The following is a 288358-nucleotide window of genomic DNA, read 5'->3' as shown; positions in this document are numbered from 1 at the left end:
TCCTAATCTACTGTATGCTCATCACACACAGATCTGTGCCCTCCGATGACTTCATCCATCTGCTCAGTCTGACATAGATGACCTATCCATCAGCTGCAGACTATACTTTCGTCCCAAATGGCACCCTATTCCCTTTATAGTGCACTAGTCAAAAGTAGTGCACTGTATAGGGAATTGGGTGCTATTTGGAACACGCACTTATGAGAGATGACCTATCCATCAGCTGAAGACTATGACAGACAGATGATCTGCTTTCGCCTCCCCCACCTTCACCACCATGACAGCCTCTGTCTCTCATACAGAGATGAGTTATGGAGAGACTGAGAAAAAGGATCCCAGAGTCTAATGAACTCAGAGAGCAATGAATGAGCTATCAGACTTTATTATAGAGTGAAATTCGACACACCCAATGTTTTCCTGATAATTAATACGATATAAGACGTTTTAGATTATAGTTATAATAATCTAAAAGGCTATTTGACCAAGGAGGAGAGTGATGAGCGCTGCATCAGATGACCTGGCCTCCACAATCACCCGACCTCAACTCAATTGTGATGGTTTGGGATGAATTGGACCGTGTGGTATAACACTGACAGAGGTAATATGCATTATAAACCTGTGGGAATGGACAAACACAATTTGAGAAAATTAATTACAATTTTTAAAGGAACTGTTTGACTTTGCTAGGTCTTTATATTTTGTCTAAATTTGCACTAAGAATGGCATAATCAAGTTACTGATTATGGTTTATGATGTCTGACTTTTTGGTTTGCTGTGGGCTTCCTGCTGGTGAGAATGTTTAACTTATTTTGTCCTGCCATGAAAGACAAGAAACATTGCAAGAACAAGAACCATTTTGCATTAATAGAATGTACTGTATGGGGTTTGGCCACGTGCCCATATTTTGAATAGGGATTCAAGGAAAATAATGAAAAAAAAAAAGAGTGAACCATCTCATTATAAATGAAGATAGCTGCATGCCTCATATGGAAATTGCTCTGTAGTCTTTCCAAGAGATGTAATTAGAAAATGTTATAGCTCCCATGATGACCCAGAGGAAAGTGTAGACCAAGTGTATCTGTACACCGTGATGGAATGAGGCAAAAAATATTCCCTATCCAGTCTATCTTAAAAGATAGATATTTGCTCATAATATATTTTCAGAATTGCGTTCAACACCCCCGTTGACACGATTAAGCTCCAAAAAAAAAGAAATTTACACGTTTGTTTTCACACTCGCTTTTTGACTTTGAGACTCAGTCTAGGGAGAATGAACATCGTATAATTGCACATTACTGCACTGTGCCGTTGTCTCTTTACTAACAACAAGCATCACACCCTCCCTCAATTTCCTGCCATAGTGCTAAGTGACCTTCATGAGTCACAGATGTAAAATAATTACTCAACCTATGCACAGACTAACGGCTTTCCTCCTGGGAAGGAGAGGCGGACCAAAACGCAGCGTGGTTATTTATAAACATCTTTAATAAAGATGATAACTTGAACAATGTATAATACAAAATAAGAAACGTGGACAAAACGAAACAGCCCTATCTGGTGCAACAAACAGAAAGACAGGAACAACCACCCACAAAACCCAACACAAAACAGGCTACCTAAATATGGTTCCCAATCAGAGACAATGACTAACACCTGCCTCTGATTGAGAACCATATCAGGCCAAACATAGAAATAGACAAACTAGACACACAACATAGAATGCCCACTCAGATCACACCCTGACCAAACAAAACATAGAAACATACAAAGCAAACTATGGTCAGGGTGTGACACAGACAGACACCTCCGGAATTATTGTCGACCTTGAAAAAGACTGTATACAATAAATAATACAAATACGGAGCTATATCGTATGCTCAAAACTTGTTGAAAAATACATTATTTGATAATAATACAATTGCTCAAAAAATCTAAATCTAGGAAAGATAGGTGTCAAAAATGATTGCACCCCTAAAGATTCTTGTAAATAAAATCAAACATGATCAAATCTGCATTAACATTCTACTTTTTTAAATGTATCTCAGTTTAAGGAACTGTATTGTGGCCTTCCATGGCTTTCTGTTTCACTAGGGTATACAAATGAGGTAACACACTGAGGTAACTGCAAAATCCATTTGTCATCCATCACCATGGGGAAAGGCAAAGCACTCACAAATGAAAAGAAACAAATGCTTGTTGACCTTCATAAAATCAGGCAATGGGTACAGAAAAATAGCACACAAAAAAAATACTTAACACTATTAGGGCAATCATTTAGTTTAAAACCAATAGAACAGTAGTAACTTGTCGGTAAAGGACACAAGTGTATCTTGTTCCCAGGCACAGTGAGGGTGAAGGCAAAGAAAAACCAAGGGGCCACAGTTGGAGAATTACAGAACTTGGTTGTATGTTGGTGTCACCATGTCTCCAAATCTACATTTAGAGCCACCTCCATGCCAATAGGTTCTGTGAAAGAGTTGCCAGAATATAGCCTTGATTGAGCGCAACCAACAAACGTAAACACCTGGCGTTTTCTAAACAGCATTGGCACTTTGGAACCTGGTGCTATGGTCAGATGAGATGAAAATGTGGTCTTTTGCAACGCAGACCAGCGGTGGGTTTTGCTTCGAAAGAAGGATGCATATGCAGAAAATAACCTCATACTGACTCTAAAATATGATAGTGGATCTTTTATGTTATGGGGTTGTTTTGCTTCCACTGGTCCTGGGGCCTTTGTTAAGGTCAACAGCATCATGAACTCTACCAATTATCTGGATCTTGGCCGCAGGTCGATGTTCCAGCAAGACACTGACCCCAAGCACACATCAAAATCCACAAAGACATTTTTAATTGACCACATAATCAACAATTTGCAATGGCCATCTCAGTCTCCAGACTTGAACCCCATTAGAAACCTGTGGTTTGAATTAAAGAGGGCAGTCCTTAAGTGCAGACCAAAGAATATCAAGGATCTGGAAAAATTCTGTATGGAGGAAGGGTCTAAGATCCCTCCCAATATGTTCTCCAATCTCATAAAACATCATAAAAAAGGTTCAGTGTTGTTATCCTTGTAATGGGGAAGGTGCACAAAGTATTGAAAACAGGGGTGCCAATATTTTTTTGCAAAAATCGTTTTTATTTAAAAAAAAATGTATCACTTGTTAACAAAATCTCTTTCTCTGAGAAAATGTATTACAATAAAATCATATGATTTTACCAATTTTTGCATATCTTTATCAAGGGTGCCAATGATTTGAGGTGACCTTATCCTACTGTAAGCTATTATAATTGTTCTCATTGCCATAGCAAAAGCAAGAAACATAATAACCAAGTGTGTAACACACAAGCTTGATTTGATTGATTAGACCTTTTGCCTCTCCTGCCTCTCCAAGACTCAAATGAACTAAACCATGCATATGTCATCTGCTCCTTCCAGTACAGGGAAATCAAGTAGGATCAGAAATGTATAGCGGAATAGAAAGGGATGGAGTAAAACACTGTGGGATTTGTATATGGGATTAAGTGGGAGAGATTTCTGTTCCCAATGCATTTCAACTACACTCTTTCTCTTCTCCTAACCCGGCTTCCTTCTCATCATTGACTTTCCGGTAGAGAGTCATGCCTTTATCTCAAGGCATTTGTGAAAAAACATTGAATTTAATTATAAAAAATGAGGGAGAGATTGCAGAGCAAGTCAAAACTGAGCTGAGGAGAGGAGAAGCGCTGTCATGTGTGGATTAATCAAGCTTTGAAGACTCAGCAGAATCTTGCGGAGGAGGGCAATGAGATGGAAAGCCAATAGAGAAAGAAAGTGTTGACATTTGCTCCCTATTACACTTTAATGCTTTTGCTTTGATGTGAGGAGCCGCTTCTGTCTGATTGGGAGATTCTTCAGATATGCTGGAAACGCAGTAAAGTTGAGCTATAGCTTTACTTTGGTTTACCTTCTGGGCTTAGAAAGTGGGTTCCAGATCACCTTGTGTGAAGAAAAGCATGTGTCTGAAAATCTCCATCTGGTGTAAAATTTGCAATAGTACTGAACGTATATATCAAACACATATAAATTAAATATGTCAGAGAGGAAGTGAAGATCATGGACGTCAGTTTAAGTATTATGAGGAGAGACAAAAATGTTTGTCATTATTCAAAAGAAAAGCATGTGTCTGAAAAGCTCCTTTAGATTAAACTGATCACATAAATGTTACAAAATGAATCATTTAGAGTGTTAAATCAAGTCGTATACTTCAGTTTATAAAACTTCTTTTTTTTTTTGGATCATGGATGCGGAGTGGTTGATATGTGGGAGTTGTGGGACAACAACTCCCGCAAAATACATGGTGTGTTAATCTCATAATTCCACTGTCCCGCAGCCCAGGCAGGAAATTCATGAACTTAATCTCCCTCGGGAAAAAAGTGTTCACACATTATTTTTCCATGCTACTCTTTGGTTTGCAACCATGGGGGATTGTATAAACCTATCTATCTGCCGGTAGACTAGCTAGACCAAGAATTAATGCGAAACTAATAATTCACCATGGAAACAACCGTAAACAATTAACTAGCTAAGTGGTTTATTTACATTCTTGTCTCTCATCGTTATTGAATCTAAGCTACATGCCAACGATTTGTTTAGCATAGCAACGTCGAATTAATACAATTATTAGAATTAAGGACTGTGTCAAAAGATGAGAAAATGACCAGCCCGCTTGGGTTGCAACTTCAGAATGCAAAAGCTATCCAATGCGGGCCTGGAGAGAAGAGAAATAATGGCTGTGAGTGGCAATCGGTGTGAGATCTCACTCAAGAGTTATTGGCAGCCCCTAACTTTAAGAACAGAAAGCACTGGAATGCCATTTAAACTGGCAACAATGTGAGTGGGTCGTCCTATTCTCCTCGAAAGAAGAAGCAAGTGCTGGCTGTCGCAAACCAGCACCAGGACGATGGACAGTTCCACTCGTGTGCCATCAAGGGAAACATCACTAATAACATCACCAACTAGTTTCGTTAACTCGGATTCGTCAACCATAATAGTTGTTGCCTATGTAAGGCTATTATTGAATGTTAATTATAGTAAATCATTATTTATTGACGTTATTGTCTCTCATCATCTTTGAGTCTCTGCTCGCTAGCCACATGCCAATTATTTGTTTAGCATAGCAACGTCGAAAGAATGGTTGGAATTAATAACTGGATGAAAACATCAGAAAATAACAAACAACCAGTCCTATTGGGTAATAACTTCAGAATGCAAAACGAATTTATTGTTTCCATATATTGTACATGGAAACCAAATGAGGGTGGTCTACAGTGATAGGTGGGTGGGCTGAGAGTAGCTGAGGGGTAGGATTAAGGAGCTCATGATCCGAAATTGTATTTTTGAAACACTACATATAATGTATACCAGAGTAAATGTATGTTGGTATATGTGTGTATGTACTGTATGTGTGTGTATATACTGTATATACATATAATATCTTTGTCATGTGAATGCTGTATATAAAAAGTACCATGTACAGTGCATTCGGGAAGTATTCAGACCCCTTGACTTTTTCAATTTTTGTTACGTTACAGCCTTATTCTAAAATGGATACAAATGTTTTTAATGACAAAGCAAAAGCAGATGTTTCAACAAAACTGAAATGTCACATTTACATAAGTATTCAGTTCAAGTACGGACTCTGGCTGGGCCACTCAAGGACTTGGGACTTGTCCTAAAGCAACTCCAGCGGTGTCTTGGCTGTGTGCTTAGGGTCGTTGTCCTGAGCGCTCTGGAGCAGGTTTTCATCAAGGATCTCTCTGTACTTCGTTCCGTTCATCTTTCCCTCGATCCTGACTAGCCTCCCAGTCCCTGCCACTGAAAAGAATACCACAACACGATGATGCCACCACCATGCTTCACTGTAGGGATGGTGCCAGGTTTCCTCCAGACGTGACGCTTGGCATTCAGGCCAAAGAGTCCAATCTTGGTTTCATCATACCAAAGAATCTTGTTTCTCATGGTCTGAGAGTCCTTTAGGTGTCTTTTGGCAAACTCCAAGAGGCCTGTCATGTGCCTTTTACTGAGGAGTGGCTTCCGTCTGGTCGTCTGGAAGGTTCAACCATCTCCACAGAGGAACTCTGGAGCTCTGTCAGAGGGACTATCAGGTACTTGGTCACCTCACTAACTAAGGCACTTCTCCCCCAATTGCGCAGTTTGGCCGGGCGGCCAGATCTAGGAAAAGTATTGTTGGTTCCAATCTTCTTCCGTTTAAGAATGATGGAGACCACTGTGTTCTCTTCAATGCTGCAGAAATGTTTTGGTACCCTTCCCTAGATCTTTGCCTCGACACAATCCTGTCTCGGAGCTCTACGGACAATTCCTTCAACCACATGGGTTGTTTTTTTCCTTTGACATGCACTGTCAGCTGCGGGACCTTATATAGACAGGTGTATGCCTTTCCAAACCATGTCCAATCAATTGAATTTACCACAGGTGGACTCCAATCCAGTTGTAGAAACATGTCAAGGATGATCAAAGGAAACAGGATGCACCTGAGCTCAATTTCGAGCCTCATATCAAAGGGTCTGAATACTTATGTAAATAAACTATTTCTGTTTTGAATCCATTTGCAAAAAAAAAAAAAAAAATGTGTATATATATATATACAGTGCCTTGCGAAAGTATTCGGCCCCCTTGAACTTTGCGACCTTTTGCCACATTTCAGGCTTCAAACATAAAGATATAAAACTGTATTTTTTTGTGAAGAATCAACAACAAGTGGGACACAATCATGAAGTGGAACGACATTTATTGGATATTTCAAACTTTTTTAACAAATCAAAAACTGAAAAATTGGGCGTGCAAAATTATTCAGCCCCCTGAAGGTAATACTTTGTAGCGCCACCTTTTGCTGAGATTACAGCTGTAAGTCGCTTGGGGTATGTCTCTATCAGTTTTGCACATCGAGAGACTGAATTTTTTTCCCATTCCTCCTTGCAAAACAGCTTGAGCTCAGTGAGGTTGGATGGAGAGCATTTGTGAACAGCAGTTTTCAGTAGTTCTTTCCACAGATTCTCGATTGGATTCAGGTCTGGACTTTGACTTGGCCATTCTAACACCTGGATATGTTTATTTTTGAACCATTCCATTGTAGATTTTGCTTTATGTTTTGGATCATTGTCTTGTTGGAAGACAAATCTCCGTCCCAGTCTCAGGTCTTTTGCAGACTCCATCAGGTTTTCTTCCAGAATGGTCCTGTATTTGGCTCCATCCATCTTCCCATCAATTTTAACCATCTTCCCTGTCCCTGCTGAAGAAAAGCAGGCCCAAACCATGATGCTGCCACCACCATGTTTGACAGTGGGGATGGTGTGTTCAGGGTGATGAGCTGTGTTGCTTTTACGCCAAACATAACGTTTTGCATTGTTGCCAAAAAGTTCAATTTTGGTTTCATCTGACCAGAACACCTTCTTCCACATGTTTGGTGTGTCTCCCAGGTGGCTTGTGGCAAACATTAAACAACACTTTTTATGGATATCTTTAAGAAATGGCTTTCTTCTTGCCACTCTTCCATTAAGGCCAGATTTGTGCCATATACGACTGATTGTTGTCCTATGGACAGAGTCTCCCACCTCAGCTGTAGATCTCTGCAGTTCATCCAGAGTGATCATGGGCCTCTTGGCTGCATCTCTGATCAGTCTTCTCCTTGTATGAGCTGAAAGTTTAGAGGGACGGCCAGGTCTTGGTAGATTTGCAGTGGTCTGATACTCCTTCCATTTCAATATTATCGCTTGCACAGTGCTCCTTGGGATGTTTAAAGCTTGGGAAATCTTTTTGTATCCAAATCCGGCTTTAAACTTCTTCACAACAGTATCTCGGACCTGCCTGGTGTGTTCCTTGTTCTTCATGATGCTCTCTGCGCTTTTAACGGACCTCTGAGACTATCACAGTGCAGGTGCATTTATACGGAGACTTGATTACACACAGGTGGATTGTATTTATCATCATTAGTCATTTAGGTCAACATTGGATCATTCAGAGATCCTCACTGAACTTCTGGAGAGAGTTTGCTGCACTGAAAGTAAAGGGGCTGAATAATTTTGCATGCCCAATTTTTCAGTTTTTGATTTGTTAAAAAAGTTTTAAATATCCAATGATTGTGTCCCACTTGTTGTTGATTCTTCACAAAAAAATACAGTTTTATATCTTTATGTTTGAAGCCTGAAATGTGGCAAAAGGTCGCAAAGTTCAAGGGGGCCGAATACTTTCGCAAGGCACTGTATATATTTATATACCATATTAATTATTATAATGCGCTCTCTCTCCCTCTACAGCCCTCTCACACACTGAAGTCATTGATTTGTGGCTTCTCTACACAAGAGGGGACAAGAGGGATCCGTAGATCAGCACAGCTGTGCTAAAAAAAAGTTGTTTTACACAACCTCGAGTGTACAATTGCTTTTCTACAACGGGTCACCAATTAAATACGTAACTTCATTTTGATAAGTGTATTCATGGGTTACTATTTCATCCCTCAATAAAAATATAGGCCTAGTCCCGACACATCTACGGTTGCTAGCCAAGCCGACTGGCCATTCGTTCTATAGGTTAGGTTGCTAGAGACGCGACCCAGTCGTGAACTCTTTTTGTTCTATATCTATGGACGTTACCCCAGTCGTTGGTTCTAAATGTAACACAGTCAGGTCAAACAGTCCACCTAGAATAACATCAAAGTAGTTGCATTTGTGTTTGTTTAAGCTGTTTTGGATACATCCATAACAATGAGCTAATGTGGAGCGATATCGCCTGGCATAGAAAATGTCCTCTCTCGTCAGGACACTGTTCAGAGGAGCTAGCCAACTACAAAGATAACTTAATCACTTCAAACTGAAGCTGATAAGACAGCAGACTAGCTGCATTTCATGTTGTTTGACCAGTTTCTCTATTAACATTTCTTTCTATATATCCATAAAAATGATGTTGATTCATGATTTCGACTGGCTGAGAAAAGATGTCTGTCTTGTCCTGACACGTTAATTGTTAATAGGACAGTGGAGATTGAATTCCAGAAATATTCAATATATGTTGCAAAGGCTCGAGAGACAGACAGAAACTTTTGTACAAACCCAAGTTTTTGCAAACAAAATGTTAGACTAGAAGCAAGGGGAAATAATGTCTGGATGCTTTTTACAGTGGAGATCAAGTTAATGAATTGGCTGGCTGGGCTGATGGGATAGTGGATGCTCAGGGATTTCTCATTTGGAACAGATAACAAGATGCCCATTTTTGGTTCAAAGGCTTGCCCGTGCTAAACAGGTTTTTGAATATGGCTTAGAATGCGTCTCAACCAATCACAATGCTTGTTCTGGCTAACCCGTTGTAGAAATATGAATAATGAATGGAGCGGACACGCAACAGTGTGAGGCTTTCCGTGTTTATTTATGTATTGGAGTGAAACATGTTGCTGGTCGACAGATTCCGCCTTGAATCCAATGAACAGAGTGTTAGACATTGGTTGCATCCCAAATGGCATCTGATACACTACATAGCACACTACTTTTGACCAGAACCTTGGGACACAACCATCGACTCCTAAAGGATAAACTCAGAGAGAGAGAGAGAGAGTAATGGGGATTGGTTCACTTCATCTTTCAGATTGATGTGGGTGAACTTCCACTTAAAAGTATAGACTCCTCTGGTAGTAGATCATGCCATTTTAACATGAATATTCTCCTCTCATCACAACTGACTGCTTGGCATGATTTGATTTGTGGAATGCTCCCCATGCTCTGAATGAGATTTGAATTCTAACCTTCTTTGTTTGTCAGGAGTTATGTTGAAGTTTTTATCAAATCGATATAGTTCTAACGGAGAGGTGGACACAGTGTCAGGACTGGAATTCACTCATTACTGAAACGTGGTTACAGGTCTGGTAGATCTACAGTAAAGGCTGCTATAAAGGAAGACAAGGGGCATTACAGAGGAAAGCTCATTCTCATAATGTACGCTATGGGATTTCATTAGTTTGCATGGTAAGCTTTTCAATTTCACTGTACCATTATACAGTACATGCAGTCCATGGGCCCCATTTCACCAATACTTTGTCACTGAAAACATCCTGGATTAAGTTTAACTCCCAGTGAACCCCACAGCAAAACACAGAATGTCACCCAGAGATAAAAACGTATTGTGTTGCTAAATCTGATTGGACATTGTGAAACACTAGCTCGCCCATTGCAACCAGATCCCAGAGAAATGGCCATGTTCAATTCATTTCCCATGTGGTGCAGGACACTTGAGAGCACAGGGACGTGGCTTTTGTTTTGCTAGACGTCTACCGAGCCTGTATACGAGCTAAGAGCTAGCTGATGAGAGCCTGTCACCAAGTGTAATATCTCTGCTGCAAAGCATCTTTGTTTCCATAACCCCCTGACAGTTAATACTGCGTGCCAGCGGATACCTGTTGAATATTTGAAGCCTTTTTTTGCAGGCCTCCTGTGGAGTGAGAAATATATAATTCATTTTAACACACTTGCTCTCAATTTAAAAAAAGATGGCAACAAATGATAAAGCCAGTAGAACATTTGTGACCAGAAGCCTATGTGTTATGTGTGTGTGTTATGTGTGTGTGTTATGTGTGTGTGTTATGTGTGTGTGCGGAGTTTTGAAGATGAGCTGGAAGTACTCAGACTTGTCATATTGTACTGCATGTCCACCTGTAGAAAGGATCCCCTGCAAACTAGTTTCATTACACATCTCCCCGAGGTACTGTTGCCAGGCCCAACAAGGCTGGTGACTGGTGAACCACTGATCCATTCACAACACTTTATGTGTTTGCAATTTTAGGGACATCAGAAACAGTGCTTTTAACATGCTGGGGCCATATTCACATCTCCAAAGGTGTATCCACCAATTAAAATGGTCAACTTAGTTGCACGTGATCAAACGTTACGTGTTAGCTGTTCCCATTACATAACCTGGCACATTTATCCCAATGCTAACCGGAGCAGGATGCCGTGATTATTTCCTGTAACAAATTCTGCAAAGCAATTTCTACTTCCAAATTCAAGGTTGACTTTTTTTCCACAGGGTCTGTCACAATTGTAGAACGCCAATATTGCACGATACATCATTTACTAGGCTACTATCTACTAACATCAAACAAAATTCACAAAGTTTTCGCATATGTGACAAAATCCCCAAATGTTTTTGCTCATCCGTTTCACACACATCCATGTGCTTCTACAGAAAAAAAAGATAAGCAGGTCTATACAACATTTAAAAGTCAAAGAGCCTTATGGTCTTGTCGAATAGCTGTCATATACCGTCATCATCATTGCTTCCTGGTGGCGCACACCACTAAAGGGTTGACTCTAAAATGAGAGTGCACATTAACCATGGGTTCTTTCAGAAACTGTCAGATACAGCAAATGTCACTGTAAAAGTTTAAAACATTCTGACAACGCCTCCAGAGACATTTGATCGAGTTCACAATTTTTGTTTCTTTTAGAAAAGGCCTGGGCCTAATTCCAATACTTAAAAACTATACAGCAAATAAGGGCGTTATTGTCACCATAAAAGGTGAATGATGGGCGTTTTTCAGGCAGAGTTTTAATGCTTGTTCTCAGGACGGGTCTGATTTATAACGGGAAACGTGCGTATATATGGCGTGCACCAAGTTCATAAATCTCTTTTCAGAAATGGCCCACACAGACATTTAGTGTGAAATGTATGCAAAGGTTATAAATGAGGCGCCTGGGATTTGAACTCACAACCTCTTGGTTCACGGCATTCTGATCTTCCTGCTATGACACCATGCCTGTATCAATGACAAATTTCACCTGTACTCCTACACTTTGCACTTCAAAGTAAATCTCAGCTCTCTTAAAAAATACACCCAAAACAAACAATTATATTTAGGGACAGATCACAATTTACTGGGGGGAGGTTTGGTCCAAAATAGGGGAGGGTTGTCAAACTTATTTGTTTGCTTTGGGGAGGGTTGTGTGGTCTTTTATTGGACACAGGGAAGGGCATTGCGTTTTTTTAATCCTCTTTAACATTCGCTCTTTTGCAGTTTTTACAATATAATTTCTTCCATCCTTGCCAAATTTACTCATCTGCTTGCATGTGCCTCCACTATATCAAGGTGTTTTGGTACTTCCCTTACGCGCTACGCTTTTCTGTGTGCTAACTTTGACTATACCACAGGTCAGTATAGTCTACCAGTCTAACAATCTATCCCGCCCTTTATCCATCATTCTTAGTGACAATCCTGCCAGATGGATTGTTTGTCCAGTTCTGCAATGATGTCGTGGTAACTTACAGGGAACTATACAAAGGTTCCCTTGGGATCATCACTTGATGTCCTACCATGCAAACAAAAATGAGTCGTAAGGACGTCCTCGGAACATCACAAAATGGTTGCCTAAAGTGCCAAGGAGTCAGGACGTTGTGTAATTGTCCCCTGGATATGTTGTCTAGTTCCCGGTTTGTTCCGAGAACATCCCCAAGGATGTTTTTAGGACTAGACATAAAAAACTCAACTAGACAAAAACTTCCAGGGGATGATGACACATCTTAAAAACTTCCTAAAAACTTCCTTGGGGACGTCTCTGGAACCAAATGAGAACTACACAAAAACCTCCAGGGGACCATGACACAACATCCCAAGAAAGTCCTAAAAACGTTCTCGGGGACGTCCCCGGAACAAACCGGCAACTAGATAAAACCTCCATGTTGTGACCAAGCTCTTAAAAGAAAAAGTGAAGAAAAAAATGGAATGGACTGTACCTACCTACATGTATATTTATCCTACTGTTTTCAACAAACAAATGTAAATTATTTGACAGCATAGCACCACTTGCGTCATGTCTCCAACATTGAAGGACTGGAGAAATTAATGTTCATCCCATCACGCACCACATTAGGTCATCAGATGTCTCTGCAAAAACAAGTGGATGCTAGCTAGGAAAAGACACCGCATTCATACGGATTTTCACAAAGTGGGCAGTTCGGATTTGTCACTTCAAGCCAAAAATATATCATACTTTGACTAAAACAATGACTTATTGACTTACATTGTTGTGCAACATCATAGGTAAGCTATGGCCATTGTCTTTCACCTTGGAAAAAGTGGATTTCTGGGCATTTAAAGTGACCTAATGTTGCCTAATGTCAGGACATCCCCTGTTTGCTAGGGGTTGACACCTCAGTCTACAGCAGAATTTAAAAAAAAAGATGAACTGTTTGATCTCTCATATCCATATTGTGGCAAAGAAAGAACAACTAACTACATGATGTAGCATGTGATGCAGACTTTTTCTACAGATAATTGTCCTGCTTAGCTTCTGTTCTTCTCCTATGAACGCCGAATGAGAGAATGAGTGATGACAGATTGAAAAACATTGAGTGGCCTGAAGGCGGCAGTCCCTCGCTAAATGACAATGTCAGTGTGCGAGATCAGGCTGATAATACAGACACCTGTCTAGTGAATGATTCTCTCAGCTGCTGAGGAATGTCAAAGTCACTGTCACTGGCCTCATTGTTGCCTGTGTTTTCTTCTCATGCAGCTAAATCACCTGCCTAAAGATGTACAATCCCTTCAGCTATTTGTAGTACATTTATCCATCATGTTGTTAATAGGGTACTGTATACCCAGTGGAATATGACAAGAAGTAGCCTAAACGTGTATTGACTTCCTTTCAAATCACTATTGTGTCCCCCTCCTGGCTCTGCACTTTAATCTCTGACGGATTTATTTTTAGCATTTTGAGGTGCTGGAGATTATCAGCGGCACATCAGTGATGACTATTGCAGAGGCGCAACTTCAACATTCCCTTATCGCCATTCTGCAGGGGGCATATAGTAATTGTGACGGTGCTATGCAGATCTAACCAGGATTACTCAAACTCAGAGAGAGTCCCAAATGGCTCCCTATTCCCTATATAACATTCTACTTTTGACTAGAGCCCTATAGGTCCTATGGGTCCTATGGATCCTATGGGTCCTGGTCAAAAATAGTGCACTATATAGGCAATAGGGAGGCATTCGGGACAGACTCTGAGTCTGAGTAATCCTGTTGAGCCTTCAGACTCAGAGCTATACACTTTTAACTGGCGGCCATCTCTTTATTTTTATAATATAACACTGTTCGGCTCTATCTAACCCGTGCTTACAATTTCATTTAAAAAAAAAATTCAGACATCCATATGATCTTATCTTCACCTTTAATGCCTGAAAGAATTCACTTACCTTTATAATTAATCAGCGGGGGTCTTACTTGTAATCTTCAGCAAAAAGTCACTTACATTTTGAAGCCAGCCTTCCACTGGGGTCTGTGTCGCTTTATTGTGGCATCACTCTTGAGAGTCTCAGAGAAGGTAAACACATGAATGTTTTACAGAAACATTTCATATGACAAATCTTTTTCCCTCTCATTAAGTTACTTTTCGTGCCAAAACCCAGGGCTGTCAAATAAAGCGTAGAGTTATTAAATTACACTAAGTATGCTTCCCACTGAGTTTTTAATCATAAAACTGTTGATCGGATTACAACAAAAAGCTATCTTTTTACAGGGGGGAAATGAAAATATGATTCAGTCCGAGAGGAGCGAGAATATATTAGATTCAGATAACTAATCAGAACGCTGTGTATTAAGATGAATAGAACAATTGTCTTCATGCCCACCATGACTCTCTGTAGATGTTTCTCTTAAAGTGAAGGGTAACTTGCGTGTACATGTATGTAGACAATGTGGGTCCAATTTTTAACAATACAGTAACGGATGATCCAGCTGTGACCGTTGTTGTTTATTTATTTCATTTTGTTGTTCTATGCTCAGATAATTATGCACCTAACCCACTGGGCGTATGCTGGTTGAATCAACGTGGATTTCACATCATTTCAAGGAAATGACGTTGAACCAATGTGGAATAGACGCTGAATTGACTAATGAATTCACATTTGCCCCTTGCATATGTCCGTTTGCTCAATCAAGCACACACGGTACCATGCAGTACCACCAGTTATATTAACACTGCACTAGTCACTTTGGTCAACCCTGAAATAGCAACGTCCCGAAGAACAGACGACAGCGAAGCATGAGAGTATGTTTTGCTCTGTTCATTTCCACAGACAGGATCAGGGATGTGACATTCTCCATATTCTCCCCCAGCCTAATTGAGTCCCACACCCCCTCCATGCGTGTTCTCCTTGTAAAGCAGGTCATTAAAGATGCATGAGATTTATCCGCCGCTGGTGTGCCAAACTTGGCTGCATGTGGTCTCTCCATCTTTCTTTCTCTTCATGCTTCTTACTCTCTCTTTCTCGCTTTCTCTCTCATCTTTCTCTCTCTCTTGCCTTCTTTCTCTATCCACGCCTCTGTCTCTCTTTCTCTCTGCCCCCTGGATGTTGTCATTCTGTGGGCCCGGGAGAATGAACCTGCTCTGCGCTCCTCTATTCTCCCCCGAGTTCTCCCTCACTCAAGCCGATCAAAGGTTTGAGCGACAACTATGTAAAACAGTTCCCAGGCATCCACCACACTGGGGAATTTCAACACCCTCTCTCTCTCTCTCTCTTTTCACATACAGTGCTATTATGCATTGATTGCCTTGTAAGACTGAGAATTGGAGTTGATGATCAATGATTAGCCGTGCCTGGCCTGTGTCTTGTAAATTCCTGTCGTCGCGTGAAATGATTCAGAATAAAGACACGTTTTGTAGAGCTCCTTTGTGCTGCCTCTGACTGGTCTTAACTTTTTCAATGGTTCTTCTTCTCGTCATCTGACAAACATGTCGGAAGGGGTAGTAGTTGATGGAGTTTGGTAGAAGGGTTTTGACGTGGGTGGTAATTGTGCTGAGCCTGCTGGCGGGGTCAGCTCCCAGCCGTAGGGCAGGTTGTGCTGCCCCTCCTACAGGCGGGGACCAAGGTTGAGCTGGACCACCACTGTGCAGGAAGCCTGAAGGGTGACTCAATGGGGGGGACGGGGGAGTGGGTCAAAGGATCAGCACAACCTGCAGTATGACTGTTTGTTAGCCAGAAGTACAAAGGAGTGAAGATGGATACCGTTTATTAAATACTATGAGGGTGGTTGATTAGGCAAGGGGATTCAGGCAAGCAGGGGGGGGGGGGGGATTTTGCTTCTTAAAACGACATGTACAGTTTTTCTTTTATGGTTAAGAAACAGGGCTGTTTGTAAGTGAGTAACACATCCAGCTGGGCACACCATTTGGGTAATATTTGATTGAGACATTGATCAATGAGATAGACCTTTATTCACACGCAGAAAGACAGCCAGAAGTTTGTTGAATTCCCTATGTTTTATCACTATGCTTTCAACCTTCTAAAAGCACAACCAAATTCCAATGGAAAAACAACGTCAGAATGTTTGTTTAGTTGACATCTGAATGTGTTATCACTGTGCTTCATCTAATAACACAACCGAATGACCTGGATGGCAGTTGAGATTACATGAAAATACAAAGTGCAAGTGATCAATATACAGATTACTAGAGCAATTGTGAAAATCTCCACAGACCTGCGACCTTTGCATGCTATATTGAACATGCACGCTTTCTATGATTACATAATCATACATTTATAGTTCTAGTAACCTCAAAACGTGGCCATGGATGTGTTACTCCTTTTAAGGTTGAATAAATACGGTTACATTAGCTTGTATTATAGCCTTAACTTTAGGCTATTTACTGTATTACAAAAGTCATGTTGAATTATGTTTCATTGACAACACAACCAAATACAAGCATTTAAAGGATACCTAATGCTTGGATAGTTTCATTTGAGCCACTGGCTTAATCCTTTTCTCTAACATTTATTTTTGGTTTAGTTGGAGAAGATTTCAACGTATCATTTGTTAAAGGCCCAGTGCAGGAAAAAAAAAGAGTTTTCCATGTTTTCTATGCACTTTATTAGGTACACACAGTTAATTTGGTACACCCATCTAGTAATGGGTCAGAGCCCCTTTTGCCTCTAGAACAGCCTGAATTATTCAAGGGGAATGGGTTCTCAATTGGTATCAAGGGACATTGCGTGTGTCAGGAAAACGTGTCTGGCCCCGATGATCATACCATACTCAGTCGCTTAGGTCACTCGTTTTGCCCATTCCAATGTTCAATTGAACAGTAAGTGAATACCTCAATGCCTGTCTGCCTGCTTTATATAGCAAGCCATGGCCACGTGACTCAGTGTCTGTAGGAGCGTTCAATTTTTGTGAACATGGTGGTGTACCTAATAAACTGACTGTATATTTTATACTTGGAATAATACTGTGAAATTGTGAAAATTATGCTAATTCCTTTATAGTGTAAGAGCTGTTTGAAAAGACTGACATTTCAGCCTGTTTTGGTGGGATGGAGTTTTGACCTGCCTGGTGACATCAACAAGTCATAAATTAGTTAATAGACCAATAAGAAAGAGAGTTCCAAACCTCTCTTCCAACAACAGCTAGTTTAAGTTTTCCTCTCCCCACTCAGACCACTCACAGCAAAATTCTAGCTTGAGGAAATATCATTTGCTAAAAAGCTACTTTTGTTTCTTTTTGACAATTTCGATTGAAAACAATCACAGTTTAGGTACTTATTTGTTACCTAGAAATGATTTTGATATTAAGATAAAAACAGATGCATTGGACCTTTAACTTTTCGACAAGTAATAGGGCATTTACAGTAATGTAAGAGTTATGTTTTTATTTAACTAGGTAAGTCAGTTAAGCACAAATTCTTATTTACAATGACAGCCTAGGAACAGTGGGTTAACTGCCTTGTTCAGGGGCAGAGCGACGGATTTTTACCTTGTCAGCTCGGGGATCCGATCAAGCAAACTTGTGGTTACTGGCCCAACTCTCTAACCAAGAGGCTACCTTCCGCCCCATGTTGAAGTGTGTTTGGTTGTCAACGCAACCAAAAATCAACATTTGAAGGAGATGTATCTTTTTTTTTTTACATTGACTTAGTCTAGCTTTAATTCAGTTTGTCTAAAGAAATATATATAATGGATATATTGGATTCACGTCTCCATCTCAACCAAAAATGGAAGTTAAAGAATAGTACTAAATCAAATCAAACTGTTTTTAAAGTGCATTACAAGATTGATTTGATTTGGCTTAGTCCTATTCTTTAACTTTTTGTAGACAAACTGGAATTAAAAAACAGATTAAGTCAGTGGCACAGATGGTAATATCTAAGCAGACAATACATCTCCTTCAAATGTTGCATTGACCACCAAACACAATTCAATATCCAGTTTGTCTACAAACCAACAAAGTTAAAGAATAGGACTAAATCCAATCATACTTTAAATGCACTTGAAATATATTTCGATTTGATTTAGTTCTATTCTTTAACTTTTTCGGTTGAAATGGAGACGTGAAACCGACATATAAATTGTTAACTTCAAGATTACATTTGAAATCAATTAAAGCTTGAAACCCTATGCCTATATGTATTGTCTATTTTTATTTGAACCCTGGGTTGAATTGAAACAATAGTTGTTGATGACTTCGCAAATGCTATGTAGGCCTAAATAGTATCATTGGTGATATACAGTGCCCACAGATTGTACTCATACCCCTTGACACATTTAGTTGTGTTACAGCCTAAATTTTAATTGGATTAAATAGAGAATATTTTGGGTCACTGGCCTGCACACAATACCCCATAATGTCAAAGTGGAATTATGTAACATATTTTTTTAGGAATGAATAAGTAATGAAAAGCTGATGTCTTGAGTCAATAGTTATTTAACCCCTTCTTATGGCAAGCTTAAACAAATTCAGGAGTAAAAATGTCCGTAGCAAGTCACATAATAAATTGCATGGACTCACTCTGTGTGCAAAAACAATGTTTACCATGACTACCTTGTCTCTGTACCCCACACATACAATTATCTTTCAGGTCCCTCAATCGAGCAGTGAATTTCAAACACAGATTCAACCACAAAGACCAGGGAGGTTTTCCAATACCTCACAAAGAAGGGCATCTTTTAAAAAGCAGACGTTGAACATCCCTTTGTTCATGGTGAAGTTATTAATTACACTTTGGATGGTTATCAATACACGCAGTCACTACAAAGATACAGGCGTCCTTCATAACTCAGTTGCCGAAGAGGAAGGAAATTGCTCAGGGATTTCACCATTAGGAGAATGGTGATTTTAAAACAGTTCCAGAGTTTAATGGCTGTGATAGGAGAAAACTGAGGATGAATCAACAACATTGTAGTTACTCCACAATACTAACCTAATTGGCAGGAGTAATTGATACCAGTCAAAAGCTGGGACACATCTACTCATTCAAGCGTTTTTCTTTATTTGCACTATTTTCTACATTGTAGAATAATAGTGAAGATATCAAAACTATGAAAGAATACATATGGAATCAGCATATGTGGGAACTCCTTCAATACTGTTGGAAATGTATTCCAGGTGAAGCTGGTTGAGAGAATGCCAAGAGTGTGCAAAGCTTTCATCAAGGCAAAGAGTGGCTACTTTGAATAATTTAAAATATCAAATATATTTGTTTAACACTTTTTTGGTTACTACATGATTCCAAATGTGTTATTTCATAGTTTTGATGTCTTCACTATTATTCTACAATGTAGAAAAAAAAAAAATAAAGAAAAACCCTTGCATGAGTAGGTGTGTCCAAACTTTTGACTGGTACTGTATATATTATATTGGATTTTTTTCTTCACAGTAGTAGTGCACTGGGCCTGCACAAACCACGTCTGCTATAGAGGGCTCTCAAGTCTGATACCCAGGCCCAGGTCCAGCTTTCATTTGAAATGCATGGAAGCTTATGAGCGTTATGGCAAAATGGGACGTTTACATTAACAAAAATCTTAAATTGTTAAATCATTTAATGGTGTATTTGACCTGGAAAGCAAGTTCAGGAAGACAGGGCTTGACAATGGGCGAGTTGTTAAAGTGATTCCCGGGTACTTTTGTATAATTCTTTGCCAATAGTTCTGAAAGGAGCTCTCACGAGACAAAACTAAAATGCTGAGGGGCTGAAGTTTATTGGCTAGAACTCAAATTGCTAGGGGCCTGGTGCATGTGGGGGAACATTTTGGGAAAATGGCGCAGCACAGCTTCCAGAAAAAAGTTACTATCAAACTAGGGATTTATTGGCTAATTAATGTAAGTGTCACGTTCTGACCTTTATTTCCTGTGTTTTATATTTAGTTAGTATGGTCAGGGCGTGAGTTGGGTGGGCAGTCTATGTTTGTTTTTCTATGTTTTGGGGTATTTCTATGTTTCGGCCTAGTATGGTTCTCAATCAGAGGCAGGTGTCATTAGTTGTCTCTGATTGAGAATCATACTTAGGTAGCCTGGGTTTCACTGTGTGTTTGTGGGTGATTGTTCCTGTCTTTGTGTTTGCACCAGATGGGACAGTTTTAGGTTTTCTCACTTTTGTTAGTTATCTCATGTGTAGTTTCTTTATAAATTAAAGAACATGAATAACCACCATGCTGCATTTTGGTCCGCTTCTCCTTCACCACAGGAAAACCCTTACAGTAAGACTGTAATTCTGCTCATAGATTATGCATGTATGAACTACTGTACACGTCGACACATCCAGCCCAAAGCGGGAGGTGTGAAAAAATACTTGGTGGTTTCCAATGTTCCGGAGCATGTCTTAAAACGTCAGTAAAACATTTTTAACACATGAATAAACAATTATGGATATACTTTTGAGATAGGCATTCAGTGCTTGCCAAATTGTGAGCCTACTAAGCTCAAATAAAAATATATATATATTTGTCACATACACAGATGTTGTTACGGGTGTAGTGAAATGCTTGTGTTTCTAGCTCCAACAGTGCAGTAATATGTAACAATTCACAACAAATATACAAAATACACAAAACCTAAAAGTAAAACAATGTAATTAAGAAATATATAAATATTAGGATGAGCAATGTCGGAGTGGCATAGACTAAAATACAGTAGAATGGAATTCAGTATATACATATGAGATGAGTAAAGCAAAAATATGCAAACATTATTAAAGTGACTAGTGTTCCATTATTAAAGTGGCCAGTGATTTCAAGTTTATGTACATGGGGCAGGAGCCTCTAAGTTGCAGGGTTACGTAACCGGGTGGAATAATGGTGAAATAATGGTTTATAATTGGTTGGTTGAATAATGGTTTATTCATCTTGATGGTTGTACAGTCGTCTCAAACAAAACTGTGAAGGACCTCGGCGTTACTCTGGACCCTGATCTCTCTTTTGAAGAACATATCAAGACTGTTTCAAGGACAGCTTTTTTCCATCTACGTAACATTGCAAAAATCAGAAACTTTCTGTCCAAAAATGATGGAGAAAAATTAATCCAAACTTTTGTTACTTTTAGGTTAGACTACTGCAATGCTCTACTTTCCGGCTACCCGGATAAAGCACTAAATAAACTTCAGTTAGTGCTAAATACGGCTGCGAGAATCCTGACTAGAACCAAAAAATGTGATCATATTACTCCAGTGCTAACCTCCCTACACTGGCTTCCTGTTAAGGCAAGGGCTGATCTCAAGGTTTTACTGCTAACCTACAAAGCTTTACATGGGCTTGCTCCTTCCTATCTTTCCGATTTGGTCCTGCCGTACATACCTACATGTACGCTACGGTCACAAGACGCAGGCCTCCTAATTGTCCCTAGAATTTCTAAGCAAACAGCTGGAGGCAGGGCTTTCTCCTATAGAGCTCCATTTTTATGGAATGGTCTGCCTACCCATGTGAAAGACGCAGACTCGGTCTCAACCTTTAAGTCTTTACTGAAGACTCATCTCTTCAGCGGGTCACATGATTGAGTGTAGTCTGGCCCAGGAGTGTGAAGGTGAACGGAAAGGATATGGAGCAACAAACCACCCTTGCTGTCTCTGCCTGGCCGGTTCCCCTCTCTCCACTGGGATTCTCTGCCTCTAACCCTATTACAGGGGCTGAGTCACTTGCTTTCTGGTGCTCTTCCATGCCGTCCCTAGGAGGGGTGTGTCACTTGAGGGGGTTGAGTCACTGACGTGATCTTCCTGTCTGGGTTGGCGCCCCCCCTTGGGTTGTGCCGTGGCGGAGATCTTTGTGGGCTATACTCGGCCTTGTCTCAGGATGGTAAGTTGGGGGTTGAAGATTTCCCTCTAGTGGTGTGGGGGCTGTGCTTTGGCAAAGTGGGTGGGGTTATATCCTGCCTGTGTGGTGGGGTGCGTCACTTGAGTGGGTTGATGACACCCCCTGTCCGGGGGTGTCATCGGATGGGGCCACAGTGTCTCCTGACCCCTCCTGTCTCAGCCTCCAGTATTTATGCTGCAGTAGTTTATGTGTCGGGGAGCTAGGGTCAGTCTGTTATATCTGGAGTACTTCTCCTGTCTTATCCAGTGTCCTGTGTGAATTTAAGTATGCTCTCTCTAATGTTCTCTCTCTTTCTTTCTTTCTCTCTCTCGGAGGACATGAGCCTCAGGACTACCTGGCATGATGACTCCTTGCTGTCCCCAGTATACCTGGCCGTGCTGGTGCTCCAGTTTCAACTGTTTTGCCTGCGGCTATGGAACCCTGACCTGTTCACCGGACGTGCTACCTGCCCCAGACCTGCTGTTTTCAACTCTCTAGAGACAGCAGGAGCGGTAGAGATACTCTTAATGATCCACTATGAAAAGCCAACTGACATTTACTCCTGAGGTGCTGACTTGTTGCACCCTCGACATCTACTGTGATTATTATTATTTGACCATGTTGGTCATTTATGAACATTTGAAAATCTTGGCCATGTTCTGCACAGCCAGAAGAGGACTGGTCACCCCTCATAGCCTGGTTCCTCTCTAGGTTTCTTCCTAGGTTTTGGCCTTTGTAGGGAGTATTTCCTAGCCACCATGCTTCTACACCTGCATTGCTTGCTGTTTGGGGTTTTAGGCTGGGTTTCTGTACAGCACTTTGAGATATCAGCTGATGTAAGAAGGGCTATATAAATTGATTTGATTTGATTTATAATTGCACCTAAAATGGTCATAAGGCAACCTATTATTTCGTCATGTAAATTTGCAAGGGTTTCACAGTTGAAGAACATTCTCACTTTTAGATGGGATGCATTGGTGCACTTATTTATTTAGCCCAAGAATTAAGGCATCACATCAAGATCTGCCCATCGGTGCAATGCACTCACCTGGCTTTTCCATTTCAAGAAGCTTCAACGGTTAACTTGACCCCGCCCTTATAAAATCAAAATCATATATTACAGGTGGCGAAGTATCACGTTATTCACTTAGCCTACCATAGAGATGAGAAGCATTTTCCCCACACTTTTTTATGGAAACCCAAAGGAGTCATACCTAACCGCCGAGTGGCTTTCCATAGCCCCCTACAGACACCGTGGCGCACCCTGTCCATTGTGCTGAAGTAGCACAGTGGAGATACAGTATTACGTGAGACACAACCAGCATGTTAACATTAGCTAGCTAGGTACTTGTGTCAACACACCAATGAGTAGTTAATTGTCAATGTAAACACTAGCTAGCTTATTAACGTTGGCAAGCACTATTATTAGTATAACGTTAGCTGGACAACAACTAGGTAGCTAGGCCTTAAACGATAGAAATCATGATAATTATGATAACAGAGATATTGGATGTCACGCGGTATAAAGGATTTGGAGACAGGCGCAGGAATACACAATAGGGTTTTTTAATACACCCAAAACAAACACGTATACAACAACACTGGGCTGTACCCAAACAAAAGAGCGAGGGTAAACCTCAGTGAATGACACAGGATGAGACCCGTAATACACAATATATATAAAGCACGCAGCATAACAGCTGCACCAACGCGTAGGTACTCACACGGAAACAATAACCGACAAAGACAGAGGGAAAAGAGGGCACATATATAACATACTAATCAGAGGAAATGGGAACCAGGTGTGTGTAATCTGACAAGAGAGTCCGGGGTTGATGATGATGAATCCCGTTGAGCAGCAGTACCGAGGGGATCCGTGACATTGGAGGAAGTTCCCTATAATATATCTCATTATAGCTAGCCAGTGGGTTCATTTTAGAGTGTCCTTTCCTAAATTGTCAAACATTCTTCTACTTTACAGGTTCCCACAAGGTTTCAGACTCCAGGATAGGAAAATGCTTACAAGAAAGAAACAGATGAAGACACAGATGTTGTCGATTTCCATTGTTACTAAGTAATGTTGTATAAAGGGGAGAACAAGACAATCCCATTTTCTCTGAATTAGCTAGCTAGCTACCTAGGCTACTCACCATAGGGCTACAGATTTGAGTAAATATTTATTTTATGTTATTGAGTGAGTCTATATTTTTGTTTATTCTAATTAATCAAATTATTAATCCAACAATAAAAATCCTTATTATTTTGTAAGGAATGTTTTTACATGTTGCAAGAATATTGACTAAATTAGAAGCTCAGCTTTTGTTTGGTTTTCACTTTGTAATGAGTAGTCAGTAAGCATATGGTAATTACTCATAGGTAACTACAGTGCCTTGCAAAAGTATTCAGACCCCCTGGATTTCTTCACATTTTCTTTTGTTACAAAGTGATGTTTTTTCTTCTACAAACTGCACAAACTACACAAAATACAAAATACTCATTTTCATCAATAATCATTGATACATAAAACAAAATATATAGAACAAAAATATGGTCTTTGCACAAGTATGTAGACCCTTTGTTTAGGCAAGCCTCATAAAGAAGTGCAGTGATTAGTAGATGGGTAACAATAACAAATCAGAAGCCTTATGTTTGGGGCAAATCCAACACATCACTGAGTAACTGCCTCCATATTTGACATCAGTAAAATGCTGGGGAGTTTTTCAGGATACCAATTAATTGGATGGAGCTAAGCACAGGCAAAGTCCTAGAGGAAAACCTACTTCCATTTGCTTTACACCAGAAACTGGGAGAGGAATTCACCTTTCAGCAGGACAATAATCACAAGGCCAAATCTACACTGGAGTTGGTTACCAAGAGGACAGTGAACATTCTTGTCTAGCCACGCTCCCCAACATCTTGACAGAACTTGACGAATTTTGAAAAGAATAATTGGCAAATATTGCACAAGGTTTGCAAAGCTCTTAGAGACTTACCCAAGAAGACTCACAGCTGCAGTCAATACCAAAGGTGTTTCTAACATCTATTGACTCAGGGAGCTGCAACGATGATATTTTTTGTTTTAAAAGTTGTATTAATCAACAACAACAACAAAAATTGAACACTTTGACATCAGAGTATTTTGTGTAGATTATTGACAAAACAATGACACTTCAATCAGTTTTAATCCCACTTTGTAACACAATAAAATGTGAAGATATATAAAGGGACGGAATACTTTGCAAGGCACTGTATCAACAGTTTGTAGGTCATGTACTTACTTGTAACAATAATTACAAGTACCCCTCAAGATACAGTTCATTTTACTAGCTGGTAACTACATTGTGCTTCGGCAGATATTACATGTACTCTGAGGTGTACTAGCGTGTTTATCTTCCCACTTGGATGGTGCTTCCTTCCTTAAAATGAGGGCCAGGATGTAAGGATGAGTAATGTATTATATAAGTACACATTTATTAAAAGTAAGTACCCCTCAAGATACATTTATTTTTAACTTGCAAATCCTGTGTAACACCTAGTACTTATGCAGATAGTACATGTACTCTGTGGTGTACTAGTTGGTTTATCCTCCCGCTTGGATGGCAAGGAGGTTCAGGTTGTCATAATGGGCAACATACACATTCAGTATAAGTACATTTTTTTATTATAATATTTAGTAAACTCAACCAAATTTACCCAGATTACTGCTACTGTAGCAACAATTAGAACCTATTGAGCCACCAATCGTTCTAACATAATCTGGACACCCAGATTATCTGTCCACGAGAGATTACAACCTTGTGATAGTTGTTACTGAATCCGATGCAGCTCTGAGAAGAAGCAAAAAACTGAATTGGTGATTTTAGTGGAATCTTGCCCATTTGTAACAAGCATGGTAACACACATTTGTTGTTACAGTGTAACTATAAAATATTTCAATTAACTACAATACATGTTACAGTGTAATTCCATATGTAATTACACTGTAATAAAGACCCCTTGAAATGAAGTGTTGCCAAGATCTCTCAATAATCATTCTCATGATAGCACATTGGTAGTAGTCAGTGACAAATTAAGCTTGGCTGGGCTTGGTGTAAACCCTGGATGGGAGTCCAAATGGATAGCTGTAGATATAACAACTCTCCAGTAGGAGGCACTGACATCCCTGCCTACTGTTTTTTTTATCTGACATTATTTCAATGGTACAAATTCAACATATTTTATACAAGGTTTGTCTATGTTGAAAATTATTTACCATGATATCATAATGCTTACGTTTCCAAATCAAATCCAAATTGACAAATTACGTTGAAACAACGTTGATTCTACCAGTTTGTGCCTAGTGGGTGTAAAAGTGAGATTTGGAGGTCATGATAATTGATTAGTAATGCCTGGCCTATAAATTCCCATCTGTCACTGTCACGCCCTGGCCTTAGTATTTTGTGTTTTCTTTATTATTGTGGTTAGGCCAGGGTGTGACATGGGTGATTATGTGTTTGTCTTGTCTAGGGGTTTTTGTAGATTGATGGGTTTGTGTTCAGTGTAGTATTCTAGGTAAGTCTATGGTTGCCTAGAGTGGTTCTCAATCAGAGGCAGGTGTTTATCGTTGTCTCTGATTGGGAACCATATTTAGGCAGCCATATTCTTTGGGTATTTCGTGGGTGATTGTTTCCTGTCTCTGTGTTTTGCACCAGTTAGGACTGTTTTGGTTTTTCCACAGTTTGTATATGTATATTGTTCACGTTATCATCTTTATTAAAGATGTTTAACCATAACCATGCTGCATGTTGGTCCGCCTCTCCTTCCCAGGAAGAAAACCGTAACAGTCACATGAAACGATTGAGATGGTGGTTGCTTCTAGAGAATAAAGACAATCCTCTTATATGAGGAAAAATATGTCTGTTATGTTAAAAGCATGATAGCAATCTGAACCCACTGGGTACAGATGTCAGTTCAATGTCTAATTTTGATTTACATTTGGCTGAGTTGTCAACTAATGGGAATTCAATGTTAAATCAACCAAAATGATCCTGTCACCCTGTCATTGGATTTAGGTAAAGAATTGGGTGAAAAATACAAAATTCCCTTACGTTGATGACTTTTCGCAAATCCAATCAGTTTTTCACATTGATTCAACATCATCACATTGCATTTTTGGTTGAAATGACGTTGAACCAACATTGATTCAACCAGTTTTTGCCCAGTGGGAATGCACACGTATGTTAATGACGAGTGTCATGGAGCAGTCTTCTCATGGCCTCTATAAGGCACAATATGACCGGGCTTTAGATGTGTTTTATCTGGTTGCATACAGTGCACATTCCATGACAATATTGTTGGCTCGGCTGAGTGGGTGTGTGTTGTTATTTTTTCCCATTGCGTGTGTTAGTGAAGCTAAAAGCCTGGTGTGATTGAGGGTAGTAGCATGAGAACAAGCATAAGCGGTTGAGTGCATAGTGCCCTTGCAGGATGACCTGAGCCTGTAGGCGTTTGTGAGTTTTTGCTTCCTGTGGCTGATGGCTACATGAGCGGCTCAGCATAATGGACTTAGACAGAAGCACTGCAGGGGGAGGGGCATGCAGGCAATCTTTTCTGAGTCAAATGTGAAATGAGGTCAGACTAGGGGACAAATTTGAGATTTGTTTTAATGTTACTGAGATACAGGGTGGATGTCTTGACTTGAAATGATCATCCCTCACTGCATGACATCTAAATGAACTGTACTTCTACTACTGAGAAATAATCAATAATATGTTAACATTACCCCATCTCCTGTTAGTTATATTCTGTTCTCTTCTAAGTTAGAACACGCGACAATGTCACAACTGTCAATACATATTACAGATTTAAAAAACACATTGTAGACCCCTCCGAGAGTTTAAGGCACTTCAATCCTGCTTCTACCTCCACAGAGAAGACAAGGATAATCAAGATGTCCCTTAAAATGGGTGTTTGTCACAACAGCCATTGTTTCAGCTGAGCACTCACTCACGCAGAGGAAAACACTTTTCACCCCTCTTAACAATTCCCCTGAATCTTAAAAATGTGGATCAAGCCTCCACTATACAGACAGCATAATTATATCCATTTCCTCTGAGTGAATATCTGTGTTCACATCTGAGATCTGACAGTCACTATGCCTCATCTCCATACAGATGGCTTTGCTGGAGACTGCTGGAGATACAGACTATGTCACAAATGGCACTCTATTCCCTATATAGTGCACTAGTTTTGACCAGGTAGTGCATTATGTAGGGAACAGGGTGCCATTTGGGATGCATTCACAAGCTCAGCTCTCCCACAGTGATTGGTATCCACCACTAGGCAGGCACAGCCTCTGGCAGCAAAACAGCAATTAAGGGAAAATAGCCATGTCAAATTCAATGACTATATTTCTGGTCGTCTTGATAATCATTTCATGTCTTGGAAAACCCCACAATCCCGCCTGCTCAGCAAAGAGGCAGTGTTGTTTCAGAGAAGTACTCAGAGAGGACAACAGGGAGATAAAGATAAATAAAGAAGAGTCCCAATACTGTCATTAAATCACCAACAATAAATAAGACTTCAATATCTGACCTCTATAGTATTACTATAGCTAGCCTCAGGCAGTGGGCCAACACTTTCAAACCACCGGTGAACATTGTCCACTTCCGAAATGGTATCCTATCCCCTAATATAGTGCACTACCTTCAACCAGCGAGACACCCTCCCTAGGCCATCTGTTGCTCAGCTCTTCTATAAAGGACCTTTCCTTTTTAAAGAGGGCACTTGCCCGCAGTTGTGTGTGTTCAGTAATCATTGTGAACAGCTGGCCTTTAGCTGGGGCCTTGAATACACCGTGCCCTAGGGTACAGGAAGCAGTACAATGACCTAAACATTGTCCCAGCCCAAGTCCATGCCATAGTCCTATAGCAGCATCAAATACGGTGAAAGTGTGTGTGCATGTATGATAGTGTGTGTGTAGGTGTGCGTGTGGCGTCAGCATGCGCGAGTGTGTGTGTGCGTTGTGTGTGACAGTGTAAGTGTTTGTGTGGGAGTGCGTGGATCGAGACCTGAGAGTGTGCATGGAGGCCGTGCAGATTTGATCAGTGCAGATGGGGGGGATAGCAGCCATTGGTTAGCTATTCAACAGTCTGCTTGGAGACAGAAGCTGTCTCTGAGCCTGTTGGTCCGAGACCTGATGCTCTAGTACCCTTTTCTCTCTGTCTACTCTGTGACCTTTTAGTATTTCATGTGTATTTCATTTTTTTTCTCTCCAAATGTCAACATATTGTCATTGTCCATTAAGCCAGTTGTGCTAAACATGATCTGAAGTGCAAGTCACCTCTTGGGATCAAATAATGGATGTGGTGACAATACATGTTCAATAAGTAATTGTGACCCCCCTTTTGATAGGTTGAATAAAACATAGAAGAAAGCATGGGTGTTCCTATATCCTCTCCTGTGTATTAAAAGGGTGAGTCACATGTTGCATACCTTGCTTCTTCTGTATGCTTGGTATGTCATTGTCAAGTTCTAATCACAATGACCATTGAAAACAGCACAACAACATCTTGACTGAAGTGTAGTGTCAGAAACAGACAATCAGAAATAGAGGAAATGTCATTCCCATTCCCTCACTCTTCTGGGAACTTTGTTTATTGTCTTGCCCAAAGTCTGAAGTATGTGCTCAGAACAAGTGATGGGATATTATTGTCTGGATGCAGGCTTTTGTGTTGTTTTTCAATGTTAACACTTCCATTCTTATTTCATAATAATATATGATCAAATGATGTTAATATGTATGCTACTTCTGTACTGCACATACCTGCTATTCCAATTCCTGTACATTGCAACTAAAGCTGCAGTGTGCAGTTTGACCACAAGATGGAGGAATGGTGCAAAGAAAAATAAGTTGCAAATGGAGAAAACAGTACGTGTGAGGGCATATAGCACAATCAATTGTTTTTTTGTTTTTATTTGACTTTTGACTTTTATTTATTACCAATGTTAGTGATGTACATCCCATGGATTTCAACTTCCATTAGACATTGCCCTTTCATCTGCTAGTATGTAAATGATTAATGGTTCATCAAAATCGGGCAAAAAATCACTAGAGATTTACATCGGAAGTCATCTGTAACATACAGTAACTGAACATACAAAAACAGTACATCCTTTTATAAATGCTCTGTAGATGAACGATGCTTTGACCTTTAGCCCTGCAACAATTACACAAAAACACCAAGGTTGTTTCCCAAATGGCACTATATTCCCACTACTTTTGACAAGAGTAGTGCGCTATATAGGGAATAGGGTGCCATTTGGGACGCAGTAGCTGCTCTTTTATGGGGAAATTATGGAGATAAGGACTGCATGCGGAAGAATGTGGACATTGTTATCATCTGGAGCTGCTGTCTTGCACTGGCTGATGGGATATATTAACTAATCAGGAACATATGGCAAAAACCTGCATGAATGAAAAGAACAGACTCAGACTCAGAGGTATATGAATATGTACTATATATATATATATATATATATATATATATGAATACATTAAAGAAAAAAGGTGGAGAAGATAGGTAGAGGTACTGTAGAATGGAGGTAGAGGATAAATATGTCATACAGAACACACACAAACACTGGGAGGGAAGGAGTGCCTGGGGTTCAGAGTTCATTGTAGCGTGTCCTGGTGACCTGAACTGGCGGGAGCACAATCTGTTCCGGCCGGGTGGACTCATTAAATCCAGCCAAGTACTCGTTTGTTTACTTGTTTGTTTATTTAAACTACAATTCCATGCAAAGGGTTTGTTTGTACCCTAGTCTATCACCAGTAGAGGATGTTTTTCATTTTAAAACGGTAGCAAAGCAAGATAGGCTAAAACACAGATAGTGCTACATTCTCCAAAAGAGCACTGACAGCATACTAGATTATAGATGGCATGAGCTGGAGTTCTGTATTGCTCTACAGTGTAGGGAAGGTAGCCTAGTCATTATTATTGACTGTATGTTTGTTTTACTGCATGTGTAACTCTGTGCTGTTGTATGTGTCGAACTGCTTTGCTTTATCTTGGCCAGGTCGCAATTGTAAATGAGAACTTGTTCTCAACTTGCCTACCTGGTTAAATAAAGGTGAAATAAATCAAATAAATAAAGAGCGTTGGTCCAGTAACTGAAAGGTCTTTGGCTCTAGTCCCCGAGCTCTGGGTGAAAATTCTGTCAATGTGCCCTTGAGCAAGACACTTAACTCTGGATAAGAGTTGACTCAAAATATATATATATATATATATATATATATATATATATATATATATATAGGGGAAATGCATAATTCGGTCAGTAGATGGAGCTCTTGACATATAAAGTTTTGGTTGGGATTTCCCAGTCCAGTGCACTGCTATAAAAACTTGAACAAATACAATCAGGTGAAGTGAGTAAACACACACTCAGCAGGGCACAAGCAGACTGGCTCCGTCCCAATGGGCCCTATATAGTGCACTACTTTTGAGCAAAGCCCTATGGGCCCTGGTCAAAAGTTGTGCACAACATAGGGTGCCATTTGGGATGCAAGAACTGTGACTGATGTTATCAAAGAGTCAATAGACATTTCTTTGTTTTCCAGTCCATTTTCCAGCCCGTGTTCGATAGTGAGCAGGCTCTAGGATGTACTGTAAGAGACGTTGGAAGAATGTGTGGGCCTGGAACAAAGCTCTGGTGCGTCAACAACAAGACAAAGCCGCTGTCACAAATACGCTGCAGACTGCAGCATCACACTGCCTTAGGCCTCTCTCCCTCTCTCTCTCTCTTTCTCTCTCTCTCTCTCTCTGTGTCACTGTCTTCTCTCTCTCTCTCTCTCTCTCTCTCTCTTTGTCACTCTCTTTCTTCAGCCATCTTTCTCTCTCTCTCTCTCTCTCTCTCTCTCTCTCTCTCTCTCTCTCTCTCTCTCTGTGTCACTGTCTTTCTCTCTCTCTCTCTCTGTCACTCTCTTTCTTCAGCCATCTTTTTCTCTCCTGCAAACACACACACACACACACACACACACACACACACACACACACACACACACACACACACACACACACACACACACACACACACACACACACACACACACACACAAATACACACAAACAAATGCAGGCAATTAGACTCTAGTCAAATGACACATGAACACTATTTGTGAGGAGGAGTCGGTGGGTGGGAGGAGAGATACTATTACTTGGAGACAGTGTGCCCCTGTCTGGTGAGAGAGCGAGACTTTGACAAATAAAACAAGATAAGCAGGTCTGATTTAGCCTGCTGGAGGGTTCTGGGTCATTCCACTAGTTGACAACAATACATGTAGAACACAGCAGCTCGATCTGTGTTGCTTTCTACCCAGACTGCTCTTCCATAGTGTGTGTATGCAGAGAGGTCTTTGGACTGCTCGCTCCCTCGACTGATTGGCAATAAGTGGTGAAGTTTATACCCAGCCAGACCAGTGTTGTGACGTAACCCCCTGCTTGCCTGACTCAGGAAACCACCTGACACCTCACTCTGAGCAATAAGCAGCTTAGCGTTTCCATCCATGCTCCTGCTACCTGTTATAGTTTGTGTTGTTGTTTTTATTTACCCCATTTAAGAGTCATTTGTAAGATGAGTCGTTCCAGCATTAACTTTCTTGATCCACAGTCACACCTTTATCCATTTTATCCTTGGTATTTGAAGAAAAAGCTGATAGGAATTTGCAAGGATTGATCTGAGACTGACTCAGTCACAAGGTGCTTTAGGCATTGTTACGAGAGACACTGAATTGGATTTGCTCACCAGAGTGTGACAGAACAGCCTCCCTACGCACATGTAGGACAAAAATACCATACGATATGGTTCTGCATAGAAAACGAGCCAGAGCTTGAAACGAAATACGAGGTTACGCTTTTCTTAATGCATTATGATGTCTTTATAATACTCAAATGTTCTCAATGTAAATGTTATATTAAAATGGAATATGCACTGAGTAAAAGCAACATTTGGAACACCTTCTTAATATTGAGTTGCACCACCCCCCTTTTAATTTCAGAACAGCCTCAATTCGTTGGAGCATGGACTCTACAAGTTGTCGAAAGCGTTCCACAGGGATGATGGCCCATGTTGACTCCAATGCTTCCCACATTTGTGTCAAATTGGCTGGATGTCAATTGGGTGGTGGACCATTCTTGATACAAACAGGAAACTGTTGAGTGTGAAAATCCCAGCAGCTTTGAAGTTCTTGACTCAAACCGGTGCGCGTGGCACCTACTACTACACCCCGTTCAAAGGCACTTAAATATTTTGTCTCGCCCATTCACCTTCTGAATAGCACACATACACAATCCACGTCTCAAGACTTGAAATCCTCCTTTATCCTGTCTCCTCTCCTTCTTCTACACTGACTGAAGTGGATTCAACAAGTGACATCAATAAGGGATCATAGCTTTCACCTGGTCAGTCTAAGTCATGGAAAGAGCAGGTGTCCTTAATGTTTTGTACACTCAGTGTATAATGCATCGTAAGACCTCCTAAGCATGTATGACCCACTTATAATATACTATAATCATCTCGTAATGATCCTGATTAAATACTTTCCATTTTAAGTCAGTTGATATTTTGGAGGTGCTTAGCTAGATGGTAATTGTGTCACTGTACCACGATTTTACCTGTTGCAGTGAGTCATCTGTGTTTTGGTCAGGCATTGGGTACGGGACGGTCATACATCCTGGCAGGCTGACAGATGAGCTGCTTATGGGCTTTAAGGGTTAGGCTTCCGCCCGTGATAAGGTGGCCTGCCTAGCTGGCATACTCTCTGACGCAGCGCCCTCTCCAACTCACTCTGACTTGACTTGCTGTGTTAATCTGAACAGGTTTCAAACCGGTTCTTTGGCTGCAGTACCCAAGCCCAGGCAGCTCTGGTTGGGGTACCGACTGCTGCTACTACTTGGGCCAGATACAGTGTGATACTGTGTGTGTTCTCTCTCTGCACAGCCAGATGTGTAGTTACTGTCTACTCAGCTCTGGGTGTCTGTGTCTTAGATGTTATTTGGACATCTGCTGGTCCTTTTCTAAGAAGCTCTCTGATGTTATTATCTGTCAGACCCAGAGGTTATTCTGGGGTTTGTTATTTTTGCCATCCCCTCAAACGTTTATCCAAATATCATAATTTCCAATGTTTCTGTTATTTTGAACTTGTTCAAATAACTCTTTCAAAACTTTGGGAGTTTTTTGCCTTGTTACACAACCAATGTTGATGTGATGATGAACTCTACTCTAGTATTGACAGCGTGTCATTGGGAGAAAAGTACTGAGATGGATCCATTGTTTCTTCAATAAATGTGCAGAAACCAACAGGTACTTTTTCTTCGCAACACAGCAAGAGCCGCTGAAACAGTATAGGAGTGGTGAAACAAAGATCAGTGAGACAGAAGAAATCAAATCGCCAATGACATCTTTGCTCTCATTTATGGATTTAAAGTTGCCCTGGTTTGCACACAGTATGTAGACATATGGAGCTTTTACACTGACTCTACCCTTTTGTCCCCGTTGGCTGGAATTCAGGTGTTAGTTTAGTGTTAGTGTTATATTGATGGGTGGGGGGCTGCAATTGAGTTGAGTTGCATTGACCCAGCGTACTGAGCACTAACCCCTTTCCTCACAGTACTGTACGTTACCCCATGGGTGTTCCCCAAACTGCACCCTAGACTCTGATCAAAAGTAGTGCGCTATAGGAAAAGGACTGAGAGGGAAAGAGAGAGACTGTTTCTTTCGCTGTTTCCTGCATTACTGGTTCACTTTATGTAGACTGAGGATATACAAAAGAGGAAGTGCATTCCACGAATAGAAAGATCCTATAGTACAAAGAGTTCAGTAAGTACTTGAGTTGTTTATTGTTCAGTCAAAGAGACATCGTGTGATGAGCAATATGGAGGCCCAGATAGTGGCTGTGGCTGTATTATAGACTGCAAATCAATCCTATAGACACAAGGAACTGTGTTTTCCACTAAAATACCTTTGCATGTATGCACTGAATAGTAATCTTAACACACAAACGATTGACCCTTCATGACCGCACAACAGATTAGGATGCAGTCATTTACGGGCCTTAAAGATCTGACTATACAAGAGACCAGAGAGAGGCTAACGTCGGCCTAGCTCCTGAGGTTAGCCAGGCCTGATACGGATCAAGCCGCGAAGCAATAGAGGCTTATCAGTTTCCCTTTCCCTTATCAAGTTCCTGTTTGAGCTGATGAATGTGAGGCGAGTCTGCACAGGGAAAGAGCCATTGGGCTAGATTATATCCGATTCATGCTAGCCGACACTCACATAGTGGTTGTTTTGGAAGTGTCGGAAGTGGAACTGCGTTAGAGCTGTCAAATCCACAAGCGGCTCCCGGCATTATACCTAAAGCGGACATTGCCATTGGCTGTATGGAGTCACATTAAGAGAAACCCCATTTATCCTTGTTTACAAGCGCGAACACTGGAATGTGTGGCTTTGTGACAATGATCACAATAGCATCTGCTCACCGATTTGACAGTGCCGTTACACCTCTGACACTGCCAAAACATCAGCTGTGCGGGTGTTGGCTATCGTCGGTTAACGCTTGATCTGATTTAATCTAGGCCAGGGATCGACAACTATCCGCCAGTTCCCCCTTTTGTAGGCATGCGATTCATATTTTTTGGTCGAACTCAGTCAGGGTCTCAACGTAGTGTTGAGAGTTAAAATAGTAGAATACACAAGGTCAGGGGCATCATGCACCCCAACAATCTGAGGGGGGCACAAAGTAGGTGTTGTTGTAGGGAGGTGGTCAGAGAATTTTGGCATAATCATTATAATTGTATGAAATACAGTTGAAGTCGGAAGTTTGCATACACCACAGCCAAATACATTTAAACTCAGTTTTCACCATTCCTGACATTTAATCCTACTAAAACTTCCCTGTCTTAGGTCAGTTAGGATCACCACATTATTTTAAGAATGTGAAATGTCACAACAGTAGAGAATGATTACTTCAGCTTTAATTTATTTCATCACATTCCCAGTGGGTCAGAAGTTTACATACAGTCGTGGCCAAAAGTTTTGAGAATGACACAAATATTAATTTTCACAAAGTCTGCTACCTCAGCTTGTATGATGGCAATTTACATAAACTCCAGAATGTTATGAAGAGTGATCAGATGAATTGCAATTAATTGCAAAGTCCCTTTTTGCCATGCAAATTAACTGAATCCCCAAAAAGCATTTCCACTGCATTTCATCCCTGCCACAAGAAGACCAGCTGACATCATGTCAGTGATTCTCTCATTTAACACAGGTGTGAGTGTTGATGAGGACAAGGCTGGAGATCACTCTGTGATGCTGATTGAGTTTGAATAACAGACTGGAAGCTTCAAAAGGAGGGTGGTGCTTGGAATCATTGTTCTTCCTCTGTCAACCACGGTTACCTGCAAGGAAACACATGCCGTCATCATTGCTTTGCACAAAAAGGGCTTCACAGGCAAGGATATTGCTACCAGTAAGATTGCACATAAATCAACCATTTATCGGATCATCAAGAACTTCAAGGAGAGCGGTTCAATTGTTGTGAAGAAGGCTTCAGGGCGCCTTAGAAAGTCCAGCAAGTACAAGGACCGTCTCCTAAAGTTGATTCAGCTGCGGGATCGGGGCACCACCAGTACAGAGCTTGCACATGAATGGCAGCAGGCAGGTGTGAGTGTATCTGCACGCACAGTGAGGCGAAGACATTTGGAGGATGGCCTGATGTCAAGAAGGGCAGCAAAGAAGCCACTTCTCTCCAGGAAAAACATCAGGAACAGACTGATATTCTGCAAAAGGCACAGGGATTGGACTGTTCAGGACTGGGGTAAAGACATTTTCTCTGATGAATCCCCTTTCCGATTGTTTGGGGCATCCGGAGAAAAGCTTGTCCGGAGAAGACAAGGTGAGCGCTTACCATCAGTCCTGTGTCATGCCAACAGTAAAGCATCCTGAGACCATTGATGTGTGGGGTTGCTTCTCAGCCAAGGAAGTGGGCTCACTCACAATTTTGCCTCACACAGCCATGAATAAAGAATGGTACCAACACATCCTCCGAGAGCAACTTCTCCCAATCATCCAGGAACAGTTTGGTGGAAAACAATGCCTGTACACTCAATTATTATTTGGTAGCATTGCCTTTAAATTGTTTAACTTGGGTAAAATGTTTCGGGTAGCCTTCCACAATCTTCCCACAATAAATTGGGTGAATTTTGGCCCATTCCTCCTGACAGAGCTGGTGTAACTGAGTCAGGTTTGTAGGCCTTGCTCGCACATGCTTTTTCAGTTCTGCCCACAATTTTTTTATAGGATTGAGGTCAAGTCTTTATTTTTCCACCGGCACAGGTTTCATAAATTCACAAATAGCGATTAAATATTCACTTACTTTTTGAAAATCTTCCTCTGATTTGTCATCCAAAGGGTCCCAGCTATAACATGTAGTGTCGTTTTGTTAGATAAAATCCCTCTTTATATCCCAAAAAAACTGTTAAGTTGGCGCCATCGATTTGAGTAATCCACTCGTTTAACATGCAGAGAAAGGAATACAAAAATCTACCGCTAAACTTTGTTAAAACAAGTCAAAATACGTTTCTATTGACTCCTCAGATACCCTAAAATTGTATGAAACTATAATATTTCATATGCAAAGAAGTATGTTCAATAGAAAAACGATACTAGCAGGTGCGTCTCCTCTTCGTCGCACGCGCTGACACAAATTTCCTAGACTGTGTCCCTGTAGTAAAACTCATTATTCTTACTCGTTTTGGAAGAAACAAGCCTGAAACCTTGAACATTGAGTGCTGACACCCAGTGGAAGCCATAGGAATTGCATACTGGGAGCTAGATTTAAATATTTCCTATACTTCCCATTGTAAGAGCATGGGCTCTCAAAACAAAATAAAATTCTGGTTGGTTTTTCTTTTGGATGTTCTCCAGCCATATCTATTGTTTTATAGTCCCCTACATTATTTTAACATTACTACAAACTTTAAAGTCTCTTCTTTCCAATGGTGCATATCCTGGCTTCAGGGCCTGAGCAACAGGCAGTTTACTTTGGGCATGTCAGTCAGGCAGAAATGGAGAAAAAAGGACCCTATCCCATTTTGCCACAACTTTGGAAGTATGGTTGGGGTCATTGTTCATTTGGAAGACCCATTTGCAACCTAGCTTTAACTTCCTGACTGATGTCTTGAGATGTTGCTTCAATATATCAACACATGATTTTCCTTCCTCATGATGTCATCTAGTTTATTAAGTGCAACAGTCCCTCCAAATGCACCCCCACAGCATGATGCTGCCACCCCCGTGCTTCACGGTTGGGATGGTGTTCTTCGGCTTGCAAGCCTCCCCCTTTTTCCTCCAAACATAACGATGGTCATTATGGCCAAACAGTTCTATTTTTGTTTCATCAGACAAGAGGATATTTCTCCAAAAAGTACAATCTTTGTCCCCATGTGCAGTTGCAAACTGTAGTCTGGCTTTTTTATGGAGGTTTTGGAGCAGTGGCTTCTTTCTTGCTGAGTGGCCTTTCAGGTTATGTCTATATAGGACTCGTTTTACTGTGGATATAGATACTTTTGTACCTGTTTCCTCCAGCATCTTCATAATGTTGTTTTACTGTGCTGTTGTTCTGGGATTGATTTGCACTTTTCGCACCAAAGTAAATTAATCTCTAGGAGACAGAACACGTATCCTTCCTGAGCGGTATGACGGCTGCGTGGTCCCATGGTGTTTATAATAGTGTACTATTGTTTGTACAGATGAACGTGGTACCTTAAGGTGTTTGGAAATTGCTCCCAAGGATGAACCAGACAGTCTACAAATGTTTTTCTGAGGTCTTGCCTGATTTATTTTGATTTTCCCATGATGTCAAGCAAAGAGCCACTGAGTTTGAAGGTAGGCCATGAAATACATCCACAGGTACACCTCCAATTGACTCAAATGATGTCAGAAGCTTCAAAAACAATGACATCATTTTCGGGAGTTTTCCAAGCTGTTTAAAGGCACAGTCAACTTAGTGTATGTAAACTTCTGACCCACTAGAATTGTGATACAGTGAATTGTAAGTGAAATAATCTTTCTGTAAACAATTGTGGGAAAAATTACTTGTGTCTTGTACAAAGTACATGTCCTAACCGACTTGCCAAAACCATAGTTTGTTAACGATAAATTTGTGGAGTTGTTGAAAACAGAGTTTTAATGACTCCAAGCTATGTGTATGTAAACTTCTGACTTCAACTGTAAATGTGTATTTTTCTGCATTGGTTATCTAAACTTGACCTGTTCGATTGCAATTTTATTAATGATCCACATATATTTTTAAGAACTGTTATGCCTTAGGGGTTTAGTACAACTGCCACACTGGTATATAGTATTATAACTATAAGAATTAAAGCAATTTTTGTCAATTGTGTACATAGCCACAGGAAGTCGGAGTGCTGAGGGTGCTGCAGCACCCCCTGAAAAATAGGAAATTTAAAAAATATATTATTATGTCTTTTTTTTTTTTATTCTCACAAAAGTAATGGACTGGGCCTTTACAAATCCTGTATTTGCGGACTGATATAGCCGTCTGTAGTGCAGGCAACCCAATCAAATTCATTTACATCACATTCACCGACAGTTGAAATAAAATCAAATGAGGTAGGTCTCATTCTAGTCTACTACAAATATGGTGGATAGTATATTCTTACTCTGTAAAGATAGTCGACTCAGGCCATTTATCAGTGAAGTTCCGATCTACTTAAGGGGAGTGCTCTCCCATAGACACTAACGCGATAGAGGCTGAGTCTGGTCAGACAGGAAGAGGCGAAGCAAGAGGGATAACTGGGCCCAAAATCTTCTCCAGCAGGCATGACGCCTCTGCACGAGGTACAATTTCTACATTTGGTTGTGCATCAGCAGTTTTACTCTTGTTATGTCAGTCACTGACAATCACCCAATTAGCCCATGCCAGCTAACATGTTTTAATTGTTAAGGTAGTCTAGCCAGCTGTCTAAACTTATAGTAACCATGGTCGATTTACCGATTGGGGCCCCCCATTGATTTTGTTGGTCACTCTCACTCAGATATCATTCTCAAAACTGCAAACATTTCTCTCCGCCCGTGACAAAATGTGTAGAAATAAAGAAAACTTGTTTTAAAACCCCACAACGCCTGGGTCAAGCACCCATTGGCCTATAACTCTATCAGTCTCTTTGTAGGTATAACCAGCGTTATATCAAGTGTCAATGATGGGATCTGTCTGCCAATGTACTCGCCATATTCTCATAGCATGGATGTTATGTGTTATCTGTGGCAACGATTGCACCTGACCAGCACTGATAACAGTTGACCCTTGAAATGGCACCTATATTCAGCCATTACATCAAAGCTACTGTAGCTTGTGTTCACTTTCCAGAGAGAATGTTACAACATGTCAGTCATGGTGGGTTTTGCTTTTCAAAGATCAAAGACAATCGAAAGACAGAAGTATCACAGTGTACCATATACAGTGTGTACGCCACAACCTAAGAAAGATGACATTGGGAAATTCCTGACACTGTTGGCCTTCTTCATCCACAGTGCAGTGGGGCAAGAAATACTCATTCACCTAAGAACCTTTTCATAACCCATCGTTACAAAAATCTTCATCAGTGAGGACCTAAAAGTGATATATAAATAGAAGCTGGGATCTGCCATTGTCTATGTCTTGGCTTAGCTTCCTCCTCAGGCCTATAGTCCAGCTGCACCTGCAGGGCTAGGAGCAGGGCAAGGTGGGGAAGGGGCACTGGGGGGTTGGCGTGAGGGGCGGAGGGGACAGGACGAGGGAGTGAAGGAGAGAACAATGGCAAGGCCGCATGGTGGAACTGGAGCGAGACAGCCAGTCTGCTTGGCGTACTGGCCAACCCAGCCCCAGGAGGAACCTCAGCGCCACACAGGAAAAGGCTTCTCTGGAGCAGCCCCCCAGACAGACAGACAGACAGACAGACAGACAGACAGACAGACAGACAGACAGACAGACAGACAGACACACACACACACACACAGCCATCCCAGGTCTACAAGCCCGGCCCCGAACATAACTCCAGCTCCAGGGACTTAACGCACACAACCGAAAGAACAGGAAGTCCTGTCAGAGAGGGAGGGGAGGGAGGAGAGAAATGGTTACACAATCTTAGAAGAACTGCTCTGCATGGAGAGATCCCCCACTAAGCCCTGTTCGGCGTTGATGTAGTGCTGAGGTGTACAAGATTACTGCTCATATCAACACCCAATATCTGTGAGTTGAGAAAATAGTTATTCGACCCATTGCGTTAAGTTTAAAGGCCTATAGCCTTTAACGGGGACAAGCACAGTGCTTGATTTAGGCAGGAGCTAATATTAGCTGAGTACTGGAACCTCACATTTCTACTGCTTGAGCTCCTGTTCCTCTTGTAGAATATAAGCTCAAATGTATTGTGGAGCACCTGCACCTAAATATAAACAGTACCGGCACCTATTTAAGTCCAAGTCAAGCACTTGACAAGCTGACCTGAATGGGACAACCTGGTTATGAAAATAAAAGTTAAATAAATAAAATACATGCAATTCAGTCTGAGGTCCTGAGCGCTCTGTAGCAGGTTTTCATCAAGGATCTCTCTGTACTTTGCTCCGTTCATCTTTCCCTCGATCCTGACTAGTCTCTGAGTGCCTGCTGCTGAAAAACATCCCCACAGCATGATGCTGCCACCACCATGCTGATGCCAGGTTTCCTCCAGACGTGACACTTGGCATTCAGGCCAAATAGTTCAACCTTGGTTTCATCAGACCAGATCATTTCTTATGGTCTGGGAGTCCTTTAGATGCCTTTTGGCAAACTCCAAGCGGGCTGTGCCTTTTACTGGGGAGTGGCTTCCGTCTTGCCACTCTACCATAAAGGCCTGATTGGTGGAGTGTTGCAGAGATGGTTGTCCTTCTGGAAGGTTCTCCCATCTCCACAGAGGAACTCTGGAGCTCTGTCAGAGTGACCATCAGCTTTATCACCTCCCTGAATTTAGGCCCTTCTCCCCCAATTGCACAGTTTGACTGGGCGGCCAGCTCTAGGAAGAGTCTTGGTGGTTCCAAACTTATTTCATTTAAGAACGATGGAGGCCACTGTGTTCTTGGGGACCTTCAATGCTGCAGACATTTTTTGGTACCCTTCCCCAGATCTGTGCCTCGACACAATCCTGTCGCGGAGCTTTACCCGTCAATTCCTTTGACCTCATGGCTTGGGTTTTGCTCTGACATGCACTGTCAATCGTGGAACCTTATATAGACAGGTGTGTGCCTTTCCAATTCATGTCAAATTCAATTGAATTTACAGGTGGACTCTAATCAATGGAAACTGTACGCACCTGAGCTCAATTTCGAGTCTCATACTAAAGGGTCTGAATACTTATGTAAATGAGGTACTTCTGTTTTTTATTTTTAATACATTTCTAAAAACCTGTTTTCACTTTGTCATTATGGAGTATTGTGTGTAGATTGATGATGAAAAAATGTAATTTAATCCATTTTAAAATAAGGTTTTAACATAACAAAATGTGGAAAAAGTAATGGGGTCTGAATACTTTCCAAATGCACTGTATGTGTCCCCACTGATAATGGACTTGTCATGTCAACAACCGTAATAAATCCATGGCAACAGGAAGAGACAGTAGAGTGATGTTTTGTTTGGGAAGTGAAAGAAGCATCCGTGTGTCTCCATGGTTCTCCTCTGGGCTCATGACGGGCCAGCAAGGGTCATCTCAAATGGAACTGACTGACGCAACACACACACACACACACACACACACACACACACACACACACACACACACACACACACACACACACACACACACACACACACACACACACACACACACACACACACACACAGGCCTCAATCTACAGCCCTGCAGGACCAATCCTACACAAATTGCACCAAACACAACCAATACACTGATTCATCCAAAAACAAAAGAGGAACTCAGACTAGAGTTAGTTGTGTGTCGCTGTCTACGACATAATGCCAGTGATTAACAACCACAAGAATGTGCCAAAATCTAGATATCTCAGATATTCCAGAACTGGAACCGAGTCATTTCTGTGTGATTGTTTTGTGTACCCTTTATGAGGTTGTCAGTACTGCTGATGCGCTTGGCTGGCTGGCTGACCCCCTTTGGGAAAAATGAATGAGTCAGACTGTAAGACACACAAAGGAAAAGTATTGGTCAGTTCCTGTTCGTCTCCATCTGTACCTCTAGCAAATTCCTGACTTTCCTGTATGGAGCCCACTTTTTTCATGTCTTTCCTGTATGGAGCCCACTTTTTCATCCCATTTGACCTTTAGGAGGTCTCTCTCTCTCTCTCTCACCAGCTGCTTTTGACACACAAGATATTGACTGAGAAAGAAGAAAGGTTGGCCATAGCACCTGAATGCTTAGGTCAGGACCATCAGAGTCAAGACATGTGAGACTAAGAACTGAGTGGTATGAGAGAGTGAGTCAGCATTTAGGCTATTGAGATAAAGGGGTGATTGAGTTTTAGAGCTGAGGGTGACAAGCTAAATAGTTATTCACTGTCTGCTTCCAGTAGACGCCAGTAAATATGTAATTGCTTTGTTGTGGGGAACACTTGAAACCAAATGAGTTTTTCAGTAGATGGGATGCATGGGTCACAGTTACCAGAGCAAATACCAGAACAAACCAGCATTTTCAATCCTTTATCGAGAGAGAAAATATGAGTCATGAGGGTAACTTGCGGCTGTTATAGATAGGATCTTCCCAGCTCATGCTGACTAATATTAACATCCAGCTCACTCTTAGTTCCTCTTCTAAAGAGCATGATTAAAACCGGTTCACACTGGAATCAGAGGACCGTCCCTCTGATCAGAAAATCCCGCCTCTACTCCCCTCTCACTCTCTCACTCCCTGTCACCATAGCAATGGCACCAACACAGAGGCTAGATGGTCGTCTGCCACAGTGTCTGTTGACATCAAAGTGATGCAGCACTGAGCTGTATGAAAGGGAGGAAGAGTAATTTGAACATAAACCTATAACAATCATGTCAGGCACTTTTTCAAACCGAGATGGCCAGTTACTTTTTAGTGTGTTTATGAAGCAAAGAGCTGTGTTTGATTTTCACAGGTTTAAAAAGCAGATCGCGCAGACACAAAGAACGTGATCTAGTCAGGGCTCTATTTAATCCGTAGCGCTGAAGATCTGATTTATAGTGCGATTGACAATCCAAGTCATTGTTCCCACGGTCACGGAGACTGCATTAACAGTAAATGCTGCATATGTTGGCTCAATCGGAAATTACCTTTATATTTTAACGCAGATCTTCTGCGATACGGACCGAATCCGGACACTAGTGTAGTGAAAGAGTGAAAGTGTGTGCATTTGTGTGTGGGTGAGAAAAAGAGAGAGAGACAGAGACAGAAAGAGAGAGAGAGAGAGTTTGTATGGTGTGTTTTACCTAGCGTCACCGTGCCTGTAGGGTCTGGCACAGGTAGATATTTTCCTGAGAAATCCCCACCCTCAGGCTAGAGGCAGGGTTTCCTGTGTCTGTGGCAAGCAGCGGCCAAGTACATGTTCAGATGTCAGACAAATCATCCATTGACTCTGGTTTGAACTGGTTTGAGACTACCAAAGCAATGAGATTAGCAGACTCTCACTGATCCCTATGACGCCAGCTAATCCAACCCGTAACAAAACCCTGATAAAAATGACAGAACTGATTAAGACCCCAAAAGTGTGTGAAAAGATGTAAACTGTTATTAGACCGTTTAATAGGTGATATTGTCACTGTACTGTCTGATGAAAGACAGGTGAAGGCAGCGTATTGTAGAACCTCTTAACACAGCAGACCTAAACCCTGTAATACTAGTCAAACAAGCTCTTATCTGCAGAGCGGGGATGATGAGATGCACCTTAGACAAACACTGCTGTGCACAGCAGCAAACCTCCCCAGCAGAACTGGTTTGCACCGGTCTGGAGTAAGCCACATCAGAGGGGAAACCGATGAAGGTTAACCACATCAAGCAATGTGTAAATCCCCCGCCCCCCTCTCGTTTCAGTCCTGCCATCAGGTACTATATAGCACTGCATCAGGTAATATACAGTCCTGCCATCAGGGCGTAGACTTAGGTCTTATAATATATATCTTATAAGCATTTTTATCTCTGTGTGAATGTTGCTGTTTATATGTTTACTATATTTTTTTATATTATACCAACTTGCCACAAGTGAAGTTCCATCTTGAAAAACAGTCATTTTATTATTATATAAAGGTGTAACTTAATGGAATTATTAATAAAGGATGAACCCCATTTTAGACTAAATGAAGCCTGAAATAATTCCAGTGTATTTACAAACTAAGGTGAAAACAGGCCTATCAGAGAGGATTCAAACAAAGTAATGTGATGTGGAGTCATTTGAAATGAAAGCAAAGAGAATGGACATTATATTTCAATAATAATTTATTAAAGAAATTGCAAAAGGACATTTCATAAATGCATGTCATTATATTGCTGTAACATTTTTGTTACAAATACATTTGTGGCCACTAATAAACCGTGTTTATAGCAGGTATCACAAAGTTAAAATGGTACAGAGACAAGGCATATGTTTTCACCGGAATAGGCATTTTCAGGCAGTTTCTTCGGCAGTCTCTTCTTATAATTACTATGTACCAGCAAACAGGCACCTATAAGGTACACATTGAATGTGAAGCATTCGATAGAATGCATAGTCAGTCAGGGAGAGCATCGTGTCTCCATGTTTCTTTGTTCGGGACAACAACCCTCGGTATTCCATTCACCTCCTTCTTTCTCCATCCAGCACGACGTATCCAAACGAACATACCATTACGCATGGAGTGCATATTCATGGCAATAGTCTCACTTTGTTGCCTTCGAAGCAAGTGGCTTGAATTTAGGCAAAATCCATTCGAGGACGTTTCTTCTCCATGACAGGTCGGCATTACCTGACCAACCGCTGCAGCGACATTGTTGGGCACTTCAATTCAACTCGTTCAGCAGAGCCGAAAGAGAATGTTCAACGCAGTTTCAGCATGTGGCGAACCAGGCCCACGATCTGGAAGAACTTGTCCTTCTTTCGCTGCTTGAGCGCCATCAGAGCTTTGGCCGTCTCCGCTGGGTCCTGCGTGAAGGAGAAGATGCTCCTCACCCTCTCCTCCGCTTTCTTGTCCCCGGTTTTCTCGAACAGCCTCATCACCGCGTCCTGGTTGACGTTCTCGAATATGTTGGGCACGGCCTTCTTGCGGTAGGCAGTGTCGAATTTGTTCCCGTGGACCGATGGGCTGACACGGCGAGAGTCGGAGGATACAATGTAGCTAGTCATCTTGATGACTCTCTTGTAACGGCTGCGGTGCAGTCTCAGAAACGGGTCCAGCAACTCCTTTGACTGGTGTTGTAGGGGGGAGAGAGAGCACTACTCGCCTGAGAGGGATTGCAGTGAGTGAACGCTGTGAGCGCTGCCTGCGCTATTTAAAGGGATTATAGGGAAGCTCGTGCAGTCAAGCCCCAGTTACAGAAGTGACATCACTGGTTCCAGGGAATGACTGACTCTCTACACCGACTGCAACGGTAAGCTACTTACAGTGCCTTCAGAAAGTATTCACAACCCCTTGACTTTTTCCTAATTTTGTTCTGTTTACAGCCTGAATTTGAAATGGATTTAATTGTGATTGTGTGTCACTGGTCCACACACAATACCCCATAATGTTAAAGTGGAATTGTGTTTTAGAAAGTTTGACACATTAATAAGAAATGAAAAGCTGAAAGGTCTTGAGTCAGTAAGTATTCAACCCCTTTGTTATGGCAAACCTAAATAAGTTCAGGAGTAAAAATGTGCTTAACCAGTCACATAATAAGATGATATGGACTAACTCTGTGTGCAACAATAGTGTTTAACATGATTTGTAACTTTTTTAATGACTACCTCCTCTCTGTACCCCGCACATAACATTTTCTGCAAGGTGCCTCAGTCGAGCAGTACATTTCAAACACAGATTCAACCACAAAGACCAGGGATGTTTTCCAATGCCTTGTAAAAAAAGCAGGCACTGAATATCCCTTTGAGCACGGTGAAGTTATTAATCACACTTTGAATGGTATATCAATACACCCAGTCACTACAAAGATACAGGTGTCCTTCCTAACTCAGTTGCCGGAGAGGAAGGAAACCGCTCAGGAATTTCACCATGATGCCAATGGTGACTTTATTACAACAGTAGCAGAGTTGAATGGCTGTGATAGAAGAAAACTGAGGATGGATCAACGACATTGTAGTTTCTCCACCATACTAACCTAAATGACAGAGTGAAAAGAAAGGTGCATGTACCAAATAAAAATATTCTAAACCATGCATCCTGTTTGCAATAAGGCACTAAAGTAAAACTGCAAAAAATGTGGAAAATAAATTAACTTTATGTCCTGAATACACAGCGTTATATTTGGGGCAAATACAACACAACGCATCACTGAGTACATCTCTTCATATTTTCAAGCATGGTGGCGGCTGCATCATGTTAAAGGTATGCTTGTTATCGGCAAGGACTAGGGAGTTGTTTAGGATAAAAAATAAATGGAATGGAGCTAAGCACAGGCAAAATCCTAGAGGAAAACCTGCTTCACTCTGCTTTCCAACAGATACTAGAAGACAAATTCACCTTTCAGCAGGACAATAACATAAAACACAAGGCCAAATTTACAGTTGCTTACCAAGATGACATTGAATGTTCCTGTGTGGCTTAGTTACAGTTTTGACTTAAATTGTCTTGAAAATCTATGGCAAGGCTTGAAAATGTCTGAATTTTACTCTTCCTGGGGTCCAAACAGGAAACAACACAAGAAATAAAATACAAAATATTCATAAATATAAATACATAGCACTGAATTTACATTACAATTTAGCCATTCAGCAGACACTCCCTTCCAGAGCGACCCACAGCTAGTGAATCTTTTTTTAAATTATATGGTTTTATTGCTAGTTTGAGTTACCTGGGGTGGCAGAGAGTTCGATTTAGTCATGGCTCTATTTAATATTGTGTGTTTCCCAGCCTTTGTTCGGGACCTAGGAACTGTGTAGAGACCTCTGGTTGCATGTCTTGTGTGATACCGATGAGTGTCCAATCTGTGTGCCAACTGCTTGAACAGACAGTTCGGTACCTTCAGTACATCAACACCTCGTACAAAGACCAAAAGTGATGCAGTCAATCTCTCCCCAACTTTAAGCCAGGAGAGATGGACATGCATGTCATTGACATTCACCCTCCATGTAAATCTACGTGCAATACGTGCTGCTCTGTTTTGGAGCAACTACAATTTGCCCTTGTCCTTCTTTGCGGCAACTGACCACACAACTGGACAGTAGTCCAAGAGCGACAAAACGCTAGTGCCTGTTGAACTTTTCTGATTGACTGAGATATTAAGAAAGCAGAGCAATGCATTATCAAGGACAGACCACTTCCCATTTTAGTAACCATTGAGTCTCCATGTTTTGACCATGATAGCTTGCTATCTAGGGTGACACCCAGCAGTTCAGTCTCTTCAACTTATTACTGTTGCTGTCAGTATTATTACTGCCTTTACTTTCTAAAATATAAAAACAGGTTACATTTAAACATTCCAGTTAGTAGCACTATAAATACCCTTCGTTACGTTTTCCAAATCAGGGGGGATGTTGTTGTTTTTACTGGCAGGTCTGACTGGGAGGAAGGGGTGCATCCTGAGACCCAGCTCCATACTGATGATAACAGAGTGTGCATCCCAAATGGAACCTTATTCCCAATTGGCCCTGGTCAAAAGTAGTGTAGTATATAGGGAATAGGGTGGCATTTGGGATGGAGCCAGAGAAAGGCGTTCCTCTTTAAAAACTTTGGAATGTATAAACTCCACATCATACACAATCGTCTAGGGCACATATCTTGTACATACTCACTGTGAATGTTCATTGAGCTTGAACCCTCAAGCTGCCCCCCATTCCTTAGCATGTTTGCCCTGCCTGGACTGAGGGAAGGTTCCCACTGCCCTTTGTTATGTAGTTCACTCCCCTCATTGATGTACACACTCCTTTATATGGAAACAAAGGTTAGAGACTGTTACCTCTCTCAGCAATTGTTCTGGTATGTGTCTCTAGAGAAGTTGTTTAGAGAGTTGTGCCAAGGTATGGAATGCTGGTTATTTTGTCATTGTCTGTCTGTGCTGAGTGAAACAATGTACAATACAGAACCCCTCACTTAAACTCTGTTTATGTACTGAGGCCCCAGGGATGTCTGTACACTGTCTCGCCACAGGATACTTGCCTGTCTCGAGCTGGCATGCGAGTTATGACTGAGGACACAGAATATTAGCCAGGTTCCGGAAAGGTTGAGTCAGCAAAATGGCATATTTATGACCCAAAAGTACTTGAGTTCAGTTTATTTATTTTTTTACATGGACACTGCACATTAATCAATGTTTCAGTAAAAGTGCCGGTTTTAGCCAGCCGGCTAATTTTCAACCGCAGTCCCTGGGCAGGTTATTAAAAACAATTACAATATAGACAATAGCAACATAGAACAAGCAAGACATAGCAACATAGGACAAGCAAGACATAGCATACAGACAGAGCAACATAGGACAAGCAAGGCGTAGCATACAGACAGAGCAACATAGAACAAAAAGCAGCACGACAAAATTCATAAAAGCAACAAAGTGTTTCCACACCTCACAAGCTATAGACAACAGACAACATGGAAAGCGGCAACACACAGCTAGGGACCATGTTCACAAATTTGATTGACCTTTAGCCATGTCTTCAAGCATTTTGTGAAAGTGTGATGTGTGGTGCAGTTATGTGTGTCTGATGGCAGTCTATTCCAGACATGGGAAGCTCTCACAGAGAAAACGGATTTACTAAAGGTGCTTTTCCTTAAGGGAACTATACAGTCACCTCTCATGGTAGACCTTGTGGATCTGCTGCCATATGTTTGGGTTTTCTGTTTAACAAAAATACTGAGCCAGGCCATTTAGGATCTTGAATACAAGACATGCGTTGGTGTATTGCACAAGATTTTCCCAACTCAGGAGCTCATGCTTTCTGAGGATGTAACAGTGATGATTGCTATTGGGCTTCCTATCAAGCACTTTGAGAGCCTGTTTGTAGACAGACTGAATAGGTCTTAATGTTGTACAGCAAGCTTGGGCCCAACTAGTCAAGCAGTATGTTAAGTGGGGGAGTATCATAGATTTGAAGTACAGTTTTGCTACCTCTGCAGTCAAAAATTTCGTATAAATCGGAAATTAGCTAGGTTGAATTTGGTTATTTGAATTACCTTTTTCACATGCTTTTTAAAAGAGAGGTTGGAATCAAGTATGATGCCAAGGTGCTTAAAATCAGATACCACCTGTAGCTTCTCCCCTGACACATGTACATCTGGCTCAGTAGCATCTGTTGCCCTCTTTGTGAAGAACATGCAAACAGTTTTTTTCACATTGAGATGCAAACACGAGTCACTGAGCCACTTTGTAACCTGGACCATTACATTAGTGAGTTCTTGTGCAGCTTGTTGTTTGCTCTTTGCATGCACTGTATCATCTGCACACATTTGAACTTCAGACCCAGTACAGACAGAAGGCAGATCATTAATGTACAGGCTGAACAGGAGGGGCCCCAGTATTGACCCTTGGGGCACGCCCACACCATAGCTAAGAGTGGGCGACAGCTCATTGCTCACTCTGACACACTGGGTTCCGCCTTCAAGGTATGATTTCATCTATCACAAGGCATCAGGGGAAAAGTTGAACTTGGACAATTTTGTGATGAGAATCTCATGGTTAACAGTATCAAAAGCCTTCCTTAGGTCCAGAAACACAGCCCCAACAACGCCCCCTTTGTCCATCTTGGACTTCACATTTTCCAGAAGAAAGCAGTTGGCCGTTTCTGTGGAGTGTTTCGCTCTGAAGCCAAACTGCATGGAGCGTAATGTGAAGGGGCTGTTGTTGAGGTGGGCAATCAGTTGTTCTGCTACACACTTTTCAACAACCTTTGACACCACAGGTAGTATACTAATGGGCCTATAGTTACTCACGTCAGCAGGGTCGCCTGATTTAAAGATAGCCGACTTCCATACCCTTGGAAACACCCCGAGACCAATAGATGTGTGGGTGACCTTAGTAATGGGGCCAATGAGTGACTCTTTGCAGTTTTTAAGAAAGGTAGAGTCCAGCCCAAACACATCTTTGGCTTTAGAGTTATTTAGTGAGCTAATCACCTTGTTCACCTTTGACTCAGAAACCTCCCTTATGATGAAGACAGGTTGAGCGTCATTCACAAGCACTGAGCCCAAGAAACCAGTGGAGGGGTTCTGTGTCAAGTACCCTGACAGAGTCAATAAAGTAGGAATTGAAGGCTATTGCTATTTCGACTGCATCCTGTGTTAGATTGTTATTCACTGTGATTTCTAGTCTTTTTGCAGTGTTACTATGCTCTTTCCCTGTTAACTTTTTTAGATTCTCCCAGATCAGTTTAGAATTTCCCTTTGCTTCACAAATTATGTTAATAAAAAAGTTTGCCTTGGCCTTCAGAGCAGAGACACTGTCATGTGCACATGTACAGTGAAATGCCTTTCTTGCAAGCTCTAAACCCAACAATGCAGTAATCAATATGAATATAGTACTAAAAATATCATGAGGTAGAACAAAATAGATAGAGGTAGATATGTATGTATAGGAGTAAGGTGACTAGGCATTGGGATATATGAGTAGCAGCAGCGTACATGATGATTGTATGTGAGTGTGTGTGCATGTGTATAGAATCAGTATAAATGTGTGTGCATGTTATGTGTGTGTGAGCAAATTAAGTGTGTGTGCGTGTGTGTGAGCGAGCGAGCATGTAGAGTCCTGTTAGTGTGCATAGAGACAGTGCCAAAATATGGTAAACTTAGATAGTCCGCGTAGCCATTTTGTTAGCTATGGCTTGGGGATAGAAGTTGTTCAGGAGCCTGTTGGTATCAGACTTGATGCACCGGTACCGCTTGCCATGCGGAAGCAGAAAGAACAGCATTGGGTGGCTGGAGTCTTTAACCATTTTCCAGGCCTTCCTTTCACACCGCCTGATATAGAGGTCCTGGATGGCAGGGAGCTTGTCCGCAACACCTTCTGTAGCGCCATGTGATCGAGGGCGTTGCTGTTGCCATATAAAGCAGTGATGCAGCCAGTCAAGATGCTCTCAATGGCACAGATGTATATTTTTGGGAGGATTTGATGGCCCACACCAAACCTTTTCAACCTCCTGAGGGGGGAGAGGCGCTGTTGCACCTTCTTCATGACTGTTCGGGTGAGTGAGGATCATTTTCGACTGTGAGACACAGTCACAGAGAGCCAGCGCTGCACAATGAGATCTCTTGGTGCAGCCAGCGGGGAAACGGAAGTAGGGGGGTTCGGGCCATTTACCCCGTTCTCTCATGCAGACAAGTGTCCCCGTATTAATCACAACAAAAGGGCGCTAAATTTAGCAAGGGTCAAAGGTCTTGTCATCATTCTTCCCCTTGGGGTCAACTCTGTGGAGACTCCTTTTCCAGACATAAACTGTCTCCGCTTGCTTGGCAGAACAGTTTGTTCATGTCTGAATCATAAATGTGTACTAGACCAACAGGGTCAATGTCCTTCTGTAGCTAACTCTATCCCCTATCCCCATGTCTTGATCTTGTCTGCATCTTGTTTTATGATGGATTCTAAGATGCATTATATGACAGTATATAGTGCCACTGATAACCACAATCTCCTCTATCACTAATATCAGTCAAATTCAATAATATTGGCGTTGTGGCCAGTGTTATGAGCTGGCATTCTAGTGGTTTAAATGAGGTAAACTGATTTTCTTTGAGTTCTTCTCCATCCTGTCTGTGTGTGCATGGCTTGCCTAACTCTGTCACAGCTGGAGTTCGAGTTGCACCATTGTCGGATATTCTTGGAGCTCTGTCTGGAGTGGATGATTTCATGCATTGTAGTTTGGGATATGATGTCAACCAGCCAGTTAACGTGGCCATGTCCTATATTAATAATGTAGGGTGTGGGTGTTGATATTTCTATCCAGTATCATCTTAGTGAGGCTTTATGGCAGACTGAGCAGTCTAGGACACTTCTGTGTCCCAAATGGCACCCCATTACCTATTTAGCGCAGGTTATTGCGTGGCACTCAGATAACTTTGTCAAATAACTGTCAAATAGGTACATCAAGCTGTGTGTTGTTTACTCGGCTACTGTCGTTCTGACGGGCACAGTTATTGTCACGTTGGTATGAATGATTTGGGAGACAGGCGCAGGAATGCGTAATAGTTTTTTTTGTTACACGGCACGGGGACAAAGACCAAACAAACACGTATACAAAACACAGGGTAGAAACCCAAAACAAAAGAGCAAGGAGTACCTCAAATAAATAACACAAGCGCACAATGATTAACACATGGGACGAGACCCGTAATCATCTGCGCAATCCACAATGGCACGAAAGCCAAAACACACCGCAGAGGTACTCACACACACCAACGGACATTGTAACAATAATCGACAGGACAATGGTAAACCAAGGACATACTTATTCAATTACTAATCACTGGGAATTGGGGCCAGGTGTGTGTGAGACCAGGTTGTTCTGTACTGAACGACACAGTCCTCTTATCATATAGGGTGGGACAATTACAGTTCTGCTGTATTCACTGGGGGGAGGGGTTGCATTTTCACTGTTGGACATAAAAAGCTGTATGTAAGAACACCAGGATTTTAATTTTGGAAATCTGTTCCCAGGTATTTCCACGCATAATAGAGAGACACGTGATCATATACAAATATAAGTAAGGTTTGAAATGATTATGTTTTAGTCAGATATTATATCTGTTTGGGCTTCTTGCAGTACATTTTCCATACACAAATGATTAGTAATTATGTTGCGGCCCCCCGACCATCCGATCAAGAAAAAATCATCCAGTGGCTGAATCTAGTTGATGATCCCTGCCTTACAGGAATCTGTGTTGCTGGCAGAAATCATCCCATAACCATGACCCAATGCCACCTTATTACGCAATTCTGAGAAGTGAATTTGGGCCCTGGCTGTGTTTATAACAGATCTTACCCATGGCACCTCTCCAATGGCAGTGGCAAGCCAGCATCTTTTTTATTTACATTTTTTATTTAACCTTTATTTAACTAGGAAAGTCAGTTAAGAACAAATACTTATTTACAATGACGGCCGACCAAAAGGGCTCTTGCGGGGACGGGTGCTGGGATTTAATTTTTTAAATATTTTTTTATATATATAGGACAAAACACACATAACGACAAGAGAGACACCACATCACTACATAAAGAGAGGCCTAAGACAACAACAACATAGCATGGCAGCAACACATTCATAGTATGAACCAGGCCGGCATACCAGACATATTCCTGCTTCTGACTGGCAGTCAGGCAGTGGCTCAGAGGGATGGAACACTGAGCAGGGCACTGGAACACCGGAGCACTGCACTACCGAGGGATATAAACATTATCAGGGTTAACCAACATTACTGGTGTGTGTGTGTGTGTGTGTGTCAGACCTCTTCTCTTTCAGCATGAACTGACATGTTGTCCACCCAATCAAAGGATCAGAGAATGAATCTAGTATTGACCGCATAAGCTACAGCTAGCTAGCACTGCAGTACATAAGATGTGGTGAGTTGTTGACTCAAAGAGAGAGAAAGACAATAGTGGAACAGTTTTGAGATAATGCATTTCTTCAAAAATGAAGGAGAAGCAAAAGAGAGAGAGAGAGAGCTAGCTGTATTTTCTTGTCTTTTTTTCACTTTCACTTACTTAGCTAGCGAATGCAGCTAGTCAGTTTACCTACTCAAACACCCGGCGCAAACATAGAGGGTAGCCATGTTAGCCAGCTGTCTATGGCTATCCAACACTGGTGATTTTCCAAGATAAGCTTTTGGTTTTGTTAATGTATTGCTACCGAGGCCCGCCGGTGTAACTGCTAAACTGCATGTGCTGCATGATTCTAGCGGGTTTACTTACGCGTTAGTTCTAGTAGCTATCTATGTTGATCATGGCGTTAGCTAATAGGATGACAATGATGTACGCTGTGTGAAGCAGTTATGATGGTCTGGCTTGCAAAGGTTTTTTCACCTGGTCACAGACAGCTGATGTGTTGTGCACTGAAGTCCACAAGCATTGGGGAAAAGGTGAGAGGAGGAGAGCGTGTAGATGCGAGAAGGAACACCTAGCGTCAATTTCCGCGGCCCCGGGGAAATCAACTAGCATAATAAAAAATTCACCTGAAAAATGTGTCAGTTTAAGTTAGAGATATTGTTGCGACACCGCATCCGCCAGATGTCTCATTTCCGAATCTGAGGTGAAGGTGACAGAGCTAGAGCGGTGTTTGTCAGACCATGAGATGAAAATCGATCTTCACACAAAATCTATTGTAGCGTCTGAAAAGTTTGGCCTACAAAACTATTGTGAACCCTCTATGGAAAGATGAGACTCTCACTAACACTATGGTGTTCTCAGTTCTCCGTTCTGAAGTCGGTACAGCCGATCTGCCTACTTCTGTCTGTAGCGTCCAAACAGTTTGGGCTACACACTAACCTTTCCACACCCTCTGTGGGAAGGTGAGACTCTCATGAATGTGTTGGTTGTTTTGCTCTAGGGCGCCCACAGGCCTCACAAGACTTGTATGAAGGTCTCCCGGTACCCGTTGAAAAGATTTATGGAAGTATTTATGGAGACTATTTAGAGCCAAAAATTACGGTAAGAGTGCAGGTTAGGGTTAGGGAAAATATCATTTGAATGGGACTGAATTGTGTGTCCTCACAACGCTACCTGTACACGAATATGTGTGTGTGTGTGTGTGCGTGCGTGTGCTTGCGTGCGTGATCTCCTGACGGTAACACAGGTGCATTCATCAGTTCACTCATTGGCCTGTGACTGAAAAACACACAGCAACGCTTGACTGACTTTTAAAGCCTATTATAAAGAGGAGCTCTTCAAGGGGGGTCCAATCCAGTTTTAGTGTCAATAAAAGTCTAATACCTACAGTTATGGGAAATAGGCTTAATAAATCATCTAGCGGAGTAGGGTTTACCAGAAAAGGTTTTGTGTTTTCGATGACAAAAAGGGAAAAAAAAACTAATAAGCTTTTTCAGTTTTTCTGGGATGAGTTTCATAACCCTCAGGGAGCCTGGCGCAGAAGGCAGGCAAGAGAGATCGGGCAACTTTTGGCCAGAGATTCTGGAGGCAGCACTGGCACGCACAGAGCAGGCAGAGCTATAGAGCTTGTTTCCTCTTTCTCTCTTTCTCCCTTTGTCTTCCTCTCCCCCAGGGACAGGCCTGAACATGCAGATTAAATGACTGTGCATCGCTCCCACACACAGCCTGGGCACCCAGGCAGGCAGGCAGCATTACACAGAACCGGCTCAAACCGGCTGCTGCCGGCTCGCCTCTACCTCTGATCACGGCTGGTTGCACTAAGACGGCCACGAGGGCCATGGTGCATCTGTCTTCACATCACTATCCAATCAGAGTCTGAACGCCAAAGACACATCAAGGCAACACATGATCAGGTACCTCATTAGGGTCACTGCATGGTCCTAGGGGGTCAAGGTGACATTCCAGACTAGGGCACCATCCCAAATGGCATCTTGTACCCTATATAGTGCACTACTTTGGTCCAAAGTAGTGCACTATGTAGGGAATAGGGTGCCATTTAGGATGCATGCTATAATTATAGGTGTGAATAGCGTAGGACTGTACCAAATCGGGTCAGAAGTAAAAAAATATATATATATCATTAAAAAAAATGTTGCTTTGTCTTGCATGGAACACACAAGAACATAAATAGGTATCAGTCAAACTTAATGTCTCTTGATATCATACAGTTTCAGTTACAACATAATAACCACTAAAACCAGAACAAAAACCGACACATTGTTGCTGTCTATGTGTATCACTACAGATGTTCCGGTTTTCAGGGGAAATGGAAAGAGAGCCTGTGACATGACTTTTGCTTATGGATGTTAACAAGGCGACACTCCATCTTAACTTGTCCTCCACATTTACTGGATTGGTTGAACAGTGCAGACGAGAACCTCCCCCAACATTTATTTTCTTCGCATCAAGACCAGTATGTAGGGGATCTAGTTTCAGGCTTTTCTTTTACACCTGCTAAGTTAGGTTAGGTTACCTGTGACGAACACTGTTGTTGTGTCTTTGAGATCACCTGTGGGTCATGTGCCTTTACTTACCATCTCCATGGCAATGCAGGGACACGAACAGGAAAGGTGAGGGGGAAGGGATTTCCAACAATACCACACGCTGAGGTGACAACAAGATCAGGTGAATGGGGGAGAGGTGAGAGGGCGAGAGGGAGTAGGAGGGTAGGAGGGCAGGGTGAATGACATCAGCACGTTCGACTGTGTCAACAATCACTATAGTAATGCAGTCCCACTCACAACTTAGTCAGAATGGTTAGTACATTAGAATGTGGCTTCCTGTCACAGTGGCAAATGGTTTTGGCCATTTTGTCCGACCACATCAGAGGGATATGGCATCCCTTTCTTCCCACTTATTATGTAAGTGGTTTTGGATAAGATGTTGGCAATTGGGCGGTCACGTGTGTTTGAAAGGCAGAGGATCTGAGATCGAGTACCAGTAAGGACTTTTTAGGAAGGAAGCTATACTGTTAGGCACGCACAGGAACGCCAGTTACAATAGCGATGGACACAATTACTTGAGGAACAATCAAACTGACAGCATAGGTCCTGCCAAGAACAATTTTATCTTTGATCTGTCCTATTGGCCCTGCCGACCTAACATTGAGCCTACAATCCCATGGGGAGTCGTTTGGACTGGCGCCAGGTGAAGGACAGGAAAGTTCCAGAGGAGAGTGGGAGAGGCTCTGGGAGGGACAGGCTCATTGTTCATCCTGGCTGGAGGACAAGGTCAGAGCAGGCAGACTTGAGGCTGGTGCTCCCTCCCCAGGGCTCAGTCTTGCCGACTCCCCTCTCTCCACCCCATGGCTGGGGCCTCCACACTCTCCACTCCTGGAGCTCCCTCCCCCTGTCCTCACAACTAGAGCCTCCCAACTCCCTATACTCTCCATGTCCCTCTCCCCACAGCTGGGGCCATTGACTAGCTCCCTCCTCACTCAGTGGTGTAAAGTCCTTAAGTAAAAATACTCTAAAGTACTACTTAAGTAGTTTTTGATGGTATCTGTACATGACTATTTATATTTTGGACAACTTTTACTTTTACACACTACATTCCTAAAGAAAATAATGTACTTTTTACTCCATACATTTTCCCTGACAGCCAAAAGTACTCATTGCATTTTGAATGCTTAGCAGGCCAGAACATTTTTCCAAATTAACACACTTATCAAGAGAACATCCCTGGTCATCCCTGCTTTGTTTGTAAATGATGTCTGAGTGTTGGAGAGTGCCCCTGGCTATCCGTAAATTTAAAAACCAAGACCATTGGGCTGTCTGGTTTGCTTAATATAAGGAATTTGAAATTATTCATACTTTTACTTTTAATACTTAAGTATATTTTAACAATTACATTTACTTTTGATACTTAAGTATATTTATAAACAAATACTTTTATACTTTCACTCAAGTAGTATTTTACTGGGTGACTCACTTTTACATTAGTCATTTTCTATTAAGGTATCTTCACTTTTACTCAAGTATGACAATTGGGTACCTTTTCCACTACTGGTCATATATGGGCTGGCAGGTAGCCTAGTAGTTAGAGCGTTGGGCCAGTAATGGAAAGGTGGCTAGATCGAATCCCTGAGCTCACAAGGTACAAGTCTGTCGTTCTGCCCCTAAACAAGGCAGTTAACCCACTGTTCCTAGGCCGTCATTGTAACTAAGAATGTTCTTAAACGACTTGCCTAGTTTATAAAAAATACACTAAACGTTTCGGCTGGGAAGAATGCAGATGCCTTTAATCATCTGCTAGTGTCTGTGGTAGCCCCTACCTACTGAGAGCAGCAGGGTATGCTGGGAGCACTGGGCCAAGGGCCCTAGAACCAACAGATTGGCTAAGGGACATCATTACAGCACTCATTTACAGTAACTATCTGCAGACTTTGACGGAAACCCTGGCTAAAGCTTGGGATATCCACATCAGCACTTTCAATGGTCAAGCTAGCGCTTGCAAGCAAGCTAACTCTAAAGAGTAGGGTTGCCCGGTACTACAAAACAAAACCAATGTGTGGTTTTCATTGGTGTAATGGGAAATTATTATTCATTATCTTCCTGTATGTGATTTACTGTTGATATGGATTGATACGTATTAAACATGAACGTATGTGCGGGAAGACGCAGACAGATGCATCCCCCCTGGGAGAAGGAAAACAGGAGTTAACCATGTATGTTTATGCACCATATTTAATCAAGTCGTTTTCACTTGTTAGTCTACAAAAATCTGTTGTAACTAAGTACTGATGTTCTACCTTTGACCTGTTTAACTGCCGGTATCAAATGTCTGCCCGTGTTGAATGTTGTGGTTAAAGTTTGACGCCCGACTGGATTCAAGGGAACACTGATAATGTGTCTGTGACACTGTGTGATTCTATAGCAGCTGATTTTGTGACTTCCTCTCGGGGCTGGTGGGGCTGGTGTTTACAGAACATTTGGGACTGTGCGTTTAATATATAACGGTCTTCTCAGAGAAGCATCGTTAGACATTTTCTTGGCTTCTGTTCTGGAGGTGTCTCCCAGTTGCAACTTGTAATATACCAGATTTTTTGAATTGATTGATATTATCAACGACTGCTCTCCTTGTCCACCTGGAAATCCCCTTTACAATCGGGCAACGATCAAAGTGGAGCAAAGTGGAGCAAAGCTAGTGTAGAGGAGGTCAAGTTACGTCAGACAATCTACAGCTGTTCCACAGCATAACGGAAAGTGTGACAAATGTTAGTGGCTGTATTGTTTCTATAAAGAATGAATGAATATGACCAACATTTATTACCATTCTCCACACAAAAATGTGATAATTAAAATAAATAGGTCATCCAACCAGACAGTACCTCATATTATACAACCTGCAGTGGGGTGTATTTATTAAAATGCAAATCCTACAAAACACCAATGCGATTTACACATAGTAATACGTAACAATAGTCGAATAATAAAAACAGAAGGATTGACCACAACAGAGCGGTCTTGCGACTGGCCCCGCAGGAAACAGTGTGAGCTCAGAGAGGTTTTATTGTGCTTAGCGTGGCTGCTTGGATGAGGAACTGAGAGCCGACAGCTCGGCCATGGACTAGCCAGGGCCTAGTGCAGTCGGTTCTATGCTGGTTCAAACTGGTCAGCCGGAAAAATAAACCAATCTTGCAGATGACTTAACTCACTACAAGGCAGGGCTTTGGATATCCACCAGCATAGCATCAGTTCTAGGGCCAGAACATGGAGAAAGCAGGTCAGAGAGGTACAGCAATATCAGTATCAGCAGCTCACCATACAGAGAGAGACAGGCCGGGAATAACATTCAACCATACCAACAATTATTCTCCCAGCATCTCAAGGATGATTAGAAAGTGCACAAGCTCTCCTGGAATTGTATCATAGAATGACGGATAGTGAGGAAAGAGAAGAACAGAATTAGGTCAAACAGACATGACTCTCCAACTCCACAATGAGACTAATTCTATAAAACCATTCACAGGTGTTTAACTCTTTCTAAATTTAGCCGAGAAGACAGGAGGCTTATTGTAAGAGATAGTGTTTTGGAGCAGAATAGACCATGTGTTGTAGTAGGCAACATTATCCCTGCTCTGTTGTTTAAGTGCCACACGTGCAGTCGGCTACTCTAGCCCAGTGGATCATTCCAGTCAGGCATGAACTTTCAATCTCTCAGCTGACTTCTGTTGTTTGCGTTGTTCTGGAGTTCCTCCTTTTCAGCCATCTTGGTCAAAGCTGCATCTTCCAATCTGGTGACATTAGCAAAACTCCACGGTAACCGCGTCTGCAGACCAGCACCACAGACAGACAGACACGAGCGGTGTTTGATGACATCCATTGTAGAATGGACGGATCAACAAATCACATTAGACTGAAAAACATCGACAAAACGTCACCTTGCATCCTCAATAACTCAGTAAGACAAAGCACCACAGAGCCTCGTTTTTTTTTTTTTACGGCTCAGCCCACAGCATTGTGTTACACAAAAATAACTAGACGGTGAATACAAATGAAGGCTCTACTGAGCTTCAGTCATATCATTAATAATCATGCAAATTCTGTAGGTTATATTAGAAATCCCCTAGTTTCAAACCTAAGTTATTTATATTGAAGCTGTATGCTATTAAGAATTCAACCTGGACCACACATGGAAATGTTTTCTGCAGAGGCAGTTCCTCATTTGTATGGTTCCTCACAGTGACTTTCAGCACCGCAGTCTGCACCAACACGCATTAAACCAAGCAGCAATAAAATACATGCATAGACAGCTCTCGTTTGTCATGATAGCAATAGCATAACACTGCAATCCGTTTTACAGGACAGGCTTCAGCTTCAGAAGGCAGATTTAACCTCCTTCTTCAGAGACAGGGAATCATGAATCATGCAACATGGTGCGTGTTGGAGAAAGAGTTCCGCATAAAAAGATCCAATCCCAAATTCGAGCATAATCTCCCCGTCTCCCAAAAGTGTCTGAGATTTGTCTGATTTGTCTTTCTTTATTGGTGACATGCATTGTAAATGGTGCATACAAATCCAATTATAAAACAGTGGTGCACAGTCCTGCCACACACTTTCCCTCTGTCACCAAGGACAAAAAAACAAAGAACAGATTGCCATGTCCCTGGCAAGGCTCCAACCACAGAGATGAGCAAACAAACCCAGCCAGCTGTCCTCTTTTTGCCCTGTGCTCATATCTGCCCCGGGCAGGCAGGCAGAGCAGAGAGACAGGCAGAGAGGTAGGGAAGAAGGGAGGTAGGCAGAACAGAGCAGGCAGAGCAGAGAAGGCATGCAGAGGCAGGAAGAGCAGAGAGACAGGCAGAGAGACAGAGAGGTAGGCAGAGAGCTACAAACTCTCACGTCAAAATTAGACGTTCATCCATGTTTCTCAAACGTCAAATTTCAAAGTGGTTAAGGTTATGTTTAGGCATGATCTCCTCATTTTTAAGGTTAATCATTCACTCCGAATGGTTATGGTAAGGGCTAAGGTTTGGGACAGGCTTAAAGCAAGAATATGAAAACAACTTTCTATCGCTGGATTTGAACATGCAACCTTTGCTTACACCCATACGCCATCTCTGTCCGCAACGCCAAAACCTACTTGAAGGTAATACCACCCACTGATGCCCCTAGTTGCTGAATTCCACATCAACTTCCGACGTCCTCAGACATGAACGGACGTCGAATACTGACTTGTATCACGGGTGACCTGCCTGGGCAGAGAGGCAGGCAGGGAGGCAGAGCAGGAAGAAAGGCAGGCAGAGAGGCAGGCAGGGAGGCAGGCAGGCAGGGAGGCAGAGCAGGAAGAAAGGCAGGCAGAGAGGCAGGCAGGGAGGCAGGCAGGCAGGGAGGCAGAGCAGGAAGAAAGGCAGGCAGAGAGGCAGGCAGGGAGGCAGGGAGGCAGAGAGGCAGGCAGGGAGGCAGAGAGGCAGAGCAGGAAGAAAGGCAGGCAGAGCACGCAGGCAGCTGAGCTGAGCTCCACTGTGGACTGCAGTGATTCACTTGGCATGAGAGCCTGAGGTATTATGAGGAGAGATTGCCCTCTTGTGGTGCTATATTTTCCTCACAATTTTGTATTTATTTTACTCTCAAAGGTTAGTTTCTCCTAACAGACAAAAACAGCTTACATGAGGACAACAGGACTCACATGAGTAAAATAATATAATAACATTAAGATGACTCAGTGATTGGTCAGTGTGGTAAGTGGTGAATATTGCGTACATGTCATTTAAATTTTCTGTTTAAATGTGTACGATGTTTTGAAAAATATATCGCGATAGATACCAAATCAAATGTTATTTGTCATACGCGCCAAATATATATATTCTCATTGTACCCTTAGTCACAACATTACAGAGATTAACTAAGTAAATACATGTGTTCATACAGTACTTTTCACTTTATAGTGCACTACCAGTCAAAAGTAGTGTACTTTATAGGTAATAGGGTGCCATTTGGGAAACACAGGCACTGTAGCAAGTCGTGTGTACACTAGCTATGACTAACAGGAAGTGGCCATGGGCAATGAAAAACAAACTCCATCACTGACAGGCTGGGGCCGCCCAATAAGGTGTGGCCTGTAGATGGTATCACATGAGCATGCAACCAGGTAACCCATTAAGCCCCTCAGACCATCACTTGTGTTTCAGTAGCTGTCTGCACTTCGACAATGACACATACACGTCTATTGTGGATCTTTACCCTAACTGCCTCCCTCAATCTCTCAGGTAAGTCATTGGATACACCCGTCTCCTCACAGCACAATGGCACAGGTTAAGCCCTAGTCAGCCATATTCAAAGGGCACTTTATTCAGACTGGTTGCATTAACAGTACAGTGAGTATACAGTGAGTATACAGTATATAGATACAGAGAGAAAAATCGCTATAATTTTTCCTGTTATATTGATAATAAATGTAGCAATTGTATAACAAGGGAACAACATTCCCACCTTTTCATTGTCAATAATTTAATTTTGCCCATATTCTTGATGTTAATAAATTAGAGACCACAAATCAACCAAATCCGCTGAACAGCACAGCAAATAGCTCTATATTCAAAATATTGACTGAAGAATTGTTCAGAGATTAAATTATTTAATCACTTTCTACTGTGTTTTTACAGTTTAAGTGATTTATTTTTTACTCAGGCACCCTCAACCCTTTCAAAACCTCCCACTACAACGGTCAAGAATCACTGATTTATAGTGATAAATCCTTAACCAAGTCTCATTCTCAAAGCGACTATTGGGAAACATCACTTTAGTAGTGTTAGTAAATTATGACACACCAGGTGCAGTATGGATGGAATGACAAGACAGAGATTATTGCATTATCTGGTAAACTCAAACTGATTGTGGTGGACATCGCCCATATGTCAAAACCTTGTGCTGTGGAAGTGTCTGGAAACGAGATGACCAATTTAATGACATAATTCCCAATGTTCCTCTACGGCCCAATCATGGCTCAATGGGGCAAGGTCAAGTACAAATCAAACAGGCCTGACAGAGAACAAGAAAGGGTAATGAGGAAAAACAAACACTTGACAAACACTCTCTAACAAAACAGCACCTAGTATAATGATCATTAACGAGGGTCAAACAGCCTGTGTTCATCATGTATCTGAGTTATTCATACTGTAGTTTTATTAGACAATGTGTAAACATGAATGAAATGCATTGAATATAAGGAAAGCTGGGGTTATACTGCTGTAGTTCAAGGGTAAAACACTGCTATGCTGCCATCTGACTGTTCCTTACCAATGGACCAGTCAATGCCTGAAAACAAGGTTCAGCTTATGACACGTTTAGAATAGAATGGAAACAGACAAAGATGGTCCATTCTTGAACTCTCTCTATCCCTCACGTTCTCTCCCCACAGTGAGTCATGGTCCTCTTGAAGGAGTGAGGGACTATGAGGTAGTCCGACCCATCAGACTACATACTCTGCGGAAAAGAGAAACCGAGGTACATTCGTCTCCTGTTCTTCCTTCCTGCACAGGAGCTGTTTTTGCTGTGAAGTACTCTGTAGACATCAATGCCAACCTATTCTTTGTTAACAATTGTGTTTACTGCTTGTAACAAAGTGGTATAAGAGACCATGTTAATATACTGAGGAGAGATTATATCTATGGTATCAACTAATCCTAATCCTCTCTCTCAGTCATCCAGGCCAGAAACGTTGAAGTATGCAATGAGAGTGGGTGGGAGAGACATTGAGATGCATCTGGAGAAGAATAGGTATGTACTCTGGCAAAAGACTCCTATCTCATTCTCCAAAATGTTGACCTCTCACACAAGTAGGATTATCACATGCTTCTTCTTTCCCCTAAATAAGGAACGGCACTATGTGGAGAACTGTCTTTCCACAGTCTTATCTTAGTTGCCATTTGTAGCCACACACTGCATCCTCAAATTTATTAAAAAAAAAATACATGAATTTTGTTATCACCTCATGAATTCCTTTGAACATGTAGGTCAGTCTAAGGAAGTTATGTAATAAATAACTTTAAAAAAAAATCCCCTCAGGGAATTACTCACGAAAGACTATAGTGAGACTTACTACACTGAGGATGGCACACCAGTCACCTCTACGCCTCAGGATATGGTAAGTGATTAGAACATACCCTTGATAGGTAGCCGTAGGCTGTTTATAAGTGTCTTGATTAAGGCCCTTTAACCTCGCCTTCTACTTAATTCTCTTCTCCAGGATCACTGCTACTATCACGGCAGTATTGTGGATGACAGTGAGTCTACGGTCAGCATGAGCACCTGCGATGGACTCAGGCAGGCAGCACTACATTTCTATTAGTCCACAGTGAAACACTATTTCATCCCCTAAATCGATTGTATAATGTCTATTGTGTGTTTTTATTTTAGTGGATATTTCAGAACGGCCGCCCAAAGGTACCTGATTGAGCCCCTGTCAGGGGGGGATGATGGGGATCACGCAGTGTTAAAATACGAGGACCAGAGCTCCAAGCCTATGCTGTGTGGAGTCACTAATTCTACCTGGAACGAAGACTACCCTGACTACCCTTCCATTACTAGCAGGAGCCGTTCTCGAGCCTCAGTAAGACATCCAATCCATGAATACGCCTAAAATGTCCCTAGTTAAATACAGTCTGATATTCCCTAACAGGAAATGATGTGTTCTGATGAAGGCCAATGATGGCCGAAACAACACCTTTTTAACTTTGCGTGAATGAAACATTGAGATTTGAGTGGTGAGCGAGCGTTGAGCCTTTTCAATGATGATCCCAATCCTTTTTTGGTTGCACCTCAACTCACATTGGTTTAGCGCCCTCCACTTCTAACCACAACGCTTTCCTGTTTACTAGGGTCCATCTATACTTCAACAGCAAAAATATGTTGAGCTTGTCCTCGTTGCAGACAACCGTGAGGTAAGAACTGACAATACACCAGAAACACAAGTGCCTCACCTCTACCCCAATCAACACAATAAACTTCAACATTTCATTCTTATCATTTATCTGGCCAATATTTTTGACCAAATAATATTTAGGAAAGCAACGTAATATCTATAAAATAATGTTAATAATCATATCTAATTGGTGAGCAATGCATCGTGACAGGGTGTCCGTTGTTCTCGTGTGCACACTAAAACATATCGCATCCATACCGTTTCAGTACAAGAAGATGGAGAGTAATCGGGGAGAGCTGCGTAAGAGGATATTTGAAGTGGTTAACTTTGTCAACATGGTGAGTCAGTCACATGGTGATGCCAGCTTTACATACCTACAGATCCCCTTACAGCACCGTGTCCCTGTTGGCCTGGTAACCGAATATCAAACACCTTCACATTTAATCCGTTTATCACCACAACTTTTTGATCTTCTGGCTCTGCTTGGACAGTACTTGTTTGCTTCTCTGCCTTATGAAGGTCATTCAACTCAAACCGCTCTATGTTTGAATTGCTTTCCAATTAACTGTAATGGTTTCCAGGACAACGATTAGGCCTAGTTCTGCTAAACCACCCCTAATTGTTTTAATGGGGAGAGTTTAACCTAACCATGAAACAAATCTGCCTGCAGGTGTATAAGCCCCTCAACACCTTTATTGCCCTGGTTGGTCTGGAGGTATGGTCAGACAGTGATAAGATATCAGTGACCGCCCCTGCTGGTGCCACCCTGGACGCCTTTACCACGTGGAGGAACAATGACCTGGTCAAGACTAAGCCCCACGACAATGCACACCTCATCAGGTAGGCTATGACGTACACACCTTATTAGATAGGCCCCAACACAAACCTCATCAGGTAAGCCCCAACTCACACCTCATTGGGTAGGCCTGGACATACACACGTCATCAGGTAGGCCTGGACATACACACGTCATCAGGTAGGCCACAACGCAGATCTAATCAGGTAACTATAGGACTCAGCCAAAGAAATGGAATTGTTTGTCTAAATGTCCTCACCTCTATCTCTGACTGGTTTAAATGTTTCATCTCTGTGAGTCACTCATGGTTGAATATAAAGTAAACAGTGAGTATAAAATAAGAGGCAGATAACATTCACTTTGGACATGAACGCAAGTCCTCCAATGTCTGCTAAACCATGAAATGTTTGGTTTGGGGACACTCTTTTCACACCACTTCGATACAGCTACGACCGGAAGTGATTTTCGTAGCAGGTTAGGTGATCATTTTTTGCTAACCCTAATTCTCCTAACCTGCTACGAAAAAGGTAACTTCTGTTCGTAGCGGTATCGAAGTGGCGTAAAAATGGTTTAGTGTGTGCTTGTCAGACACCTTTATAGGGTCAGCTGATGGTCACCTGATTAGGCCATCTTGGTTTGGAACATTGTTATTCTTGATAGACTCATATTGAAGAATTCATAACATGGGTATTTGACATCAGGATCATAATCTTCTTTATTCACCAAGTACATTAAAGCAATAAGGCCTGAGGACGGATGGTATACGGCCAATATACCACGCCTTAAGGCTGTTCTTTTGCTCGACACAATGCGGAGTGCCTGCACACAGCCCTTAGCCATGGTATATTGGCCATATACCACAAACCCCCGAGGTGCCTAATTGCTATTATAAACTGGTTATCAACGTAATTAGAACAGTAAAAAAATTAAAATAATTGTCATACCCATGGAATACGGTCTGATATACCACAGCTTTCAGCCAAGCAGCATTCAGGGTACGAACCACCCAGTACATAATTACACATACCCAGTCCACAGACATCATACAGATACAATATCAGTATTTTGGTGACTGAGGACAAAAGTTTGTGAACAAAAACAGCTGGCAATGTGTCTCTAATATTCAGTAGCTCATTCTGAGTAAAAGTAATCCTCATTCGTCGCAAATCCATGAGTAAACAAACAAAAACAACGAATACATGGGCAGTACAAAAACACTGTGGCTGAACATGAATACATACGTATGTGGGGTCGACGTGTTTCTTGTTCCCTGTGTTTCAGTGGCATTGACTTTGAGGGATCGACGGTGGGTCTGGCCTTTATCGGGACTCTATGTTCAGGTCATTCTGCTGGGGTGGTGCAGGTAAAGTACATTCATTTAGGTGTACATTTTGCCTACACAATAAGTTGCCATTAATTGAAATGAGGAAGTAGGATCGTTTTTGCTTGAGGAATTGAAGAAGAAGTAAAAATGGGACAATGGAGAGGTTCTACCAAGTATTCAAAATGTGACGTTTACAAAGCAGAAAGGGAGAAGATTGAATTGCAAGATGAACTTCTTTAGAAAGTTGTGAGAAAAATGGCATGGTAATGAAATGTATTTTAAGGTCCCATGTAGCTCAGTTGGTAGAGCATGGTTCTTGGGTTCAATTCCCACAGGAATACAAAAAAGTACAAAAAATATATGCACTCACTACTTTATGTCGCTCTGGATAAGAGCATCTGCTAAATGACTCATGTGGAAAAAATGTATGAAGTGTAATCATTAGCCCCAGAGAAGTCATTAAAGACTTCTCTGGGTCTAGTTAGGGACCATCAATAAATTACACAATGTAAATGGGACAATATTTTCATGTTGCACAACTTTAGTTGTCTCATTAAATGTTTTCAATATTTGTGTATGAATTTCTACAACTTATAGTTGGTTTGAGGTTTTTAAGTCATTGAAATTTGGAGCTATTGACATCATTTTTATTTCCCATGTACATTGTGTAATTTACTGATGATCCCTAAATAGCCCCATAGGGATATCGAATGTCATTGGGCATTGCGATCGGGTTGCACGCAGCTGCGCTATTAATTGATGATTTTTTTCCTAAATCTCAGTTTAGGACGAGACAGATTTTATGAGCAAAAGTATCCCATTTACACTTTGTAGTAAAGTTTGACAGTAGAATAAATGTTTCTGACTCATATCAAAGCCAGGTAGGAATTTTCAAAAGGAGAAGTTGCTTTTTGCTCTTTAACTATCTAATCAACCAACATGCAGAACAAGATGTCTAAATCAGAAAAAGAAAGCCCGATTAGATCTTAGCGCATTTTGATAGAACGAGACAGTGACAGTCATTTTATATCAATTTAATCTCTAACCTATTCATCCAGGTTAGTTTCACTGATAGAACATGTCATCAAACACAGTCAATTCTATTTCATGTTAACTATTTACTTCCTTACAGGATCACAACCCCAGGGCCATAGCTGTGGGGGCCACATTGGCCCACGAGATGGGCCACAACCTGGGCATGAACCATGATGACTCCAGTGCCTGTGCTTGTTCTGGGAATAGCTGTGTAATGGCTGGGGCCCTCAGGTAAGGACTGTTATTATAAAAAGTTTCAAGAAATATAATGTTGTGACTAGATTGGAATGCTGTCAATGATAAACCATATGATTGATTGCGGTTTTACAAGCAAGAGGGAACTTGTATTAAAGAATACTTACAGGCATTGTTTTCTCTGCTCATAACACACACAGAGCAGCCATACAGTACTGACCCCTTGGACAGCACAGTGGTTTGTGCTACAGTGGTTATATTGAAAGTCAGTAAATGACCTTATGGGTAACTTAACAGTTTTTTTTTCTTTCAGCTGGGATATCCCAAAGTCATTCAGTAGCTGCAGTAGTTTGAGCTATGACCAGTTCCTGAATAATCGTAACCCTGAGTGCCTACTGAACAAGCCAGACTACCGAAATGTGGAATCAACCCCAGTGTGTGGGAATGGCTTTCTGGAGAGAGGAGAGGAGTGTGATTGTGGCTCCCTGGAGGTGAATTAACCTTCTCATTCTATTCCATCTACCCACCATTTAGATCAACAATGTAGCAATCAAATCAGACAAAAGTTGGTTATCGTGGAGTTAATACAAGTATGTCAAGTGATTACATTACATTTCTGGGAATAACATTTCAGATTTACGTGCGTGGTCTTGCCTGTTTTCCTTTGCTAGGGGCAAAATGGAGAATGCCTTTAACAAGCACAGGCCTATCCTGATATATATATCCACCACCACCACCCGCCTTAGAAAAACGTACATATTTACCCAGTTTGGGAATGTCTCTTCAAATGAGTACTAACATAGCAGTAATGCAACGATAAGATTCACTAGATGATTCACATTTCCAGACATGGCAGTCTATACATTTCCACACATAGTACGATAGTCATGGCTATATGGTGATCTGGTAAAGGACATTTTGAAAATAATAATCCATGAACATCTGTTTACATTCCAGTCAGAGGGAGTTAAGTGTGCAGAGCAGTTCATTCACGTTAATCTGTCCAGACCTGTTAAGTCAGTCGGACAAGATACCATATTTTTGTGTAACTATCTTGCTAAACTACACCTCTCCTGCCAAGTCGTGTTTGTATCAGATGCTTGTAATTCCTATTCATAGCCTACTAGGGTACAATGTTTGTTTTAGTTAGTTAGCGTGTCTTACTGCGGTATAATACTCTAGAGGTAAAAATGGAGTGGGGAAACCCCAAGTTATCGAGTTAAAGCCTACACATACATAGTGGCTTGACTTTGAGACAACTTACACACTGGATGGACGTACTTTATGTTCTCCATTCCTTAATAACTTTCTGATCCCCCTCATAGCATCATCATAATGACATGTAGGATGTTTATGTTATAGGAGTGTGCAAACCCTTGCTGTAATGCCACCAGCTGCACACTGACCAAAGGCTCAGAGTGTGCTGCAGGAGAGTGCTGTGAAGACTGTAAGGTGAGACCCGACCACATAGCCACCATGCCTCTCCGTCTGCTCTAGACATCCGAATGTGTTCCTTTGATTCTTACAGCCCTCTCGGGAACATGCAGCAGACACGTAATAACTATGTCAAAGGCTTTTTAGGACTCGAAGTGCATTGAAGACATTTCACTTGCATTCCTTTTATTTGATCAAACTTAAAAAGGAATGGAATTAGTGGAAGCAGAATATTTTCCATATCATCACTTGAAAACAAATCCTCTTGAATGCGTATTTTGTTTAGAACTAGTCTGGCAAAAGCAACTCGCGGTGTACACGTGGATCTGCGCGTCAGCCAGGCTAAATTAATCTTCTATTTCGGCAATCGGAGTGGATTCAGAGTACAGATGCAGCTTCACATCTCCTTCACCAAGCTAATAGACTACACATTCTATACTCATGACTGTCGGGAGACTAACAAGCTAGTGATAGTGAACATAGCAACAACCACTCTCCACAGATCATGGCCTCGTCCACAGAGTGCAGAAGGAAACATGACGACTGTGACCTAGCGGAGTACTGCACAGGGAATTCAGCCGTCTGTCCTGAGGACGTCTTCTCTGTCAATGGGATCTCCTGTGACAGAGGGAGGGGCTACTGCCGCAACGGCCAGTGTCCACAGCATCATGACCAGTGTGTGAAAATGTATGGCCCATGTAAGTGTGAAAGCATTTCCCTGTCTCGTCATCACGGAGTCACCTCTCATCAGATCAGGTGATGGAGGTAGCTAGCTCTTCTGATCTTTTTTTTTTTTAGATCAATTTTCTGTCATGAAATGGTCAAGTCAAGTGTATTCTAATGCTAATGTTTAAAGTCTGGAAAAAATTGTAACTTTTGTTGTTGCAGCCTTTTTGACACGTGGTGGTTCAGCCCAGAAGGGAAACACGAGCGTGGTCGTATCAGCAGATATTTCACCAATTTGATTCAAACTCTACTTACATGCTATTTAAATTTGACCAATTATAAAAATGCTTCTTCAATGCCGGATGTCATGCGCAACCATGCCCTGGTGTCTCTTGCTACATTTGCTGCTGTAACTAGCTGTTACTCGCTATGCTTGCGGTTTCTGATATCCCACCACCACCCCAGCCTCCACCTGTGGGTTCTGTTTCTTCCATCGGGGTATCTAATATATATCGTGCTCACTGCCTGTAGTTATATTATCATCTTCATATGACGCTTCGCTCTGGCAGATACCCTGAAGGAGCAGAGCCCTAACGCCACGACTATGCGTTGTAATATGTTCTAATAAATGGTTAAACGTACACTTGGTGTTTCCTTGCTGAACTACTCTAATGCATTGTGTAACATTGGGTGTTATTCCCTCCTCAGCTGCTGAAAAGGCAACAACGTACTGCTATAACCAGAACACCAGAGGGCTGTACTATGCCTACTGCAGACGGCCTACACAGGACCAGTTCATCCCCTGCCAGAGCCAGTGAGGCCTAACGAGCAATACCATGTTATTTCAATAGGCTGCTTTTACTACTCAGATTGTGGTGTTGCTTACTTAAGCGGCATGCCACTGATATGACTCCCTCCCGTGGCTCTCCTCTGTAGAGATGTGCAGTGCGGGAAACTCTTCTGCAAGAACGGTAATGATGACCCCAACTATGGTCGCATGGTGAAATTCTCCGACTGCAAAGCCACATTCTACGGTGATCACAACAGTGACTTTGGACAGGTGAACACGGGGACCAAGTGTAATGATGGGAAGGTAAGGTTACTTTTGTCTGTTGCTACTGGGGCTACCTCTAGTTTTTAGAAATGAAATCAAATTGAATGTGTACCGTGTTATTTTCTCATTTATTATTGTGCCCATTCCGGTCTTCTATTCTAAGGTGTGCAGCGAGAACGAGTGTGTGGATCTTGAGACAGCCTACGGACCCAAAGCCACCAACTGCTCAGTACGGTGCAAAGGACATGCTGTGAGTACAGCACCCCCTGTCTCTGGTTTGGTATTTGTGAGCTCAGGAAGAAACACTGCTAATAAGGAGCATAGGCCATTGACGAATGTTCTCCATCTCATTCGGTTTGAGGCAAGATTTTCCAGGCCTCACCAGTTGAGGCTGCTTTTTGTCATCTCTGCTTGGACGTCTCTCCTCCAAGTGTTTCTTGGTTGCGCTTTCTTTTTGGTGAAAAAGCCAAACTAATTTTGAATTACATACCTACTGTAGGAAAAGAAGGATAATATTTTCTTTCTAATTGATGTCAATTTTTTAATTCTCAACTCCAAATATTGAGCAAATTACACTCATTGGAGCCAATTGCACTGGATTATTTGACATAGGCTTTGAAAACGCACCATTACGGCAATTTGCTGCTGGTAAGCTTTCTTGACTTGGACATACATTTTTGCCAACACATGGCTAACCTTTAGCTGGTTAAACAAACAGCTGCTCTTAGCAAAAATGTGTTTGGGGTTACCTTTCGTGCTGATAGGCTGTTAGAATTTACACTTCCTCTAAAAAAATGTATGTGGGAAGGTCAAAATAACGAAACTATCTACCAAATCTATTCATTTTAAAATGTTGATTACTTCGTCTTTCCATTATCATTCACCTTTCTGTTAATGTATTATGGGGTTGCCGGTTTGCCTGGGAGGGGGTTCCCTAGGCAAGTAAAGGTTGAAGACCCCTGCCTTTATTATAATGTATGCATTTCTGTGTTGTGACACCGCAGGTGTGTAATCACAGAATGGAGTGCCAGTGTGACCCTGGATGGTCACTTCCAGGCTGTGATACAAAGGATGAAAGCTTCACGGGCCTCTCCAGAGGTAGGCCCCTAAAGACATAAATCAGAAAATCGTGTTAAAAAAAAGTTTCAATTGATACAAGGGATAAGCCTTTACTTTATTTACATGTTACTCCAATATTGCTAGAGTAATTCATGTTACTACAGGAATTTGAGCATCTTTATGTATAGTTTTGCCAATAGGTTTGGTCTGTGTTTTCATTGTATTCAACTTCTGTATAGACCTTTCCTTAACCTTGCCAACCTCTCTATGTGTGATTGTAGAAGGAGTGATTGGCATTGCGGTGACAGTCTCTCTGCTGCTTCTGGCTGCTATTGCTGGGGCATTGGCTGTGTTCCTAAAGAAGCGACGACAGTCCCCCACTCTGCCTAGGTTAGTCCACCACGTGGGGCATATATAAACATTCACTGCCAAGAGAATTCTTTGATACATTAAGATGTACTCAATTGTCAGGTCTCCATTGTAAAATATGTATTCTGACATCATTGGGACTTCCTGGATAAAAATACAAATCTGTCTGCTCATCCACCAGCCACCATACCCAGAAGAAAATCCATGACGTGGACAACCACATCCATAAACTGCCAATTCCCAGCCAAAATAAAGCTATGCCACAGCAGGTAATGAAATACCTTTTGATGTATACAGTATCATCTCAATGTTGGTCTTGGTTGATAAGGTTCTTGTGTCCGTGCACTGTTGCCTATTTATGAATAGCTTTACTATTTCCAGCCCAAGCGACCAAAAGTAGCCCCGCCCCCACCCCCTCCAGCTGCTAACCAATCACAAGTCCCGGTCTATGACTTCAGGGCCGCACGACAGGTAAGAGACTATTAGCATAATTTTAGATATTACAATGGCACATAGGTGAATTAATCCATTTAGATCTGAATGGGAATAACATTTAGTATTAAGTAAATATTTCTCTCTCTCAGGCTCTGAGACCACCACCACCACGTGTCTGATGTCAACATCTAAAGGAGAAGAGTGGAAACATGAGGATCTCAACCCTTACCAAGACCTCAAATGCAGGGCCACAACTGCTAGGCCAGCCAGTGCACAGTCAGTCCAGAGACCTCACTTCTTTGGGATAATTTGACAGAACCCTAGACTAGAGACAAGTTGGCTCTGCCACCACTTCTGAAAAAGCCTGGTCCCAGATCTCTTTGTGCTCTGGCCAACTCCATTGCTCAGTGTTTGGCATGACAACGAGTGACAAGGAATTGGCATGATGGCACAAACAGACTGGCACTCAGGCTACCTATGAAGCCCAAGGAATGTGTTTGTGCCAATGATGTGCATGATGGGTAAACTCAGTATAGTCACAAATATGGAATGGACTGAGGAGTCCTCTTTACGAGGAACGTCTTAAAAAATGACACTTTTTAGTATTAATTTTATACCTGTAATTTATCTGTCACTGCCATGTCAGGGAGTGAGTGTTCAGTATGTGCCATTTATTTTCGTACTATTACATTTATCAATGGTGACTGTATATTCCTGACTTTGGCTGAGTACTGAGTCTACAGTAAATATTTTTTATTAATTCAAAGCATTCCTGAGCACAGCCATTGCTGACTAAAGTTCTGTATAAAAAAAAATACACAATACTGATAAAGTAACTCAATTTTAGATTTAGGAATTCTAGTGAGCAAGAATTTAGATTTTAAAAATATTTTTTTATAGAACATTCTTAAATTCTGCACAACTAACTGCAACTCTGCAGACCCCTTGGATTTTGTCACAAAGTGGGATTCAAATTGATTTGTCATTCTGGCAATCAACACAAAACACGGTCAAAGTCAAGTATTTTTTAAAGATGAATAAAAATGTAACTAAAATAGTCGTTGCACAAGTATTCAGCTCCAAGAGTCACTACATGGTAGAAACACTGTTGGCATAGATTACAGCTGTCAGTCTTCTTGGGGAAGTCTAAGATATTTACACACCTGGATGACTATGTATCTGGGTGATTTAATACATAATCCACAGTATTATATTAACCATGTTTAAAAGAGATATTCAATGTCTGGTAGATGGGTAACTAACAAATCAATCACTGCCCTTCTTTAAAGCTTTCCAAAAGCTCCCTGGTCTCTGTAGTTGAATCTGTGCTTGAAATTTAATACTTGACTGAGGGACCTGAAAATGTATGTATGGGGGACTGAGGAAGGGTTAGTCATTCCAAAATCATGTCAACCCCTATTATTTGTTAAGCCAAAAATGTACTCCTGAACTAATTTAGGCTTGACTAAAAGGGGCTGAATACTTATGCAACAATATATTTAGTACTGAATGTATTAAAAGAAAAGAAAGTGAAATACTTTTGCAAGGCACCGTATCTGTGTGAGAACGTGTCTGATTTGCTATTACAGTATACTATTACTTGAACAGCCTTTTCTGTAATCACAATCTCCTCTCTCGGATTGTAAAAAGATGCCACCTGATTAACACGTCAGGCATAAAATGTTTTTATTTTTGACACGACTGTTCTGCTTATGTCGAACTTTGACATTTCTAAACAACTATTCGGCGCGCAACATTTTAGACACTGAAGTCTACCAGAGGACATGCATCCACCCATTCAACCAGACGTGTAGAGAATAGATTAGCAACATGTAGTATAATTCAGATCAAGAGATACCTAGAATGTAGGCCTAACACGAGCAACTGAAGCGAGAAGGTATCTGGCACACTGTCCTCAAACCTGCAGAGCTAAAAACTCCAGACAGCCACGACAGGGAGAACAAGAAACATTGCATTTAAATTTTATTTTTTTAAGTGATACATCTACATAGATTTCATGGCCTCGCATGACAAGCACTGGACTTATTTTTCCTCACCCTTTTTTTTACAGCTATTAAGAGACTTTAAATTACAAATATTTTTGTACATTCGAGATATGTTTAGAAACTGACAAGAGGTGAGAAATACGGCCCTCCTACGGGGCCTGTACATCCCCTAACTCGGAGCACAATACAGGGAAGAGAAACAAATCACATTTTTAAATACAAAACAAAAGTATCTGGGCCATGACACAACTCAGATAAACCTGACCCATGTCGAGTTGAAACAGGCGCCAAGATCTCTCCATGACCACTGATGAACACAAGAAAGGGACATTCTGATTTCCCTTCTCCTCACCAGTCACACACAGGTGTTGGCGTGTGTTTTGGTAGTGGCATGGCACATTGAATGCAACTCGTTTAAAAGCCTTACAATATATATTATAAAAGGGAAAATTCACATGAGAATAAAAATCTTAAAAGCTCTTCTTGAATGATAAAACACAATAGAATAACTACATGTGGCGCGACGGGAGGAGTGTCAGACAAGCAGTTGTAGCCCCCAAAAATCTAGGGCTAAAACTAAGCACCGGTTCATTAAGTCACAAGTCCTAAAGAATCAAGTCAAACCTTAAAGGGTTGAGAGCGGGTGTTATAAAAGTAGTGTCAGTTCCTGCCATGGAGGGTCAGTTCCTGCCATGGAGGGTCAGTTCCTGCCATGGAGGGACAATTACTATGTATATGTTAAGACCATATAATACTCACAAATCAAATTAATTCAGAAGAACCATCAGACATTACTACATGATCAATGTAGAGACACTGTAGGTCCACAGCTTTGATTCTACCACAGATAGTGAAAACTGTCATAGGGGGAGATGACTCATAGGATGGACAAAGAGCCACTAAAGAGAATGGAAATTCCGATAACGTCAATCTTCACAGCGTCTCACTGGATGACTCAATCCACTCCTCTTCAGGGTACTGCTTTCCTCAAACTGCTAGCAACTAAAACATTGAATTGGAGCCAATTTGGAGGCCAGCTTTCCCTTACGTTTCCAACATTGTGGAGTCATTTCAACGCATCTGCATCAAATCAACAGTAGATGGAGACATTGACACAGCTTTTGTCAAGAAACGCCCCAAATATTTCCTTTATGTAGCGTTGACAAGGAAAGCAATATGAAATCAAACTAAGCTTCATTATTATTTCAACAGAGAAATTTGTATCTTAAAACATAAAATAATGAACACGAAGAAGCTTCAGTTCATTTTGGGACACATCTGTGGCGTTACCATTTGCTCCATGGGAAAGATTTCTCCACCATCTTGTCACGGAGGGCATTGAGAAGACCCCACTGGTCGTTCTTCCCTTGCGTTTAGTATGTTTCTTCACCACGAGGACTTTCTCCCTTCCACATTCAGCACATCACTCAAGAATAGTAGGCCGCTCCCCGCTCAATGTCCCAGAAAAGCTAACCAAATGGGGGCACCACACACCCAAGGTACTGGTGGCTGTCTTCAATACATACTGTCGGCCTATATCCCTTTTGAATCAAACTTAGCCTTTGCAGAATATCTACACAGAGTGTACAAAACATTAAGAACACCTGCTCTTTCCATTACATAAACTGACCAGGTGAATGCCATGATCCCTTATTGACGTCACTTGTAAATCCACTTCAAATTAGTGTAGATGAAGGGGAGGAGACAGGTTAAAGGAGGATTTTTAAGCCTCGAGACAACGGAGACATGGATTGAACGGAGTATGGTAATAGGTGCCAAGCGCACCGGCTTGAGTGGGTCAAGAACTGCAACACTGCTGGGTTTTTCATGCTCAACTGTTTCCCGTGTGTATCAACAATGATCCACCACCCAAAGGACATCCAGCTAACTTGACACAACTGTGGGAAGCATTGGGGTCAACATGGGTCTGCATCCCTGTGGAACGCTTTCAACACTTTGTAGAGTCCATGCCCCGACGAATTGATGCTGCTTTGAGGGCAAAAGGGGGTGCAACTCGATATTAGGAAGGTGTTCCTAATGTTTTGTACACACAGTGTATATATTATATAACCCCCCCCCCCCAACTGACCTCAGTTAAACACGTAATGGTTGGTTAGTGACAGCTTGCAAACAACAACTATCAAAACACTATTTAGAACACCTAGCACTAGAAAAACGAATCACCGCCCATTGATACATCACATCAATGATCGTAGCAAACTAGGATCAATTCTGTCATGGTCTTTTTTTCCATTCTTTGACATTATCATTTGGAAATTCTGTGTTCTCAAGGATTGACTAAAGGCTGTCAAATTAAATCCTGTTTAACCTAACTATAAAATATAGGAGCAACAAGTTGACCCAAAGCAGCATAAATAGCATTCAGTGGTTTCAAGGTTTTTACCAAAGAAATTGGACGAAAGAACAAAACAGTTCTACTGAACTTCTGCTGGAGGTATAAAATAATCTTCTGCAATGGTGTCAAATCGTTCCCTTCATTATTTTCTCTCTACTTAACACATATTTTTTAAATGGACAACATGTATGAGAGCACACAAACTGTAGATATCTGTAGATTCAGTCAACTTTCCCTTGCAAAGCACATAAAATAACAGTAGTAACACTTGCATTGACTAATAAAGGATAAGGTCTCCTTTACTAGCTACCTCAATCCTCAACTCAAATTTACAAAATGGTCTTTATCTTTGACATTTACCATAGTTATATACTTATTTGAACATCTTAGAAATGTATGTGTTCATTCAATTGTAGCATTACATAATATACCTAATATTATTAATTTAATAAATAAAATAGTTTTTTGTTTATTTTCATGGTTGTACTCTGTGGTGGCTGAAACCATTCTCCCAGTGTGGTGGTGTCTTCCCTACCTACATGTCCTGTGCTTGTCCAACTATAGGCCAGCTGGGTGAAGAGTCACAATGGGACAGAGAGATAGATAGATAGATAGATAGATAGATAGAGAGAGAGAGAGAGAGAATGAGGGAGATAGAAAACAGAGAGCGAGAGAAGATAGTTTTGGTGTATGAGACAGGGCCATGGCCTGTGTCTGGTGAGGATGAGAGGGGGGTCACTCTCCGGGCCTAGTCTGTGCCATTCTTGGGGGCATTTGGGTTGACCGGCTGCTGGCCATCCTTGCGTGGAGGCATCCTCTCGTTGACTTTGTCCAGGCTCTGCGCCTCCGCAAAGTCCTTGATCTTCCTCGTGGGAGAGAAGCCTTGAATAGCTGGAAGGAAGAGGAGAGGGGAACATTAGAAATCAAAGGAAAAAATGGTTTGAATGCTTCAACTTGAAATGTTTGTGAAAGATATTTAGCCATCTCTTTTAAGGATCTGCAATAAGGATCTACAGGTAAAAACTGCAAAATTAACCTATTTGTTTTGCCTTTATTGTATGTCCTTAGTAAACTCCAGGTTCTTATGCTTACAAATGCAGGTAATAGCTGACCGTCCTTAGACAAACAGTGCAGACATACAACAGCTGTACGTACGGTGAATACACAGTCCTAGTACTGTTGACAAAACCACAGAACAAGCTACAGTACAACACCTCACAGTGAATGTGGGACTTACTGTAAAATTCCAAGTGCCAAGTAAAAACCACAAAGAAAACATGGGCAAACGAGAGATATACTGTAAGTAACTATTCAACAACAACAACAAAATCAGTAAGGCAAACATTTAGAATAAGAGGAAAATATGGACGTTTTACAGTTGACAATAGGACAATGTGATCAATGACACTGCACTCATAGAAAACAGATCTGCAATTTTAAATAACATCTTAAGTTAGTTGGTTTGTTAATGAGAAATGTATCATTGCAAGGCAAACATTAGTTGTAGTTGAAGGTGCACTAAGCAGAAATCTGAAATTGCTAAAATTCTAATAGTCGCTTAATTTCCGTTTGGTGGCAAAACAAGCAAGTATATTGTAGAGAATCATTGTACCATCTGAACTGTTGTGAAATATCTCTTCCATAAACAAAAATATAGTATTTTCAGCTGATGTACAAAACCGAAGTTAAAACACGCAAAAAAATAAATAATCTGGAAGCCTAGATATAGGTCACCTAGAACAGATCTACCGCTTCTTAGACTTGCTTTCAATGACAGATCCATAACTCACATTTTTATGTGAATTTGGTCAACTTGCCCAAAAAGTTACATATTGCAGCTTTAATAGGTGGCTATAAATCAGGGGTCTCCCCAATCCGGCCCGCGGGTGGTTTGAGTAAAAGAATGACAATAATTTAACTACATTCATACAGTTTCTTGACCATGTCCAGCTCGCTAATAATCACCTAAATGAAAGTCAGACAGTCGGAAATTCTCAAATCCATGGCTAGAGTACTTTCTTCAGAAAATTTTGACAGAGAGGAAATAAACCTTCAGTGCGGCCCTCCGGAACCTCGTTGAAGACCGAATGTGGGCCCCGGGCCAAGATGAGTTTGACACCCCTGCTATTAAACATGCTCTGACATCAACAAAATATATTTGGACAGAAACCAAACTACCTATTACTACTCCAAATGTGTATGCGATCAAAGAGTGTATCTGAATGCTAGAACAGTAACATGCCAACAGAAGCAGACAGTGACAGAGTAGCAACAGCCAAGCAGCGTAACAGGATTAGACCCTGAATATATCCCTGGATAGCCAGGAGGAGGAAGGAGGTGCTCCCTAGGCTAGCAGAGTCTTAGCTGGCTTTGCTCAGGGACGAGCTGCCTGCAGCAGTGGCAAGGAATCTAGCTCCCACCCATGTGACCTCTGCCTACAGCTTGTTTGTTAACAAGTCTCTGTTTCTCAACATGTCACTGTTAGGCCAAATGCCTGACTCTCTGTATCGGTATCTATATCTGTAGCCTATCTGTGAAGACTGTGTTGAGGCTTTGCCCTTATGTTATCAATGGTCAACATAGTGTAATTAGGACCCAGGAACAATGTAACTATACAGTGCCTGTTGAGGTTCAAGCTAAAGTCCTTCCTGCCAAATGGAGTGCCCACTGCATGTGAGTCCTATCATGCATGTACAGTAGTAGCAGGAACTGGTAATGCAAGAGCAGCCATTTTGCAAAGTGAAGTACACCAATCCATGGCAAAACTCACAAATCACACACACACACACACACACAGTGAATGTACAACAATAACAAAATGAACATTTAAAAAGGGACAACAGGGGTGCATAAAGAATGAGGGCGCTGTTGGAAGGGTTAAAAGTAACAACACACTGAAGGAGGGATCCGGGGACCGCTTGCGTACCTTTTGCCTCCGCTGCCTCAGCGGCGGCTATGTAAATGTGAGTAGTGGTGAGAGGAGAAAAGTGAGTCATCAATGCAGAGAACCAGAGATCATCAACCACAGAACAGACAGTCCGAATCATCCAAACAACCAACCATAGACGAGATCCCCCCCCCATTATCAACATCACGATCAGAGAAAACACAGGCAGGCAGGAGAAAAACATCCCTGACAAACATAGGCGGTATAATAATAATTTTATTAGGTTGCGCTTACAGTGTATTCGAAAAGTATTCAGACCCCTTGACTTTTTACACATTTTAAATTTGATTAAATTATTTTCCACACAGCATGCTGTTGCCACTACCGTGCTTCACTGTAGGGATGGTGCCAGGTTTCCGCCAGACGTGACGCTTGGCATTCAGGCCAAAGAGTTCAATCTTGGTTTCATCAGACCAGAGAATCTTGTTTCTCATGGTCTGAGAGTCTTTAGGTGCCCTTTGGCAAACTCCAAGTGGGCTGTCATGTGCCTTTTACTGAGGAGTGGCTTACATCTGGCCACTCTACCATAAAGACCTGATTGGTAGAGTGCTGCAGAGATGGTTGTCCCTCTGAAAGGTTCTCCCATCTCCACAGAGGAACTCTGGAGCTCTGTCAGAGTGACCATTGGGTTCTTGGTCACCTCCCTGACCAAAGCCCTTCTCCCCTGATTCCTCAGTTTGGCCGAGCATGCAAGCTCTAGGAAGAGTCTTGGTGGTTCCACATTTCTTCCATTTAAGAATGATGGAGGCCACTGTGTCCTTGGGGACCTTCAATTCTTCAGACATTTTTGGGAACCCTTCCCCAGATCTGTGCCTCAACACAATCCTGTCTCTGAGCTCTACCAACAATTCCTTCGACCTCTGGCATGCACTCAACTGTAGGACCTTATTTAGACAGGTGTGTGCCTGTCCAATCAATTGAAATTTACCACAGATGGACTCCAATCAAGTTGTAAAAACATCAAGGATGATCAATGGAAACAGGATGCACCTGAGATCAATTTAAAATCTCATAGCAAAGTGTCTGAATACTTATGTAATTAACATATTTATTTGTATAATTTTTTATACATTTGCAAAAATGTCAAAACTGTTTTCACTTTGTCATCATGGGGTACTGTTCGAGGAAACATTTTTTATTTTTTAAATCAATTTTAGAAATGAGGCTTTAACGTAACAATAAGTGGAAAAAGTCAAGGGGTCTGAATACTTTCCAAATGCACTATGTATAGTGGTGGAAAAAGTACCAATTGTCATACTTGAGAAAGACACTCATAAAAAATTACTCAAGTAAAAGTCACCTAGTAAATCACTACTTGAGTAAAAGTCTAAAAGTATTTGGTTTTAAATATACTTAATTATCAAAAGTAAATATAATTGATAAAATGTACAAGTATAAATAATTTCAAATTCTTTATATTAAGCAAAGCAGAAGGCACAATTTTATTTTTTCTTTCTTTTTTTACAGATAGCTAGGGGCACACTCAAACACTCAGACATAATTTACAAACAAAGCATTTGTGTTTAGTGAGTCCGCCAGATGAGAGGCAGTAGGGACGACCAGGGATGTTCTCTTGATAAGTGTGTGAATAAAACCATTTTCCTGTCCTGCTAATCATTCAAAACCTATCGAGTCATTTTAGGTGTCAGGGAAACTGTATGGAGTAAAAAGTACATTATTTTCTTTAGGAATGTAGTGATACCAAAAAAAACGACTTAAGTCGTACTTTACACCACTGACTGTATAGCTCTGTTTCACTGTATGTACAAGTGGGTAACCTGTACAGGTGTGAAATGGAAATGTTTATCTTGCATATCCCACTCCCCCTGAGACATCCTCGGAGAGTGGGGTCACGGCCAGGGATCAGACATTATTGACGGCGATCCTGGAGCAATAAGGGCTAATTGCCTTGCTCAAGTGCAGAATGAGATTTTTCCTTGTCGACTCTGGGATTCAATCCAGCAACCTTTCGGTTACTGGCCCAACGCTCCTAACCGCCAGGCTACCTGCCGCATCTACACATGTTATAAATGCTTCTAAAGGCTACTCTCTACAGAGAGACCGTACAATTCAAATACACCTCAAACTGTTTTAAGTGTGATAAAATCATCTGCATCCTTTATGGCACTTTATTCCTTTAGAGCCCATAGGGCTCTGGTCAAAAGAAGTCCACTATCGGGAATAGAGTGTAATTAAGGACACACCTAGAGTGAGAGATGCCTGCTGGAGTCCTTAAGATGGTGCTTGCTGGCGTTAAAGAGCCATTGGGGCTTAGATGTGGGCGGACAAAGAGATGAGGGGGATTTTGCTGCGCAGTGAGCACACACACACCCACACACACACACAGGCCTTTATATAGGGTTATTCTGGATCTTGTTATGGGAACCAAATCAATTGATGAAGTCTGCTGGGAGGAGAAGGGAACTGATTTCCTGTGAAGTCAATAAAGGCAGCTCACTACGCCTCACATTGTCATAATGAAGTGTGTTTAGGCTCAGTTTTCAAAAGGATGTGATGAAGACAGATGAGAACTGTGGTGAGATGACAGATTTAATCTTTCTATTTGAGTTGTTCTTAATGAGGTGCTTTGTTACTGGTGTCACTCACAGAATAACTGGTGGTGAATCTAGCTAGAAGACCATCTTTCATTTGTTATAGTCATACAGGCAGCGGGTAGCCTAGCGGATAGAGCAGGGGGGCAAAGTACGGCCCGCCGGACACCGCAACCCGGCCCGTAAGACATCATTTTATCCCTTTTTCCCGCCCCAATTTCGTGGTATCTAATTGGTAGTTACAGTCTTGTCCCATCGCTGCAACTCTTGGGAGAGGCGAAGGTCGAGAGCGGTGCGTCCTCTGAAACACGAACAAGTCAAGCAGCACGTGCATGCGCCCAGCCCACCACAGGAGTCGCTAGAACGCGATGGGACAAGGACATCTCTGCCTGCCAAACCCTCTCCTAACCCGGACGACGCTGGGCCAATTGTGTGCCGCCTTATGGGTCTCCCAATCACAGCCAGCTGTGACACAGCCTAGGATCGAACTCTGGTCTTTAGTGATGCCTCAAGCACTGTGATGCAGTGCCTTAGACTGCTGCGCCACTCGGGTGGCCCCCGCAAATTGATTTAACAAACAATTAGTCCCTCAAAAAATGCATCCCTCAAAATCAGTAACAGAAAAGTTGCTGGTTCTAATACCCAAGCTGACAATGTGAAATTTAAAAAAAATGAAATGCAAATACTTTTTTTTTTTTTATCGTTTGATGTACTCTTGAGCAAGGCAATTTCGATGCAGCTATCCGGTGTGTGTGACAATAAAACATCTTTGAAGGAGTGGAATAGAAATAGCTAGGCTAAGGCATTTCCCTTCTTAATTTGGCACGGCATGTTTTTAAAGAGCACTGCAGTCAAAACTGGACAGCGTATCCCTAAAATGTCACTAGAGTACTGCTAGGAAGCAGTGAAGAGAAACAACAAACGGGATGTAATGAACCAGAACACACATCTGACTGGAGGGACTGACAGACACAGGGTGCATCCCCTAAATGGCACCCTATTCTATATACAGTGCAATACCTTTGACCATTGCCTATAGGGCTCTAGTCAAAAGTCGTACACTCTATTGTGAATAGGATGCCATTTGGGACGCATACAGACCATGGCATTCTGGTAAAGGTCATGTCATGTGGTTTCCGTCCGAAGAATGCTCACAGCTCTAACTCTATTCGCTACACCTCTGCCTCGCCTGGGAGGAGACCAGCCCCCAGCCCCCAACCCCCAGCATTCCCTTCTCTCCTCCCTGCTGACAGACCAGGTCCTCCTGCACCGTGTGTGTGCATTCCCCCAGCTGGCTGAGCTGGTTGACCTTTAGCTGGGCTGGTTCACCACATCAGTGACAGGCCACTTTGGTCCTGCCCCCCTCCAACCGCCCGCCCGCCCACAAGCTCAGCCTCCCCAACCTTCTACCCAACTAGTCTCGAAAACCTGGCCCTAGGCAACACAGTGACTAGGGTCTGGTTTCAATGACCTTTGGCAAAGAAGAACTACGACACTGCCTTCGTTATTACTTTTATCGGCTTTAATAAAATACTAAATAATAGCTAGCAAGATGGAGAACAAAGAGGATATTTTTTTAACGAGTGCATTAAGTGGCTAGTTCGCATTAAATCAAATTTGTCACATGCGCTGAATAGATCTTATAGTGAAATGCTGGGTAGCCATTTGACTAGATGGCACATCAGCTACCTTAACTAAAAGGCAGTGTATTTTAGGCAGTGACGTAGTTCCTCTATGCCAAGAGAGTCATTGAAACCATTCTCTGTTGCCTCGGGTCGGGTTTTCAAGACTACTACCCAAAGCGGACAGCTGGCTTGACACAGAGCCCCAAACAGACAAAGGCTGCGTCCCATATGTAGGCTTCAGTGGCAGTGATAGTTTCCCTCTCGACTGCATAATTGAAAACGGAACACAGAGGAGCAGGGTCTATGATTTGTTTCCCATAATGAAATGTAAAAATTGAAAAACATTCAGTGAAGCGTACATCCTTCAGTTTACCGTGCGGTTGGAATAAGCCTGTGTTGTTAGCGCAGGGAGAACGGCAGTGTTAAATGACACCTCAAGGCCCTCTGTGGGGGTAGGGCATGGGGGACAGGGGGGCTTCAGAGAGAGAGAAAGACAGACAGCAGGGTGCGGGAGGAGAGGGGAGTTTGAGGGGGTGAGGAGGGGGAGAGAGACACGTACCGGTATGCAAGGTCTCTTTGCCCCCTGACAACACTCCTAGAGGCAGCGACCCAGTGGGGGTCAGTCCTTTGAGTGTCAGCACACTCTCACTCTCCTCCCTGAAGAAAGAGAGGGAGCGAGAGACACAAACACCTTAGAGATCTAACAAAGCTTTCAGTAACTAAACTCAGCAAAAAAAGAAACATCCCTTTTTCAGGACCCCGTCTTTCAAAGACAATTCGTAAAAATCCAAGTAACTTCACAGATCTTAATTGAAAAAGGTTTAAACACTGGTTCCTATGCTTGTTCAATGAACCATAAACAATAAATGAACATGCACCTGTGTAACAGTCGTTAAGACACTAACAGCTTACAGACGGTAGGCAATTAAGGTAACCGTTATGAAAACATAGAGGACACTAAAGAAGCCTTCTACTGACTCTGAAAAACACCAGAAGAAAGATGCCTAGGGTCCCTGCTCATCTGCGTGAACGTGCCTTAGGCATGCTGTAAGGAGGCATGAGGACTGCAGATGTGGCCAGGGCAATAAATTGCAATGTCCGTACTGTGAGATGCCTAAGACAGCACTACAGGGCGACAGGACGGACAGCTGATCGTCCTCGCAGTGGCAGACCACATGTAACAACACCTACACAGGATCGGTACATGCGAACCTGCGGGACAGGTACAGGATGGCAACAACAACAACCTGAGTTACACCAGGAACACAAAATCCCTCCATCAGTGCTCAGACCGTCTGCAATAGGCTGAGAGAGGCTGGACTGAGGGCTTGTAGGCCTGTTGTAAGGCAGGTCCTCATCAGACATCACCGGCAACAACGTTGCCTATGGGAACAAACCCACCGTCGCTGGACCGGACAGGACTGGCAAAAAGTGCTATTCACAGACGAGTCACGGTTTTGTCTCACCAGGCATGGTCGGATTCGCGTTTATCATCGAAGGAATGAGCGTTACACCGAGGCCTGTACTCTGGAGCGGGACCGATTTGGAGGAGGGTCCGTCATGGTCTGGGGTGCTATGTCACAGCATCATCGGACTGAGCTTGTCATTGCAGGCAATCTCAACGCTGTGCGTTACAGGGAAGACTCCCTCCTCCCTCATTCTGGTACCCTTCCTGGTCCTGACATGACCCTCCAGCATGACAATGCCACCAGCCATACTGCTCGTTCTGTGTGTGATTTCCTGCAAGACAGGAATGTCATTGTTCTTCCATGGCCAGCGAAGAGCCCGGATCTCAATCTCATTGAGCACATCTGGGACCTGTTGGATTGGAGGGTGAGGGCTAGGGTCATTCCCCCCAGAAATGTCCAGGAACTTGCAGGTGCCTTGGTGGAAGAGTGGGGTAACATCTCACAGCAAGAACTGGAAAATCTGGTGCAGTCCATGAGGAGGAGATGCACTGCAGTACTTAATACAGCTGGTGGCCACACCAGATACTGACTGTTACGGTTGATTTTGACCCCCACTTTGTTCGGGGACACATTATTCCATTTCTGTTAGTCACATGTCTGTGGAACCTGTTCAGTTTATGTCTCAGTTGTTGAATCTTATGTTCTTACAAATATTTACACATGTTAAGTTTGCTGATAATAAACGCAGTTGACAGCGAGAGGACGTTTCTTTATTTGCTGAGTTTACATATGTTAAAACACTCATCATTTCTGCTTATACAGAGCTGTAAGCAGCTGCAGCATCCCATTATATCTCTGTATATGGGCCACTGTGAAAGACAGACTGCTCTATATAGAAATAGGCCTACTTCTAGAACAAACTTGAATTCTAGGAGCTCTGTGCTGATCTACATATCTCCCTTTCCCCATTGCAGTTGTGTGGCAGGCTAAATCACAGAGACAGCATTCATCTGGAATCATGTCTAATGGCATTATGCAGCCTCACCGTGTGCTGCCTCGTGACTCACTGTTGCCTGCTCATTCATCCTTATCGAAAAGCGGCACTGTGTTTTCAAACACGAAGTCATTGTGCACTTTCAAATTGACTTCACTCATTTCATAAACTAGACTCATTCTAGTCTCAACTAAAAATAGACACTCCAGTCTATTCCCACCCCTCTCTGCTCCATTCACTCCAAGTCTGACTTTCCCTTTTCAGTATGGTTGAGTCCAAAATGGCAACCTATTCCCTGTATAGTGCACAACTTTTGACCAGAGCCCTATGGACCCTGGTCAAACGCAGTGCACTACATAGGGAATAGTGTGCCATTTAGGTCAGCCTTTATGTTGTCGTGTGTGATGACGAGACAGAGAGAGCGAAAGGCTTTTTCACCTGAGAACAGAGAAGACTCTGGCCATTTTCCCGATGGCTCTGATCTTGTTCCGGATCACCTCCTTGCGCACTGCTGGGATTCCACCATCTTCTCGTAAAATACAACAATAAAATATTCTAAGCATTTGGTTGGGCATTGTAATGCGTTCTACTGCTTTAAATAGTCTGTGAACAACATAGAGCAGAGGAAGGTGAAAAAAAGAGAAAAGTAAGGGAACAGAGGGAAGAAAGGAGAGTAAAGAGGAGAAAAGGAAAGAAGTAGAGGGGAACAGGAGGAAGCAGAGGAGAGGGAGCGGAGGGGAGGGAGCGGAGGAGAGGAAGCGGAGGAGAGGAAGCGGAGGGGAGAGGAGTAAAGGAGAGGAGCGTACAGTGGAATGTCGAGTTGAGCTCCGTCAGATCTCTAGTGACTCCTGAGATGTTCTAGATGAACTCCAGAAATGATACTGTGTGTGTTTGTCTGACAGAGCTATTATGACATGCTGTGGATGAACCAGCGGTCATGAAAAATGAAGCTACCAGCTTTACCTTCTTAACACTAGTGATAATGTGGAGTTAGGAGGGGTGCGTGCGGGGGTCTTAACGTGACTCATTAAATTCTGGCTGTTCATCTTACCTTCACACAGGTCGTCTCCTTCTGACATGAGTTCATCATCTGAGCAGATGTTCAGCACATTCACCAGCATCTCTGTCACTGTGCGGAGAAGGGAGGTACCACCACAACTCAGCTAGCACCACCACCAAAACGCTCTTTGCTACATCTTTTAGGGTGCAGACCTAGTACTGTTTTTTTGTAGTTGCATTTTTAGCACCAAAACACACCACTCTCATGCTAGAATTTTCCAATACTCATTCCTGGAATTCTACTGGCACATTCTTAACTCTGACAAAAACACCGATATGGACAGGGAGCACATACATACCTTTCTCTCCGACAAAGGGCAGAGACCAGGTGAAGACGTCCATGAAGTTGGGCAGCCAGTAGGGGTGGGGGGAGCAGTTGAACTGCCGAATGTTCATCACATTGTTCTCATACTTTAGTACAGCAGCTGGAAGTTGGAGTGAGATGTAAAGAACAAAAGAATGATCAAGTTAGCCATTCTGACTAACAAGACTAAATGTATCACTGACAAACAATACTAGCCAATTGTTGTCATATTTTGGGGACAGCCCAAGTGGACCTGGAGGGGCAGAAAGGTCAGAGGGACGGGAATCAAAATCCCAGATTTGTGAAACCTGACCCCCGTGGTTGTATGCCAGCCAGCAGACAACAGCTATAGACCCATTTCCCGGCCCGGTCGTGAATAGTTGCCCACACGTGTGTATCAGAAAGTTTGTTTACATGGAAGGAGGATACGATCACATGCAACTTCAAATTCAGCTCGTGCAAGTCAACAAAACACGTAATCAGATGGTTATCATCTACAACATCGCAGACGTCGTCAAAAGGGTTGATTACATAGCAAGCCAGCAACGCAAAGTAAAACATCACAAACAGAGCTAGATAAAGCCAGAAGAATAGTATACTTGTCGAACATAGCTATAGCCACCAGTCTTGCATGTTTTCATTGTCTTCACTCACTCACTCACTGGACGTTTGTCAAGGTCCCGACATCAACGTTAGCTATCCTGTTACAGAGATGTTTGATGTAGGGATACGCGCCTCACTCGAACGTGACGTTTGATGGTAAACAGAAAATGGCTCTTTACAACAGCACAAAAGGCACGTACTACACTATGCATAGAACCCATCACAGTCTTGATATAAAGAGTACACACACCTTTGTTGTTGTATACATCTAGGTAATTTGGTGCTGAGAAGATTGTAATTAATGAAGGAAAGCCTGTAGTCTGGCTTTTTCTGTACATCCGATACCTGGGAAGAGACAAAATTACCTTAGTTTGAGAAATAAAATGGTGAAGAGAGAGCAACATTTTTTTTGTAAGGCCATACAAATGTAATGCACTGTACAACAGATGTGCTGCTTCACATTTCTCAAAATAGTAAAAAAATAAAATGTGTATATATTAATATATTGAGCGATTCATTTAATTAATATGAATCGATTCTTTAAAAAAAATATTTTTGAGAAATCAAATGATTCGCTTTGCCATTGTAATAGGGTTCTGTTCAATCGAGGTGAAACAAATAATTTGTGAATCGCAAACGGTAAAAGGAAAACATGTTAGCTGTAGCCTTACAGATTGTTGTCGCTGCAAAAAAATAAAATATTTTGTAGATATTTTAAGTTGATTTGGACATTTCTGGAACATTGCACCAATAGATGCCAGAAGTCAGCCTGAGGTAAACACTTCTTAGGTAAGATACAGTATATATAGGGCCCTATAAAATCTGCAATATGGAAAAGCATGCCAAAACAGTCAATTCTAAAGGTTACCCTTAAAAAAAAAAAAACATGCCAATTAAATGTAGGCCTACCTTGCAGAATGATATCATGATGCTTGGTATCAAATCGGGTGCGCAATAGCCTTTATTTCTGCTAATAGTCACACAATGGTCTCTTGCTAGGAGGCAGTTCAATTATTTTTTATTTAACCTTTATTTAACTAGGCAAGTCAGTTAAGAACAAATTCGTATTTACAATGATGGCCTAGGAACAGTGGGTTAACTGCCTTGTTCAGGGGCAGGACGACAGACTTTTACCTCGTCAGCGCGGGGATTCGATCTAGCAACATTTCAGTTACTGGCCCAACCCTCTAACCACTAGGCTACCTGCGTGGTTAGGGGAACCACTACAGAATAACTACATTCGCTGAAGAAAAAGGTTGTGCGCTTGCTTCAGCCGTCTTATTTGTATGGTAGTGGGAGACGTGTAGAACTCAAGCTAAATAGTTCAAGCAGAAACTGAAGCAGTTCAGTATAGTAAGAATAAGTCTAATTAGTTTAGTAGACTGCTATCAGCAGCACATCAATTATTAGAAATGGTAGATCTTTGCATCTGTGACTAAAACTGGGTTAGTGGATCTGTCATTCCAAAACCATTATACTATCATGATCCTCGCTATATGAGCAGCGTTACAATTCCCACCAAGAGGGTTTACCCTCTGGCCTTTGACCCGGTTTTGATTCCCTGCCACGCCGTTTGCTACATTGGTGCAGAAGTGGGAAGACAGCCGTGAGGGTATCGGAACACACGGCCAGGACATACTAGGGTGCCGAGTAGTCAAAGCGCGGGGACGTGCCTCCCGTTCGGAAAAGGGCACTGTAGCTTTGCTCGCTATATGAGCTACTTTATAATTCCCACCAATTAGATTTACCCTATTGGTGCGATGTGTAGGGTCTTTGCCTTTCACAGACAGCATCCCATGTTCTATTCCCTGCCCCTCATGTCACTGCAATACCAAAAGGCTCAAATCTCTTGAGGTCACTAGGTGTTGTCCTAAGATTGTTTAATATTATTACAAGGGGTACAACTTATACATTTTTTTATATTATTATAATTTTTTCCGCCTCACTTTAAATAAAAATCCGTTATACGGTTAAATGTATTACTCTGTAAACAGTGAAACTTACCCTGCATCCTGTGCTTCGTGTGCTCTAATTACCGACAGCAAGTTATTATTTATCAAAAAGTCACATACTGCCGGGTAACTGCAAGGCAAGAGAGAGAGAAAAACAGCCAATTAGAACAGCCAGTGGAGTGAGGTTAAAGCTGGACCTCACAGTCAGTCTTGGCAGCCATGTAGTGTGAGATATGACCGAAATTCTTTGAGGAACAGTGTGTGGCCATTAGAAGCATTTTCTGGCTGTTCTTTACTTTTGGAAATACATTTGGAATTCCTGTCAGTATCTTGCCCTCTGGCCTGGGAGGTAGGGAGGGTTTAATTGAACCACTGAGGCAAGAGCAGAACAGTGCCAAGGAGGGCTGTGGTATTTATGGACTCTTATAGCTGCTCCAGAGGCAGCCAGTAGGCCACAGCCACAGGAGAGCAGACCTGGTGTGAATCCCAAATGGCACCCTATTCCCTAAACAGTGTACTTCCTTGATCAGAGCTCTATGGGCCATAGCCGAATGTAGTGCACTATATAGGCAATAAGGTGCCATTTGGGAAGCAGCCCATCTATGTGGCTGACCGGCTTTTACTTGGGTTTCTACAATGACCCCACCAGCCTACTCCACCTCTCATCAAAGACTGCTCGGGCAATTAGCCGGACACCTGCATTTAGTTAGCGTGGCAAAAACCCATCAACAGCGGAAAGAGATATACAGTGCATTCGGAAAGTATTCAGACTCATTCACTTTTGTTACATTACAGCCTTATTCTAAAATGGACTAAATACTATTTTTCCCCTCATCAATCTACACACAATGCCGCATAATGACAAACCAAAAAGGTTTAAAAAACTGAAATACCTTCTTTACATAAGTATTCAGACCCTTGCTATGAGACTCGAAATTGAGTTCAGGTGCATCCTGTTTCCAATGATCATCCTTGAGTTGTTTCTACAACTTGATTGGAGTCCACCTGTGATAAATTCAATTGATTGGACAAGATTTGGAAAGGCACACACCTGTCTATATAAGGTCCCACACTTGACAGACAGTGCACATCAAAGCAAAAACCAAGCCATGAGGTGGAAGGAATTGTCTGTAGACCTCAGAGACAGGATTGTGTCGAGGCACAGATCTGGGGAATGGCACAAAAACATTTCTGCAGCATTGAAGGTCCCCAAGAACATAGAAGCCTCAATCATTCTTAAATTGAAGAAGCTTGGAACCGTCAACTCTTCCTAGAGCTGGACGCCAGGCTAAACTGAGCAATTGGGGAAGAAGAGCCTTGGTCGGTGAGGTGACCAAGAACCCTATGGTCACTCTGACAGAGCTCCTTCCAGAAGGACAACCCTCTCTGCAGCACTCCGCCTTTATGGTAGAGTGGCCAGACGGAAGCCACTCCTCAGTAAAAGGCACAGGACAGCGGACTTGGAGTTTGCCAGAAGGCACCGACATGACTCAGACCGTGGAAAACAAGATTATTTGGTCTGATGAAACCAAGCGTCATGCCTGGAGGAAACCAGGCCCCGCTCATCACCTGACCAATACCATCCCTACGGTGAAGCATGGTGTTGGCAGTGTCATGCTGTGGGGATGTTTTACAGCGACAAGGACTGGGAGACTAATCAGGATCAAGGGAAAGATGAACAAGGCAAAGTACAGAGAGAACCTTGATGAAAACCTGTTCCAGAGCACTCAGGACCTCAGACTGGGGGAGGTTTACCTTCCAACAGAACAACAACCCTAAGCACACAGTCAAGACAACGCAGGAGTGGATTCGGAACAAGTCTCTGAGCGCGGACTTGAACCCGATCGAACATCTCTGGAGAGACCTGAAAATAGCTGCTCCCCCATCCAACCTGACAGAGCTTGAGAGGATCTGCAGAGATGAATGGAATAAATTCTCCAAATACAGGTGTGACAAGCTGGTAGCGTCATACCCAAGAAGTCTCGAGGCTGTAATCGTTGCCAAAGGTGCTTCAACAAAGTACTGAGTAAAGGGTCTGAATACATATGTACATGTGATATCAGTTTTCTATTTTCAATACATTGAAAAATTCTAAAAAGCAGTTTTTGCTTTGTCATTATGGGTATTGTGCGTAGATTAATGAGGATTTTTGAAATCAATTTTAGAATAAGGCTGTAACATAAAATGTGGGGGGAAAAAAAATCTGAATGCTAGTACTGCTAGGGAGGCAATGGACTGGCGCTTCCTAGGGTCAATACCTTACAGTACACTCCCAAACTGGACAGTGGCCTATATTTCACCTAACTAAAACACAGATCTATCCCTGGTGGGTCACCAGTAGCTCTTCAAGTAGCAAACCGTATTATTTTCAACTTATGGCCAGTATTATTGGCCATATAAGTTTCTTATGTAGCTGAACCTTGATATAGAGCAGGTAGCATACCTGAAAAAGTAGGAGCAGCCTCGAACAGAGTTGTGGTTGAAGTGTTCTGCTGTCTTCTCACTGCCGTAGTCCTCTCCTGGGTCAGCCCAGATCAGGTCACACATAGGGCCGAATGCTGGAGGCTCCTTAAACCTGTCTAACTGTGGAGCGCACACACACACACACACACGCACAGCACCATGAGTCAAAGAAAGTTGATTGATCACACATTTCTTTTTATCCACTAAACTCTGCAAATAAAGAAACGTCCTCTCACTGTCAACTGTGTTTATTTTCAGCAAACTTAACATGTGTAAATATTTGTATGAACATAAGATTCAACAACAGACATAAACTGAACAAGTTCCACAGACATGTGACTAACATACATGGAATAATGTGTCCCTGAACAAAGGGAGGGTCAACATCAACAGTAACAGTCAGTATCTGGTGTGGCCACCAGCTGTATTAAGTACTGCAGTGCATCTCCTCCTCATGGACTGCACCAAATTTGCCAGTTCTTGCTGTGACATGTTACCCCACTCTTCCACCAAGGCACCTGCAAGTTCCCGGATATTTCTGGGGGGAATGGCCCTAGCCCTCACCCTCCGATCCAACAGGTCCCAGACATGCTCAATGGGATTGAGATCCGGACTCTTCGCTGGGCATGGCAGAACACTTGACATTCCTGTCTTGCAGGATATCACGCACAGAAAGAGCAGTATGGCATTGTCAAGTTGGAGGGTCACGTCAGGATGAGCCTGCAGGAAGGGTACCACATGAGAGAGGAGGATGTCTTCCCTGTAACGCACAGCGTTGTGATTGCCTGCAATGATAAGCTCAGTCCGATGATGCTGTGACACACCGCCATAGACCATGACGGACCCTCCACCTCCAAATCGACCCCACTCCAGAGTACAGGCCATGGTGTAACGCTCATTCCTTCGACAATAAACACGAATCCGACTATCACGCCTGGTGAGACAAAACCGTGACTCGTCTGCGAAGAGCACTTTTATTTGAGGGCCTACAAGCCCTCAGTCCAGCCTCTCTCAGCCTATTGCAGACAGTCTGAGCACTGATGGAGGGATTGTGCGTTCCTGGTGTAAGTCGGGCAGTTGTTGTTGCCATCCTGTACCTGTCCCACAGGTGTGATGTTCGGATGTACCGATCCTGTGTAGGTGTTGTTACACGTGGCCTGCCACTACGAGGATGATCAGCTGTCCGTCCTGTCGCTCTGTAGCGCTGTCTTAGGCGTCTCACAGTACAGACATTGCAATTTATTGCCCTGGCCACATCTGCAGTCCTCATGCCTCCTTGCAGCATGCCTAAGGCACGTTCACACAGATGAACAGGGACCCTGAGCAACTTTCATTTGGCGTTTTTCAGAGTCAGTAGAAAGGCCTCTTCAGTGTCCTAAGTTTTCATAACGGTTACCTTAATTTCCTACCGTCTGTAAGCTGCTAGTGTCTTAATGACGTTCCACAGGTGCATGTTCATTAATGGTGTATGGTTCATTCAACAAGCATGGGAAACAGTGTTTAAACCCTTTACAATGAAGATCTATGAAGTTATTTGGATTTTTACGAATTATCTTTGAAAGACAGGGTCCTGAAAAAGGGCCGTTTCTTTTTTTGCTGAGTTTAAATTTCATCCAAACTTAGTTTGTAGTCAAACACGGACTTACTTTCCTAATGTCGTCTAGGCAGTTGATTTCTGGTGAGAGCCCACCATGTACACACAGGAACTGTTGGTTGAGGAGAGCAGCGAGCGGCAGGCAGTCAAAGGCTTCCATGCAGGCATCGTACACGCGCTCTGAGTACTTGATCTTACCTAAACATGGAACAGGGGATTCACATAAGATATGGTTCACTATCGCTTTCAGAGCACATCTGCTTGCGCTTGCTAAACTCTTGATTAAATGAGGCAGTACCACTTCAATTGTAAGCAAGGTCAAACTAAGCTTCACTACATGCCAGGTTGTCTGCATAAGTGAAAGTGTAAAAAAATAATATATATATATATTTATTTTTATTTTTTTTGAATACATTTTCGGGATAGGAAAACAATTTCAGTGTAAACTTTGACTAAAATCATATATAATGTATGTAGAAAAGATAATGGACCTAGATACAGTGTACAAAACATTAGGAACACCTTCCTAATATGATTTTTTTGCCTTAAGAACAGCCTCAATTCGTCGAGCATGGACTCTAAGGTGTCGAAAGCGTTCCACATGGGTGCCCCGAATCCAATGCTTTCCACAAATCTGTCAAGTTGGCTGGATGTCCTTTGGCTGGTGGACCATTCTTGACACACAAACTCAAACTCAAACCAGTGAGCTGGAATTCAGGAGTATTGATTTTGTTATAATGTTTAAGCATTGAATTTCAGAAAAAAATAGCTTTAAAACTGCAACATTTTCTCTCAGCTCCATGGCAAAATGTGTAAAATTGCAAAAAGTTTGCTTTAAAACACAGAAATGCTCTCCACAGCCAAGATGGGGTGCCTCAATAATTGGGGCTGACCATTGCCCCCACTCACCACCTAAGCCACTTTTTGATCCAGAAAAACCATGCATGCCAAAATAACTGCTAGGGAATCATCTCAATTAGCTATAGCCTGGGTTTTCAGAGGGTGCTGTTGTTTTTGTAACCTATATGTTGGTAACCTATATGTTTTCAACCACTAACTCCACAGTTACTAGCTACTCCGCAGGGGATGTCGTGTTCTCCTAGGTGATCCACACCATGTTTAAAACTTCAGATTGGCATGCTGACTGCAGGAATGTCCACAAGAGCGGTTGCCAGAGAATTGAATGTTCATTGCTTTACCAAAAGTCGCCTCCAACGTCATTTTAGAGAATTTGGTCCAACCCGCCTCACAACCGCAGACCACGTGTAACCACGCCAGCCCAGGACCTTCACATCCGGCTTTCTTCACCTGCGGGATCGTCTGAGACCAGTCACCCAGACAGCCGATGAAACTGAGGGGTATTTCTGTCTGTAATAAAGCACTTTTGTGGAGAAAAATGTATTCTGATTGGCTGTGCCGGGCTCCCACCCATGGCTGCACCCCTGCCCAGTCGTGTGAAATCCATAGTTAGGACCTAATGAATTTATTTAAATTGATTGATTTCCTTATATGAACTGTAACTCAGTAAAATCATAGAAATTGTTGCGTTTATATTTTTATTCCGTATAGATGAGAAGGCTGGGCAAAAAAGTGCTGAGCGCGAAATCCCCCAGGCTGATTGTGCGAGCACAGCAAGAATACAAGACCATGGACAAAGACGTAAAATGAGTGCTTGAAGGGATAAGAGAGCCTTTGTCCAGGAATTGGCCTGTAAGGCAGAACAAGCTGCAGCAAGAGGAGAACTAAGCACTGTATATAAGATCACAAGACATCTCTGTGGCCAAGCTAGCAACCACACAATGCCAGTCAAAGACCAGGTCAAATGTTAACAACCAAAGAGGAACAAACTGCAAGATGGAGAGGTCATCAACTGGCCAAAGCAGACCCACCACCCTCGGATGAGATTGATGGTATAGACACCGACCCACCAGTTGAAGCAGAGGTCCAAGCAGCCATCAAGGCTATGAAGAGTGGCAAAGCACCAGGGATTCTCTCAGCAGGCTGAGCTACTTAAAGCTGATGACAACACAGCTACCAAGGTGCTGACTGATCTCTTCAGCAAGATCTGGGAGCCACAAGACTGGAGAAAAGGCCTTATCGTCAAACTGCCAAAGATCGGAAACCTCAGCGAATGTGACAACTGGCGAGTTAAAACACTTGTTTCCAACCACAGCAAAATCTTTGGTGGACATTCCTGCAGTCAGCATGCCAATTGCATGCTCCCTCAAAACTTGAGACATCTGTGGCATTGTGCTGTGTGATCAAACTGCATGAACTACATGAACTCCTGGCTGCGTAAGAAGGACATCCGGAGAGGAGAAATAATAAGGTCCTGACAGATGGGGCTGGACCAGGGTGGATCAGTGCTGCCGTTACAAGACCAGGCTTTAGTAACAACAGACAGACACGGACTGACTGGGCTCAACGGTTAGGCGCAGCCTGTGTCCCAAATGGCACCCGTAGGGCTCGGGTCAGAAGCAGTGCACTACATAAGGAATAGGGTGCCATTTAGAACGCGCAGGGTGTCTTAGACCTGTCGCTTCTCAAAATGCCTGAGAAACATACAGGCACACCCACTCTCTCCGGGGGTGTTCAAGGTCATATTTTTTCAGATGATTCGATCTCACAACACCTGAAGAAACATCCCAGAAACCACATTAACATGATCTAGAAATCTTCGGCTGTGCAGCGTGACTGCTAAACGACGACCTGGAACGCCACCTAAATCTAAAGCAGGAGGGGAGCAGTCTATTTTTACAGTATGTTGACTTTCATCCTGAAGAAAAGAGCAACACTTATCAGTGGAGCCATCTGCTGCTTAAGGCTAACTGCCTCTGTCAGCCCAGCGCTTGTCAATTAGTTTAAATGCATGCTAATGAATGCATTCATTATAAACTAATTAGACTGAAGCATCTTTCTTTCCAATAGGTTCTTCCCATTCAAATGATGTTTGCCAATGTTGTTGCTGCCTCTCCTGTCCTGTCCTGTCCGCCAACGCAAGGTTTGTTTCTTTGATGAGGCTTGCATACTAATTCCTAACACCTGTGCCGCCACTTGAATGCACAGCGATAAGTGTTCACTCACACATACCCATACTCGTGCACAAACACACACCTTGTGGGTGTGTCAGCTCTCTTTCATTGTGTGTAACGGTCTGAATAACGTCATCTGCATGGCTGGCTGCTCTCCATGCCTCAGCAGCTCGTCGTCTGGCTGCACCGTGAAGAGGAGACGTGGTCTCTATGCACGATGGATAAAGACACCCGAACAATGAGATGTTCCTATTGGGAACTGTGGCAGACAGGCTTCCTGATCCTGATGTGTCAGAGTAGAGGGAGGCTGTTCAATCAAGGAGACAGCCACAAGGCACAGGCAGGGAGGGGTCTGTCTGTCTCTTTGTGCCTGTGTGTGTGCGTGCGTGTGTCTGTCTGTCTCCGCGAATGACTCCGTCTCTCTGTCTGAATGTCTGTTTATCTCTTGGTTTGACTCTTTATCTGTCACTGACCGTTTGCTAAGCTCACCAGCCAAAAATAATACTGCGCTATAATAAGAGCATCAATAAGCCACAGAGCTAGGGGGAAGAATGTCCCCTTCAAGTATGTACTTCATGTCTGTTTGCAGAGTAGGGCCAAGTCTGCTTCTCTAGGTTGCAGAGGGCCTTTGATCTCTAAGTAGTACCCTATGGTGTTGCATCACATTAGGCTTGCCCTCATTGGTGTGACATATCATGCTGCAGTGACAGTATACTTACATTCCTGTTTGAAGGTGAAGTACTCTGTGAGGTGCCGGCACTCGTGGTTCCCTCGCAGGAGGAAGAGTGTGGTCGGGTGATTGATCTTGAGTGACCAGAGGTACAGCACACACTGTGAGAGGAGAGAGCGAGTGAGGGACACAAGGCAACCAGGGCATGAAAGTCAAGCACACAACCCCAACGTAGATCCTGAATGCCCAACATGAATTACAAATCACAAATCTCTATACAAAATAAAGATGTACATTCTGTTGAGGCTGAGAAGGTCAAAAAACACAAAATGATAGAAGAACTACAGGACCAGGCCCTTCAGATTGTAAGGACGAGGAGAATTGTCAACTGCAACAGGTAGTTTAAAACGGATACGCTCCAGCCAAAAGGTTTGCCTACACCTCTTCAACCAACCAGATGGCCTGTGTCTACAGTACAGTGCAAAAATAAAAACAATAAAACAGGGCATTAAAACTGGGGTCGTATCCACAAAGTGCCTCAGAGTAGAAATCGGTTGTAAGTGCTGAGAATAAAGACTTTACACCTTACCTTTACTCCTTATGGGTAAAAATAAAAGCAATACATTAAGCCTCTTTAGTCATAAGAGTCCCATCTAGGCGACAGATACTGTATTTAGGACACCTCGTGAGCAGTGTGCCACACGCAAATGCTTTGGAGTTGTTAAAGGGCCAATTCTTATCTCAATATAGGATAATTAGTGCCTTAGTGTTATTTTTTAAATTATTAAAATGGTTAAAAATAGCTTCTTAGCAAAGAGCAATTTCTTAAGCAAGAATTTTGCTACAAGCGGGAAGAGGACTCCTGCGGGTTCTCATTTGGTTGTTATCGGTTGTGTACAGGCAACTGTCTCGTGAGCGCTGAGCAGCAGCCAAAACGAGCAGTTGCTAGGCTACTCACACGCAGAGCGCCTGTATCGCATTAGTGGAAACGAAGACTTCCCAGGGAATATCTTTCGGTTGTGACTATAAGAAGTGACTTTTCGTAGCAGGTTAGGAGAATTAACGTGGTAGGTTGGGATAATTAGGTTAAGGTTAGGAAAAGGTTAGGGTTAGCTAAAACTGTCTCCAACGCGACTCGAAAGTATCTAGCTACAACCAGGCTGCGTATAAATGTTTGCATGGGTCGGAAGTGATTTTTATCGGGATGGGACAGACAAGTATGCGAAAACATTTGACAGGACAAGATGGACAATAATTCATTTTCACTCCTGTGTCAACCTCAGAGTGGTCTGAGTGATGGGCCTAATTGGACAAGCCTAATGAGAAACTCTGATATTGGCAGAGGTTTGAAACTCTTTGTTATTGGTATATTAACTTATACCGCCTGGTGATGTCGCCAGACAGGCCAAAACTCCATCCCACCAAAACAGGCTGAAATTTCAGTTATTTTCAAACAGCTCTTACACTAAAACGGCATTATCATAATTTTTACAGTTTCACTGAATTATTCCAACCTCAGTGTGGAAATGTACACAGAGTACACCAAACATTAGGAACACCTTCCTAATATTGAGTCGCGCACCTTTTGCCCTCAGAAGAGCCCTTAATTCATCAAGGCATGGACTCTACAAGGTGTCGAAAGCATTCCACAGGGATGCTGGCCCATGTTGACTCCAATGCTTCCCACAGTTGTGTCAAGTTGGCTGGATGTCCATTGGGTGGTCAACCATTCTTGATACACACATGAAAAACAGTTGAATGTGAGAAAACATGCAGCCTTGCAGATCTTGACACAAACAGGTGCACCTGGCACCTACTACCATACCCCGTTCAAAGGCACTTCAATATTTTGTCTTGCCCATTCACCCTCTCAATGGCACACAATCCATGTCTCAATTCTTACAAGGCTTAAAAAGGTTCATCCTTAATTAACCTGTCTCCATCAATAAGGGATCATAGCTTTCACCTGGACTCACCTGGTCAGTCTGTCTCATTCTTAATGTTATGTATACTCAATGTATATAAAACTAAAGGTAAATCACATTTTGACTGCACTGGGTCTTTAAAATAATGTTTTGATATCCATATATGATCAAGCCATAAATAATCTAGACAGTATCTCTTGCACTTTAACAATGATTTCACGAGGCCTATTTCACATTATATGCAATGTTGTATGCAACATTATCAGCTAGTGACTTGATGTTAATGTGTTGATATAACAGTAAAAGTCAAAATTCTGCTTTTAACAACCATCAGAATAGGTTAAACAAAAAGTTATTCCAACATACTGTAATTCGTCAATTATTAAGAGTAGGCAAAGTGATTATGTCAGGTGAAAATTATATCAAATGTTTAAAGGGCCAGTGCTGTCGAAAACATGATTTTCATGTGTTTTAAATATATTTCCACACTATGAGGTTGGACTAGTACTGTGAAATTATGAAAATGATGATAATACCCTTTTAGTGTAAGAGCTGTTTATTTGAAAAGACCGCCTGAAACAGCAGCCTGTTTTGGTGGGATGGAGTTTTGGCCTGCTAGTGACATCACCAGGCGGTAAAATGAGTTAATAGACCGATATGAAAGAGTTCCAAATCGCTCTGACAATAACAGCTAGTTTCCCACTCCCCACCCTGACCACTACCAGACAGTCCTAACAACATTTTTGCTTGAGAAATTAGTCTTCGCTAAGAAGCTATTTTTGTTTATTTTTTACCATTTCAATTGAAAACAAATCACAGTAAGGTACTTAATTGTTACCCAAAAATGATTTGATAGAGATAAAAACAACTGCATTGGACCTTTAACCATTGCAAAATTTGATGTAGTCACATTTACTGTGGTTGTCTGAAGCGTGCTATAGAGTTACCAGCTGGCGATGCCTCATCACAAGTCATTATTCCCCATTGCGCTACCCACAAGCATTTCGCTACACTCACATTAACATCTGCTAACCATGTGTATGTGACAAATAAAATTTGATTTGATTTAATTTGAAACAATGCCAATGAGCATCATCACAATCTTTCCTTTGCCTCAAACTACAGTGACTACCACCTGAGATACACTTTTATGAGTTGATTTTAGTCCTGGCTCAGAGTTGGCCAGGGCAGTGTCTTAACATCGTCCTAAAATCTACTCGGGGAAATGATTTTTTTTGTCAAAACAGGTTAACAGGATTCAAAGGACCTTTTTTGCGCTGATTTGTGGCTACGGGCCCAGGTCTCCTCTGAAAAGCAACAACAGACTAGTCATTCTCTCCCCGTTTAGGGCTTTCAATGAGAGAGGATAAAAAAAAACACCAGATTCAATCAAATTTAATTCATCCTCAGACACTCTTTGATGCAGTACCCAAATAGAGTTCGGGCCGCATTTAATGTGTGACGACAATATGAAAAGCGGGCTACATTTACAATCCAAATGAGATTGCTTCCCCTTCCACTTTCCAGCCTCAGACGACAGACAAACAAGGTAGCAGCACTCATTAGTCTCCACTTGGCTTGCCACTCTCAGTCTCCCTCTATCTCAGCCCCCTCACTCTTCATCCTCTACTTTAAAATACAGCCAGGCAGGAACACAACCAGAGCCCTACATTAAGTCCCTAGAACAGGATGCCAAGGCAACCAAGGCCAGCAGGTGTCCATTCAAATAATACACAATAGAGAAGTGGGCATTGCGCTACCCATAATTCCGGAGTTTCTAGGAAGGATGGGGTGTTCCGAAGCGGCGAAGCGCAGGTAGGGACTTGGGATTGTTTGTGTCATCATCATGCCAACTCCTTGTCATTCTTTGGCATGTCAAACATCAGTTAACTATGGGGACTAGGGGACTGGTTGACCATGGGGAGAGGTTCAAGCCAGGGAGGGAGCCAGGGTGAGGAGAGGGGCAGTTTAGAGTCAGTGAAAGGACCTCTAGTCTGAGTGAGGGGCTTTGAGTGGAGTGCCTCAGGCTGAAGGGCGATTTAATGAGTCTCACCCCCCCCCCCCCTCTCTCTCCCTCCCTTCCTGCCTGCGTGCGTTGAGCGGGGGAGGCAGACAAAGGCAGCAGAACAGCACGTTGTGTGTCAGACACAAGTGGCTGCTACCTCCCTCACCTCGAAACACACACACTTCACTTCAGACAGCAGTGTGCTGCCTGGTGGTGGCTGGAGGCTGGGAGGGGTCTATAGGTTAGAGCACTTTCCTGCATCAAAGAGGGAGAAAGGAATGAGGAGGCGGTGATGCAAAGGAGGGCCAACAGGAGAATCAAAATGGATGGCTCACACATACTCAATTTAGACTGAGCAAATGTCTGGCCTGAAATGGTAAAGCTACCTACCTTCTACGAAAGGATAAGGTCAATCTTTCCATTCTTGGCCTTCATATGGAACTAGAACACAGGTTTCTGAGCCCATTTCCACTAAATCAAAATCAATCTGGGTGTACAGATACAAGTAACTGCCAAAATAAAGAACATACCACCAAGTGCCTTAACAGGGCGTTGGGGCACCACGAGCTAGAACAGCTTCAATGCACCTTGGCATAGATTCTACAAGTGTCTTGAACTCCGTGCGACACCATTCTTCCATGAGAAATTCCATCATTTGGTGTTGATGGAAAATGATGTCTCAGGCGCCGCTCCAGAATCGCCTGTGTGTTTAATTGGGTTGAGATCTGGTGACAGACGGCCATGGCATACGGTTTCCATCGTTTTCACACTCATCAAACCATTCAGTGACCATTCATGCCCTGTGGATGGGGGCATTGTCATCCTATGGGGGCATAGCCTGGCAGCCAAAATAATGACTAAGCATGATGGGATGTTAACTGCTTAATTAACTTAGGAACCACACCTGTATGGAAGGACCTGCTTCCAATATACTTTGTATCCTTTATTTACTCAAGTATCCATTATTCTGGCAATTACGTGTAGAGCTCACCATGTGTCTCCCTATTCCATATGTAGTGCACTACTTTTGACCAGAGCCCTATGAGCCCTGGTCAAAAGTAGCGCACTACATAGGGGAAAAGGGTGCCATTTGGGACGCATCCACCCCATAAATCCAGTGAGTTATGATGTGGTCCACCTCTGGCCCATGTCCAATGGTAGATCTCATTACTGGCCTAGTCAACACACTGGTTTAATTTACGCAGCACATCAAAGAGAGCTTCTCTTTGCCAGTCCTTCTAAGAGGGCAAGGCACTGGCAGTACCCTCCTCCTTACCCCTAGACTAAAGCACAGTCGGTCATCATATTAGCAGATATTTGATGTGTAACAGAAAGCACATGGAGTCATTTCATTCTTGTCATTTTAACCAGGATAGTCAACTAAGTAACACTTGCCACTGTTAGGGCCCTAGAAAATCTGTGTTGCAGAGAATGTGGACAGAATCAAGACATTAAAACTTAATTTTAATTAACACATTTTCCCAAGTTTATCATAAGACATGAACAAAATACATCATATTTTACTTCAACTTTGTGAAGAGGCAACAGCACAGGAATGCCCTAGTTTGTTTGTCTACTACTTTGTGTAGCCTATAGCGATGATGCTAATTTAATGACAATCGTCTTCTGGTAAAAGGTTCCCAAAAACATGCTCAATTAAATGATAACTACAAAGTAGCCTATGCCTACCTGGCAGAATGATATCATGATTATTTGCATCAATCCAGTGGCCATTTGTTTTGCAAACTCTGCAATCACAAGCGCTACAGAAACACTGCTAACCAAACAGTCTCTGGCTGGTGCTCAGTTGCATTAAAGGTTAACAACACCTAAAATATAAAAAAATCAGATTTTTCACAGACCTCAAAAGTAGTCTCCTGATGTGGTTTAAGCATTGTTGTGGACTTGAACATCCACTTTTGTTGTTTTTCTATTAAAGTGTGATTTTGGAAATTTGGAAAAAACAGAACGAAGTCGGCAAAATAAAATAGATTTTAATAGGGCCTCACACTGTTTTCCTGGGAGTAAAGTGAAAATCAAGTGAATGCCAAACAACGCAGGCTTGACTACACAAGAAGCGCTTCAAAAACTTTTCGGTGAGTGAAATGAGCCTTGATTTTTACAGGCACATAACTCCATTGTGCTTCCAGAGGAGTCAGTGATGGACATTAGCCTACCTATTTCCTGTGAGTCCTGTCTGGTTATGAGGGGAAGAGAACATTTAATCTAGAATAGCTGATCAATGGCCCAGGAGTCACCCGTCATTCCCTATGCTCTTTCACCGACACCTTTTCATCTGTGACATTTCACCTACCGCCTCCCATCAAAAGCCCCCCAGAACCACAGACAAAGCAGGTCGATGCTTAGCCCAGTTAGCCGTCCAGGCCCTATGGCCCTGTTGACTCTTCCATTCAACCCCCCTCAGCCCTATAGCCCCGTCGACTCTTCCATTCAACCCCCCTCAGCCCTATAGCCCCGTCGACTCTTCCATTCAACCCCCTCAGCCCTGCCCAGTCGACTCTTCCATTCAACCCCCTCAGCCCTATAGCCCCGTCGACTCTTCCATTCAACCCCTCAGCCCTATAGCCCCGTCGACTCTTCCATTCAACCCCTCAGCCCTATAGCCCCGTCGACTCTTCCATTCAACCCCCCTCAGCCCTATAGCCCCGTCGACTCTTCCATTCAACCCCCCTCAGCCCTATAGCCCCGTCGACTCTTCCATTCAACCCCCCTCAGCCCTATAGCCCCGTCGACTCTTCCATTCAACACCCACAGGTCATAACTCAGCCAGCCCAGTTCTGCACCCTGAGGACTAGTCAAACTCTGCAGAATTCTGTATTCGATACCAGGTTTAGTGTCACGATACTCGATACCATTACAATACTCAAAACCAAAAAAAAGCAGGCTTATTAGACAAAGTTACAGAATGGTGCTTGAGCCAGACAGATCTTTTGAGTTGAATATCATTACATTTGAAATGTATAATCAATATGACGGTTATTTATTTATTTATTTATTTAGATGCACTATTGTAAAGTGGCTGTTCCACTGGATGTCTTAAGGTGAACGCACCAATTTGTAAGTCGCTCTGGATAAGAGCGTCTGCTAAATGACTTAAATGTAAATGTATTTACCAATCAAACTACATAATGGTAATCACTTATTTGAATAGTACATCTCTAATGATAAACTCAGTAAATCAAGCTGTAGGCCAGCCTAGGCCTATTCACAATACAGGTGTGAGTACATGTAGTGAGTTATTGAGCTCGTTTTGGCTGATTTCATGGGCTATAGATGAAACACAATCTGTTTCCTTTCCATTTGGGACTTATTTATTGTACTGATCGACAATATTTGCATAGAAGAAGCAATCTCTTATTTTATGAAAGTATCTCATTCACACATGCAGTCAGTTCGAGGCTCGCACAAAGATCATCTTGAAAGGTAAAGACGTGAGGCGGGGGAGACTAAGTGAATGAATAAAGTTTGATGACAATCATCTTTAAAAATCAGCAATATTTTGCTGATACTAGGGTAGTGAATTGATGTAAGCTTCAGCTGTATGCAAGCAAGGAAAGTTAGCCTACAAAGCTGGATGCTACCTGTATCTTCTTGCATTAAGTGTTCTAGCCTGTAATGGATATGCTTGTGTGAACAGTAATTCCATAATAAAAAAAATAAACACAGCGTTACATTATGCTGCAGTTAACACACTTGAATAAGTGTTGAATGTGAATCAGCCCAGACTCCCAGGGAGTGTAGTGGTTCATCGGGACAGGCTAGAGCTAGCAACGACTAAGAGGAGCAGGCACGGTGCACTCGCTAGGATTGAATACTTTCCCGGTATTTTACAAATGTTCCATCCAGACAATAAATCACTTTCCTCCCGGGTAACCCTCTATTCTTGCTAAAAACCCGAAGTGTCATTCTAAAGCATATAAATAGGCCTGTCTGGATTTGATTAGAGCATTGATAGAAAATGCATGCCTGATGTTAACTGAGCCTGATGAGCCATACAATAAATACATTTCATGAGCCCTATATTAAAATACATTTAACATCTTTATTTTTTACTATTTTCTGCATAGTAGAATAAAAGTGAAGAACATCAAAACCATGAAATAACACATATGGAATTATGTAGTAACCAAAAAAAAGTGTTAAACAATTCAAAATATATATTATATTTGGGATTCTTCAAATAGCCACCCTTTGCCTTGATGACAGCTTGGCATTCTCTCAACCAGCTTCATGAGGTAGTAACCTGTAATGCATTTCAATTCGAAAGGTGTGCTTCCTTCAATTTTTATTTGTGTAATTTCTTTCCTTCTTAAAATGCATTTGAGCCAATCAGTTGTGTTGTGACAAGGTGGGGGGGGGGGGGGGGGGTATATAGAAGGTAGAACTATTTGGTAAAATACCAAGTCCATATTATGGCAAGAACAGCTCAAATAAGCAAAGAGAAACAACAGTCAATCATTACTTTAAGATACGAAGGTCAGTCAATACGGAACACTTGAAGAACTTTGAACGTTTCTTCAAGTGCAGTCGCAATAACCATCAAGTACTATGATGAAACTGGCTGTGTAAGGGCTATTTTACCAAGATGGAGAATGATGGAGTGCTGCATCGGACGACCTGGCCTCCACAATCCCCCAGCCTCAACCAAGTGGAGATGATTCGGGATGAGTCAGACCGCAAAGTGAAGGAAAAGCAGTGCTCAGCACTGGTGGGAACTCCTTCAAGACTGTTGGAAAAGCATTCCAGATGATGAGAGCTGGTTGAGAGAATGCCAAGCATGTGCAAAGCTGTCATCAAGGCAAAGGGTGGCTATTTGAAGAATCTCAAATATAAAATATATTTGTTTGTTTAACACTTTTTCGGTTACTACATGATTCCATGAGTGTCATTTCATAGTTAATGTCTTCACTATTATTCGACAATGTAGAAAATTATAAAAATAAAGAAAAACCCTTGAATAAGTAGGTATTTAAAACTTTTGACCAGTAGTGTATGATATAGGCTATTTCACATTACACACAACAGAAATACATAAAAGTCCATAGATGTAGCTAGATATACAGTCATGGCCAAAAAATTTGGGAATGACACAAATATTAATTTTCAAAGTCTGCTGCCTCAGTTTGTATGGTGGCAATTTGCAGATACTCCAGAATGTTATGAAAAGTGATCAGATGAATTGCAATTAATTACAAAGTCCCTCTGCCATGCAAATGAACTGAATCCCCCAAAAACATTTCCACTGCATTTCAGCCCTGCCACAAAAAGGACCAGCTGACATCATGTCAGTGATTCTCTCGTTAACACAGGTGTGAGTGTTGATGAGGACAAGGCTGGAGATCACTCTGTCGTGCTGAATGAGTTCGAATAACAGACTGGAAGCTTCAAAAGGAGGGTGGTGCTGGGAATCATTGTTCTTCCTCTGTCAACTACGGTTACCTGCAAGGAAACACGTGCCGTCATCATTGCTTTGCACAAAAAGGGCTTCACAGGCAAGGATATTGCTGCCAGTAAGATTGCACCGAAATCAACCATTTATCGGATCATCAAGAACTTCAAGGAGAGCGGTTCAATTGTTGTGAAGAAGGCTTCAGGGCACCCAAGAAAGTCCAGCAAGCACCAGGACAGTCTCCAAAAGTTGATTCAGCTGCGGGATCGGGGCACCACCAGTACAGAGATTGCTCAGGAATGGCAGCAGGCAGGTGTGACTGCATCTGCACGCAAAGTGAGGTGAAGACTTTTGGAGGATGGCCTGGTGTCAAGAAGGGGAGCAAAGAAGCCACTTCTCTCCAGGAAAAACATCAGGGACAGACTGATATTCTGCAAAAGGCACAGGGATTGGACTGCTGAGGACTGGGGTAAAGACATTTTCTCTGATGAATCCCCTTTCCGATTGTTTGGGGCATCCGGAAAAAAGCTTGTCCGTAGAAGACAAGGTGAGCACTAGCATCAGTCCTGTGTCATGACAACAGTAAAGCATCCTGATACCATTCATGTGTGGGGTTGCTTCTCAGCCAAGGGAGTGGGCTCCCTCACAATTTTGTCTAAGAATACAGCAACCCCACACATGAATAAAGAATGGTACCAACACATCCTCCGAGAGCAACTTCTCCCAACCATCCAGGAACAGTTTGGTGATGAACACTGCCTTCTCCAGCATGATGGAGCACCTTGCCATAATGCAAAAGTGATAACTAAGTGGCTTGTGGAACAAAACATCAATATTTTGGGTCCATGGCCAGAAAACTCCCCAGACCTTAATCACATTGAGAACTTGTTGTCAAGAGGCGGGTGGACAAACAAAACTCCACAAATTCTGACAAACTCCAAGCATGGATTATGCAAGAATGGGCTGCCATCAATCATGTGGCCCAGAAGTTAATTGACAGCATTCCAGGGCGGATTGCAGAGTTCTTGAAAAAGAAGGGTCAACACTGCAAATATTGACTCTTTGCATCAACTTCATGTAAATTGTCAATAAAAGCCTTTGACACTTATGAAATGCTTGTAATTATACTTCAGTATTCCATAGTAACATCTGACAAAAAATATCTAAAGACACTGAAGCATCAAACTTTGTGGAAATGTATATTTGTGTCATTCTCAAAACTTTTGGCCACGACTGTATACTCTCTTGGGTAAATGGATTATACTAGTCGGCTAATATTTTGAGCGTGAACTGTATTATACTGCATTATATTGACTGGAATTACGCACATTGTTCAAACCATTCTAAAACAAGGAGAGAACATGGGATTCTGGTGCAGCACATGGGTTGGGCCGTCATTGTAAATAAGAATTTGTTCTTAACTGACTTGCCTAGTTAAATCAAATGTTAAATCAAATAAAAAAGGTTTTAATAATATTTCCACTAATGTTCTTAGCCTAGTAGGCTCTTTTGCTCTAGATTGTTGCTTAATTTCTTCCTCTCTTTCAACAGTTAAATTAAATAAGTTTTGTTGTCCTGATCTTCATCATTCTAATGACATCCTTAATTATTATAAGACTAGAATCAGATGCAGAAGTCTTTCCCTTCTCACGAAGATTGAATGGTTATGGGTCTGAAATTATAACTGCTTTTGCCTTTCTCCATCACGTGTTCACTCTTTCAAACTACCAGTGATTTCTAGTGGCTGCTGTATTTAACATTCAGCAAATGAGCTTGTATACCTCTGAGTCTATTGGTATAAGAAATGCTAAAATATTATGTCCAACAAGGTCTAGCTTTTCCTGCATGGGACTTGATGTTAATGACAAGATGGCACCAATAGAGATGGCAGCTTCGCTTCTAGTCCTTAGGAAACTGTGCAGTATTTTTTTTAAATGTATTATTCCTTACATTGTTAGCCCAGAAAACATTAAGTGTCAGAGAGACGTCAACTTAACAGCACAACCAGCACTACGATCAAGAACAAGACTTTCCCAAAGCGGATCCTTTGTCTGCACTGCCCAGGGCATTTGAACTGATTCCAGAGGCCGACCCAAAACAACACCGCCGGAGGAGGGGGTGCCGGAGCGGTCTTCTAGTGAGGCTTCCGAGTAAATTACTAATTGCTCATTTCCAGTCCCTAGTTAACAAAGTAGACGAAATCAGGGCAAGAGTTGCTTTCCAAAGAGATATCCGGGATTGTAACATACTCCGTTTCATGGAAACATGGCTAGCTGAGGACATGCTATCGGAGTCCATACAGCCAAAAGGATTTTCAGTGCATCGCACCGACAGGAATAAACATCTCTCCGGTAAAAAGGGCGGGATGTATGTTTCATGATTAACGAGTCATGGTGTAATTATAACAACATACAGGAACTCAAGTCCTTTTGTTCAATCATATGCAGACTTTATTATCTGCCAAGAGAACTCTCCTCGGTTATCACAGCCGCGTACATCCACCCACAAGCGGAAACCAAGACGGCCATCAAGGAACTTCACTGGACTTTATGCAAACTGGAAACCATATATCCTGAGGCTGCATTTATTGTAGCTGGGGATTTTAACAAAGCTAATTTGAGAACAAGGCTACCTAAATTCTATCAGCATATCGATTGTTCTCCACGAGCCAATAACATGCTCGACCATTGCTACTCTAACTTCTGTGATGCATATAATGCCCTCCCCTACCCTCCTTTTGGCAAATCTGACCATGACTCCATTCTGTTGCTCCCCTCCTAAAGGCAGAAACTAAAACAGGAAGCGTCCGTGCTTAGGTCTATCTAACGCTGGTCTGACCAATCGGATTCCACGCTTCAAGATTGCTTAGATCACGTGGACTGGTATATGTTCCGGGTAGCCTCAGATAATAACATTGACGTATACGCTGAAAATCGGTGAGCGAGTTTATAAGGTAGTGTATAGGAGATGCTGTACCCACTGACTATTAAAACCTTCCATAACCAGAAACTGTAGATTGATGGCAGCATTTGCGCAAACCTGAAAGCATTTAATCATGGCAAGGCGACTGGAAATATGGCAGAATACAAACATTGTAGTTATTCCATCTGTAAGGCAATCAAACAAGCAGAGTATCAGTATAAAGACAAAGTGCAGTCGCAATTCAACGACTCAAACACGAGACGTATGTAGCAGGGCCTACAGACAATCAGATTACAAAATGAAAACTAGCCCCGTTGCGGACATCAATGTCTTGCTTCTAGACAAATGAAACAACTTCTTTGCGCACTTTGAGGACAATACAATGCCATTGACGTGGCCTGCTTCCAAAGACTGTGGGCGCTCCTTCTTCGTGGCCAATGTGAGGAAAACATTTAAACGTCTTAACCCTTGCAAGTCTGCCAGCCCAGACGGCATCCCTAGCCGCGTCCTCAGAGAATGCGCAGACCAGCTGGCTAGTGTGTTCACGGACATATTCAATCAATCTCTATCCCAGTCTGCTGTCCCCACATGCTTCAAGATGGGCACCATTGTTCCTGTTCCCAAAAAAGCAAAGGTAACTGAACTAAATGGCTATCGCCCCATAGCACTAACCTCTGTCATCATGAAGTGCTTTGAGAGACTAGTCAAGGATCATATCATCTCCACCTTACCAGTCACCCTATACCCACTTTAATTTGCTTACTGCCCCAATAGGTCCACATACAATGCAATTGTCATCACACTGCACAATCCCATCTGGAAAAGAGGAATACCTATGTAAGAATGCTGACAGCTCAGCATTCAACACCATAGCACCCTCCAAGCTCATCATTAAGCTTGAGACCCTGGGTCTCGACCCCGCCCTTTGCAATTGGCTCCTGGACCTCCTGACAGGCCTCCCCAGGTGGTGAAGGTAGGAAACAACATCTCCACTCCGCTGATCCTCAACACTGGGGCCCCGCAAGGGTGCGTTCTCAGCCCCCTCCTGTACTCCTTGTTCACCCACGACTGAGTGGCCATGCACATCTCCAACTCAATAATCAAGTTAGCAGACGACACACCTGTGGTAGGCTTGATTACCAACAATGACGAGACAGCCTACAGGGACGAGGTGAGGGCCCTCGGAGTATGGTGTCAGGAAAATAACATCTCAATCAATGTCAGCAAAAGAAAAGAAATGATCGTGGACTTCAGGGTGCACACCCCCTATCCACATCGACCTGACAGCAGTGGAGAAAGTGGAAAGTTTTAAGTTTCTCGGTGTACACCGACAAACTGAAATGCTCCATGCACACAGACAGCGTGTGGTGAAGGCGGCGCAACAGCGCCTCTTCAACCTTTTGGCTCATCACCAAAAACCCTGACAAGCTTTTACAGATGCACAATTGACAGAATCCTGTCGGGCTGTATCACAGCCTGGTACGGCAACAGCACCGCCGTCAACCGCAAGGCTCTCCAGAGGGTAGTGAGGTCTGCACATTGCATCACCGGGGGCAAACTACCTGCCCTCCATGACACCTACAGCACCCGATGACAATCTCTTTTGCTTTCCTGTGACAAGGACAATAACCACCCGAGCCAATGCCGGTTCACCCCGCTTCCATCCAGAAGGAGAGGTCAGTACAGGTGCAGTAAAGCTGGGAGAGATAGATTGAAAAACAGCTTTTATCCCAAGGCCATCAGATAGCACAAAGAGGTGGCTGCTTACCTACAGACTTGATATCATTGGGCACTTTAATGAATGGAACACTAGTCACTTTAAGAATGTTTACATATCTCGCATTACTCATCTCATATGTATATAATGTATACTGTATCCTTCACCATCTATTCTTTATAGTCAATTGCATCTTAGCCACTCTGTCACTGCTCAGCCATATATTTTATACTTATATATTCTCATCCCATTCCTTTACTAGATTGTGTGTATTAGTTTTGTTGTGTTATTTGTTAGATAGTGCTGCACTGTCGGATCTAGAAGCATAAGCATTTAGCTGCACTCGTAATAACATCTGCTAACCATGTGTATGTGACCAATAAAATTTGATTGGACTTCAAGAGCTAAGGAGAGTGTAAGGAGAGAGGCCTGTGGAGCACATGTGCATGCATATTGTGCAAGAGACAGAGGCTATAAGTTAGAAGCTTATCATGCATAACCCATCATTAATTAGCTAACAATAAGCCTAATACAAAATTGAATAGATTACCTGGAAGAGGTAGGCTGGGACATTTGTATATAGGGTTATACAGTATATCAACTAGAACAGAATGATCTATTTCTGATGCAATTTGAATGGAATTGATGAGAGCACAAGACTGTGAAAGAGTGATTGCGTGTGTGTACTGATTTAAAGCAACGATATTCGAGTGATAAGCTGTTTTAAAATAACGCTTAAAAAAAAATCTTTACAATAAACAAATTAGGTGACCCCCAAAAGCCAGATGGAGACGGGTAAATTAGACACATATTCAATCTTTATACACTGCTCAAAAAAATAAAGGGAACACTAAAATAACATCCTAGATCTGAATGAATGAAATATTCTTATTAAATACTTTCTTCTTTACATAGTTGAATGTGCTGACAACAAAATCACACAAAAATGATCAATGGAAATCAAAAATGTATCAACCCATGGAGGTCTGGATTTGGAGTCACACTGAAAATTAAAGTGGAAAACCACACTACAGGCTGATCCAACTTTGATGTAATGTCCTTAAAACAAGTCAAAATGAGGCTCAGTAGTGTGTGTGGCCTCCACGTGCCTGTATGACCTCCCTACAACGCCTGGGCATGCTCCTGATGAGGTGGCGAATGGTCTCCTGAGGGATCTCCTCCCAGACCTGGACTAAAGCATCCGCCAATTCCTGGACAGTCTGTGGTGCAACGTGGCGTTGGTGGATGGAGCAAGACATGATGTCCCAGATGTGCTCAATTGGATTCAGGCGGGCCAGTCCATAGCATCAATGCCTTCCTCTTACAGAAACATCTGACACACTCCAGCCACATGAGGTCTAGCATGGTCTTGCATTAGGAGGAACCCAGGGCCAACCGCACCAGCATATGGTCTCACAAGGGGTCTGAGGATCTCATCTCGGTACCTAATGGCAGTCAGGCTACCTCTGGCGAGCACATGGAGGGCTGTGCGGCCCCCCAAAGAAATGGCACCCCACACCATGACTGACCCACAGCCAAACCGGTCATGCTGGAGGATGTTGCAGGCAACAGAACGTTCTCCACGGCGTCTCCAGACTCTGTCACGTCTGTTACATGTGCTCAGTGTGAACCTGCTTTCATCTGTGAAGAGCACAGGGCGCCAGTGGCGAATTTGCCAATCTTGGTGTTCTCTGGCAAATGCCAAACGTCCTGCACGGTGTTGGGCTGCAAGCACAACCCCCACCTGTGGACGTCGGGCCCTCATGGAGTCTGTTTCTGACCGTTTGAGCAGGCACATGCACATTTGTGGCCTGCTGGAGGTCATTTTGCAGGGCTCTGGCAGTGCTCTTCCTTGCACAAAGGCGGAGGTAGCTGTCCTGCTGCTGGGTTGTTGCCCTCCTACGGCCCCCCCCACATCTCCTGATGTACTGGCCTGTCTCCTGGTAGCGCCTTCATGCTCTGGACACTACGCTGACAGACACAGCAAACCTTCTTGCCACAGCTCGCATTGATGTGCCATCCTGGATGAGCTGCACTAGCTGAGTGGGTTGTCTCATGCTACCACTAGAGTGAAAGCACCGCCAGCATTCAAAAGTGACCGAAACATCAACCAGGAAGCATAAGAACTGAGAAGTGGTCTGTGGTCACCACCTGCAGAACCACTCCTTTATTGGGGGTGTCCATTCCATTTGCACAACAGCATGTGAAATGTATTGTCAATCAGTGTTGCTTCCTAAGTGGACAGTTTGATTTCACAGAAGTGTGATTGACTTGGAGTCACATTGTGTTGTTTAAGTGTTCCCTTTATTTTTTTGAGCAGTGTATTAAAGACTATGCTGCAACAAATGTAGGACTACCTGCCACAAGAAAAAAATGTTACCATGATGAGATGATCGATCGACACATTATGAACTGCGCTCCAATCTGAGATGGGCTGTCTGTCCCCACCCTGAGCATTGAGGATTCATCATGCTGAGGCCGTAGAGAATCAAATCAAATTTATTTATATAGCCCTTCGTACATCAGCTGATATCTCAAAGTGCTGTACAGAAACCCAGCCTAAAACCCCAAACAGCAAGCAACGCAGGTGTAGAAGCACTGTGGCTAGGAAAAACTCCATAGAAAGGCCAGAACCTAGGAAGAAACCTAGAGAGGAACCAGGCTATGTGGGGTGGCCAGTCCTCTTCTGGCTGTACCAGGTGGAGATTATAACAGAACATGGCCAAGATGTTCAAATGTTCATAAATGACCAGCATGGTCAAATAAAAATAATCACAGGCAGAACAGTTGAAACTGGAGCAGCAGCACGGCCAGATTTAGACAACCCATATCATTTAACAGTTCCATTTCACGCCATGCTGTTCATATTAATAATACATTATAATTTATTGGTTTCTTGCAGTTATTTATCCTGGGAAAAGGGAGTGGTTTTGGGCAGTAAATCTCAGTTACCGCGTTCCCGCCATTCAACCCTAGTGCTTGCGTTGCAAAAAGGGAAGATTGGCTGTGATGGTAGACAGACTTGATCCTCTCTCAATCAGTAGACGACATGAAACATTTGACATAAGTATCAAAGTAACAAAACGTCTAGCACCAAACTGTTTTTCATGTTCTAGTATCGAAACAGTTAAGACGTTTCGGCATACAGTGCAACACTACTCTGCTGTGAGGATCCAGGTTTCCATTCTAGGGGTCAAGTCTACCCGTTTCTGCTCTTCTTAGTAGTGGCTGCAAAATCCATTATTTAAATCCTCTATCAACGTAATAATGGAATGCTTTAATCCACTTTACATGACAACGGCTCCTGGACAGAAATGTTCGTTTAACACTAATTTCAAACTAACAGAAATGCTAAATCATGCAGTTACCATGATGACCATTCAGAGAGCACAGGAAATCAGCAGAAAGAAAACCCATTAAAAAAATCCAACAGCAGTCTCATTTTCGTTTTTTTCTAGTTTCAGCAGACCCAATTTCAGGAGGCCACAAAAGCTATATGGGGATACAAAAATGGGTCTGATCTACATTAACCAAATCTGTCACGGCAAAACATGTCAAATCAGCACTCAATAGTAAGCTTGGGCTGTAAGCATGCATCCCAAATGGCACCCTATGCCCTATAGTGCTGGAATTAGTTTCCTAAAGCTTCATATTACCCATTACTTCAAAGTAACGTGCTACGTTACAAAATTACTTTCTGTGCAGATTAATGAGTTCTATTAATTGTCATATTACTTATAGTAAAATATAACTGAATGAAATTGAAAAATATTTTTCAACTTGAGGAAAGCATGGAATCGCAGTTATTCTACAAAGTGATATTTTTAACGAAATTCCATCTGCTGGTGATTGTCAAGCAAATAACGGTCAGTCTCACGTTAATTCACCGTTAATTAACAAACACATTTAGCATCTCCTGGCTTCCACAAATAGCCTACAAGCCATTTTAAAAAGTCGAATAAATCCATGTAATATAGCCTACACCTTCACAATAAATCCATTATTTATTTTAGACAAGTCTAAAGAAACATATGAAAAAAATGTCCTTATGTTAGGTCCTGATGTGGCTATGCCAAATGACTGTGTGCTACACCAGTTGCTTTAGCATACAATATTTGCTTATAATCTGTGGCATTATAGTATGAATACAATTAAACAAAACTTTAAATATATATTTTTCTCCAAACGATGAGGGAGTACGCACATGCGGCTATTCTGTGTTGAGCGGCTAACAAATAAATATGTACTCCTATATGCTTAATTTAGAGTTATTAATGTAACTTTAGTTGTTCTAAAACAACAAAAAAATACCCCCAATACATTGTAAGGCTGCATGATGAGACTAAAGATTATTTGAAAAAAGTTGCTTGAAAGGCATGAGCTTTGTATATACAGTGCCTTCGGAAAGTATTCAGACCCCTTGCCTTTTTCCACATTCGGTTATGTTACAGCCTTATTCTAAAATTGATTAAATTGTTTTCCCCCCTCATTAATCTACACACACAACACCACATAATAACATAGCAAAAACAGGTTTATAGAAATGTTTGCTAATTAATTAAAAATAAGACATATGGCATTTCCTTAAGTATTCAGACCCTTTACTCAGTACTTTGTTGAAGCACCGTTGGCAGCGATTATAGCCTTGAGACGTTTGGGGTATGACGCTACAAGCTTGGCACACCTGTATTTGGGGAGGTTCTTCCATTCTTCTCTGCAGATCCTCTCAAGGTCTGTCAGGTTGGATGGGGAGCGTCGCTGCTACTTTCAGGTCTCTCCAGGGATGCTTGATTGGGCTCTGGCTGGGCCACTCAAGGACATTCAGAGACTTGTCCCGAAGCCACTCCTGCGTTGTCTTGGCTGTGTGCTTAGGGTTGTTGTCCTGTTGGAAGGTGAACCTTCACCCCAGTCTGACGTCCTGAGCGTTCTGGAGCAGGTTTTCATCAAGGATCTCTGTACTTTGCTCCGTTCATCTTTGCGTCGATCCTGACTAACACCCAGTCCCTGCTGCTGAAAAACATCCTCACGGCATGATGCCGTCACCACCGCGCTTCTACGTAGGGATGGTGCCAGGTTTCTTCCAGACATGACGCTTGATATTCAAGGCAAAGAGTTAAATCTTGGTTTCATCAGACCAGAGAATCTTGTTTCTTATGGTCAGAGTCTTGAGGTGCCTTTTGGCAAACTCCAAGCAGGCTTTCATGTGCCTTTTACTGAGGATTGGCTACAGTCAGCCACTATACCATAAAGACCTGATTGCTGGATGGCTGCAGAGATGGTGTCCATGTATGCTGATGACTCAACACATCAGCTGCCACAGCACGTGAAATCATTGCTGCAGTTCGTTTCAGAATGGGTGGCAAGAAATAAGTTTGTCCTAAACATTTCATAAATGAAAAGCATTCCATTTGGGACAAATCATTCACTAAACCCTAAACCTCATCTAAATCTTTTAATGAATAACGTGGAAATTTAGCAAGTTGAGGATACTAAACTGCTTGGAGTAACCCTGGAGTTAAAACTGTCATGGACAAAACATATTGATGCAACATTAGCTAAGATGGGGAGAGGTCAGGCCATAATAAAACGCTGCTCAACACTAACAACAAGACAGGTCCTACAGGCTGTTATTTTGTCGCATTTGGACTACTGTCCAGTCGTGTGGTCAGGTGCCACAAAGAGGTACTTAGGAAAATTACAATTGCCCCAGACAGGGCATCATGGCTGGCCTTCAAAATGTACACAGAGAGGTAACATTGATATTATTAATGTCAATATCTCCTGGCTCAAAATAGAGGAGAGACTGACTTCATCACTACTTGTATTTGTGAGAGGTATTGCCATGTTAAATGCACCGAGCTGTCTGTTTAAACTACTAGCACACAGCTCAGACACCCATGCATACCTCACAAGACATTCCACCAGAGGTCTCCTCACATTTCCGAAGACCAGAACAGACAATGAGAGGTGCACAGTACTACATAGAGCTACGACTACATGGAACTCTATTCCACATCAAGAAACTCATGGAAGCAGTAAACACAGCAAGAACAAAAATATATATATATAAAAAAACACACCTTATCGAACAGTAGGGCTCCCGAGTGGTGCAGCATTCTAAGGCACTGCATCTAAGTGCTAGAGGCCTTACCACAGACCCTGGTTTTAACTTGCCTAGTTAAATCAAATAAAAATGTAAAAATTAAATAGCGACTGTGTAGAGACACACGATAGCATAGATTTTGTGTTGTAGATATGTGGTAGAAGGGTAGTGGCCTGAGGGCACACATTTAATCTATTGTGAAATGTAATGTAATGTTTTTTTAATTGTATATAACTGCCTTAATTATGCTGGACCCCAGGAAAAGTATGGGGATCCATACTAAATAAATACAAAATGGCTGTCTAGCAATGATCAACAACCAACTTGAAGAATAGCTTGAAGAATATATATTTTTTTAAGTGCAAATATTGTACAATCCAGGTGTGCAAAGCTCTTAGAGACTTACCCAGAAAGACTCACAGCTGTAAATCACTGCCAAAGGTGATTCTAAGATATACTGATTGACTCAGGGGGTTGAATACTTGTCAAATCAAGATATATTACATGCTGACCACACCGCTCGCATAGCAAAATAAATGTTATTCAATAATTGCACCCACACTGCTCGCACACGTGAAGAAGAGTCTGCGTAGCCAGGCACTAAAATAGAACCTGGTTATATTTGTGACGCAAGAACCGCTGCAAGTCCTGCCTCTCCCATCTCCTCTTTGGTTTATAGAAGCATATACCCACGTGGGTGATTGAAAGATGAACTGAGGTCCACACTCCAGTCCAGTTAGTAGTGCACCTTACAGTTGGTTGTCAACTGTCATATAAAGTCCAAAGAAGAAACAGCCTGAAGGAGGAGAGACTTCATTTTTAATACTCCGTTTACTCTTATCTGTGGATTAATTGTCCAAGTAGAGGACCTTGTGCATTTCAGGTAAAATAAGAACCCAATGTTTATATCCCAGGACAAATGATCTAACAGCAAGCTAGCTAGCTAAATTGCCATAAATGTTTTTCGACCTGTCCCCAAATTAATATAGTTGGATCAGAGTTCGTTTTGATATTTCAACCTGCGTGTCCTGATCGCGTCTGGTGTGGGTGGACAAAATCAACATGCGCTCGATGGTGGACGCACGCACGTGAGCGGTCTGGTCAGCATGATAGTGTTATATATTTTACAAACGTTATAATTTTTCTTCCAGTTTCAAATTAGTATTTGGTGTAATCGTTGACAAAAAATTATTAAATTTAACAAAAAAATGTCAATGGGTGTGAATACTTTCTTAATAAGGCACCGTATGCCATTTTTGTGGTCTACACACCCAGTTTACCCAGAATAGTCTAGCTAACTAACTAGAGGACACTGACCCCAATTCACATGCTCTGCCTTGAGAAGAGCAACAAAAGTATGACCACGAACCAAAATGGCAGCTATTATTAAGGTTTTGACTATGTGATGTAACAAAAGACTTAGCAAACTTGTCCCTGAGCAACGTTCAGACATGAAATAATTCCACGTGAGAGCACAGCAGAGTGGATGTCCCTCAATGGGCTTGAGAGGTAAATACAGAGCGAGAGATGTCTAAATTAAACATGGCACACTAGTCCAGCAGGGCCAGACACACATCACCATGTTATACAGTTGAAGTCGGAAGTTTACATACACTTAGGTTGGAGACATTAAAACTTGTTTTTCCACCACTCCACAAATTTCTTGTTAACAAACTATAGTTTTGGCAAGTCGGTTAGGACATCCACTTTGTGCATGACAAGTCATATTTCCAAAAATTGCTTACAGACAGATTATTTCACTTATAATTCCCTGTATCACAATTCCAGTGGGTCAGAAGTTTACATACACTAAGTTGTGACTGTGCCTTTAAACAGCTTGGAAAATTCCAGAAAATTATGTCATGGAACTAGAAGCTTCTGATAGGCTAATTGACATAATTTGAGTCAATTGGAGGTGTACCTGTGGATGTATTTGAAGGCCTACCTTCCAACTCAGTGCCTCTTTGCTTGACATTGTGGGAAAATCTAAAGAAATCAGCCAATACCTCAGAAAAACAAATTGTAGACCTCCACAAGTCTGGTTCATCCTTGGGAGCAATTTCCAAATGCCTGAAGGTACCACGTTCATCTGTACAAACAATATTACGCAAGTATAAAACACCATGGAACCACGCAGCTGTCATACCGCTCAGGAAGGAGACGCGTTCTGTCTCCTGTTCTGTGAAGGGAGTAGTACACAGCATTGTACCAGATCTTCAGTTTCTTGGCAATTTCTCACATGGAGTAGCCATTATTTCTCAGAACAAGAATTGCCTGACGAGTTTCAGAAGAAAGTGCTTTGTTTCTGGCCATTTTGAGCCTGTAATCGAACCCACAAATGCTGATGCTCCAGATACTCAACTAGTCTAAAGAAGGCCAGTTTTAATGCTTCTTTAATCACAACCACAGTTTTCAGCTGTGCTAACATAATTGCAAAAGGGTTTTCTAATGATCAATTTGGCTTTTAAAATGATAAACTTGGATTAGCTAACACAACGTACCATTGGAACACAGGAGTGATGGTTGCTGATAATGGGCCTCTGTTACGCCTACGTAGATATTCCATTAAAAGCCGTTTCCAGCCACAATAGTCATTTACAACATCATATCTACCGTATTTCTGATCAATTTGATGTTATTTTAAATGAACCAAAAACAAGGAATTTTCTAAGTGACCCCAAACTTTTGAACGGTAGTGTACCTCTGCCGCTTTGCTCGCCTTCAAACACAACACAGGGAATTTCCTCCTGCAGCAGGATCTAAATAAGGCCAATCGTATTCATCTTCTCCCTTTGGGTGCTCTGGAATTGACTCACCAAGCAGTCGCCAAACCTGATCCCCGACTTTTTATTCACTCCTCCGCTTCACCCCAATTCCGATTATCCTTTTTCATTGGCAGACTCAAGGAGAGGGGGAAATTGGGTCAGTAGGGTAGAATCACCTCAATACTGAAGTAGCCTCGGTCTACGTAGTCTCCAAGGAAAAGATAACGTGTGTTGCTGGGCGAGCCTCCCACTTCAAACAGCTTCATTAGGTCAAAGAACTGGCCGTGGACATCTCCACACACTAAGGACAAACAAACAACACTGTTAGGGAAGGAAACAAATAGGTCATTATCCTCTAGTACAGGAGAGACATGGTCTGATATGACAATACTTTGATATGCACAAGAGTGAGAGTAATTTCAGAGTTACCCAATTCTGTCTATGACAAAGTAATCTATTCATATACAGCGAAGACATGTAGGCCTATTTGCATGTGATTGAGGCTGTGTGTGAGCACTAGCATGGTGCAGAACAGATATGCTAAGCTGGACCAGGACAGTAAGGACAGCTGTGTGAAACTGGGAGTTCAGTTCAAAGGCATTTGATGACACCCATAACTCAGGCCAGCAAAATGGGTCCACTCCAATACACCTTCTGTCAACAGATACAGTTGTGTGGTACCATGGCATAGTGCCCAGGCATGTGCTGTGTTTACTCTGGGCCTGGTTGGGCACTATTCCATGGCACTGTGTGAATGTCTGTCTGCTGGGTGCCAGAGAAAGAGTTGTGCATGTACTATCCTCACTCACTCAGCATGTGTGTAGGCCAGAGGGAGCAGGCTAGCCAGCAGCATACCACCCTGCATCCCAATGCTGGCTTGCTTCTGAAGCTAAGCAGCGTTTGTCCTGAATGAGAGACCAGATGCTGCTAGAAGTGGTGTTGGAGGGCCAGTAGGAGGCACCGTTTCCACTGGTAAATGTTTCGTTATCCCAATGCCCCCGAGCAGTGATTGGAGACAATGCCCTGTGTAGGGTGGCGTCTTTCGGATGGGACGTTAAACGGGTGTCCTGACTCTCTGTGGTCACTAAATATCCCATGGTACTTATCGTAAGAGTAGGGGTGTTTACCCCGGTGTCCTGGCTAAATTCCCAATCTGGCCCTCATACCATCCCGGTCACCTAAATCATCCCCCCCTCCTCTCCCCGGTAACTATTCCCTAGGTCGTTGCTGTAGATGAGCATGTGTTCCTAGTCAACTCAACTGGTAAAATAAATGTAAAAATAAAACCCTGATGGAACCAGTCTAATCCCTGCGTTCTCACCATTCTATTTAACTTGTGCAGTAAAACAATGGAGAGATCAGGCTGGTTTCACCAGTCGAGGAGAGTTAAGTTTTATGAGTCGTATGTACGGTATACACATGGTATACACTGTCCAATGAAATGCTTACTTGCGGGGTTCCTTCTCAACAATGAAACAATAAGAAATAATAAAAGGATAGTACGAACATAAAGTAAAAGCCTCAGTAGAAAAGAATACAGTTGAAGTCGGAAGTGTACATACATCTTTGCCAAATACATTTAAACTCAGTTTTTCACAATTCCTGACATTTAATCCGAGTAGAAATTCCCTGTCTTAGGTCTGTTAGGATCACCACTTTATTTTAAGAATGTGAAATGTCTGAATAATAGGAGAGAGAATGATTTTTCATATTTGATTTATTTCATCACATTCCCAGTGGGTCAAAAGCTTACATACACTCAATTAGTATTTGGTAGCATTGCCTTTAAATTGTTTAACATGGGGTCAAACATTTCAGGTAGCCTTCCACAAGCTTCCCACAATAAGTTGGGTGAATTTTGGCCCATTCCTCCTGACAGAGCTGGTGTAACGGAGTCAGGTTCGCAGGCCTCCTTGCTCGCACACGCCTTTTCAGTTTTAAAGTCAGGGTCTTGTGATGGCCACTCCAATACCTTGACTTTGTTGTCCTTAAGCCATTTTTGACAACTTTGGAAGTATGTTTGGGGTCATTGTCCATTTGGAAGACCCATTTGCATCCAAGCTTTAACTTCCTGACTGATGTCTTGAGATGTTGCTTCAATATATCCACATAATTTCCCTCCCTCATGATGCCATCTATTTTGTAAAGTGCACCAGTCCCTCCTGCAGCAAAGCACCCCCTCACCCCGTGCTTCACGGTTGGGGTGGTGTTCTTTGGCTTGCAAGCCTCACCTTTTTCCTCCAAACATAACGATGGTCATTATGGCCAAACAGTTTTATTTTTGTTTCATCAGACCAGGGAACATTTCTCCAAAAAGTATGATCTTTGTCCCCATGTGCAGTGGCAATCCGTAGTCTGGCTTTTTTATGGCGGTTTTTGGAGCAGTGGCTTCTTCCTTGCCAAGCGGCCTTTCAGGTTATATCGATATAGGACACGTTTACTGTGGATATCGATACTTTTGTACCTGTTTCCTCCAGCATCTTTACAAGGTCCTTTGCTGTTGTTCTGGGATTGATTTGCACTTTTCGCACTAAAGTACGTTCATCTCTAGGAGGCAGAACGTGTCTCCTTCCTGAGCGGTATGACGGCTGCGTGGTCCCATGGTGTTTATACTTGCGTACTATTGTTTGTACAGATGAATGTGGTACCTTCAGGCGTTTGGAAATTGTTCCCAAGGATGAACCAGACTTGTGGAGGTCTACAATTGTTTTTGGCTGATTACTTTAGATTTTCCCACAATGTCAAGCAAAGAGGCACTGAGTTGGAAGGTAGGCCTTGAAATACATCCACAGGTGCACCTCCAATTGACTCAAATTATGCCAATTAGCCTATCAGAAGCTTCTAAAGCCATGACATAATTTTCTGGAATTGTCCAAGCTTTTTAAAGGCACAGTCTACTTAGTGTATGTAGACTTCTGACCCACTGGGTAAAAGTGACAATCTGTCTGCAAACAATTGTTGGAAAAATGACTTGTGTCATGCACAAAGAAGATGTCCTAACCGACTTGCCAAAACTATAGCTTGTTAACAAGAAATTTGTGGAGTGGTTGAAAAACGAGTTTTAATGACTCCAACCTAAGTGTATGTAAACTTCTGACTTCAACTGTACATTTTTGTGCATAAGTGTAATACAGGAAGGCACAATTTATAGTCCAATATTTACATGTCTTTTGGGGAAGGGGAAATTGGGGAAATTATTTAAATTGTGCAGTATTTAGCAATCATAAGTCTGGTTGCAGCAGTTGATGTGTGTGTGTGTGCATGCTAACGTGTGGAGAATCAGATCAGGTGGTCAGTCCAGTTCAAGAGTTCAGCAGTCTTATGGCTTGTAGATCAATAATGTCTCTGAGCCTGTTGGTATCAGACCTCATGCTTCAATAAAATGTGCAATAAATATGCAATAAAATGCTAATTAATTACTTAAATCGTACGTGATTTTCTGGATTTTTGTTTTAGATTCCGTCTCTCACAGTTGAAGTGTACCCATGATAAAAATGACAGACCTCTACATGCTTTGTAAGTAGGAAAACATGCAAAAATCGGCAGTGTATCAAATACTTGTTCTCCCCACTGTATGTCTCAAACGGACTAATAAAGTACTATTCTTCCCTTACCTGTGATGGGTGCCTCTACCTCCAGCATGCATTTCTCCTGTCTCAGGATGTTGGCGCCGTCGTTGATGACCCGGAGGGCCACCTCTTCCTCCAGCCGGCCCTCCTTCACTAGGTGGGCGCGGAGCGTCTCTGCGTTGGGCTTGCCATCCTCAAACAGCTCCTTCATAGAGAGACGCTGCTGGGGAGGGTACGGCACGGCTTGACAGGGGAAAAGAGGGTAAACAATATTAAGGATGTGTCCCCCAAAAAAAAGCACCCTTTTCCTATTTAGTGCACTACTTTTGAGCAGGGCTTTGGTACAACCTAGGTCCACTGGGTCCCACCCACAGAGATTTCTCTTGCATTTAGCTTTAATACCTCCATGAGTCAGTCAGAGTGCAGTGATCTACAATGCATTATGTCTGACAGTGTTCTACAGATTGCTCATTTGTGCTGGCAAACCGCATACTATCTAAACTCAGCAAAAAAAGAAACATCCCCTTTTCAGGAATCTGTCTTTCAAAGATAATTTGTAAAAATCCAAATAACAGCTCCTCATTGTAAAATGGTTTGAGCACTGTTTCCCATGCTTGTTCAATGAACCATAAACAATGAATGAACATGCACCTGTTGAACGGTCGTTAAGACACTAACATCTTAGACGGTATGCAATTAAGGTCACCGTTATGAAAATTAAGGACACTGAAGAGGCCTTTCTACCGACTCTGTAAAATACCAGAAGAAAGATGCCCAGGGTCCCTGCTCATCTGCATGAATGTGCCTTAGGCACGCTGCAAGAAGGCATGAGGACTGCAGATGTGGCAAGGGCAATAAATTGCAATGTCCATACTGTGAGACGCCTAAGACAGCGCTACAGAGAGACAGGAGGGACAGCTGATTGTCCTCGCAGTAGGAGACCACGTGTAACAACACCTGCACGAGATCAGTATAGCCGAACATCACACCTGCGGGACAGGTACAGGATGGCAACAACAACTGCCGAGTTATACCAGGAACGCATATTCTCTCCATCAGTGCTCAGACTATCCGCAATAGGCTGAGAGAGGCTTGACTGAGGGCTTGTAGGCCTGTTTTAAGGCAGGTCCTCACCAGACATCACCAGCAACAACGGGACTATGGGCACAAACCCACCGTTACTGGATCAGACAGGACTGGCAAAAAGTGCTCTTCACTAACGAGTCGCGGTTTTGTCTCACCAGGGGTGATAGTCGGATTCACGTTTATCGCCGAAGGAATGAGCATTACACCGAGGCCTGTACTCTGGAGCGGGATCGATTTGGAGGTGGAGGGTCTGTCATGGTCTGGGGCGGTGTATCACAGCATCATCGGACTGAGTTTGTTGTCATTGCAGGCAATTTCAATGATGTGCATTAAAGTGAAGACATCCCCCTCCTCCTTTGACCCCCTTTTGTTCAGGGACACATTTGTTCCATTTCTTTTAGTCACATGTCTGTGGAACTTGTTCAGTTTATGTCTCAGTTGTAGATTCTTGTTTATGTTCATACAAATATTTACACATGTTAAGTTCTGAAAATAAATGCAGTTGACAGTGAGAGGACATTGCTTTTTTTGCCGAGTTTACATACACACGTTAACACATTCGCCTAGAGAGCCCACATCTTAGGCAATAAAACAACAATAACCCATCAAGTAGTAATTTAAGACAAACTGATGGAAAACCGTTCCCATCTGCATCCAGTGTCTACCCCAGCCATTAATAGATTCTATGGCAGCAGGCAGCCGCATCCCGTGGTAGGCTTGTCAGTCAGTGTCAAATTGCACACCTGGCCCGGGCGGTAATCTGTTCTACAGTCCCACAATCCTTTGCAGAGTGCAAAAGGTTGCTATCGTGTAAAACCCTTTATTGTTTTAGATACTGGACTCTCAGCTGTCAAAACAATTATAAGAGAGAAATGTCCATCTTTTGTTTTAAAAAAAAACAAGGGTAAATTGTAGTGATGAGGGGAAAAAAATACACAGTTACATCACAATATTATTTTGGACAATATTATATAGATACTTTGACTATCGATAGCATTAGCTAGTGCTAGTCGACTGTACCTGCACCAATACACTGGCATTTTTCATCCTATAGCTTGTTCTCTTTAAAATAGTGAGCCAACATGTTTTCAGCACTTATTTCCATGACTGATCAAAACTCGTTTTAAATTATGCCTCTCTCGTGTCTCGGCAGCTGACATACACAGAGTATACAAAACATTAAGAGCACCTGTTCTTTCCATGACAGAATGACCAGGTGAATGCTATGATCTCTTATTTATGTCACTTGTTAAATCCACTTTAAATCAGTGTCGATTAAGGGGAGGAGACAGGTTTAAGGGATGATTTTTAAGCTTCGAGACAATTGGGACATGGATTGGGTATGTGTGCCATTCAGAAGGTGAATGGGCAAGACAAAAGATTTAAGTGCCTTTGAACGGGGGATGGTAGTTGTTATTTTCACGCTCAACAGTTGCCCATGGTCCACCACCCAAAGTACATCCATCCAACTTGACAACTGTGGGAAGCATTAGAGTCAAAATGGGCCAGCATCCCTGTGGAACGCTTTCGACATCTTGTAGAGTCCATGCCCCGACGAATTGCAATACATATTGTATTGCCACCTAAGTATCATGATAATATTGAATTGTGAAGTCCCTGGCAATTCCCAGCCCTGCTAAATTGCGTAGCAACTAGAGGTCGACCGATTATGATTTTTCAACGCCGATACCGATTATTGGAGGCCCAAAAAGCCGATACCGTTTTTTTTTTACACATTTATTTGTAATAATGCCAATTACAACAACACTTATTTTAACTTAATATAATAAATCAATAAAATCAATTTAGCCTCAAGTAAATAATGAAACATGTTCAATTTGGTTTAAATAATGCAAAAACAAAGTGTTGGAGAAGAAAGTAAAAGTGCAATATGTGCTATGTAAGAAAGCTAACGTTTCAGTTCCTTGCTGAAAACATATGAAAGCTGGTGGTTCCTTTTAACATGAGTCTTCAATATTCCCAGGTAAGAAGTTTTAGGTTGTAGTTATTATTTTTTATTTTTTTATTTCACCTTTATTTAACCAGGTAGGCAAGTTGAGAACAAGTTCTCATTTACAATTGCGACCTGGCCAAGATAAAGCAAAGCAGTTCGACAGATACAACGACACAGAGTTACACATGGAGTAAAACAAACATCCAGTCAACAATACAGTATAAACAAGTCTATATACAATGTGAGCAAATGAGGAGAGAAGGGAGGTAAAGGCAAAAAAGGCCATGGTGGCAAAGTAAATACAATATAGCAAGTAAAACACTGGAATGGTAGTTTTGCAATGGAAGAATGTGCAAAGTAGAAATAAAAATAATGGGGTGCAAAGGAGCAAAATAAATAAATTCATTAAATACAGTTGGGAAAGAGGTAGTTGTTTGGGCTAAATTATAGGTGGGCTATGTACAGGTGCAGTAATCTGTAAGATGCTCTGACAGTTGGTGCTTAAAGCTAGCGAGGGAGATAAGTGTTTCCAGTTTCAGAGATTTTTGTAGTTCGTTCCAGTCATTGGCAGCAGAAAACTGGAAGGAGAGGCGGCCAAAGAAAGAATTGGTTTTGGGGGTGACTAGAGAGATATACCTGCTGGAGCGTGTGCTACAGGTGGGAGATGCTATGGTGACCAGCGAGCTGAGATAAGGGGAGACATTACCTAGCAGGGTCTTGTAGATGACATGGAGCCAGTGGGTTTGGCGATGAGTATGAAGCGAGGGCCAGCCAACGAGAGCGTACAGGTCGCAATGGTGGGTAGTATATGGGGCTTTGGTGACAAAACGGATTGCACTGTGATGGACTGCATCCAATTTGTTGAGTAGGGTATTGGAGGCTATTTTGTAAATGACATCGCCAAAGTCGAGGATTGGTAGGATGGTCAGTTTTACAAGGGTATGTTTGGCAGCATGAGTGAAGGATGCTTTGTTGCGAAATAGGAAGCCAATTCTAGATTTAATTTAGGATTGGAGATGTTTGATATGGGTCTGGAAGGAGAGTTTACAGTCTAACCAGACACCTAAGTATTTGTAGTTGTCCACGTATTCTAAGTCAGACCCGTCCAGAGTAGTGATGTTGGACAGGCGGGTAGGTGCAGGTAGCGATCGGTTGAAGAGCATGCATTTAGTTTTACTTGTATTTAAGAGCAATTGGAGGCCACGGAAGGAGAGTTGTATGGCATTGAAGCTTGCCTGGAGGGTTGTTAACACAGTGTCCAAAGAAGGGCCGGAAGTATACAGAATGGTGTCGTCTGCATAGAGGTGGATCAGAGACTCACCAGCAGCAAGAGCGACCTCATTGATGTATATAGAGAAGAGAGTTGGTCCAAGAATTGAACCCTGTGGCACCCCCATAGAGACTGCCAGAGGTCCGGACAGCAGACCCTCCGATTTGACACACTGAAATCTATAAGAGAAGTAGTTGGTGAACCAGGCGAGGCAATCATTTGAGAAACCAAGGCTGTCGAGTCTGCCGATGAGGATGTGGTGGTTGACAGAGTCGAAAGCCTTGGCCAGATCAATGAATACGGCTGCACAGTAATGTTTCTTATCGATGGCGGTTAAGATATCGTTTAGGACCTTGAGCGTGGCTGAGGTGCACCCATGACCAGCTCTGAAACCAGATTGCATAGCAGAGAAGGTATGGTGAGATTCGAAATGGTCTGTAATCTGTTTGTTGACTTGGCTTTCGAAGACCTTAGAAAGGCATGGTAGGATAGATATAGGTCTATAGCAGTTTGGGTCAAGAGTGTCCCCCCTGTGAAGAGGGGGATGACCGCAGCTGCTTTCCAATCTTTGGGAATCTCAGACGACACGAGAGAGAGGTTGAACAGGCTAGTAATAGGGGGGTAACAATTTCAGCAGATAATTTTAGAAAGAAAGGGTCCAGATTGTCTAGCCCGGCTGATTTGTAGGGGTCCAGATTTTTCAGCTCTTTCAGAACATCAGCTGAACGGATTTGGGAGAAGGAGAAATGGGGAAGGCTTGGGCGAGTTGCTGTTGGGGGTGCAGTGCTGTTGACCGGGGTAGGAGTAGCCAGGTGGAAAGCATGGCCAGCCGTAGAAAAATGCTTATTGAAATTCTCAATTATGGTGGATTTATCAGTGGTGACAGTGTTTCCTATCTTCAGTGCAGTGGGCAGCTGGGAGGAGGTGTTCTTATTCTCCATGGACTTTACAGTGTCCAAGAACTTTTTTGAGTTAGTGTTGCAGGAAGCAAGTTTCTGCTTGAAAAAGCTAGCCTTGGCTTTTCTAACTGCCTGTGTATAACGGTTTCTAGCTTCCCTGAACAGCTGCATATCACGGGGGCTGTTCGATGCTAATGCAGAACGCCATAGGATGTTTTTGTGTTGGTTAAGGGCAGTCAGGTCTGGGGAGAACCATGGGCTATACCTGTTCCTGGTTCTAAATTTCTTGAATGGGACATGTTTATTTAAGATGGTTAGGAAGGCATTTTTAAAAAATATCCAGGCATCCTCTACTGACGGGATGAGATCAATATCCTTCCAGGATACCCCGGCCAGGTCGATTAGAAAGGCCTGCTCGCTGAAGTGTTTCAGGGAGCGTTTTACAGTGATGAGTGGAGGTCGTTTGACCGCTGACCCATTACGGATGCAGGCAATGAGGCAGTGATCGCTGAGATCTTGGTTGAAGACAGCAGAGGTGTATTTAGAGGGGAAGTTGGTTAGGATGATATCTATGAGGGTGCCCGTGTTCAAGGCTTTGGGGGGGTACCTGGTAGGTTCATTGATAATTTGTGTGAGATTGAGGGCATCAAGTTTAGATTGTAGGATGGCTGGGGTGTTAAGCATGTTCCAGTTTAGGTCGCCTAGCAGCACGAGCTCTGAAGATAGATGGGGGGCAATCAGTTCACATATGGTGTCCAGAGCACAGCTGGGGGCAGAGGGTGGTCTATAGCAGGCGGCAACGGTGAGAGACTTGTTTTTAGAGAGGTGGATTTTTAAAAGTAGAAGTTCAAATTGTTTGGGTACAGACCTGGATAGTAGGACAGAACTCTGCAGGCTATCTTTGCAGTAGATTGCAACACCGCCCCCTTTGGCAGTTCTATCTTGTCTGAAAATGTTCTCAGATCTCAGAGTTTTATCAGGTTTTTGCTCTCAAAATAATTCATAAAATAGTCCACAACCATGCCGAAACCAGATCAGGAGACCACTTTTGAGGTCTGGTAATAATCCCCCCTCAAACATGTGGAGGGTGTAGCTGCTCTTTAATTGAATTGCACGCATAGCAAGAGACTTGTTTGGCTAGCAGTGTTCTTGTACTGTACAATGTAGACTAGAGGTCGACCGATTAATTAGGGCCGATTTCAAGTTTTCATAACAATCTGTAATCTGCATTTTTGTAGCCGATTACATTGCACTCCACGAGGAGACTGCGTGGCAGGCTGACTACCTGTTACGCGAGCGCAGCAAGAAGCCAAGGTAAGTTGCTAGCTAGCATTAAACTTATAAAAAACAATCAATCTTAACATAATCACTAGATAAACTAGTAATATCATCAACCATATGTAATTATCTAGCTTGTCCTGCATTGCACATAATCGATGCGATGCCTGTTCATTTCTCATCGAATCACAGCCTACTTCACCAAACGGGTGATGATTTAACAAGCGCATTCGTGAAAAAAGCACTTTCGTTGCACCAATGCGTACCTAACCATAAACATCAATGCCTTTCTTTAAAATCAATACAGATGTATATATTTTTAAACCTGCATATTTAGTTAATATTGCCTGCTAACATGAATTTCTTTTAACTAGGGAAATTGTGTCACTTCTCTTGCGTTCCGTGCAAGCAGTCAAGGTATATGCATATGCAGCCGTTTGGGCCACCTGGCTCGTTGCGAACTGTGTGAAGACCATTTACTCCTAACAAAGTTGTAATTAATTTGCCAGAATTGTACATAATTATGACATAACATTGAAGGTTGTGCAATGTAACGGCAATATTTGGACTTAGGGATGCCACCAGTTAGATAAAATACAGAACAGATCTGTATTTCACTAAAATAATAAACGTTTTGTTTTTGAAAATATAGTTTCCGGATTTGACCATATTAATGACCTAAGGCTCGTATTTCTATGTGTTATTATGTTATAATTGGTCTATGATTTGATAGATCAGTCTGACTGAGCGGTGGTAAGCAGCAGCAGGCTCGTAAGCATTCATTCAAACAGCACTATTGTGCATTTGCCAACAGCTCTTCGCTGTGCTTCAAGCATTGAGCTATCAACTCCCGAGATTAGGCTGGTGTAACCGATGTGAAATGGCTAGCTAGTTAGCGGGGTGCGCGCTAATAGCGTTTCAATCGGTGATGTCACTCGCTCTGAGACCTTGAAGTAGTTGTTCCCCTTGCTCTGCAAGGGCCGTGGCTTTTGTGGAGCGATGGGTAACGATGCTTCGAGGGTGGCTGTTGTCGATGTGTTCCTGGTTCGAGCCCAGGTAGGGGAGAGGAGAGGGACGGAAGCTATACTGTTACACTGGCAATACTATAGTGCCTATAAGAACATCCAGCAGTCAAAAGGTTAATGAAATGGTACAAATGGTATAGATGGAAATAGTCCTATAATAACTACAACCTAAAACTCTTCCCTGGGAATATTGAAGACTCATGTTAAAAGGAACCACCGGCTTTCATATGTTCTCATGTTCTGAGCGAGGAACTTAAACGTTAGCTTTTTTACATGGCACATATTGCACTTTTACTTCTCCAACACTTTGTTTTTGCATTATTTATACCAAATTGAACATCTTTCATTATTTATTTGAGGCTAAATTGATTTTGATGTATTATATGAAGTTAAAAGTGTTCATTCAGTATTGTTGTAATTGTCATTACAAATCAATTTTATTTATTTACTTATAATTTTTTTTTTTTTTTTAATAAAAATCGGCAGATTAATCGGTATCGGCTTTTATTGGTCCTCTAATAATCAGAGTTGAAAAATCATAATCGGTCGACCTCTAGTGTAGACTACATGCGATGGCAGAGTTTGAAAACAAATGCCCCGCGATTGATACAAATCATCATGGTATCATTCTGCCAGGTACCCCTACTTTTTAGTAAACATTTAATTGGGAAGGTTTTTTGGAAAAGCCTTTAGAAATGTTCATTCAAACAGCGCATGATGACAATTGCACATCGCAAAGATTCAACCAAGACTTCGGATCAAACTTCTTTAATAAGCTACCTGGTCTGCATACAAATTGTAGCACACATTGCAGTTTCAATAAAACTTGATAATAAAATAAAGCTAATTGTGAATCAAAAACTAACGTGACCAGCAACAAAATGTAAATCACTGGCAACCAATAAAAAAAAACATTGGTGTTGCACTGCCAAGTTAAAGGGACGCAGCTTTGAACCCTGCTTAACACACTTACTAGAAACTGGAACCAGCCACGTTGGGTGCGTGAGCATTGCAAAATAAATGTACACATGGGCATTTCCGTCAAAGGACCCATGAGCATAAACATGTGAAGTTCATAGGGGCATATAAAAAATTTAAAAAATTGAGATCACGGTTTCTATTGGTTTCCTATAGGAAACTAGATTTGTGGCATTTTGTTGCAGTTTCTATTGCTTCCACTAGATGTCAGTCTTTAGAAATTGGTTGATGTTTTTCCTTTGAGAAATGAAGAAGCAGAATGAGTGTAGAGCCAAGTGTACTCTTTTGTTTGGTGAGCGCGCCAGGTCTCACGCGCGCCACGTTGATTTTATCCTCTATTTAACACTTTTTTCCATCTTAAATGTAATAGATTATTTACGTTTTAGGATACCTAAAGACGGATTAGGAAAGTTGTTTGAAATGTTTGGACAAAGTTTACAGGTAACTTATTAGATATTTTGTAGTCATGTTGGGCGAGTTGGAACCGGTGTTTTTCTGAATCAAACACACCAAATAAATTGACATTTTGGGGATATAAAAAAAGGAGTTTATCAAACAAAAAGGACCATTTATGATGTTTCTGGGACATATTGGAGTGCCAACAGAAGATCTTCAAAGGTAAGGCATGAATTATATCGTTATTTCTGACTTTCGTGTCGCACCTGCTTGGTTGAAATATGATTTAATGTGTTTGTATGATGGGGTGCTGTCCTCAGATAATCTCATTGTTTGCTTTCGCCGTAAAGCCTGTTTGAAATCTGACACGGTGGCTGGATTAACAAGAAGTTAGGCTTTATTTTGGTGTATTGCACTTGTGACTTTATGAAAGTTAAATATTTATAATATTTGAATTCCAGATGTTGTCAAATCGATCCCGCTAACGGGATTTGATCCCTATGAAGTTTTAAAAAGGTATCAGAAATACACCAAAACACAATGTTGACAGAATGAACCCTGCCAGCTAATAACACTAATATTTCGTTTTGGATACATTGTTTACCTTCAGTAAGTTTAAGAAATATTTCATTGTAATTCAATTACCAAAACCCACAAGATATTTCTAATTTATCTCCTTCATGAGGGAGAATAATGAAAGTTCACAGAAGTAACAAGTAACGGTAGAGCTACCAAATGGTGATTTTACTGATAATAATACATAAACAAGTGATAAATGTGCAATTCCGTTACCAATTACCAAACATCAGTAATGGAATTAATGCAACTGAATTGGCTACAATGGGAAATAATAAGTCATAAACCACAGTTTGGTCACCAACTACTGGCCTCCCTTCCAGTGGCATACTGTTACAGTGCAGTCGGAAAGTATTCAGACCCCTTGACTTTTTACACATTTTAAATTTGATTAAAATCTTTTCCACACAGCATGTGGTTGCCACTACCGTGCTTCACTGTAGGGATGGTGCCAGGTTTCCGCCAGACGTGACGCTTGGCATTCAGGCCAAAGTGTTCAATCTTGGTTTCATCAGTGCCGAGAATCTGGTTTCTCATGGTCTGAGAGTCCTTTAAGTGCCTTTTAGCAAACTCCAAGCGGGCTCTCATGTGCCTTTTACTGAGGAGTTGCTTCCGTCTGGCCACTCTACCATAAAGGCCTGATTGGTGGAGTGCTGCAGAGATGGCTGTCGTTCTGGAAGGTTCTCCCACCTCCACAAGAGAAACTCTGGAGCTCTGTTAGAGTGACCATCAGGTTCTTGGTCCCTCCCTGACCAAGACCCTTCCCCCCGATTCCTCAGTTTGGTCAGGCGGACAGCTCTGGAAAGATTCTTGGTGTTTCCGAACCTCTTCCATTTAAGAATGATCGAGGCCATTGTGTTCTTGGGGACCTTCAATGCTGCAGACATTTTTTGGTAACCTTCACCAGATCTGTGCCTGTACACAATCCTGTCTCGGAGATATACAGACAATTCATTCGACCTCATGGCTTCGTTTTTGTTCTGACATGGACTGTCAACTGTGGAACCTTATATAGACAAGTGTGTGCCTTTCCAAATCATGTTCAATCAACTGAAATTACCACAGGTGGACTCCAATCGAGTTGTAGAAACATCAAGGATTTTCAATGGAACCAGGATGCACCTGAACTCAATTTCAAGTCTCATAGCAAAGGGTCTGAATACTTATGTAAATAAGGTATTTCTCCATTTAAAAAAAATACAAATAAATTTGAAAAAAATACAAATAAAAACTTTTCGCTTTGTTATTATGGGGTATTGTCTGTAGATTGTGGAAACGTTTTTATTTAAACCATTTTAGAATGAGGCTGTAATGTGGAAAAAGTCAAGGGGTCTGAATACTTTCCAAATGCACTGTATTTTCAACGCATAGCTGTTTTCTTTGTCTTTGTTGTCTGGTGGTCAAACCAAGAGTGTTAAAACAGTCTTGAGTATGGACAACCCCCCTCTCTCTCCAGTTAATGCCACCTCTCCCAGCTCTTTGACACCTACCCATGAGGCCCCTCTCTTTCCATTTACTGTAACCAGCATCGTCACCCACTGAGCACTGACCGACACCGTATGTACATGGATGTTGAAATCTGGTCAGTCCACCCTGGCCTTGATAATGTCCACACGGACCAATTCTGAACCTATCATAGTTGTATGTTTGGATAATACAGTACTCTACAGTGACTAGAACAGTGCAGCACTGTACAGTGAGTAGAGTACATTCTAATACAATAACACAGTACAATACAGCACAGAAAAGTAAGGTATATTGTACTGTACTCAACTACACTGAACTCTACCATACTCTGCTCTGGTTTGCTGTATTGTACTGCACTTTTCTCTAATGTGCTGTCCAAACTTGTGAAACATGAGGAGATATGCATTTATGTGTTGTATAGATCAGGGACCCATAATGTAATTCCTTTATCGTAATTCCGTTTCCGGGTGTAAATCCACTTCTCTTCAATAACCAAAAGAGATTTTATTCAAACTCAAGGTGCCATGTCATTGTTGACACATTGTTTCTGCAGACAATTTTATTTTATTTTATTTTATTTTATTATTATTATTATTATTATTATTATTATTAACCATAATTCCGTTACCAAAGTTGGTATCTGCACAGTTCTTGCACTAAATACGTTTTAGACTTTTTTTCTGTGGAAATTGTTAAAAGTAGTCCTTGTGCATAGTTAAACATGAAATCAATGATTTTTGTTTGGCATACATTTTAAAGTGGAAAAAAACTGAGTCAAAGCTCCCCGAGTGGCGTGTCACTGCAGTACCTGGTTCGAATCCAGGCTGCATCACATCCGGCCGTGATTGGGAGTCCAATAGGGCAGCGCACAATTGACCCTGCGTCGTCGGTTTGGCCGGGGTAGGCCGACATTGTAAATAAGAATTTGTTCTTAACTGACTTGCCTAGTAAAATAAAGATTACGATAAAAAAAATGTATATCATTTTCTACCGTGGAATTGCCCACATACAGTACATGTTATTCAGTAATTTCATCCAAACTGCTCATGTGCGCTTCTACAGGAATCTGCGTAGCCAGGCGCTAAAATAGAAATCGGTTCTTTTTTAGACGATTGATGCCCTGCAAGTCCGGCATCTCCCATCTACTCAATTTTTTTTACTCCTTTTTTGTAATATCCAAATTGGTAGTTACATTAAATTGGTACTGGAGTTGCAGCGATGGGACTCGGGAGAGGAAAGGTCGAGAGCAGTGTCCTCCAAAACACGACTCTGCCAAGCCGCGATGCTTCTTGACACACTGCACACTTTACCCGGAAGTCAGCCGCACCAATGTGTCGAAGGAAACACTACAACTGGCAACCGTGTCAGCGTGCATGCGCCCAGCTTGCCATCTTAACTTACGTGCCATGAATGCGTCTGGTGGGGATGGACAAGGATCAAAATGCGTACAATGACACATGCACAGAGACGGTTTGGTCAATGTGTTAGGATCACATACACATTCCAGGCGGGGCAATGTCTGGGGTGTAGGGATGCACATTTCTGTCAACGTTGCTACAGACTGCCTCCACATTTCTATGGTTGGATTTTGGCAAGGCTACTTTGAAGCAAGGCAAGACATTCCTCATTATTTGAAGTAAAGCAAAACGTTCACGTTTCAAACAATTATACTGCATCCAGCTCACATTGTAAAGTGGTGGGTGATATGCTGACAGGCGTATGGTAGGCAGGTATGCACGCTAACGGCAAATAGGAAGCAAGCTTTAATTTTACAAGTTGAGAAATAAGAATAGTAGCTCTTTTTAAACCGTGGCCATCAAAAAAGTTTAAACCTATATAGACCGATAATGTATTGTCAGCGTCAAACCGGTTAACTGTGGGTTCATGAACAACTGTCTGCTAAACCACACCCCTGACAATCTGTGCCATTAGATCCATACCACTGTCCAGACTGTTACCTCAGGTGCCTGAGAAGAGGGCACAGGCAGGGTTAAAGTCCGGATCAGGGGCCACTTAGTCTCCACATGGCTCAGGTTGTAGCACCGCACAGAACATCAACAGAGATTCGAGGCCACATGGCAGGCTCACGAAAGCCACACAAACCAATGGCTGGAATATGAGTGAGCTCTACTGAGCTTTTGTGCGGGTGTGTTTAAATCAGTGTGGCGGCACCTGACTGTCCAGAGGACCAGAGGCAGCCTGATGCATTAGGCTACAGCCTAACCGTACCTACTATCATCAGTCACAGGTTTCCAGGAGGTTGAGGCCGGTCTGGAGAGATGAGGGGTTTGGTTGACTTGTGCAATGTGTCAGCAGCAGAATCTATTGATAATATTACCTGTCTGAGAAGCAGTCTGACACACCATTTGTCATGCTGAAACAAAATGCCACGTCTCTTTACTCCACTGGCATCTTCGACAGGTTTTGGAGCAACAAATCAGTCAAATGCAAGTCCATCCTATTCCCTACATAGTGCACTACCTTTGACCAGAGCCTTGTGGATAGCCTACTATGAGTCCAGCAGCCTTGTTTTGGTGTGCAGCACAGGTAGGGTGTAGGCTGGCTGTGTGATGAGCTGGCTTGGGATGGGGAATGGGGGAGGGGGATTACTGGCACGGACCTGGCTGGCCTGCAGTGGGATTGCACCAGCAGAACACATAGTGAGCTCCAACTTGGTCAGCCTATGATCAATACAAGCTGTCATGCTCTGACAAGTGTGGTATAAATAAACAGTAAGCGTTCCTGGACCTACAAGGCAAGCAATGAAAGGAACTGTAAGCTGGGTACAAGCGTTAAGAGATTAGGCAAAGCCTCTATTAGCAGGGGATTCGAAGTTCAGACTCTGTTTATTTAGAAGCCTAGCTAGCTAGCCCCACTGATGGCAAGATCCTGGCCGCAAGGATCCAAGAAAATATGGATGGATGGCAACTCAGTGAGGTGCGAAGGCAAGGCAGGCAGTAGCTAGCATGTGTCAAGGGCTAGGCCTATTGGCCAGTTATTGGGAACAACAACACCATCTCAGTGAAACTGACTGGAGCAAGAGGGCTGGATCACACGTCGCACAGATCAGCCATAGTATTCTAGTGTCACCTGCATGATCCCAGTCTACAGTGGTCCACTGCAAAATTAGTGTTGGAGACGAGATTCAAACCTCTATTGGTCAGGAGGACCAAGAGTTTGGAAACAAAATCATAGGTTAGGATAAGCCTAAACTGAGTTTATATACACTACATGACCAAAAGTATGTGGACACCTGCTTGTTTAACATCTCATTCCAAAAATGGGCATTAACATGGATGTGGTACCTCCTTTGCTGCTATAACATCCTCTATCCACTCTTCTGGTAAGGCTTTCCACTCGATGCTGGAACATTGGTGCGGGAACTTGCTTCCATTCAGTCACAAGAGCATTAGAGAGGTCAGGCACTGATGTTAGGCGATTAGGCCTGGCTCGCAGTCGGCGTTCCAATTCATCCCAGCGATGTTTGACAGGGTTGAGTCAAGTTCTTCCACACCGATCAACAAACCATTTCTGTACGGACCTTGCTTTGTGCATGGGGGCATTGTGATTCTGAAACAGGAAATGCCCTTCCAACTGTTGCCACAAAGTTGGAAGCACAGAATTGTCTACAATGTCATTGTATGCTGTAGCGTTAAGATTTCCCTTCACTGGAAATAAGAGGCCTAGCCTGAAACATGAAAAATGTACAGTTGGCAGTAGAGGTCGACCGATTAATTAGGGTCGATTTCAAGTTATCATAACAATCGGAAATCAGTATCTTTGGGTGCCGATTTTTTTTTTTTTTTTATGGAAAAAAATGATATACCTTTATTTAACTAGGCAAGTCAGTTAAGAACACATTCTTATTTTCAATGACGGCCTAGGAACGGTGGGTTAACTGCCTTGTTCAGGGGCAGAACGACAGATTTTCACCTTGTCAGCTCGGGGGATCCAATCTTGCAGCCTTACAGTTAACTAGTCCAACGCAATAACGACCTGCCTCTCTCTCGTTGCACTCCACAAAGAGACTGCCTGTTACGCGAATGCAGTAAGCCAAGGTAAGTTGCTATCTAGCATTAAATGTATCTTATGAAAAACAACCAATCATAACTACTAGTTAACTACACATGGTTGATGATATTACTAGATATTATCTAGTGTCCTGCGTTGCATATAATCTGACTGAGCATACAAGTACCTAAGTATCTGACAGTGGTGGTAGGCAGAAGCAGGCGCGTGTTCTGAGCAAGGAACTGAAACGTTAGCTTTCTTACATAGCACATATTGCTCTTTTACTTTCTTCTCCAACACTTTGTTTTTGTATTATTTAAACCAAATTGAACATGTTTCATTATTTACTTGAGGCTAAATTGATTTTATTGATGTATTATATTAAGTTAAAAGAAGTGTTCATTCAGTATTGTTGTAATTGTCATGATTACGAATACATTTTTATGTTTTATAAATCGTCCGATTAAATCGGTATCGGCTTTTTTGGTCCTCCAATAATCGGCATCGGGATCGGCATTGAAAAATCATAATCGGTCGACCTCTAGTTGGCACTATGCAGTCGGGCAGGTAGCGTTCTCCTGGCATCCACCAAACCCAGATTAGTCCATTGGACTGCCAGATGGTGAAGTGTGATTTCATCACTCCAGTGAACGTGTTTCCACTGCTCCAGTGTCCAATGTAGGTGAGCTTTACAACACTCCAGCCGACGCTTGGCATTGTGCATGGTGATCTTAGGCTTGTGTGCGGCTGCTCGGCCATGGAAACCCATTTCATTAAGCTCTCGACGAACAGTTCTTGTGTTGACGTTGCTTGCAGTTTGAAACTTGGTAGTGAGTGTTGCAACTAAGGACTGACGATTTTTACACACTCTGCGGTCCCTTTCTGTGGGCTTGTGTGGCCTACCACTTTGCGGCTGAGACATTATTGCTCCTAGACATTTAAACTTAACAATAACAGCACTTACAGTTGGCAGGGACAGCTCTAGCAGGGCAGAAATTTGACTACCTGACTTGTTGGAATCCATCCTATGACAGCGGCACATTGAAAGTCATTGAGCTCTTCAGTGAGGCCATTCTACTGTCGGTGCTTGCCTATGAAGATTACATGGCTGTGTGCTCGAGTTTATACACCAGTCAGCAACGGGTGTTGCTGAAAAAGCAGATTCTCCTCATTTGAAGGGGTGTCCACATACTTTTATATGACAAACAAGACATACGACTTAATGACAAACAAGACCTACATCTCACCCAAATTGGCATAACAAACAAGACAAAGGGCCAATATTTATTCAATCTTTGTTTCAGATTTGGATCCTGCTGGTATAGAAATAGTCGTTCTATTAATTGTATCAAACACTCACAAAAGGGGACAATGGCACACTGAATGATTAGGCTATAGAATCAGGATGCCAGCAGCATACCACCCTGCATCCCACTGCTGGCTTGCTTCTGAAGCTAAGCAGGGTTGGTCCTGGTCAGTCCCTGGATGGGAGACTAGATGCTGCTGGAAGTGGTGTTGGAGGGCCAGTAGGAGGCACTCTTTCCTCTGGGCAAGAAAAAAAATATCCCACCCTGTGTAGGGTGCTGTCTTTCGGCTGGGATGTTAAACGGGTGTCCTGACTCTCTGAGGTCATTAAAGATCCCATGGCACTTATCGTAAGAGTAGGGGTGTTAACCCTGGTGTCCTGCTAAATTCCCAAGCTGTCCCTCATATGGTCACCTAATCACCCCCAGCTTACAATTGGCTCATTCATCTCCCTCCTCTCCCCTGTAACTATTCCCCAGGTTGTTGCTGTAAATGAGAACGTGTTCTCAGTCAACTTTCCTGGTTAAAAATATGGCTCAGGTAGCTGTGGGGGGAGTTGTACATTATGTTGTCCTCCCATCCAAATTGCCCTAATCACTGAACACATTACTCAGCCAAATTAGATCATTACAGTGTAGATATGGACAAAAATCCAAATGACTATAAATTGTCAGAATTGATACGTTAATGGATTTTATAGGGCCCTAAAATATCCTTTAAATTACTAGTTTGTTGGTTGTAGACATTGATTGTCCCATTAACAATAACCCATATTACCATACTTACTTCATTTCGAACTTCACATCTCTCTAGTATAGGCTACTTATCGTAATAAATGATATGAGCAAAATGCCTGCGATAAGTGTCGATCATTTCTGGCTTATCGTCCCAGCTCTAACACAGAGTGGTGGTCCTCTCTGCCACTGAGTCAGTGACATCACATGCTCTGTGCATGGCACAGGACCAAGCTGGGCCTCTCCCTTTCAGACAGGCAGTCATGGTTAGCATACACTCTGGTTCAATCTGGTTCAATTACCAAATTCCTGATATTTGAGGCTACCCCTAAATCACATAAATGAAGTGAAGCGCAAAATATCAACTCACCAATAAAGAAATAATTATGAATATCTGTCATTTTCCATCTGGACTACAAGTAGAGCACTTGTACAATACATCCCATCCACCTCTTTAATAATGTAGGCTATACACAAAGGAGAGGATTTCATATTGAAAACAGAAAGTGTCAGTTTTAGTGTGAGACAACAGAAAAAGGTGGATAGTACCACTATCGGAAGATTAGCAGCATCATTCTACTCATCAAGCCTCTCCTTAACCTTGGTACAGTTAAAACTGCCATGCCGGGACCCCACTGGTACAAACAAATCTCTTTCTCCCACTCTTCCTCCCTACTTTGCACTTTCTCCCACAATCCCACACCCCGTGGCTAGACAATGTCGGCCACGTTACTGGGGAGATTCTTTCCGCAATTAACTCACCTTCTCCCTACTGGCATACATATACATTTTGATCCCCTGCCAGGGCATTCTCTTGCTCCTGGCCCTCTCAACCTGAATTGGTGGGTAGCGCTGGGCTGGCCGAAGGGGAGCGCTGGCTTGTGCTCAGCTGCACAGACCCTTCAGGCCAGGCAGTGCTAACAAGGTCCACAAGAGCTGAGTTAAGAAATCCACCATGCCAGCCTAATCACAGCAATAGCAAACCTCTCACGGCCCAATCTCCCTCAGTGGCCCTTGTGTTGCACACTGCACACAGTCACTACATTTCTCATGATGAGATATCATTGGCCTATCTAGACTACCCCACTGAAACATGCCTAATGATACCAAGTACCTTACATCACTTTCCATGACCATAAGACTAAGTAGACCTCCTGGAAGAACGTGTCAGACCGCAACCACAAAGCTATGCCCTGGTGATTTAGAGCCAGGGGTCACATGTGCCTCTTGATTCACCTCTGGTCACAGTAAAGCTTCATGGCAGGCCTGCTATAAACCATGTCTTGAAAATATACTGGCCACTATCAATCCTTTCTCAAACCATTCTGTGTATGTTGTCGTGCCTGTTGACTTCTACATGTGGGGAGTGAGTTATATATATATATATATTAACAAGTTAATTTATGTGTCCTACTGTTACTTAGCGAAATTGAACATTGTGACAGAACTAAACTAAGCTAGTTACTGCAGCCAAGTAGATATAGTTCTGGTTGGTTCAATATAACGTTAACTAGTTAATTACTGTAGCATGTTCTTGCAGCTTCATTTGGTGTAACTACAGTAACGTTTACCTAACTTGTCAGCTAGCCAACATTTGGAATGTTAAAACAGAACGTTAGGTAATTTACATAGCGAGCTAACGGCACTGTAGTTAGCTGCGTTTGCAAAATCGACTCACCTTTTACGAGCCGCTCAGTTGTAGATTGTTTTTCTCCGGCGTTCTCCTTGTCTTTGTCTTTTCCAGACATGTTAGTTCCGTCTGGTCTCCACTCAGGACCAAGTTTGATGAGCTAGTTTTACTAGCTAGTTTGCAGCGCTAGCTGGTTACTCCGTCTTGAAGTTATGAGAGTGAATAGAGATTTGTTTTCTTTCCGAGAGGATTGATTTGATTAGGTTCGATTACTAACAGCGTTAATCCGTGTCAAAATGTCACAAATTGATATGGACCATAGAAAAAAGAGAAGTGGTGATTGTCCCGTGTAGCAAAAGTCTTCACTATTTACTTAGTGGATAAACTTAATTCGATTTTAAGAGTTAGCTAGCAAACTCGCTGGGTATCAGATTGACAAATCACTTGCAATCCATTTGAATGCTAATATAAACGTTAGTCAGTAACCTCATCATCAAATTGCTTGGATTTACTTAGATGACTCATCCATAAAACCTGTCGCTTTTAAACCAGCGTTTCCTCGCGGTTATCGAGCCCTGTTCCAGGTGTAACTAGCTATTGTTCCCGTTCTGACCGTAACCCCACGGATTAAACTCTAATCTGACAGCGCACACAGACGGTCGTCCCTATTTACCACAACCACAAAGTAATAAACCCCTCCTATTTCTAAAATGTATCTTCTTACAATCTGATTTTAAACCTAACCTTAACCCTAACCACAATGCTAACCTTATGCCTAAACGTAAATTAAGACAAACAAACAACACAATATTAATAATACATTTTTACGATTATAGGAAATTTCGCCTTTGTGACTGTGGTAACTAGTGGCAACCCAGAGACGGATTTCCTACAATATGGCGGAGGCGGAATTGACTCCCTAACGAAATGACGTAGCTATGGTAACGTAATGCGTACACGTCAAATCAAATCCAATTGGATTTGTCACATGCGCCGAAAACAACAGGTTTGGACCTTACCGTGAAATGCTTACTTACAAGCCCAACAATGCAGTTTTAAGAAAAATAAGAGTTTAGAACATATTTACTGAACAAACTAAAGTTAAAAAAACAAAAGAGCAACAATATGATAACAATAACGAGGCTACATACAGGCCGTACCGAGTCAATGTGCGGGGTACAGGTTAGTCAAGGTAATTGAGGTAATAGGTACAGTACCAGTCAAAAGTTTGGACACACCTACTCATTGAAGGGGTTTTCTTTATTTTTACTAATTTCTACATTGTAGAATAATAGTGAAGACATCAAAACTATGAAATAACACACATGGAATCATGTAGTAACCCCCCAAAAATGTTAAACAAATCTAAATATAATTTAGATTATTCAAAGTAGCCACCCTTTGCCTTGATGACAGCTTTGCACATTCTTGGCATTATCTCAACCAGCTTCACCTGGAATGCTTTCCCAACAGTCTTGAAGGAGTTCCCACATATGCTGAGCACTTGCTGGCTGATTTTCCTTCACTCTGCGGTCCAACTCATCCCAAACCATCTCAATTGGGTTGAGGTCGGGTGATTGTGGAGGCCAGGTCATCTGATGCAGCACTCCATCACTTTCCTTGGTTAAATAACCCTTACACAGCCTGGAGGTGTGTTTTGGGTCATTGTCCTGTTGAAAAACAAATGATAGTCCCACTAAGTGCAAACCATATGGGATGGCATATCGCTGCAGAATGCTGTGGTAGCCATGCTAGTGAAGTGTGCCTTGAATTCTAAATAAATCACTAACAGTGTCACCAGCAAAGCACCCCTACACGATCACACCTCCTCCTCCATGTTTCACGGTGGGAACCACAAATGCGGAGGTCATCCGTTCACCTACTCTGGGTCTCACAAAGACACGGCGGTTGGATCCAAATATCTCAAATTTGGACTCTTCAGACCAAAGGACCGATTTTCACTGGTCTAATGTCCATTGCTCATGTTTCTTGGCCGAAGCAAGTCTATTCTTAATATTGGTGTCCTTTAGTAGTGGTTTCTTTGCAGCAATTCGACCATGAACGCCTGATTCACACTAGAGGTCGACAGATTAATCGGAATGGCCGATTAATTAGGGTCGATTTCAAGTTTTCATAACAATCGGAAATCGGTATTTTTGGGCGCCGATTTGCCGATTTTTTTTTACATTATTTTTTTTAACCTTTATTTAACTAGGCAAGTCAGTTAAGAACACATTCTTATTTTCAATTACGGCCTAGGAACGGTGGGTTAACTGCCTTGTTCAGGGGCAGAACGACAGATGTTCACCTTGTCAGCTCGGGGGATCCAATCTTGCAGCCTTACAGTTAACTAGTCCAACGCGATAACGACCTGCCTCTCTCTCGTTGCACTCCACAAAGAGACTGCCTGTTACGCGAATGCAGTAAGCCAAGGTAAGTTGCTATCTAGCATGACATTTATCTTATAAAAAACAACCAATCATAACTACTAGTTAACTACACATGGTTGATGATATTACTAGATATTATCTAGTGTGTCCTGGGTTGCATATAATCTGACTGAGCATACAAGCATACAAGTATCTAAGTATCTGACTGAGCAGTGGTAGGCAGAACCAGGGGCATAAACATTCATTCAAACAGTTGTGCGTCAAGCATTGCGCTGGTTATGACTTCAAGCCTATCAACTCCCGAGATGAGGCTTGTGTAACTGAAGTGAAATGGCTAGCTAGTTAGCGCGCGCTAATAGCATTTCAAACGTCACTCGCTCTGAGCCTTCTAGCAGGTGTTCCCCTTGCTCTGCATGGGTAACGCTGCTTCGATGGTGGCTGTTGTCGTTGTGTTGCTGGTTCGAGCCCAGGGAGGAGCGAGGAGAGGGACGGAAGCTATACTGTTACATTGGCAATACTATAGTGCATGTAAGAACATCCAATAGTCAAAGGGGAATTAAATACAAATGGTATAGAGGGAAATAGTCCTATAATTCCTATAATAACTACAACCTAAAACTTCTTACCTGGGAATATTGAAGACTCGTGTTAAAAGGAACCACCAGCTTTCATATGTTCTCATGTTCTGAGCAAGGAACTGAAACGTTAACTTTCTTACATAGCACATATTGCACTTTTACTTTCTTCTCCAACACTTTGTTTTTGCATTATTTAAACCAAATTTAACCTGTTTCATTATTTACTTGAGGCTAAATTGATTTTATTGATGTATTATATTAAGTTAAAATAAGTGTTTATTCAGTATTGTTGTAATTGTCATCATTACAAATAAATGCCGATTTATCGGCTTTTTTGGTCCTCCAATAATCGGAATCGGCGTTGAAAAATCATGGTTGTTCGACCTCTATTTCACACAGTCTCCTCTGAACAGCTGATGTTGAGATGTGTCTGTTACTTGAACTCTGTGAAGCATTTATTTGGGCTGCAATCTGAGGTGCAGTTAACTTGTCCTCTGCAGCAGAGGTAACTCTGGGTCTTCCTTTCCTGTGGCGGTCCTCATGAGAGCTAGTTTCATCATAGCGCTTGAAGGTTTTTGCGACTGCACTTCAAGAAACTTTCAAAGTTCTTGAAATGTTCCGCATTGACTGACCTTCATGTCTTAAAGTAATGATGGACTGTTGTTTCTCTTTGCTTATTTGAGCTTGCCATAATATGGACTTGGTCTTTAACCAAATAGGGCTTTCTTCTGTATACCAACCCTACCTTGTCACAACACAACTGATTGGTTTGGATGCATTAAGAAGGAAAGAAATTCCGCAAATGAATGTTAACAAGGCACCCCAGGTGACTACCTCATGAAGCTGGTTGAGAGAATTCCAAGAGTGTGCAAAGCATCAACGCAAAGGGTGGCTACTGTGAAGAATCTCAAATATAAAATTCATTTAGATTAGTTTATAACTTTTTGGATTACTACAGGATTCCACATTCTACATGTGTTATTTCATAGTTTTGATGTCTTCACTATTATTCTACAATGTAGAAAATAGTCAAATAAAGAAAAACCCTTGACTGAGCAGGTGTTTCCAAAGTTTTGACTGGTACTGTACATGTAGGCAGTTTTATGGCTTGGGGGTGGAAGCTGTTAGGAAGCCTTTTAGACCTAGACTTGGCCGCTCAGGTACCACTTGCCATGCGGTAGCAGAGAGAACAGTCTATGACTAAGGTGGGTGGAGTCTTTGGCGATGTTTAGGCCTTCCGTTGAAACCACCTGGTATAGAGGTCCTGGATGGCAGGAAGCTTGGCCCCAGTGATGTACTGGGCTGTACGCACTACCCTCTATAGCCCCTTGCGGATGGAGGCCGAGCAGTTGCCATACCAGACGGTGATGCAACCAGTCAGGATGCTCCTGATGGTGCAGCTGTCAAAGTTTTTGAGGATATTTGTGGGTACTATGGTGTTGAATGCTGAGCTGTAGTCAATTAATAGCATTCTCATGTCGGTATTCCTTTTGTCCAGGTGGGAAAGGGCAGTGTGGAGTGCAATAGAGATTGAGTCATCTGGGTATCTGTTGGGGCGGTATGTAAATGGGAGTGGATCTAGGGTTTCTGGAATGATGGTGCCTTTCAAAGCACTTCATGGCTACAGACGTAGTCCTTTAGGCAGGTTACCTTGGTGTTCTTGGGCACAGGGACTATGGGGTCTGTTTGAAACATGTAGATATTACAGACTCGGTCAGGGACAGGTTGAAAATGTTAGTGTAGACACTTGCCAGTTGGTCAGTGCATGCTCGGAGTACACGTCCTGGTAATCCGTCTGGCCCTGGGCCTTGTGAATGTTGACCTGTATTAAGGTGTTACTCACATTGGCTACGGAGAATGTAATCACAGTCATCCAGAACAGCTGGTGTTCTCATGCATGCTTGTGTTGAAGCGCGCATAGAAGTCACTTATCTCGTATAGAAGTCACTTAGCTCGTCTGGTCGTCTCGTGTCTCTGGGCAGCTTGCGGCTGGGCTTCCCTTTGTAGTCCGTAATAGTTTGCAAGCCCTGCCAGATCCGACGAGCATCGGAGCCGGTGTAGTAGGACTCCATCTTAGTCCTGTATTGACGCTTTGCCTGTTTGATGGTTCGTCGGAGGGTATAGTGGGATTTCTTATAAGCTCCCGGGCTAGAGTGCCACACCTTGAAAGTGGCAGCTCTACCCTTTAGCTCAGTGCTTATGTCGCCTGTAATCCATGGCTTTTGGTTGGAGTATGTACACGTGCAGGTCACTTGAGGTGCATTCAAAATCCACAACGTGTTGGATGTATCATAAAGGGATAAGGAAAGGGGAATACCTAGTCAGTTGTACAACTGAATGCATTCAATTGAATTGTGTTTTCCGCATTTAACCCAATCCCTCTGAATCAGAGAGGTGCGCTCTGACTGGGAAAAATCTATTTGAACGATCATCCTACTCGGAATTCCAACTCGGAAACTTGGGCCTTTTTCTAGTGCTCTAACTTTCCGACTTAGGGGCAAAATTACAGATTTGAACATTGTCGGCTCGGGGATTTGATCCAGCAAGGTTTTCATATATACAGTCATTGGTTTAACCTGTTTTATAAAGGTCCTTGGGTTTAACAGTTCATTGGTTTGTCTTAATCATACATTTGCTATATTCAATGCACACATCTACCAGGCAGCCCACCTGTCCTAATCAATTTCATTTTTGGGAAGGTCAGAATATCTTCATTTCAGGAACATCAAAATATACACCTAAATATTCTCCCAGGGTGGGACATCATATGCAGTGGTGGAAAAAGTACCCAATTGTCATACTTGAGTAAAAGTAAAGATTCATTAATATAACATTAAAGTAAAAGTCAACCAGTAGAATACTATTGGAGTAAAAATGTAAATAGTAAAGTACAGACACCCAAAACATCCACTTAAGTAAAAAATACTTTAAAGAACAATTTATTAAGTACTTTACACCACTGCTCATAATAACCTCTAGCCTTTGCCTCAAAAGTAGAACTAGCAATGTCAGTAAATCAACACTAGATGGCGGTCTTGTTTCAATTTACCCTGCAGAGCCTGCTTTTACCATCAAGGCTGGAACCTATATTGTAATTTGGATTAATTGAAAAAAACCTTCATCAGTGAACTGCAATGTTCATTATAATAACGTTTAACATAATCAAGATAAATGTGACAATGTATTTTGTTGTGAAGTTGCATTCAATGAGGGGATTTGATTAATCTAGCCCAGGTGGGCATAGTTTGTACCGTGTGAAAAGTGATTGCATTAGTTTTGGAAGCAGGCTGCCTCCCTGTGCCGCGCTCTGTTTGACAGTGAAGTCGTCTCAAAACAAAAATGACAGGTTAAGAATGTGGAGTAATGAGTAGGATTCTGTGTTTTCACATGCAAAGTGATTTATTTTGATAAACACCATCTGCTTTCCCAATTAAAACGATTGACAATTCAAAACGTACACAGAGTATACCAAACATTAGGAACACCTTCCTAATATTGCACCCCAGCCGCCAGTTTGTACTTAAAATGTAGGAATATGCCTTCATATTCAAAAATAACTTGAAATGGCCAACTGACTCCTAACAACTAGAGATCAAGCTCTGTGATTGAGTGAGGCAACTCAAAAGACATCAATACAAAAAAAAATTTCTTTATTCACTGTCCCGTCCTTAAAAAAATAGTTTCATAATTCTAATCAACCACCTCTACAATCTTCATAAGCCAAAATACCTACATTACAATGAACAACATGTATGAACTTGAGTATTGAAAATAAACCTGTATTTTAAAGCAGCCCAAACAGCCAAATTATGCCAGTTATAAACAAACTGCTACAGCAGAAAAACTCAAATGAATCACAATCAAATAAAAACATGCACACAATGATTAATATCATTAGTTTCATTTAGAAATGCTGGTAGGCTAAAGTATATCAAAACAATTGGTATTCAATACATAACATTTCTTGCATTTGAGAAATAAATAGGGACATGGCTTTTTCTTCAACCTAACTTACGGCAAACTGTTATTGCGCCGATTTGGCCAATTTCTCAGAAAGATGCATTTCTGTTTGATATTAAGATACATTTAAAAAATATAGGAGCCCTGTTGTCTTGGCGACCCACCGATATGCATAAGAATATAAATGGTGGTCACCTACCTCAGGGCAGGCAAACCACAGTTTGTGTTGATGGTAAAAGAAGCTGTAGGAGTACCACAAGCATTAGGCACATACCCCAAGGACATATCTCTCTGGCACATGTTCAGAAGAAAACTGCACCGGCCCCATAGCACCAGTTAGGAGAGAAGAAGCCTGGCAGACAGACGGACTCGAGCCTCTCCTGCCCCCGGGCATGCACCACCATCACATCGGTTGCAGACAGCAAATGATAACAGGCTGGGGAAGTAGACATTGATGGTTAGGCTAACTAAGGTGATCCAGACCAGAAGAGCAGTCAAGCCTAGTCAGTTTACACAGATAAGAGGCATAGAGCAGTCAGCAGTGTGATCCTCCATATCAGTCCAGTTCAGTGAAGGCACTCAGTGGCTCGAACAGTGCACAACTGCAGCATTTAGGCCAAGGTAACCAAACACTCTTTTATGATACGTGACTTCTTTAGGATTAGTACTTGTAATAAAAATGGTACAAGAAACATTTTAGATGGGTACTGTATTATTTTTCACATTTCATCCATATGGATCAAGTGTGCACTCCTCAAACTACTGTCATAACATGGGTATAAACCTGACAAATGGATGCAGGAAAGTATGAAAATAGTAATTTTACACAATGGTTTCTCAATAAATGGCTTTGGAATTGATGTGTCAATGTGTAGTTCATACATTCATAATCTATGAGCAGAATTACTGTCTTACTTCAATTAGCCACAAAATCCCTAGTTTGAAAGAGAATGTTTTTCTGGAAGCTGTGCAACATTTTCCCTACATGTGGACCAGCCCCCTAGCAATTAGAGTTCTAGCCAATGAGCTTAAGCCACTCACCAGTTGCAAGACAGCTAGCAAGATGCATACACAGCAGAGCAATGACGTGGTGCACATATCGGCACATATGTGACATAGTACGCAATTTTCGCAGACCACTTCTGGCTCGTGAGCACTACTTTCAGATCTACTGGCTAAGTATATAAAAGTACCGGATAATCTCTAAGATAAGAGTTTTTGTTCAGTCAATGTGATAATTACCTTCAATTACAGAGGGTATTACTGTTCACACAACAGTGGATGACTGGCTTAGTTGCAGTATATACTTGATTTGATATGGACTGTATATGGTTATATCACCGAATGAACTTAAATAGATTAATCTTGTTTCAACAGCATTGACGATAATCAGCTTTATAACGTACCCAAGAGAAAACGGCATTCAATGATTAAAGGAGTGATATACGGAAGGACAAAAAAATAATTTTCCAAAACTGTTGCGCATCAAGTATGCTATTATTGACTAAAACAACACTTAAGGTACATTGATTATATGGCAATGACAGATCCTTCGCAGGCAAGACCAAGAGGCCAAGGTTTCAGAGTGTTTGTGACACCAACCCCCACCCACCCCTACTATGTGCATGTTTGCACATGTCTGCCCTGAGCAGCAGTGACCAATTCGACTGTACTCCATATTGGATTGGGCATGAGATCCACACACTTTTTTGACAACTGTCCATGCTGGAGAAGAGATGCACACGCCTCACAAATTAGTTATTTCAAAATGTCTGTCTAATCTTTCCTGGCAACAATAATGCTATATGACATAAGTACTCTAAATATCTATTGCATATGATTTACCATCGTCTTCTGGGAAGTCTCTGGTTACACAATATAAAAAACAACATTCAAATGACACTGTAGATCAAATGAGAAACAATGAATGGCTCTAGTCCCCATTGGGCTTTAGACACCACAGATGACAGATGAGAGGCACCTTCACTGTAACGGGCAGGAAGAGGAGAGGGAGGACTGAGGAAACACCTGAGGGGCATAAAGTGCTGACTGGGGTCATGGCCAAGCCCAGTTTTAAGAGGCCAGCTAACCATAAATTGACATTTATTTCACTTTAGACTACATCTAAAGCCCTATCGCTGAGAGATTTAACTTTGCAGACGCAAGCACTGGTCAGTCAAGTCCTTTCTGGGGTGTTGTAGCAATGGAGTGCTGATTCTGGTGAGAAGAGTGCAATTTCAAACTCGATTCTGTTTTTCAGTTGAACATGCCCAGACCAGCCTTCAATCTAAGTTAGTCGACCCCCTTTGCATTACGTTGTGCCATATTCAGAGGCTCACAGCCTGACACAACACAGAAGATAGTTCCAGCAAGATTGCAGTGCAAGTCCACTGCATGTATTGTACCCCCTTCACTACTGAATCATGAAGCCAGACTGCGGGGCCATGCGAGGGGGAGGCCTTTGAGGAAGGACAGGGGGGCACTGAGACATGAAGTGGTGCTGGTGCTCCGGGTTGGCACTGGGCAAAAGGTGGGCTGCCCTGGGGGGGATAGGGGGGTATGGGATGGCAGGATAGGAGAAGACAGCAGGCTGGGGGGCTACACCTGGGGGTTGTTGGGCTGGAGGTGGAGGGGGAGCTCTCCTGGGCTGGGGCACAGGGGAGTGGTTGTTGACCTCTGTGTAGAGGGGGGCTGGCCTGGCTGAGACCTCCTGGGGATGGGAGCAAGAGACTGGCACCTGGGGCAGCCTATGGCCCTTCAGCACCATCTCCTGCAGCTTGTCAATCTTCACCCTCCTCAGGTGGGCCAGCTTCCTCTTGCTCTGGTACGAGTCTATGAAGGTATCCAGGGTGACATCGCCGTCCAAGAAGGAGTCGGCCATGTTCTGTTTAGGAAGAAGCAGGAACAGTTTAAAACGTTAAAATAAAAGCACATTCTGGATATTCCATGCAAATGCCTTTTCCCCCTTTTTAAACACTTGTTTATAAAAAATGAATACAAATATGATGAAAAGATGTGAGGATTGGACAGTAAAATAACTATAAAGAAAATCTGAGAGGTGTCCACCTTACTTGTAACAAAAGGGACCATAGAGTTAGATTAATAAACCATAGTAGGCCCCCTGGGCCAAAGTGCAAATAAAAAAAACAGGAAAGGCAGGACACTGTGTGTGTGTGTGTGTGTGTGTGCGCATGTGCAAGAGAGAGATATTTTCATGCTGCTTACCTCAGTCTCCTCTTCAATCTTGGCTCCCTCTGCCTGCAGTAGAGCTAGCAATGTGTCCAATGAACTGTTCCCAGGGGTGTGGTCTGTGAGCAGAAGAGAAAGAAAAAAAAGGGACAAGACAAAAGTTAGCATTTTGTTTATGACCGCAACTATAATTCATCCTCTCAAACAGTCGCCTCAGTCACAGGACCGTTGAAAATGTACTGATGAAAATAATTAGCAGGCCTTAATAACATGACACTAAATCACATGATGACTGCTACAGAAGAATGAGGGAGTAGTCAACCAGTGAGAGAAAACACGCACGCACACAGAGCTAAATCTCCATCAGTCACTCATTGGTCTACAACAACCTCCTCTGACACCCAAACCAAGGACAGAACATCTGAGCAAAAAGACTGACTGTCTTTCACAATGAGTGGTAAACTAAGACTGGAGCCTGCATCTGAAAATGGCACCCTACTCCCTTCTACACCGAGGCCAACAACCACAACTCCTCCTCTACCCCTTGTTCTCTCAATTGCCGTGTCAAAGCAAAATCAGCTAAGATTTCAACAACACTGGACAAATCAATGCTCACAGGCACAGAGCTCATGTAGCCTAGAAGATGTGGGCATTAAAAATGGTTAGAAAAGTATATGTTTTATACTCTTATCGTGTAGTACAATGTGTAATAACAAAATAAGTATATGCATAAACCCATTCGCTGTTGTCCGAATATAAGGAAGATCTGAGCCATACATTCAGGGCTATAAAGTGCGACGAAAATATTTTGCTGTGGGACCCGGAGTTTTAAATTTGGGAGCAACAATGAGAAGGAAAAAAATAAATTTGTGTTATAAGGTCTGGCTGTACAGTTGTTTCCCGAGCACAGATTCATTAGTCATGCTTGCACCATTAATACATTGAAAACTGCTCATTTCTAGGCAGAACAGTTCAAAAGATCCGACTCATATTACCGGCGCAACGTTTTTTTTCTTCCTGTCACAGATTGGGATTTACATTCATAAACCATGTTGACGGCTGTTGTAAAACTACTCGTGCTCTGCATTTGTTTCACACCTTGTTCAGTCATGTTTGTTACCTAACAACCATTAGTTTACAATGATATCCAAACATTTGGGGGTACAGAAAGGGATAGCTTCTTCAGGAGATCAATGATCATAGCAATGACTGAATAACAGATGTCATTATAACAACCTTGACGTTCTTGAAGACAGTGTACAATTCACTATGGAATTACATCTCAATAGGAAAGTAGTCTTTTTACACAATGCAAAAATATGAATATTGTACAAATTACTTTGAATTTCAATGACAGGTATATGAATCAACATTTTAGCTGTTTAAAATAACAGATGTATTTACAGGGTTACATTTGTTTCTAGGGCACAACATGAATTCATACAGTAAAGGCTATATATCAATAGATTTTTTAAAATAATTTTCTGGTGCTCCTAAATGTTATGCTCCTAACGTTTAAAGTTGGCAACACCAGTGGGGGGAAAGAGAGCGAGCAACAAAGCCCTGGCACGCTCCTCCCCGCTCAGTGCCAAATAAGAGGCTTAATTTAACCAGCATTACACAAGGCTTTTCACAGTTGATCCAGCCAGTCAAAGGATTTTTTTCTGCCATTGAAAACCTTGGGCGGGCCACCTAAGCCTTTTTATTTTCCTCTGGTCGCCTAACATGCTGACTACACCACTCGTGTCGCAGGGGGAAGCGTTGCAAAATAAACGTACACATACATTATTCAATCATTGCACCCACACCTCTGGAAAGTCTTGCGCTACAATTGAACTTGCTTCTATTTGTGATACTTAACGCACTGCAAGTCCTGCTTCTCCCATCTCCTCATTGGTTTTTAGGAGTGCGCTCGGTCCTCCTTTTCCTGTAGTCCACAACCATCATCTCCTTAGTCTTGATCACGTTGAGGGAGAGGTTGTTGTCCTGGCAACACAGCCAGGTCTCTGACCTCCTCCCTATATGCGGTCTCGTCATTGTTGGTGATCAGGCCTACCACTGTTGTGTCATCAGCAAACTTAATGATGGTGTTGGAGTCGTGCCTGGCTGTGTAGTCATGAGTGAACAGGGAGTAGAGGGGACTGAGCACGCATCCCCGAGGGGCCCCAGTGTTAAGGATCAGTGTTGCGGGTGTGTCGTTACCGTCCCTTACCACCTGGGGACGGCCCGTCAGGAAGTCCAGGATCCAGTTGCAGAGGGAGGTGTTTAGTCCCAGGGTCCTTAGCTTAGTGCTTAGCTTTGAGGCCACTATGGTGTTGAACGCTGTGTTGTAGTCAATGAATAGGATTCTCACGTGGGCGATTGAAAGATAAACTGAGGTTCACACTCCAGTGCAGGTGGTAGTGCTAATGCACCTTAAAGTTGGTTGCCAGCCGCCATATGAGGTCTGAAGAAGCCTGAAGGAGGAGAGATTGTTTCTAGTAAACTCTTAACACTTGTCTGTGGATTAATTGTCAGAGTAGAGTACCTTGTGTACCTTTATATCCCAGGACAAATTAGCTAGCAACAGCAAGACAGCTAGCTAAATTGCCATAAATGTTTAATGCTTTTCGACCGGTCCCTAAATTAATGTAGTTGTTTCAGAGTTCATTTTGATATTTCAAACAAACAAAAAGAGTCTGGTGTGGGTGGACTAAATCAACAGGTAAATAAAAAACAGTAAAAAATATAATTTTTTTTGAGATAGATTAAATAAAAAAATTATAAAACACTACTTTCAAATAATAACACCAAAATAAAGGCTAGACAGTCAGAGATAAAAGATTGTAGCAGTATATATTTTGTTATTATGTTTGAGTAAAATAACAGCATTAGCCAAGGCAAAATGCAAAGAATTGCTGGAAATTAACTTTAAAACTGCATCGCTGCCTTAATTTGCTCAAGGCCACAGGTTAATTGGGAATTTGTTTTTCTTTACTCTGGCTGAAACTTTTCCAGTTGAAAGTATACATAAGTACAATATATTATTGTATTACATAGTATTATTTATTTCTAAATTAAAATATGCAGAGGCAAAACGTCCTTAACTTCTTACAGCTGAAATTCCGTTAACGGGATCTATATGAAAATAGCCAGTGAAAGTGCAGGGCGCCAAATTCAAACAGAAATCTCATAATTAAAATTCCTCAAACATACAAGTTTTAAAGATAAACTTGTTGTTAATCCCTCCACAGTGTCCGATTTCAAAAAGGCTTTATGACGAAAGCATACTTTGCGATTATGTTAGGTCAGCACCTAGTCACAGAAAAAAACAGCCATTTTTCCAGCCAAAGAGAGGAGTCACAAAAAGCAGAAATAGAGAAAATTAACCACTAACCTTTCATGATCTTCATCAGATGACAATCATAGTACTTCATGTTACACAATACATTTGTTTTGTTCGATAAAGTTCATATTTATATCCAAAAATCTCAGTTTACATTGGCGCGTTATGTTCAGTAATGTTTTGCTTCCAAAACATCCAGTGATTTTGCAGAGAGCCACATCAATTTACAGAAATACTCATCATAAATGTTGATGAAAATACAAATGTTATACATGGAATTAAAGATATACTTCTCCTTAATGCAACCGCTGTGTCAGATTTCAAAAAAGCTTTACGGAAAAAGCACACCATGCAATAATCTGAGTACAGCGCTCAGGCACCAAAAAAGCCATACAGAGACCCGCCATGTTATGGAGTCTACAGAAGTCAGAAATAGCATTATAAATATTCACTTACCTTTGATGATCTTCATCATAATGCACTTCCAGGAATCCCAGTTCCACAATAAATGTTGTTTTGTTCGATAAAGTCCATCATTAATGTCCAAATACCTCCTTTTTGTTTGCGCGTTTAGCTCACAAATCCAAATTCATGAGGCGCGAGCACTAGGTCCAGACGAAAAGTCAAAAAGTTCTGTTACAGTTCGTAGAAACATGTCAAACAATATATAGAATCAAATTTTAAGGATGTTTTTAACATAAATCTTCAATAATATTCCAACCGGACAATTCCTGTCTTTAGAAATGCAATGGAACGCATGTCGCTCTCACGGCCACGCGCGTGACCAGCTCAAGGCCTTCTGCCAGACACCTGATTGAAACAGCTTTTATTCGCTCCCCCTTCACAGTAGAAGCCTGAAACAAGGTTCTAAATACTGTTGACATCTAGTGGAAGCCTTAGGAAGTGCAAAGACTTGAAAAACTACAAACCTTAGATTTCCCACTTCCTGGTTGGATTTTTTCTCAGGATTTTGCCTGCCATATGAGTTCTTTTATACTCACAGACACAATTCAGACTGTTTTAGAAACTTCCGAGTGTTTTCAATCCAAATCTACTAATAATATACATAGCTTCTGGGCCTGGGTAACAGGCAGTTTACTCTGGGAACCTTATTCATCCAAGCTACTCAATACTGCCCCCCAGCCATAAGAAGTTAAATGTGCTAATTTGCATACCACGAGTCTGTTTTTCAACACATTGCTTCAAGGCAGAATGTTTTTGTAATAAGACACTTAAATGGTCAGACTTTTACAGATCAGTTCATCAAAATCTTGTAATTTCATGGAATAATTAAACAAAAACACTTCTCATGTATGACGGATGCATATTTTGCATATATTTACACAAAATTACACTTAAACAAAAAGCCTCTAAAAGTCTGACTATAAATCCTAAGAACCTGTGTTTGGAATAATGTGAATTAGAGAGATCGACCGATAATGATTTTTCAATACCGATACCGATTATTGGAGGACCAAAAAAGCCGAAACCAATTACGTCGGACGATTTTTTACATTTATTTGTAATAATGACAATTACAACAATACTGAATGAACACTTATTTGAACTTAATATAATACACCAATAAAATAAATTTAGCCTAAAAAAAATTAAACTTGTTCAATTTGGTTTAAATGATGCAAAAACAAACTGTTGAAGTAAAAGTGCAATATGTGCCATATAAAAAAAGCTAACGTTTAAGTTCCTTGCTCAGAACATGAGAACGTGAAAGTTGGTGGTTCCTTTTAACATGAGACTTCAATATTCCAAGGTAAGAGGTTTTAGTTAATATATTATTTATAGGACTATTTCTCTCTATACCATTTGTATTTCATATACCTTTGACTATTGGATGTTCTTATAGGCACTATAGTATTGCCAGTGTAACAGTATAGCTTCCGTCCCTCTCCTCGCCCCTACCTGGGCTCGAACCAGGAACGCGTCGAAACAGCCACACTCAAAGCAGCGTTACCCATCGCTCCACAAAAGCCGCGGCCCTTGCAGCGCAAGGGGAAGAACTACTCCAAATCTAAGAGCGAGTGACGTTTGAAACGCTATTAGCGCACACCCAGCTAACTAGCTAGCCATTTCATATCGGTTACACCAGTCATTAGGATGATCGGCTTGAAGTCAAACAGCGCTGTGATTGCGAAGAGCTGCTGTCAAAACGCACGAAAGTGCTGTTTGAATGAATGATTACCAGCCTGCTGCTGCTCAGTCAGACTGCTCTATCAAATCAGACTTGATTATAACATAATTACACAGAAATACGAGCCTTTTGTCTTTAATATGTTCCAATCCGGAAACTATCATTTCGAAAACAAAACGTTTATTATTTCAGTGAAATATGGAACCCGTTCGGTATTTTATGTAACGGGTGGCATCCCTAAGTCTAAATATTCTTGTTAGATTGCACAACCTTCCATGTTGTATCATAATTACGTAAAATTCTGGCAAATTAGTTTGCAATGAGCAATGCAGCCCAAACTGTTGCATATACCCTGACTCTGCGTGCAATGAACGCAAGAGAAATTACACAATTTCACCTGGTTAATATTGCCTGCAAACCTGGATTAGTAGTTATAACTAGTGATTATGATTGATTGTTTTTTATAAGATAGGTTTAATGCTAGCTAGTAACTTACCTTGGCCTCTACTGCATTTGCGTAACAGGCAGGCTCCTCGTGGAGTGTGTGGTTAGAGCATTGGACAAGTTACTGTAAGGTTGCAAGATTGGATCCCCTGAGCGGACAAGGTGAAAATCTGTCGTTCTGCCCCTGAACAAGGCAGTTAAACCCAACGTTCCTAGGCCGTCATTGAAAATAAGAATGTGTTCTTAACTGACTTGCCTAGTTAAGTTTGTTTAAAAAAAAAATGGAAATCGGCTCCCAAAAATATTGATTTCCGATGGTTATGAAAACTTGAAATTGGCCCTTATTAATTGGCCATTCCGATTAATCGGTCGACCTCTAATGTGAATGTATGTCCTTTCAAGACTGAGAAAAATTAATTGGCCGATAATGATAGGCTAACACAATTAAAATGTACTTTACATACATATGACCATTTATGTTACATTAATTAATATTTTATTCACATATCACTTCTAAACTGACAAAAACATTAAATACACCTTTTACAAATACATTCGCACATTTAAGACATTTGTTTCAAGCAATAGACCATATGCTTTGAATACAAATCTGTGGTTTTGGGCAAATTATCATATCACTTTGCTAAATTTTTCACATACAAGGCTTTTGTATGTTGTTGAAATGTGCAGAACATTAATCAGCTATGCCTGTCCCATATGTAAGGCCCTCTGAGTTGTTGCTGGTGCCGCTTTACTTTCTTGACTGTCATGGGACCTGCGCCTACGCTTGGCACACTCCATTGAAGCAGCATCAGCTCTCACAACTCCTCGCTGATTTCTCCAGTGTCACCAAAGTGCGGTCAGGCCACAATATGTTCCGAATTTATTATAGTAGTGGCTCCTTCATTGAATGTGGCTACTGCCATACGGCTTCTGCATCAATAAGGCATTTTCCCACAAAGACAGTTTTGGGGCATCGAGACCATATTAGAGTTCAGACATTCATTTGCATTTTGGGTTCCTCCATGCTCCATTATTTTGAGGATGCTATAATTTGAGAGCCTATGATATACAGGTACCATTTTCTGTGAAACCTCTATTAAGAATGTTTTGTGACTGGGTGGATCTTCACCATATTCTAGGGCTCGCTGGTACCAGCACCAATGGACAAACCTATCCCGTAGTTGGAAGTGAATCCTCTCTTGTGCTAAGTGCCATCAAAGGATACATGAATGTCTATGATGGCATCCTCATCCTCCTTCAGCAACTCTGCTATGTCTGGGTATATATCTGCGTATGCTCTTGTAATGATCTTTGCAGCACTCTCCATTGACTGTAGCCCTCTCTGAATCTTTGCAACTTAAGTGGGGGGGGGGGGGGGAAGTACTTATGTTGATCAACATTACAAACATAACTGCAGGACTAAATATCAACATGTTACCCCTTGTAAATATTAGCATTAGTGATGCAAAGATATGACATTTTTGGCCGATATCGATATTCCCTTGCCAAAAATAAACAATACTGATACCCGATATTTACAATTTTAGCGGCCATTTAAACATTCTAGTACAGTTAAATAGTTAACACACACGGACATGGTCTAAGGCACTGCATCTCAGTGCAAGAGGCGTCACTACAGTCCCTGGTTCGAATCCAGGCTGTATCAAATCCGGCCGTGATTGGGAGTCCCATAGTGCTGTGCACAATTGGCCCAGCATCGTCCGGGCCGTCATTGTAAATAAGAATTTGTTCTTAACTGACTTGTCTAGTTAAGGTCACACGCACAAAAGTTATTGCCATTTACATATGTCCCCTTTACCAGTAAAACATAATCAAAACATATTTCTTTCACTTACTTGCTGTGCTGTTTCGTTGTTCAGCCATTTCATTCTCAACCAGGATTTCTATAGAACGCCGTTGGAGTCTTTGCGTGTCAAATTAGATACACATCCAATAACACACCATCTGTTTCAGTAGCTATAGTTAGCTGTCATCTAAAATAGCCCTAATTTATAAGACAGTTCTTATTTGATTAATGGTGGTCAGACCCATCTATGTGAAGCTAGCTACAATAAGGACTAGCCACAATAGTGGACTTTGCGGTAATAAAAACCACTGTTGGCCGGCTGCTGTCTGGTTGATTGCTGCTAGTTGTCATCTTCATCTCAACTAATTTGTGTCTCAACGCGCTGCTGCGGGCGACCTCCTTTTCCTCCTCTACCTGTACTGCCACTGCCTCGATTGGCGGATCAGGCACATTTTTTCAATCACTGCTTTTCTTGAGATCGCCTATTTATTCACATACACTAGGTATATCCATCGAGATTCTCATTTACGTTGATTCTTCACGGAAGATATTTTCAAACAAGGAAGTGCTGCGCGGCACGTGAGGCGTTTTAACCAATCAGGTTGGCGGAAAGGGCCTTTAAATGCCAGTAACCAATCGAATGTCAGGAAATTACTAATCTTTCAGCACGAAGTACTACGTCTACAAAGGATATAGCCATGTATGGACTAGCTAACAATATGCTCCGGAAAAAAGCTTTTGAATGATATATGATTCAACATGGAGAGTTTTAAAAATAATGGTTGTAGTTCTACATGAAACATGCTATCAAGAACGACATTTATGGTAGGTGTATTTGACGAAGTTGGGACAAACGATACAAATAAAGTATTTATATACATTATATAAAGTACCCAGTTGCACAGGGCGGGATCGAGACCCAGGGTAAGTAAGCAAATTGGAGTGGGTCTAGGGTGTCAGGTAGGGTGGAGGTGAAATGGTCCTTGACTAGTCTCTCAAAGCACTTCATGATGACGGAAGTGAGTGCTACGGGGCGGTAGTCGTTTATCTCAGTTACCTTATCTTTCTTGGGAACAGGGACAATGGTGGCCCTCTTGAAGCATGTGGGAACAGCAGACTGGGATAAGGCTTGATTTAATATGGCCTTAAACACACCAGACAGCTGGTCTGCGCATGCCCTGAGGACGCGGCTCGGGAATCCGTCTGGGCCTGCAGCCTTGCGAGGGTTAACACGTTTAAATGTTTTTCTCACGTCGGCTGCAGTGAAGGAGAGTCTGCAGGTTTTGGTAGCAGGCCGTGTCAGTGGCATTGTATTGTCCTCAAAGCAGGCAAAAAAGTTATTTAGTCTGCCTGGAAGCAAGACATCCTGGTCCGTGACGGGGCTGGTTTTCTTTTTGTAATCCGTGATTGACTGTAGACCCTGCCACATACCTCGTGTCTGAGCCGTTGAATTGTGACTCTACTTTGTCTCTATACTGACGCTTAGCTTGTTTGATTGCCTTGCGGAGGGAATAGCTACACTGTTTGTATTCGTTCATGTTTCCGGTCACCTTTCCCTGGTTAAAAGCAGTGGTTCGCGCTTTCAGTTTCACACGAATGAGGCCATCAATCCACGGTTTCTGGTTTGGGAATGTTTTAATCGTTGCTATGGGAACGACATCATCAATGCACTTTCTAATGAACTCGCTCACCGAATCAGCGTATTCGTCAATGTTGTTGTTGGACGCAATGCGGAACATATCCCAATCCACTATCCCGGAACATATCCCAATCCAATATCCCATTCTAAGTCAGGTGAACAGAAGGACTTGAGTTCCTGTGTGTTGTTGTGGTCACACCACGTCTCATTAATCATAAGGCATATGCCCCCGCCCCTCTTCTTACCAGAAAGATGTTCGTTTCTGTCGGTGCCATGCGTGAAGAAACCAGCTGGCTGCACCGATTCCGTTAGCGTCTCTCGAGTGAGCCATGTTTCCGTGAAGCAAAGAATGTTACAGTCTCTGATGTCCCTCTTAAATGCTACCCATGCTCGGATTTCATCAACCTTGTTGTCAAGAGACTGGACATTGGCGAGAAGTATGCTAGGGAGTGGTGTGCGATGCGCCCGTCTCCGGAGCCTGACCAGAAGACCTCTACCTTTCCCTCTTTTACGACGTCTTTGTTTTGGGTCGCAGGCTGGGATCCATTCCATTGTCCTGGGTGGAAGTCATATTCCTGGTCGTACTGATGGTGAGTTGACGTTGCTCTTATATTCAGTAGTTCTTCCCGACTGTATGTATTGAAACCTAAGATTACCTGGGGTACCAATGTAAGAAATAACACGTGAAAAAAAACTGCATTGTTTCCTAGGAACGCGAAGCGAGGCGGCCATCTCTGTCAGCGCCGGAAGTATACTCTCCCAGCTGAACATGTCCAGCACCATCTCTCAGTGAATCACTGACTTCCTGACGAACAGGATGCAACACGTGAAGCTGGGAAAACATATTTTGAACGATTTATTCCTCGGCACTGGAGCTCCGCAAGGATGCATGCTATCATCTCTACTCTACACCAAAGACTGCACCCGCATCAACGCATCTGTCAACCTACTTAAGTTTGGTCGGTCTCATCACCGACGGCGATGGGTCCATGTACCGTGGAGAGATCGACCGGCTGGTGGCCTGGTGCAGTCTCAATAACCTGGAACTCAACAGACTAACCCATGGAGATGGTGGTTGACTTCAGAAAACACCCCCCACCATCTCTCTCCCCCCCTCGAGAGATTGATGGCTCAGCTTTTGGCAGGGCTGAATCAATCAAATTCCTGAGGACTATCATCTACCACAACCTCATGTGGGAAGACATCACGGCAGTCACCAAGAAGACACATGCACAGATGTACTACTTGCGGCATATGAAAAATCTTGAAATCTCCCAGTCAATCCTGCTCCGGTTTTACACATCAATCGTTGAGTCCATCCTCACCTCCTCCATCACAGTCTGGTTTGGGTCTGCATATCTGCCCGCTGCAATGGCAAACTGCAACGCGTTATCCAGTCTGCAGAGGGTCGTCGGCTGCCACCTGCCCTCCATCAAAGTACTGCACAACTCTAGAGCAAAAAGCATGCTGGAAAGGTCATCGCTGAACCTCCCACCCTGGTCACACCCTCTTCGAAAAATGTACCTCTGGCAAGCGGTCCATGTCACTCATGACAAAAACCTCCTGCACCTCACGCACACGTTCCGTCTAAGCTGCGCGCAACTCCCCTCAGACAGCCGCACAGAAGTAATATCAGCCTGCGCAGAGAAGAACGAGATTCACTCAACTTTCTAGAGTTTTTCCCTTCAGTTAACACTATCAACATTTCGCTCTACTGTGGGAATTGTGCTCAAATCAACGCAATATTAGCCACTTTCAATATAACATACAGAAACAAAAAACAACTATGGAAAACTTAGTATGCAAATCTAACTGCGCACAAGATTTTCTTGTAGCAAGAGGGCATTGGAGTATGATTCTATTGCATTGACAGGCACGACTCAGGCCCGTAATCTACACAGATCGGTGCACCTTAAACACAGAGCTGCAGTAGACCTATATGCAAATAGCCATTCATGGATTATTAGAGCGAACATTGCTGTGGCATTCATTAAGAAAATATATATAATAAATCAATTGAATATAGTCATCACAATAAATACATTTTAGACAGGTCTAAAGAAACATGATATAAAGAAAATGTATATTTCAGAAGAACAGACTAGCATACTATGAGTTGTCCTTATGTTAGGCCCTGATCTAGCTATGAAATATGGCTGTGGGCTACTTGAGTTCATTTAGCAGACAAGATTTGCTTAGAATTCCGTGTCATTACTTGTAATTATTGTATAATATGAAGAATACAATTGAACATAGCTTAATAAAATACAAAGGATATTTTCTCCAACCGATTTCAAAGGAAGTGCACACATACTTCTATTCTGTGTTGAGCGGTTAACAAAGAAACTGGTACTCCTATATGCTTCATTTTGAGTTATTTATGCAACTTCTATGGTGATACAAAATGCTGGGCTTTTGATTTGTAATACATTTTAAGGTTACATGATGGGAACTCTAATGATGGTTTGAAAAAAGTTGCATGAAAGGCATGAGCTCTGATTTGTTTCTTGTTCAAGCTGCACACTTCATCAGTCTCTCATTCACAATTTGACAAGCACTTGATAATATTCTCACCAGGACTTGAATTTCCCAGTGGTTGTGTGGCCGTAATGCCCGCTAAAAAAAATCTGTCTTTTGCAGCCAAAGGGGCCATTGTGCCCTTGGGCTGAATATAACAGTTATAATTATTTTCTTGTGGCTGCCGTGCTCCAAAGCACTCTCAGATATCTCAATTCTTATTAGCAAATCCCCATCACGTCATCCGGTCCTTCTCACAGGCATTCATTTAAGTATGCTACAAGTGAATTAAGACACAAATGCGCTCGTCCCTCTTATCGAATTCCAGGGCGCATATTGAAGATGTCCACATTTAGCCTACTTTGTCAGCCAACAAATGAGTAGGCCTAACGAACAGTAGAAGCACTAGCCTATGTCAATCTACTTTCCCCCATAGAATAGGTACATTTTTGAACTATTGGTCAACTTGTCCTTCAATGCAATAAATAAATATTCCAAACATACTCTGGGACAGTTGTGGGATGTGATAGATCCCAAATTAATACAACCACTCACATCAAAAACATTTTTTTAAAGCAATGAGGCTGATGCAATAGATCAGAACCTTTAGCTTAAAAAAGTTTGATAGCCTAATAGTTTATTTCTTCACATTATAAGTGCAGCAATGCGAACACGGCCATGCAATAAAATGCAAATGAATTACTTAAAAATCATACAATGTGATTTTCTGGATTTTTGTTTTAGATTCCGTCTCTCACAGTTGTAGTGTACCTATGATAAAAAATACAGACCTCTACATGCTTTGTAAGTAGGAAAACCTGCAAAATCGGCAGTGTATCAAATACTTATTCTCCCCACTGTATGTATGTATGTATGTATTTATGTATGTATACACATAATAGGCCTAGAAAGCTGATGGAATCCTCTTTTTAAAAGAGGCCATCAAAACAATTCTCATGCAATTGCATAGCCTATAGAAATGTAAGCTCATGGGCTCTCATTACGTTTATTTGATTTTCGAATACATTTGCATTGATATCAGAGTGATTAGAGGGACAATAGGGTGTTGAGTACCAGGCAGTTAGCAAGTTTGGTAGGCTACTAATGACCGTCAGAGGCATCAGAGCTTTGAGAAGCCTAGTTACCATGTCGGTGTACACTGCATTTGCATTCTGTTTATCTCTCTGCATTTAGATCAAATATATTCATATTTATACTGTAACTCTGTACATCCAATACACTGTATATCAATTGTATACCCACTGTATATTTGAATATCTGTTAATTCTCTTATAGCTCTATGCTCACTCTACCTAGTTGTATATAATGTATGTTTAAGCAAATTTAAACTCCACTGTTTGTATTCGGTCTCTAAATGTTGTCTATCACTAGCACCATATCACCAAGTAAAATTCTGAGTATGTGTAAATGTACTTGGCAAATAAAGTTGATTCTGAGGTGTCAGGATGATAGAAGCTCCTCTTCTGGCACAGCAAGCATCTCTCCACCCACTATGGCTCCAGCAAAGGCCCCAGCAAAATGACGACACAGACTCACAGGAGTATCAGCACTCCTCCACACAATGGAATGATTCTCTACCTCTGGAAGACCAGCGAGGAACAGGAACGAACACACACACACATACACACCCACCCACCCCTTGGACCCAGGGATCATGAGACTGCCATTTAGTAATGGATACAGGCCAGCCTTCACTGATAGTCTGAGGGAGAGTTTTTGGCTTTTCTACCTCGCTCTTTCCCCCTCTCTATCCCTACCTCCCTCTAGCACAGTTTGGCTCTCACATGCCCAGCAGCACAATGGCTCACTGTGGACTGCTGTAATAAGGGGCAGGGGAGCAGAGTGTCCTGTCATCCTGGCTCCCACTCACTGCTAGACTGGGAGTCTCTTCTGAAGAACCCCCTTTGGCATTGCCTTGAAGGATTGGTGGGGGAGTCACTGTATACAAAAGGAAACACACAAATCAAACAATACTGGGTTGATTCTGCTTGGAGACATCGATTTTATTTTGCTATGGGATGCGTCCCAAATGACGCACCCTATTTCCTATATATAGTTTACTACATAGAAAATAGGCTGCCATTTGGGATGCAGTTGTGCTGTTCTGCTCTGTACTTCCCAGGTATCTGCTGCTAGGACAGCCAGCACACAGGGAAATCTACATTTGACTAAATGGAATTCGGAATTCAACAAACAAATGGCAGGAGGCCAGGCGCTTTGACTACAGGGGAATACAAGGTTAAACCAACTTCATCAGTGAGTGCTAAACTACACCCACTAGAACAAAGTAAGTAATGAAATGTTGGCATGCTGTTCAGAGTGGCTTCACTGGCAACCGTTGCGTCATACCAGGTCATAGGTACACTCAACTTATTACTCACTCCACACAAAGTGCTGCTAAGGTGTGCCATTATGGGGGTATACACTACTCTAACTCTCGCCTACTGCAGTATAGCTGGTATCTAAGTCAATGCTGTATTCTGCTCAATACTGGCAGAGATCAGCTACTGCGGGAAGGAAAATGACAAATACACTAGGGCCACTATTTAATAATAATAATCAGGAAATGGAGAAACTGGTCAGGTCTGCGTGTCAATGGAAGAACAAACAATAGAAAAATATTGTAACTACCGTCTCAAACTATCCATGACAGTAAACAACGTTCAAAAGTTCAGAGTGAGTTGTCAACTGATTTGGTAATCCAGATAATAGGCATAACCTTTTCAAACCATTAAGCCATCACAATTAATAGGGTTGGACGATATACAGATTTTCATATCGTCCTTCTGTCATCCATGATTTACGGTATTATCAGCTTACTACACAAAGGGGCACCAAAACCCTGGCAAAATATGCCCATTAGGCATCTATTACTAGAACGCTAACAAATTTAGCACAAGTAATAGCACATTTCCATGGAGGCTGCTAGCTAAATATGCTAGCGAGCACAAATTAAAATAAACAAATTGCATAGACAGGCAATCAAGCTCATAAAGTTAAACTTACAGTGTGTTCAGAAAGTATTCACACCCCTTTACTTTATGCTAATGTTGTTGCCTTATGGTCTGAAATTATAATTGATGAAAAAAATGTAACTGGCTTACATACACACACAATACCCCATAATGTCAAAGTGGAATTAACTAATACAAATTTCAACAATGAAAATGTCTTGAGTCAATAAGTATTCAACCCCTTTGTTATGGCAAAGCTAAATATGTTCCGGAGTAAAAACTTGCTTAACAAGTCACACATAAGTTGCATGGACTCACTCTGTGCAATAGCGTTTAGCATGATTTTTGAATAACTACCTCATCTCTGTACCCCACAAATACAGATATTTTTAAAGCCCCTCAATCGAGCAGTGAATATCAAACCCAGATTCAACCACAAAGACCAGGGAGGTTTTCCAATGTGTCACAAAACAAGCATATATAAAACACATAAGAAATATCATGATACGTTTTGTAAACGCAGACTTAAAATGCTTCTTATTGTAATTTCTTCTCAGCATCAGAAAAATGTTCAGTTGCACTTCTCCACTCGGGTGAGAATTCATAAAAGGGTATTCAATCAGCAGACAACACTGAGTGATGTGTAGCTACAGTGGCAAGAAAAAGTATGTGAACCTTTGGAATTATCTGGATTTCTGCATGAAATTAGTCATAAAATTAGATCTGATCTTCATCTAAGTCACAACAGACACAGTGTGCTTAAACTTATAACACACAAATTGTATTTTTCTTGTCTATATTGTATACATCATTTAAACATTCACAGTGTAGGTTGGAAAAAGTATGTGAACCCCTAGGCTAATGACTTATCCAAAAGCTAATAGGAGTCAGCTAACTTGGAGTCCAATCATTGAGACAAGATTGGAGATGTTGGTTAGAGCTGCCCTGCCTTATAAAAAAAAAAACTCAGAAAATTTGAGTTTGCTATTCAGAAGAAGCATTGCCTGATGTGAACCATGCCTCGAACAAAAGAGATCTCAGAAGAACCTAGATTAAGAATTGTTGACTTGCAAAAACCTGGAAAGGGTTACAAAAGTATCTCTAAAAGCCTTGATGTTCATCAGTCCACAGTAAGACAAATTGTTTACAAATGGAGAAAGTTCAGCACTCTTGCTACTCTCCCTAGGAGTAGCCATCCTGCAAAAGGACTGCAAGAGCACAGCACAGCTCAATGAGCCTAAGAAGAATCCTGGAGTGTCAGCATGTTCCAGGGATTTCTGTAAGTCTTTAGCCAACATCTCCGTTTACGAGTCTACGATACGTAAAACATTAATGGTGTTTGTGGGAGGACAACACGGAAGAAGCCACTGCCGTTCAAAAAACCCATTGCTGCACGTCTGAAATTCGCAAAAGAGCATCTGGATGTTCCACAACGCTACTGGCAAAATATTCTGTGGACAGATTAAACTAAAGTTGAGCTGTTTGGAAGAAACACACAACACTGTGTGTGGAGAAAAAAAAGGCACAAAACCTCATCCCAACTGTAAAGTATGGTGAAGGGAGCATCATGGTTTGGAGCTGCTTTGCTGGACAGCTTGCTATCATCAACGGAAAAATGTATTCCCAAGTTTATCAAGACATTTTGCAGAAGAATGTAAGGCAATCTGTCCCCCAATTGAAGCTCAACAGAAGTTGGGTGATGCAACAGGACAACGACCCAAAACACAGAAGTAAATCAACAACAGAATATCTTCAACAGAATAAAATACGCCTTCTGGAGTGGCCCAGTCAGAGTCTTGACCTCAACCCGATGCTGTGGCATGACCCCAAGAGGGTGATTCACACCAGACATCCTAAGAATAAGAACTGAAACAGTTTTGTAAAGAGGAATGGTCCAAAATTCCTCCTGGCCGTTGTGCAGGTCTGAGCCGCAACTACAGAAACCATTTGGTTGAGGTTATTGCTGCCAAAGGGGGGTCAACCAGTTATTAAATCTAAGGGTTCACATACTTTTCCCACCCTGCACTGTGAATGTTTACACGGTGCGTTCAATAAAGACATGAAAATGTATAATTTTTTGTGCGTTATTAGTTTAAGCAGATTGTTCATCTATTGTTGTGACTTAGATGACGATCAGATGATATTGTATGACCAATTCATGCAGAAGTTCAAGTAATTCCAAAGGGTTCACACTGTACTTTTCTCCGGTACTTAAAATGCAAGATTAACTTTAAGCAAAATATTAGGAAATGTAGCAGGCTACATTCTTCCTATGATAAACATTAAAAATATGATGGCCATGCATCATTTTTACAAAACAATACCTTGCTTTTTCATTGTAAAGGACAGATCACAATTGTCTGCGGGGTGGTCCAAAATAGGGGAGGGTTGTCAAACTTTTTTTTTGTTGCATTGGGAAGGATTGTGTTTTTTTTGGGGGGGGGGGTTACATTCGCTCTCTTGCAGGTTTTACAATATCATTTATTCCATCCTAGCCATATGTGCTTATCTGCTTGCATGCACCTCCCCTATAGTAAGGGGCTTTGGTACTTCCCTTATGGAGTTGCGCAACCCACCCGTCTGTCTATGCCATGGAAAGAGCAGGTGTTCTTACGGTTTTGTACACTCAGGGTATAATGAAATGTACTCAAATTCTGCAGACAAGTGAACATGCGTTACCTAGTTTGGACTTGTGGACCTGGTAGGCCTCAAAGCTCTCCTGTAGTGAGCCGTAGCATTTGGTGAGCTGGGTCTTCTGGTGTTCCAGGCTGGGCTGCAGTTGAAGATTCTGCTCTGCCAGGCTCCGGTTACTGGCCAGGATCATCTCCTTGATCTGCTGCACATCCTGCATCTACAATACACATTAAGACCCACACACAGTGAAACTGACAGTGTTTAAGCAACATGAAATCTTATATAAATCTGCTCAGATACAGTACACCCCCAGGAAGAATATGACTGCTTTCTGACAAGCGAGCACTTAAGACACCTTCATGTTCACATTTCAGTCTTTTACATTTCACGTTTTCATACATTCACAGAATGTTTGGTAATGACGTAGAGTAAGTTCAATTCTACAGCAATATTGTGGGTAAGCTGCCGTGCGTTCGGACAATCAATAGACACTGCAGTAAATAAAACCTAATAAAAACTGTTAGTCTTGTCCAGGACCGGACCCTACGCAGACCGGTGTGCCATATCCAATCAGAGCTACAGTAGGCATATATGCAAATAAGCTAGTTGCCACACGGGCCTGCCATCATTCACTTTGAACTGTACTGTGTGTTTACAGGCAGTGACAACTGAATGGGAATTGCCTGCCTGCCCATTTGTCCGATGCCAAATACATTTGATTGACAACTAAGAGATATGCTTGCTAACTATGGATATTCTTTCAAGCTCAGCATAGCTAGCTAGCAAAGTGATACCCATTTCTTGCTAGCTAACTAAATGACACCTGCATCTCTAGCTGTAGCCACCGAAAAACAATGAGGGGAAAAAGCTGACAAACTCCCATTAGTAAGCTAGCTAGGTAGCTAAAGTAGGCTTCGTGTTTTAATCAAGCTTGCTAAATAAAGACCTAAATGAATAGATACGCTAACCTATTGGCCATGATATGATTGACTTGTGGTCACTGTCCTTGCTGTTTGATTGTATTGACATTCCCAGCCTTGGTTACATTTGTCAGTTTTTGTCCAAACTATTCAGTCATTGAAACAAACCATGCCTCTTGAATGGGTGGAGGCAGCAAACAATGCACCAGGTCAGCTGTGAATTACAACCTGATAGCAATATTTTTTGGACTTCCAAATAATGTATAGGTGAATTATATGCATTGAACTGTATCCATCTATTCTGCCAAAAATGCCTTACTCTACATCATGGAATTTTGAGTCAAATAGAACCTATTTTTAAAACCTTGTATACAGTTGGTTTTGTAGCATTAACTGGGAACTTGATATTTGGGAATTTGATATGACTGATTGCCTGTGTTTCATATCTGCAAAGTAGTTCAAACGCTGTCAGTTCAATTTTAAGACATACAGAGATACATTGTATGACACATTATAAAGACACACATGGTAAGACATGCGGATACACAAACACAATGGAAGGCAACACCAAGATGGGTAGGGATCAGATATTGTGCCTGTCCTGTCAACACTCAACTAGAACCCGCTGTGTGACTTCTCAAAACAAGCCCACGGCATGTGGATTATGTAAAAAAAAAATATATATATATTTTTTAACTCAAATTGGTCACGTGAAGAAAATATGAATATGGAGTTTAATTTGAGCCAAGAACCTAAACCGTGGCTGATGACTAACTAACTATTCAAGAGCTTTTCCCACGTGACTCAAATTCACAGTCGCATCAAGCTACATTTTCTCCAAGGACAGAAATAGCAAGTGGCTTGGGCGTGAATAGAATCATGTGACCCAGCTCTGCAAATACATAAACTAACCTACCATGTAGAACACTACTTCCAAGACGGATTATCTTATAACAGAAAGACAGAAACCAGACAGCCGTGTGGGCTTTGGCCGCTGGGCTGTGGGTTAAGAGGGTGACAGAGAGAAAACAACATTTCAGACAAGGCCAGAGGCTAAATACACTTATTGCCACTGTGCTTTACTGCTTCTGCCACTGCACTGCCATGTCCTGAGCTGACCAAACAAAGCCATACAACTAACTTCCGAAGAACAGAACCACGTCTCAATTAGCCACTCCAACGCCATGCACCGGAAAAAAAAAGTAGGCCCTTAAATAGCATCCATAACTGCAGGCTTATTCTGTCCAACCAAACACATTTTGCGGGGGAAGGAAATGCATTCAGAAAAACTCTCCACTTTCTCTGCTCACAGTGACAGTACCCGAGGGAAAAATACTAGAGGGAACACCAAAATCATCACAACAAACAAACTGTGTTCAATACATTCCTTTTTTCTTCACATTTAAGACACCCCTCCAACTAACATAATAAAGTTATTATGAAATAAGAAGGCATGGCCAGGGAGGACTTAATCCTAGATCAGCACTGCTACTTAGATGATTTATGAATACAGGACCACAGCTCAGAGGGCCAGAGGCAGCATCAGCAGCCAGCATCACACCCAAACAGAGGGTTTTCATTCAGTGCCTCCTCTGGAGCTTAGTCCAAGAGATGATTCTATTCTAGAGCTCAGCCAAACAGGGAGCAAGATATAGAGGGCTACATCTCTCAATGTCATGCATGGTATAGGTCTAGCTACATATCTGCAAATCACAGTTTCCCAACTAAGTGACACTGGCTCATACCTGTGGTTGTTATTTTCCTTCCTTCCATTTCTCTTTTGAACCACAATCACTTCAAAGTGACAATACAGTGCTCTACAGCACTCTATTGAGAGGGAGGATTTGCCTACTGAGACTGACTGATCATGGAAGGAATTCACAGAGGGGCTGAATGACTGTACAAAGCCAGCTTAATCTCAAATTTACTTCACATGTGAAATGTCAAAACACCAAGTTAATCAGCGGACACATCATGTCGTGATGGAGAACTAGGCCAACCGCCACCCAGTGTTGAGATTCTACCGGTTACATTTGCTGAAAAGGAAATTTAGTTGCTTGATATGCTATTCTTAGCTGGCTGTGTTAAATTGAAGATTGATCAGGCCCAGCAACTGCACTAACCAAGACCAGTCTGGCAGCTATTGCTCATGTCCGTCCCTGACTGCCATGTACATTCACGCACACAGGCACAAAATCCAAACATGCCATTAGAGACTGCAGTGAAATGATAACGCACTGCTGTTAACTTGGAACAAGGGGTTTATATCTCCTGGCACGGCACACACATGCCAGGACTGACAGACAAATATGAACTGTCAGTATGTAGCCATGATATTAACCAAGGTTGGCCATAGAGAAGAGATTCATGTGATTCCAGCGAGAGGATGAACATTGTTCTGGTTATTTGAAATGATAGGAACACACACCCATTGAACACCATTTGCATACAAAGAGTGAGTAGGTGTGCGAGTGTGTATTCCAAATGTGAAAAAAAGAGTGGTTAGTTAGCTAGCATAAAGCATAAAAAAAGTGTCCATATTTACAGGTATGCATTTCCATACCGGAGCAGTACAGTGTACTTAAATACGGTACCTGCTCAGATCACATTGTGTACATCAGGGCTAATCAACCATATTCTCACAGGGGACAGACGTAAAAAAGGTTAATTGCACAGGGGGTGGACATTTTCCACATGCTATTATTCTTCGGAAGAACTGTATAAAAAGCAACGCACACACCAATAAAGAACTTTCCTTAAAATTAAATGTTGCTCAGTAATTAGGAAAGAAGCAGAGGGTGCTCAACCAACGTGAGTCGAGCTGCAACCAATTTTGTTTCATAATCGTTGTCAAGGACACAACTATTAAAATATTCCTAAAAGTAATTACGTCATTTTAACCTGAAGACTAAGCATCTCAATAAATAATAAAGATACTATGTCAAATCAGGTAATGCCAAATTCCAGTCTGAAGGAAGTATGTTGAGAATGAATTTCTCTCAGTCATAAGGTGTGTTTCTTTGTCACACTCCCTTCTAACGAATCCATGTGACCAGCGGGGAAAACAGAAGGCATTCAGGAAAGTATTCAGACCCCTTGACCTTTGTCACATTTTGATACGTTACAGCCTTATTCTAAAATGGATTAAACCATTCCTCCCCCCCTCAATCTACACACAATACACCATAATGACAAAGCAAAAACAGTTTTGGAAATGTTTGCAAATGTATAAAGAAAAAACCCGGAAATATCACATTTACATAATTATTCAGGCTCTTTACGCAGTACTTCGTTGAAGCACCTTCAGCAGCGATTACAGTCTCAGGTCTTAGGTATGACGCTACAAGCTTGGCACACATGTATTTGGGGAGTTTCTCCCATTCTTCTCTGCAGATCTTCTCAAGCTCTGTCAGGTTGGATGGGGAGCGTCGCTGCACAGCTATTTTCAGGTCCCTCCAGAGATGTTAGATCCAGGCCACTCAAGAACATTCAGAGACTTGTCCTGAAGCCACTCTGGCATTGTCCTGACTGTGTGCTTAGGATCGTTGTCCTGTTGGAAGGTGAACTTTCACCCCAGTCTGAGGTCCTGAGCACTCTGGAGCAGGTTTTCTTTAAGGCTCTCTGTACTTTGCTCCGTTCAGCTTTCCCTCGATCCTGACTAGTCGCTTAGTCCCTACCTCTGAAAAACATCCCCACAGCATGATGCTGCCACCACCATGCTTCACCGTAGAGGTGGTGCCAGGTTTCCTCTAGATGTGACGCTTGGCATTTAGGCCAAAGACTTCAATCTTGATTTCATCAAACCAGAGAATCTTGTTTCTCATGGTCTGTGAGTTCTTTAGGTGCCTTTTGGGCAAACTGCAAGTGGGCTGTCATGTTCTTTTACTGAGGAGTGGCTTCTTTCTGGTGGAGTGCTGCATAGATGGGAAAACATTCCAGAGGGGCAACCATCTCCACAGAGGAACTCTGGAGCTCTGCCAGAGTAACCATCAGGTTCTTGGTCACCTCCCTGACAAAGGCCCTTCTCTCCCGATTGCTCAGTTTGGAACGCTACAGACAATTCATTTGACCTCATGGCTTGGTTTTTAGCTCTGACATGTACTGTCAACTGTGGAACCTTAAATAGACAGGTGTGTGCCTTTACAAATCACGTCCAATTTCAAGGCTCATAGCAAAGAGTCTGAATTAGGGATGTACCGATAAGACATTTTTGGCCGATACCGAAAATCAGATATTTTCCTTGCCAAACCCCCTCCCCACCTCACATCCTTATATTTTAGCGGCTTTTAAGCATTCTAGTACAGTTAAATAGTTAACACACACAGCGGTGTAAGGAACTGCATCTCAGTGCAAGAGGCGTCACTACAGTCCCTGGTTCAAAGGCCATCACTGTAAATAAGAATTTGTTCTTAACTGACTTGCCTAGTTAAATAAGAGGTTACACACACACCACACTGAACAAAAGGTTATTTTGTTGGCATTTACCTACATTATGTCCCTCATTTACATATGTAGAGCATGGTGGTGACACAGTAACGAAGCGCCAGACAGAATACCACCCAATCGATTGTTCACAGCCTCGAGTACTTTTGTAAGTTTTAACCACACGGTCTGTGTCAGCAGTTTTGTTGAGCAGGTGATTGTTGAGCAGGCGTTTCAATGCCATGACAGAGGTATCGCGTCTGCTGCAGAAGCAGTTGACTAGCTTATTTCTCAAGTGAGTTGTTCGAATGGCGCTAGAAGTGTGTATATGTTTCAAACATGTTCTCAAATGCCATTGAAATGGCAGCAGTGGTATGACCACCAGCACATTCTTGAGCATGCAATACGGCTTTCCTCAGTACGAAATCACCGTCGACCCACTGTGCTGTCAGACTCGGCATGCCCATGGGGCTGATGTCGCTGGTCCAAATGTCAGTGGTGACGCCCATAGCAAATAGCATAATGAATTCCATTATCTTGGCGTTAATGGATTTCGCCTCTCAAATGACTGCTCAACTTAAACTTGTTGGAAGTGTGCGCTTAGTATTTTTCTGCTTTTGTTCTGTGTTTCATGGCGTCATTACGTCATCTACTTACGTTAAACACGTATGCACATCAGCTTTGACATCGGATTTGCACATTGCCATTAAACTAGACATTGGGCCGATGCCAATGTCACCATTTTTAGGTAATATCGTCTGATTCCGATATGTTCACCGATATATCACGCATCCCTAGTCTGAATACTTACATAAGGTATCTGATTGTTTTTTGTTTTTTTACATTTGCAAAAAATTCTAAAAACCTGTTTTTGCTTTGTCATTATGGGATATTGTATGTCGATTTATGAGGAAAAAAGTAACCTACAGCAATCAGCCATGATATCAAGCCCTTCGTCATTCCACTCCACTGCCACAACATGAGGAAAACGAAACCATTGGCAGCTAGAATCAGATACAGGGAGGAATAAAATCGTAACTGGGACTATAAAAAGCAGTTCTCTGGTATCGAGACACATGCAAATCAATGCTAGCTGGTTTCCTTTATTAATTTACAAGGTCAGTTAAAGACCTTACAGCTTACAATTGTCCTTTCCCCTACAGATGGATCTATGGAATTGTCTAGGAACAACTATGTAAATTCACCCTCACAGCTTGTTCTTCTCTCAGGTGTGCTAGTAGAAGTCCTGCCCAAGGAGGAGAACTCTGAGAACATAGTCTGTGGAATTGTTTGATTTATTAATTAACTAGGTAAGTCAGTTAAGAACAAATTCTTATTTACAATGACAACCTAGGAACAGTGGGCTAACTGCATTGTTCAGGGGCAGAACAACAGATCTTTACCCTGTCAGCTCAGGGATTCGATCCACCAACCTTTCGGTTACTGGCCCAAAGCTCTAACCACTAGGCTATATTAAAGATAATCTAACAAATAAACTACCATACTGAGTGTAATGACTCGGCACAGCTGGCAGTAAAAGTTCATTCAGTAGCTGACAATTTCATGATTATCGTCATCAGTGACTTTATAGCCAATTGTGTTACCAAACCTCATTCAATGTTCCTTATGGCTAAAAAGGCAGCTGGTTATACAAGATAACATGTTTTTTTGTAAAACAGGCAAGGAGGTGCATGACCTTGACATTGTGCCAAATTAAACAAAAATAAATGTATGAACACCTGCCCTTATTGGGTCTTGTAATTTAATTTTCATAAACGGAAAATGTGACCTCCTGAACTGTATGTCGTGTCATTACTGGAGCTTGGTAAACATAGGTATTTTTGCTTCGTCACCAACCATAATACCAGTTGACACTCCCAGAGAGGAAGTGTTCTTACTATTTTCATGTTCATATCCATCTGTAAGTAACGTTCTTCCAAAATGTATTGCCGATTAAGAGAAGAGAAGCATGGATACTATACATTTTCTCTGCAGCAATATTGTTACGTTGCTGTCACTCGCTGACAATGTAACAGTGTTTGTTTGTTTATTTTATGGCAACAATGTGGCAAAGCATGTCGAGTTCCAGGAAGGTTTGCTATTTCGAGTTAGACAGCAAAATTCTAAAAGTTCTTCAAAGAATAAAAAAATATATATATAATTTTTTTAAACGCCAGACATTGACGGTAAAGTTATCTGTCCACGCACCAAAGGTTGAAAAACGATGTATTGGAAGGTATGCAATATAAATCCGCAAATTCTCGACATTCACTAAATGCTTCGTTACCTGCCCTGCATGCTGGCAAAAGGCAAACAAGGCTTGAAATTATTTTTAAACATTGCGGCAGTAAACCCAAGTGAATTTGTTACAGTGGCTTACCTCTTCCATTTCTTGAATAATTTTGTTAAGTTTGTCATCATCTTCAAGCATTTCATTGAGCTGAGTCATCGAGTAAGAGCTAAACTTGTTCCCAAAACCAGACATTTCTGTCACATCTGTCTTGAGATTCTTTCTTCCCCTCAGACCCCCTTCGTTGAAGCACCTTCACTCTCACGCGCTCGGAAGACTAAACAGCTTGGCTGAAAAAAACCCAGCAAACTACAGACTGTAACCGGAAGCTGTGTGTCAGGATTGGAGGTGGGAATATATGACGTCATACTGAATGTAATACAGTCGAAGAGGCCTCTGCTACGATAAAACCAACAGGCAACAACAAACAATATGTTTTCAGTAGCCTGGTTGCAGTCATGTCTTTGTTAATTCGGTACATTCACTTTTACTTATGCAAAATCAAGTATTGGACAGCATCCACATGAAATCTAATCTATTCAGCAATGATAGTGTCATATAGTTTCAAGACATTGCACTTCCCATTGCATAGAATAAATACAGTCTGCACATTCTCATCCAGTGAAGGCACCTCTCTGTCCTGGATACAGTATACGTTTACAAATTAACCAGATACAGAAAGGCCTAGATGCACACAGAGATAACTTTACAATTTCCACCTAATATTGCAATTAGAAATAAAGTATCACAATACTATTATTGTTTTGTACGTCATACAATCAATGATATTAACGATATTCATACACTGAACAAAAATCTAAACGCAACATGCAACAATTTCAAAGAGTTACATTTCATATAAGGAAATCATTCAATTGAAATATATGCATAAGGCCCTAATCTATGGACTGCAATGAATTAATTAGGCCCTAATCTATGGATTTCACATGTCTGGGACAGATCTGCATCTGTTGTTCACAGATACTTCTCTGGTGTGACCACCATTTGCCTCATGCAGCACGACATATCTCCTTCACATAGAGTTAATCAGGCTGTTGATTGTGGCCTGGTGAATGTTAATGGTTGTGTGAAGTTGCTGGATATTGGCGGGAACTGGAGCATGCTGCCGTACAAGTCAATCCAGAGCATCCCAAACAAGCTCAATGGGTGACATGTCTGGTGAGTATGCAGGCCATGGAAGAACTGGGACATTTTCAGGAAATGTGTACAGATCCTTGTGACATGAGGCCGTGCATTATCATGCTGAAACATGAGATGATGACGCGGATGAATAGCACAACAATGGGTCTCAGGATCTCGTCACGGTATCTCTGTGCATCCAAATTGCCATCGATAAGATGCAATTGTGTTCGTTGTCCATAGCTTATGCTTGACCATATTATAACCCCACCACCACCATGAGGCACCACAATGTTGACAACAGCAAACCGCTCGCCAACACAACACCATACACGCTGTCTGCCATCTGGCCGGTACAGTTGAAACCTGGATTCATCTGTGAAGAGTACACTTCTCCAGCGTGCCAGTGGCCATCGAAGGTGAGCATTTGCCCACTGAAGACCATTACGATGCCGAACTACCATCAGGTCAAGACCCTGGTGAAGACTTGGGCAAGCACACAGACAGTTTGTGCAGAATTTCTTTGGTTGTGCAAACCCACAGTTTCATCAGCTGTCCGGATGGCTGGTCTCAGACGATCCTGCCGATGAAGAAGCCAGATGTGGATGTCCTGGGCTGGGGTGGTTACATGTGGTGTGCGGTTTAGGCCGGTTGGCTGTACTGCCAAATTCTCTAAAACAACATAATATTCAATTCTCTGACAACTTCTCTGGTGGACATTCCTGCACACTCCCTCAAAACCTGAGACATCTGTGGCATTGTGTTGTGTGACAAAACTGCACATTTGTGGCCTTTTATTGTCCCCAGCACAAGGTGCACCTGTGTAATGATCATGCTGTTTAATCAGGTGCATGGATTATTTTAGCAAAGGAAAAATGCTCCCTAACAGGGATGTAAACACATTTTTAAATAAATTAGCTTACTGTACGTATAGGAAAATGTCTTGGATAATTTATTTCAGCTCATGAAACATGGGGCCAACACTTTACATGTTGTGTTTATATTTTTGTTTAGTGTAATATCACCACTAGGATTAACTAATTAGCGTGTTGCTCATTCATGTCCAGAAGAACTGGTCAAATGACTACTCTTATTGATTATTCAATAACAAATATTCAAGGTTTTGAACACTGTAAAATAGACTTGAGTTGAATCTATTCAACCTAATGTGCAAATAAAACATCAAGGGTAATGTAATGCCTTGGTTTCGAGGCACTGCTCAGCAGTGCCAGTCAGTCAGTGTTAGCTACCAATAAAGCCCTAGGAACCTCTCAGTAGCGTGGTGTTCACATTTTGACTCGCTGGCACTGCTGCTATCATGTCCGCTCTGCCTCCGCTGACTACCACCCTCAGATGTCCACCTCTGGAGGGTTAAGAACGGCCCCCGTCTCGATGCCCAGGACCTGCCTCTGTACCAGCTTGCAGTAGAGCCCCCCCTTGGCCATCAGTTGGCTGTGTGGTCCCTGCTCTACCACACAGCCGCGGTTGATGACTATGATGTTGTCTGCCCTCTCCACTGTGCTGAGGCGGTGGGCGATCACCAGCACTGTGTGCTGACGCATTATGTTGTTCAGAGCCTGCTGGACCTGGGGAGAGAGAACAGAGAGAAGATCCTAAGCGACACTAAAAGTGAAATATGAGATAGCATTCAGAAAACGAGATAAAGTGCCATCAAATGAGAGACAACCGATAAAGAGAATATGTCAAAGATGAAATAATAATACTGACCTTTTTAAGCCAGCATAGTTACAATGCAGAGAGTTTGGTTATACTAAAAAGGATTATCCAGGGTTAATAGTATCTAGTATAGTTGAAGACTTGGTCTGATTAAAGACAGCAGAGAGGACACCAGCAGCTGAGAGTTATTATAATAACATTAGACTGCATTTAATGAACTAGGTTATTGTCATGAAACTTGAGGAGCTGCATATTACAGAATATACACGCTTCCTCTCTAAATCCATACTGTATCTTTATCTATAATTCACGACTTGATCTGATTAAACCCAGATCACAGTCACAGAACACTGATTTAGCCTGTCTCCTTACAACATGTTCGCTCTCTGCATCCAGTGCACTGGTGGCCTCGTCCAGGATGAGAACATGTGGGTTGCGGATGAGTGCCCGTGCGATAGCCACCCGCTGCTTCTGCCCCCCTGACAACTGGGTGCCCTTCTCACCCACTCCTAAGAGAGGAACGAGGAACAATTTCATTGCGTTCGAGATCTTAAAATAGAAATGCAAAATCATATGCAAATAGTGAGGAGAGGCTGTTATTTTGTGTTACTCAAAAATTATATGGCCAATGTTCAAACAGTATGTTGCAGTAAACATAACATTTTGCAGTTTTTAGTTTGCTATTTTTTTAGATTCACTACTAGGACCCCTGGGGGTGCTTGGCCTATCCACAGGGGGTCCTTGAGAAGACTCAGGAGACCATAGGCTTACTGGTAAAATGCACATGATGGGGTACTTCAGATGTACTCTGGACAGATCAAAATTCAGATAGTGGTATAGTAACCAAAAAAGGTTGGTAAATATTAGTTTAGGCAATAGCATTAATGTCACCTGTGTTATAGCCGTTGGTTAGACCGGTGATGAAGTCGTGTGCGTTTGCCTCGGTGGCAGCCTGCACCACAGCCTCCATAGGGATGTCAGTCAGTCCATAGGTTATGTTCTGCTCTACAGAACGGGCGAACAGGACAGGCTCCTGGCCCACTAGTGCTACCTGCAACAACAACACAGAGAGAGGCTCAGTCTTTCTGCACAGGGATCTTTACCAGTCTTCATCTTAAAATGAATATTGATGCCCTCTGGTGGTTGAAAGGAATAAGCTATCTAGCACGAGACAGAATATTTAGATTTCATGGAAAACTTCTCAGGTAGACAGTGATTGTGATTTAACGCAGAGGCTTAGTTGTACACATTGTAAACAACGAGTTAAAATGCCAGAGGAGCCATGTGGAGCACTGACCCGCGAGTGGAGGAAGCCATGCTGGTAGGTGTGCACCGGCCGGCCGTCCAGCAGCACCTGGCCTTGTTGTGGGGCGTAGAAGTTCTCTAAGAGACCCACACAGGAGCTCTTTCCACTGCCAGATGGTCCAACCAAGGCTGTCACCTCTCCAGGCCGCAACGTGAAGGATACACTCTGGAGAAGAAGAAGAAGATTAAGAAAAATGCAAAATCCCATTTCGCGTCCATACATTCTTTACATATGGATGGTCCTGAGAATCAAACCCACTATCCTGGTATTGCAAGAGCCATGCTTTACCAACTGAGCTACAGAGGACCACCAAGAAGAAGACAAACCATCTGTTCATATATACCCAACCATCATATCATAGGCATACATATATCATTAATATAAGTTTAGACATGATAAAAAGCACTGTTGTGAAACTGACTAATTGACGTGAGCACGTTTTAGCATGTTTATAATCATAAAAGTAGCCTAGCAATAGTGATTAGCGTGTTATGGGTTAGATGGAATGATCTATGTGCAGTTGTATTTTGCTAGAGGTAAAGTTCAAAAGAGGCCTGTCTTTGAAACAAAAAGTTTCCATAAGGGTGAGATAGGAGCCATATGTTAGATCTAATAGATTGTAAACTACTGCCCTATAACACTGTCTTATAGTTTTACTCTTTTATATCATTGTATCCTCTCAATATGTTTTGCGTCCTTATATTATGAATAGATTGCTTATTCACAGAAATAGCTCTTTGTGTATGAGGATAATTATCTATCGGACTGGGTTCTCCTCACTGATAAGAAGACCGTGAGATGCGTGGAGGTGTAGCAAAGGTTCCAGATTTGAGCTGGTACGATAGCACCACATGCCTAGCCACAGAGATGAATTGTTCCTACACACAGAAGGGGGGTCTGTTTGGAAAGGGGGGCGGGGTTGAGGCCTAGTTGGAGGTCATAAATATATGTGCTTGTGACTTCATATCTTGTCTTTGCAGCTGTATGACCCAGTGGGGCGAATAAATCTAGCACGAGCTTTTTTCGGAGTACGACTGGAATTTGTACCGGAACTTAGAACCTAACAGTTCCGACATTGATCAATACAGTAGCTTTCTTGTATGATTGATAGTGTACTGGCTGGCTTTGCTGCATGGGGATGATATAAAAGCTTACTACTGGCATGAAACGATACAGAATTGCCTGACAACAGTGTTTCTGTCTATAGCTCCACTCATCAGTCTAGCTTTGAGCCCAAACCTAATGGTCAGCTGACACATACCTTTAGAATGTCTGTTTCGGGCCGTGTTGGGTAGGAAAACGTGACATCTTTAAACTCGACCAGTCCTTTGCAGGTGTCGGGGACCTCTTTCCCATCATGTTGGTGTTTGGGCTCCCTGTCGATATACTCAAACACCTTCTCAGCTGCTCCCACTCCCTGCATGAGACCTGTGTAGACCGATGCTATGCTCTGTAACACAAGTTATTCAAGACAGGGGACAAATGATAATACAATTAGCTAGGTAGCTATCTTACTTACGGTAATATAAGGTGGTTAAAGGGATAGGTTGTGATTGCCATGTGTACAGTTAGAGATGTATATGAATGAATGAGTCAGAAATACCTCCAGGCACTCTCCCAGCTCCAGCTCATATATGACGAAAGATATCAGGGTGCCTCCACTCATCTGCTCAGTAATGACCAGGTGACCGCCGTAGAAGAGGATTGCCACTTGAAGAACAAGTTCTGAGATCTGGAGCAAGCGAGAAACACATTTGAATGTGCCCCACGACCAAGGTAAAGCGAGCAGATACAGTGGATGCAATAAAAAACACAAGACATAAAACATGAGAGAGCTCCTTAACACTCAGTCCTCATCTGAGCTTTCCTGAAGTTCTTCATCCTTATGTACATTGACGGTCTTACATGCGGTAACTACTGTACATTCAGTCCTCATCTGCGCTATCTTTTATTTATTTAACTTGTATTTAACCAGTCAAGTCAGTTAAGAACAAGTTCTTCATTCTTATGTACATTGACGGTCTTACAGGCGGTAGCTACTGTACATTGGTGATACCTACACAACTGGACCACATGTAGAGGGCGTAGGCCAACGCTTGCTTCTTGTTCAGTTGAAACATGACATGCAGCCTGCTGTAGTAGGAATCAGCCTCCTGTTCCTCATTGGCAAAGCTGCGCACCGTCTTCATGGATGAAACAGTTTCCTCGGCCACCTGGTTAGCCTGAGCCAGGGCAGTCTGGACCTCTTTGGTCAATCTCTGATGATGAGAACCGTGGAAAGTTTAACAAGTAAAAGTGAATGAAGCTTTTAATAAACAAGTGTTCGAATGTATTACAATTTAATACATGGGCTGGGGTGAAGTGTGTATGTGTGTACGTGTGTGCGTGAGAGCTTGTGCATGTGTGGGTGTGCATACTTGTGCATGTGTGTATACAAGCAGCAGAGTGAATACCTTGTAGTACTCCCCATACACATTGGAGATGACTGCGATGAAGGGGAATCCCATGATGGTGACCAGAGTCAGCTTCCAGGACATCCCGAACATGAAGATGAAGAACCCTATGCCCTTAACCATACTCCTCAGGAACATGTTGACATTTTGAGAGATCAGGTCACTCACTTGAGTAGTGTCAGAGGTCAGGCGAGAGGTGATGTCACCTGCAGGACAAACATTTTTTTTTTGTATTTTTTCCAAACTCTTTCTGAATTATTTTCATTATTTAATGACAGGTTAGGAGCAGAAATATGAAGGCAGAGTAGAGGGAGAAATGTGTAGGGCTTTTGGGCATTTGGGGATGAGACTCCGAGCTTAGGAGAAAAGCTTTTACACTATAACACTTAAACCCCACAGGCTTTAACATAGTGTTGGGGCAAAATGGTTCTGTTACAGTCTAATGTTATGTAAAGGCTTGAGTTGAATACTGTAAGAACTGGTTAGAACCTGTTCTTGTTTGTACAAAGCTTGTACAAAGCTTTATTAAAGTGGAGCCAAGTACCCCTTATCTCTCATTTAGCCTTTTTTTTAACTTATTTGTTTTACTTAATTTGTACATCATTTTGCCACTACCGTCTCGGAGAATTTCTGAGAATTCGTAGGTGATCGAATAAACCCCCACTTCCTTCCATTCTGCTAGCAAACGTGCAATAGATGGACAATAAAATAGATGACCTAAGTGGAAGATTAAACTACCAACAGGACATTCAAAACTGTAATATCTTATGCTTCACGGAGACGTGGCTGAACGACGACACTATCAACATACAGCTGGCTGGTTATATGCTGCACCGGCAGGATAGACCATCGGCGTCTGGTGAGACAAGGGGCAGCAGAATATGTATTTTGTAAATAACAGCTGGTGCACAATATCTAAGGAAGTCTCAAGGTTTTGCTCGCCTGAGGTAGAGCAATAGCCATGATAAACTGTAGACCACACTACCTGCCTAGAGAGTTTTCATCTGTATTTTTCGATGTTGTTTACATACCATCACAGTCAAAGGCTGGCACTAAGACAGCATTGAATGAGCTGTATTCCGCCATAAGCAAACAAGAAAATGCTCACCAAAGGCGGCGCTCCTAGTAGCCAGGTCTTTAACTTCTTGGTGACTGGGGGGCAGTATTGAGTAGCTTGGATGAATAAGGTGCCCAGAGTAAACTGCCTGCTACTCAGCCATAAAAGCTAGAATATGCAGATTAATTGATGTGCAAAACTGATAGAGACATACCCCAAGCGACTTACAGCTGTAATCGCAGCAAAAGGTGGCGGTACAAAGTATTAACTTAAGGGGGCTGAATAATTTTGCACGCCCAATTTTTCAGTTTTTGATTTGTTAAAAAAGTTTGAAATATCCAATAAATGTCGTTCCACTTCATGATTGTGTCCCACTTATTGTTGATTCTTCACAAAAAAAATACAGTTTTATATCTTTATGTTTGAAGCCTGAAATGTGGCAAAAGGTCGCAAAGTTCAAGGGGGCCGAATACTTTCGCAAGGCACTGTATATTGTCTCGCTATTGTTATTTTACAGCTGCTCTGTATTTATTTGTTACTTTTATTTCATATTATTATCCACATTGTTGGTTAGGGACTCGGAACCTGTTGTATTCGGCGCATGTGACTGAGAAAATTTGATTTGCTTGATTTGATTTAATCAGAGGAACAAGGGAAAAGCATGAAGGGAAGGAATAAAGAGAAATCTTGAGAGCTCACCTGTGTGGTTCGAGTCAAAGAAGCCCACCTCCTGACGCATCAGAGATCTGAAGAGAAGATTCCGCAGGCGAAGATTCAGTCTGGCAAAGGTTAGATTAAAGAGGCCACCTCGTACTCCAATAGCTATAGAGCTAAGGAGAGACGCAAGAAATGAAACGCAGTCAGAGATACATTATACGCCACAAACACACAAGATCAATGTATATATTGTCGAATCAATAATAGACATGCAGCATGTGCAAGACATCAAAGAAGATATGGCACACAACAAGGACAACCAGTAAACAAAACACACGCCTTGTGATCACTGTTCACTTCAGCATGGCTTACCTGACTAAGGCCAACACAGTGAGAGTGATCAGGGGCTTGGTGAAGTACTCCATACTCTTGTGAATAACAATGCCATCTATAGCCTGCCCAGTGTAGTAGGGGATGAAGGCCTCACCTATAAAGTGGATTACAGAGTACCATTAAATGTTATGAAAAATAATAAGCACAATTGTGTAAAATAGAAATACAGTTTATAGATATATTTTGATTTGTCTATAATGAAATGAAATGAGTAGGGTAGAGTATTTTTTTTTTAACCTTTATTTAACTAGGTAAGTCAATTAAGAACAAATTCTTATTTACAATGACGGTCTACCCGGGCCAAACCCGGACGATGCTGGGCAAATTGTGATACAGCCTGGATTCAAACCAGGGACTGTAGTGCCTTAGACCGCTGTGCCACTCAGGAACCCCATCATGCTTTATTCATGGTACATGAGTCATTAATGTAATTTGTCACTCCTATAATTAAACAATAAGGCCCGGTGGGGTGTGGTATATGGCCAATATACCAATGCTAAGGGCTGTTGTTATGCACAATGCAACGCGGAGTGCCTGGACACAGCCCCTTAGCCATGGTATATTGGCCATATATCACAAACCCCTGAGGTGCCTTATTGATATTTTAAACATAATTAGGGCAGTAAAAAATAAATGTTTTGTCATACATGTGGTATACGGTCTGATATACAATGTCTATCAGCCAATCACTATTCAGGGCTCGAATCACCCAGTTTATAATGAGTAGTAGAGCAACCTTGCAACCCTGAATGCAATACCATGCTGCTATGAGTTCAGTAATAAAGTCTTAAATACAAATGCATGGGATCCAAACGGAACTTCCAACAGGCTGGTTATGTTTCTTCATTACACATCTTCTGTGTAACTATCTCATGCAACACTGTGTAATATGCCAGCCTCACAATGGTGATGATCTCTACATTAATCAACTTGACTTGTCATCTGTTGGGCCCACGAGTTCTTCCTGACCATGGCCAGGCCAAATAACTGATATGACCTGACCAGGGAAATCCTCAGTTCCCTATTTATTGTCTGTACCTAGAGCCCTGCGTTGTTCCTGGTCAGGTCATGTGTTCAGGAAAAATGCAGGGCCCTAGTCATCTGTGCATTGTAATTAAACAAGTTGCCACTTACACACAGCAGAGATGAGGAGGAAGAGGAAGGCTACAGAGAGCAGCCCAGCGTATTTACTGCAGTAGGACAGCAGACGCCCCAGTGTGGCCCCTGAGTTCTTCTGGTCCTCTGTTCCTTTCCTGCTCGCCCTACTCCTCTTCTTCTCCCCATGCTTCTGCTGCTCCTCCACCTCCTCAGTGCCATTCTCTCCTGCTGCCTCCACTAGCCTCTCAGTCTCCTCACAGACATTTCCTCCACCATCTCCCTCTCCGTCAGTCACAATGTTAGGAGCCCTTCCCAGAAGCCTCCAGAGGAGCACGGTCCCCAGCACTGACACACAGGTCCAGGAAAACAGACTGAGGAACCAGGGTTGGTGAGCCAGATCGCCCTGCTCTGAGAGCATCAGGAGCTTAGCTAAGGCGTAGGTGCTGATGGTCAGGCAGATTAGGAGAGTCAGGGTCCCCAGGGCAGAGACCCTGCATGGGCCGTCCACTCTGTTCCATAACACCCCTATGGAGGCCCCAAGCAGAAGGCAGACTCTGACCAGCATAGTCCCCCAGAGGTCCAGGACGGAGTGGAGAATGTCAAAGTTCTGCACATCCTCTGTGAATATTGCAGTCTGGCAACCATGTAAGTAGAGGACAGTGGTGACAATAACATCCACCAGGATAAATAACAAGATAAAGCTCACCACTACTATGACCCCCATTACGTTTCAGTCTATCCGTGGGGAGATAGTGTCCTGTGAAGAATGAACAAGTCTGGGGAGAAACAAGAATACAAAAAGCTAAAACTGTAGCCTATTGTTTTGTTTTAATATTGTTGCTATTACAATACATTTATAGGTTATTACAATTATATGACGTTTTTTTTTCGAACAAGTGTTTTGAATTCAACCCAAATGGAAGTTCACCGAACTACACTGAACAAAAATATTAATGCAACATGTAAAGTGCTGGTCCCATGTTTCATAAATGTTCCATACGCACAAGAAGCTTATTTCTCTCAAATTTGGCACACAAATTTGTTTACATCCCTGTTAGTGAGCATTTCTCATTTGCCAAGATAATCCATCCATCTGATAGGGGCAACAGGTAGCCTAGTGGTTGGACTAGTAACTGAAAGGTTGCAAGATTGAATCGCCAAGCTGACAAGGTAAAAATCTGTCGTTCTGCCCCTGAACAAGGCAGTTAACCCACTGGCTGTCATTGAAAATAAGATTTTGTTCTTAACTGACCTGCCTCGCTAAATAAAGAGTATGATCATTACACAGGTGCACCCTGTGCTGGGGACAATAAAAGGCCACTCTAAAATGTGTAGTTTTGTCACATGCCACAGATGTCTCAAAGTTTGTGGGAGCATGCAATTGGCATGCTGACTGCAGGAATATCCACCAGAGCTGTTGCCAGAGAATTTCATGTTCATTTCTCTATCATAAGCCAACCTCCTATGTGAATTGTGCAGTATGTCCAACCTGCTTCACATCCACAGACCACATGTATGGCATCATGTGGCTTATGGTTTGCTGATGTCAACATTGTGAACAGAGTGCCTCATGGTGGCAGTGGGGTTATGGTATGGGCAGGCATAAACTAGAGACACAATATCGATGACAATTTGAATGCACAGAAATACCGTGACTAAATCCTTAGGCCCATAGTGAGGCCCATTTTTAAAGGTATCTGTGCATATCTGTATTGCCAGTTATGTGCAATCCCCAGGTAAGGGCCTAATGAATTTATAAAAATTGACGGATGTCCTCATATGAACTGTAACTCAGTAAAATCTTTGAAATTGTTGCATGTTGCGTTTATATTTTGTTCAGTATAAATGCCTACCGTGATCAATGATCACAAATGCACCCGTGACATCAGGTTTCGACAAGGTTACTGTATCACATTGACCTACCGTGCGGCGCTCTTATCTCCTCTCGGATATTCGATCACTTTCCTTGATACAGTAATTTATTATATTTTAGGCGACATGGCCTAATCGCCACTCTGTCGCATTCTGAGTTCATAATCGATTTGCACTTAAACTGCACTGGTGATCCTTTATGCAATGTATATGGAAACCGGTAATATAAATGGTGTGCGAGGCTCCTCCTACAAGATCATCCCAGGACGGAACTGGCGGGGCAATCCAGAGAGCCGGTATTTCAGAGTCCTTCTGACACAGTGCTCCCTGCGCTAAATCACGTGAGTCTCGTCAACCGGACTAAATAGCCAGAGCCTGCAGTGTATTATTATGAGGTTTATTCAAATAGTCTCAGAGATTGTGTGTGTGTTTTGTGTGTAAGAGAGATCATTTGGACACACATAGGATAACTGATGTATTTATTTATTACAATGTGCATTAAGTGACTCATAATTTCCATGTGAAAGTCATGTTTATCACTTTAGGGGTACCGAGTCTGTTAACAAGACTTTGTTGTGTGGTGATGTCCCTATTCAAAGATTATTCAGTAGAATGTGGGGCCAATGGGGAATTTTGAATCCATGCACAGCAATAAACTTTTAAGCCATCATTTGGTATGGACCCAAACCAATGAATAACATTTCTTCCCTAAAGCATGTAGCAGAGCTGAAATTCAAAGTATTCATGAATGACTGATTGTGGATATGAAGTATCCCAAGTGTGGGCCCCCAAAAAACTGATGCTGGCTCCAAGTGCACTGCTCCATGACATCAATGCGACTTTATATCCGATTTTGAAAAGAGGTGGAAATCTAGGTGTATTCTACATGATCTAGTGTAAAAGTATTAATTTCGTTCACCTTCACAAATTGGCCTTTAGCACCTACAGGCATCACAATAGCAATGACAAGACCACAAATCCACCAGGCACTGCTAGAGAGATCCTATGTATTTGGACACGTGACCATCCCAATAATTCATCAATATTTTTGGTCAGGATTCTTGATGTTGGTTCTCTATGTTTGCCAATCTTCTCTCAGGGGTGAAGCTGCTAAGCTATGTGGACAGAATGTCTCCATCGCAGCACTGAAGCGAGATAAATAATTGAGCCATTAATACAGTCACTGTATGAGTCTCAATTCTGTACCCTGTATACCATAACCCCAGCATAGCAGGCCTCAATGAACATCAGAAACCAGGGGGTATTCCAAGTCACTCTTTTTGTCATCTGAGCAGCTTTGCTTAGTGGCGAGGACTGTTTCTACAGGGAAAGACAAGTAAATGCTCGGTTTCATTTTTTTCTGGGAGGGTGACTCTCCAGAGCAAAACATAGGGTCGGTGACTTTGAAAGTGATGGAGGGCATGTTCCGAGATCTTCTCTTGGCATTCTTCTTCTTCTGTTTGTAGGCCGCATTCATGTTGGCGATCACCTGTAAGCACAAACAATTATTTACCATTTCCAATGGAATCCAGAGAAAGCTCACATGGGAACGTCACACATTGACCCACAGTATGTCCTGATGAATTATGCTTCCCAAAGAGCAAGAGGGTTGAACCCTCTCCGAGTTGGGCATCTCCGGCGCGGCCCACGCTTGGATTGCGTCCTACCTGACAGGTCGCTCCTACCAGGTGGCGTGGCGAGAATCTGTCTCCTCACCACGCGCTCTCACCACTGGCGTCCCCCAGGGCTCTGTTCTAGGCCCTCTCCTATTCTCGCTATACACCAAGTCACTTGGCTCTGTCATAACCTCACATGGTCTCTCCTATCATTGCTATGCAGACGACACACAATTAATCTTCTCCTTTCCCCCTTCTGATGACCAGGTGGCGAATCGCATCTCTGCATGTCTGGCAGACATATCAGTGTGGATGACGGATCACCACCTCAAGCTGAACCTCGGCAAGACGGAGCTGCTCTTCCTCCCGGGGAAGGACTGCCCGTTCCATGATCTCGCCATCACGGTTGACAACTCCATTGTGTCCTCCTCCCAGAGCGCTAAGAACCTTGGCGTGATCCTGGACAACACCCTGTCGTTCTCAACTAACATCAAGGCGGTGGCCCGTTCTTGTAGGTTCATGCTCTACAACATCCGCAGAGTACGACCCTGTCTCACACAGGAAGCAGCGCAGGTCCTAATCCAGGCACTTGTCATCTCCCGTCTGGATTACTGCAACTCGCTGTTGGCTGGGCTCCCTGCCTGTGCCATTAAACCCCTACAACTCATCCTGAACGCCGCAGCCCGTCTGGTGTTCAACCTTCCCAAGTTCTCTCACGTCACCCCGCTCCTCCGCTCTCTCCACTGGCTTCCAGTTGAAGCTCGCATCCGCTACAAGACCATGGTGCTTGCCTACGGAGCTGTGAGGGGAACGGCACCTCAGTACCTCCAGGCTCGGATCAGGCCCTACACCCAAACAAGGGCACTGCGTTCATCCACCTCTGGCCTGCTCGCCTCCCTACCACTGAGGAAGTACAGTTCCCGCTCAGCCCAGTCAAAACTGTTCGCTGCTCTGGCCCCCCAATGGTGGAACAAACTCCCTCACGACGCCAGGACAGCGGAGTCAATCACCACCTTCCGGAGACACCTGAAACCCCACCTCTTTCAGGAATACCTAGGATAGGATAAAGTAATCCTTCTCACCCCCCCCCCCCCCCCCCTTAAAAGATTTAGATATTGTATTGCACTATTGTAAAGTGGCTGTTCCACTGGATGTCTTAAGGTGAACGCACCAATTTGTAAGTCGCTCTGGATAAGAGCGTCTGCTAAATGACTTAAATGTAAATGTAATGTAAATGTTGAAGTCAAGTGAGTCAGCAGTGAAGTAGAAATTAAGTGGCAGCCATGAAACAAGCTCATCAGGCTCTCTTTAGTGGTGTAGCACAGCATCTCCCAAAAGTGAAGATATTGCATTTCCAATTCAAACTCACCAGCTGCTTGACAGAGATCTGCTGTTCCTGCATCACTGTCATACAAGCAGAGGCCTCTTTCTTTGAGTGATACAAATCCGTCTCTTGGTCGTAACTGAAAGGAGCAGCTTTTGTCTTGACAAAAGGAATTGAAAATTAGTAACTAAACATTAACAATTACATAGTAATAACACAATTTGATGCATTTTTAAACCAAACAAAGTGACACAAAGAAAACATATCACCTCACTGGGCAAAATGGCTTCCCTGCTGAACATGAGTGAATAGGGTGTGAACTTGGTTGTGGGGTCGATGGTCATCCTAAACAGATATAAAACAGGGTCCAGGAAATCGTCCCACTCTGCCCGTTTCTCTGCCACCACCTGAGTGATGGCCTCCTTCAGCAGGCCACTGCTGCGGTCGTGTAGCGGGTTCAGCTCCACAGCAGACACACTCTGCACTATGTTCCACCTGTCACACATGTGCTTGGTCACCTGGAAGTAACATTACGGGAGAAATGTTGATATCGGCCTATCCACTTCGTTTAGTTTGTAAATAGACACAGGCTAATAATTTCTCACCTCATCACAAAAGTCAACGCTTTGTGTGGAGATAATTGTTTTTGCTGCCCCAAACCTGGTAGGGGGGCGGGAATATGGTGATTGAGCGCCATCTCGTGACAACTCATGTTGTTGATGATTGTTGTACCTTGCAGATAATATTCAAATTAGTATTGAAATGTGTGTGTGTTTAATTAGGCTACCTGTAAATGGATGTAGAAATACATCTGGCAACAGAGAGGCAATCTCTCTTTTGAATGGGGAATGCCTCCACCCACTTGCTGAAGTAATCTGTGATGATTACCACGCTTGAATTACCTTGCTGGGTTTCTGGGAAGGGTCCTGGTGAAGAGAAGAACCGATTCTTTAATTTAAAGACCCTCGCTTCCTTTGGTCTGAACATTGAGTTTGATCAGAAACTCCTGTGATTTTTCTATCTATTTTAAATAAATTTATAAAGGCTTTTTAAGATGTAGGTTATTTGTGATTTTTTTCCATTGATTGTAAATTAAATTGTGTACTCTAGGCTACTGTAGGATATGAGCATTGTGTATCCATTCATGCTTTTCTCGATATTATTGTTATGTGTAAATTGACCAATGATGTCATGCCATAGGCAGCCATGATTGCAAACACCTGCGTGTGTCCAATGGAAACCTATATATACACTGGTGACCTGCAGTGCTTGACATGAAACCCTGATGAAGACAGCTAGCTGTCAAAATATTGCCATATTTTATTTGCCATCGGCGCGATTAGTGTGTGGCTTTTCCTTTTCTTCTAAAGAAGAGCAAATTCAACAAAGTCAGACAAACATTTGAACTCTTTATCTATTGTTCTGAGACTAGTGTAATAGTGTTTCTTCTGTCCCTCTCCTCGCCACACCCTCGGCTTGAACCAGGTACCCTCTCACCACATCGACAACTGCCTCCCACGAAGCATCATCACCAATCGCTCCACAAAAGCCGCGGGAAACAGGGAAACAACTACCTCAACTTCTCAGCTGAGGTGACGACACCAATTGAAACGCTACTACTACTGTGCACAGCTAACTAGCTAGTCATTTTACACCAGTTACACTAGATGAGTAGTTTAATTTTCTGATAAGTTTTCTGAGAGTTTATTTACCAAATATATCAATCCTTAGAATTTCCCAGGGAGCTTCCACTTTGATTGGCCGAACAGTCCTTGTCATGTTTTTGTTCCTCTCCGAGCGTTGACAGGTTTCACATACCTTTATCTAAGGCAGACAAATGCACAAACACAATTTGTAAGAAGAATAAATGAATGATATGCCTCCAAGTTGTATTAATGCATTACACTGAAGTCCAAAGAGACGCACATACCCAGTCCACGACGTCCTTCACAATACCCAGCCAGTAATACTTGCTTTGGATCTTGTGAACAGTCTTCTTTTGTCCCAAGTGATGACCGATGTCATTGAAGTGGCACTCTAGGAATATATGCCTCTTACGTTCCGCTGCAATCACCACCTCTCGCTTCTCTTCCTTCTTGGGCCCCACATAATACAGTCGACCCTCTAGAACAACAAAACCACACAGACAACATGCAATTAGAAAGAGATGCTATTCTAGTCAACAACACACATTTCAACCGCCCTCTACACATGAAGACTTTTCTTGTTGTTATCTATTCACTCTCTTACCATCAATTATGAATTTCTGAGCATATCTTTTGAGATTCTTCTTTCGTATAGGATTCATAGTATGGGGGTAGCAGCCCTCGGCCACAAACGTGTAGATGTCACCCAGTCGGTTTGAGCTCGACTCCACCACCTCCTCTTCAGCCACCACTTGCAACGAATCCACACTCAACATCTCAGCAGCTAAAAAGGGACCTAAAACCACTGTAAATATGCGAGCCAAATGATATATTACAAGGAGAAACCGATGTACGAGCAAACAAATATTAACATGACAAAATAACAACTAAATAATGAATCAACGGATGAGAGATTCAATATGTTTCCTTGTATGTTTCCTTAGTATTCTGCGAACGGACGATTTATGTTGACGGACCCGGAAACGCAACACGAAGTTTACCTTTCCTCTTGAATCCATTTTACATCAACAGATAGAAAAATAGCCACATATTTAAATAATAGAGTACCGTTTGATATTTATATATTTTATATACAGCAATGTGTCTCTGTTTGAGCTCTTTTGTTGATTACAAATCATGGAAGCTAAATGCTGAGAGTATCATTTCACATCGGACACATAACATAGTTGGATCACAACAAACAACTACAGTTCCGCGGGCGATATCCCCAACGTTTAACTGCTATATTAGCCAATATTATTATGAATTGTCTTATAATACGTTGATTTGTATTATCTTTATATGACAAGTCATGCAACACGACAAGGATTCCAAGGCAACATTTTACACTTGTAGTTGTTTTAGCACTGACAATATTTTCCTCGAGGAGTTCAAACTTCATGTCAGATTTCTATCCGAGCACCAGTTTAGATCTGATTATCAAGCGGTGGGTATCTGGCCTAGCTATGCAGTAGATCTACAGCCGGTTGTCACGTTACAGCATCTTGTTAGATGAGTGTAAAGTTAGCAACCTTACTTCTGTTTACATTCCAGGTGTTAAGAAATCTTGGCTGCTCCACTGACACAGAATTCAAGGACATCCTGAAAAAGGCAAGTAGACCCATGTATTTTAAGTATTTTGTTAAAATCGGACTGAATTTTCATTATATTTTAATGTATGGGTTGAATGTTTCTTATCTAGATTGAGAAAGAAGTTGAAAGGCGCAGGAGCCTTGGTGTGAAGTCAGCTGAGAGAGCTGCAGCCATTAAGGAGATTTATAAACCACTCCATGACCATGTCTACCTTCTCCATGTAGGAATCATACAATAGTACTGCAGTCTTCAAATCCATACACAGATACTGTTAATTAACCCTTTGATCTGGGGTATTACTGTACAGTGTAATTTACTTAGATTGTCTATCTCTTTAGGAGTCCTATATGGCACCAGAGTTTAAACAGATGGTGGATTATTGTCGAAGTGATGAGGCCAGTAAAGAGGGACTGTTGAGTTTAATGCAGCCAGAAGCAGGTGAGTTTTCCTTAGAATTTATATTTGACATAGGTGGTGCCTGTCATGACTGTTCAACTTCATAGGCATTTTTATTGCATTGTCCACATTAGGGCCTAACTCATTAATTGTTATTTCTTGAAGCGGCAAGGGTCTTCCGCTTTCCTGTGTTCAAGAAAATCTTCTGTGATGAGCTGATAGAAGAGATGGAACACTTTGAACAATCTAGATCGCCCAAGGGCAGACCGAATACCATGAATAACTATGGGGTACACGTCCTCTTATATATGAGAGAAATCTGTAGAATATTCGATTTTGAGATTTCAGGCAAAATGCTCAATATATAAAGTGTTACCTGTTGTAACTCATGTTCCTTTTGTTGGTGATGTTCTTTTGTCCACACAGATCCTCCTGAACGAGTTAGGGTTTGATGAAGGCTTCATCATCCCTCTCCGTGAGCAGTATCTGCAGCCTCTCACATCTCTGCTCTACCATGACTGTGGGGGATGCTACCTGGACAGCCACAAGGCCTTCATGGTGAAATATGACATGCATGAAGACTTGGACCTCAGCTACCACTACGACAACGCAGAGGTCACTCTCAACGTGTCTCTGGGGAAAGAGTTCACGGAGGGGAATCTCTACTTTGGTGACATGAGACAGGTGCCTCGTTAGAGCCAGATGGGGACGTGTGATAACACAATAGTGTTATATAGAATGAAATAATAAATCGAGCTGTGCTCTTGGTTTAGAATCATACTATCTCTCATTAATTCCACACACACTGTGGTTTAAAAACCATACCAGGTTACACACTGTTACATTTTAGGTTGTGAAATCGCACAGATTTATTAGTTGCATGAACAAAAGTCACCACAGCACTTTAGTAAACATTCTCATTGTTAGTCTAGTATGGTTCAGTGGCTGATGGTGTTTCTGCTGCCCCTGCAGGTGCCTCTGAGTGAGACAGCATGTACAGAGGTAGAGCACAAAGTGACGGAGGGTATCCTCCACAGAGGACAACACATGCACGGTGCCCTGCCCATCTCCTCTGGGCAGCGCTGGAACCTCATTGTCTGGATGAGAGCCTCACAGGAGAGGAACAAACTGTGCCCCATGTGCAACAAGATGCCCACCCTGGTCGAAGGAGAGGGTTTCGCAGACGGCTTCACGAGTGACATAGGGATGTCTCTTCTACAGAATGTATAATGTGTCCTGCATTAACTTAATGTTGCTGGTCCATCTGTATTTGTGTATGTTAGTGTAACTATTGTCTGGATGTTTACTTATCGTAGAGATTATCGCATGTGCCAAAGAAGAGTTGTGGAGAGGAAACGTGAGACATTAGGAACATAGGGAGGCTCATCACTACTTCTACAAAACACCTCACTACAAACTTCATTATGCAGTGTCACATGTATTCCTATATTTCCTAAAACATCATGTCCATACAAAAAAATGTGTAGCTAGTGAATTGAATGGTATTTTGTACAGGTAGGGGTATTTCATATTCAAATGCCAGTGTTTATAGACACTGGGGGAGAACCTGAGCTTTTGCCTTCCCCTTTATGGCTTACTTTTAGTGGCCTTGCTCCTGTTTCTTGTTCACAGAAAGTTGACAAGACTTTTAATCTGTACAATTTATAAATCATGTAAATATACTGAACAAAAATATAAACATGAAATGTAAAATGTTTGCCCCATGTTTCATGAGCTGAAAAGATCCCAGAAATGTTCCATACGCACAAAACGCTTATTACTCAAGTTTTGTGCACAACATTTGTTTTCATCCCTGTTAGTGAGCATTTCTTCTTTGCCAAGATAATCCATCCACCTGACAGGTGTGGCATATCAAGAAGGTGATTAAACAGCATGCTCATTGCACAGGTGCACCTTATGCTGGGCCAAAGATGTCTCACAATTGGCATGATAACTGCAGGAATGTCCACCATAGAATTGAATGCTAATTGCTCTACCATAGGCCGCCTCCAACATCATTTTAGAGAATTTGGCAGTACATACAACCGGCCTCACAACTGCAGACCACGTGCAACCACACCAGCCCAGGACCTCCACATCCAGCTTCTTCACCTGCGGGATTGTCTGAGACCAGCCACAATGGACAGCTGATGAAACTGAGGAGTATTTCTGTGTAATAAAGCCCTTTTGTGGGGAAAATCTCATTCTGATTGGCTGGGCCTGACTTCCAAGGGTTGGACCTACACCCTCCCAGACCCACCCATGAGTGCGCCCCTGCCCAGTCATGTGAAATCCATAGATTTCACACAGTGGCTAATGAATTTATTTGAATTGACTGATTTCCTTCTATGAACTGCAACTCAGTAAAATAGAAATTGTTGCATGTTGTGTTTAAATATTTTTTCAGTATAATAATAAATACATAACTAGTTATGGTCTTACTAATTCTTTAATAATACATACAAAAAATAAATAATGCACAGGCATTTCTCTGTTGATAAAATCTATCATGTTGAAAGGATCAACATTTAGCAAAAAATAAAATATCACAAGAATACAGTTTGTACATCGTCTTAGGGTTATTGTTAGGTGTCTGCTCAGTAAGTGTCCGCAGTCATTTACACACAATAGGGCAGGGATCGTCAACTGGCGGGCCGCGGACAAAATTATTACTCATTATTTTGTTAAATTACCGTTTTTTGACATAAATGACTTTAAAATTATTTTAATTTAGTAAATCTATTCCCATGTATTTCCACTCATAAACAGAGAGACATGTATGATCATGTACCAATGTAATCAAGGTTTGAAATTATTGTTTTTGTCAAATACAATTTTTTCTTGACAGGGTTTGTACATCATGAAAATCCTGAAAAAGTCATGGAATTGTAATATTGTGTTTTCCAGGCCTGGAAAAGTTTAGAAAAATGATCAAATCCGAAAAGTATGGAAAAAGTCATGGAAATGAATTTAATAATTTCTCTTAAGGTACATTATTTAGAAAATTATTAAATATTTTATCAATTTATAAATATATATATATATATATATAATGAACATATCAGCCAGGATTGTGAACAAAGCCATACAAAGTGCCACACAAATTAATATTTGAAACTGTTATTGAAGACATGAACGATTCACTAATTCACCATTGTGTTAGTTGGGCTTCTGTTCAATCGTTGTGAATTGAGACATGTGAATCAAAATAATCATTTGTGAATCGCGAAAACTAATTTTAGGAAAAATATTAGATTTTAGTCTTCATTTTGCATTATGTGGCTGCAAAACTTGTTTTTGTAGATAAGTCGGAAGTTTACCTACACCTTTGCCAAATACATTTAAACTCAGTTTTTCACAATTCCTGACATTTACCCCTAGTAACAATTCCCTGTTTTAGGTCAGTTAGGATCACCACTTTATTTTAAGAATGTGAAATGTCAGAATAATAGCAGAGAGAATGATTTATTTCAGCTTTTAGCTTCCCACAATAAGTTGGGTGAAATTTGGCCCATTCCTCCTGACAGAGTTGGTGTAACAGAGTCAGGTTTGGAAGTATGCTTGGGGTCATTGTCCATTTGGAAGACCCATTTGAGACCAAGCATTAACTTCCTGACTGATGTCTTGAGATGTTGCTTCAATATGTCCACATAATTTTTCCGCCCCATGACATCTAGTTTGTAAAGTGCACCAGTCCCTCCTGCGCCAAAGCACCCTCACAACATGATGCTGCGGGGGGGTGCCCATACTTCACGGTTATGGATGGTGATCTTCGGCTTTCAAGTCTCCCCCTTTTTCCTCCAAACATAACAATGGTCATTATTACCAAACAGTTCTATTTTTGTTTCATCAGACAGGACATTGCTCCAAAAAGTACGATCTTTGTACCCATGTGCAGTTGCAAACCGTAGTCTGGCTTTTTTATGGCGGTTTTGGAGCAGTGGCTTCTTTTTTGCTGAGTCGCCTTTCAGGTTATGTCGATATAGGACTCGTTTTACCTCCAGCATCATCACAAGGTCTGGGATTGATTTGCACTTTTAGCAGCGAAGTACATTCATCTCTAGGAGACGGAACGCGTCTCCTTCCTGAGCGGTATGACGGCTGCGTGGTCCCATGATGTTTATACTTGCATACTATTGTTTGTACAGATGAATCTGATAACTTCAGGAATTTGGAAATTGCTCCCAAGGATGAACTAGACTTGTGGAGGTCTACAATTCTTTTTCTGAGGTCTTGGCTGATTTCGTTTGATTTTCCTATGTCAAGCAGAGGCACTGAGTTGGAAGGTAGGCCTTGAAATACATCCACAGGTACACCTCCAATTGACTCAAATGATGTCAATCAGAAGCTCCTAAAGTCATGACATAATTTTCTTGACTTTTCCAAGCTGTTTAAAGGCACAGTCAACTTAGTGTATGTAAACATCTGACTCACTGGAATTGTGATACAGTGATTTATAAGTGACATAATCTGCCTGTAAACAATTGTTGGAAAAATGACTTGTGTCATGCACAAAGAAGATGTCCTAACCGACTTGCCAAAACTAGTTTGTTAACATGAAATTTGTGGAGTGGTTGAAAAACAAGTTTTAATGACTACAACCTAAGTGTTATGTAAACTTCAGACTTCAACTGTACTTCCAGTGGATTTGGGCATCAAATGTATGTGGACATTGCAACTCTATAGATGCTTGTCAGCCAGCAAAGTAAACACTTCTAAGGTAGGCATAGCTAAGATAAATATGACTAAACTAAAAAAGTACATTTCCTGAAGAAATATGTGGGCTAAGCCAAAAGCACAGCTCTAAAGATTTGTGGCCTATCATAGCCATTTGATCTTAGATATATTGAATGAGTGAATTGTTTTATTAAGGCATAAATGTATTTGGTTGTAAAGTTGCAATGTTTAACAATTATTAAATATTTTGGAAGATGGAGAGCTACTGGGTGTGCATGCTTTTGTATGTGCCTCCCAGTGTCGATACCACATTTAAGCATGCAATCTTTTTGTCATTGAAATTAGTTTAAATGTCATGGAGAAGTCCTGGAAAAGTCATGAAAATCCATCTGTCAAAATGTGTATGAACCCTGGTTTGGTCTTGCTTCATCCTGTAGAGTGTTTTTTTTCAATTTGCAGTATTTATAACACCCCCCCCCCCCCCCCAAGAAAAAAATAATCCCACAGCTGAATCTAGTTGATGACCCCTGCAGTATGGGATAATATAACGATTGGAAAACGCTGTATTCAACCATGTTATTAACAAATCAATCATTTTTCAAAAACAACAATATTCAGTCAAGTAGGCTATTCACATTGTTTGTCTTTCTTTTTTCCCCAGTGGCTTTAAAACACAAGAGGGAATAGGAACGAGGGAATAGGCAAGCTAGTTTTCTACAAGAAGAGGCACCATACAACCTCACAACACACATACACACACACACAAAAACACAATTATTTGCTGAAGAAGGATATTCAAGAACTAATTTATCAGATGAAAAGGCAGGCCAATTTTACTGACATTGAAATTCTGGATTTCACTTCAAGTTATTCTGGACCTCACACTTCATACTTACTATATATATATATATATATATATATATATATATATATATATATATCTGTATGAACAGTGAAAAATACATACTATATACTTTTATAATCTAAATAAATATATTGACACAAAATACTCTCATATACAGCACATACCAGATCTTTCACTCACCTTTCTCCTATATCCCTCCGTTGTGTTTCTAACCTTATGCATATCCTGAAAACTATACAGTCAACATGTTCTCAACAGAGATATCCATGACAGTTCAGCAAAGTGCCTCCTAGTTTAAAAGCAGAAACTGTTGCTGGGATTTTGGACACATTGAAATTGACAGCTATGGGAAATGTAGTGCTCCATGTGCATGTTGTATTCCCAGTTCATTTATGTTAGGTGTCATATGCTGTCAGCTGTTAGTCCACGCCACCTTGTACTGTCCTCTGCAGGCATTCTAGAAGAGTCTTGGTGTGTAAGTGGGTCAGCATTTTACATTATGTACTGTACAGAGTCCGCAGTGGACCCACGTTTGCCTGTGCTCTGTCACACAGCAGTCAGTGCCTACAGGTGACAACTCGGTCTGTCAATCGCCTACAGCGTTGTTTCGCTGACCAAGTCCCTGTGGCGGGGGTGATCAGTGTCCGTGTCCTAGTCCGACTCCATCTCGATCTTCACCTGGGGCACGGGGAAGGCCATGCCACGGCCGTGGGCCATAGGGACCGTCGGGGACGAGGGACAGGAGATCTTCAGATGCAGGGTGATGCTGAGGAACGGCAAGTTCCAGTTATCATACATACATGTGGTCCTGCGTGGCTCAGATTGGTTCGATTACCGCTGTGCCACACATACAAGAATGTATGCATCCACTACTGTAAGTCGCTTTGGATAAAATATTCTGTTAAATTAAATATATGACATACACAACGAGAGGCAAGAAACACAGAAGGAAGGAGGGACGGGAGAGGGGTAAGGTAACCTTGGGCTAGTTAGGGAGGTAGTCAGTTGTTAGATGTAATATGGATCTGATGCATAGTACCAGAGAGGAAATTAGACTAGAGGGGAGGTTGGACAAACTAATGTGAAACAACAGGACAGAGAGTTAGACTGGCTGTCTGTGATTGATGTCTGCTCTTTATGCCATAGTGTTTCAAGCCTTTCTGTGGATCATCTGAATATGGTGCAATTGCAAACTGCAAACTGATATTAGTTCCCTAATATCAGGAAACGCCCATTGATACCTGCCATTGGTCAGTTCTGGTGTTGTGAGACTGATGGTTTCTCGACACAGATGATTTGTTTACATAACATGTTAGGATAACTAACGTGGCAGGTTAGGATAATTAACGTGGCAGGTTAGGCGATTTAGCGTTGCAGGTTAGGTGAATTAGCGTGGAAGGTTATGAGACTGAGGTTAAGGTTAGCAGTTGCCAACAATTGTTGTCCTCTACGTGAAAAAAATGGCCACAGACCAATGGCGAGCATCAATGGGTGTAACTTGATATCAAGAAACGCCTATATCAGACAATGATTCTAATTGCGGTCTGCAATTGCACCCTTCTTGATCAGCTCACACCCTATTTGGAATGTGAGGGGTGGGAATGAATGCAATGTACAGTTTGTGAAGAATAAATGCAAAACTTCACTTAATGAAAGTTTGTCCTTACTTTGCAGTTTTTCCTTTCCTAATTTATTTAGAAAAACCACAAGCAAAGACGTAGGTCTGACCTTGGGCGGCAGGTAGCCTAACGGTTAGAGTCGAGCCAGCGACCGGAGGATTGCCAGTTCGAAAACCCATACCTAATGGAAAAAATCTGTCAGGAAGTGAGCTGGTAACTGGAGGGTTGCTGGTATAAAACCCTAGATGCCATTGCCTACCGTTGTGCCCTTGAGCAAGGCACTTAACACCCAGAACAACTGCTCCACGTGCGCCCAGTGTGGCAGCCCCCTGGTCCAACATCTATAACCTGTGTGTCTTTCGGAGGGGTTGGGATAAAGCAGAAGTCAAATTTCAGTTGGTCCTTGATCTTAATCTTCAATAAGTCTATTCTGAACTATGCTTCGTTAAACGTAACGCAGACACAAATTGTTGTCATAGTTCCTATTCAAAAATACCATGCAGAGGTAGGCATGACTAAAAGGATAGAAGGGGAAGAATATGCAACTATATGGGATGACGACACAACTAAACTAAACATTTGTGTTTGTGAATGGGACCCATAGATAGGCTACTAGACTATACAACACATGGAGGAAAAAGAAACAACCAACACTCTGAGAAAAGCCTGATGCATGTGGCATGGGGATGCACACATACAGTGGGCCAAACGCTGTTCACTCTCAAATACTCAAATACTGTGCATCCACTACATTCAAATATAATTGTAAACTTTTATGAATCTATTCCAATATGTCAAACATTTCTACAGAATATAAACCGTGCCGTAGAAAGTGAAAATACATAGGAGATAGTGTATAGCTATTGGCTAGCATGCTGGAATTATGCACATGCTTGTGCCTGTGGTGTGTGTACACATATCGAGAGACACTGACACAAAATGACACAACTAGTTTTCCTAACGCAGCGTAACGCAGCCTTAAAAATAGCAGCAAATGTTGCTTAGCACAGGGTTTCCCCAAACTCGGTCCTGGGACTGCCCCTTAGTGGACATTTAGTTTTTTCCTTAGCACTAGGGGGTAAAAACATGTGCAAAAACTATCTGCATCGTATCAAAGTGCATGGAGAGAAGGGTGTGAAGGTATATTCTCTGAGAACAATATGGAACACTGTCTGTGATAAATTATGTGTGTATTTATAGCTGTGTGTATGCGCGTGGACATGTTTAACTATACTTGTGGGGACCAAAAGCCCCCACAAGAAAAGTAAACAAACCAAAATCTGACCAACTGGGGACATTTTGTTAGTCCCTACAAGGTCAAATGCTATATCGAGGGGGGTTTAGGGTTAAGGTTAGAAATAGTGTTAGGGTTAGAATTAGGGTTAGGAGCTAGGGCTAGTTTTAGGGTTAGGGTTAAGGTTAGGGTACGGCTTACGGTTAGGGGTTAGGGGTTAGTGAAATAGGATTTTGAATGGGACTTAATAGTGTGTGTCCACAAGGTTATTTGTATAAGACTGTGTGTGTGTGTGTGTGTGTGTGTGTGTGTGTGTGTGTGTGTGTGTGTGTGTGTGTGTGTGTGTGTGTGCATAGGCGCCTGAGCAATGGCACATATTACATGATTAAATCTGTGAAAAATGTTTCTCCCCAAGCTGTTTACAGGTATTTAACACGCTTCTGCATTTTTGCCATCTATTTCCCCAACATCAATCGGTGAAATCACATAGATCAAATGTTTTAATTCAGTTACAAAAGTAACAGTCCTGGTTGAGTGCTCGGTGCGAGTGCACATGTGGCCGCTTCGCAGTTACAATGCAAAATTAAAAAGCACATAATATTTGCACCCCGATAAAACAGCTCTACTTTGCTTGGTAAAGTAAAATTGACTTCCGTTGCTGCTGAGACAAGTTAAAAAATCGTCATGGTGACACGGTGACAAAAAAACTATGTTGGAGGTAGGTATGGATGGGCATCAGTCTCTCTCCATCTTTAACCAGATAAAAAATAAAAAAAATACAGTACTATTTAGTGGAATGTGGTTTGAAAGACAATGTTAATTTGCTTTGACACTAGTGTTCCATAGGCCTACGTGTGCATTTGCGGTGCACAACTAAAAATAAACTAAGCCAAGCATCAAGCATTTCTTCTCCCATTAGGCCTAGAAATACATGCCTAGAGAAAAAGTATCTAAACGATGGGATACACAAGCTACATTCCTTGCCAAATGATGACAGTTGCGTTCCTTCTATTTTCCGCTTTGGTTACGTTGTGACCTGCTAGTGCCCTTTGAGTTGGTTAGTCTAGGGCTAGGCTACACAGGTTCCTCACTGAAAATATGCAAAAACATTAGTTTGACAAAGACAAAGACTGTATTTTCATCAGAATCATTAGGCCTATGCCTACTGTAAACATATGTTGTGGCCGTAATTCGCTACGTGGAACTTTTTAATTTAATTTTACCTTTATTTAACCAGGCAAGTCAGTTAAGAACAAATTCTTATTTTCAATGACAGCCTAGGAACAGTGGGTTAACTGCCTGTTCAGGGGCAGAATGACAGATTTGTACCTTGTCAGCTCGGGGGTTTGAACTTGGGGGTTTGAACTTGCAACCTTCCGGCTACTAGTCCAACGCTCTAACCACTAGGCTACCCTTTAGAAAATTCCAAACAGGCAGAATAAACTAAATCGAACATCTGAATGATAAAAAAAATTCTTTCAACACGCCAAATTGAGTCGCGAGATGCAATTCACTTCACACTTTTTTCATTTGGAAAAATATTCTGTTGTCTTTTATTCTGTTATAATACAATATGGGTTTTTTTACTACAAAATAGGTGCCTCGACTGTTATAATGGCTCGGGAAATAAGAGCTTCTTGTCTGATAAATTAACAAAACAAGGCTATGCCATTGCACAGCCATAGGCTTCTACAAGCAAGCTCCACTGCTGAGGTTACTGCCTTTTGAAGATTGTATTCCATCACATAATATAACCAGTTGATGTTGCGGTTTTAAAAAAAATCTTAAATGGCACTTGTTTTTTTTATTGACAATTTAGAAATGAGGTTTGCTATCTGTAATGATTATGGTAAATTAGGCATTGTTGCGCACTGTTGGCATATAGGCCTAGATAAATGTGCACATATTCCTTTCTGGCCTTGTGTTCTAAAAAACACTTACTCGACCTCAATATAACTTGTGGCAGAACTTAAGAAAAATAGGTGTGTTCTGTTCATAAATATAGATTCCACCTGTAAAGAAACAGTGTACAATTGCAGGATTTAAAAAAAAAATGTTTAACTCTTTTTATTATTTTTTTTACTTTAAGACAAAGTCAGGCGCCCATGTGTGTGTGTGTGCGTCCATGTTTTGGGTCTGCATAAATCTGCCAGGCTGATGTTTCATGTTTATGTAATCTATGTATCAGGGGATGTATTTGCCTGGCTGGCAGTGAGCGGCCCACTGTGACTGGGCGTCAGCGGGCTGAAGGAGGTCTCTGTAGGGGACGTGTAGTTTAAGCACACAGTACCTGCGGTCCAGGTCAGACTCAGAGCTGGGCGAGCAGTTGGAGTAAGCGCGGTACTTCTCCTGCGTACAAACACACACACACAGCCATCAGAAATACATTATTTAGCCAGGTTTCTTTTGCTCTAAACCAGCCAGTTGGTGGCAGTAAATCTTAACGTTTCTCACCTTGTCTTTGCTGTCGTCTGCTCTCCCTTTCTTCTTGTCTTTCTTCTTCGTGTCATCTTTATCGCCCTTCTTCTTCTTATCCTTCTTCTTATCTTTCCCAGGCAGGATATCATCTATCCAGGCCAGGTCGTGTTGAGAGAACACCATGTCCAGCATCTTACGCACCACCAGCAACCCCAGGATCTGTTAACCACACAAGCACATTATCCTATCTTACATAACTTCCACGACAAGAAAACAACATCAACAGGAAAGAAGATGAAAGCTAAACTCTTCATAAGTAACCAACATTTACATCACATCGGGTCATTTGTATGTTGAAGTGTGCTTGAATGTATAGCTGAAATTATGTCCGTTGTGATTTCCGGTTATAAATCTAAGTAAAACTTTAGCTTGTGAGAGCTGCCCATCTTTTTTTATGCATTAATGCAGGGGTTTCATACACATTCCATTGAGGGGCGAGTGTCTGCAGTTTTTGCTCCTCCCATGTACTGTACTTGATTGATCAGTTAAGCTAATTTATTGGTAAAAACTCACCTCAGCTGGTTGTCTAGGTCTTAATTGGACACAAATTGAAAGGAAAGAAAAAAACAGCAGACACTCAAATGGGTTTGACAGCTATGTATTAATGCTTGTTCCAATCAAAAGCGAGTCATAAATAATACCATGACAGGGAAGAGGATGGCCAGAACGGTGGACTTGAGAACCCAAAGGACAGCCAGACAGATGATCTGGACCAGGGTGAAGAGGTGGACCCTCCTCAGAGGCACGTGACGCAGGAAAGGGAAGTCAGGCTGGTACTTGGACGGCATCATGTACAACTTGATCCTCTCCCAGAACTACAGGGGAGTGACAATGAGAACACACACTCATCACTGTCTGCATTATTCTCAATTTCCAATGTTTTATCTCCATAAGATATGCAATTTGGCAGACACTTATCCAAAGCAACTTACAGTAATGTGTATATACATTTTTATATGGGTGGTCCCAGCAGGAATCAAACCAACAACCAAAGCATTGGAAGCTCCATGCTCTACCAACTGAGCCACACACAATTGTTTGTGGATTGTGGGCAATAGGCTTGTGACATACTGTATTTCCATGTATACATTCATGGACCCTGTCTAATGTTTGTTCACCTCGCTGTTGACATTTTACTCTTTCGTCTGTGACATTTCCCTTTGATTGGCAGGGTGCAGCCAAAAAGCACAACACACAGAGCACAAACAGACTCACTGAGCCCTTCACTGAAATCCTAGCTTCGCTCTGAGCAGCCTAGCTAATGCCCTCATCAGAATGCATCTCCAAATTGCTTTAGACGCGGCTAGAATACAGTCACCTTCCCTCCAGACACACGGTTTCTGATAAGGAAAAGAACGACATCACAGAGAATGCATCTTCATTTGGAGATTTGAATTCATGTCAGAGGAAGAACCCGCATACCATGAGACTTTCCATTGACACAACCACTGGCTGTCTACTTTGTTTTCTGGTATATACATACCTGAATGCCGCTGAGAGATGCTACGCCCATGTAGAGAAACACACCGTAAAGTACTGGCATGGGTATGAACTGTGAGTGAAAGAGAGGGAGAACACACATCTTAAACACACAGACAACATCAGCACATTATCTTGTTGATCCCCTTTGATAATGTTACGTGGTGGTATAGAAAACACACTGATTGCACCCCAAATGGCCAGTGCACTACTGTTCAGTGCACTACTTTTGACCAAGGCCCATAGGGAATAGGGTGCCATTTGGAGCGCAGATACTTTTTTATCCTTCATCCATCATCCTTGTTTAGGTCAGAGGAAATGAATACATTTTACTGACCTGTAGAACGGGAGCCAGGAAGATGGAGACTCCAGTGAGAACAAACACCAGAATCCCTGTCAGTCTCTGCTCCCTGTTCAATAGAGAAAAAGCGAGAGAGAAACAGAGAAGGGATAACTACCAGCAAACCTTTCCATCTATAATAGACAACAGACAAGAGACAAGCCCTGCCTGGACAATACTGTCCAGTACATCCTCCATAGTCAAAGTCTACGGTCACTGCTCAGTGCTCCCTCACCTGACACCAAGGAACTGGGGCTGCTCTCCAGGGGCGCTGGACTCACTTTCCATCTTCAGCGAGTCGATGTGTGCGATGGAGATGACAGTGGCAGCCACATACCAGGGCAGGCCCAAGAAGGAGCACACAGCCATCAGCACCCCCACCCAGAACAGGTCCAGGTGGTAGCCACACCCTTTCTGCCAGGGAGGAACACACAGGTGGAGGGACACACAGAGCAGAGTAGGACAAACTCACACTGGGGGATGACATTGAGGCAATTGTCCTATGCATTATGTAGGCCCCAACATGACACCAAAACCCAATTAAGGTTCTAGTAACTATAGTTTACCTCTACAAGTACCTCTCTTATATACAATATAAATGGCTCATTGTGGCAAACATCCTCTCTCATGGACAGATTCTGCACAAATTACACAAGATTTTAGTTCTGGGTTAACCGAGATTATGGCAAACAACATGTGTGATGCCCACTGTGATCTCCAAAAAACTGAGGTTAAACTTGTTATCAATGTCTGCACTATAACAGGCTTGGCTGTGTATATAATAGAGAACATCCAGGTGTCCCTTCTAAAAGAGGTCTCCTGAACTCAATGGGACTTCCAGGATAAATAAAGGTTAAATCAATCAATAAAAACACCCCTCAAAGTACCCTCAGTTTGTTCTCCTTCCGGTTGACAATGACAGCACTGATCTGCTGGTCCATGAAGATGAGGATGGTGACCAGGAGAGCAGGGACGAAGCTGGCCAAATACACCCACCATGGGTTCTTCCCAAACGGCAGCACTATCCAACCCCGGTCTGGACGTGTGGGCTAAAGGGAGTCAGTAAGGGACAGTGTCCGAGTGACCATTCATTGATTAAAGGACAAAAACATACATGTATAATGATACACAACTGTTCCAGGGTACCGTCAGGAATATAACTAATACAAAGAGTAGCTATTTTGAACCTGTTCCTTTACCTTAAACTCTGTGGGAACAATGAGCTTGGGGGTTTTGAGCCCGATTAACCTGTCCAGACCCACAAAGGTCATAATGGCCATGAAGATGGAGAAGTCACTGATGAGCTTCCGCAGCTGTTTACAGAAGCCACAGACAGAGCAAGAGACAGAGACAAGGACAGAGACACGGACAGACACAGAACAAAGCAAATGAAAAAAATTGAAAATATGTCTAGCGAGAAACATAAATCATCTCTCAAAGAAATACACAAAGAGTTTATTTCCAAAACACTACGTTCACACATTTTACATTTGTTTTTTTCATCAGAAATGATTGCTTACCTTCATGCCTGTCAAATATTTCTGTTCTCAATTCAAAGACTATAGATCTTTATAAAAAATATGTTTTTTTGCAAAACGCTATATCCATTGATTTGCTGGAATGGAATGTTCGTATCCTGCATATTTGACTGTGATATGTAGTTGTCTCACCTAGCTATCTTAAGATGAATGCACTAACTGTAAGTTGCTCTGGATAAGAGCATCGGCTAAATGACAAAAAATGTACATGTACAGTATATCTCATATTACTGTATTGAATTATAAAATATTGATGTCACAAATGTACCATTTGTAAATTTCTTTATAGAAAATTTAGTCATTTGCTACATTTGACTGTAAAACCTAGCAGTACTACTTATTTCTCTGAGAGAGGCGGATATATTGCATTTAGCAAAAAAAACATATTTGTCTGTCTAAAATGAAACCATCAAGTTCTAGATTTTAAACAAATACATGTCTATCATTGAATAGCCCCATGCCATGATTAAAAAACACACCAATCTCTTTGATAATTTCTTTAAAAAATAAAAGCTAATTTACCAACATTTCTGAAAATGGATATATAGTGTTTTGGAATTAAACTCTTTAAATGCAGAGACACAAACACAGAAAAAACACTTGTTTTTTAAGCTTGTTCAAGATGGTGCCGGAGGAGAGGACTGCCATCTTATCGGATCTTAACCAACCATGCAATTTTTTTGTTTTTTTGTACTTGTTTTGTACATTTTGTTGCTGCAACCGTCTTTTATGACCGAAAAGAGCTTTTGGACATCAGAACTGGGATTACTCACCTCAAATTGGATGAGGAGTTCTTCAATGAGTCGGACGCGAAGGATATACTACAAACACCCGACCAGGCCCAGATCCCTGTGATTCACTGGAAAAGGAAATGTAGGTTTCGCGGAAAGAGATCAGGATGCCTTCTGAGGATCAGGCGACGAGTGGCTAATCTGCCCTTGCCTTTCATTCTGCTAGCTAACGTTCAATCACTGTAAAATAAATGGGGCGACTGTACGGGACATTAAACTGTAATATCTTATGTTTCACGGAGTCGTGGCTGAACGACGACATTAAGAACATACAGCTGGTGGGTTATACACGGCAGGACAGAACAGCAGCCTCTGGTAAGACACGGGGCGGGGACCTATGCATATTTGAAAACAATAACTGGTGCACGATATCTAAGTAAGTCTCAAGGTTTTGCTCGCCTGAGGTAGAGTATTTCATGATAAGCTGTAGACCATACTATCTGCCTTCAGAGTTTTCATCTGTATTTTTTGTAGCTGTCTACATACCACCACAGACCGATGTTGGCACTAAGACCACATTCAATGAGCTGTATTCCGCCATAAGCAAACAGGAAAATGCTCATCCAGAGGCGGCATTCCTAGTTGTCGTGGACTTTAATGCAGGGAAACTTAAATCAGTTTTACCTAAGTTCTATCAGCATGTTAAATGTGCAACCAGAGGGGAAAAAATGTGAGACCACCTTTACTCCACACACGCGTACAAAGCTCTCCCTCACCCTCCATTTGGTAAATCTGACCATAACTCTATCCTTCTGATTCCGGCTTACAAGCAAAAATTAAAGCAGGAAGCAGCAGTGACTCGGTCTATAAAAAATTGGTCAGAAAAAGCAGATGCTAAACTACAGGACTGTTTTGCTAGCACAAACTGGAATATGTTCTGGGATTTATCCGATGGTATTGAGGAGTACGCCACATCAGTCACTGGCTTTATCAATAAGTGCATAGAGGACGTCTTCCACACAGTGACTGTACGTACATACCCCAACCAGAAGCCATGGATTACAGGCAACATTCGCACTGAGCTTAAGGGTAGAGCTGCCGCTTTCAAGGAGCGGGACTCTAACCCGGAAGCTTATAAGAAATCCTGATATGCCCTCCGACGAACCATCAAACAGGCAAAGCGTCAATACAGGACTAAGATCGAATCGTACTACACCGGCTCTGACGCTCGTCGGTTGTGGCAGGGCTTGCAAACCATTACAGACTACAAAGGGAAGCACAGTGAGAGCTGCCCAGTGACACGAGCCTACCAGACGAGCTAAAGAACTTCTATGCTCGCTTCGAGACAAGTAACACTGAAACATGCATGAGAGCATCAGCTGTTCCGGGCGACTGTGTGATCACGCTCTCCGTACCCGACGTGAGTAAGACCTTGAAACAGGTCAACATTCACAAGGTTGCTGGACCAGACGGATTACCAGGACATGTACTCTGAGCATGCGCTGACCAACTGGCAAATGTCTTCACTGACATTTTCAATCTCTCCCTGTCTGAGTCTGTAATACCAACATGTTTCAAGCAGACCACCATAGTCCCTGTGCCCAAGAACACTATGTCTCTAGCCATGAATTGCTTTGAAAGGCTGGTCTTGGCTCACATCAACACCATTATCCCAGAAACCATAGACCCACTCCAATTTGCATACCGTACCAACAGATCCACAGATGACGCAATCTCTATTTCACTCCACACTGCCCTTTCCCACCTGGACAAAATAAACACCTATGTGAGAATGCTATTCATTGACCACAGATCAGCATTCGACACCATAGTGCCCTCATAGCTCAACACTAAGCTAAGGACCCTAGGACTAAACACCTCCCTCTGCATCCTGGACTTGACGGGCCACCCCAGGTGGTAAGAGTACGTAACAACACATTCGCCACACTGATCCTCAACACGGGGGCCCCTCAGGGGTGCATGCTCAGTCCCCTCCTGTACTCTCTGTTCACTCATGAATGCACGGCCAGGCACAACTCCAACACCATCATTAAGTTTACTGATGACAACAGTGACGGGTTGCATCACTCCCTGGTATGGCAACTGCTCGGGCCTCCGACCGCAAGGCACTACAGAGGGTAATGCGTACGGCCCAGTACATCATCGGGGCCAAGCTTCCTGCCATCTAGGACCTTTACACAATGCGGTGTCAGAGGAAGGCCCTAAAAATGGTCAAAGACTCTAGCCACCCTAGTCATAGATTGTTCTCTCTGCTAACGCACAGCAAGTGGTACCGGAGAACCAGGTCCAAGAGGCTTCTAAACAGCTTCTACCCCCAAGCCATAAGACTCCAAAACAGCTAATCAAATGGCTACCCAGACTATTTGTATTGACCCCCCCCCCCCCCCCCCCGCTGCTGCTATTATCTATGCATAGCCACTTTAATAACTCTACCTACATGTACATAATTACCTCGACAACAGCGGTGCCCCCGCACATTGACACATTGACTCGGTACCAATACAGCCCCGCTATTGTTATTCCCTGCTGCTCATTAATTGTTTGTTATTCTTATCTCTTACCTTTTTTTTTTGTATTTTCTTAAAACTGCATTGTTGGTTAAGGGCTTGTAAGTAAGCATTTCACAGTAAGTTCTACACCTGTTGTATTTGGCACATGTGACAAATACTATTAAATTTGATTTGATTTGAAGCTGTATTCAGCTATAATATAGGTGAAATAGAATATTCCTGTCTGTGAGTAACATGCCGTTTCAGGATACCATGGGATCTACTGTAATATGTACATTGAGGAGTTTGGGGAGATAATTGTATACAAAAGTTTAGCTCTAAGCATGTTTCGGTCATTGCTCTTATTTACACCATATCTCCATGGAGATAACCCCAAATCACCACAGATTACACCTAATCATATCTGCCTCAGGTGTTTTAAATAGATCATCTTTGCCTTGAAAAAATATGAAACCGTGGCTGAATCAGGCTGCTATTTGCGATGCAGCCTCTATGTCAATGAATAAACATCCAGCTCCTCTTCAGTTCGTTCTAGTCTCACCTTGGTAGGAAAGTAGCGGCTAAACTTGAACTTCTTGAGGGAGACGGTCATGGAGTAGGTCCCGAAGAACAGGATGAAGGACATGAGGGCCAGGTCAGGGACGTACTTACAGGTGTTGCCCACCAGAGAGCCTCCGTACTTCACACACTCCTTCTTACTGAGCTGGCTCCAGTCCAGGTCTGTGATGTTCAACTAAGAGGAGAGAGGGATGCAGGAGAGCAGGGAGTAGGACACCGTTTTAGAGGTCGAAGAATAAGGTGAAGGGGAGAGTAATGGCTGTGAGGATGTGAGGTTTCTTGGGAGAGAGAGAGAGAGCGAGAGAGAGAAGATAAAAGGAAAGAGTGCAAGAGAACATAAGAGAACTAATCGACTTATTTTTCAGACTCCTCAAAGGAAAGCCATTTGCTGTAAACAAATAATTCCCAATTGGCTGATAAAGTGTCCTTGTTTTGAAAGAAAAGCACATTTTCTGTCCATTAAAACAACATCAAATTGATCAGAAATACAGTGTAGTCATTCTTAATGTTGGAAATGACTATTGTAGCTGGAAACGACTGATTGTGTACAGAGGCCCATTATCAGCAACCATCACTCCTGTGTTCCAATGGCACGTTGTGTTAACTAATCCACGTTTATCATTTTAAAAGACGAATTGATCATTAGAAAACCCGTTTGCAATTATGTTAGCACAGCTGAAAACTGTTGACCTGATTAAAGAAGCAATTAAATTGGCCTTCTTTAGACTAGTTGAGTATCTGGAGCATCAGCAATTGTGGGTTTGATTACAAGCTCAAAATGGCCAGAAACAAATAACTTTCTTCTGAATCTCGTCAGTCTATTCTTGTTCTGAGAAATGAAGGCTATTCCATGCGAGAAATTGCCAAGAAACTGAAGATCTCGTACAATGATGTGTACTACTCCCTTCACAGAACAGCGCAAACTGGCTCTAACCAGAATAGAAAGAGGAGCGGGAGGCCCCGGTGCACAACTGAGCAAGAGGACAAGTACATTAGAGTGTCTAGTTTGAGAAACAGACGCATCACAAGTCCTCAACAGGCAGCCTCATTAAATAGAACCCGCAAAACACCAGTCTCAACGTCAACAGTGAAGAGGCAACTCCGGGATGCTGGCCTTCTAGTAGAGTTGCAAAGAAAAAGCCATATCTCAGACTGACCAATAAAAATAAAATATTAAAATGGGCAAAATAACACAGACACAAGAACTCTGCCTAGAAGGACAGCATCCCGGAGTCGTCTCTTCACTGTTAATGTTGAGACTGGTGTTTTGCGGGTACTATTTAATGAAGCTGCCAGATGAGCACTTGTGAGGCTTCTATTCGTCAAACTTGACACTCTAATGTAGATATTCTATTAAAAAAAGAATCTGCCATTTCCAGCTACAATAGTCATTTACAACATTAACAATGTATTTCTGATCATTTTTATGTTATTTTAATGGACATAAAAAGTGCTTTTCTTTCAAAAACAAGGACATTTCTAAGTGACCCCAAATTTTGAACGGTAGTATAAATATAGGGTATGTTTGTTGCCTTAAGGGGGAAGGTGTTACAGGCTTTGGTTTTTCCATTTATATTTTGGGGTTGGATGTTAGCACGTTAGCACGGTCGGCACACCGATTGGAGTCACCTCGTTAGTCAGAAGGTATTTCCCCTGTGCTGGCACAGGTGATATTTAAGAGCAGCTGGTCCAGTGCACAAGTTGGCTTGACAGATGTGGAGGGTTAACTCATTTCGTTGCCGTTTATCTGATCTTCCTTGTTTTTTGCTTTTCTCCACTTTTTGGTTTGATTCCTGTCTTTAAGTTTGGTGTGGGTTTGACATTTGTTTGCCTTTCTTGGGCAAATTTAGGGGCCTTGTGGTGGGTGGCTTAGGTCCCAGTTGTTGTTGCTAGACATGACAAAGTAAAAACGTAATTTCAAAAATCACTTACTCCAAAGAGACTAGAGGTGTTATCAGTTGGCACTGGCACTAAACCATTGAAGATCATTGAAGCCACTGTTTAATAAGTGAAAAGAAGGGAGACAGAAGGAGAGAGGAGGGTTATGAAGGAAAAATTGAGATGCAGAGAGTGAAAACAGTGAGAGGGCAGAGTCAAGGGACAAGAGAAATGGAATAAGAATTCATCAGGTAGACTTGGAGACCTTGAACAGAGAAAGTAGCTAGTTGAAGCTCATGCATACAAAGTGTTACTCACTCGCATCAGACAGCAGCCATTTGTGAGTGCAGCAAAAACAAATATAAGACAAATCAGTTACATTATTCAAATACCTTAAGTCAATTCTCATAACGATTTCCCAATGCAGTGAACATCTCCAGAGAGGCATAAAGGTATAATACCTCCTTATATTACCAAACCATACAATAATCTTTATGTCCCCAAATCCCTTAGAGGTAGCCAGGTCCTGTTTATACTCCTTTCTGTTTGTGCTCTTGCCAACTCCATTTCTGTCAGTGTCAAGTCAAACCTTTACCATGTTTGGCATGACAATTCCATAAGGATTTGACATGAGAGCAGAAACAGATTGGCACCCAAGCTACTAGGCCCTAATTCCCCATTACTACCCCCTCCAACCATATGACAACCACTATGACCCCTGTTGGGAATTCTGGCTAACTTGATTGTTACTGTACTACAATGATATACTATACAGCCAAGGATGGACTCACTGGGGTCTGGGGCCAGGCACTCGCACTTGTAGGCAGTGACGTAGTCTGGCTTGAAGTCGGTGTTGATGGGATAGTACTTGAAGGAGCCCATCTGTAGCAGCACATTACATCAACAGATAAGTGTGCGCCTGTGTGCCTAAGTGTGAGCGTGACTGCGTCTGTGTGCGTCCGCATGCCTGCGTGTGACTCACCATCTTCTTGATGGCGTCAGAGATGAAGATGAAGGAGATGAGGCTGGAGAAGCCCTCCTCTGTGAAGCGGGTCATGTACTTGATGATGTAGCTGGCGTCCGTGGCGACCAGGAGGAAGCACTGGATACAGGAGTGGATCCCTATCCACAGACGCAGTTCCATGTAGTCTATACCATTGTTCCTTAGAAATAAGAACATTGATATAGGGCAGAAGGTGAAAGGTGGTATAAAGCTGGTACGGACAAGCTCTCCAATATGGCATATCAAATCTCACCATTGTGCCTTTCATAGTATATCATGTCTGATGTGGGTGTTTGAATTGTCTTTCAAATCAAAGGGAGGAACCATATGTATCAATATATTATATACTGTATAGGCTACAGCAGGGGTGTTTTTTTGGAGGGGAGGGGGGGAGAACTCAATATATTTTAAAATGAAGAAAACAAATTGAAACTGTGTAGAAATTATAATGGACCAACAGGGGGGAGAACAAGTATTTGATACACTGCCGATTTTGCAGGTTTTCCTACTTACAAAGCATGTAGAGGTCTGTAATTTTTAGTTAGTTACACTTAAACTGTGAGAGATGGAATCTAAAACAAAAATCCAGAAAATCACATTGTATGATTTTTAAGTAATTAATTTGCATTTTATTGCATGACATAAGTATTTGATCACCTACCAACCAGTAAGAATTCCAGCACTCACAGACCTGTTAGTTTTCTTGAAGAAGCCCTCCTGTTCCCCACTCATTACCTGTATTAACTGCACCTGTTTGAACTCGTTACCTGTATAAAAGACACCTGTCCACACACTCAATCAAACAGACTCCAACCTCTCCACAATGGCCAAGACCAGAGAGCTGTTTAAGGACATCAGGGATAAAATTGTAGACCTGCACAAGGCTGGGATGGGCTACAGGATAATAGGCAAGCAGCTTGGTGAGAAGGCAACAACTGTTGGCGCAATTATTAGAAAATGGAAGAAGTTCAAGATGACGGTCAATCATCCTCGGTCTGGGGCTCCATGCAAGATCTCCCCGCGTGGGGCATCAATGATCATGAGGAAGGTGAGGGATCAGCCCAGAACTACACGGTAGGACCTGGTCAATGACCTGAAGAGAGCTGGGACCACAGTCTCAAAGAAAACCATTAATAACACACTACGTCATGGATTAAAATCCTGCAGCGCACGCAAGGTCCCCCTGCTCAAGCCAGCGCATGTCCAGGCCCATCTGAAGTTTGCCAATGACCATCTGGATGATCCAGAGGAGGAATGGGAGAAGGTCATGTGGTCTGATGAGACAAAAATAGAGCTTTTTGGTCTAAACTCCACTCGCCGTGTTTGGAGGAAGAAGAAGGATGAGTACAACCCCAAGAACACCATCCCAACCGTGAAGCATGGAGGTGGAAACATCATTCTTTGGGGAGGCTTTTCTGCAAAGGGGACAGGATGACTGCACCGTATTGAGGGGAGGATGGATGGGGCCATGTATCGCGAGATCTTGGCCAACAACCTCCTTCCCTCAGTAAGAGCATTGAAGATGGGTTGTGGCTGGGTCTTCCAGTATGACAACGACCCGAAACACACAGCCAGGGCAACTAAGGAGTGGCTCCGTAAGAAGCATCTCAAGGTCCTGGAGTGGCCTAGCCAGTCTCCAGACCTGAACCCAATAGAAAATCTTTGGAGGGAGCTGAAAGTCTGTATTGCCCAGCAACAGACCTGAAACCTGAAGGATCTGGAGAAGGTCTGTATGGAGGAGTGGGCCAAAATCCCTGCTGCAATGTGTGCAAACCTGGTCAAGAACTACAGGAAACGTATGATCTCTGTAATTGCAAACAAAGGTTCCTGTACCAAATATTAAGTTCTGCTTTTCTGATGTATCAAACACTTATGTCATGCAATAAAATGCGAATTAATTACTTAAAAATCAATACAATGTGATTTTCTGGATTTTTGTTTTAGATCCCGTCTCTCACAGTTGACGTGTACCTATGATAAAAATTACAAACCTCTACATGCTTTGTAAGTAGGAAAACCTGCAAAATCGTCAGTGTATCAAATACTTGTTCTCCCCACTGTACGTTCATACAGTTTCTTGACTGCCCAGCTCACTAATAATCAATAAACAGTCAGGGAGCATCGAAAATTCAAAAAACGATGGATAGAGGACAATGTTTTGAAAATTCTGACAGCAAGGAAATATTAAAAAATGTCAGTGCAGCTTTCCGGACCTTGTTGAAGAATGAATGCAGCCCCCAGGGCAAAATGAGTTCGACACCCCTTGGCTACAGTGTCTGACTTTGAAGTGGGGTTGAGCTCTCACTCACTTGCTGAATTCGAAGAGCAGTTTCTCGAAGATGAGAATGGGTCCAGTGGAGCTAAGGATGATGAGGGGCTGACCACTAAACATACAGAACACTGTTCCTGACAACGCTGTGCCCAGGAAACTCTCCATCACACCCTGATATAGAGGAGAGAGAGAAGGGAGGGCAGGGGGAGAAACAGGGTAGGGGAGAGAGTAGGGAGAGAGAGATGGAGTGGGAAAATGAAGAGAGACAGACAGAGAGAAGTGGTTGTGAATGTGTTAGAGAAAGGCAGTATGAGCCTGCTATATTTCAATCTGACAGACAGTCTGTGCGAATCATCAGCAGCAGCCAGCCAGAGCACTTATCCTAAATGGTTTCAGTATGTGTTGAGCTGAACAAATGGATTTAGTGCAGTCACTGTTCCCATCCGTCACACACATATATCACCTAGAGTGAGTTAGCTACCATACCATTTTTTTGGCTCATGTTCCATACTAAAAACATTCTTTAGCAAATCACCGACTCAGATACATTTGTTTTAATCAGTAAATTAACTCCATTTAAATTAATTCAAGGGTCATACGCCCTAACTCGGGTACCAGTCTGTTTGTGCTAACGTTTCACTCATTTTACTCCGTAAATATCCCAATCCTATTGTCATTTGACACAGATTACAAGGGGTAGAATGTTAGCACAACAGTTCTGGAGTTCAAGCTACATCAGCTCTACCTGATAGTTGTCTGTGGCATCCCCCAGCAGGCCTCCAAAGGTGATGGCATTGGTTATGCAGCCCAGGTAGATGAAGAGGACTGCAGAGATGGACTGGATATGGAAGCCTTCGTAGAAGTCACTAGGAAACCAGGGCAGCTTTCTCTTCATGTCCAGGAACAGACCTCCGCAGAACCTGACAAAAACACAGACACTCTGGTAATGATGCAGACCCTGACACAGCTACAAACACTGTGGTCTCCACATAACCTGTCACGGACACAGGCACAGACACAGTCAATCAATCAAATATATTTTATAAAGCCAGTTTATACATCAACAATTGTCACAAAGTGCTTGTCACAGACACAAACACTTTGGTAAGGGTGGTGCACATACTCTGTTTGAAATTCATTATCACCTGTTTTATGCATCATTTTACGCGGACTCACTTCATTTCAGTCTGTCTGTCGTTTCCCAGTGTGACAGGATGGGCCAATTGAACCGATGATGATTTAAAACTATAATATCAGGCCGATGAGGAATGGAGACGAGATTATCTTGGCTACACTCTTGCATTTTGCTATCTAGAACCTAAAGGGGTTATTCGGCTGTACCCATAGGAAAACCCTTTGAAGAACCCTTTTTGGTTCCAGGTACAACCCTTTCGGTTCCAGGTAGAACTATTTTGGGTTCCATGTGGAACCCTTTCCACAAAGGCCTCTACATTTAACCAAAAATGGGTTCTGCCTGGAACCCCCCAAAAAATTATCCTATGGGGACAGCCGAAGAACCTCTTTGGAACCCTTTTTTCTAAGAGTATATTACTGAACGCCTGACCAGGAGGGGTCCAAATCGAGGTGTTATAAAATAAATTGCACCCCCCTCCCCAGCGTCAAAAATATTTTCATATGACCCTCACCTTGTACTGTAAAATAAATTGAACATCCTCCACCTTCATAGAATTAACTCAAAATAATGTTTTACGACCACAAATAACAATAACTGTAGCGACCCTGTGCTTATCAACGTGGATATCTACTTTGCTTTTGTTGCCCAGTCGATGCCACGCAGGGCTATGAGCCAGAAGATTGAGGGTTCGCCGACCACCACAAGAGCTCACTCTCCCTGCATGTTTCATTACTTCATAATCAGAGCCGGTTGCAGACAATGAACAGCTATGGGGAAAATCAGATTTTCAACTTTTTGATGGCATGTTTATAATTATATAAAATATACTGTTTGCAACAAATTTTCCACCAACACAACCAATAACGAAAACATACCGACATGGGTTGCGTTTTCAACACCACAATAAATAGACAAACAGAAAACACATCCCTCCCTACCTTGGAGGCTTAACCAGGATCAAAGGCTTGGCTTGACAATCTCTGAATGTAATTAAACGTTTTGGTGTTTTGTAACAGATGTCTATCTATTTCTGTTCATCAAATTGCAAACTTGTGAACTGATTTAAACCTTCATAAAAGTTTTGAACAGGCTATATTGCAGTAATTAGGCTATCAACAAAGGCAAGTGCCTACCATACCCAACAAATGAGAGACATAGGCTACTTATAACTTATCTTGAACTATATATGGGGCACACAATTAAAAAAGACAGATCTAATGGAATTTAGCCAATTAAAATGTTTAAACAGAATTAAACAACAGGTTTTGCATATTTAAAGAACTGGTTTCAATTCTTATTCTGAACAAAAATATAAACACAACAACATATAAAGTGTTGGTCCCATGTTTCATGTACTGAAATAAAATATCCCAGAAATGTTCCATATGCACAAAAAGCTTATTTCTCTCAAATTTTGTGCACAAATTTGTTTACATCCCTGTTAGTGAGCATTTCTCCTTTGCCAAGATAATCCATCCAGCTGATAGGTGTGGAATATCAAGAAGCTGATTAAACAGCATGATCGCTACACAGGTGCACCTTGTGCTGGGGACAATAAAAGGCCACTCTAAAATGTGCAGTTTTACAACAGATGTCTCAAGTTTTGAGGGAGCATGCAATTGGCATGCTTACTACAGGAATGTCCACCAGAACTGTTGCCACATAATTGAATGATAATTTCTCTACCATAAACCTCCAACGTTGTTTTAGAGAATTTGTCAGTATGTCCAACCGGCCTCACAACCGCAGATCATGTGTAACCACGCCAGCGCAGGACCTCCACATCTGGCTTTTTCACCTGAGGGATCATCTGAGACCAGCCACCCGGACAGCTGATGAATTTGAGGAGTATTTATGTCTATAATAAAGACCTTTTGTGGGGAAAAACTGGCTGGCTCCCAAGTGGGTGGGCCTATGCCCTCCCAGGCCCACCCCTGGCTGCTCCCCTGCCCAGTCATGTGACATCCATAGATTAGGGCCTAATTACTTTATTTCAATTGACTGATTTCCTTATATGAACTGTAACTCAGTAAAATCGTTGAAATTGTTCCATGTTGCGTTTATATTTTTGTTCAGTAAATAGGCTTACAATAATAACAATGACATACAATGATAATAATAAAAAGGATAAAAAAACGAATTATTATAAATAAATGTAAGTTTTAAAATTGAATCCTACCTAAATAAGGAGTTGTACAGTACACTGCATTCTTCTCATCTTAGTCCACTACAATATTAAAACATTATATCCCCCTCTTCACTATAGGCATTCTCTTTCTCTAACTTTGGTTTTACGTCAATGAAAAAGGCCTCCATCTTTGCAATCAACGGTGGCCTAGGCCAAGGCTCCTCTCTTGCGCTCTCTCTCCTCAGAAGCAGGCACATGTGTACGCAAGGCATGAGAGAATGGCGCAGAAGCGCAAATTCGGGGTGTCAGCTATGATAGACAACCTCTCCTGGACAATTTGGCCTGCTACAATGTTATTTATCAGCTTTTTATTTTTTATCAGCCAAATGCCAGCAATTACCAGCGAAGGGAAACCCTGGAGCATTTTCCCATCAGACTTGTGTTTCCGTCAAATTGACTTGTTGCAGATAAAAGTCTGTGTGTAAATACGTAGTGCACATCAAATAAGACCCTCAATATTTATTGAAAGGAGCATCGACCTCATCACTGTGCACTTTCACCACCCTGTGAAGTTCATCATAATTGATGTAATCTGTAGCCTCATAAACCGCATGCTTTCCCATGGTGTAGTGACATTTATCAGACACGTAGGCTACTTTTCTCGCATAAGAAGGTTGGATGGAAACCTGGTTAATGTCGAGCCATTTTGAGGACGCTGGAATTACATTTTGGTTGATTGTGGACATGCCGGACAGGAGACTTTTGAAGTAGCCTACTCGGATTAAAACATTGTGACTGGCTGTGTTTATGCCACATATAAAAAGTCATACATTTTAAAAGTTAAATGATAAATATTTAGGCTCTATTGAAGTGTTAGGTTCTAGGTGTGCGAGGAATAGCCGCTCGGATTGGAGAGGAGGCTGAGCATGTGATAAGCTTTCCTGAATATTTGGGCCTGCTGGGAGTATATGTGGCCACATTATTATAGGACAACTTGGGAGAATGATGATGTGAAACAGACAGCATATTCAGTATCAGAAGTAAAAATACAGCCAGACTGGCCTGCTACTGTGTCTTTCTAGACCTTCTAAACTATTGAGTGGACCCACAACTGGTCTGTTATTCAAATTCCATTTTCACTTCAGCCGAGAGTAGGCTATAGAATGTTGTACTCACTTTTAAACAATAATGCAATTATTTATTGCATTGTGATGTTGTAGGCTAGTCTAGGTAGAATCATTGTATTGTCCCTAAACAAGATCAACAGGGGAGATGTTTTTAGCTGTGTGTCTCATGTCTTCACTGTTCTTTCATGCGCAATGATGCACCTGGCCTCTGCACTGCCTATCAGCTATTGTAATGCGACGCTACTGGCGGCAGAGAAGTCAGGCGCAGGAGAGCGGAAACGGATTCACAACGGTTGTGTTTAATAACCATAAACCACCGTCAACAGAATAATAAAATAGATGGGTCAAACAAAACCCAGTACATACCAGCATACCGTGCACAAGCACTACAACAAACAATTACGGACAAGGACATGGGGGGGAAACAGAGGGTTAAATACACAACATGTACTTGATGAAATTGGAACCAGGTGTGATGGAAGACAGGACAAAACCCATGGAAAATTAAAAGTGGATCGGCGATGGCTAGAAGGTCGGTGACGTCGACCGCCGAACGCCGCCCGAACAAGGAGAGGGACCAACTTCGGCGGAAGTCGTGACAGCTATTCCTATTTGCTCCTGTCGATTCATATAAAAAATTGATGCAGACTTGAATGTTTTTATGTGTGTTATGATTGCTCGTTGGCCTATTTCAGATCTGGACAATTATCCACCTACCACTATTGTCACTATGAATGGTGGATAGAGGGATAGAGGGCAGGATAGACCATTAGACTGTTAGAATATACTGACCTGTGGTATAGTAAAAATTTGCACACGGAAAAGCACAATGCATATGGGAAGTACCAAAACACCTTCCTTTCTATTGGGGAGGCGCATGCAAGCGGATGAGGAAATGTGTCTATGATGGAATAAATTATATAGGAGCAAATGTAAACCAGGGAAGAACACACTACCCTCCCCTGTGCCCAATAAAAAAAAATACACAACCCTCTCCAAAGCAACAAAAAAAAAAAAGTTTGACAACCCTCCCCTATTTTGGACCCCCCCTCCTCAGTAAATTGTGATCTGTCCCTAATCCATCCACTGGGTGAATGTTCCCAATGTGAATTAACAAGAGACAGGAAGTTTTCAAGCACATTTAGATGTCCAAATGTCTCTTTAAAGGCCAACTCTAGTACCAGTTCCACTCAAGTACTCTACCTCATATCTCAATTCACTCAGTGGCATTTCTCGATATCCCAGTTCAGACCCAGTTCCCTTCATGTTATCATTCTTCCTAGTCTCCTAACGTACATGTAAAAGATGTCAATCCCAGTCCTCAACCAGTAGCCTACCTCCCTGTGTGTGCCAGCTCCTCTCCCAGTTCGTGAGCCACTGGCATCTCCTCATCCTCAGCGTGGCCTCCACTTCCTCCCGCCGTACCGTTCGGCTGACCCAGCTCATTCAGAGAGTGCACTGACTTCCTGTAAACAGAGGGAATACACACAGGAAGTGAGGGAAGGGAAGTGTTGATGACAGAAATACTGAGAAGGACCTCATATCTGGGTCTTAGAGGTGACTTTTTTTAAATGTGGGGAAATGATTAGGTAATGGAACTAACATAGATTAAACTAGATTATAAAACCTAAATATGACTCCAACCTCTTGTCAGCCGTGGGCACCTTCTTAGGTGGCTCGATACGGATTTTGGGGTCCCACTCGCCGGGCGGCAGCACAATCACCTCATCCAAGAACTCATCTATACCTGCAATCAGATCTTCTCGATCTCTAGCCTTGTACGCCACATCACTAAAGAGCTGTGGGAGGGGGGTGAGAGAGAAAGATAAATTATTACTATTATTACTATTAGTAATGGGATACAAACCCTGGGAACTGTTCCTAATTTATGACCATGGTGGGACTCTGTTTAAAACACCTGTATTTTATGGTGAAATAACAGGCTGTTGCCTGTCTGACATTCAATGTTTTTTCCCCATGATGGTGACAGGAGAGGCTGACCGTTACCAACAGCAAGCCATGGTGGCCTCATTATCAGTATGTGAAGTCCACACATTTTTGGCTGACTCAAGTTGCCAGACAATCAAGCCTGTATTTCCATGTCATCTGTATTCAAGAAAAAAAAAGGAAGCAATGACAGACACTTACGTCATCCACCATTAGAGTAGCTATGGCTCGACCGATCTGATTATAGGACTTGGCTTTTCCTGTGGGCCCCAACAGAATAAACAGGAATCTGTGGTAGTGTGGGGAAAAAAGGTACCTCAACAACGGCTCACAAAATGGCAAAATATGTGCTCGCTTGGGCATAAGAAGAGACGCAAAGGAGAAAGTAAGGCAGCAACTATTTACAGTATGTGTAAAGTATGTTAGACCACAGACCACATTTTGTACATTTTTGTCATTTAGCAGAAACTTATCCAGTGCGACTTACAGTCAGTGCATTCAACCAAGGTTAGATTAGGTAGTGTGGATAAAATAGACACCTCAAAAATGGTTTAGGGCTCACAAAATACATTTGCATGGGTATAAGAACAAATACGGAGAAAAAGACGAGAGACAGACAAGAAGAGAGAGCGAGCGAGAGAAACACACAGATAGACAGACAGAGAGGAGTAAAGGGTAATATGAATAGACATGGTAATGTGTCAGACAGGCAGGCAGAGAGCCATTACCTGGTGGGCACAGGAACCTCTGTAAGTCCTCCCAGAGTGGTGGCCTGTGCCAGGCGGACAAAGGCTACAAAGGGTTTATCCAGGAAGTCCACCTCACCCACTAGCACATTTGATGCCTCAGCATCTCTAGGGATCTTTTTCATGAACTTATTCCTTAGCTATGGAGGGAGGGGGGAGGGAGGGAGTCAAAAATAGTTGATACATCATGGCATATACTGTATGGTATGGACACTGGATTTCTTGTCAGCATAACTGACAAAACACATTTGAGGTGAAATTGCATCATATCTTCAAGTTCAAGTCCTAGTTTTTTTATATACCCAGATAAATATCACTATATGACACTAATGAATTATTCAAATATGACAGTGAAACCATACATTATGTGCATATAATAGATTTATCCTTCTTGACATTGTCATTGTGCTCTAACAATGCCTTTAGGCTTCTATCTATCCACTCCATGATCTGTTTGAAAAACATAATTACATTTCACCTCACAACTCTTCTGGCAGCATATGTTTTTGCTGGATAACAAAATTGGTCTCTGAGCGTCAATTCTAATTAATGTAGCCTGGGACTTGAATGTGTGAAGGAAACGTGGCCAATGGTATCACTAGCACACTGGTACATGATTTACTGCATGTATGTATGCCCCTACGTGTAGTATAAACCACTCAACCATAGACTAAACAGTGAGGGTAGTTTAAAAACATTGGGATAGCCTGGAAGCCAGTCTGTTTTTGCGTTACGCTAGCCAAATAGATGCAGAAACAGTCAAGTACCCAGAGATGTATTAATTTGCATATCTACTGAGTTAAACTCGACGTATTTGTCCAGAACATTATCTCAAGACAATTATTTGGGCATAAATATTGTCAGAGGCATCCGTTTTAACCCAATGCTTAGCACAACATGCCTGACCCATCCTCCATCATTCACAGCATAATAACCCTGCTAACAATGGAATTAAAGAGAGACCGTCTGTCTCACTGGATTTAAATTCTCCTTTTAAATCACCCTAAGAAAAGACTGAATTGTGAAGCAGCCTGCTCCCAACTGCTCTGTGACACCAACACTTAAAACGAACCCAATCAAATATTTTATGAGAATTACAACAATGCTGACTCTCATCGGGTTCCCATGGCAACAATGAAATAAAACTGCAATACAAATCCTCTGCAGCATACAGCTGCTTGCCACACTTAATTAAAATGTACATGTAAAATTCAGCACATTTACTGGTTAAATGGATATTGAAAATTTGGCACAAACACATACTGTATGTATACACAAACTCAACACGTTTTGCCATTGCAAAAGAAGGAATATGAATTCCTACAAACACTCTGGTTGCAATTCAATCAAACATCGTTGCGGAAAACTAATATAATTTCTGCACAGAGGAAGTGCACATTTTAAGTAATGTAACTACCCTAAATTAACTTAAATTATAAGACCTAAATTATTTTATGACAATAATTCTGTAAAACCTGCAGTTTCGCTCTGCAAGGATGTTTGAATGAATTGAGCCTGCTGAGTTGTAATGTTGCATTAGTGGGTCACCTGGTCTGTGCTCAGAGTGTCTGCAATGTCATTCATACTCCTACTATGGGCATGACCTGTAAAGCAACACAGTACATATGAACAATTGATCATATCAATGTTGAGGATATGGAGAGTGTTCTATGTATCAAAGACACGTGCAAATCAACTGAGTTTTTCTTCTTCAAATGAAATGAATTCATGACCTGAAGAGGATTACAAATTATCACTTCTCCTCTGGATTTTTTTTAACAAGCAGGTGCTGCTGAGTATTGCTGGGGAGGAGGCCAGGAGGGGTCAATGTCCCCCTTTGGACTCCGAGGTTTTTTAATTTTTTAACACCTGTAACTGCAATTTCCTGTAATCTAGAGCAAAAGATGGCCTTATATGATAACAAATCAAATTAAAATACAGTACCAGTCAAAAGTGTGGACACGCCTACTCATTCAAGGGTTTTTGTTTATTTGTACTATTTTCTACATTTTAGAATAATAGCGAAGACATCAAAACTATGAAATAACACATATGGAATCATGTTGTCACCAAAAAAGTGTTAAACAAATCAAAATATATGTAATATTTTAGATTCTTCAAAGTAGCCACCCTTTGCCTTGACGGCAGCTTTGCACACTCTTGGCATTCTCTCAACCAGCTTCACCTGGAATGCTTTTCCAACAGTCTTGAAGGAGTTCCCACATATGCTGAGCACTTTTTGGCTGCATTTCCTTCACTCTGCGGCCCAACTCATCCCAAACCATCTCAACTGGGTTTAGGTTGGGTGATTGCGGAGGCCAGGTGATCGATCTGATGCAGCACTCCATCACTCTCCTTCTTGGTCAAAATGTCCTTACACAGCCTGGAGGTGTGTTTTGGGTCATTGTCCTGTTGAAAAACAAATGATAATCCCACTAAGCGCAAACCAGATGGGATGAAGTATTGCTGCAGAATGCTGTGGTAGCCATGCTGTTTAAGTGTGCCTTGAATTCTAAATAAATCACTGACTATGTCACCAGCAAAGCACCCCCACACCATCACACCTCCTCCTCCATGCTTCACAGTGGAAATCACACATGCGGAGATCATCCATTCTACTCCGCATCTCACAAAGACACAGAGGTTGGAACCAAAAATCTCAAATTTGGACTCATAAGATCAAAGGACAGATTTCCACCGATCTAATGTCCATTGCTCGTGTTTCTTGGCCCAAGCAAGTTTATTCTTCTTATTGGTGTCCTTTAGTAATGGTTTCTTTGCAGCAATTCGACCATGAAGGCCTGATTCACACAGTCTTCTCTGAACAGTTGATGTTGAGATATGTCTGTTACTTGAACTCTGTGAAGCATTTATTTGGACTGCAATCTGAGGTGCAGCAGAGGTAACTCTGGGTCTTCCTTTCCTGTGGTGGTCCTCATGAGAGCCAGTTTTATCATAGCGCTTGATGTTTTTTGCGACTGCACTAGAGGAAACTTTCAAAGTTCTTCTTGTCTTAAAGTAATGATTGACTGTCGTTTTACTTTGCTTATTTAAGCTGTTCTTGCCATAATATGGACTTGGTCTTTACCAAATAGGGTAAAGACCAATCTATTTGTGTGTTGTTGTGTTGTGACCTACCTTGTCACAAAACAACTGATTGGCTCAAACAGATTAAGGAAAGAAATTCCACAAATGAACTTTTAACAAGGGACACCTGTTAATTGAAACGCATTCCAGGTGAAGCTGGTTAAGAGAATGCCAAGAGTGTGCCAAGCTGTCATCAAGGCAAAGGGTGGCTACCTTGAAGAATATAAAATATAACATATATTTTGATTTGTTTCACACTTTCTTGGTTACTACATGATTCTGTGTTATTTCATAGTTTTGATGTCTTCACTATTATTCTACAATGTAGAAAATAGTAAAAAATAAAGAAAACCCTTAGAATGAGTAGGTGTGTCCAAACTTTTGACTGGTACTGTATATTTTTTACGCCTCTCGTACATTCTTTAGGGAGAACCCTGTAGTATTTTATATCGCTTCAAACACATCTAAAAAGAGAGCGGCAAATAATTTGATATTAAAAGCTGCAATATGTCACTTTTTGGGTGACCCGACCAAATTCACATAGAAATGTATGTTCTAGATCTGTTAATCTCATTGAAAGCAAGTTTCTATATGCTATATGCTTCCCGTTCTTAAGTTTTGTTTTTGCGTCTTTTACTTTTGGTTTTGTACACCAGCTTCAAACAGGTGAAAATACTATATTTTCAGTTATGGAAAATATATTTCATAGGGTTTAGATGGAACAATGATTCTCTACACTATCCTTGCTTGTTTTGTAATATAAACTGAAATTAAGCAAACTATTAGAATTTTAGCAGAGTGCATCTTTAAGAGCGATACAAGAAGTCACAGGAAGAGAGCGTGATAGAAAGAGAAAAAGAAACAGACAGGCTCTAGAAAGATGATGAGAGAGAGACTCACGCAGACGACCATAGCCTCCTGATTTCATGCGTAGGTCCTCTGTGGAGCGGTTGAATGCGGCCGCTGCCCCTGGACTACGAGCTGAGGAGGAAATTCAAGTAAGGAAGACAGGAGACTGTTTAAGAAGATAGACTATAATTTATCCTTGGGGATAAAGTTTATTTAATTCAACTGAATAAAACTGAGAGGACTGCATACATTTTTTGTGGTTGATAATTTGCAATTAAAGAAAGTGTAAGAAAGCCTGTGCAGTGGGTATAATATATATATTTATGTGTATACGTAGGCTACAAATTTAAACTTTCGGCAGTACTATAATGTGTATAGGGATACCGATGGCCATTCTTGACCATAGAGCAGAGGGACACTCACGGGCACCACCACCGCTGGCCTTGCCCATGTCAGCCAGAGAGCGGTGGATGGGCTTTTTGGTCTGGTGCCTGTGCTTCCTCAGGAGGACAAAGCTGATCTTCTCTCTCAGGTCAGGAGACAACATGCCCTCGTCTATCTGCCGCTCAATGATTTCATCTGCAGGAGAACGTTGTCTTAGTACTGTTTGTAGTATCACTCACAACCAACAGTTAATTTCCTTGTTGGTACCATAATGCCTTTCCTGTCAACTACTGGATGCTGCTAGCCTCACTGAAATACACTGCACACACTAGGCTAACTGTTCTTAGAAGGGGAAAAACTCTCCTTGTCATTTGTGACAGAGACTTGAAATTGTTAACAGTACTATCTCTAAACATTAGGTAAGAATCACACAACACTTATTTGGCATGTGTAACAGTATAGACTTTACGTCCGTCCCCTCGCCCCGACCTGGGCGCGACCCAGGGACGCTCTGCACACATCAACAGTCACCCTCGAAGCATCGTTACCCATCGCTCCATAAAAGCCGCGGCCCTTGCAGAGCAAGGGGAACCACTACTTCAAGGTCTCAGAGCAAGTGACGTCACTGACTGAAACGCTATTAGCGCGCACCACCGCTAACTAGCTAGCCATTTCACATCGGCTACACATGCATTAGTGCTCTGTAAAGGGGAATTTGTGATGCTCACCAACTATCTGAGGCAGTGAGTATCCCTCCAGATCCAGCACCACAGTGCCGGTCTGTAGACAGGTCCTGAGCTCAAACAGACTGTGCAGGGACAGGGTGGACACATGGGGCTTGCTCCACCTCTCCCCTCCGTCCTCTACCTTCTCCTCAAACTTCACCCACCTGGACCCCAGGTCAGAAAGAGGGCATGAGTTGGAAGGGACAAATCACTCACGTCAAAACTGGTATGATGTAAACACTGACTGCTTGTCTTGGGAATGACACATGCTAACAATCAGACATTCATAATAAACATGAAATGCATGACAAAATTGGTGGGTTCTGGAATGTCGATGCTAAAGGAATGGGATAATTTGTTCTATGAAATGTACTTTTGGAATCACCATACGCACGTTAAAATATAAATGAGTCTACAATACAGGTGACTCAGAAGTTCATAGCTATAACTATAACATAGACCGTCAACTTCTTGGCACGATCTTGACAGACTTGATATTGGCTGTCACGGCTGGCTTTTGGCGTGCGTTTCTATTATGCTTCTGTATGTCTGTGTGTGTGTAATCTATGGTTCAGAAGTCACCTAGCAGACTCTTTCCACTCCAGCTCGTCCCCGTCCTGCTGCAGCGTGTCCATCTCAGTGAAGAGGGTGGGGTTGGGCATGTCATCATCCTCTCCCAGGATATAGCGGAGACGCTCCGCTGCAGGGGACACTGGGACAAACACACACACACACGTCAGACATCACTGCTTGACAGACTCATATTTACTCTGGAGAATTTTGGACTTTTATGGCTCTGAAATATAAACATGCTAAATCTCTTCCCTGTGAAGCCACTTATTAAGCGGGGAGTTTCAAGCAGTGGTGCAACAACAGATGGTGATGATTACGTTTCCTCATATTTAAAAGGTCAAGTTGAATATTTGAATTTTTTACTGGGTTGTTATAATTCCTCACAGACAGGGATGAAGGGGTGGTAAACTGAAAAATGAAGCTGATCAATTGGACCGGCAAGTTTAAAAACGTGTCGTTCTGTCTTACCCTTCACTTCAATGGCAGTGATCTGATCTTGAGCGTGACAGCATTTCTATCAATCCTACAGGAACATCTGTGACCAGAGGGCTTGATCTCTACCACGAGGTGTCAATGCTCGGGCTAACTCAGTAACCTGACAAACAGTGCCTTCAGAAAGTATTCAAATACCATTTACATATTCCACATTTTGTTGTGTTACAGCCTGAATTAAAAATGGATTACATTGATTTAAATCCCTCACTCATCTACACACATTACCCCATAAAGAAATGTTAGCACATTTATTGAAGATGAAATACAGAAATATCTCATTTACGTGAGTGTTAGAACCGTTTCGATGTTAGCAACTTATTTGGGTTGATTGATTTATGAAAGATATAGAAATCTATTGAGAATGCTTATTATTGTAGAGGAATGTATGTAAACTGTTCATTATGTTAAATACAGTATGTATATTAGAAGCCTTTTATGGATGCTATTGTGACACCAGGTGGACACCTATGGTTGACCTGTAAGAATAGAGAATGAGGGGTTATGGGTAAAAATGGTGTCAGTAACTCATTAGAACAGGTGATGGCGCTTGATGGAAGACACCTAGTAGAGCTATAGTTTTCTACTTATGTAGTCGCTAAGGTTCCAGATGATAAAATGCCACATCTATGGAAACCCATAAGGAACCAAACCTGTATTTAGGTGTTTATAGAAGTGGCCATTTAGAATAATGAACCCTAGCCACTACATGTCAATACATTTGGCAGCAATTATAGCTGTGAGTCTTTCTGGGTAAATCTCTATGAGCTTTGCACACCTGGATTGTACAATATTTGCACAATATTCTTTAACAATTCTTCAAGATCTGTGAAGTTGGTTGTTGATCATTGCTAGACAGGCATTTTCAAGTCTTGCCATAGATTTTCAAGCCAATTTATGTCAAAACTGTAACTAGGCCACATAAGAATAGGGCTGTTGCATTGACAGTATTACCATCACACCGGGAGTCATGACCGCAGTAAAATTCCACGCAAGTTAAGGTAATCTCTTATGCACTCAGGACATGCATTGATAGTACCCTAACCACCATCGGGTTGTTAGTGGCCTGGTACTCAGTGCTCTATTGTCCCTCTAACCACTCTGACATCAAAGCAAAAGTATCATGCTTTAAAAACTCACCTCACTGTGATGATCAATTTGAAGAAAGTTCGAAAGCAGTTTGCAACTGAGTGAAAAACATGGTGGTTGCGGATGTTGTTTCAAAGTCTAACACAACAAAACGAAATGGACAGCGCTTTCTAAGGTGATGATTAATTAAATACACCTCATGCATAGCCTATTGGAGCTTATGCATATGCATAGACTTGTGAGCCCAAGCACGAAAGAAAAACATTAATTCAAATGATTATTGTGATGCTGTTACACAATACATAACCTACAACATATTACGCATATCAGAAAAGCACACAACAAAACTGCTTTAAGATGTCTTTGCTACAAACTTGGTCTATCCTTTACTCCAAAAGTAAACAAATGTGAGTATTCGCCTTGAGTGTGGACTGTATTATTATTCACATTGGATGGATTGGTTACCTTACGCTACACTCCAACATTTCTATCCAAGAGTCTGAGAGAGAACAGCCAGCCCTAGGGGATACTGTTAGTTCATTGATTGTGTAGGGCGGTTTACAATTAGAAATGATAGTGAATTTGATTTTGAATAGCCTACTAGGGAAATTAGTATATTTTCATAATTAATGGACAGACACCTTTAGCCACAGAATATCTCACCATCGCGCGTTTCCATCTTCTCCTCTCTCTCCTTTACAGTATTCCTTCGTTCACCTTTATTCCTTCCACGAGCACGCAGACGGGCAGTCAATAGTGACATTTTTTCATTGCGAAAACATGCTATTATCGATGTTCCCGAACAGATTTAACTTGGTTTCCCAAATTAATAGAAAAACGGACCTGCGGCCTCCATTTGATGTTGGAGTGCATTCAGATGACATATTACCAAAGACAAGATTAAATTCAGAATAGCCTGATGGGTGAAAATATGATCACTTGATGAGAAAACATCTGTGCAGCCTGAGGGCAAGGAACAAAGCACAAGCTTTTTTTTCTGACTTTCTCAAATTATCAATAGCCCATAGTAGCATCATTCAGACCATATATGTTTTGTTTTTCACAACTAACGTTGCCAAATAACTCTAAATATATAGTGCATTTGGAAACGATCTACACACAATACCCCATAATAACAGAGCAAAAAATGGTTTATAGGCACTTTTGCAACTGTATAAAAAAACGGAAATGTCACATTTACATAAGTACTTTCTTGATGCATGTTTGGCAGCGATTACAGCCTCGATGACAGCCTCGAGTTTTCTTGGGTATGAAGCTACAAGCTTGGCAAACCTGTATTTTGAGAGTTTCTCCCATTTTCTCTGCAAATCCTCTCAAGCTCTGTAAGGTTGAAAAGGGAGCTTCACTGGACAGGTATTTTCAGGTCTCTCCAGAGATTTTCGATCGGGTTCAAGTCCAGGCTCTGGCTGGGTCACTCAAGGACATTCAGAGACGTGTCCCGATTCCACTCCTGCGTTGTCTTGACTGTGGGCTTAAGGTTGTTGTCCTGTTGGAAGGTTGACCTTCACACCAGTCTGGGGTTTTGAGAGCTCTGGAGCAGGTTTTCATCAAGGATCTCTCTGTACTTTGCTCCGTTCATCTTTTCCTCAATCCTGACTAGTCTCCCAGTCCCTGCTGCTGAAAAACATAAAATCCAAATCAAATCAAATTGTATTGGTCACATACACATGCTTAGCAGATGTTATTGCGAGTGTAGCGAAATGCTTATACTTCTAGTTCCGACAGTGCAGCAATATCTAACAAGTAATATCTAACAATTCCAAAACAGATACCTAATACACATATCTAAGTAAAGGAATTGATTAAGAATATATAAATATAAATATATGGATGAGCAATGACAGACCGGCATAGGCTAAGATGAAATAGATAGAATACGGTATAACCTCCTGCGCCGCCTCGCTTCGCGTTTCTAGGAAACTATGCAGTATTTTGTTTTTCTATGTGTTATTTCTTACATTGTTACCCCAGGAAATCTTAAGTTTTATTACATACAGTTGGGAGGAACTATTGGATATAAGAGCAACGTCAACTCACCAACATTAAGACCAGGAATACGACTTTCCCGAAGTGGATCCTCTGTTTGGTCTACCACCCAGGACAATGGATCAGATCCCAGCCAAAGACCCAAAACAAAGGCGACGCAGAAGGGGCAGACGGAGCGGTCTTCTGATCAGGCACCGTAGACGGGCACATTGCGCACCGATCCCGAACATACTACTCGCCAATGTCCAGTCTCTTGACAACAAGGTAGACGAAATCCGAGCAAGGGTTGCCTTCCAGAGAGACATCAGAGATGGTAACGTTCTTTGTTTCACGGAAACATGGCTCACTCGTGATACGTTATCAGAGTCGGTACAGCCACCTGGTTTCTTCACGCATCGCGCCGACAGAAACAAACATCTCTCTGGTAAGAAGAAGGGCGGGTGTGTATGCCTTATGATTAACGAGACGTGGTGTGATCATAACAACATACAGGAACTCAAGTCCTTTTGTTCACCTGACCTAGAATTCCTTACAATCAAATGCCGACCGCATTATCTACCAAGAGAATTCTCTTCGATCATAATCACAGTCGTGTATATCCCCCCCCCCCCCCCCCAAGCCGACACATCGACAGCCCTGAAAGAAGTTCATTTGGCTCTATGTAAGAGTTTAAGAGGTTCTTAGTCACCTCACTGACCAAGGTCCTTCTCCCCTGATTGCTCAGTTTGGCTGAGGGACCAGCTCTAGGAAGAGTCTTGGTGGTTCCAAACTTCTTCCATTTAAGAATGATGGAGGCCACTGTGTTCTTGGGGACCTTCAATGCTGCAGACATTTTTGGTACCCTTCCCCAGATCTGTGCCTGTACACAATCCTGTCTCTGAGCTCTACGGACAATTCCTTCGACCTCATGGCTTGGTTTTTGCTCTGACATGCACTGTTAACTGTGGAACCTTATAGACAGGTGTGGGCCTTTCCAAATCATGCCCAATCAATTGAATTTCCAATTCAGTTGTAGAAACATCTCAAGGATGATCAATGGAAAAAGGCTGCAGCTGAACTTAATTTCGTCTGAATACTTATGTAAATACGGTTTTTCTGTTTAAAAAAAAAATAATTATACATTTGCAAACATTTCTAAAAACCTGTTTCCGCTTTGTCATTATGGGGTATTGTGTGTTGATTGATGAGGAACATTTTATTCTTCTTCCTATAAAATCATATAATATAAAATAATGGCATTGGACTTATAAGCATATACAATGGCTTGCAAAAGTATCCACGCCCTTGGCATTTTTACTATTTTGTTGCATTACAATCTGGAATTAAAATGGATTTTTTGCGGGTTTGTATGATTTGATTTACACAACATGCCTACCACTTTGAAGATACAAAACAATTTTTGGGGTGAAACAAACAAGAAATAAGACAAAAAAACTGAAAACTTGATTGCATAACTATTCACCCCCAAAGTCAATACTTTGTAGAGCCACCTTTTGCAGCAATTACAGCTGCAAGTCTCTTAGGGTATGTCTCTATAAGCTTGGCACATCTAGCCACTGGGATTTTTGCCCATTCTTCAAGGCAAAACTGCTCCAGCTCCTTCAAGTCGGATGGATTCCGCGGGTGTACAGCAATCTTTACATCATACCACAGATTCTCAATCGGATTGAGGTCTGGGCTTTGACAAGGCCATTCCAAGGCATTTAAATGTTTCCCCTTAAACCATTCAAGTGTTGCTTTAGCAGTATGCTTATGGTAATTGACCTGCTGGAAGGTGAACCTTCGTCCCAGTCTCAAATCTCTTGAAGAATGAAACAGGTTTCCCTCAAGAATTTCCCTGTATTTAGCACCATCCATCATTCCTTCAATTCTGACCCAGTCCCTGCCGATGAAAAACATCCCCACAGCATGATGCTGCCACATGCTTCACTGTGGGAATGATGTTCTCAGGGTGATGAGAGGTGTTGGGTTTGCGCCAGACATAATGTTTTCCTTGATGGCCAATAAGCTCAATTTTAGTCTCATCTAACCAGAGTACCTTCTTCCATATGTTTGGGGAGTCTCCCGCATGCCGTTTGTCGAACACCAAATGTGCTTGCTTATTTTTTTCATTAAGCAATGACTTTTTTCTGGCCACTCTTCCGTAAAGCCAAACTCTGTGGAGTTTACGGCTTAAAGTGGTCCTATGGACAGATACTCCAATTTCAGCTGTGGAGCTTTGCAGCTCCTTCAGCATTATCTTTGGTTTCTTTGTTGCTTCTCTGATTAATGCCCTCCTTGTTTGGTCCATGCGTTTTGGTGGGGGGGCCTCTCTTGGCAGGTTTGTTTTGGTGCCAGATTCTTTCCATTTTTTATTAATGTATTTAATGGTGCTCCGTGGGATTTTCAAAGTTTCAGATATTTTTTATAACCCAACCCTGATCTGTACTTCTCCACAACTCTGTCCCTGACCTGTTTGGAGAGATCATTGGTCTTCATGGTGTCGCTTGCTTGGTGGTGCCCCTTGCTTAGTAGTGTTGCAGACTCTGGGGCCTTTCAGAACAGGAACCGAACAGATCTACTGAGATCATGTGACAGATCATGTGACACTTAGATTGCACACAGGTGGACTTTATTTAACTAATTATGTGACTACTGAAGGTAATTGGTTGCACCAGATCTTATTTAGGGGCTTCATAGCAAAGGGGGTGAATACATATGCACCCTCCACTTTTCCGTTGTTTATTTTTTAGAATTTTTTGAAACAAGTTTTTTATTTTCATTTCACTTCACCAATTTGGAATATTTTGTATATGTCCATTACATGAATTCCAAATAAAAAATACATTTTAATTCCAGGTTGTAATGCAAAAAAAAAGGAAAAATGCCAAGGGGGGTGAATACTTTTGCAAGGCACTGTATTGTCAGCTAAATGAACAAGTCTACAGCCTATGGCATAGCACATAGCCAGATAACATACAATAGGCCAACTCATATTCTGTTCTTCTGAAATATATTTTCTTCATATAATAATATTTCTTTAGACCTGACTAAAATTAATGATGGATTTATTGAGATAAATTAATTTATTGGACTTTTTTAAATGTAGATATTCCAAAGGCGCACATTAGCAGCTTGTCTGCATGGAGGCCTGGAGATGCTAAACTTGTTTATGTTAACTAACGATCAATTACCGTGAGACTGGCAGACTTTTGCATGACAGCTGACAAAATTTCATGACCCCCTACAACCCTACTCAGGAACATTCAATGTCGTCTTGGTAAGCAACTCCAGTGTATATTTGGCTTTCTGTTTTAGGTTATTGTCCTGTTGAAAGGTGAATTTGTCTCACAGTGTCTGTTGGAAAAAAGACTGAACCAGGTTTTCCTCTAGGATTTAACTTGTACTTAGCTCTATTCCCTTCCTATTTATCCCCAAAAAACTCCCTAGTCCTTGCCGATGACAAACATACCCACAACATGATGCAGCCACCAGCATGCTTGAAAATATTAAGAGTGGTACTCAGTGATGTGTTGTAACACTTTGTATTCAGGACATAAAGTTCATTTCTTTGCCACATTTTTTGCATTTTACTTTAATGCATTATTGCAAACAGGATGCATGTTTTTGAATATTTTTTATTCTGCACAGGCTTCCTTTTTTTCATTCTGTCATTTAGGTTAGAACGCGCTGCAAGTCCTGCCTCTCCCATCTCCTCATTGGTTATACCCACGTGGGCAATTGAAAGATGAACTGAAGTCGGTTATGGTAATACACCTTATTATGAAAGTTAGTTGCCAATTGCCATATAAAGTCCAAAGCAGAAGAAGACTGGAAGGAGGAAAGATGACTAGAAACGATTTGGTTGACTATTTTATGTGTGGATTAATTATCGGAGTAGAAGACCTTGTACATTTCAGGTAAAATAACAACTCAATGTGTATTTTCCAGGTCAAATTAGCTAGCAACAGCAAGCTAGATAAATTGCCATAAATGTTTCATGCTTTTCGACCTGTCTCCAATAAATATAATTGGTTCAGAGTTTGTTTTGATATTTTAACCTGCGTGTCGTGATCACGTTTGGTTTGGGTGGACAAAATCAATTTGTGCACGATACCGCACACACACACACGCACATCCGGTTTGGGCATGGTGTAACTTCAATGTTGATGATCTATCCTCAGTTTTCTCCTAGCACAGCCACCAAACTCTGTAACTGTTTTAAAATCACCATTGGCCTCATGGTGAAATCCCTGATCAGTTTCCTTCCTCTCTGGCAAATGAGTTAGGAGGGGATGCCTGTATCTTTGTAGTGATTGGGTGTATTGATACACCATCCAAAGTGTAATTAATAACTTCACCATGTTCAAAGGGATATTCAATGTCTGCTCCTTTTTATTTTACCTATCCACATTTATTGCTTCCGAGGCGCGCCAGTGTAACTGCTAAACTGCATGCTGACTGTACTGCATGATTGTAGCTGGTTTACTAATGTGTTAGTTCTAGTAGCTATGTTGACTATGATGTTAGCTAATATGGTGACAACGTAGGCTGTGTGTAGCGGTTAACGATTATGATATGAAGGTTTGGCTTGGAAAGGTTTTTCACCTGGTCACTGACAGCTGAGGTATTGTGCACTGAAGTCCACAAGTGAAGGGAAAGGGAGAGAGGAGGAGAGCATGTAGATATCAGAAGGAATTATATAAGAATTAAAGGGATCATGTTGTATGTATGTGGCTGCTGTGAAAGTGAACTGTGTTTGCGTGTGATCAGGGGTGTATTCATTCCGCCGATTCTGTTGAAACACGTTTCTTAAACGGAAGCAAACTGAGTGAATCGGGGATAAACAAATCTGAATTTGTCCAATTGAAAATCTCATTTGAACAGGTTAGACTAATGATTAGACCGTAGATCAGCTAGATGCAGGCAAGATTGTGCAATGCGGTATTGAATCTGTCACCTTGATTACTCAAATTTCACTCGACTTGTAAACTTTCATTCATATGCTAGATTGTAGCAACCTCTTGATGGGTATCGGGAAAATTCAAGAATCATGTAGTAGCCTAAACCTATTGATGTTACATTGAGCTGGGTGAATGGAATATGAATGACAGTCCAATATGCTGTAATAGAAATAAGGCCATGCTCATGAAAAAAAAATATATATCTTAAACGGCACCAACCACCACTGATATATACATATAACTAGGGATAGAGTGACTCAGTAGCATGATAAATGAAAAACATTAGCAGCAACTTATGTGATGAGTCATAAAAGTTAGTGAAAAAGGGTCAATGCAGATAGTCCGGGTAGCTATTTGGTTAACTATTTAACAAACCATTTAGCAGTCTTATGGATTGGGGCTAGAAGCTGTTCAGTGTCCTGTTGGTCCCAGATTTGGTGCATCGGTAACACTTGCCATGCGGTAGCAGAGAGAACAGTCTATGACTTGGGTGGCTGGAGTCTTAGACCATTTTTAGGGCCTTCTTCTGACACCGCCTGGTATAGAGGTCCTGGATGTGTGCTCTGTTCTCTATCCACTTGCATTGGACAAGGTTGAGAAGTTAGAGGGCTCATTTAACAAAGTGGTTAGGTACGATTAATAGGCAGAACAAAGTAGGCTACTGACACTTGGTACATCAAAGTCAACTTAATTTCATATGTTACTTTGAAAAACCCTAACCAACTGTAAGCAACTCTAAGAAACGTGTAGACACAAACAGTTTACAAACACAGTGTCTGGCTGCTTTGTGTGGTGTATGGGGGTCTCTACCTTCTTGCCCTTTGTGCTGTTGTCTGTGCCCAATAATGTTGGTACCCTGTTTTGTGCTGCTATCATGTTGTGCTGCTGCCATGTTGTGTTGCTACCATGTTGTTGTCATGTTGTATTGCTACCATGCTGTGTTGTCATGTGTTGCTGCCATGCTATGTTGTTGTCTTAGGTCTCTCTTTATGTAGTGTTGTGTTTTCTCTCTTGTCGTGATGTGTGTTTTGTCCTATATTTTAATTGAATTACATTTTTAATCCCAACCCCCGTCCCTGCAGGAGGCCTTTTGCCTTTTGGTAGGCCATCATTGTAAATAATAATTTGTTCTTAACTAACTTGCCTAGTTAAATAAAGGTTAAATTAAAAAAACATATAAATAATATAAAATAGTAGTTTAATTCACACAAGAGAGATTGGTTTACATCAAAATTATTTTTTACTTTTCTTTATTTAAGGTTTCTAAGCTTTCATTGAGGGGTGGCAGGTAGCGTAGTGGTTACAGCATTGGGCCAGTAACCAAAAAGTTGCTAAATCGAATCCCTGAGCTGATAAGGCAAAAATCGGGTTTTCTGTCCCTGAACCCACTGTTTCAAGGCCATCATTGTAAATAAGAATTTGTTCTTAACTGACTTGCCTAGTTAAATAAAATATAATCTCCTAACACTTTATTGTCCTGAAGGTCTTTGTATTTACTCTCTCAAATATTCAAACTTACTGTTCCTATTATTATTGTATGTATAATAGCCCTCTGCTAAGATTGCAGCTGTGTAGGTGCCCTCTTAAATCAGCTAACAAGCTGACTGAAAATAACAACTGTGTATTCAAGCTATTGTGCTGCAGTGAACTCAATTACACCACATTGAGCAATGTGTACATCCTCACATAGTGAAAACATCCTCAATTCCATTCAACTAGCTGAGTGTTCTGGGTAAGGGGTGCAATTCCAACTCCACCTGATTTATTTTATATTTTAGTCTCTCTATTTTGGTTACTGTAAGAGTCACAGATCCACTCCCCCAAACAAGACAACGTTTGCAGTTTTCTCAAGGGAGATAACAGCTGGCTAGCGTTGTTATGATGCACTTAGCGTCACTGAAGTGTGATGTCACTCATTTGTGGAGTGAATGCAATGGTATCAAACAAATGGAAACCATGTGTTTGATGTGATCATGACTTGCCTGTGATGTAATGTGTGATTAGACATACAGACATTTCCATGTAAAGATACCCAAGAGCACCAACGTGAAGTTCATAGGAGCATGTCAAATTGGGTGTCAAATGAAAATGCTAATAGTCTATATTTTTTAGAAATTAAGGCACACATAACTCTTTCAACTATTTTCCATCCTAAAAATGAGAAATTAACAAAGGCTTTGATTTCTGGTCAAACAGATGGAAAGGGGGTCTTACATTTTCTGCCTTCTGTAAGTTTAACAAACATTTCCGTGTGCCTTAAAATTCCGTTACCAGAAACCCACATATCTTTATGATATTTTCTGATTTCTCTCCTTCATGAGAAAAAAGGATAATGAAAGTTCACAGAAGTACCAAGTAAAGGTAGACGTATCAATTAGTTAGTGTTTTTACTGATTTAAATTGTGTTTATGAACTATTAAGTGATTAAAATAAATTGGTAAAAGATTTTCCCCAAAAAATTGGTAACGGAATTTTTGCAATTGAATTGGCTACAATGGAAAATCATAGTAGTCACAAACCACAGTTGGGTTCACGAGTTTGGACAGCACAGTACAGTACCATACAGTGCAGTACAGGACAGTAAAATAGAATACAATAAAGAAAAGTAGAGTATAGTACAGTACAGTACAGCATAGCACAGCACAGAAGAGTACAGTACAGTACAGTTGGTTCAGTACTAGGGGTGTAACCGTTAACCAAACTGAAAGTTCAGTACGTATTGTGGTTTTTGGGGGTTACTGTTCGGTTTCGATACAGTGGGAAAATGAAATGCTAACAGTTACTGTAGTTCATTTTTGTTTTGGCAAAAGAAGTCAAACTAACCCAGGAATAGATCTTGAGCCATATGATGTAGGGTCCTATAAAACCGTTTGTATTTTTTGCATTATTCCGTTTTCTCCATTTTGGTTTTCGATGTTTCAGATTTTCCCTGTTTTTCAGGTTTTCAGTTTCTAAATCACACTTTAAAAAAAAGAAAAACAACTAATTTTGAGGTTCTAAGTCCACAACAATGATTAAACCACATCAGGAGACATTTTTTTTTAGGTCTGGGAAGAATCTCAGAAATGTAGATTTATGGGTGTAGATACCTTTTAATTTAGGTGCTACCAGCAAGAGCCTTGCTTGGTTAGTGATGTTTCTGAAACACACATGTGATTTGCAGAGTTTGCTGAACAAATCCCCACTGGATTTATGTAAATAATCATGATACCATTCAGCCAGGTATGCATAGACTACTTTGTAATTAACATATAATTTAGAAGGTTTTTGGGAAAGCCTTTCATCTACCAGAAGGCGTTGTCATGAGCATCATTTTGGAAAGTATTCAGACCCCTTGACTTTTTCCACATTTTCTTACGTTACAGCCTTATTCTAAAATGGATTTCCCTCATCAACCTACACACAAGACCCCATAATGACAAAACAAAAACAGGATTTTAGAAATGAAATACTACATTTACACAAGTATTAAGACCCTTTACTCAGTACTTTATGAAGCACCTTTGGCAGCGATTACAGCCTCGCGTTTTCTTGGGTATGAAGCTACAAGCTTGGCAAACCTGTATTTGGGGACTTTCTCCCATTCTTCTCTGCAGATCCTCTCAAGCTTTGTCAAGTTGGATGGGGAGAGTTGCTGTACAGCTATTTTCAGGTCTCTCCAGAGATGTTTGATAGTGTTCAAGTCCGGGCTCTGGCTGGGCCAATCAAGGACATTCAGAGACTTGTCCCAAAGCCACTCCTGCATTGTCTTGGCTGTGTGCTTAGGGTCATTCTCTTGTTGGAAGGTGAACCTTCGCCCACAGTCTGAGGTCCTGAGCGCTCTGGAGCAGGTTTTCATCAAGGATCTCTCTGTACTTTGCTCCGTTCATCTTTCCCTCGATCCTGACTTAGTCTCTGCCACTGAAAAACATCCCCACAGCATGATACTTCACTGTAGGGATGGTGCAAGATTTCCTCCACACGTGAGACTTGGCATTCAGGCCAAAGAGTTCAATCTTGGTTTCATCAGACCAGAGAATCTTGTTTCTCATGGTCTGTGAGTCTTTAGATGTCTTTTGGCAAACTCCAAGCAGGATGTCATGTGTCTTTTACAGAGGGGTGGCTTCCGTCTGATCAATCTACCATAAAGAACTGATTGGTGGAGTGCTGCAGAGATGGTTGTCCCTCTGAAAGTTTCTCCCATCTCCATAGAGGAACTCTGGAGCTCTGTTAGTGACCATCAGTTTCTTGGTCACCTCCCTGACCAAGGTCCTTCTCCCCTGATTGCTCAGTTTGGCCGGGAAGACAGCCCTAGTCTTGGTGGTTTCAAACTTCTTCCATTTAAAAATGATGGAGGCCAGTGTTCTTGGGGACATTCAATGCTGCAGAAATGTTTTAGTACCCTTCCCCAGATCTGTGCCTTGACACAATCCTGTCTCTGAGCTCTACGGACAATTCCTTCAACCTCATGGCTTGTTTTTTTGCTCTGACATGCACTGGCAACTGTGGGACCTTACATACGTGTGTGTGACTTTGCAAGTCATGTCCAATCAATTGAATTTACCACAGGTGGACTCCAATCAAGTTGTAGAAACATCTCAAGGATGATAAATGGAAACAAGATGCACCTGATCTCAATTTCCAGTCTCATAGGAAAGGGTCGGAATACTTATGAATACTTTAGTATTTTCAATACATTTGCAAACATTTCTAAAAGCCTGTTTTCTCTTTGCCATTATGGGTTATTGTGTGTAGATTGATGAGGAAAACGTTTTATTTAATCCATTTTAGTATAAGGCTGTAACATAACAAAATGTGGAAAAAGTCAAGGGGTCTGAATACTTTCCAAATGCACTGTAGTGGCAGTAGAACAATCACACACAGATGGGTCAATCCCGCGCTGTTGCCTCTTCAGAAAATAGAAGAAAATACAAAGAATTTATGCATGTTGTTCATTCATGTCCTATCATCTTATCATGTTCTAATAAATTCAAAACATTTAGTTGATTACCTAGGTTCAATCCATTTTGGCTGCTACTGTTTCCCAAACTGAAGATTTAAATGATGATAGAGGATCCTCCAATTCCGGTTTATCAACCCCATCACTCGTCATCATACAGAACTAGATCCCTTCGGAAGTTAACGGAATAGCCTACAATGTTTTTCATCTCAGATTTACTCAAAGCATACAATGCAGTGTAGACATAGCCTATAGGCCTAGTGTTTTATTCACTTTACATACAGTGCCAGTCAAAAGTTTCATTGTAGAATAATAGTGAAGACAAAACTATGAAATAACACATATGGAATCATGTAGTAACCAAAAAACGTGTTAACAAATCAAAATATATTTGAGATTCTTCAAAGTCTCCACCCTTTGCCTTGATGACAGCTTTGTACACACTTGGCATTCTCTCAACCAGCTTCATTAGTTCTCTCACGTCACCCCGCTCCTCCGCTCTCTCCACTGGCTTCCAGTTGAAGCTCGCATCCGCTACAAGACCATGGTGCTTGCCTACGGAGCTGTGAGGGGAACGGCACCTCAGTACCTCCAGGCTCTGATCAGGCCCTACACCCAAACAAGGGCACTGCGTTCATCCACCTCTGGCCTGCTCGCCTCCCTACCACTGAGGAAGTACAGTTCCCGTGCAGCCCAGTCAAAACTGTTCGCTGCTCTGGCCCCCCAATGGTGGAACAAACTCCCTCACGACGCCAGGACAGCGGAGTCAATCACCACCTTCCGGAGACACCTGAAACCCCACCTCTTTCAGGAATACCTAGGATAGGATAAAGTAATCCTTCTCACCCCCCTTAAAAGATTTAGATGCACTATTGTAAAGTGGCTGTTCCACTGGATGTCTTAAGGTGAACGCACCAATTTGTAAGTCGCTCTGGATAAGAGCGTCTGCTAAATGACTTAAATGTAAATGTAATTAGGAATGCTTTTCCAACAGTCTTGAAGGAGTTCCCACATATGCTGAGCACTTGTTTGCTTCACTCTGCGGTTCAACTCATCCCAAACCATCTCAAATGGGTGATTGTGGAGGTTTGGACATCTGATGCAGCACTCCATCACTCTCCTTCTTGGTCAAATAACTTTTACACAGTCTGGTGGTGTGTTTTGGGTAATTGCCCTGTTGAAAAACAAATGATAGTCCCACTAAACGCAAACCAGATGGGATGGCGTATTGCTGCAGAATGCTGTGGTAGCCATGCTGGCACACTTATGGCTTGATTTCGAAATAAATCACTGACAGTGTCACCAGCAAAGCACCCCCACACAATCACACCTCCTCTTCCATGCTTCACGGTGGGAGTCACACATGCGGAGAACATCCCTTCACCTACTTCTACGTCTCACGAAGACATGGCGGTTAGACCCCTACTAATGTCAATTGCTCGTGTCTCTTCTTCTTATTGGTGTCCTTTAGTAGTGGTTTCTTTCCAGCAATTCAACCATGAATGCCTGATTCACACAGTCTCCTCTGAACAGTTGATGTTGAGATATGTCTGTTACTTGAACTTTATGAAGCATTTATTTGGGCTGCAATCTGAATTGCAGTTAACTCTAATGAACTTATCCTCTGCAGCAGAGGTATCTCTGGGTCTTCCTTTCCTGTGGCGGTTCTCATGAGAGCCATTTTCACCATTGCGCTTGATGATTTTTGAAATTGCACTTGAAGGAACTTTAAAAGTTCTGGTAATTTTCCAGATTGACTGACCTTCATCTCTTAAAGTAATGATGGACTGTCGTGTCTCTTTGCTTATTTGAGCTGTTCTTGCCTACCTACCTTGTCACAACACAACTGATTACCTCAAACGCGTTAAGACGGAAAGAAATTCCACAAATACATTTTTTAACAAGGTACACCTGATAATTTAAATGCATTCCAGGTGACTACCTCATGAAGCTGGTTAAGAGAATGCCAAGAGTGTGCAAAGCTGTCATCAAGGCAAAGGGAGGCTACTTTGAAGAATGTCAAATATAAAATATTTAGATTTATTTAACACTCTTTGGTTACTACATGATTCCATACGTGTTGTTTAATAGTTTTGATGTCTTCACTATTATTCTACATGTAGAAAATAGTACAAATAAAGAAAAGCCCTTGATTGAGTAAGTTGAAGTCGGAAGTGTACATACACACTTAGGTTGGAGTCATTAAAACTTGTTTTTCAACCACTCCACAAATTTCTTGTTAACAAACTATTATTTTGGCAAGTCGGTTAGGACATCTACTTTGTGCATGACACAAGTCATTTTCCCAACAATTGTTAACAGACAGATTATTTCACTGAATCACAATTCCAATTGGTCAGAAGTTTACATACACTAAGTGGACTGTGCCTTTAAATAGCTTGGACAATTCCAGAAAATTATGTCATGGCTTGAGAAGCTTCTGATAGGCTAATTGACATAATTTGAGTCAATTGGAGGTGTACCTGTGGATGCATTTCAAGGCATACCTTCAAACTCAGTGCCTCTTTGCTTGACATCATGGGAAAATCAAAAGAAATCAGCCAAGAAAAATAAATACAATTGTAGACCTCCACAAGTCTGGTTCATCCTTGGGAGCAATTTCCAAATGCCTGAAGGTACCACGTTAATCTATACAAACAATAGTATGCAAGTATAAACACCATGGGACCACACAGCCGTCATACCGCTCAGGAAGGAGACGCATTCTGTCTCCTAGAGATGAATGTACTTTGGTGCGAAAAGTGCAAATGCTGTGAAAATGCTGGAGGAAACAGGTACAAAAGTATCTATATCCACAGTAAAACGAGTCCTGTATTGATATAACCTGAAAGGCCCTCAGCAAGGAAGAAACTACGGCTCCAAAACCGCCATAAAAAAAGCCAAACTGCAGTTTGCAACTACACATGGGGACAGAGAAATGTCCTCTGGTCTGATGAAGCAAAAATAGAACTGTTTGGCCGTAATGACCATCGTTATGTTTGGAGGAAAAGGGGGAGGCTTGCAAGCCGAAGAACACCATCCCAACCGTGTAGCACGGGGGTGGCAGCATCATGTTGTGGGGGTGCTTTGCTGCAGGAGGGACTGGTGCACCTCACAAAATAGATGGCATCATGAGGAGGGAAAATTACGTAGATATATTGAAGCAAATGGGTCTTCCAAATGGACAATGACCCCAAGCATACTTCCAAAGTTGTGGCAAAATGGCCTAAGGACAACGAAGTCAAGGCATTGGAGTGGCCATCACAAAGCCCTGATCTCAATCCTATAGAAAATGTGTGGGCAGAACTGAAAAAGCGTGTGCGAGCAAGGAGGCCTACAAACCTGACTCAGTTGCACCAGCTCTGTCAGGAGGAATGGGCCAAAATTCACCCAACTTATTGTGGGAAGCTTGTGGAAGGCTACTCAAAACAATTTATAGGCAACGCTACCAAATTCTAATTGAGTGTTAAAAAAAATTGAGCTTCTGGATATCAGAACAGCGATCACTCACCTCGGATTAGACAAAGAATTTTTCAACAAGAAGCAAGACTCCACATGATATTCTCCAAACACCCGGCAGGGCTGACATCCCAGGTATTCGCAAGTGGAAGCAACGCAGGTACAGAGGACGAAGATCCGGATGCCTCGTCAGGACCGGCAGAAGGCGAGTAGAAAAGCTGCCGTTACCGTCAATATTACTCGCCAACGTACAATCATTGGACAATAAATTAGACTAGGTACGATCACGAATATCCTACCAAAAAAATGTAATATCCTATGTTTCACGGAATCGTGGCTGAATGACGACATGGATATTCAGAAAGCGGGATATATGCTGAATCGGCAGGATAGAACAACACACTCCGGTAAGACAAAGGGAGGGCTGTCTGTGCATATTTGTAAACAACAGCTGGTGCACGAAATCTAAGGAAGTCTCTAGATTTTGCTTGCCTGAAGTAGAGTATATTGTGATAAATTGCAGGCCACACTACTTGCCTAGAGAGTTTTCAGCCATACTTTTCGGGGCTGTTTATTTACCACCACAAACAGATGCTGGCACTAAGACCTCACTCAGTCAGCTGTATAAGGAAACAAGCAAACAGGAAACTACTCACCCAGAGGCGGCGCTCCTAGTGGCCGGAGACTTTAATGGAGGGAAACTTAAATCAGTTCTACCAAATCTCTATCAACATGTTAAATGTGCAAACCGAGGGGAAAAAACTCTGGACCACCTTTACTCCACACACAGAGACGCGTACAAAGCTCTCCCTCGCCCTGCATTTGGTAAATCCGACCACAACTCTATCCTCCTGATTCCTGCTTACAAGCAAAAATTAAAGCAGGAAGCACCAGTGACTCGGGTAATAAGAAAGTGGTCAGATGAAGCAGATGCTAAACTACAGGACTGTTTTGCTATCACAGACTGGAACATGTTCCGTGATTCTTCCGATGACATTGAGGAATACACTACATCAGTCACTGGCTTTATCAATAAGTGCATAGAGGACGTCGTCCCCACAGTGACTGTACGTACATACCCCAACCAGAAGCCATGGATTAGAGGCAATATTTGCACTGAGCTAAAGGGTAAAGTTGCTGCTTTCAAGTTGCGGGACTCTAACTCGGAAGCTTACAAGAAATCCCGCTATGCCCTGCGACGAATCGTCAAACAGGCAAAGTGTCAATACAGGGCTAAGATTGAATCATACTACACCGGCTCCGACGCTAGTCGGATGTGGCAGGGCTTGCAAACTATTACAGACTACAAAGGGCAGCACAGCTGCAAGCTGCCCAGTGAGACGAGCCTACGAGACAAGCTAAATCACTTCAAAGCTCACTTCGAGGAAAGCAACACTGAGGCCTGCATGAGAGCATCAGCTGTTCTGGACGACTGTGTGATCACGCTCTCCGTAGCTGACGTGAGTAAGACCTTTTAACAGGTCAACATACACAAGGCTGCGGAGCCAGACAAATTAACAGGACGTGTGCTCCGGGCACGTGCTGAACAACTGGCAGGTGTCTTCACTGACATTTTCAACATGTCCCTGATTGAGTCTGTAATACCAACATGTTTCAAGCAGACCACCATAGTCCCTGTGCCCAAGAACACAAAGGCTCCGTAGCCATGGAGTGCTTTGAAAGGCTGGTAATGGCTCACATCAACACCATTATCCCAGAAACCCTAGACCCACTCCAATTTGCATACCGCCCCAACAGAGCCACAGATGACGCAATCTCTACTGCACTCCACACTTCCCTTTCCCACCTGGACAAAAGGAACACCTATGTGAGAATGCTATTCATTGACTACAGCTCTGCGTTCAACACCATAGTACCCTCAAAGCTCATCACTAAGCTAAGGACCATGGGACTAAACACCTCCCTCTGCAACTGGATCCTGGACTTCCTGACAGGCCCTCCCCAGGTGGTGAGCGTAAGTAGCAACATATCTAGCATGCTCCGTTCAAAAAATGCAGAACCAAGAACAGATACAGCCCTTGGTTCACTCCAGACCTGACTGCCCTCGACCAGCACAAAAACATCCTGTGGCGGACTGCAATAGCATCGAATAGCCCCCGTGATATGCAACTGTTCAGGGAAGTCAGGAACCAATACACGCAGTCAGTCAGGAAAGCTAAGGCCAGCTTCTTCAGGCAGAAGTTTGCATCCTGTAGCTCCAACTCCAAAACGTTCTGGGACACTGTGAAGTCCATGGAGAACAAGAGCACCTCCTCCCAGCTGCCCACTGCACTGAGGCTAGGTAACACGGTCTCCACCGATAAATCCACGATTATCGAAAGCTTCAATAAGCACTTCTCAACGGCTGGCCATGCCTTCCGCCTGGCTACTCCAACCTCGGCCAACAGCTCCGCCCCCCCGCAGCTCCTCGCCCAAGCCTCTCCAGGTTCTCCTTTACCCAAATCCAGATAGCAGATGTTCTGAAAGAGCTGCAAAACCTAGACCCGTACAAATCAGCTGGGCTTGACAGTCTGGACCCTCTATTTCTGAAACTATCTGCCGCCATTGTCGCAACCCCTATTACCAGCCTGTTCAACCTCTCTTTCATATCGTCTGAGATCCCCAAGGATTGAAAGCTGCCGCAGTCATCCCCCTCTTCAAAGGGGAGACACCCTGGACCCAAACTGCTATAGACCTATATCCATCCTGCCCTGCCTATCTAAGGTCTTGAAAGCCAAGTCAACAAACAGGTCACTGACCATCTCGAATCCCACCGTACCTTCTCCGCTGTGCAATCTGGTTTCCGAGCCGGTCACGGGTGCACCTCAGCCACGCTCAAGGTACTAAACGATATCATAACCGCCATCGATAAAAGACAGTACTGTGCAGCCGTCTTCATCGACCTCGCCAAGGCTTTCGACTCTGTCAATCACCATATTCTTATCGGCCAACTCAATAGCCTCGGTTTTTCGGATGACTGCCTTGCCTGGTTCACCAATTACTTTGCAGACAGAGTTCAGTGTGTCAAATCGGAGGGCATGCTGTCCGGTCCTCTGGCAGTCTCTGTGGGGGTGCCACAGGGTTCAATTCTCGGGCCGACTCTTTTCTCTGTATATATCAATGATGTTGCTCTTGCTGCGGGCGATTCCCTGATCCACCTCTACGCAGACGACACCATTCTATATACTTTCGGCCCGTCATTGGACACTGTGCTATCTAACCTCCAAACGAGCTTCAATGCCATACAGCACTCCTTCCGTGGCCTCCAACTGCTCTTAAACGCGAGTAAAACCAAATGCATGCTTTTCAACCGATCGCTGCCTGCACCCGCATGCCCGACTAGCATCACCACCCTGGATGGTTCCGACCTTGAATATGTGGACATCTATAAGTACCTAGGTGTCTGGCTAGACTGCAAACTCTCCTTCCAGACTCACATCAAACATCTCCAATCGAAAATCAAATCAAGAGTCGGCTTTCTATTCCGCAACAAAGCCTCCTTCACTCACGCCGCCAAGCTCACCCTAGTAAAACTGACTATCCTACCGATCCTCGACTTCGGCGATGTCATCTACAAAATGGCTTCCAACACTCTACTCAGCAAACTGGATGCAGTCTATCACAGTGCCATCCGTTTTGTCACCAAAGCACCTTATACCACCCACCACTGCGACTTGTATGCTCTAGTCGGCTCGCTGAAGTTGGAGACTTTTATCTCCCTCACCAACTTCAAACATCAGCTATCCGAGCAGCTAACCGATCGCTGCAGCTGTACATAGTCTATTGGTAAATAGCCCACCCATTTTCACCTACCTCATTCCCATACTGTTTTTATACTGTTTTTTATTTATTTACTTTTCTGCTCTTTTGCACACCAATATCTCTACCTGTACATGACCATCTGATCATTTATCACTCCAGTGTTAATCTGCAAAATTGTATTATTCGCCTACCTCCTCATGCCTTTTGCACACATTGTATATAGACTGCCCATTTTTTCTCTACTGTGTTATTGACTTGTTAATTGTTTACTCCATGTGTAACTCTGTGTTGTCTGTTCACACTGCTATGCTTTATCTTGGCCAGGTCGCAGTTGCAAATGAGAACTTGTTCTCAACTAGCCTACCTGGTTAAATAAAGGTGAAATAAAATAAATAAAATAAATCTGCCACGCTGATCCTCAACACTGGAGCTCCCCAGGGGTGCGTGCTCACAGTCCCCTCCTGTACTCCCTGTTCACCCACGACTGCATGGCCAGGCATGACTCCAACACCATCATTACGTTTGCAGATGACACAACAGTGGCAGGCCTGATCACCGACAACGACGAGACAGCCCATAGGGAGGAGGTCAGAGACCTGGCCGGGTGGTGCCAGAATAACAACCTATCCCTCAACGTAACCAAGACTAAGGAGAAGATTGTGGACTACAGGAAAAGGACCACCGAGTACGCCCCCATTCTCATCGACGGGGCTGTAGTGGAGCAGGTTGAGAGCTTCAAGTTCCTTGGAGTCCACATCAACAACAAACTAGAATTGTCCAAACACACCAAGACAGTCATGAAGAGGGCATGACAAAGCCTATTCCCCCTCATGAAACTAAAAAGATTTGGCATGGGTCCTGAGATCCTCAAAAGGTTCTACAGCTGCAACATCGAGAGCATCCTGACCGGTTGCATCACTGCCTGGTACGACAATTGCTCGGCCTCCGACCGCAAGGCACTTCAGAGGGTAGTGCGTACGGCCCAGTACATCACTGGGGATAAGCTGCCTGCCATCCAGGACCTCTACACCAGGCGGTGTCAGAGGAAGGCCCTAAACGTTGTCAAATACCCCAGCCCCCCCCAGTCATAGACTGTTCTCTCTGCTACCGCATGGCAAGCGGTACCGGAGTGCTAAGTCTAGGACAAAAAAGCTTCTCAACAGTTTTTACCCCCAAGCCATAAGACTCCTGAACTGGTAACCAAATGGTTACCCAGACTATTTGCATTGTGTGCCCCCCCTCCAACCCCTCTTTTAAGCTGCTGCTACTCTCTGTTTATCATATATGCATAGTCACTTTAGCCATACCTACATGTACATACTACCAACCTGTTAGAGCTACTAGTTCCCCTTTGGGAACTCCCCCCACCCCCCCTGAGCTGTAATGTGGCGCAGGGAACGCAATAAATAATCCTAAAAATATTTAACCTCCACAGAATCGCAAGAAAAATGGCTCAAATGAAAGATAAAGAAGTTATTTATCTACCCAGCAAGTCAGATTTCTAAAATGTTTTACGGCGAAAACATAGCACATATTTATGTCCAACCACCACTGCATACATACCTCATTAGCATAGCCAAGTAGGAAAAAATATGCAATCAACAAACGCAGGATTAAAAGAAAAATCATTTCACTAACCTTTTGAAATCTTCATCAGATGACAGTAATATAACATGTTACACAGTACATTCATTTTTTTTCCAATAATCTGCAATATATATCCATAAATCTCTGTTTACAATTATGCATCGTTCAAAAAATGCTACTGCAATGTCAGGAGAAATAAAATAGCTCCGGCAGATAACGTCAGCTAACAAGGAATACACATCATAAACTTTGACTAAATATGCATGTTTTACATATGTATGGCAAGATAAACTTCTTCTAAATGCAATCGCTGTGTTACAATTATTTTTAACGTTCCATTTTGCGTTCACTAGGCTATAATAGGGAGGCGGCGCTCCCATTTAGCATACTGACTCCTCTATCTTGGAGTCGACAGAAACCCAAAATGAAGACATAAATATTCCCTTACCGTGGCTGTTCTTCCATCAGAAGACCTGGAAGGGTTAATACTCACCAAGTTAGCGTTCAGTTTTCAAGTCTGTGTCTTTCAAGTCTGTGTCTTTCGGTTCTCAAACTAGCCACTTTTCGGTCGAAATGTATGCAAATTTCAAGTGGATGCGCACCAAAACGTCGAAAGTATACATTATATGTTGAGTAAACTTGTCAAACTATGTTTATAATTAAGCCTTAACATGTTATAAAGGTCTACAGCAATCATGAGGGCGAACAGACACACACACGTTGTTCAATCCATCCTGAGGGAAAGAGAGAGAAATATCCCAGCGTGCATTGGGGAAACGCGATTCTCACAGTTACACGCCTCATCGAAAGCAGGCTTCACGCTGAAGACGTAGAAACTGTTTCCATGGTTATAACTGCTTGGGAAGTGTGTATACGATGACGTCGAAGTGGTGGCAACTTTTTTCATTACAAGAGAGACTTTGGGAGAATGCATGCCCTGAGATTTCTGCTTTACATAGAGACAAAATTTAAACGGTTTTAGAAGCTTTAGAGTGTTTCCTATTCGATAATAATTTTTATATGCATATATTAGCAACTTTTGACAAAAATGTATAATGTTTTATATGGGTACCGAATTCCTCCAGAAGGGGCAGTATTCAGGGGTAGCCTTAACAGGTTTTAATAAGCCTGAATGACCGTTGTCTGTATATAGCCTTGTTACTGTTATCTTCAAATGTCTTTTTTCTGTTGTTTTATTTCTTTACTTACCTACACACACACACACACACACACACACACACACACACACACATACCTTTTTTTCACACTATTGGTTAGAGCCTGTAAGTAAGCATTTCACCTGTTGTATTCGGCGCATGTGTCAAATAAACTTTGATTTCATTTGTATGTAAACTTCTGACCCACTGGGAACGTGATGAAATAAATAAAAGCTGAAATAAATCATTCTCTCTACTATTATTCTGACATTTCACATTCTTAAAATAAAGTGGTGATCCTAACTGACCTAAGACAGGGAATTTTTACTGTGATTAAATGTCAGGAATTGAAAAACTGAGTTTAAATGTATTTGGCTAAGGTGTATGTAAACTTCCAACTGTAGGTGCGTCCAAACTTTTGACTGGTAGTGTGTGTGTGTGTGTGTGTGTGTGTGTGTGTGTGTGTGTGTGTGTGTGTGTGTGTGTGTGTGTGTGTGTGTGTGTGTGTGTGTGTGTGTGTGTGTGTGTGTGTGTGTGTTCGTTCATTTGGGTTCACGGTGCACACAGAACCAAGGTCGAATATGTGTACCGTTATACTCCTATTCAGTACTGTAGAGTTCAGTACAGTAAAGAAAAGTAGAGTATAGTACAGTACTGTAGAGTTCAGTACTGTACACAGTAGAGCACACTAGAGTTGAGCACACTATAGTGTACTCTATTGTACTGTACTCTACTGCACTGTACTTTACTGAACTATACTCTACTGTACTACTGTATTGCACTGAACTCTAATTTAGTGTACTGTACTGTAGTCTACTCTACTGTACTGAACTGAACTCTACTATACTGTTCTATGCTGTACTCTACTGAGCCTTACTGTGCTGTACGTTGATGTCCAAACTTGTGAAACATACACATCTATGATTGGTTCAGATTTGGTCCAGACCAACCAAATTGGGTCTTGTTTGGGGCCAGAGCTCATTAAAATAATAGCCATTGTGTAGAATAATACACAAATATGCAAAGAAGGATAATGCATATAAATACATTTTTTGGGTGCCTATCGATTTAGGATACATAACCATGAAGAGAATGATATTCATATCTTTAATTATGCATTTCTGTGTAGTACAGATCAGGGACACATGATGAAATTGCGTTACCACAATTCCGTTCCCGGGTGTAAATCCACTTCACTAACTTTGCATCTGCACAGTTCTTCCAATAAATGTGTTTTTGTAAAATGTTCAGTGTAAATTGTTAAAATTAGTCATTGTGCATAGACTTGTATGGTTTGCTTTTAATTTAAAAAAAAATGTTTGGTATACATTATAAGTGAAAAATCGGAGTTTCAGCATAACCATGGAATTGCCCATACATACAGTATACATCATTGTCAATGACAACCCGTCGTTCAGGACAGGTGGGGCAAACATAGTATTGATTTGATATTAATAAAATAAAATAAAACATTTAAAAAATAAAAAAGGGGGGGGGGAAAACATGGTCTCTTTTTTTGCTTTCTAGAGTAATGCATCTCCAAAATGCAGGTGTTTCAGCTTTGCTTAGTGTTTTCTGTGGTGGTGGGCTGTTCTCTAGTTGCTCCGTGATTGGCTCAGTGTTCTGTCACTCATGGGGACACTACGTCACCACAAAATCTACAGGGAGAGCTCGAAAATTCAAACCCCTTGGGTGCTGCCATAGATTTACATTAGAAGTGCCCATCCAAGAAGGCTCAATGTCATTGGCCACAGACAAAATTACATCAAATCACGTTATATCTACCGTAGCTGTGATTGGACTGATCATGTCAACATCATACTTTCAAAATATTAGGTAGCAAGATAGACAAGTAGTCTTTATCATGAATCAAATTGACAATCTTCTGCCAAATCCTTGCAATTGTTGTCAATTGAAGAGAAATTAGAGATAAAAAGTATCGCTGCTCATTGGCTATTGGACATAAACATTACACAACAAGTTGAAAATCGCAAATTCAACAATGAGTGGTTTGGAACGTATCAGTGGTTAACTGCAAGTGTTACAATGCAATCACTAGCCTGCTATTCAGTGAAGAGGGTGTGTGGTCCAAGTCTGGGTTTAAGGGTCTCTTTTCCAAACTTAAAAGGATAAACATTCACATGCAACACCATGGGCCAGAAAAGGTTGAATACATTGGTCATGCTGTCAATCCAGCATGACTTCTGCCACATTCAAAACAACTGGAAACTCAGAACTGGAAAAGCTTAGACTTCAAGACACCTGGGAACTCTGGAAGAAAAATGAGCTACGACTGGAAAAATATGTTTTGAATGGTCATCCAACTCGGAATTCCAAGTCGGGAACTCAGGCCTCTTTCTAGAGCGTCGACTTGAAGATCACTGACGTCATGATTCAACCATGTTTCTTTTACCAGAGTTCCCAGTTGGTGCACCTGGGCTGGAATAATACATTATGGCCTTTCTCTTGCATTTTAAAGATGATGGTACCAAAAAAATACAAAAGAACAGTTGTTTATTGTCTTTGTATTATCTTTTACCAGATCTATTGTGTTATATTCTCCTACATTCCTTTCAAATTTCCACGAACTCCAAAGTGTTTCCTTTCAAATGGTACCAAGAATATGCATATCCTTGCTTCAGGGCCTGATCTACAGGCAGTTAGATTTGGGTATGTCATTTGAGGCGAAAATTGAAAAAAAGGGGCGCATCCTTAAGAGGTTTAATCAAGTCAACCATGGAAAACTAAATGCATGCTCTTCAACCGATCGCTACCATCACCTGCCCGCCCATCCTGCATCACTACTCTGGACGGTTCTGACTTAGAATATGTGGACATCTACAAATACCTAGGTGTCTGCTTAGACTGTAAACTCTCCTTCCAGGCTCACATTAAGCATCTCCAATCCAAAATTAAATCTAGAATCGGCTTCCTATTTCGCAATAAAGCATCCTTCACTCATGCTGTCAAACATACCCTCGTAAAACTGACTATCCAACCGATCCTTAACTTCGGTGATGTCGTTTACAAAATAGCCTCCAACACTCTACTCAGCAAATTGGATTCAGTCTATCACAGTGCCATCTGTTTTGTCAACAAAGCCCCATATACTACCCTCCACTGCAACCTGTATGCTCTCGTTGGCTGGCCCTCGCTTCATATTCGTTGCCAAACCCACTGGCACCAGGTCATCTATAAGTCTTTGCTAGGTAAAGCCCCGCCTTATCTCAGCTCACTGGTCACCATAGCAGCACTTACCCGTAGCACGCGCTCCAGCTAGGTATATTTCACTGGTCACCCCCAAAGCCAATTACTACCTTAGCTGCCTTTCCTTCCAGTTCTCTGCTGCTAAATGACTCTGGAACTAATTGCAAAAATCACTGAACCTGGAGGCTCATATCTCCCTCACTAACTTTAAGCACCAGCTGTCAGAACAGCTCACAGATCAATGCACCTGTACACAGTCAATCAGTAAATAGACCATCCAACTACCTCATCCCCATACTGTTATTTATTTGATTTGTTGCTCCTTTGCACCCCAGTATCTCTACTTGCACGTTCATCTTCTGCACATCTATCACTCCAGTCTCTATCACTCCAGTAGTTAATTGCTCAATTGTAATTATTTCACCACTATGGCCTATTTATTGCCTTACCTCCCTTATCTTACCTCATTTGCACACACTGTATATATACTTTTTTTCTATTGGGTTATTGACTATATGTTTTGTTTATTCCATGTGTAACTCTGTGTTGTTGTTTGTGTCTCACTGCTTTTTTTTTTTATCTTGGCCAGGTCACAGTTGTAAATGAGAACTTATTCTCAGATAGCCTACCTGGTTAAATAAACGTGAAAAAAAGTCAGCTATGTTTTTTAGAAAGGCACTAAATGAGGCTGAATGAACAGTTTCGCTGCCAGACAAGGCTCCGCTGATAGTCGGGTGTGGCGGTGGTAAGGATTCACTCCATGGTGCTGAAAAGAAAGCTCTGTTTTTGGGACAGCATTATGTAGGCCCTAACCGTTTTTGGGCACCGTTTGTCACCGTTATGGTGCAATTCATGTATTGTTTAGTGTTGTGTTGTGGCTTTGCTGGCATGCATGATAATAAAACAGTTGAGTTTGCCCCACCAAGATTTACATGCTAAAATCACCTCTGACCATTGGCTGTTATGGTGCATAGGCACTGAAGTGTAATGTGATTGCGGACCTGATAAAAAAAATAGGTGCACTACATAGCAAATAGGGTTGCCATTTGGGATGCAGACCATGACTTACCTGTGCGGTTGATGTCTTGAGGGACTTGGATGTCGTGTTGGTCCACGAGTCCCTCCTCAATGTCTATGTCTCTGTATCTGTCCCTGTCATCATGCTCGTGGTCATGCTGTTTGTGCTGGTCATAGTGACTGTCCCCCTCTCCATGTTCCCCGCCTCATGGCCCCCTGCAGAACGTCTTCGCCGGCGCTTCCGTCTGTACCCACGAGGCACCGGGACACCGATGTAGATGTTCTGCTGGTCTGTGGACAAACGGTAATCCAAAGTTAAGTTAACAACAAAGTTGGGTACTGGGACACCAATGCAGTTGGACTAATGGTCTGGAAAGAAACTGTATTAAAGTACATTAACATGTCATCGAGGGAAATGTACTGCAAAACATGAAACAGAACATCATTAAAATCCATCAAGCAAGGCCTGATAAAAGTTGTACAGTACAATACCTAGAAAAGCCAAGCAACAACCAACACATAATAACTGAGTCCCATCACATTATTCATTAACCCCTGGTACACAAAGGAACATTTCTATGAATGTTCAGTCATTGAAAAAAACAATGAATAAATGATGATACAGTGTTCGTGTATGTTTCTCTAATGAAAAAGCCACTCACTTACATAATGAATGACAAATCAAATGCATTGTTGTTAATGATTTGCATACTGTAAAAGATCACTCTTCTTCTGCATGTGATCTTTCCTAAGTGACATACTTTGTCATGTTTTCCTGTCAGCTACAAACCACAACCATGTCAACTTTTGTGTTGTTGTATATTACTTTGATAGCGGCTGTACTGTCGCTTTCCAATGGGCTGCTTTTTTGAATGTCAGTGCATGATCAAGTTCATTTGAGGCAACAACTACAATTAAACATTATTGGCAATTAGAACATTGTTCTAAACCAATGGTGCAAAAAAAAAACTGTTTAAATAATGGAATATTATTTGCCTGAAGGAGCCCGGAAGCTAGACAAAAATGATCCTAGCATGCGAGGCCTAGTCCTAACTAACTCGGGGACATCCTCCTCAGTGCAACGCTGAATACAGTGAAATCATTGCTGGAACAACACACATCCCTGCTGGCAAATTGATAGACACAGGTCTGCTCAGGACACGGTGACCCAAACTGAAAGTACATGCAAACACACACACAGGTTTACACACAATCTTTCACACGCATACACACGCGCGCATGCACGCACACACACACACACACAGACGCAAACTCATGTCTGCATATAAAATGGTATCCAATGTCGATCCCAATCATGTTGATCTTTAATCTTTGTTATCGCCAATTATCATCACATAGAACATAGTGAATTCTTCATTGAGATAAATTGCACATTTACACAAATGATTGATCTAATAAATATACATTAGATATTTAAATACAGTAAAATGATGAATGCTATGCAATTAAAAGTAACTGATCTGAACTGTCTTGTCGATTATTTTAAAACATCTCTCATGTCTTCTTGTAAGCAAGAAAAAGTTTGACCTATTCCATTATGATAGGCCCATTGTACAATATACATAATGTTTGTTTTAAAGAGGAACAGCAATGTATTTTTAGATTAGGATGAAAGCCTGATGTACTGTATCTCACTCACCCTCCTCTTCATATCGATGGTGAATGCCCCCCATTCCCCGGTCTCCCATTCGCTCATGGTCCATCCTGGAGGACAAAAAAGACTACGGGAAAGATTAGCAAAATAACAGTGTATATTAAGCACAATTTACACAACCATTACGTTAACAAACATGTACATAAACTCAGCAACAAAAAAAAAAAGTCCTCACTGTCAACTGCATTGATTTTCAGCAAACTTAACATGGGTAAATATTTGTATGAACATAACAAAATTCAACAACTGAGACATAACCTGAACAAGTTCCACAGACATGTGACTAACAGAAATGGAATAATGTGTCCCTGAACAAGGGGGGGTCAAAATCAAAAGTAATAGTCAGTATATGGTGTGGCCACCAGCTGCATTAAGTACTGCAGTGCATCTCCTCCTCATGGACTACACCAGATTTGCCAATTCTTGCTGTGAGATGTTACCCCACTCTTCCACCAAGGCACCTGCAAGTTTTCTGGGGGGAATGGTGTTAAAGGAATTTGATTCCTATACGTTTATTAACCAATTCAATTAAAACACTCTGCCCATTTCTAAGAATTTATAAGATACTTATTTGCATAAAATAGACAGAGGCCAGTCTCAAAATCAATCAATAGCGTTTATTCTCGAGAGTACTGATCATGGTACAATTTACAACAGGTTATAAACTAAAAATGATGTCATAGGTTCTAAACTGTCCTTCCTCCACTCCGATACAATGGCAGTATAGTTCACAAGCCTTCCCACATCGACCACCACCTGTTAAATAATTTATTACTAGCCCAAGGTCTCTCCTCTCCCTGTGTATAGATAAGATGTCCGTAAGGAACACAGCATTCTAGCCAGTCTGACAATAACTTAATTCGTTTCTAACAAGGAACAGAGAGTCTTTATTCTAATCCTTGATTAGAATTACACACATTATATTCAGTACTATGATTATAATAAGATTCATACATCCATACAGTAACATAGTAGTATTCTGTTTAGTTGTAGTTTTAAGCTAAATAATGTATACCTAATTTAGTCATTATTCATCAAAATCTCATAACAAATGGCCCTAACCCTCACCCCCCGATCCAACAGGTCCCAGACGTGCTCAATGGGATTGAGATCCGGGCTCTTCGCTGGCCATGGCAGAACACTGACATTCCTGTCTTAAAGGAAATCATGCACAGAACGAGCAGTATGGCTGGTGGCATTGTCAAGCTGGAGGGTCATGTCAGGATGAGCCTGCAGGAAGGGTACCACGAGGGAGGAGGATGTCTTCCCTGTAATGCACAGCGTTGAGATAGCCTGCAATGACAACAAGCTCAGTCCGATGATGCTGTGACACACCGCCCCAGACTATGATGGATCCTCCACCTCCAAGTACAAGGTGTACAAGCCTCGGTGTAACGCTCATTCCTTCGACAATAAACGGGAATCCGACCATCACCCCTGGTGAGACAAAACCATGACTCGTCAGTGAAGAGCACTGCCAGTCCTGTCTGGTCCAGCGACGGTGGGTTTGTGCCCATTGGCGACGTTGTTGTTGAGCACTGATGGAGGACTGATGGAGGGATTGTGCGTTCCTGGTGTAACTCTGGCAGTTGTTGTTGCCATCCTGTACCTGTCCCGCAGGTGTGATGTTCGGATGTTCGGATCCTGTGGTGTTGTTACAATGTGGTCTGCCACTACGAGGATGATCAGCTGTCCGTCCTGTCTCCCTGTAGCGCTGTCTTAGGCGTCTCACAGTACGGACATTGCAATTTATTGCCCTGGCCACGTCTGCAGTCCTCATGCCTCCTTGCATCATACATAAGGCACGTTCACGCAGATGAGCAGGGACCCTGGGCATCTTTCTTTTGGTGTTTTTCAGAGTCGGTAGAAAGGCTTTTTCAGTGTCCTTAGTTTTCATAACGGTGACATTAGTTGCGTACCGTCTGTAAGCTGTTAGTGTCTTAACGAGCGTTCCACAGGTGCATGTTCATTAATTGTTTATGGTTCATTGAACAAGCATGAGAAACAGTGTTTAAACCTTTTACAATGAAGATCTGTGAAGTTATTTGGATTTTTACAAATTGTCTTTGATATACAGGGTCCTGAAAAAGGGATGTTTCTTTTTTTGCTGAGTTTATATATACATGTATATTTTTATATATTTTTTTAAATACACTCCCCTCCACATATATTTGGACAGTGAAGAAAACATTTTCAATTTGGCTAGATACTCCTGCATTTTGGATTTGAGATCAGTGTTTCATATGAGGCAAAAGTACAAAATGTCACCTTTTATTTCAAGTTCTTTTCATACATATCTGTGGTCCTGTTTAGAAATGAATGCACTTGTATCTAGTCCCCCCATGTGAAGTTGTATATATTTGGACAAATTCACTTATAGTGCATTACAGTAGTCAAACGTTTAGTATTTGGTCCCATATTCCTTGCACTCAATGACTACATCAAGCTTGTGACCCGACAAACTTGTTGGATGCATTTGCATTTTGTTTTGGTTGTGTTTCAGATTATATTTTTTCCCAATAGCGACTGAATGGTGAATAATGTTTAATTTGGAGTCACCTTTATTCGAAGTAAGAATATAATATATTTTGGAACATTTTGGATTACCAAGAATGAATAGTGATTAATGATGAGTGTGAATGTTAGAGGCACAAAGATCATATCCCACAAAAATGCTAACCTCCCCTGTTATTGGTAATGGTGAGAGGTTAGCATGTTTTGTTGTAGCCTCTGTAACCTTCTCACACATCATTATTACTTCATGATTTTTCTTAATCATGGCATTCTTAGGATTCATTTAGAAGTGTTCAGAAACATCGTATCTACTTACTTATATGTATATGTAGAAGAGTGTCCGGTTGTGACTGACTATATACTACTATTGTGTTTGTGTGTCTGTGTGTGTGTACAACTTTTGTGTTTGTGTGTGTGTGTGTGTGTTGTGTGTGTGTGTGTGTGTGTGTGTGTGTGTGTGTGTGTGTGTGTGTGTGTGTGTGTGTGTGTGTACAATTATTGTGTTTGTGTGCGTGTGCATACTGCTATTGTGTTTGTGTGTGTGTCCGTGCATGTGTGTGTGTGTGAGAGAGAGAGACCCAGCTGCATTGACTTCTGATGATCACCGATCAATGAGGAAATAATTAAATTGGAGGCTAACTCAATGGAAAGATGCATAATTAAAACAGATAAGCAGAGTACTTCAGCACATGACATACCACTAGATATTGGGTAAACTGGGAAAGCTATTTGCAATACTTAGGCTACTCATGTTACTGTGGCATAGTATTCCCAGAGAACACATCATCATGATGATGCGTTTTGCATTATCACAATGATAAAGGCAAGTTACATTTAGCTTTTTTAAAGTCCTATATCTTAAACATGATTGCTGTCATGCAAAACAGTTTGGGAATGTTACAACAGTGGACGAATTAAAAAAAGACCAAAATATAATTTTTAAGTGGATTAGGGGAATATGTTTGTTATGGCCGTAGGTGGTTAAGGCTGTGTTGAGGCCGTGTTGAGCTTGTGTGGCTCTTGTTATTGCTGGCTTCCTGTGTGTGTAATTAGTTCTGTCACATCAGTGTCCTTCACACCCAGTGGGCAGGATGAGTGGGACCTACAGGCCATCACCTCTCTGCTCTGCCAGCCTGATCGATGGGCCTGCAAACCCACTTAATGTGGACATGCAGCCACACTGATAGATACAAACAATAGGTCTTTGGTCTCTCTCTCACTCACCCTCCCTATGCCTCCCCCTTCTCTCTATGTTTCTCTCTCGATCCCTCTGCCTCTCTTTCCCTTCATCTCTCTTTCAATTCAATTCAATTCAAGGGGCTTTATTGGCATGGGAAACATATGTTAACATTGCCAAAGCAAGTGAAGTAGATAATATACAAAAGTGAAATAAACATAAAATAAAATGAACAATAAACATTACACTCACAGAAGTTCCAAAAGAATAAAGACATTTCAAATGTCAGTATGTATATGTACAATGTTGTAACGATGTGTCTTTCTCTCTCTCCCCCTCTTTTTCTCTCTCTCTCGCTCTCTTTCTCGCCCTCCTGCTCTCTGTCTATCGTTGTCTCTCTATCATTCCCTCTCTCTCTCTCTCTCACACATGCACCACACACACAACCGTCCTGTCACAGTTCCCCCCCTCCTATCTCACCCCACCTCTCTCTGGCGTACATTCAATTGTCACATCTGCCTAACAGACTACAATGTCTGTTTCTGAAACAATCACAAACCTATCACCCCAAAAATATTCTGTTGAAAAAGTATCATGAGAAGTGCTTACAATATTAAAATACAAGTATCATGAGAAGTGCTTACAATATTATAATATATAGTAATTGAGATGAAAATGGTTTATCAGTTAGCAGCAATTCAATTCCATTAAACCAAATTGCTTTAGACGTTTTGCTTCAGAACAATTTTCTGTTCAAACATTATTTCCCAAAGAACATTAAAAAGATATGATCCATTGACAGACGCCAGTGTATATTTATGTAATGGGAAATCAAAGTCTACAAGTAAAACATTATTCCAAAATGCATTTCATAAATCATCAAGAACACAGGTTAATATATGTACAATAAGATGTCTTACCTGGCGTAGTTTCCTGGCCTGAAATGAGCAAATGGAGAGAAAGAGAGGTATTCTGTTAATTGCAGGAATGCATCAATGATAACATAGCCTATCACTGGATCTCGAATGAACTATTGACAACACCAAACCGAACAATGGGGAAAAGTTGTTCTCAGTTCGCACCCTCTCTCTCTCTCTCTCTCTCTCTGACCCTCTCTTCCTAACCCCCTCTCTCTCTTTGAAACCTTGCCCTCTCCTCCTCTGATGGCTCAATAACAGGACAACTGGTATTGGGGCTGGTTTGGGTGGTGATAGGGTTGACTGATCAACATTCATGAGTTATATGACTATTCTACATGTGACCATGGGAATTTCCTCACACACACACATACTGTACCTTTTTGCTGACCAGGGCATAACATATAGTGCCTTTGGAAATAATTCAGACCCCTTTTTCCACGTTTTGTTACGTTACAGCCTTATTCTAAATTTGATTTTTTTTTTTAAATGTCCTCAATCTACACGCAATACCCCATAATGACAAAGCAAAAACAGGTTTGAATTGTTTTTCTCGCAAATTCATAAAGAATAAAAATATCATTATTCATACTCTTCGCTATGAGACTCCAAATTGAGCTCAGGTGCATCCGGTTTCCATTGATCATCCTTGAGATATTTCTACACTTTGATTGGAGTCCACCTGTGGTAAATTCAATTGATTTTGACATGATTTGGAAAAGCACACACCTGTCAATGTAAGGTCCCACAGTTGACAGTGCATGTCAGAGCAAAAACCAAGCCATGAGGTCGAAGGAGTTGTCTGTAGAGCTCCAAGACAGGATTGTGTCGAGGCACAGATCTGGGGAAGGGGGAATCAGGCCTTTATGGTAGAGTGGCCAGACGGAAGCCACTCCTCAGTAAAAGGCACATAACAGGATGCTTGGAGTTTGCCAAAAAGAACCTAAAGACTCTCAGACCAAGATTTTCTGGTCTGATGAAACCAAGATTGAACTCTTTGGCCTGAATGCCAAGTGTCACGTTTGGAGGAAACCTGGCCCCATCCCTACGGTGAAGGATGTTTTTCAGTGGCAGGGACTGGTAGACTAGTCAGGATCGGGACAAAGATGAACAGAGAGACAATACAGAGAGATCCTTGATTAAAAACGTGCTCCAGAGCACTCAGGACCTCAGACTGGGGCGAAGGTTCACCTTGCAACAGGACATCAAACCTAAGAAAACAGCCAAGACAACGCAGGAGTGGCTTCGGTAAAAGTCTCTGAATGTTCTTGAGTAGCCCAGCCAGAGCCCGGACTTGAACCCAATCGAACATCTCTGGAGAGATCTGAAAATAGCTGTGGAGCGACGCTTCCCATCAAACCTGACAGAGCTTGAGAGGATCTCCAGAGAAGAATGGGAGAAACTCCCCAAATACAGGTGTGCCAATTTTGTAGTGTCATACCCAAGAAGACTCGAGGCTGTAATCCCTGCCAAAGGTGCTTCAACAAAGTGCTGAGTGAAGGGTCTGAAAACTTATGCAAACTTAATGTTTTTTTTTATTTTTAACACATTTGCAAAACTTTCTGCAATTCTTGGTTTGCTTTATCATTATGGGGTATGTGTGTAGATTGATGAGGGGGGGAACAATTAATCAATTTCAGGCTGTAACGTAACAAAATGTGGAAAAAGTCAAGGGGTCTGAATACTTTCCGAATGCACCATATGTATATCATCAGTTATAAATCTATAACATTTAATTGAACACTAGATGCCAATTCCACCATCAATGATTGAGATGTACTTCTAACACTAAGTGCCCTTGGGCCATGCACACACAAATAAATCATCAGTTATAACAATAATAATAATAATAAGAGGTATTTTATATAGCACTTTTCATTACAAGTACAATTTCTAAATTCCTTTAAAAACAAAATTACCTAAACGATTAAACAAAACAAACGTAGAGATCTGTCTGTTCTTAGTCCTCCACAGATTTAGATGATGAGAGGAGGGAGCATAGATGGTACAGCCAGGCAGGGAGGTAGAGACATCTGACAGACAGGCCATGGAGCTCGTTGTCGGGCATGTCACGGCCGTTGAAAGAAGTGGACCAAAGTGCAGCGTCGTGAGCGTACATTTTCCTTTTCTTTAAAATGTCGCCAACAAACGAAGAAACAACCGTGAAGCTTACAGGGTTATAGTGCCACTAACAAAAGTCAACTTCCCACAAAACCAACAGGGGAAAAGGCTGCCTAAGTATGATTCCCAATCAGAGACAACAAAAGACAGCTGTCCCTGATTGAGAACCATACCCGGCCAAACACAAAGAAATAGAAAACATTGAAAATCAGAACATAGAATGCCCACCCAAATCACACCCTGACCAAACCAAAATAGAGACATAAAAAAGGCTCTCTCAGGTCAGGGTGCGACAGGGCACCTTGTTATCTTCGATAGTTACAGCCCCTACTCCGTAGGTAGGCTGGATCATCCACTACTAAAATATAGCACCCACCTCTGTGATGCTTCGGCGACTGTAAAATAACCAGTTAGAGCACCACATCTCAGCAGTGGTCCAGAAAAGCCCCCTACGAAGCGAGGCTCTGTATCCACTCACACCGCAGTCCACTTCCCTCTAGGAACTAGGGCAGGGGGCCAAAAAGCCGATGATGTCGATCTGGTGTTGCTGCATCGTTCAAATCAGATAATCAAATATAAACTGACTTGCCATAATCAGTCCTGCAATTCTGTGAGTCACCACCAGATATTTCAGTAACTCTATCAAGAAGTTATCAAAAACAAAAAAAGTTGAAAAATGCAATAAAAAACACTCAAAAACAATTAAATATTTACAATATATTCTGCCTAGGCTACGTCACTGCACTATGGCAACCATATCATCGTTAAACTAAAGTAGTTCAATGTTTTTGATTCAATTATAGCGAATTAGCCTAATAGCCTACATCATGTTGACTTTTATGACATCCTCCCCACATCAGGAGGTTCCAAGTCATCCCAGAAGTACCCGATGGTCCCGTTGCCGAAAGCACCCGAGTTTCCCAACCTTCCTCGAGAGTCACCAAAGACGGCTGAGGCACTGTTTCCCGAGCCTATGCAACTAGGCAGAGCTGGGCTGTCGCCAGCGGAACGGCAACACAGGATCAACACAAGGAGCCTTCTGTATTGCGGTCATTTTGGTCATTTTGTGTCCCCTTGCCCGGTAAAAGACCAGGCTCACTGGTAGGAGCGAGTACTCTGGTGGGCCATATGGAGAACTTTTCAGCCTCCCTTACTCGCACCCATTTTGATGTCATTCTGCTGTGGGGAAACCAGTCTAAATCTCTCCGGGTCTCATTGACCCTGGGGCTGATGAGAGCTTTTTTTTGGATGCCACACTGGCTTCCAAGCTGAACATCCCCACTCAGCCCCTTTCCATTCCCATGGATGTTGAGCACTGGACGGGCACTCTATAGGCCGGGTCACCCATAACACCACTCCCATCAACCTATGTGTGTCAGTGAATCACAGCGAGACCATTCAATTCCTGCTCATCAAGTCCCCGCAGATTCCTGTGGTTAAGGGATTCTCCTGGCTCCAGAGACACAATCCCCTCATCAACTGGTCTACTGGTCCCATTGTAGGCTGGAGTCCATTCTGCCACGCCCATTGTCTGAAGTCGGTGCACCTTACCCTGGGACATCTTCCTGGGGGCTCGGAAGTTGCTCCGGACCTCTACGCCATCCCCGCGGAGTACCAGGACCTCCGGGAGGTGTTCAGCAAGTCCCGGGCCACTTCCCTTCAGCCACACCGCCCCTATGACTGCGGGATTGACCTTCTCCCTAGCACAACGCTGCCCTGGGGATGTCTTTACTCTCTGTCAGGACCAGAGACCAAGGCTATGGAGACCTACATTTGGGACTCCTTAGCGACAGGATTTATCCGTTCCTCTTCCTCTCCTGCTGGGGCAGGGTTCTTCTTTGTGGAGAAAAAGGACAAGACCCTGCGCCCGTGCATTGACTACCGGTGAGTTAATAATGACATTACCTGTGAAGAACCGTTATTCGCTACCACTCATTTCCTCCTTTGCCTTTGAGCCGCTCCAGGAGGCCACTGTTTTCTCAAAGCTGGATCTACGAAACACCTACCACCTGGTGCGGATACGAGAGGGGAACGAGTGGAAGACCGTCTGCAACATGGCCAGCGGCCAGTACGAATATCTGGTCATTCCCTTTGGCCTCACTAAAGCCCCTGCCATGTTTCAGGCTCTGGTGAATGATGTTCTCCTCGACATGTTGAACCAGTTCGTCTATTGTCTACATTGATAACATCCTCATCTTCTCCTGCTCCCCCCAAGAACACATGCTCCACAAACAACAGGTTCTCCAGCGCCTTCTGGTGAACAGGTTGTTTGTTAAGGCAGAAAGGTGTGAGTTCCATCGCTCCACTATTCCCTTTCTGGGCTACATCATCTCTGCTGGGAGTGTCCAGATGGATCCCAAGAAGGTGAGAGCGGTGGTGGATTGGCCTCCTCCTAAGTCCAGGGTGCAGCTTCAAGGGTTCGCCAACTTTTATCGCTGTTTTATCTGGGGTTACATCACCCTGGCCTCCCCATGTCTGCACTCACCTCTACCAAGGTTCCGTTCACATGGTCCTCTGCCTCTGACTGGGCATTCTGGGATCTTAAATACCACTTCACCACTGCTCCTATCCTGGTTCACCCTGACCCTTCCCGTAAGTTTGTGGTGGAGGCTGATTCTTCGGATGTCGTAGTGGGGCTGTCCTGTCCCAACGTTCTGCCCTGGACCTTAAGCTGCGTCCCTGCACCTTCTTCTCCCACCACCTCAATGCCACGGAGAGGAATTATGATGTGGGGAATCGGGAGCTTCTCGCGGTGAAGATGGCGTTGGATGAATGGAGGCACTGGCTAGAAGGGGCGGAACATCCGTTCATTGTGTGGACCGACCACAAGAACCTGGAGTATCTCCGCACCGCCAAGCGCCTCAACTCCAGGCAAGTGAGATGGGCCCTGCTGTTTACCCGGCTCAACTTTACTCTCTCCTACCGGCCGCGGTCCAAGAACGTCAAGCCGGATTCCCTGTCTTGCACGGTTAACACTCCTTCCGACCTCGTGCCTGGCAATGGCACTCAGCTGGGTTATAGGGAAACAGGTCTGGGAGGCACAGCAGTCCCAGCCGACTGCTGGGGGGGCCAGATAACTGGATGTTGTGCCTGACGCTGTCCGCTCCGTGGTCCTGGAGTGGAACCATTCCTCCAAGCTTGCCTGTCACCCAAGCTCTCGTCGGACCCTGGCCTTTGTGCGATGTCGCTTTTGGTGGTCTACTATGGTTCCGGATGTTGCCGCGTTTATCTCCGCCTGCACGGTCTGCGCACAGAACAAGACTCCTCTACAAGCTCTGGCTGGTCTTCTCCAACCACTGCCTATCCCTCACCATCCCTAGTCCCATATATTCCTGGATTTCATCACGTGTCTCCCCCATCTGAGGACAACACTGCCATCCTGACTGTGGTCGAATGGTTTTCCAAAGCCGCCCACTTCATTCCTCTCTCCAAACTGCCCACGACCAAGAAGACGGCCCTGCTTATGATGCAGCACATCCACGGACCCCGGGTGGACATGGTCTCCAACATGGTCTCTGCTATAGACATCCTGGACCCAGCCCTCATTGCCGACTTCCACTGCCAGCACCCCGGTCAACCAGGTATGCGCCCAGGTAGGACGCCAGGTGGCGCCCCTAGAGAGAGGGGGGAGGGGTACTGTCACAGTTCCCAGTTCGTCTTGCTTGTCAAGTCAACCAGCGTTTTTGTTCCCAGCTCCTGCTTTTCCCAGTCTCTCTTTTCTTGCCCTCCTGGTTTTGACCCTTGCCTGTCCTGACACTGAGCCCGCCTGCCTGACCACTCTGCCTGCCCCTGAGCCTGCCTGCCGACCTGTACCATTGCCCCACCTCTGGATTATTGACCTCTGCCTACCCTGAGCCTGCCTGCCATCCGGTACCGTTGCCCCACCTCTGGTTTACTGACACCTCCCTGCCTTGACCTGTCTTGCCTGCCCCTGTTGGATTATTAAACCAAACCATTGTTAATTCGACGTTGTCTGCATCTGGGTCTTAACTTCATACCTGATACTGAACTACTCAACTCATCATCTACTGTAGTACATAATGCCAACACAGGATTCCAACTTCACCCAGTACATCATTAATGCTTTTTGATGCTTTTTGGGGTCGGTTTCAGTTCAATTATTAAAAATAATTACGGTTTTCGATTTTGTTTTCAATTATTTATCTTTACATTAAATGCATTATGTGGGTTGAATGCTGTAACACAAAATAAAACAAATAATAAAAATCCCTTGTCACTTATTAACCATCATTTAATCAATCAAATATTTCAGTTGTTGTGTATTACATTTGTTTTATGAGATGAATTTGAATGTAATAATAAAGTAACCTCATCTGTATGCTGCCCTACAAATGCAAAACGCAGTAACCACGCCAACAGTGAAACTGAGAAAAATTGCTTTTTTAAATTGTCCCCAGCACAAGGTGCACCTGTGTAATGATCATGCTGTTTAATTAGCTTCTTGATATGCCACACCTATCAGGTGGATGGATTATCTTGGCAAATGAGAAATGTTCACTATAAGGGATGTAAACAAATGTGTGCACATCTGAGAGAAATAAGCTTTCTGTGCTTATGGAAACATTCTGGGATCTTTTCTTTCAGCTCATGAAACATGGGAGCAACACATAACATGTATGAGATCCATTTGAAATGTCCCCAAACAGAGGGAGGAGAGACCACTGCTGCCTCCTGGAAATGGTATGCTACAATGGACGAGGTGATTGACGGTAGGCCCTCCATTACACAGCATGTCGTCTTTACCTCGGCCAGCCAGGAGGTAGGTAGTAGTGGTCTCTGAGAAGTTGAAGGTGCAGAGGGAGAGCGTGAGAGAGAGAGATGACCTGTCTTGAAAGAGGAAGAGGGAGCCGGAGTGAGTCGGTCTGCTAAATGATATGCAAGACGGATGAGGAGACAGAGATTTTGTCAACCAAGGAGATGGAAAAGGGGTGCAAGATGCACTGCAGAGAGAGAAGGAACATTGAGAGAAGGATGAGCAAAAGAAGGAGAGCCGGAAGAGGACGGACAGGTGAGAGGAGGAAAACCTAAAGAGAGAGCAGAGGAAATAAATTAAAGCAGTGGAGGGATGAAGAAAACAAGTGCAGAGAGGAAGAGAATAGAGGGAGGGAAGATAGGTTGCTTAAGATCCTAGAAGGTTTTTCCGGAATACACAAATAGTGGAATTGTGTATATTTTATTTTAGTCAAAGCTTGTTCTTGTCTGTTGACTTTCAACTCTCTAGATCCCTTTACTGCTTTTCTATTAGTGATTTGACATGTGACGTGACTTGACGGGACTTGCCACTTTGAGACTTAGGAGTGGGATTTGAGACATGACCAGTTTGACTTACGACTTGACTTGGGACTTTGGACCTCATGCCTTGTGACAGCGGTGACTTGATCACACCTCTGCAATTTGGTTCATAAAGTTAATATCAACTGTATCCTTCTTTTAGATGTATATTTCTTCATTATCCCGAAAGGACTGCTCCACCACACTCCTCGCCCTGGAATGCTTGACATTGTTAGTGGCCTCCACTGCACCCGTCACTAGCTGCCTGTAGATGTGCTCCACCAGGCAGGGATACACTCCATCCCCAGCCTCGTGGTGGATAGAGGCTGTGGAGGTAGACAGGACTGTGCTTCAGTACATGGGCATCTTGTACTGAGCCTGTAAACACCACAAAGATACAATATCTATGAATTTCCATCTGTAGTCACAGATGGCCTGGAGCTGGTAGGAATGGAATAGTTTGGCAGGTGTAAAACTTTTAAAAGAGTACAGGCTGAGTTAGTTACAAAAGCGAGGGGGGAGGCGGGTGCTTCACAGGGCCGAAATCCAAAATAGATAGATTCCAGATATCCGTCAGCTAACGTGCTAGCACTAAGCCAAGGTGGAAAAAGTTACAAAAGTCAAGTAGACTACATTTAAAGAGAACATGCAGAAAACTTTAAAGGAAAACAAAAAGGAGAACTAACGAGGTACGGCAGAATTAGAGCAAGCAGGTATGATTTAATTTTTTGTGTTTTAATGCTTTTTATTTTACCATTGAAGTACCATTATATTACAATATTATCATAGGTTTGTAACCTTTCCTCCAACACAAGGATACACACACACACACACACAAGGATACATGCATGCAGGTATAATTTTCTCTTACATTTTGAGCTCCTGGCAAGAAAGCGCCTGGTGTGCTAACGGGTTCCCACTAGATAACACAGCCTCAAAGTCTGTGAATAGCATGAAGTGTGGCTAACATTAGCCAGCTTGAGCTAGCTACCAAGCTAGCTAGAATACGAACTCGGTAGCACAGATTAGATCCTCCATATGACGATGAGAAATAGTGCATTGTGGGTCATTTAGAAGTTATCTGTAAATAAGTTCATCAATATGTAATAACCCCAAAACATAACTATGATTTTACTTATAGGTAACCAGATCACGACTACAATTAAATGACTAAGTATTTGACCACTTTGTGTTGCTACATCGGTGAGTAAAAACTCATGCTTCCAACCCTTTATGGCCTACCTTCATTACAAGGATGGGGCTAGCACTAATCCATTTCAAGATGGCATGTACAGTATCTGTAGAGGTAAAAGAAATCTGGTATCCTTCAACATGGAATTGTCTAATGAAAAAGATAAACCCACACATTGCTCTTGCCAGTATCAGCCTTTTATTTTCTTTCACATTAGCAAATGTTTCCCACACACATAAGGTATCTCAAATGTGTGAGTGTTTCAAAAGAAGGCAAATAATTAGCAGGAAAACCTTTTGCCATGATTGTGATGTCGCCAGATTGACTTTAGATGCAGTGTAACTTTAGCCAGCTAACTTAGATTGAGGGGACCACTGTATTTTAACTAGCTAACATTAGCATTGCTAGCTATTTTTTAGGAACTTTGCTAGTAACAGTAATGGGAACATTGCCATCTCTCTAAAGTAAATTTGACGACATCATAAGATGGCAAAGTTGTTTTCTACAAATGATTTGCCTACCTTAGCAATAATCGTGTAATTTAGACAAAACAGTCACTAACCTCAAATGTACAACCCATGTCTAGAGCACAAATAAATATTGGATGTAGCTATCATGGTACCAGCTAACTCATGTCTGACTACAACAGTGTACTAACTAGCAGCAACAAACTCAAACTAACCCAAGACCATAGCAAAACATGTCACAGTTGGTTGCATAGTGTAACGTGTCACCGGCCTGAATCTAATCCAACCTGGAGCCAGTCAGTCTACATCTGGAAAGCATAGAATTAGCTTCCAAACGAGATTACGTTACTTCTCGAGCTATGATTATAATTGAGGGATGACAATATATATAAATATTAATATTAATATATAAATATAAACCTATCAGAAGGAGCAAAGGTGGGTTTCATAACATGTCCAGCAATGTGATTACAATGGTTTAGCGACCTTCACTGTTCACTTGCTATTTTCACAGCTTGTCAGGCAAAACCACAGAATAAATGTGTGTCACGCGACACAAGAACCTGTGTTAAACCTCCTCTGTTGTTGCCAGAGTCTCCCTCGACTCATATGAAAAGGACATGCCATCATGAGGCCTCTGATAGTGACCCGCGTTACTGCCCTGAGGACACATATGGCTTCATCAACAACAACAGGTAATGTGTGTTAGGTGAAATGTGAAAAGTATTAAAAAATACTCTGCTTGATTAAATTGTAGGCGAATTCCCCAGCCAAGCAGATACAACTAGTAGAGTAATTTTGGTTGTGAAGAGCATCATCAAAAAGCTTTGTCCTTTCTTTAGAACAAAATGCTATTATATCACAGTGTCACATGCCGTCCCAGTCAACACCACCTCATAAGATTGCCTGCTGCAGCTGTTTGAGAGATGTCCAGTTTGCAGCCGAACGTGCAGCATAAATAAGACCAGCAGGGAGGTGGCCCTCATCAGCATCATGCAGACATACCCTCGCTGTGAGCATTCCTATGAATGGAACAGTTAGCCACATGTTGGCAAGTATCCGGCAAGCAACCTTCATCTGTCAGTGGCAACAGCTTTCACAAGCGCATGATTTGTACAAATACAGAAAGCAACCCACTTCATGATACATTTGATAACCCAATTGTGAATCCTCATTTATGTAAACTGACATTATTTGTTGTTTATTTTCTACTTCTTAGATGCACATAATGTCCAGGGCATAACCTAGCCTGGTGGAACCAGCCTGATCGCTGTGTTCACTTCACACTGTATGATATCTGAAGTGAAATAGAAAGGTGAACACAGGGATTAGGTTGGTTCCAACAAGCTAATAATAATCACCATTGATAATGCAATCAGTGCTCTGTGTGTGTGTGCAACCAGTATCTTTGATGATGGGCCAGGAGCTGATCTATGCTGCTGAGGTCTTTCCCAGTTAGCTTTGGCAAAGACCTCACCTCCAGCCTCACCTCTTGCCTGCTCATCAACGGTCATCAATAGGGTGAAAATAATTAGGTAGGTTTAGTCTGACCTGTTCAAACTTCAACATAGTATCTGTTTGTGTGTCAGATATTACCTATCCTAAATGCCATTGGTATTTGTTCACAGAAACACGTATGGAGCCAGCACATAGAGACTTTCAAGAGGATGTGATGAAGTCCAGACTGTCAGACGGGCTTGATATTGATGTCTCTGAATGGAGAGAGACCTGGCACTCGTCACAAACATTTTACTGGACACAACTTTGACTTGTATTGCCTTTTTATTATTGAAATGAATGGTATCAGTCAATATGGGACGGAGAAACCCTTTGTTTCTGCAGCATGATCAGGGAAGTCCTGTTGTATACGAGACACCACACAGGGAGGTATGACCACTCTGACATGTTTGCCAATTTAACCCAATTACCACCAGACAACATGCTGATAGGCACAGTAACTTTATCAGCTGGGAATGACAATGAAAGATGAAAGGTGCACATTGTTATTTTAGCAGAATGCTACTTCTATGGTATCATTTAAATGGTTGTTTATTCTACACTGACCCGTTACAACATTTGAAAGATATCAAAACACTTTGTTTAGAATATCTACATACATTCAGCAATTGCATTCTTCTCATATTACTTCTTATATTACAAGGCTAAATCAGCGGCTGCAGTTCCGCTTTAATCAAAGCATCTTCTGTCATTTCCCAACAATGTTGCAAAGTTGCTATGATTCACCTTGGTCACTTTTGTTGCACGCTTGTGCACAGAACTATTTGTTGCATTTGGTGTTTGTCCTTGCACCTTGCATAGCCCTTACCTGCAGTCAATGACCAAAAGCACCCTCTTTGGCTTCATGGGTGGAATGTTATTCATATTATTATAATTTTAACTGATGAAAATCTGGTTTCTATGTCACACTGTTTTGTTATATTTCAGTCTTCTGTGATGTAAACAACCAGTCAAAAGTGTGGACACACCTACTCATTCAAGGGTTTTTCTTTATTTGTATTATTTGACCGCAGAGTGAAGGAAATACAGCCAACAAGTGCTCAGCATACGAGGGAACTCCTTCAAGACTGTTGGAAAAGCATTCCTAATGAAGCTGGTTGAGAGAATGCCAAGCGTGTGCAAAGCTGTCATTAAGGCAAAGGGTGGCTACTTTGAAGAATCTAAAATCTAACATATTTTGATTTGTTTAACACATTTTTGGTTACTACATGATTCCATATGTGTTATTTCATAGTTTTGATGTCTTCACTATTATTCAATAATGTAGAAAATAGTAAAAATACAGTAAAACCCTTGAATGAGTAGGTGTGTCCAAACTTTTGACTGGTACTGTATATGAACCACAGCATGTTAGTGGCACCTTAATTGGGGAGAACAGGCTTGTGATAATGTCTGCATTGGTATCAAATACATCAAACAAATTGTTTCCATGTGCTTAATGCCATTCCATTTGCTGAATTCCGGCCATTATTATGAGCCGTTATCCTCTCAGAAGCCTCCTGTGATATGAACTGAATATCCTTGTCAACAACAGCCAGTGTTTTATTTTTATTTTTTGACCTGTAATATGACAACTGTTACTGTCAATCTAATGAATTCATAATAACACAATGCTACAACGAACATCTGGGCTGAAGGTATGTTGACCTCAACTTCTTGCTCTGGGAAGAGCGGAGGCTGATACCGCATGGAACATTCGAAGGGGGAGAATCCAGTGGCCGAGCAGGGGAGAGTGTTCCTGGCATATTCCACCCAGACCAGATGCTGGGGTTACTGGCAACGAGACACCGGAGTGCCGTCTCCATGTTTTGATTGGCTCGCTCCGACTAGTCCATTGGATTGAGGATGAAACCTGGAGGACAGGCTGGCCGATGACCTGATGGGTTCAAATTGGGGTCATGATAGGGGCTGCACCAAATGTTTGATGTATTATAATAATTGATTATGCTTATGTTGTATTAATAGAAGGGGAGGGGCTATGGGTCCCCACCTCCTCTACATTTATAGGATCCTAGACTACAGATTAACAATATATATATATTCATTATAAGGTTTTTAAATTGTTCCACAATCTTTTCTAAGTCTCTGCCTCTTATAAAGAAATGGTCTGAGAAATGTGTGAACTATTGCATGGGGTCTGTGAAAAAGCACTTCAAAGATAAACATAAAGCCCATCAGGGGAGTAGAAGAGATAAGAGGCTAGTCAGACATACCTCTATAAATCAACTTGGGGGAGTGGACATTTACTGCTTAGGCCTTAGAAAACACTGGAAATATTGCATCTCTTGCAAGTTAGTATAGCTGTGTATGCATGGGCTTGGTCTGAGGAGTAGCAGGTAATGACGTATGCAGTGACATCACAGGGGGTTGACTACAAGCATGATAAAAACAACTTGGATTTTCCTATGGGGCAGAACTCATGAGAGACATCAGTTGTATGTGTGATGTTTGATCTTTGACTTCTGTCTACAGCTGTATTTTGATTAAAATTGTTATGATTTATAAGTGCACATTTTGAGTAAATTAAACGTAGCACAGAAAAACGGAACCAACAGACCCCGATCTGAGACAATGTCGACCGGGAGTCCATGTATTCAGAAGACATGCTGCACCATGAGCTGGGCCGTCTCCTTGGCGGAAGGTAACTTAGGAAGAGAGAAGAAATGGGTGGCCTTGGAGAACCTGTCAATCCCCGTCAGGATGGTGGTGTTGCCATCTGACGGAGGAAGCCCATTGACAAAATCCAGGGAAGGAACAGGAAGTGTCTGAAGGAGGCCAGACGGAGCTTGCCGCGGAGTCTTGCTTTGAGCATACACCATGCATGTAGGCCGAGACATCAGGAGCCATGGTGGGCCACCAGAAGTGTTGTCGGAGGAAAGCCAGGTTGCGACGAGCACCAGGATGACCGGTAAGCCTGGAGGAGTGAGCCCATTCCAAGACTTGAGGCCGGGCCGAATCAGGAACGAACAGCCGGACCCCTCCGGCTAGGAACGTTGTGATTTGCGGACCAGAGCCTCAATACCCCAGACAACCAAAGCTGCCAAACATGAGGCAGGGAGGATGGTCTCTGATTCCGAGGGTGTGGCAGCGGAACTGTATAGGCGGGAAAGGGCATCCAGCTTCACATTTTTGGATCCTGGGTGGCAGGAGATGGTGAAATTAAATCTGGTAAATAACAGGGTCCACCGGGCTTGCCTTGAGTTAAGGCGCTTGGCAGCGTGGAGGTATTCTAAATTCTTATGGTCAGTCCAAACCAAAAATGGATGTTCTGCCCCTTCCAGCCAATGCCTCTACTCCTCCAGAGCCATCTTAACCTCTAGGAATTCCCGGTTCCAAATGTCATGGTTCCTCTCCGCTGAATTGAGACGATGGGACATGAAGGCACAGGGATAACGCTTTTTGTCCTGCACGGATCACTGGGAAAGGACATCCCCTACTCCCATGTCGGAAGCGTCAACCTCCACCACAAACTGACGGGTCGGATCCGGATGGATGAGGATGGGGGCAGTGGTGAATCATTGCTTCAGATACACAAAAGCCTTGTTCGTTGCTGGGGACCATGTAAATGGTACCTTGGGAGAGGTGAGTGCAGAGAGGGGAGCCGCCAGGTTGCTGTAGCCCCGAATGAAATGGCGGTAAAAATGAGCAAACCCCAGAAACCGTTGTAGTTGCACCCTGGACATGGCCAATCCACCACCGCTCTCACTTTATCCGGATCCATCTGAACATTCCCTTCAGTGATGATATAGCCAAGAAAAGAGATTGTAGAGCGGTGGAACTCGCACTTCTCCGCTTATACAAACAACTGGTTCTCCAGGAGGCGCTGAAGGACTTGTCGAACATAGAGAATGTGTTCCTGGGCAGAACGGGAGAAAACCAGGATGTCATCGAGGTAGACAAAAACAAACCGATTCAACATGTCCCGGAGCACATCGTTGACCAGGGCCTGGAAGACAGCAGGAGCATTAGTGAAGGGTGAATTTTCCCAGCAGCTAGAGAGTTTTCAATGTACTCCTCCATGGCCTTGTTCTCAGTGCCAGACAGGGAATATAGCTGGTCTCGAGGCGGTGTGGAGGAAGGGAGGTAGCACGAGCCTTACTGAAAACCTCCCGGAGGTCATGGTACTCTGCAGGAACGGCAGGGAGAATTGAGGTCGTACTTAACCCTTTAGGCAGTGTGAATGGCAGAACGGGCTCCAACCCAGGATTGAACCTGTGGTCCAGTCAATATCGGGATTGTGTCTCAGGAGCCAAGAAACTCCCAAAACAACAGGGATGTGAGGAGACTCAATGAGGAGAAGCTGTATTTACTCACTGTGATTATCAGATATCCGCAGATTAATGGGAGCTGTGCTGTGTGTGACTCCAATGTAACGGCCATCCAGTGCTCTGGCATCCATGGGAACAGAGAGGAGTTGAGTGGGAATACCTAGTTCCGATACCAGGGTAGCGTCCATGAAACTTTCATTAGCCCCAGAGTCAATGAGCACCTGAAGAGACTTTGACTGGTCTCCCCACAGCAGGATAACAGCAAAAGGGATACGAGTAATAAGAATTCGAGGATTCCCAGTCTGGCTCACCAGTGTACTTGTATCTACTAATGATTTAGGTCTCTTCACAGGGCAGGTAGCTATGAAATGCCCCACAGCACCACAATAAAGAGTTTAGCTTAGCCTATGTGAATGTTCCCTAGCCGATAATCTAGTTCTTCCCAGTTGCATAGGTTCCTGTGTACCTTACTCACCCGTCGTCAACAATTCTCGATGGACCTTGGGTGGCTTCGGATCCTCTCAGAAAAACAGTCTTCGGGGACTTCCAAATTCCCTTGGAGGTGAGCGAGCCACAGCGGATGAACAAGTGTGACCTAGGTCAGACCTCTCACTCCTGCGTTCCCAGAGAGGTCCATCAATCCTAATGGTGAGAGCGATGAGGGAATCGAGGTAAACCGGTAATTCCCGAGCAGCTAGCTCATCTTTTATTACCTCTGATAATCCGTGGAGGAAGGTAACGAAAAGGGACTCCGGATTCCAGGCACTCTCGGCGGCCAACGTGCAAAAGTCTACAGTGTAGTCTGCCACACTACGCGATTCTTGACGTAATTCCAGTAGTTTTCAGGCCGCCTCTCTCCCAGATAACGGAGAATCGAACACCTTCCTCACCTCCCTCACCTGCCATTGCCCAGGAGAGAGCCTTTCCTGACATTAGCGGAATAATATACGCTATCTTCGATTGGTCCGAAGAGAACGAAGATTGCTGTAGCTCACAAATAAGGGAGCACTGAGAAAGAAAACCCTGGAAGGTTCCAGGATCCCTAGAATATCACTTTGGAGGAGGTAAGCGGGGTTCTCGGGGTAGGCTGTACAAACTCACCACTAGAAAAAAGGTTACTGGGTGGTTGGGGTATTCTCAGAGGTGGCAGGCTGCCTATGAGCAAACTCCCTGATTGCTCCATAATAGCCTTAAACCCTTGGCCGTGGCGTTCCGTCAGGGAATGAAGCCCTTCCAAAAGGTCCAGTAGTAGCTCCTCATGCCTCCCAATGGTGGCTCCCTGCAGGGAGACAGCGTGGTGGAGCTGGTCCAAGTCTACTGGGTCTGTAATGGCCAGTTCATACTATAAGGGCACAGGGTGAGACCCAGATGCAGACACGGGAGGCAGATGGTTTGAGTCTCTGATATTTATTAGTATCCAAGGGGCAGGCAAGATAATGGTTATGGACAGGCAAAAAGATCATACGGTCAGAGTCCAGGAGGTACAGAGTGACAGGCAGGCTCAAGGTCAGGGCAGGCAGTATGGTCAGGCAGGCGGGTTCAGAGTTAGGGCAGGCAAGGGTCAAAACCGGGAGGACTAGCAAAGGAGAGAATAGAAAAATCAGGAGCATGGGAAATACACGCTGTTTGACATGACAAGATGAACTGGCACAGAGAGACAGGAAACACAGAGATAAATACACCGGGGAAAATAAGCGACACCTGGAGGGGGTGGAGACAATCACAAGGACAGGTGAAACAGATCAAGCATGATAGGAATGGCGTTCAGGGTTGAATGATTGAATTTAATTCTCATGACTTGTCTCAAAGGCTAATATGGATTATTGTTTTTAATATAAATAGACTACCTACAACTGGTAAAAAGTTGTCACAAAGTGTACGTGTGCTGCTCTCTCTCCTGTTGCTCACGTGACTCAGCCAATAACTGTAGTGCTCTCTCAACAATTACCTCTGCCTTTGTGTATGCTGTAAAAAATCTGTATGGTCATGCTTCAGTAAGATAGATATTTTTGATCTTAAGGACTGATTCCCTACTTCATCATTGATGTCCACTGAAGAAAATGTTAGATAGCCTAGGCTACATAATGTATATTGTAAATGTATCTTTTGTTTGCCACCTTACAAATTGGTTTATTCTATAGGCCTATATAATATATTGCAAATTATGAGGCCAAAATTGTCTATACAAGATGATGACAGTCTGTATTGTATGCTGAATTGAATAAAAGTGCATTACGAATATTCAAGCTTTGATGATTTTAATCAGCTGTATAGTGCTAGGGCAAAAAAGAAAATGTGCATCCAGGGGGGAGCCCAGAAGCGAGTTTGGGAAACCCTGCTCTAGCCAACAGCTTGCAGATACAGTGCGGGTAGGATAGCCTACATGATGAGATTATTATTAAGTGACTTGACTTGACTTGACTCATTAATCTGATGAATGTAATTTATTTAATCCACTAACTATATTTAACTGTTACCCAATTAAATGAATCATGTAATAATTAACTCATTAAGAATTTGGGGCACCACGGAAGAAGTTGTTTAATAAGTTACCATCTCCTGAATTAAACTTTAGAAGATATATAGAAATTATATATTGATAAGTCACTTATTAATCATTACCTCATATCAGTCTCATTCTGAACAGTCGTAACCTTCTTGGATCCGCAAGAACCCCAGCTTAGCTGATTATTCAGTACTACACAAATTGATTTAATTATTTATTTACTAACGTGTTTGATTGCTGTCGTTCGTCATCTATCTCTGTTGAAACCAAACCTTCTTGAAAGGCTTTGTTGGCCTTTCCATGGCCACTTGTACATGCTCTGATTGTCCAGCAGATATCACAATGTCCTTCTTCTTAGTTGTCCGGTCTCCAATGGGCTGTTTTTGTTCAGAACATGTACTTAGCTCGTGTGGATAGTTAGAGTTTGAACCCCTTTACACAGACAGCTGCAGCCTGTTCATGTTCGGGTATAGTCTGGTGAGTTTATCTTCATCACCTCGTGTTGTTTCAACCATTTCCCACATGTAGATAACGCTCCACGTTTCCTGGTCTGGTAGGTGAGGTTATCTTCTGGTAGGTGAGATTGAGAATTTCAACCACTTCCAACATGTAGCTAATGCCTCATGTTTCCTTGTCTGGTGGCTATCTTCTCATTTAGTGTTGAGGTTGAGAGTTTCATAGCTTCTAACCATTCCAACGTGTGGATCACGGTCTCACGTCTTCTGGTATAGTATGTTGAAAAGGGCGGTTCCATCACGCTGACAAGTTCTCTGACCTCATTCGGGGCGTGGCTACTTAATGGGCAACGTATCATCAAAACTATGATCTCTTTAGAAAACTAAAATCATATTTTCATCTTAACAAAAGTATTCTCTTCATCCTTGATATTTCCTACACAACATAAAGGATGTAAACCTGACATACACAGTGTGAAAGCTCTTCATGTTACAATATTTTCACTGTATCATTTTTATATAATTTTTAATGACATCACAAAATAGACATTAATGTTCCATAGACCATCTCTCATCATTCCCCACATCCGAATGCTTAGAAATATTGTCCCAGTGTTCACTTTTGGATGTTAGAGTTTTTGGGCGGCAAAATGTCTCTGCAACAAAGAAACATTCCAATACCTGCTGCATACAATTTACAATTGGCGTGAGGTGTCATAAAACCCCCACATCAATCCCTACTCCCCTCTGTGAGTGAAAGGGGTCTGGTGGACGTTGATCCATTGTAACATGATCTTTGGATCCTCACAAGAGAGTCATGACAAAAGGCAGCCAAGCATCAAACATCATGTCTCCAGAATAAAACCCTCAATATTTATTGGAAAGGAGCATCAATCACCGTGTGCACTTTCACTACCTTGTGAAGTTCATCAAAATTGATTTAATCTGTAGCCTAATAAACTGCATTCTTTCTGGAGTCGTAGTGGGAGGACCACACAACATATCATCGCGTGACTTCCAGTTTATTTATTATATTTATATTTACACATTAAGGCATTTCCATCGCCATTTCTTGCATAATTAATTTTACAGATGCAAAAAGATCCCTACGGAAGTCCTCCACAAAACAACTTTTGTTATGTCGTGATCACGGCAAAATGATCTTGTGATCTCGACGAAACAACTTTTGTTATGTACTGATCATGAGATAAATAAGTTGTGATCTTGACATAATGAGGGACTTCCGTAGAACCCATCTTGTCTAAAGTATTTTATTTTCTAGATGTTTGGAAAGTTTACCGACAAATTTGCTGCTACATTCAGGCCCGTCATGTGATTTTTTTTTATCCGACATGTACTTTACTCGCATAAAAAGGTTGTATGGAAACATGGTTAGTGACTAAAAATACGAACGTCCCCATTTATTTGGATAACAAAGCGAAGGATATAAAGACACTTCAAATGAAAACCGAGATGACTGTATTAAAAGTTAAATACAGAATAGGCGACATAGACCTATAGTACCAGTCAAACGTTTGGACACACCTACTCATTCAAGGGTTTTTCTTTATTTTACTATGTTCTACATTGTAGAATAATATTGAAGACATCAAAACTATGAAATAACACATATGGAATCATGTAGTAACCAAAAAAGTGTTAAACAAATCCAAATATATTTTCTATTTGAGATTCTTCAAAGTAGCCACCCTTTGTCTTGATGACAGTATTTGCATGATATTTAAATAAATGTCATTTTAAATCAATTTAGTTTTATTTAGCTATATGTACACTAGTCGGGTGTATGTCATTTTTGCATCAATATATTTCATGATGTGTATCATGTGTGCAATGAGTTGTAAAACTTTTGATTTAGTGCATTATTATAGGGTAGCATTAGAATAAGCTGCCACAATATTTGTAGCCATACGCTCTCACAAAACAAGTTCCTTGTAGAACCAAAAAGGGTTCTATCGCTTGCTTCATATATGGAACCCCTAAAAGTTCTATATAGAACCCTTTGATCAGAACCCC

At 42.2% G+C, this 288358-nt stretch overlaps 7 protein-coding genes across 15 annotated transcripts; 2 read left to right on the top strand and 5 right to left on the bottom strand.

The window, feature by feature from the left end:
• Window positions 1-45573: 45573 nt before the first annotated feature.
• Window positions 45574-46602, bottom strand: LOC115111798 (transcriptional and immune response regulator-like). Its single transcript, XM_029638235.2, has one exon. It carries the CDS (start codon window positions 46472-46474, stop codon window positions 46169-46171), a length of 306 nt encoding a protein of 101 aa, XP_029494095.1. The 5' UTR covers window positions 46475-46602; the 3' UTR covers window positions 45574-46168.
• A 16839-nt stretch (window positions 46603-63441) lies between these two features.
• Window positions 63442-76294, top strand: LOC115111796 (zinc metalloproteinase-disintegrin-like brevilysin H2a). 2 transcript variants are annotated; one of them, XM_029638232.2, is made up of 22 exons: window positions 63442-63577; window positions 64729-64814; window positions 65011-65087; window positions 65376-65454; window positions 65557-65633; window positions 65727-65919; window positions 66188-66250; window positions 66498-66569; window positions 66902-67071; window positions 68309-68390; window positions 69484-69617; window positions 69895-70072; window positions 70944-71033; window positions 71518-71713; window positions 72390-72495; window positions 72618-72774; window positions 72899-72985; window positions 73740-73833; window positions 74076-74184; window positions 74345-74432; window positions 74530-74634; window positions 74748-76294. In XM_029638232.2, exons 1-22 carry the CDS (start codon window positions 63520-63522, stop codon window positions 74775-74777), a joined length of 2331 nt encoding a protein of 776 aa, XP_029494092.2. In that variant the 5' UTR covers window positions 63442-63519; the 3' UTR covers window positions 74778-76294. The 2 variants fall into 2 exon arrangements, with proteins under 2 accessions (XP_029494092.2, XP_029494093.2); XM_029638233.2 differs by having other exon boundaries at window positions 63447-63577; window positions 74545-74634.
• A 270-nt stretch (window positions 76295-76564) lies between these two features.
• LOC115111795 (serine/threonine-protein phosphatase 2B catalytic subunit gamma isoform-like) lies at window positions 76565-145853 on the bottom strand. Of its 7 annotated transcripts, none has more exons than XM_029638227.2 (14): window positions 145238-145852; window positions 126626-126823; window positions 123188-123312; window positions 100214-100325; window positions 96515-96660; window positions 94849-94988; window positions 92458-92535; window positions 90704-90798; window positions 89846-89971; window positions 89539-89616; window positions 88926-89016; window positions 86644-86741; window positions 81887-81913; window positions 79615-79851 (listed from the first exon to the last, which is right to left on the bottom strand). In XM_029638227.2, the coding sequence occupies exons 1-14, from the start codon at window positions 145305-145307 to the stop codon at window positions 79709-79711; spliced, it is 1527 nt and encodes a 508-aa protein (XP_029494087.1). In that variant the 5' UTR covers window positions 145308-145852; the 3' UTR covers window positions 79615-79708. The 7 variants fall into 7 exon arrangements, with proteins under 7 accessions (XP_029494086.1, XP_029494085.1, XP_029494087.1 ...); XM_029638229.2 differs by having other exon boundaries at window positions 79615-79842; XM_029638228.2 differs by having other exon boundaries at window positions 88926-89013.
• A 5684-nt stretch (window positions 145854-151537) lies between these two features.
• LOC115111794 (vacuolar protein sorting-associated protein 37B-like) lies at window positions 151538-180723 on the bottom strand. 2 transcript variants are annotated; one of them, XM_065011685.1, is made up of 5 exons: window positions 180522-180723; window positions 172845-173016; window positions 155343-155425; window positions 154722-155001; window positions 151538-152553 (listed from the first exon to the last, which is right to left on the bottom strand). In XM_065011685.1, the coding sequence occupies exons 1-5, from the start codon at window positions 180624-180626 to the stop codon at window positions 152420-152422; spliced, it is 774 nt and encodes a 257-aa protein (XP_064867757.1). In that variant the 5' UTR covers window positions 180627-180723; the 3' UTR covers window positions 151538-152419. The 2 variants fall into 2 exon arrangements, with proteins under 2 accessions (XP_064867757.1, XP_064867756.1); XM_065011684.1 differs by lacking the exon at window positions 151538-152553 and having other exon boundaries at window positions 153596-155001.
• A 1777-nt stretch (window positions 180724-182500) lies between these two features.
• On the bottom strand, window positions 182501-192481 carry LOC115111791 (ATP-binding cassette, sub-family B (MDR/TAP), member 9). Its single transcript, XM_029638222.2, is given in 13 exon segments — window positions 182501-182935; window positions 182937-183157; window positions 183621-183757; window positions 184140-184299; window positions 184546-184719; window positions 185816-186004; window positions 186158-186286; window positions 186615-186812; window positions 187008-187213; window positions 188764-188894; window positions 189094-189208; window positions 190249-190988; window positions 192136-192481. Coding segments are annotated over 12 exon segments (2466 nt in total). The 5' UTR covers window positions 190937-190988; window positions 192136-192481; the 3' UTR covers window positions 182501-182817.
• Window positions 192482-197679: 5198 nt separating this feature from the next.
• ogfod2 (2-oxoglutarate and iron-dependent oxygenase domain containing 2) lies at window positions 197680-201090 on the top strand. The gene is made up of 7 exons (XM_029638223.2): window positions 197680-198117; window positions 198225-198281; window positions 198373-198483; window positions 198602-198701; window positions 198825-198949; window positions 199086-199343; window positions 199632-201090. The coding sequence occupies exons 1-7, from the start codon at window positions 197983-197985 to the stop codon at window positions 199887-199889; spliced, it is 1044 nt and encodes a 347-aa protein (XP_029494083.1). The 5' UTR covers window positions 197680-197982; the 3' UTR covers window positions 199890-201090.
• Window positions 201091-204262: 3172 nt separating this feature from the next.
• Window positions 204263-268690, bottom strand: LOC115111790 (electrogenic sodium bicarbonate cotransporter 4-like). The gene is given in 28 exon segments (XM_029638221.2): window positions 204263-204967; window positions 209345-209403; window positions 209509-209691; window positions 210174-210347; window positions 211016-211084; window positions 211349-211421; window positions 211587-211765; window positions 212239-212400; window positions 212551-212664; window positions 216693-216884; window positions 218642-218679; window positions 219379-219469; window positions 219570-219750; window positions 221900-222033; window positions 222608-222782; window positions 227590-227718; window positions 227897-228051; window positions 228401-228488; window positions 228928-229085; window positions 230494-230549; window positions 232933-233013; window positions 233305-233460; window positions 233994-234154; window positions 234573-234702; window positions 262275-262407; window positions 262410-262513; window positions 263883-263964; window positions 268509-268690. Coding segments are annotated over 27 exon segments (3354 nt in total). The 5' UTR covers window positions 263947-263964; window positions 268509-268690; the 3' UTR covers window positions 204263-204852.
• Between the last annotated feature and the right edge of the window lie 19668 nt (window positions 268691-288358).

Source organism: Oncorhynchus nerka, linkage group LG27, assembly GCF_034236695.1.
Source record: "Oncorhynchus nerka isolate Pitt River linkage group LG27, Oner_Uvic_2.0, whole genome shotgun sequence".
Classification (NCBI taxonomy): domain Eukaryota; kingdom Metazoa; phylum Chordata; class Actinopteri; order Salmoniformes; family Salmonidae; genus Oncorhynchus; species Oncorhynchus nerka.
Note: the sequence above shows the minus strand (reverse complement) of the source record. Positions and strands in the feature narration are given on the sequence as shown.

What these genes read in the sequence shown, in the direction of transcription:
- LOC115111798 (XM_029638235.2), bottom strand. Translation starts at nt 46,474, where the DNA reads ATGACTAGCTACATTGTATCCTCCGACTCTCGCCGTGTCAGCCCATCG.
- LOC115111796 (XM_029638232.2), top strand. Translation starts at nt 63,520, where the DNA reads ATGACACATACACGTCTATTGTGGATCTTTACCCTAACTGCCTCCCTC. An exon ending in GGAGCCGTTCTCGAGCCTCA is followed by an intron (nt 65,920 to 66,187) that starts GTAAGACATCCA and finishes CCTGTTTACTAG; the next exon opens with GGTCCATCTATACTTCAACA. An exon ending in GACAATGCACACCTCATCAG is followed by an intron (nt 67,072 to 68,308) that starts GTAGGCTATGAC and finishes CCTGTGTTTCAG; the next exon opens with TGGCATTGACTTTGAGGGAT.
- LOC115111795 (XM_029638225.2), bottom strand. Translation starts at nt 145,307, where the DNA reads ATGTCTGGAAAAGACAAAGACAAGGAGAACGCCGGAGAAAAACAATCT. An exon ending in CTTCACCTTCAAACAGGAAT is followed by an intron (nt 96,661 to 100,213) that starts GTAAGTATACTG and finishes TTCCATGTTTAG; the next exon opens with GTAAGATCAAGTACTCAGAG. An exon ending in GCCTAGACGACATTAGGAAA is followed by an intron (nt 94,989 to 96,514) that starts GTAAGTCCGTGT and finishes TGCGCTCCACAG; the next exon opens with TTAGACAGGTTTAAGGAGCC.
- LOC115111794 (XM_065011684.1), bottom strand. Translation starts at nt 180,626, where the DNA reads ATGTCTGGTTTTGGGAACAAGTTTAGCTCTTACTCGATGACTCAGCTC. An exon ending in TTATTCAAGAAATGGAAGAG is followed by an intron (nt 173,017 to 180,521) that starts GTAAGCCACTGT and finishes TGTGTATTGTAG; the next exon opens with ATGCAGGATGTGCAGCAGAT. An exon ending in AGATTGAAGAGGAGACTGAG is followed by an intron (nt 155,002 to 155,342) that starts GTAAGCAGCATG and finishes CTTCCTAAACAG; the next exon opens with AACATGGCCGACTCCTTCTT.
- ogfod2 (XM_029638223.2), top strand. Translation starts at nt 197,983, where the DNA reads ATGCAACACGACAAGGATTCCAAGGCAACATTTTACACTTGTAGTTGT. An exon ending in TTTAATGCAGCCAGAAGCAG is followed by an intron (nt 198,702 to 198,824) that starts GTGAGTTTTCCT and finishes TATTTCTTGAAG; the next exon opens with CGGCAAGGGTCTTCCGCTTT. An exon ending in ATACCATGAATAACTATGGG is followed by an intron (nt 198,950 to 199,085) that starts GTACACGTCCTC and finishes TTGTCCACACAG; the next exon opens with ATCCTCCTGAACGAGTTAGG.